Here is a 252,696-nt window from a genome sequence, read left to right on the forward strand (position 1 = left end):
AGAAACATGGGTGAGTTTTGACAGAGATCATAAACTGTAGTTCCTAGATTTTAATAAAACACGCGGCAAAACAGTGACTACGATTTGTAATGTAAATCGATGCTTTAACAATGAAGTCAAACCAAATTTATTCTCAATTCTGTAAGGTGATTAAACTTTTGTGAGTAGATTCTGTACGGCAATTAAGCTTTTGCCTCGTTTCTTAGCGTAATGTTAGCAGCCTTCAATATTAGGGAGGATTTAGGAGTATAATACTACTTTTGTGGTTGTTTTTGTTTTCTTTTAAGGCTGTTCAGCCAAACCTTACATAAAATTGTATTTGTGGAACACTCGATATCAAGTCATTTCCGTTTAGCAGGAAATATGTCTTTCCCTACCAAAAGTATGAAAAGATTTTTTTGTGATCCATTCATAATCACCTGCTTTTTTTCCTTCTGGCTTATGAGACCACAGAAAAGAATAGAGCTGCTGCTAAGACGCATTCCCACAGATGCTCCGATAGTTCTCCATGGTTTGTTTCTTTTACTTCGAGGATGTTATTTTGGCACTGGTTTGTGAAACTCTCAGGTGAAGTTTTGCTTTGTTAATTAAATGTTATATACTGAAGGAAGAGATGATTTGTTACAAGTTACTAACCTGTTATATATTTGAATATTGAAATTCTCAGGTCAAGTCTTGCTTTGTTAATTAAATGTTATATACTAACTAGAGGAGACCTATATCCCTGATTCTTGTTTTGCATCCGTGTCCGCGTAGCTATCTATTTTAATTGCCTAGCTGGATAAAAGCTATCAAATACAGAGCAAAACAAATACTGGAAGAGGCAACCTCGGTGCTTCTTCTCATAGTAACCTTTATTATGGTGTGTAATCATAGACATAATGCTTAAATTTTGAGTTTGCTGCTTTTTTTTTCAATTTAATCCATTTATGTGGTGTTTTTAAGCAGTCGGCTAATCCTCCCGTGTGTTGTGTGTTGTGAGATGAAGAAATCTAAACGGATTCAGTCATAATAGAAGGTTTGTCCATGAGGAGGCCTGGCTAGCTTCCCTCTTTCGTTGTTGTTTTCTTGCTGTAATGTGGTGCTAAAATCTCTGCTGTGGCTCCTCTCAGGCCAGGAAGATGCTCTGGGTGTGCCAAAAATACGTAGTGACTTTAGAAGAGCAGTTCCACGTAGAAGAGCCCCCATGCAGCAAAGCTTGAGGTGAAGGGTTCCAACATCGCTGCGCTTCTCTAGAAACATCTTTTCCCTCACTAATTTCTTTAGTTCTTATTCCTCTTGACTGAAAGTTTTACTGTGATTCTTTAAAGCTAAAGCTTCGGAGATCTGTGATTGACACGCAGAGTTACTTGGGAAGTCAGATGGGGCTTTCGAGGGTTCAAACGGTGGTCAGTCAAGTTGCAGCTTAGCTTGACGCAGTTCCGAAGTGTATTTTTTTCAAAGAAGCCAAGCTGAAATGACTTTGGAATTGTTCTGTGTGTGTAAAGGGTTTGATAGAATCAGACTTTGACATTTCTGCAGGTATGGAAGTGATTTGTTATACAGTGATGCTTAACTTACTCTGTTTATAACATCGCAAAGCTACTTTTGTAGTTAAAATATGAGTGAATTAAAGGCCAAACTAAATAATTTGCCTAACTTCTATAAGTTTTTTCCTAAAATATTCTAGTTTCCTTCTCCTCTGCTTTTTGGATTTATTTTCAGTGATGCTGTTGATTTTTTTCTCTTACTGCAGTCATAGCTTGACATTATCACCATCTTTGAGATTTCGCTTTTTCATTTTCTAACCTGTTGCAATATACTTAAAGATGGAAAGTTTGCTATCATTTGGAGTAAAACTGTCCAAAATGTTCGTCTTCACAGAATCACAAGGTTGGAAAGGACCCATTGGATCATCGAGTCCAACCATTCCTAACACTCCCTAAACCATGTCCCTCAGCACTTCATCCACCCGTTCCTTAAACACCTCCAGGGAAGGTGACTCGACCCCCTCCCTGGGCAGCTGTTCCAGTGCCCAATGACTCTTTCTGTGAAGAAGTTTTTTCTGATATCCAACCTGAACCTCCCCTGGCAGAGCTTCAGGCCCTTCCCTCTTGTCCTGTCCCCTGTCACTGGGAGAAGAGCCCAGCTCCCTCCTCTCCACAACCTCCTTTCAGGCAGTTGTAGAGAGCAATAAGGTCTCCCCTCAGCCTCCTCTTCTCCAGGCTGAACAACCCCAGCTCTCTCAGCCGCTCCTCGTAACCCTTGTTCTCCAGACCCTCACCAGCTTCGTTGCTCTTCTCTGGACACACTCCAGAGCCTCAACATCCTTCTTGTGGTGAGGGGTCCAGAACTGAAACAGTACTCAAGGTGCGGTCTCACCAGTGCTGAGTACAGAGGGAGAATCCCCTCCCTGGCCCTGCTGGTCACGCCGTTTCTGATCCAAGCCAAGATGCCGTTGGCCCTCTTGGCCCCCTGGGCACACTGCTGGCTCATGTTCAGCCGCTGTCAACCATTACCCCCAGGTCCTTCTCCTCCGTGCAGCTCTCCAGCCGCTCTTCCCCCAGTCTGTAGCACCGCACAGGGTTGTTGTGCCCCAAGTGCAGCACCCGGCATTTGGCCTTGTTGAACCTCATGCCATTGGTCTCGGCCCAGCGCTCCAGCCTGTTCCGATCCCTTTGCAGAGCCTCCCTACCCAAAGTCTTGGCGCTTACTGGGAATATATGGAGTTATGGGACACACAAATGTTGACTCTTCCGCTGTCTCTGTATCCCATAGGAGTTTGCTGCTTGCTTTTACCCTGTTTCAGCCTAAATCTTAACCTATTGGATCTGTCTGACACAGTTGAATGCTTTCATTTTTAGAGGACTGCAGCAATATGAAGTCTTCGGAACGCTAAGTGGGCGCATCTTCAACAGGTTTATAAGCTGAGTTTGTTTATGGATAGGTACAAGTGAACAAAGGAAGGATGAGAGCAATTACATTTTTGACTAGTCTGATGATGTGTCTTTTCCCGTTTCAGAGCTTTTCTTTGCTTCACAATTTGAATTAAAGATCTAGAAAGAACAAGGACAACTGCGAGCTGCTTCGCTCAAGCTGAGAGGCAGACTACGACGTAGAGTCTGAACCTTTTGGGCTCTTTTTTTTTTTTTGGACACATTCTTTGAGTCTGAGGCTTCATTTGCCAAGTCCGTGCCTGTTAGCGGTGAAAGTCAAGTCGCGTTGTGAGTGTCTGTTTGCCAGCACAGCGGGAGGTTCATCATCTGTCTTTGAACGGGGGCTGCTGTCGTTTCAGCTGACATGTACAAGAAGCAGCATGCCTTGCAGAAATAAGCGTGTGATAACTATACAGTGAACAAAATATTCTTAAGGCATTAGGAAAACGAACGTATCGCCCTGCGTTGTACTTCGTCTCCACAATTCGAAATGACACGGTTTTTATAAGTTCAGCAGTCATAACAGCATACACGTGTCTGGCCCTGTGAACGTGACCCCTTAAAAACCCTTAAGTTTTATGGACTGCTTTGCAGCATCTCTGTAGAGAATGGTTTTAAGGGGATAGGGGGGGAAAAAAAACCCTCTTATCTACTACGGTGTGATCAGCAAGAAGCTCTCCCTTCCCTCCCAGACCCCACCGTGGCTATAGTTAAAATATTTAATATTATAGAATGAATGTCAGCTGAGAGCATCATTTCCCATTTTTTTTAATCCATCCTTATAATTTTCTTTCCTTCTCTTTTTTCTTTCCCCCGGCCGTTCTAGCCTGTGCTACCTCAGCGTTATTATCTCCGAGTTGATGGCCTTAGCAGCAAGATGTCTAGCTGTAATCTCTTGTCTCATCGTTAGCAGCCTGCTGGGAATCTGCTCTTTGGTTGCTCACTAATGTACATTTCTTCGCTGATCCTTTCCCCTCAGAATGTTACTTTTTTTTCCTACTTCCCATTGCAGAATCATTAACCCTTCAGACCAGGAGAGTGAGATCACCTCAGTGGCCGCGCGTGAGCCTCGCGGGGAGGTGAGGAAACAGATGCTACCAACATTTTTATTGTTTAATTATGATTACAGATGTTTTTGTACTCGGGAGCCTTTTCTGTCCTGCCAGTGCGTTCCCCACCCATTCAGTCCACAGAATGTGAAATACGTTGCTTTTCTAATGCAATATGGAGTTACCTCCCAAAAGGAAGAACCTCACACCAATATCAACCGAAATTAAGCAGATCAGGTGTTTTTCCTACAGTCAGAGCAGTGTTAAATCGCCTCACTCTGTCTAAACTTGATTTAAAACCTGCATTTTTTGAAGTCCTAAGTTAGATGAGGTTGACTGTAGGAATAGAACTATAGTGCTTCCATGTTCTGGGCGCATGGAAATCACCGAGCAATGGTTTGGTCCGTCCTTTGCAAGGCATTTTCTTCTCTGGTTTTGTCCCTTTAAAGCACATTTAATGTTCTGTAGGTCAGTTTGTGCCTTTGGTTTCTTTTCTCAAGTTGAAGGAGTTATTTCACGTGTGATGTGGGAAGAAGCCTGTGTTGAGGGTGATCACAGTGACAGCACCTGAAATGGCTCAGGTGGAGAAGTGGAGGAATTTTTACCGTAGTTTGCTTTTCTAAAGCATGTCTGTGTTTCGGCTGTTTCTGATCTTATTTCTTCAAAGCACTAAGTGCCAGTTTGAAAGCTATCGAAGTTAGTGGAATTCCACTCTTTGCTAACTTGAGATGCTAAATGATGTCGTATCTCTGCTTGGCTCCTCAAGGTGGGATTTCATGCTATGAGAACTGTGCTGACGAGGACACAGCTCTGCAGCCAGATCCATCCCTCCCAGAAATCAGCTTCTATTCTTCGCTTGCGTTCCGTGACGTGGGATCCCGTGGTAATGTATGAACTTGGCTTTGTTGGTGGTGTGGGCTTCGGATTCCCTCTCTAATTAGAGGGTTACAGATAGAGCAGAATCAACGAAATTGAGACGTAAACTAATTTAACTCTCTGTTAAATGAGCAGAGTTGCATTGATGGAGCTGTACGGTGTCAGAAGCATTATTGTGCTGCACTATTGAATCCTCGTTCTTGTGGGACTTCCATACGTTGGATTTGTGTAACTCTGGGGATATTTTTACAGAAACTCTGAAAGTAATTATGGTGTAATTATTACAGAATCCTCTGTTTATTGTGAGGTTCTGAATGGGCAGACTGAATTCCTGAAAATCATAAAAATCTCATAAGGGAGACCTTATTGCTCTCTACAACTGCCTGAAAGGAGGTTGTGGAGAGGAGGGAGCTGGGCTCTTCTCCCAAGTGACAGGGGACAGGACAAGAGGGAATGGCCTGAAGCTCCGTCAGGGGAGGTTCAGGTTGGATATCAGAAAAAAATTCTTCACAGTAAGAGTCACTGTGTACTGGAACAGCTGCCCAGGGAGGGGGTGGAGTCACCTTCCCTGGAGGTGTTTAAGGAACGGGTGGATGAAGTGCTGAGGGACATGGTTTAGGGAGTGTTAGGAATGGTTGGACTCGATGATCCAATGGGTCCTTTCCAACCTTGTGATTCTGTGATTCTGTGATTCTTGGGCTGGGAAATATGAATTAAATTACATCTGATGTTGAGGTTTTTTCATTGTTGTTGTGTTTCTGGTTGGTTGCTCGCTTGGTTTTGCCCCTTAAACTCTCCTGAGTACAGCTGTCGAAGGGAAGTGCGTGGCTCTCTTGTTCTGCATTAGTATGTCAGTGCTGGCGAGGAATTTGGAGCCAGACAGCCAAACTTGCTTTGCCCGTTTCTCACAATGAGTGAAAATCAGATATGAAAGCTCAAGGACTGTGGCAGTAAATAAGTACTTAATCCCATGTAAGTACATAAAAAACACATCTTGATGTACAGAATACATCAAGCACACAAGAAATAATTGCGTTCAGACAGATTGCTTCCCAGACATGGATGATCTCCACGCCTTTTGTTCGTGTTGCGCGTGCGTGGTCATTTTGATCTGCTTTAGGAAGAATTGAAATCTGATTTATTTGCAATCCTTATATATTCCATGTTTTTGATTTGTGCTATCACCAGTAACGTTCCTGATAGAATTGCTTAGTGAACTAACCAGTTGTTAATGAGCTCACAAGCCACTTGGAAGAGAAAACCAACGCCATTCCGATGTTTATAATGGACAAGCCTTGTGGTGGGTGGCAGGTTAAGATTTAAGCTGATATTTTCAAAACTAGTTTTATGCGTAGGTTTTATGATATTCCTCCTTGCTGAGGCTGCTGACCTTGCACAAGCGGAATCCCTTTCTGGCTGGTAACCCGAGTTCGTATCCGGCATTTTAATGAGAAGGAAGGTGCCCGTGGTGACCGCTGGAGCTTGCTGACAGCAATCTTCTGTCAGGCTCCCGGTCTCTTGCCATCCTGAACTCTGTTTAAACACATTTGTTGCTTGTATGAAGCCTGTAGGAAGAGCAGCTTCCTAATTTATTTTCTTCATATCTTTCTTTAATTTTTTTTTTAAGGTTTGCAAAATCTATGGAGGGTTTTTTTTTTTGTAGCTAAAGTGAGAGATGCCATAAAAATGCAAACCCTGGTTTTACTCTAAACTGCATAGTTCGGTTATCGATTGCCAATCCCAATTATTGTATCAGAATTTTAAACAGGAAGGCCACAGTTCTGTTAAGCAGATTGAGCTGATTTTGGGGCGTGGAGGAAGACTTAAAGTGGCTTTTTGGCTGGACCAAATAACTGGTCTTTGTTAGAATCTTAGAATACTTTGGGTTGAAAAGGGACCTTAAAGATAGTTAGGAAGAGGATTAGGAATTTGTTAGGAATTAGACGCTAAAGACAGCTGTACTGCAGTATGACCCACGTGTTTCAAGGTTGCTGTAGTTCATTCATAATTAGAAAAACATCTTATGGTACTATAGGTTCCCGTTCATCTTTCTGTGTCTTTCCTCTGCTGAGGTTGTTCGAAGCTCACTGATCCTCCTGGAGGAGTAACTGCCTGCCTGTAAATACAATAGGTATTTTAGAAACCAGTACCTCAGAAACTGAGATTGGTTGTACCGTTGGTACACGGCTTCTTTATTTGTCAAGAAAATGATGCAGTAGTATAAGAGTGGTACTTAGGAAGTCAGAAAATACCCATTTTTAATGACTTGGTGTGTAGTGTGCGTTGGCATTTGAAAATCTAAATATATAATCCTTTTCACCAGCCCTTTAATAAAAGAAGTGGCGTCCGAAGCTCATGGTTATGATTCCCATTTCATCTGCAGGGTGTTAGGCTTTCTTCCTTCAGTATAAACTGTAACGCAGAGGTCGTGGGGATTAAATAAGATATTTAAAAAGGATAATGATGCAGATAAAAATGTGACACAACCCTACTATTTTACAATCTAAAATTTTTTACTAATGTGATGAATCGAGAACTGTGTTTGTTAGAAGATGGAGGTCTTTGACCTTTCTTTGACTTGATTAACTGCGAGCGAGATGGTAATTTTAAAATTGATGGGACTGGTATTGAATTGCTTCCAATGCTTTGTTTATAATTAAAGAGTAACACTTGTAATGGGTACTTTAATCAGCCCAACCTAAAAATCTCTTATGGTACCTTTTTAACCATCACTTCAAATATCGGTACTTGTGTGGCAGGAAACTACGTATTTTATTTTGCCACCTGTGGACATATTTGTTTGGTTGTTGAATTGGTGGAGACTTTGCCCAAGACCAAAGTGAAAGAAGCAAGTTGAGGACAGAAGATTCTAAACTAAGGGCTTAGTATTAGCAGGCAGAATGTTCAGCTGCCTCTCCAGAAGGGTTTGGCTGTCTTCTGTCGTGGATTATGTTTGCAAATCATGTATGGTTACCTGGGGAGGCTGAAAAGTTCAGGTGTAGTCTGTGTAATATCAGAAGTAAATTCCTTTTGAATGGTGACTATCTCATGTTTATGCTGTCGCCTGTTAAAGCTGATGCACCTTAATGATGTTTCGTGGGTGGTACTTCAACTCTCCTGAAATTGCCTGGATGGGTCTGTTACGTCTCCAAGTACGGATACGCTTTCCTGTTGTGTACGTGGGGTGATTGTGAAGGATCAGGTTCAGCTGTGCTTCTGATTGCAGATTGGTGATACCCTTTTAGAACCATGGAATGGTTTGGGTTGGAAGGGACCTTAAAGCCCATCCAATTCCACCCCCTACCATGGGCAGGGACACCTCCCCCTGGATCAGGGGCTCCAAGCCCCATCCAACCTGGCCTGGAACCCCTCCAGGGATGGGGCAGCCACCACTGCTCTGGGCAACCTGTGTTTCCCCACCCTTATAGGAAAACATTTCTTCCTAAGATCTCATCTCCATCTCCCCACTTTCAGCTGAAAACTGTTCTCCCTCATCCTCTCCGTGCCCTCCCTTTTCCAGAGCCCCTCCCCAGCTTTCCTGTCTTGCCTGGTGCTCTCAAGTAGTGAGAGCCTTGATGAGTGGGAGGTTGAGAGGTGCCATTGCAGCAGTTGCACGCTGTGATTCAACAAACGATCTTCGTAGGCAACCGGACAGGCTCCTTTCGCTGTAGGTCTTCATCTCCTCCCTCATAAGAATGCACTGACTGCAGCGTGTTTGCCTTTACGGCTCTCCTGGAGGAGCCATCTCGCCACCTCTGCTCCATCTTCAGTCACCCCTCCTCGGTTGTGAGGAAAGTTGTTAAAAAGAATGTTTCTCCCTCTGCTGTTACAATCCACTTAGTGACACGAGAAATGTCACTCAGGATGATTAACATTTTAAAGCAGTAAATCTTGAAGGTCAGCCTGAAACGGAGGACAGGGAATGCTCATGGCTCTCCTTCCCTGCCTGCCTCCCATGAGGAAATGTATTGCATGAAAGCAGTGTTGGCAAGGTAATAACGACTCCTTGCTTTTCCATTGCTTTTCCATCAATAAAAAAGGTAGAAATTATTTTGGATGCATTTTATGTCAATATAAAATAAAGAAGTATCTTTATCCTACAGAAAATGCTCTGCTTTGACTTATTGCTGTGTTCTCAGGGCAGAGCTGCTGCTTAAACCAATGCACCTTCCCCTGACGCAGCGTCAAATTGCTCTTCAGAACTTGTTAATTAAACTATTGAAATGATACGGTAAACACACAGAACACCCAATAACATAGGAACAGGGAATTTTCTTCGAGTAGATGATGTCCCTTCTATAAAACCACGCTATTACAGGAACTTTCCTCCCTCTTCACACCGTTTTCTTGCTAAGTGCGTTCTGATGCCACATTGAAACATGAAATAAGTAGAATCCGGCAGCCACCGAGGGCTATTTATATGCTAATCCCTCTCTCCCAAGCTGAAGGAGGCACCTAGAGCCCATTCCTGCTCCTAATGATGACTGTGCTTTAACATCTACGGAAAAAAGAAAAGTATTTTTCCTTAAGAAAACAACTCGGTTTCTATAAGATGAAATGTAATTATCTATTATCAGATGTCCTTTAAAAATGGAAGGCTATTTAAGCTGCTAAAAATATTGAAGCCCTAATTCCACCATAATAGCATTTTAATTTCTGTAAATCACAGCTCTATTGTTACAGGACGTTTTGCTGTAGGAATGTGCAGAACAGGTCCATTTTAGCTTTGTGGAGAAGCATTTCCCTTTCTTTTAGACATTCAATTAAATCTTTGCAATCCCCGAACCTTTGGTGACACAAAATTTTCCTTACTAAGGGAGAAAACAATGGCCATTAGCATCTAAAAGAATTTGTTTTAAAAAGTAGTTAAAGTTTAATTGCTTTACTGTTCTCATCGGAATATTTTTTGGCTGTTGGCTTACTCGTTTACTTTGGAAAGTTAGTTTAATTCGCTACTATTTTCCATTTAAAATACTTCATTAAATCGTGGGATAAAGTTGACGTAAATGCCTGCTGTAACTGCGGCTGTGAAATGATCATTTAAAGAGTGATGGCAGTGGCAGCTGTACGCAAGGGTCACTGTTTTCTGTTATTGTCAACTCAATTAACTTTCCTATTTAAAATTGCTTATTTATCAACATCTTTACCTTTATTTTACTGAGAGTTGTCCCTGCCCATAGCAGGATGGGGGTGGATGGGCTCTGAGGTCCCTTCCAACCCAAATGATTCTACGATAGTGTGATTATATGAGATTTTTTTCCCAGTATTTATTAGTGTAGGGATTTTTTGGTATTGTCCAACAGTTTATCAGCCCTAGAGCTGAGCCTTTATGGCAATTTAATGCCGAAATTTGGAAAACAATGATATACGAAGCGAATTCCCCTTCTGATTGTCCAATTTGAATTTTATATGGGATTAAGATCTCTAATTTTTGGTAGTCGGTACTGCTTTAGCGTATAATGCTGTGTTTAACATGTTATTTGCTCTGAGTTTTCTCTTTCTGGATTTTTCGCTTTTAATCAGAATAAGGTGGAAAATATTGCTGGGTTACTAGTAATGCGTAGTGGAATTCGAAACCTCCTGTGGTGGCCTGAAAATCGTATTATTGCGATTACGCAATGAAACAAAATTGAGCTGTGTGAGATTTGGTTTTGATATTGAGAAGTGTATCAATGAAAACTTTGTCAGGACTCTACGGGTCGTATATAATGAATAATAATAATAACATTAGGAAAGGAAGAACAGCAAAAAACACCCGGAACTTTTACATTTGGGACAAATTCTGCTACCTGTGGTGGAAAAAACAGTGTGGGGAATTACACTGATGTGAAATCTGTGGCTAGTGAAGAAGTTTCAGCTTCAAGATTTTTTTTGTTTTAGAGTTTTAGGAATGAAGTGAAGAACGTTCAACACTAACCCCGTGATTTCTTTGTCCAGTAAGTGAATTTATCTTGTACGTTTCTTTATTCTGACTCTCTGTTCACTTTTCACTGAGGTTTCAGAGTTTCCTTTGCTCAGTAGAGCGTCTTCTCCGAGTTAAATTCATGGTTTTTAAAGAGTCAACTACACTGATTGTCTTCAGGCCATTGTTGGGCTTTGATCTCTGTGGTAATAGTAGGAGCTGAACCAAAATGTCTTTATAGCTGCTCTTAATTTGTGTGTTTATGGCAGTAGGAAAGCCAAAGCTCCCAAGAGGAGTTGAGTCTGTTCTGGTCAGATTTCTGTCCAAACTTGTGTATTTTCTTTACAGTATCGTGCATAACTCAGATATGGAATTAAAGGTATCTTGAAATCCATCGTTGAAAACCACCAAACTGATTTCTGATACCGGGGAGGGCAGGGATAGGACAAAGGGAAAAAAGGCTTAAAGATGAAAGAGGAGAGATTTAGGTGACGTCTTAGGAAGAAATGATTTCCTGTGAGGGTGGAGAACCAGATGAGTGCGACTCGCAGATTGTCTTCTGTGAAGTTGCCTCCAGACAGTGACGATCTCTCTTTTTTGTTTTTAATTCAATCAACAACCTTTGTTAACTTCAAGCTAAAAGAAGAGTCAACTTTCTAAACAGAATGTATGTATTCTAGCTCTGCAGGGTGTGGAATTAGTACTGTCTGATTTACAGGATATAATAAACAGAATACAGCGTAATACATACACGGAACAGTTATAATTCAATTAAACTCCGGTTATGCCAGCACTGAGAAGAACAGCGTAGCAGGCCCGGACAGGCATGTAGCTGTATGAAACAACCTATTTAAGGTAAATCAACTCCTACTTAAATGACTGTAATAAGCATTCCTCAAGCGGCTCTACCCCTGGGGGTGTCATTTGTCACAGTGTAATAGAAAATTGTAATGAATAATAACACCTGACTGTTCTGCAGGAGCTTGCGTGTGTTAGGGGAAATGCAAATAGTGCACCTGAGTAAAAAGATGAGTGTTGTAGCGGTAGGGTTTGGGTTTTCTCTGCCTTTACCTCTCTCCACCCCTTTAAGAACTCCAGGTCTGTGATGTGTGCAGAGTGCACATGCAAGAGAACCGGGTGATCAGGCCCAGTCAACACGGGTTTACAAAAGGCAGATCTTGGCAAACTAACCTGATCACCTTCTATGACAAAATGACTCCTGGATGGGGGAAAGGCTGTGGATGGAGTCTTCTTGGACTTCAGTAAAGCCTTTGACACAGTTTCTCACAGCATTCTGCTTCAGAAACTGTCAGCCTCTGGCCTGGACAGGCGCACACTCTCCTGGGTTGAAAACTGGTTGGATGGCCGGGCCCAGAGAGTGGTGGTCAATGGAGTTCACTCCAGCTGGAGGTCGGTCACAAGTGGAGTTCCTCAGGGCTCGGTGCTGGGTGCAGCCCTGTTCAATGTCTCTATCAATGACCTGGATGAAGGCATTGAGTGCACCCTCAGCAAGTTTGCAGATGACACTAAGCTGGGAGGAAGTGTGGATCTGCTGGAGGGTAGGGAGGCTCTGCAAAGGGATCTGAACAGGCTGGACCGCTGGGCCGAGACCAATGGGATGAGGTTCAACAAGGCCAAATGCCAGGTCCTGCACTTGGGGCACAACAACCCTGTGCGGTGCTACAGACTGGGGGAAGAGTGGCTGGAGAGCTGCCCGGAGGAGAAGGACCTGGGGGTAATGGTTGACGGTGGCTGAACATGAGCCAGCAGTGTGCCCAGGTGGCCAAGAAGGCCAAAGGCGTCTTGGCTTGGATCAGAAATGGGGTCACCAGCAGGTCCAGGGAGGTTATTCTCCCTCTGTACTCGGCACTGGTGAGACCGCACCTCGAGTACTGTGTTCAGTTCTGGGCCCCTCACCACAAGAAGGATGTTGAGGCTCTGGAGCGTGTCCAGAGAAGAGCAATGAAGCGGGATTTGGAGTTGCTGTTCCCTTGAGTGCTGATGGCTCATTTTCAGCGTGTTTTAGCAGCAGGTGCTCTTGTCCCTGCACCTCTTGTGTCAGACACCTGAGACCACACCTTCTCTGTGCTTCTCTTGTGGAGATATCCACAGAGCTGATCTTGATAGAGTTGCTTATCTTTGACAGCAGGAAATGAAAGAGTTTAAAAGAGATGTTAGAGGGGTTTGGATGCCGCCTTCATTATCTTGTTGTCCAGGGATCTCTTTTATCCTTCATGGACAGCTTTAAGAGTCCGAGAAATGAAGTTCTTATCTCCAGGGCTGGGCTGTCCTTCTCTTCTGGGCTTCTTTACTTTGCTTACACGAGTGTGCATCTTAAGTGCACAGTGAGAACTGCATATGTGTCTTGGGAAAGTTAATATAATTTCATGCTATGAAGACTAATTGGTATAATAATTAAGGAATGAGATTTTGGAACTATTGGAAGGGACCACCACAACCACTTCCTGGAAACTGGCTCCGGTTTGTTGCGTTCTGAATTAAACAGAGTACCTGCAAGTAGGTTTTTATGGGGTTTTTGATTTGATATAAGAATTCACATTAACACTCTAGAACCGTAGCAGCTGAGTGAACTTTTGCATGACCACAGCTTCTGCTTTCTTGTAGGTGTAATGGCCATCCCATCCTCCAAGGTGGGCTAATGATGTTCACGTAGTTATTATTCCATTAGTAAGACCGTTACAACCATTGAAGAGCAGAAATTTATTTTAAGGAGCAAATATCACTTACAAGTGGGCTGTTCCAGCTGAATAAGCGTATTTCTTGACTTAAGTTCATAAACCACATCTACTGGTTAATACTTTAATTTTGATGATGAATGAAAAGTGTGAGCCATTAACAAGCCCTTTAAAAGCTACTGACTACAGTAATACCTTCTGTAAATGGAAATAGCACTTTTTAATCAAGTCTTTAAGGTTATATACTCACTACTAAGTGCTGCTTTGTCCATTAATAGGGAGTCTTAATTCTGTGCCGTAACGAAAGGTAAAAGTAAGATGATTTCAAATGGCTAATTAAGGTATTTTGTAGGCGGTTATTGAAGTTGAATGGATGTGAAGCTACCCTTTTTTTATTATTTTTTGTATTTTTTCATTTTGATCTTAAATGGGGGCCGCTCTGCTTAGATTGCATCGGGTGGAATTTAACGAGCAGGAGTGAAGTGGTAAGGAATACTTTTCATATCTTGCTTGGAAGGCCTTTACTTCGAGAAGTTTAGAAAGAAAGAGAGTTGTCATCGCAACGTGTCTTGGTCAAAATGATCCTGGTGCTGGAAAGTTTCTCATTATTTAGGGTTTAATTGCTTTAAAATGACGGTTGTAATAAAACAGACTTGAGATTATGTATCCATACTATCAGATTATGTATTTCTAAAGAATTTTGGGGGGGCACCCACTAGAAAAATTTAGATGTAAATGAGTTAAATATGTTTTACAGCAAGGGGTTGGAACAGACACGACTCAGCGTTACAAGTGATGGGTCATTATCACAGCGTGGCGATAATGACAATTTAAAGACATGTTATCTTTGTGATGAGGTTCTCAGAAGTTCAGAGAAGCAATGGCCCTGTTTAATGCTGGGGTTAATAATAAATAATTGATTATATTGAAACTCATTTGCCGATTTTTGGTTGACTTAAAGCTGCAGTTCACAGTAATCCTCACCTTTAGTGGAAGGTGGAAGTTCAGTACCGGTATGCTTTAAAAAAAGGGGAAAAAATGGTAACACAACCCCTTTTAGTAGTTCCTAAAAGACAGAATTTGCCTAAAAGTCTTTACTCCTTAGTTCCAATTTGTGATTTACACCCTCGTGACAGAAATCAGTGTGTGGCGTGGCAGAGGTGAGGCTACTGTGTTTGCAAAGAGTGGAAAATGGCAATCTGGGAGCTCTTCTCTTATTTTTAAAGAGCTGCATAAGGGGAGAGTGAATAAGAACGTGAACGTTTTGACTCATTATGCTACTAAGAGAAAAATTGCAGATGAATGATGTTCTACTTTTGCAAAACTAGCTTTATATACCACACCTGTGATACCCAGCGACTTAAAAGATTAGCTTGGTATTAAGTTACGATAGTCCTCGTGTGTGTATATATATATATGTGTGTGTGTGTGTATATATATACATATATTCTTCATAATACACCTTTTCTGTTATTACGGGTGTTTCATGTTACTTAATGATAGAATGTCCTGAATTGGAAGGGCACCCTCAACTATATATATATATAGTATATATAGTGTATACACTATATATACTATATATATATATATATATATATATACATACACTATATATATATAGTATATATATATAGTTTCACTTTGACGTCTAGTTCAAGCTTCATTCATCTTATGATTAAAGTAGATTCAGAGGAGATGGGACAGTACCAATGGTTAAATGTACCCAAACTGGATGAAATGTATATGTCGCTCTCTGAAATTACCCAGGTTTCTGCTCTTAGTAAGCAGTTTTTACATAATTATGTTTAAGCGTAAATATTTATAGTATATAATGCAAGGTAACAGAATTTAAGCCTTTTTTTCTTCTGTCCCTCTTAAAACAGCTGTGATGCCACTACTTTTAAATACAGAGTTGTTTTCCCTTTGTTATAAAAGGTGATAGATGAGCTTTTTCTTCAAATAGTTGAAGGGTTGGACTTGATGATCCAAGAGGTCTTTTCCAACCGAATGATTCTATGATTCTCCTTCGGTCGAGATCAGTGTGAAATGTGGCCGAACGCGTGAGGATACAGGAGACTGCAGCAAGCAACGCCGTCATCTTTAAGCTGTCACGTGAGTTAGCCGTTGTTTATTGAGCATAAACGGGCAAATGGAAGGTGGAACCTGTTGTGCCAACACAGGATGACATCCTGCCGTTGTGTTAGTGCACCTTTAAGATCTGTTATCGGAATTATAAGTAACAAACAGTGGTCTCATAACATTACTTCTAAACAATACAATATATTATTGTCTATATTCAAGCGTCCCTCCAAACTTAAAGCTTTTCCTTCCCCTCTCCCTACCAGACGCGCGAGCTCCTGGGCCCATATATTATTCATTACAATCAAATAAGACACAGTGGTGGCTCAGTAAACTTGCTTTTCATATACGAATTGGTTTTATTGAGTAACGCGCAGTGCAGACCCAAGCTTCCAGCAGCCGGGGCTGAAATGAGCAATTCTCTCATTGTAATAATGTGCCTCTGTCATCTCCTTATTATCAGCATGATAAAAGATGAAATATTCACAGATGCTGCCCTCCTAACCTGATCACAGCTTGATATTTGAGCTTTGGAAATGAGTTTTATAAGCTTTAATATACTCTTTGGCGGAGTGACCCCTGAAATTAAACATTATTACAGAGCGGATATTTAAAAAGCCGGGGCCGCAAATTACATCAAAATGAAAATATTAAGGAGTATTACGACCATACCAAGTGGGAACTCAGAGCTGTTGAAACTGCGGATGCGCATCGGTGTCAGAAACATCAGAAAAAATAATAACGGTGCAGGCACCTTGACTTCAGTTATTTTATACGTGAGGCTAAACTGAATTACTCAAATGGGATTTTTTCCTATAGGATGTTTTTTCCAGAAGGAAAAGGCACCTTATTCTCAACTTTATCCGTAGCGCTCTTCATGGTTCTTTTAATATGCACTTTGTTTCTTATCTGTGCAAACACCAATAAAAAAAATACTTAAGCGTAATGAAAGCAAAGATGACGCTTAAAAAAAGAATCCACCGTCGTCGCTAGATGAAATATTTTGCTTCCGTTTCCATCACTGTTCTGGTGGACAGGTTTCTACCAAAGCCTGGGACAGGAAGAGCTAAGGAAGTTTCCTAAATGTACATTCCTCTCTTTTCACAACATATATTATAGATCTTTCAACCCAAATATTGTGTTGTTAAAGTTCAATAGCAAATTTTAACCCCCTGTAAAGGAGGAAGCACATGCGATTCAATAATTTACACACGGTATGAGTTGAAAGAAATAGCAAATCTTTCTTTACGCTAGTAACTCCAGCTTACCAAAGAAACTGGTTCTTGTATTTGATCTTTAAAACAATAGAAAATGCCTGGAAAAGTAGTTTTACAAGAAATCAGACTTGATATTCCGTTGTTCTCCATTTATTTAGAGAGTTACGTAGAGTTAACGTGTCATCGTGAGGGAATTCTTCCTAATGTTCAGTCTAAATCTGCCCCTCTCCAGTTTAAACCTATTGTCCCTCATCCTATCCCCACAAGCCTTTGTGAACAGCCCCTCTCCAGCTTTCCTGGAGCCCCTTCAGGTACTAGGGGGTTGCTGTAAGCTCTCCTCAGAGCCTTCACTTCTCCAGGCTGAACAACCCCAACTCTCTCAGCCTGTCCTCATATGGGGGGTTCTCCAGCCCTCGGATCATCTTTGTAGCCTCCTCTGGACCCGTTCCAACAGCTCCATCTCCTTCTTATATTGAGAATTCCAGAACTGGCCCCAATCTTCCAGCTGAGGTCTCCCCAGAGAGGAACAGAGGGGCAGAATCCCCTCCCTCCCTGCTGCCCACGCTGCTTTGGATGCAGCCCAGGACACGGTTGGTTTCTGGGCTGTGAGCCCACGTTGCCGGCTCATGTTGAGCTTCTCATCAACCATCGCCCCAAGTCCTTCTCCTCAGGGCTGCTCTCAATCACATCCTCCCCCATCCTATACTGAAAATGGGAAATGCCCCATCCCAGGTGTAGGATCTTGCGTTTGTCCTTTGTCCCTAGGATGCTTCAGCAAAATAGATTGCATTGCTGAGCTCCTGAAATGAAATTAATATCCTGTTTTTACAGGTCGATTCTTCCATGAGGATGCAATCCCTTGATGTTCTGCCATTGCTGGAGGTGTTCAAGGCCAGGTTGGATGGGCCTTGGGCAGCTGATCCAGTAGGAGGTGTCCCTTCCCACGGCAAAGGGGTTGGAACTGGATGATCTTTAAGGTCCCTTCCAACCCAAACTATTCTATGATTCTATGTTTGCTACAGGTGTTATATATGAAGTTCTGAGGAGAGTACAAGGTAGCAAATGATTGCTTTCTTCTCTGTTAAACTTCACCAAATCACCTTCAAAACAACTACTTTTTTTGTCGCAAAACTGACGAATATCCGGTGAGGGTCAGGAATACGTTATTTTGGGGGGGCTTGGTTGCTTTGGGATTGGGTTCTGTGTGTTGTGCCCCACCCCAAGCTGAACTATTATTTAGTGCAGTAACATATCTGGAGTTGAACACCCAAACTGCTTCTTTGTGATGAAGCGTTTGGAGGTCATAGTTGTGGTCCTGGACCTTCTCTCTCTCCTGTGAATTCAGTGGTGGGTGTGCTCATTAGGGCTCTAAGGTAACACTAGTAGATTGGCAGGTGATTATTCCTCTCTTGAGAGAATCTAGAGCTAAAAGTTCGTCTCTCCAGGAAATTATTTTGATCGTAATATATTGGCTGACTCTTGACGTGTACTTGAGAGAGAGACTTAGAGGAAATTGCATTTGATTTGGTTTCAAGCACAGCAGAAATCAGAGTTCAGAGTGTGCTTTGGTTGCTTTTGGCAATGATGTTGTTTCTTGGCCGCCAATTAGACTCATCAAATCTTGGAATGGATTATGACATTTAACGTACAAGCCAATACTCAAATGTCAAACTTTGTGCTATATGCAATTCTCTTTCATTTGTATCATCAATAGAACGCGATTGACAAAACATTCTAACCTGAAAACTTTGCGATTTCTGTCGTGACGGAATCTTGAGGTTCTATACATGGAAATTATTGTGAATATTGAAATGTGGTATTTCCTGCTTGACATCCTTGTTTGATAGATATAGAATGCCAAAAAAGATGAATTACAAAAAAAAGAGAATAGATCATTTAGGTATGTTTTATTAAGTCTGTTTAGATACGCATAAATTAAAGAGGAACTCTTACAGAACTGACACGTTAGTGGTTGAGTTTCTCCTGATTTCTGTGATCGTTAGACAGCTCTCTGAGGGCAACAGAAGACTGGAACATGAATTCACTGCAAGTTGTGCAATGAGACGCCGCTCAGTGGATTTGTGAGATAGAGGCGGTGGCAGGGAAATGTTTTTTTTCTTCCTGTGATGGAAATGAGAACTGTGTTGTTATTTTTGTTGCTGTTTAGTTGGCTATTTTTGTTTGTTTCATGACCTCGTGAAGTTCCTGGTGACCTTAGTATGCCAGTCTTAGCGTGTGAGCTGCGTCCTTATATTCTCAACTCATAATTAATGATGCCTTTAAGGCCATTATTTAATTTGTATTTACATCTTGGCTTTCTAAATCTGTCTGCCTACTGAAATGCGCACAGCTTTCAGCCTGTAGATAGTTTTGAGTTACGTATCTCGGGAAGTTTGGCCATCACCAAGTCAATGTGATTGTAATATTCTCTGCACTGATTTAGCCAAAGCTTTTGCTAAATTGAACTCAGCAGGAACAAGTCCAGTGACCTCATAAATAGTGGAAATGATTGCAAATTGGAATTCATATATGTTCCTGTCGCAGTGGGTAACTGTATCCCCCACAAAGGAAGCAATCATCTCTTTCAGATTTCTGTTTGCCCTTTCATTCAGATATGTTTGAAGATAATGTAGAGAGGGAGATCTTGCAGTGTCTGACCAAAATGTTACCAGAAACCTAAAATAAACGTCCTGTATCCAACAGTACTTAAAAATGTGGGCTTCAAACGTTGCCCGTACTGCAGAGAACTCAGGGCATGGTGGGTTGGCTGAGTTTTGCACTTTCTGGCATTTGTACTTGTCTTTTTATCAGAAATATGATTTCCTTTGGTTTTCCTTACTACTCTGATCTGAATTCTTGTTAGTATTCATTGTTTGGTATTGAAACCATGGAGATTCATCTGCAGTTTTCCTTCGGTAACTTTCTATACAGTTCTCATCGTTCGAGTGAGTGCTTTCTTTGCCGGTCTGATGAAAGTTGAACGTGTAATTACTCTTTTTGTATTAAGAATTCTTGCCTCAACTTCTGTGTACGAAACAGGAATCCAGTTCTTATTCTTTTCTGCTTTGTCTCAGTGAGAATGAAGCTACGTAGAAGTTATGATTATAGACACACTGAGCTTCTTTATAAAAGTAAAAAGACACATAGCCTCGTATCCTGGCTGTGGAACCACACAGTGATACATCCTTGGGGAAAGCAGAGAAGTGATGTTTTGCCCAGTGTACTTTCTCTTCTTTTGACGTTGGTTTTTGGTCTTCTGAGAAAGCAGTTGCTCCTGGATTTTTGTGTATACTAACAGTGACCTTTGTGAGAGCAAGAAGAAACCTGGCACACAACGGATAATATTTGTCAAAGGCAATCATATGTTAGCTTTCCCCTCCTAATTTTTAGACCAAGAATTAAAAGGATAGAATTGTTCAGGATGGAGTAGACTTAGGACCTCTTATACTTGTTTCAGCTCCTGCACAGACTTTAGATGTACATATATTCACATTTTAGTTGTGTTTTTTGTGGCACCGGGAGTAGCCAGGCAACTCAGATTCTGTAGGTAAGATCAACTCAAGCCCTTGCTGCAAATAAAGAGGTGTATTTAAGGTGTTTGGTTTTCCACATCATGCTTACCTACACGTACTTAGAGGTGTAAGCGAGTCTTAGAGATGAACGTGATCTCCCTGCTGGCGTCTTGCCCAGTGTCTGTGTGGAAATGCAGCTAAATCTAAATGCCGTAAAGTCAATATTGCCTGTGCTGAGCAGCTCGTTCTTCAGCTGTACAGCTCCAGGTATGTCTGCTACTGTATACCTGTCTGGCCACAATTCCTGGGAATACTTTTATGTTCTTAGAACTGTTTTTTTTTGGTGGTTGGGGGGTGTATTTTGGACCATATTCTTTTCTTGCTCCAGGAGATAGTGACCTCCAGTGGCAGGAGTCCCTTGGAATAGAAACTCCTGACTTCAGAAACTATCCAAGAAGTTGTTTTAGATGTTTTTTTTTCTCTTTTCCTAAGCTGCAGGGAATCACATATATTGAATATGTGATATATCACATATGTTGAATATGTGATACATATCACATATGTTGAAAGAAGAGTGAATAAAAGAAATATTATTGCTGCAAACTGGAGATGACAAAGTGTGTGTTAGAATGGTGAACTCTCAGCATATGATCGAGGGCAGGGTCAGGTTTACAGATCATTCCTTTTGTAGGTGCAGACGTGCTCCTGGTAGAGTGGCCACTGAGATCCCTCCACTCGTATAACTCCTATCGGAGAAAGCCCAGAACAAGGCACTGGTAGGGAAGCAGCGCAAGCAATTAGATGTTAGACAGGTACAGCTCTCGGGGCTGCGAAGAGGCGATAATAACAGTGTGAGGTGCTTCTAGGACTCAGGGGATGAGTCGGAAGCAGGATGTACTGCATCTCTAGCTAGCAAGCTGCGGAAGGGAAGGAAAGAGACGGCAAAGCAGAGCTCAAATAGAGAGAAGTCACGACCGAGGGTGAGCTACTGAATAGTAGAAGTGTATAGCAAAGAGAAGGAAAGTGAAGTGTATGCGTAACCTAAAGAACAAACTGTTTCTCATCACATTGCATAAGAATTGCAGTTGACATTGTGCTCTTTTCTGTTCCTTTCTGCTGCGCTGCTCTCAAGTTCAGGAAAGCATTTGTATAAATCTGCTTATCAGTGTGCCGTTCACTGCAGGCACAGTCTCTCTCCTGTCTCTGCTTTGCTAGTCCGTCGTGCTTGGATGTGTGTGTTTGGACAATGGCATTTCTTTTTCGTGTTTTTTTGGCAATTTAGTTAAGTCATCTGTCTTTGTGAATTGTCTTGAGTAGCATCTTTAATTGGGATTTACTTGATATTGCCCTTACGTTTATTTAATTGCATCACTGGGAGAATTTTGCAGTTGTGTAATGGGAAGAGTAAGAAAAGTTTAATTAAACCCTGAATTTGTTTGCATATCTACTCATAAGGTAGTTGATTAATAGTTTATTTCTGAGGTGTCGTTATCTTAAATATATTATTTCTTCTTCTTCTTTTACTCATCTACCTCTCTTTTTCCTTTTTCTCCCCTTACCAAATGATTTGGCATATGGCTGAAAACATTTTGTACTTCAGTATTCGTGATCTGTGCGGGAGACCCCATTATATCCAACATAAAATGGTGTTACCGGCATATTTTATGGTTGTCTGCGAAAGTGCTGTGATACTTTAATTGCAATCTAGCTATTAATGAGAAAGAGCTATAATCTTGTAGGGATGAGCAATACATTTGGTACTTTGAACCCGAGCAGTACATTGCTTCAAATGTATGTACTCCTCTGTACTGTTAGTGAGAAGATGAATCTTACTACTTAAATCTTTGTTTCCTTACACCGTAGAACTCGGAAACACTGTGTGTTTAAAGTCATGGGGCCACAGTCAGATCTTGCCTTTCTGTGTTGGGTTATAATACTTAAAGGAAGTCTTGGAACATCTAATTTATTTGTTACTTTGAGGATTCAGGTATTTTTACCCCATGTATTTCTTTTTGCACATCGTCGTTACATGTAGAGATTAGCTGGAGGGGAAAAGATGTCAGAATACCTATGCCCAAATCAACTGACTTGGATTGATAGCTCAGACCTCAAGAATATTTCTGCCAGTCCAGCTGTCACTTTCTTCTTTAGCATCCCAGATGTATCTAGGGAAGAGCTCAAAGCAGTTTAAACATCTAAAACAACAGATATGCTTGTTCTTCACTTCTTGACTGTATTGCAGGATACCTTTTTCCGAGAGGTTCTCTTCTGTCGTACTTGGAAAGAAGCACCGGTTGTCAGGTTGTTCTGTGGGTGATTGGTGGTGGCAGGCAGATGTTTTGCAACTGTAAGATCCAGCACGCTTGCTAGGGAGCCCGGTTTTTACTGAAGAAGGGACAAAAAGCTGGTAGGAGCTTGCTAAATCACTAATGGTTTTTATCTCCTTGTTCGTGTTACTGATTTGTGTCATCCGTTGGTCTCTGTTTTGGTGCTCTTCACTGTGTCGTGCAGTATCTGAATTTTATCTCTTGGAAATGATAAAGTGATGCCTCTTATTCTCAGGTGACTTTGCTGACAGTGATGTTTGAAGAAACGCATTGAAGAGATTCGTCTGAGGCTTTTGAGAAAAAAAAACAGCCCAGAGTTCTACTTTATAACAACATCTGCCACTGGGTAGCTGCTTTGCCCGAAATCACCCATTTTCTTACTCATTTATGAGCGGGAACCCTGTGAATGCGTTGCAGTTCAGAACTCCCATAGCGCTGCTTACGTGGCATCTATGCTTGAATTCACAGCCTTTATTTTCTGTCTCTCGGAGTTTGCTCTGATTATCCCAGAGGCAGGTAGAGGGGGAAATAATGCCTTGCCTGGTGCTGAACTAGGCAAGTTGCTTGGAGAGGCTCCAAGGTCAGTAGGTAGAAAGAGTATTTTTGCTTTCAGAGCCTGATTATGTCTGAAAGGGATGGGGCTGCTCGGCGGAACCCTAGAACCAGGGTGTGAACTGTCTGCATCCCGGCTAATTATTCTTGTGGCTTTTGGGGTAGCCTTGCTGTGCGTTCAGAAGTTACCCTCTGGGTGTGTTCTTTCTGCTTTTGGTGGTTAATGAATAAGCTTGTAGAATGTTCAACGTAAAAAGAAAAAGACAAGAAATCATCAATTAAGCTCGGTAAGTTTAAGCTAGCACCGGTCTGGGTGTTTATGGACTGCCTTGGCAGAGTTCCTTATGTGGCACTGCTGTTGAAAGCCAAGGGAAAAGTAAAGTATAGTGTATGTAAATAAAGTCAGCAAATCGTAGAGTAGGTGGGGTTGGAAGGGACTTTAAAGCCCATCCAGTTCCACCCCTTGCCATGGGCAGGGACACCTCCCACTGGATCAGGGGCTCTGAGCCCCATCCAACGTGGCCTGGAACACCTCCAGGGATGGGGCAGCTACAGCTTCTCTGGGCAACCTGGGCCAGGGCCTCACCGCTCTCATGGTGAAGGAATTCCTCCTTATGTCCAGTCTAAATCTGCCCCTCTCCAGTTTATCCCCATTGCCCCTCGTCCCATCCCCACAAGCCTTTGTGAACAGCCCCTCTCCAGCTTTCCTGGAGCCCCTTCAGGTACTGGAAGGTCACATCTAGGAAAGCAATGCAGAGTATAATTTGAAGACATTCTTTAAGCTGAGGAACATCCTGATGTTTGCGTTGGCATTTGAGAGCCAAATTAAAGCTCCTGAAGGCTTTAATACAGTTGGGGTGTCTTGGCTGAATAATTGGTAGAGCTAAATAGACGCTGCTTGTGTGCTGTAGGTCTCCCCCAGGCCAGGACCCCAGCAACGCCGTGGTGAAAATCCCATCTGCATCTGGAGTAACCATCCAGAAATTAAGCAGCCAATCACTTTGCTACTGGATATTTTAATGAAAATGGTGATGCTGTGTTGGAGAGGCAAGGTCCTCTCATTCTCGCATTTGAAGTCGTAGCATGTTGGTTTACACTAGGAGGTGCTTGGTCCTTTATCATCCTGGTAAGAAAGGCACTCGGACTCTGTAGGTTGTCATTTAAAATGTTATTTATGTTCCTTTTACTGTGTTAGCTCTAATAGCATGGATAATCTTGCACCTTTTTAGATGCTGGGAGCAACGTAGCGTCAAACAGAACTCTGACCCACATGCAGCACGCCAGGCAGACCTCATCCATGAGCAGAAATTCTCACCTTTTGGTCGGTTGAGCTGTTCTATGATTTTCTCAAAAGGAAACAATTCCGTTTATCGCTTGGTTTCTTCCCACCTCAGACAGAGCAGGTATCGTGTTAGTCCACAGCTTCAGCTGTAACTGAGGATGATGAAACTCATTTGAGATATTTAAGATCTCTCCAGGTATTAATGGTGTTTTAGCGAGATTCCATGTCTCCGGCGTGAAGGAGTAGGGCACTGCTGGCAGCAGCAGGATTGGAATAACGCCTTTCCAGACTGATGGACTGTGAAAGAAACTGTTTGTCTACATTTCTGGAGACGCTGGTCCTGGCTTACTGCAGAATTCGGTGCTTTAGCTGGAACATTCCTTGTCTTGTCCGGAAGCACAGACTGTTTTGTTACCGTGTGTTAGGAATTTGGGTGACAAATATTGTAAAGCAAGAACTCTCTGAGCTCACTGCATGTGTTGTCAAATATAAACATAGAAGGATAGTGGAGGATTTTAAGGTTTTGCAAAAGCTGCCGCTGTCCGTGTGTTTCTTCTCGCCTCCAGCAGCAGGGATTGAACAGAGCGTTTCCCTTTCCCTGTCGTTGGGAAAAGCTCCTGGAGGTGGAGCTCTTTAACAAACACATGGTTCAAGGATGCTGATGTATCACTTCCCTCCAACTAAGGCAGGAACAACACTGCTGAGATTCAGAGCAAGTGATAGCAGTTTCCACTGTGTACTGGCCGTGGCAGAGGCAAAGGGATTGGGTTTTTTTTCCTTAAAATGCATTTGGAACTGGCTAATGACGTAGGAACTTGATCCTTGGTGACCAAGAGCTGCTTAGGGTAGCCTTCAGGCCAGTGTGTTAAGATTTCTCGTCATAGCTGCGTGAACTGCTGCTTGTGAAAAAATCATGCGAAAGGCAAAGATCTGTGTGCGTGGTGTGATGTTCAGACATCCAGTCACGAGTGATTCCTTACGTAGCTCTGTTGGAACAGGTCCAGAGGAGGCTACAAAGATGATCCGAGGGCTGGAGGACAGGCTGAGAGGGTTGGGGTTGTTCAGCCTGGAGAAGAGAAGGCTCCCAGGAGACCTTAGAGCAGTTTCCAGTGCCTGAAGGGGCTCCAGGAAAGCTGGAGAGGGGCTGTTCACAAAGGCTTGTGGGGATGGGACGAGGGGCAATGGGTATAAACTGGAGAGGGGCAGATTTAGACTGGACATAAGGAGGAGTTTTTTCCCCATGAGAGTGGTGAGACACTGGCCCAGGTTGCCCAGAGCAGTGGTGGCTGCCCCATCCCTGGAGGTGTTCCAGGCTAGGTTGGATGGGGCTTGGAGCCCCTGATCCAGTGGGAGGTGTCCCTGCCCATGGCAGAGGGGTTGGAACTGGATGATCTTTAAGGTCCCTTCCAACCCAAACTATTCTGTGATTCTATGATTCAAATCTGGCATTTAGTGCTCCATGTCAATGCAACCTGGAATTGAATATTCCACAAGTGCTTCCATTCTGTTTTTTTTAAGGCGCTGCTTTGGTTTTCTTAATCATTTTTGTTGGTCTGTAAAACCTGAAAGGAAGTGGCATCTGCTGTAGTTATTTACCCCAAGTCCTCTATCTGCCAGTAATGTCACTACCTCTCCGTTGTCATAGCTGGATTTATTTCTGGCCTGTTGGCATATGCTGATACAGCAAGAACTTCTGTACCAGTCCCTTCCACAGTTGGTGTTTTGACCACGAGTGCGGGCTGAGACAGTTACCAGTTACGAACAGACTTGTAATCCATACAAAAAACGAGCCAGGAACCCTAGTTAATTACACCTCCAGCCTGATCAGTCGTGCTGCATAGTCTGCTGGAGGTCTTTTGACTTTTAAGGGCATCAGGGGTCCAAATTTGGGTGTCTAAAATTACATAGTCTGCTACATCTCACTGTGTTTCTCGTCTCCGTAATAAAGGAGTCCCTATCCCGGCAGCACATGATCGAATTCTATCTTTGGGTGCAATTCTATAAGTCTGTGACTCTTAAAGTGACAGAACTGTTTGAATTATCTGTTACAAAACTCACTAAATCACTCCACTGGCTGAAATTTAGGAGTTCTCCATGCTTTCTCTCTGTACTGCCAGAGGGGCTTTTGCTAATATTAGCCACCAGGAAATATTTATTCACCATGAAAATTCTTATGTTAACAGCTACCAGGTTGACTCACGCTGCCAAACTGAAAAGTAGGTGGTTACTTTTGGAGTAACTCATAACTACTCAACAGTTAACATCTGGATAATGGACTGAGGTCTCAAAAGATAAAGCAAAATGATGGATCTTGGGGATTGCGCTTAACAGTAAGCGTCTTGCTAAGCTGCACAAATGTCTTATCGAACTTGCAAAGCTACTTGACTTAAGGTAAGACATGTTTTGTCTCCGAAAATATGTGCAGTTAGACCATCCCCGCTTCTAGTATTAAAGAGAATTTAAAGACAACACCCCTGTGGAAGTGCTTGCTTCCTTTCTGGCATGGAATTGTTTAATTGGACATAATCTGTATTTATTACATTAACCTCTGAAGCGCATCACAGATGTTTTATTCAGTGCAAAGTTATTAACTACCGAAATATCAGACAAGAGAATATCTAATTTAAGAAAACCAATTGAGAAATGATGTTTCAAACGATGGGATTAGATGATGGGCAGTTTGCACTAGAGGGAGCCAGTCTTTAGGACATGGGGCTTTAAGGAAACCCTGTTCCCAAGAGGGTATGTTTGAGTAGAACCTGAAGCATGTGGGTACAGAAACTGAAAAATTTAGGTGCACAATTCTTTCTGGTTCACTGTATTTCAGTTCAAAGGGGCAGACACACTGTTGTTTGAGCAGCACACGTTGCCGTAACTCCCGCTGTGACTGTAAGCATCTATCAATGCAGACAATAAGCTGTTGTTGATACACCCATCGGAAAGTGCTTCCCTTTCTCCGTTTGCATGGATGGCAAGGAACAGTCAGTGTCCTGCAAATGAGGGTCCTAAAACTCTGATCTGGTCCCCAGAGCTGAGAAGTTGGACTGTTGCCCATGTTTGTAGGTAAAAGTCCTGGGTGCTTCTACATTAGCACAGGTGCTGGATGGTAGCACGTAATCATAGAATAGTTTGAGTTGGAAGGGATCTTGAAGATCAACCAGTTCCAACCCCCCTGCCATGGGCAGGGACACCTCCCACTGGCTCAGGCTGTCCAAGGCCCATCCAACCTGGCCTGGAACACCTCCAGGGATGGGGCAGCCACAACTTCTCTGGGCAAACTGTTCCAGTGTCTCCCCACTCTCATGGGGAAGAAACTCCTCCTTATGTCCAGTTTAAATCCACCCCTCTCCAGTTTATCCCCACTGCCTCTTGTCCTACCACTCCAAGCCTTTGTGAGCAATCCCTCCCCAGCTTTCTTGTAGAGATACTGGTTTTGCATATATGCAATAATATTGCATTTGAGCACAGCTGCAGTAGTTTTAACTGCATTACCCTCTTCTGTGTCAGCGCAGTTTAATGAGGTTGTCCCTTACTGCACTGACAGGTGAGATACTTTCCATTCATCCCGTCTGCTTGGGGTACAACATGAAGAGCATGGTGTTACCCTTGAAATGAAAGCGATTACGGGTCCTGTTGAACCATGCTGAGCTACAACAGTGTTAGGAACAGTAACAACTATCAAAATAAATAGGGAGATTCTTGGCGCTGCTGCTTATTTCCTTAGAAAAACAAGTTACGATGCCGTCAGTTTAAAAATATCATATAATGTGGGGATTTATAGTGCTGAGCCAGTGTGGTGGTATGTTAGGATGCTGAGCTCTGGAAAAGCCCATGACCAAGAATATCCAGGAGAGGAGAAACACGAGGCAGCGTAGAAAGGAAAACTTCGAAATCGTATACTTCTATTTTTTTGCCAAAACCAGAAGAAGAAATGACGCTACCGGAGCGTTTCTCAACTATAACTTAAGTAACTGGAGCCGCTCAAAAGTCCGCTTCAAAGTTACTCATGAGTTCTCGGGTGAAAGGCTAATGTGTTTGCTTTTATAAAACATGCCCGTTTTCTCTTTCGTAGCTGCGAGCTGGTTCACCGCAGCTCAGGATTGTAATTGGCATATTTGGTCCTTTGGCTGGTGGAGACTTATTGCAGAAGTGACAGTAACAGCTTTCAGGGAGAATGGAGCCAGATGATGTCCACAGCTGTCAAGAGTCTGGTCGTGCAGAAGCTGTTTCTCCTCCGGAGGCGTTGCTTGGCCGTCTTTGCAGCCGGAGGGAAGTAACCAAAGGCAAGACTAAGACTCCGGTGATGAGAATACGGGATTACAAATGCAAACTTCTCAGTGATGCGGAATCAGTAGAAGATTGAAAGATGCTTGTGAAGCATCGACGTTTAAGAACGCTGGGAAGGGGCTCTTGATCAGGGAGCGCAGGGGTAGGATGAGGTGTGGAAAGGTTTTAAGCTGAAAGAGGGGAGATTTAGACATTAGGAAGGAAGTTTTTGGGGTGAGGGTAATGAGGCAGTGACACAGGGTACCTGGGAGACTCCTGATTGGTTCTCCGGAGTGCCTGCAGGCTGTAAGCAATTCAGACTTAAGGAACATTCCAGCTACTGTTGAAGCAGCAAAGAATGCCGGAATCGTGGGTTATGGCAGTGCCCGGGGAACAGCCCAAAATAGAAGAGACCTGGTTTCTCCTCTTTATCCCCTGGACTGTTTCTGTCTTTTCCATGAGGCGGTACCTGGTGTTAGAACGAGGACGTCAGCAGGAATAGTAAAAAGAAAGCTGGAAAAGTAATGGATTCATATGTACACGCTGGTGATGGTTTAAAAAATTCTGTTTGACTGAAGTTATAAGCACTTCAAATGTCCAATAAGAATATTTTGGTTAAAATAAAACTGTTAGATGTGAAAATGGTCAAGGAAAGTAATGATAGAAAGAAAAGATGGAGATGGAGCTGTTGAAGCGAGTCCAGAGGAGGCTATAAAGATGATCTGAGGGCTGGAGAACCTGCTGTATGAGGACAGGCTGAGAGAGTTGGGGTTGTTCAGCCTGGAGAAGAGAAGGCTCCCAGGAGATCTTATAGTGACCCTGAAGGGGCTCCAGGAAAGCTGGGGAGGGGCTGTTCACAAGGGTTGTGGTGATGGGATGAGGGGCAGTGGATATAAACTGGAGAGGGGCAGATTTAGACTGGACATAAGGAGGAATTTCTTCACCATGAGGGTGGTGAGACACTGGCCCAGGTTGCCCAGGGAAGGTGTGGCTGCCCCATCCCTGGAGGTGTTCAAGGCCAGGTTGGATGGGCCTTGGAGCCCCTGATCCAGTGGGAGGTGTCCCTGCCCATGGCAGACGGGGTGGAACTGGGTGGTCTTTAAGGTCCCTTCCAACCCAAACTATTCTATGATTCTATGTTATCCAAGCGCTCTGTTTTTCAATGAAAGCCAAAAAGTTAATCCATCTTTCTTTATTTTTTTTAATCTTTCAGTCTTGCCTTTTTCCCCTTTTCATGGGAAGTCGAGGAGGGAAAAGCAAAATCCTGTCATGTCTTCTGAATTAAAAAAAAAAACCTTACCAAGAAAATTTAAATGAAGAAAATAATGTTTTCTAAACATATTGAAACTTTGTCATAACTAAAATGAAGGCTGTGATGATTTGGTGTCCTCTAAATGTACTGCGGAGCTGGCGTAGGTTTTGGTTGAACGTGGCGTGGGAAAGGACAACCGTTCAGAAGGCTTTTGCTCTCACTTAGAGATGGAAACCTTCTCGGGCAGCGAGCAGAGGGTTAACAGCCAGTTGGGTGCTATTTCATTATAGCTACACTGTGTGTCCTTGTGGAGTTTGCCTGGAGCGGTTCGAGCCCTGCCAGCAATCATTCCTGCCCTGTGTCAGGCTCATGATTTATAGGCCTCTTTAAGCGAAGGCCGAGCTTAGCCCCAGCCCAGCCATTTGTTTCAACTCTCTTTCATTTTTAACCGCTTCAGAAAGATGTCGTTTTGGAGGGGGGGAAAAAAAATACGTAAAGCTGCCTGTTGCTGACAATTAGGGGTTTTATTTTTATCTTTATAAATGAGGATTCCTCACTGATCAGAGCTAGAGAACAGGCGAGTGTTACGAACAGCAGCGTAGATTCAAATGATGATCGTGTTTTTATCTCTAATGATCCTCCCTAACGTTTAGACAGCGTTTTTACACATCAGCTCTCACTGCGTTGCCGTTTTTCAGCTGGGGAGGTGGTTACTTTGAGGTCCTGCGGAAAGTGGCTTTGGACTAATGGGATCGGGAGGACTTTGTGTCCGTCTTTTTACTCATTGACAGCGGTACAGAGCCCTTTTACTGTCTTCTCTCTAAAATCATACTTGCCATTGCCTTAGCTTCATAATTGACCAAAAATAATGAAGCTTCCCCTCCCCCTCGACTAGGTAAATTAGTATGACACTGAATTTCATTGAAATTATGCATAAAGATCATATAACTTGAATAACATATCCCTCATTGTTTTTCTAGTGGATGATACCTTTTTTCTTTTTAACCTGTGTGGGACTGGACTTGTTTTGTATTTTTCCTGTTCATATTTCCATGATGTTCATTGGCGAAAAGCTTATTTCCCTTTCTGTACCAGCCCTTTACATATTTCAGTGCTTGCTAGCGTGTTGGGTTTTTTCCCCTCTATCTTCTCTGTGTTTCATATTGCAGTTATTTTGATTTTTTTCCATGTGTTCTACCTATATCTGCTTCTTATTGCTCCTTTTCTTTTGTCTCTATTCAGTTTATACGTGTGTTTCTTAAATAACGGGGCCCAAACCTTAGTTTTTGGTATTCTGGCTTATCCTGACTGTAGAAGATCTTCAAGGCTTTACAAATGGGCACATTATCTTTATGGAGACCTATATTAATCTCAGTATCATTCAATTTTTAACTCATGTGATATAAAAGCAAGTATATAGCCTCATGGTATGCCATGATAGTATATGTAATTATTCTTGCCAGGTATGATAATGTAACAGAGCATCTCCAACTGGACGTGCATGGCACATCTTGTTGCATCTCTAACAATAAGCTTAGAACTCTTGTTTTTTCTTGCAGGAGCAAACCGTGCTTCCGTTTTTTTTCCATCCCTGTGAGTATGGTTGAATGTACAGCTGTGACGCACGGCCTTTTTTGCTTGGTTAAAAATACGAAACGTCCTTCATTGTGACGAGAAGCTGGCAGTTAGCTCACCGGCTATGTTCTAAAGCAAAAAGGGAGAGTTAATAGTGGTAATATGGGTCACTGTGTACATGTGCTTGTAGTTGCTATGCTGGCATCTTGATCTGACTTTGCCTTTTAGCTATAGCGCAAGTTTCTGCGTGGGCTCTGTCAGATCTAATATTGCCTACAAGAATAGCTGAATGCATTATGCTACTTGTACCTCTCTTTTCATTCCTACCTGTGGTAACCTCTCCGTTCTCCAGGTCAGATGGCTGAATTCGTTAAAGTCGTTTGGTTTCATCCGTGGATGCGAAGGTATTTGAAAGTTTCTGTAGATCTTTGCTATTAAAAGCCAAAAATTCCTTGGCTGGCTCTGAAAAGTTTGCACATTGCTTACACTTAGGGAAGAGAGAAATCTAATGTAGAAGCTTCGGTTTTGCTAATCGGACGAGCCTGAAGGTGAGCTTGTTCATCAGCATTTCTGCTCTCTGGGAGATCTTGGCAGTAATTTGGGCCTTACATAAATAAATGATATGTGATCCATACTTTCAGAAGACTAAGTCAAGGGATGCAGTGGAGGACAAGGTGTTGAGTTAACGTGGGCTGCTGATTCACAGCTCTGAGCATCAGACACGAAGATGTTGAGTGCTGAGTCTTAGAATTTCTGCAATTGCTCTAATCTAACTGCAAAATGTAGGTTGTTTCTTGCAGACATTGGACGTAGTTGGGGGTGGGTTTGACTTTGAACAGTAGATGTTTGACAGTCTAGAGAGGCTGAGGCTGGAAGTAAAAAATGTGCAGAGACAGCAGGGCTTAGGGTTATAGAGAGAAGGCTTGATAAGACTGGCTTTATTTATATGCTGCTGTGCTGTGTGCGGTTCTCTCTGTTCCTTGTCTAGTTTCACACTATCAACAGTAGAAATGTTCGGAGCGCACACATGATGACACGCTGGGTGATTTCTACGTGGCCATCTGGTTTAAAGCTGCTTTTTGATTTAGTCTGACAAGGGGTCATGAAACACAGTCGTCATCTGAGGCTGCTGCCCGGTCCCTGTAACACTGGAAGCAACAGGCTTGACGTTCTCGGATCTTCTTAGGTGATGGAAATGGCATAATTTAATTCCTCTAGCTTATGTGTACAGGGATAAGACAAAGAACGTCCTAAGCGTTCTAGCCAAGAGGTTTGGGTCCCTGTAGTAGCACTTGAGAGTTTAACTCAAAGGGAATCCCCTTCCCCCCATGTAATGTCATAGCATTTCCCCTGCATTCTGTTGGAGTCTTCAGTGCTTCGTAATTATGGGACTTCCTGCAGTTCTTCGAACTAGAAGTCCTTGCTAGGTTTCTCTTCTGATAGCTTGTCCCCTTACACCTTGAGCTGATAACATCTTTCAGTATCCGTGGCATTCTCTGGCGAGTTCCAGGGCTTTACTAAACGCTGTCTAAAGAATCATAGAATAGTTTGAGTTGGAAGGGACTTTAAAGTCCATCCAGTTCCACCCCCTCCCATGGTTAGGGACACCTCCCACTGGCTCAGGCTGCCCAAGGCCCATCCAACCTGGCCTTGAACCCCTCCAGGGATGGGGCAGCCACCACTGCTCTGGGCAACCTGGGCCAGTGTCTCACCACTCTCATGGGGAAGAAATTCTTCCTAATGAAGAAATTCTTCCTGAAGGCCTATGTGCTGCTTTTTCCCCTCCTCTACTTTGAACTTCACACCTGCTAGTTCCACTTGATGCTCCCGTTTCTTGTAGTTGGAGTGGAGAACAGTCCCTCTTGATTGCTGATGGTGAAGGTGAGTGATGCCAGTTGGTTTTCAGAGAAAGGCAACGTAAGATTTGAGGCAAGGACCGTGGTTGTTTGCCGATTCCCACGTGTGAGGTGGTTAGGATAGGACTCTTGGATCCAGTCAGGTCTGGGAGTGGGACCAGGAGCTCCGGAAGGGCAGACAGATCGGTGTGTCCTCAGACACCATTTCCTCGCAGCTGACTAGTCTGTGGTGTCGTGCAGGAGTCCTGTTTAGTCTCCGCTTGCGCGTCTGATATCGGGTTTGTTGCTTGTGTGAAGTCCATTTTCTATAAACCAATTTCAGAGCAGTTTGCGTTTAGGGAGAAGGGTTCAGTAGCGAAGCCTTCCGTTTTGGTTATTAGAAGAGCGGTCTCAAGGACCTTCAAACTCTCCACAATATTTAGGAGTGATGAGACCCAAGGCAGTGGTTGTTTCTGCTGTTTCATTTTTAGTAGGCACGTGGATCTTAGTGTTGTTGACCAAAATACAATTATGTGCTACTGCGTGTGAGACATTGGAAGCAGAAGGAACTTTAGACAGAAAAAAATCTTTTCTTGTTCTCGCGGATGAGGCTGAGGACTGTCTATAGCAGTAGATAATCACTGCATTGATAATTTTGAGTAGATAAAATAATTATTCATAACAGACTTTATTAAAGATGAATGGAGAAGAGGGAAAGAACAGGAAAGGAGTTTTGAGGTAAAACGAGGAACTTGGTTTTCTTCTGCCTTTAGCTCTTTAGCTCTCCTGTAGAGTACAACATAATACTGTTAACAGGACAGTGCTGAGAAATAGGTGTAGAAGATTGGTGGACTCTGCGAGTAAATAGTATCGAACACCTATATTAGAAGGAAAATGGCTTTATTAATTTCAGAAAGATCCATCCCCACAAGTAGAAGAACGCACAATTCAGCTTGAATTAAGCTTAGGGCAAACGTCTGGCACTTCTGCAGTTCCCAAGAGTGCTTTTAAAAGGAAGAATGTCAAGCACTGAGAAATGTGAGGAAAGGGCTGTCTTAATGTCTCAGAGCATTATGAAAGAATAGCTAAGCAAATTAATTAAACATTTGACGGTTTTGCCTACAATTATCTAGCGCCACTGTTGTTTCGGTGCAGTATATTAAAGGTTTCGATAGAGTACACAAATCAAATTGTAAGGTTGAAAATACGAAGAAAATCTGCATTCTTTTACAACTTCAGGCTAGTACAGTAGTTACTGGACTGTCTTCTACCAACTTCACAGTCCTCTGTCATCTTCAAAATCCATTATTTCATGGTGTACACGTGCTTAAAAGCCTGCTTGATCTGTCAAAAATTCACCTTGGGTTTGTTTGCCGATTTTGCGGCAGAGCCGTTGTTGTATGAAGTGTATTAAATCCATAGAGCTTCTTTAAGGTTATACGTTGACATCTTCAATTTGAAGTTTCTGGTTGGGATCACACGGTGCTGAATACTGTGTAAACAAGTTTGATGGTTTTTTCGTGTTGTTTAGGGACGCGGTTCGTGTTCTGAAGAGTTACAGTCTAAGATGACTACTATAGACATCAATTTAGTAAAACAAACTGAGGGAAATAGAATGAAAGGCACTGCTTAAAATCAAACCAGTTCATTGTAACTGTGAACATAAGAGTACTTACTGACTTCTTCCTGATGCAATAGCATTTTCAGGTGAGTACAGCCCTCCTTGGGGTCAAAGATTGGCTTCCTCTTTGAACATCCCAATTAAATTGCTTCTAAAATGATGAAAAAGAATTTTCCAGTTGGTGAAGCTTAACAAAATCAGGAACACGTGTTGATGGGACTTGCCTAGAGATAGACAATTACCATATTGTCTTAAATTACAGCACGATTGTCCAGTTGTCCGTTCAGTGTCACGGGGCTCTTGGTGGTCTCATCGCGTTGTCTGGTTTTAGTGCAAAAATTCAATAATGGAAGAATATATTTAACAGCAAGCACATGGTCTAGTTTTGAGTTCCGAGCAGGGTCAGTGGGACTCTGACCATATCACCTGTATTACCAAGCCTTCCTTCCAGTTCGATATTTTATGGTCACAGCTCTAATTTCTGCAGAAGCCCCTTTGGTACCTTGCTAAGTACGAGGGGTCAAACACAGCCATTTGCAGAGCTGTCAGTGTTCTGTCGGTTCTTTACCTATCTCTTCTTCTTCCTGACCTTGTTTTGAATTCAGTACAGAATTTCCATGTTTATCTTCACTGTATTTACTGACCTTTTACCCTAGCTTTTCTCTACTGTGAAGTATTCTAAGCCATCTTGGAAGTCCAAATACATTATGTCTGTTAGTCTGTCCCATCAGTTCCCATTGCGACTTTTTCACGGAACTTAATCAGATTTGTTCAGCCTGACCTACAATCTCATGATTTCCCGTTGTACCTCTCCTTTTGCATGTGTCCCTTTATCATTTATGTCACTTACATCCCTGTTGTAATGACTGCATCCAACATACAAACCCATTTTCCTTCACTATTAGTCACCTTTACTTCCCTTCTGTTTTCTGTACTGCTCTAATGCTTTTTCCTCTGCTTCGCTGGTTTTAGTATTTACCACTGCTCCATCTACGTTACTTATTCCAGTCCGAGTCCAACATACATTAAGTGAATAGGATGTGAGTTGGCCCTGAATACGTTGATCCCCTTTCTTTAAAGTAGGAGGAATTAAATCTCTGTGTATAACATGTGTCTAAGACATTAAGATACTCTAAACATTCCGACAGTCCGTGGCCATAAGGAAACTCAAATCTTAGCTAGTTAATCTAAATATAGACATCCTCTAAGAAAGCTTTGATCTTCTTAGTAAGGCTAAAAAACCTTTTCTACAGATTTAATGTGTTTTTCTAGTACATATCATTCAGTTTAATATTGGTACTTATTAATTATCTGATAGAAGTAGCCATAATAGTGACCACGATGAAGGAAATCCTCATAATTACCTCCATTGCCTGAACCAGTGTCTGCTGGACTAAAGAAGAGAATGGAAAAGTTACTATTTTTGGCTACCGAGTGCTAAATGTAGATCCGATTTGACAGCAATTGCCTATTCCTTTGTACCATCAGTTGTGATGTGTTGTTGCTCATTTATATAAGATTGGTTTGTAAGAAGATGCATTTAACAGGAAATTAAGTCACCCTCTTCTCTCAGAGCTCGTTGGTAGTTTTATTTGTCAGGAACTTCCTAGAATCATAGAATAGTTTGGGTTGGAAGGGACCTTAAAGATCATCCAGTTCCAACCCCTCTGCCATGGGCAGGGACACCTCCCACTGGCTCAGGCTGCCCAAGGCCCATCCAACCTGGCCTGGAACCCCTCCAGGGATGGGGCAGACACAGCTTCCCTGGGCAACCTGGGCCAGTGTCTCACCACTCTCATGGTGAAGAAGTTCTTCCTTATATCAAGGCCAAATCATCCCCTCTCCAGTTTATACCCATTCCCCCTCATCCCATCCCCACAAGCCTTTGTGAACAGCCCCTCCCCAGCTTTCTTGGAGCCCCTTCAGGTACTGGAAGGTCGCTCTAAGGTCTCCTGGGAGCCTTCTCTTCTCCAGGCTGAACAACCCCATCTCTCTCAGCCTGTCCTCATACAGGAGGTCCTCCAGCCCTCAGATCATCTTTGTAGCCTTCTCTGGACCTGTTCCAACAGCTCCATCTCCTTCTTACGTTGAGGATTCCAGAACTGGACACAGTACTCCAGATGAGGTCTCACAAGAGAGGAGCAGAGGGGTAAAATCACCTCCATCGACCTGCTTCTCTTGAATGGATGGATTACAGTGGGATGCGAAACCTGGAGTGCTTCCCTCTCTGAGGCCTTGGCTGATCACATGAACCTTCCCTGGAATGGATGGAAGACAATATTAGTAGCACCAAGTCTTCAGAACCTCTCAAGTGGGAGCATTCACCAAGGAGTTCTGCTGGGTGCTCCGTAGAAACCAGAGTGGCTTGTGGATAAGTTGCTGTGCTATGAAGCTCCTTTCTTTTTGAAAAAGGGAAAAATGAAGCTGAAAAAAACAATAAAGAAAGTAAAAGGATAAAATTGATAACAATCTGGATGAGAACAGCAGCGTGTTGCCTTTGAGAAAGCAAGGTTTTGATTTTTCTCTCCACTTGCAGCGAGGCAGGATGATGTTCATCACGGTTGTTATACAAAAGTCCATTAGAACGTAGTGATTTAATAGGAATACAATATTTAAGACTCCCATTCTCATTAAAAATCAAGTTGAAACCTGACAATATTTCCTCAGTTAAAGGATCTGGCACAGATTTTAAAGCCTGTAGTGGTGCTGTGCCTCCCAGTCGAGAGCCATTTCTCTTTGGGGAATGGCAGATAAATAGCGAAGGTGGTGGAAATCACAGTATCTGAACTATGGGATTGAAAACATTTGGCTGGAAATCTATAATCTGTACATTTTGGCCCTTTCTCCTTGATGAGCCTTAATGTGCCGTTCGCTCCAGGTTGTTGGCAAGTCATCATAAACTGCAGACAAGTAAGGACGCTTTGCTCTGGGAGTTCAAGTTGCCTTTTGAGAACTTCTGGTTTTAATCTGATGAATTTGTATTTAGCTCTTTTCTTAAAAGTTCTTTCTAGTGAGACCTTTGCATAGTGGTGATATGGTCTCCTGGACTTGGATTTTCCTGACTGCTTTCTGTGTCAGACTAAGAAGATGCTTTTCCAGCTTTTTGGTTAATCTGATTCGGAATACATTTTCATTCTTAAGAGAAAAGAAGATTATCAGACCAGTCCATTCAGGAGAATTCAATTTATTTCATTTCTTTCATCTGCAAGGTGATTTAAAAATTAAAACACTTAATAATTAATAATAGCCCTGATGATTCTGCGTATTAAAACTGATCACGTTTGACCGATTGATCAGTAAATATGCTGATAGATGTTTCTGTATATGGATTTTTTCTGCCTCGTGTGAGTATTTTATTAGAAGGGATATTAGAAGAGTGAAAAAAGTGACTCTCCTGCTGTTTCTGTATCACAGGTACGAGTAGAGAAGAGACAAACGATGGAAACGGGTGAAGTATGGTAGTCTGGAATGAGCGGTAGTGAATATTGTGTATTGAACCAGTTTGGGCTTTTAAGCAAGTAGAAGAAATAGAGATTTTTAGACTGCAGTTCTAAATCTAGAGGGATGAGTTGAGTTGTTTGTTTGTTATCCTCTCAGTATAGGACAAGTAGTGCTACGAGAAAAGCTCGATTGAAGTTGACAGATCAGAGGAGGTGATGGGAAATGGTTTAGAGGAGGTTCCTTTGGCCACAGATTCTACAGGAATATGTGCTCAACTGGGGAGTTAACTGCAAAAGATTTTGCCTCAAAAACATGTCTAATTTCATTTTTAGAATCCTTCCAGTGGAGGTGAAACTGTCTTCTATCTGTGTATTATTTAACCCCAGGAGGGTTTCATAATGGACATCAAAATAGATGAGTTGTGACAGACACTTCCTGAAGTCTGCAGTAGCCGTTCACACTTGGGGACCCAGTGACCATCACAACGGCGGTGAGGTTCGTGTATTTCTTTTCAGGTGTCTGGAGAGGGCTCATTTGGTGCCGGTGATGAGGTTGGATAATTACACAAACTTCTTACTCTTAAAAAAACCTCAAATGCTCTCCTTTTAATTTCTCAGTTTGAATGGAGACTGCTTGAACATTGGATGCGATTGGAATATTGGAGGGGAAAAAAAAACCCTAAGAAATTGCAGCTTGCAGCCCAGAATCCACTGGGCAGATTGGATGAGCTGCGAGTCCGTATCGTATCTCCTGAGTTGCCATCTTCACGTTGATCTTACGATGGAAATTTTGCGAGTTATAAGGCATTTCAAGATTTCTTTCTTAATTCCCTGGCTGTGCTCGTTTCTTTCCTTGAGATGCTCGTTGCGTTTCTCCTCGCCTTTTCATATATACGTACATATTGAGATTCCTCGGGTGTTTGATGATTTGATATATGGGTTGGTCCTTTTCCACGTTGCCTTTTTCATCGCGTCTTACTAAAAATGTTGAATATTTTGCCAGAATTTTACCTGATTCTGGACTCGAGGATTTTAGATCAACTGGTATTAGTGAGCGTTTCCTTTCCATTTGCTGTTTTTTCATTCTTTTAAGTCTATTTCCTTTCTTTATTGTCCTTTGATGGTCCGTTCAATAAGCACAATAACGTCTTTTATGCATAGTCTTAATTTGTTTTCCTAAGGAATTTCGGCTCCCTGATCATGAGGTGATTAATGAGCAACTTGACAATTTCTTTACGGTTCTGCAAGAGTTTCTGGGGTGCTGTGGTGTGTGTTGATACTCTTTTAAGATCTCATTCTTTTAAAACTCATGAATTTTATTATTACAGCCACCGCCTGGCAGTCATGGTGACATTCCCATGCTAAGATCTATGACCCGTTGTGTTGCCAATAAGGAAATGGTTGTGATTCTTTCTCGCTGGTTGTTAAAATAGCTGTTTAATATTACGATGTCAAATCATCTTCCTACTTAAATATGAATTCGAGTGCACTTCAGGGGAGGGCGGTGCTATTATACACATGTTCAAGACAGTCTGTCTTTCCATTGCTGTGTTTTGAGCTCGACGTCGTGTTATAGGTGATACATATTCCTCCTTTTTTTTGTTGTTAATACGGCACTTGTGTGTTTTTCTCCACCAGATTTTCGGCTTTCCTTTTTCCCCCTGCCTTTCCGTGCCGTATTTCATTCGTTTCAGTGGTCAGGACCTTTCTGAGCACTTCATGAACTCTATACCGCAGAGAAACAATGCAACTTGTCTTTAAAGACTGAGAGCACAATGTATTGCTGACGTGAACTCAAATTCTGGAAGCCGTTACCTGCTGCTCTCTGCTGTGTTGTGATGCACTGTCTGGTTTCTCAACGATGGGTGCCCAAACTGGCAATAAATGGTACTTGAACTGCACAGTAATCCATGGAAATTTAGTCATTTATCCGTTTTTTTCCAGAATTTGAAGAGAATTTAGCATCTAAGCCTGGAATTATCCGATCAAAGATGACTCCGGTTCTGCAGCTGGCACCTTCCAGTTCAATGACAACTTTTCTTCTCTTTTTCTCCCTTCAGCGCTAACGTGGTATTAGTTTCATGTGACGGCGAATCACTTAATATGCAGTGGAGAAACAGTATTACAAAGAATGTAAGATAAGGTGAGAACGTTGAATATTTATTTTTCATGGTTGGAGGGTATTTCTCCTGTGATTCAGTTATTCATATTAGCTTTAAATTGTAGCTCTGATTTAGACAACAAAGACTTAAAGGAACACAACGAATTGTATGAGTCCTGTGAACTCTCCACAGGAAAAACAACTTTTTAAGCCTCTGTGAGGGGTAGTATTTGGCAGAGGTTCTTAGGAACTTCTGTTTGTAGATGGTTCTTTTCTTTTTCCTTTTATTTTCTTCTTTTTTTCCTCATAATAAAGAATGATATAGTGTAGGCTTCATTTCTTACACAGGGTAGGGTTTGATTCAGGTTAAATAACCGACTTCAGTACTTGCAGAGAATCAGATCGTAACTTAGTACTTTCTCTTTTCAGATTTTAGAATGAATGGCATTCTCGTGGCCGTGAGTTTCAGTTCTGCGTTGAAACCCACTTTCCTTCGGTGTTCCCTGGGCGTTCACTTAGTTTTAGACTCTTAGAGGACCAATCCTATTTTCTAGTTGCAGTGCCTTAGGAGATGGGTCTTATTTTGACATAAATAAAGCATTTCCCACTTCAAGGTCAATTAACACAGCAGTGGTCTTTAAAGAAAATCTTCCTGCATTAATTTTCTCGGCATCTTTGCATCAGAGTGCACCTATTTACCTTTCCTTGATAGTTTGTCAGTCCTTGCTGATCTGATCAACTTTTTCAACACTTATTTTTGTGCTTTGGTTGTACTACACAAGTTTGTCGTCCTTTTACATTTTGCTGTCCCCCACGGCCTCTCTTTACTCAGTGTTACCAGTGCAGCTTTGTCAGCAAACTTAGGATCTGAACAGGCTGGACCGCTGGGCCGAGGCCAATGGCATGAGGTTCAACAAGGCCAAATGCCGGGTCCTGCACTTGGGGCACAACGACCCTATGCGGTGCTACAGACTGGGGGAAGAGCGGCTGGAGAGCTGCACGGAGGAGAAGGACCTGGGGGTAATGGTTGAAAGCCGACTGAACATGAGCCAGCAGAGTGCCCAGGTGGCCAAGAAGGCCAAAGGCATCTTGGCTTGGATCAGAAATGGGGTCACCAGCAGGTCCAGGGAGGGGATTCTCCCTCTGTACTCGGCACTGGTGAGACCGCACCTTGAATACTGTGTTGAGTTCTGGGCCCTTTGCTCCAAGAAGGATGTTGAGGCTCTGGAGCGTGTCCAGAGAAGAGCAACAAAGCTGGTGAGGGGCTGGAGAACAAGCCCTGCGTGGAGTGGCTGAGAGAGCTGGGGTTGCTCAGCCTGGAGAAGAGGAGGCTGAGGGGAGACCTTATTGCTCTCTACAACTGCCTGAAAGGAGGTTGTGGAGAGGAGGGAGCTGGGCTCTTCTCCCCAGTGACAGGGGACAGGACAAGAGGGAATGGCCTCAAGCTGTGCCAGGGGAGGGTCAGGCTGGATATAAGAAAAAAATTCTTCATGGAAAGAGTCATTGGGTACTGGAACAGCTGCCCAGGGAGGGGGTCGAGTCGCCTTCCCTGGAGGTGTTTAAGGAACGGGGGATGAAGTGCTGAGGGACATGGTTTAGGGAGTGTTAGGAATGGTTGGACTCGATGATCCCGTGGGTCCTTTCCAACCTGGTGATTCTGTGTGATTTCCCTCTGTACAGTGATAAGCCTGGTTATTATTTTAGTGACTTTTTTCATTAACGACTCTCAACGTGAGCTGCTTCCCATCTTGTCTTCCCCAGGTAACTCAACATGCAGACGTAGACACATCTTAAACGACAGCATAGATGCTTTTATTTGTCACGGCACTTGTGTGTATATTAAAAAATCTAAAATAATGCAAGCAAACTTGCTAAAATTCTGGCATTAACATTTAGTTAGTGTGGTTAACAGCTGACCTGCGTATACTAGGTTAAGGTGTTAAAGTTTCTCTTGAGACCCTGGAAATAAAAGCATAGAAGATAAGTCTTTTGTTTGACTTGTCCCTGTTGTGTACAGTTATCTTGGCGTTAGCCATGCCTATTAGAATAGAGTAAGTGAGGTTTACTCTATTCTAATAGAGTAATATTATTCTAATAGAGTAATATTATTCTAATAGAGTAATATTATTCTAATATTATTCTAATAGAGTAATATTATTCTAATAGAGTAATATTATTCTAATAAGTGTTAGCCACGCTTATTAGAATAGAGTAAGTGAGGCTCAAATAGTTGTTGGTGTTGTCATACCTGGTCTGGGGATAAATTCCGTCCCCGGCCAACACGGGCCCTTGTCAGCCAAGCCTTGTAATTGTAATCACAATAAAATAAAATATTCTTAGATGTTTCAACTAACAGAAGGCTGGAGGAATGCGAAAAGATCAGAATACGTGTGTTTTTTCTCAAGAGATAGAGTATAGCACTTGGTTACCAAAAGGTTTGTTGTTCTCTTATTTGGAAAAGGTTTTTTTCCTGAGTATTTTCAAATCCGTTTATGCTTTTCCTTCATGGATTACTTGCCGTCCTCTCTGTTTGCAGTGAGCAGCATGCAGTGACAGAACCCTTTCCTCCAGTTCAGCACGAGATGGATTATTCTGGGTGTTCGGGGACTGCTTGTGTCTCCAGGCGTAAATTCTGCCCTGCATTTTCTCCTGCTTTTGGCAGTGCGCTGCAGCAGTAAGTAATAGCGTGGGGCAGGGCTTGGCATGTCAGGCATGCAGCCATGTGTCACAACAAATGGCTTTACAAAAGCCACTGATATGATCCACAAGGCAGGATTTTTGCTTTGTGAAATTTCTTTCTGGGAAGGAAATCTGGCCATCGTGCCTGGGCTGAAATACAAAACATAACGCTACCGGTTGCTGTCACATCTCTTAGGAAGTCAAAGGACAACATAGTGAACCTTTTTCCTCTTTTAAACAATGAACATCTTCTTGTTTTACCATTGTAATTATTATTTAAGGTGATAACATGGTAAGAAAATAAGATATTAGCAGCGAAAGAGTGGAGAGAAAAGCTTTAAAGATGTCCTTATTGATATTTGGTTTACAAGTTTCTGTTGCACCGGCTGTCCGGATGCTTTGACGCTTTGCTTTTGTTACCTAGGGCTCAGTAATATGTCCTTGTCCCTCAATCAAGCTCCACATTTGCTTCAAATATAAGGCAGCAAATGCTTCCCAAGAAAGCGAGAGCAGCGTGGAGATCTTGGTACAACCACGTGGAAAAGAATTACAAATCTAAGCTTCAGCAATCTTATTTTTTGGCTTTTCTATTGGAGAATCATAGTTTGGATGACATCCTTATATAGTTCTGGTGTTTGGTGCACTCTTTCTACTCCTGGTTTCAGATATCCTTCTTAGTTCTGTCCAGAGAAGAGCGTTTCGACTGGAAGATAAATGCTGAAATGTCAGACGCTCACGGAAAAACCTTTTTTTTGGTAGCCTTATGGCTTTAAAGCTTCTTCCCATTGAAGGAGTGCCGAGGTTTGTGCTGGTCAGACAGGTATATCTGGAATTTGTGATCCGGTTTCACTGTCTGTGCGTTCATTTCAATATATTCAAGCCCAAAAGGTAAGTGAGGAAGGGCACAGGTGAGATATGGGAGCTGAACTGGGACACGTGAAGGACAGTGAAGGTGAATCGTTGTTGTACAAAGTTCTTAGTTTTGTTGCCAATGGTGTTTTTTGGTAACTAATCTTTGGACATATTTTTACCTCACTTTTTATCTTTGTGGTAATAAACTGAGAAGTAGGAAATGTGCTTTCTCTCTTGGCCTCTATGGTAACCGACCAGCGACCGATGAGCACTGTGAACCTCTTCAACGCTGCTGTGGGTGAGGCTAACGCAGTGTTTAATATTAGACAGTTGGATTTATCTGGACACAGATTTTTTTTCTTGCAATGTTCACAACAATACCCTTGAAAATAAGTTTGTGTTTGGCTGTCACTGTGCATTAGAGAGAGGTAACAGACACATTTTCAGCTGTTTTTTTATAACTGCACAGTGATTTCATTGCCATCATGCAAGCCAAGCTGATGATGTTTGGTTTTGTTCGCTGAATAGTGACAGGGCTGCAGCTGCTGGTTATTTCAATCTAACTCTTTCCCTGCTTCTAGGACACAACTCATCATATTCTGTGATGGCAGAGAAAGCTCAATATCTTTTAGTCCAGTAAAGCACTCTTTGCGGAGGATCTTTGCAGTGAATTTTGAGTGCTAAGGTTAAATGAAGTGAGAGTTCCAGGTCTCATCATAGAGTGGGTCAGTCTAAATTCAGAAAAAAGGAAAGCAGCAAGAGGCAGGAAGTTCTCGTTCCTCTCTTGTGAGACCTCGTTCCTCTCTTGTGAGACCTCGTTCCTCTCTTGTGAGACCTCGTTCCTCTCTTGTGAGACCTCGTTCCTCTCTTGTGAGACCACATCTGGAGGATTGTGTCCAGTTCTGGAATCCTCAACATCAGAAGGAGATGGAGCTGTTGGAACGGGTTCAGAGGAGGCTGCAAAGATGATGCAAGGGCTGGAGCACCTCCCATACGAGGACAGGCTGAGAGAGTTGGGGTTGTTCAGCCTGGAGAAGGAAAGGCTTCAGGGAAACCTTAGAGCAGCTTCCAGTACCTGAAGGGGCTCCAGGAAAGCTGGGGAGGAACTGTTCACAAAGGCTTGTGGGGACAGGATGAGGGGCAATGGGTATAAACTGGAGAGGGGCAGATTTAGACTGGACGTGAGGAATTTCTTCTCCATGAGAGTGGGGAGGCCCTGGCCCAGGTTGCCCAGGGAAGCTGTGGCTGCCCCATCCCTGGAGGGGTTCCAGGCCAGGTTGGATGGGCCTTGGGCAGCCTGATCCCGTGGGAGGTGTCCCTGCCCATGGCAGGGGGGTTGGAACTGGATGGGCTTTAAGGCCCCTTCCAACCCAAACCATTCTATGACTAAAAAGGCGAAGTGATTGGGCCACGCGTGTCCCGTGTGTGTGTGTGACACTGAGCTGTTTGGCTCTTACAACACTTCGTGTAAGAATGCGTGTGGCAACACACTGAGTATGACTTTTTGCCTTCACAGTTATTTCCCAGGTTGCTGCGTTCCTTCTAATACTGATGGCAGTTGTGAAGGGAACAGGGGAGAAGGAGAGGAGTGTTTGCTTAGGCAAGTTCATCAGACGTGGTGAATTGGTGATGCTGCAGCCTGTGGAAGGCGATTGTTCAGCATCTGTTGTATTAAATGGCCAAGGAGAGTATTGCTTATTTGTCATTTCCCTGGGAAATGTCTGCAATTGAATCAAATGAAACAGAAAATACATCAAAATCCCTCTTTTGCTCCTTTTTACTCGCTTATGCATTCTGTTGGGCTTCCTTAACGGAGCAGGGTGCATCTAGGAATAGAAATATGGTTATTTTTAACTCTGGAAAACCCTCCCAATTGCATATATTTCTTGTCAAAGAGATTTTCTTTCATTACCTGATTAGGTTTGAAGTTTTCAGCGTTTCCGTGAAGATTGCTTAGGAAGAGAGAGAGAAAACTGTAAATTGTAGCTAAAAATACAGTTTTTCTTTAACTGTCATAACAACATTTGGGTTAATTGATTCTCAGTAGAATAATGACATCCAGTATGTAGTGAGAAATATTCATGAAGGAATCTGTGAAAACCTAGATCTGTCTTAACTCCCCCAATAAATCAGGGAAGTTCGTTAAAGTCCACTGATTAAGAAGAATTAAAACCAAGCCATCATTAGCGATTCTTTTCAGTCTGATTTGAGGGCAGTTGGAATTCCTTTAAGTGTCGGTGAGTTTAGATCTGGCAGAACTCCAGTTCCAACAGGAGTTTTTTGTGTACGCCCTGGGAGAAGTCCAGAGGAATTTAGGGAATAGAGATGAGAGGCAGGATTGCGAAAGAGGAGAGAGGAACAAAAAGAAAGCCACAGGCATACGAGGGAGAATGTAGTGGCTGCCCATGAAGTTATATTCATTCAGGAAATTGGATGATCGTGACAACTTATAACCGTAGAATAATTTGGGTTGGAAAGGACCTTGAAGATCATCCAGTTCCACCCCCTGCCATGGGCAGGGACACTCCCACTGGATCAGGGGCTCCAAGGCCCATCCAACCTGGCCTGGAACCCCTCCAGGGATGGGGCAGCCACCACTGCTCTGGGCAACCTGGGCCAGTGTCTCACCAATGTCATGGGGAAGAAATTTCTCCTTATGTCCAGTCTAAATCTGCCCCTCTCCAGTTTATACCCATTGTCCCTCATCCTGTCCCCACAAGACTTTGTGAACAGCCCCTCTCCAGCTTTCCTGGAGCCCCTTCAGGTGCTGGAAGCTGCTCTAAGGTCTCTCTGGAGCCTTCTCTTCTCCAGGCTGAACAACCCCAACTCTCAGCCTGTTGTTGGATGGGAGGTCCTGCAGCCGTTGGATCATCTTTGTAGCCTCCTCTGGACCTGTTCCAACAGCTCCATCTCCTTCTGATGTTGAGGATTCCAGAGCTGGACACAATATTCCGGATAAGTTCTGATAAGTTAACTTCTGGACAGTTGAGTGAATGAGCATCACTTATATTGTGTGATGTGTGAGGATTTTAGTGCGTTCCATAGACTTGGCAAACGTGGTTTGCCAGCTGCCATCCAGCTCCTGTTCTTTGTGATTTCCAGTGCTGAGTCTTTGCAGAGCTTTCTACTTGTTGGAATTGTGGTGAACATGGAGGCGTGTTAGTTGTCATCCACCACATGAAGCCAGAACATGAAAGACTTGATGGGAGATCCTGGTTTTTAGAACAGAAGAGCTCAAAAGCCTCAGGGTGTTCCAAACAAGGTCTCCGTGTCTTACGATGTGACCCTATGAAGCAGCAGAGTGGTTCGTAGAGGGGTGGTAAACAGGGTGACCCATTCAAATCTCCTCCTCAGCTGTCACATAGGGGCATTTTCTTTCCTGAATTTGCAGCTGTGCTTTCTGATAGACGAGGCGAGAAACGTAGCAGGAGAGATAAAGGGAAGAGCAGGGACTTTAAGGGGAAGTTGGAGATAATGAGGTTGGCATTTTTCTGAGGGACTGTTTTCTCTGAAAATCAGGTGAACCGCAAGAGATACTTTCTTTTCTCGGAAACAGAACCCCAAAAAAACCTCAAAAGACTCTTGTTGTTTACTTGACAGTGCAACCTGGTATAAACTCTGGATTTTTTTTTTCTGAAGAACCCAAGTATTTGGCGTTCTTGATGCGGTCACTGTTAGGAATCAGAGAATCATAGACTAGTTTGGGTCAGAAGAGACCTTAAAGCCCATCCAGTTCCACCCCCTGCCATGAGCCGGGACACCTCCTGTTGGATCAAGGGGTTTGAAGCCCCATCCAAGCTGGCCTTGAACGCCTCCAGGGATGGGGCATCCATAACTTCCCTGGGCAACCTGTCCCAGGATCTCCCCGCCCTCATTGGAAAATTACTCTTAGTTATTAGAACTTGAGCATTTCCACCCTTAGCAAAAACATCCAATGTCTTCATAGGATCCTGCTGGTTTTTGTTAGCGCACGTAACGTACCGGCCGGAGTTCCATTCTCTGCCTTCCGTGCTGACATCGTCGTTCTTGCTAATGATGCGATGCTGTCTCGTTCTGCTGACTGTGTGCCAGACATCTGCCGACTGCGGTTCGGATCCTTCACCCACTGAGCTGAAGAGGTTTGGGATCACTGGGGCGTGATGGGGAGCGCTTGACAACCACAAGGGCTCAGCGGGGGCACTGGGGAATGTAGGGCAAGGCAAGACATAAAGCCTGTCACGGTGTTATAGTTTCATTTGCTGCTCCCAGGCAGTTGCCTGAACTCCAGGCTTGCTTTATTTTTACTGTTCTTCCGAGAAACTTTATTCACCATTTAGAGAATGTGCGCTGCATGGTTTTGTCTTTCTCACCTCTGATACCAAATGAAATCTTTTGAAACTGTATCTTCGCACTGCAGATTCCAAATTCTGAAGAGCCAGTCACGGTTAGGCATCTATTTTTTAAGCTACATCTGTTTATATTAACATCATTTTTGGTGTTTTTGTACTTTGGACTCTAGCTCAGGACACGCATTGTGTAGACTTGTGTACTGCCCTGCCCCTGTCAGGGAATTGTGTCTCAATTAAGATGAGATCTAAACTGTTAAATAAGATGATTAGTTTGAAAGGTGGGCATGTACGGTGCTGAATAATGTGTTCCAGCTCTTTACCTTGCTTGGAGCAATGTGGAGATGTTAATCCCATTGAAAAGTTCCCACCCCACCCACCCACCAGAGTAAAACAATTAGATAAACTGTCAAAGAAAAATGCGAAATGATTGAGTTGTTTGTGCCAGTGCTTTTAATCATATATTGCGGTGGTTTTAAACTAAAATTACCCTCGGAGTTAGTTTCTCGGTTTACTCAACGTGGGCTGTCAAGATGTTTTCAGAATAGCTCATGTATTCAAGGGCCCAAATGGCTCAACAAACTCCAGGTTTAAGTTCACGATTGTATTGCTTTCAAGAGATCTATTTGATGCTCAGTGCCATCAATTCAGTTAAAGAAGGCAAATGAGTTGAGCCCTATCATTTCGAATGCCACTGTAGAAGCCGCGGGGCAGGTTTATCCCTTTGGGACAGTTGTTCCCAGTGCAGAAAACAAACTTAGTGCTGAGCCTCCCCTTGGAACAGCGCGCTCCCGTCTCCATCGTGCGATGAGCACTAGGTCAAAAGAGCAGGTTTGGGTGAGCTTTTTGTGTTGTTGATCCTAATTGATTTCATTAAAGACCCAGATCATAGAATCACCAGGTTGGAAAGGACCCACTGGATCATCGAGTCCAACCATTCCCAACACTCTCTTAAACCATCATAGAATCATAGAATCACCAGGTTGGAAAGGACCCACGGGATCATCGAGTCCAACCATTCCCAACACTCTCTTAAACCATCATAGAATCATAGAATCACCAGGTTGGAAAGGACCCACGGGATCATCGAGTCCAACCATTCCCAACACTCCCTTAAACCATGTCCCCAAGCACTTCATCCACCCGTTCCTTAAACACCTCCAGGGAGGTGTCGAAAGAAAGATTAGAAAACGTTATATTCTTGATAAAGACATCCTAATGAATTGTCTTTTATTAATTCTTAGGATCTGCAAACGCCCTCTATCTTCATTGCCAGTTAACGAAGGTTTGTGTTGTCGCCGATTTTGGTGTTGAATTTGTCTTGTCGAAATAAATGCCGCGTTCCACGTGTATTAAAGCAAATCTCTGTTTTGCATTGAAAGTGCTGTCTTTAGAGGATAATATTAAAAATATCATAGGATAATATTAAAAACGGCTCTGGGAGGACAAAGCTGCCTTTAGGATGCTTTTAGTACTACGAGTTCCTCTTTAGTGAGGAAAAACCCATCACTTTATATGCGATGCGCTGATTGAACAGGTATTGTGATTTATTCGACTACACTGAAATCTAAACGGCTGAACACATACAACTGAATAATGGTATTAGACAATATGGTGTATTAATCTATGAAGATATAACTGTTGAGTTCTGATTTTTTTACAGTGTACAGGGCGTGTGATGCCAGACAGGGAAGAGAAGTGGTTCTGTGAGGTCATTTATGAGGTTAAAAATAGGATAAAAATAGTTATGAGGTTATTTTGGCACTAAATAAATACTCTTATTATTATAGTATTATTATTTAGTGTATATATAATATTATAATATAATAATAATATTATAAATAATACTAAAGATCACATTTCAGCTTCTTCTCCACCCCCTAATGAGAGAGTGGGAGCGAGTTCTGTTCGTGCTCTGCTTCCTAGCTGAGGAGAGTTCCGTAAGTAGAATTCTATGAAACACTAATCAGCCATTTGGATTTGTAAGTCGATGGTGTTGCAGATAATTAACTCTGTTGTCCTATAGGAATAAAAAGCAAAAAGGGGGAATTGTATCTCGAGAGTTGCTTTTATTATCCCTCACGTGAACTGGCGTTGTTCATAGTGATGTGGTGACGTTCTTGGACGCCTTAGTAGACTTATTAAAGAGTAAAATAAACCTATCTTCAGAATGAAGCAACCACCTGGTATTTAACGTGAAATCTAGACCGGTTTGCAGTAGAATATTTTCCATTTTAAGCATGCAGCGATCTGAGCGCTGAGAACGTGCCGCTGTGATTCAAGGCTGAAATAGAATTTATGTCTTTTATTAAAATTCTTGATCTTGTAGAAGGGGACTTTACTGCAACTCCGCTGCGTAGTTCTGTAAGGATTTATGATTTTATTCGATTCACAAAGAGAAAAGGAGGAGGGAGAATTCATAATGGGATTCCTACAGATGAGGAGTCCTTGTAGTCCAGGCAAAAGGATGATGTGCTTCTTCATTTGACTTTCATCTGAGAATCTCAAATGAATAACTGTTGGGGATATGATAAAAGAAATAAGCTTGGTGCATGTTCTCAGTGGGCCGAGGAATTGTGAAAGACTTGCACTTCATGAGGCCGAAAGACTCATCAGAGCGCTCAACAAGCATTTCCTTGCTGCTTCAGTCCTTGAACAGGTAGAACCTGACATGAGCTGCTCCTCTCTCACATCCTGAATGTTTTGGCATCAAACCTTTTGTGGTACCTGCGTCGCTGTGCTCTTGGGGTACCTGAACTCATCTTTTAGTGCGGTGCCTTCTCACTGTGGGTGACTGTTGGTAGCAGGTGCCCATTGGAATGGAAGCTCAGAGCTGCTGCCACTGCTGGGTATGGTCTGGAAATAGTTTGGTCAATGAATTATTTCTGTGTTGACCATAATTCTGTACATCAGAAGGCTGCTCCACCCCTGGAGATGTTCAAGGCCAGGTTGGATGGGGCTTGGAGCAACCTGATCCAGTGGGAGGTGGAACTGGATGGGCTTTGAGGCCCCTTCCAACCCAAACCATTCTATGATTGTTGTTGTATGAGTAGAAACCCTGTGTGATTTCGGCGTTCCTGGCATGCAGGAAGGCAGCCGCGTGTGTGATTCAACTCAGCTGTTCTTTTACAAGGGTTCACCAACTTGGAAACGGTCCTTACTAATGCACGTCAGCTCCAGTGAGCTGGCAGTCATTTTAATTATGCTGCGTCGAGGTGCTTATTATGAGTAAACAGCAAACATCTCCAGTAACTATAATTAGCTTTTGCACTGTAATAAGTAAAGAAGGCATTTAATTTCCAAAGCATGCAGTAATTTTATTTTATTCATGCAAATTGTGCTTTCTGGAGCCAAATAATTTTGCTTGATTCATCTTGTGACTGCTTCTTTCATCCACCACGGACACATTTCCACGCCGGTTACTGAGCCGCCTCCCTGTGGAGGGCAGTGCTTTAGGCTTTAGTTAATGTTTCATCCCATTACATCTCAGAGTTCACTGCGAGTGTGTGCAGTCTCTCTGCTCGGCTGTGTTGATCCAGTGCCAAACTCCTTGAAGCTCTTGGCGCAGTGGTGCTGCTTTGTCAAACTCTTGGCTCAGGTTTGAGACAATGACCCATCTCGGAGCTGCCTTTATCAGCGGAGACAAGTTTTTTCCACTTATTGGTCTTTGTCCAATCATCCCAGTCATCCTTACTCAAATTAGAGCTTTATCTGTTCTGTTGCTGTGGGACTGTTCTTCACTGCTGCTGAAGACCACTCGTGGCATTTTCCTTTATCGTAGAAGCCAGTTCTGCCCCCTCGTGAGAAACAGTTACTGTCAGTGCTGTGTTCTGGGAGGTTTGTTCTTCTCGGAGACACCAGGGATGTGTTATCCGGATTGTAGGATACATGTGCTAATAACTGGTGTTTAACTGTCCTACACCTCACCGCTGAGGCCGTGCCTTTACAGAATCGCAGAATCACCAGGTTGGAAAGGACCCACTGGATCATCGAGTCCAACCATTCCTAACACTCCTTTTGTGTGTAACACTCACCTTTGTAGCCTCCTCTGGACCCGTTCCAACAGCTCCATCTCCTCCTGATGTTGAGGATTCCAGAACTGGACACAATCCTCCAGATGAGGTCTCACCAGAGAGGAATCATAGAGGGGCAAGAGAGGAATAGGAAGGAATCAGATGAGGCTTCTGTTGTGCCAAGCCCTCAGTGCTCCCTTGCTCATGGACGTGTCTGCACGTGCACAAAATATTGTTCGTGTTATTTATGTAAAGTGCATTAACTTCTTCTTGAGACAGTAATAAATGAGCATTTGCGTTATTTCTTGCCAGGCTGTTGCAGCTCAGTCAGCACAAAGGGATAGTGCTGAGGGAAGGGGGTTTGCTTTGGAGCTCTCAGAATTTCATGGGAAGAACGCGGCAGAGCCCTTGCCCAGGCGCTCACGGGAAGGTCGCTGAGGTAACACATAGACAAACTCTTCTGCCTTTTGTCTTGAAACAGAAGAGTGATGACATTCTGGATGCTCACAGGAGGTTAGTGTAAAACTCATCACTGGGTGTCACTGTTACACCGCAGGAACCTGGGGGAAGGTGGTGTTCTCCGGCCCGCAGTTACAAAGGTCTTAAGGGCAGATGTTGTGCAGTGCAAGTGGCAGAGGCACAAAGTGCTGGTGTGACTGGGGAACCAGTTAGGTGGAAGGAAGACACTAAAAGGCTGTTTACATAGCGCTTGTAACTCCTTGGTGTTTGTGATGTGCAGAAGTGATATTTTCCTCTGTGCTTTTCGCAGTGTGGAGGTGGTGGGGAGAAGAGGAGGCTGAGGGGAGACCTTATTGCTCTCTACAACTGCCTGAAAGGAGGTTGTGGAGAGGAGGGAGCTGGGCTCTTCTCCCAAGGGACAGGGGACAGGACAAGGGGGAATGGCCTCAATTCAGGTTGAGGTTCAGGTTGGATATCAGAAAAAAATTCTTCACGGAAAGAGTCATCGGCACTGGAACAGCTGCCCAGGGAGGGGGTCGAGTCGCCTTCCCTGGAGGGGTTTAAGGAACGGGTGGATGAAGTGCTGAGGGACATGGTTTAGGGAGTGTTAGGAATGGTTGGACTCCATGATCCAGTGGGTCCTTTCCAACCTGGTGATTCTGTGATTCCCCTTCTTCGGCTGCGTCGCTATTCGAAAGAATCTAAATTACGTTCATATTGTAGAAAGTGCAACTGAAAGGGGTTACTGGAGAGAATCGCACCCATTCCTCTGCCCCAAGAAGGTCAATTATATCTTAAATTATCCCTGACTAATATGTTCTTAAAAACAGCATTGGTGGTCAGTGTTCTTGGCAATCTCTTCCAGTGCTTAATTGCCCTCCTTACGGAGTTTTCTTAAAGACAAGCCTTGATACCCTTTCCCTGGAATTTAATTATGTCTTATTCCATCCAGCAGGAACTAAGAATTACCTTTCTGCTTCGCTTCAGACTTTTAATGTTGGGATTTGAGGTGTGTTTGTACTTCCATTTAAGCTAAAACTTGAATAAATAGGTAAACGAGAGTTGACAAGAGTAGTCATGGTACCTTTGCAAGCGAAATAACCCACAGTTGAAAAAATCCATGCCCTTTATTTAAATGGTGATTTTTTTTTGTCTGTTTTATTAAAAGGAGCAGAAATAAAAGTCATTAGAAATACTTATTTAATATTTAAAACCTGTGGCTGCTAATAAAAGCTTAACTTGGATTTTTTTGGTTTTTTTAAGATAAACCTATAGTTGTTGATACTTGGCTCTGTTTTTCCTCCTTTGCTTCACACTGGGGCATTTTTCCACGTCCTGGAATGCAGTATCTCACGCTTTTGGGGTAAGGAGGGTGGAAGATTTCTTCAACAGTTGTGTGTAATAATTTGAGTTTTAAGAGTGATAACCATCTCAGTAAAACCAGATGTTTGCTGGTGACTGATGGTGTTTGCAGTGCTGCTCTGCCCACAGCGCACTGTGTACTCTACATAACCCCCGTTATAAATAAATACCCAGAATTAAAGGAACGCTTACAACACCCCTAACTGAAAAGTTACAGTGGTTTCATAATTAAATGAGTTTATGGTATCTCTTAAAAATAAACACTTAAACTAGAATTATGGTGATATCTGAATATGAGTTTACGTTATAATAAAAGTTTCATTTTCACCTTTCTTTGCCTGTGATGTTAGAATTCCTTTTATTATTGTTACAGAGAAGCGGGGAGGGGGTGAAAAAAGGCAGGAGTGGTATTTAGAGGCGGCTGGTGAGCTTTTAACCACTAGAAAAGAAAAATGTAAACATTTAAACATACAACAGTTTCTTGGTATCGATTTTTGTGCGAAGAGGTCGAACCGCCTTAGTTTAATTGCTGATGTCATAATACATTTAGTTGCATTTTACCTTTTCCTTAAGGTCAGTGGAGAAAGATATTTGCAAGTCATCTCCTGGAACTGTGCATCTGGGACAGGATTGATGAGGGCAGTGCTGTGATGGTCAACTAATTGCCCGCAACACTTGTTGAAAACCTTCTAGTTAATTAAATGCCATGTTTATCGTTACTATAAATGGACACAAGCTTTTATTTCTTTCTCATTAATTGTCCTGCATTTATCAACCCCGGTTGACTCTGTGCTCTTGAGATTTCCTACTTTATTGAGGAAAATTGAAATGATTTCCTGAGAAAAGGGGATTAGCACCGGCATTCTTGTCACTCGTGTAGACAGCTGATGCTTTCTTCACAAGCGGCTCAACTTGACCTCATTAGATTTTTGCACCCGGCTCCCTTAAACACAGAAGATCGTATTTCGGTAGGAGCCAATCACGTTAATTACATCTGATCAGTTTGCATATTCATAAGCCGTTGCCTGTTTTATGGACGGCCAAAATAAACGCCGTATCTTTTTAATAATTTTAAGTGGGTCACTTTCAGGACTGTATCTGCTTTAAATAAATTATCATATTGTTAATGGCCGTGGGCGAAACCTTTCTATTAGCGATGTGTCGGTTGGAGGTCTGTTTTGTTTTTTTTAAGGAAAGCAATATTTGTTTCTGATATCATTATTGTAGATATCCGATATTTATAAAGCCAACTACTTTAGAGACGTAGAATCATAGAAGAGTTTGGGTTGGAAGGGACCTGAAAGGTCATCCAGTTCCACCCTAGACCAGGCTGCATGGCTCACTAGATCAAACTATCGTATATGATAGGAAATCATACCTGGTTTGGGGGAATTCTGCATCCCGTGGGTAGGGAAGAAGCTATTCTTGCGTGGAAACGCATAATTAGCAATCGGAGATTCCCGGTCTGCGCAGAAAGCAAATTACATTATAGGGATATAATCACAAGGGATATAATCCTATGGTATTTTAAACCCGTTGTAACAGCAATACTTAAGTCTGAGTGGTGTTGGTCTCTGCTTGTGTTTCCTAGTGTCTTTTAGTGAGTTTTTTTTTTGCGTGTCGTTTTTAGGAGAACCTGTGGCGTGTGCAGGGAAGTGGAAGGCGCACCTAAAGACAAGTTTCTGCCTTGAGGGGTTCGCCCTGGTTGGGTGTCTGAGGGGACAGCACAGGCTCTGCAGCGCGACGGAACGCTTGTACGCGTGTTGGGCAGCTTGATCTAGCGGGACGTGTCCCTGTCCGTCGCAGGAGGGTTGGAACTGGATGATCTTGAAGGTCCCTTCCAACCCAAACGATGATTCTGTATTAGAAAAAGGCAGTTTTAACACTTGTGATGGATTTGAAGTATTCTGCGCTCTTGATCATAACAGCCCTGTGGTTGTCCAGGTCTCATTTATTCACCTACACAAAGGTTTAAACCCAGCTCTTAGAATTTGTGGTTTCTCTGCATTCCGTCTTTTCCTGCATGGACCCTCGTATGCTGTTGGGAATTGTCTTTTGCATCCTCTGTGAGATCGTACAAAACCACTTTTTTTGTACCAGAATTACACTAGAATCCTTCTAGTATCTGAATTTGGTATCAGAATTACACTAGAATCCTTCTAGGATCCGAATTTGGTATCAGAATTACACTAGAATCCTTCTAGGATCCGAATTTGGTATCAGAATTGCACTAGAATCCTTCACAGACATTTCCAGAGGGTTTTCAGTTTAATACACAAAATGTTTTACGGTGGTTGGTTTAACTCGTGGGTCTGATCTGTGAGTTGGAAGTTGACCTTGAGCTATGAAGTAGGTTTTTGTTATTATCTACGTGAAAGGAGGTTTCTATACTGAAAACTTGATTTTATAATACGCTGTCACGTGTGCATTGTGCTTCAGAATTTTAGCTGATAGTGTCAGTAAATCATAACACACCTGCAAGTGCTCTTTTACCTCATAGCGATCTCTTCTTTGAGTACTTAGACTGTTTCGAGTGAAGCTACAGAGCAGGACCGATGGACAAATTCATGTTTTCAGCTTCTGCTTAATGTACGTGAAGTGTAAGTACCGAAGACATGTTAAAAATTATTATTAATTTTAACACTATTCCATTGCTAATATCTACTGGTAATGAAAACAAATCAAAATAGTAATGTAACTTTTCTCATCCAAGAATATAAGAATGGGCACCAGAGGGACTGTACAGCAAAATAATAGAATCATGGAATGGTTTGAGTTGGAAGGGACCTCAAAGCCCATCCAGTTCCACCCCTGCCATGGGCAGGGACACCTCCCACTGGATCAGGGGCTCCAAGGCCCATCCAACCTGGCCTGGAACCCCTCCAGGGATGGAGCAGCCACCGCTGCTCTGGGCAACCTGGGCCAGTGTCTCCCCACCCTCACAGCGAAACATTTCTTCCTAAGATATCATCTCAATCTCTTCTCTTTCAGCTTTAAATAATTGCTTTAATTAAGAATCAAGGAGGACCGAGAACATTATTGCATCTTTGATGGACTTAGTTCTACAGGGCAGTGACATAGAGGATATTGGCATCCGTTTCCTCTTAACGTCGCGCTTTATCGATACAATATCGGACGTCTAAATATTATTAATATGGAAATATTCACAAAGTATGAAAACTTCAGCTGGTTTTACTGGATATCTCATGAAAGGACACTTCTCAGTTGGTCTGAGCTGTGGTTGTGGAAGCCTCCAGTAAGAAATGTTGCAAATCGCTGTGGAGGGTGCTGTTATAATCAATTAGTAGCGTGACTAATAGCCTATTTATTGATCCGAATGTGGGGAATACCTCATCTACACACTGCCTTTGGACCTGGTTAAAAGCCTATTGCAATATCACTTTAAAGTAGGGACTTTGTAGACTTCCAGCCTTGGATAATCCTGGTTTTCCTGTGTTAAAATGTATAGGAGCAATAAGGTAACGCTGGTGTCGGTTTGCTAAGAAGTTTGTTCTGCTCAGTTCTCATTCTCTGAAAATATTAATTGTATTTGTGGTTTCTTTGTTAACAAAAAGGAAGCGGAATTAGCACCACATGTGAAAAAAAACCCCGATTTTGGGTAGCCCGGAGTGCAGGAAATGAGATGAGAAATCATTCCCACAGTGGCATTGTTTGAAAAAGTTTACTAAAATTACTTTAGTTACTCAGGTCACGAAAGAGTAATCTCAAATACTCATCTCCAGAAGTAGTTTGTGATCTTGGATTCACTTTACCTTGGGTTTGGGTTCAAGCTGACTGTCTTCTAGTTAGTTTTAAGGAAGTTGAAAATCAACCTGATGAAAATTATATATAAAAGAAACAGTTCAGGTGTAAAACTGGGACTTAAAAAGGAGCAAAATACCTTTATCTTTTTATTTTGGTAATGGTTCCGTCACAGTTGGGGAAAGTGATGTCTTATATTTACTCTTGAGAATTACTGTGTTCCTACATCTGAATAACTGTAGGGTTTTCTACAGTAAGATGGAAAAAAAGGCCAAAGAGATGGGTCAAAACCATCAGAAATAATTGTTTATCTGTGAATAATCTCTTAAGTTTAGTTTAACCTTCTTTAAAAAGGAATATTAACTTTATGTGTAGACAGCAGCCATACCTACCTCAGATATTCTATAACCGTAATGTGTATTTCAGGTTTTTTTGACTTTTAAAAATATTTAATAACATTTTTAATTTAAGCATAAGTTGTATAAATTATATCAATTGAAGTGTTATGTTTTTATGTTTATACTGGAAGAAAAAACCACAAACGGAGATATATACTTGATTTCCTGAGAACCTCAGGTCTGACGTTTCTCTTCCACTCTTAGCTTATCCATCTTAATTAACTTTCCTCAACGTTTTAATGTTATAATTTCGTAATGACTCTATGGAATCTCAAAATCAGACAGTATTGTTCCTATTAATTTATTGTGTTTCACATAAAGGCATCAACATTTTTGTTTATGTAAATCAATATTCAATTATGGTAGAGAATTGTATAGAAACAGCTGAATGTAGCTGTCATAAGGAATTAGGTGGTTTTACTCTGAACGTTATTTACCATATAATAGAAAAATTATTCAGTGATGACATATTGTTGTTATTTGTACAGAAAGGAATATTGCATGCAGAGGAAAAACATTTGCGGTTATTAAATATTAGCGATACTTTCTGCATGCTTTTCTCTGAAATGCCGTTGCAAGCTATTATTAATACGAGCAATTTCCTTTATTTTGGGTGTTATCGAGACCTGTGGCCACTGCCTCAAAAGGCTCACAGTTAAATGGATGTTAAAAGAAACAAACAGAGAAATTTTAAAGCCAAGACAAAGACTAAGGATTGCCAGAACAGGTCAACACCAAATCGTTTTCAGTGTCTTGACTTTCTCCACGTCTTGACTCCTTCCAAAAATGGTTTGGACAGGCTGGGACAGTTGGGGTTGTTCAGCCTGGAGAAGAGAAGGCTCTGAGGAGACCTTAGAGCGACTGAAAGGGGCTCCAGGAAAGCTGGAGAAGGGCTCTGGATCAGGGAGGGCAGAGAAAGGATGAGGGGAATGGTTTTCAGCTGAAAGATGGGAGATTGAGATGATCGTAGGAAGAAATGAGGGTGGTGAGACCCTGGCCCAGGTTGCCCAGAGCAGTTGTGGCTGCCCCATCCCTGGAGGGGTTCCAGGCCAGGTTGGATGGGGTTTGGAGCCCCTGATCCAGTGGGAGGTGTCCCTGCCCATGACAGGGGTGGAACTGGATGGGCTTTGAGATCCCTTCCAACCCAAACTACTCCATGATTCTGGGAATATAGTGTGGGGAGTGTGGTTGCGCCTACTCCTTCGGAAGCGCAAGCTGGTGTTGGAGGGAGGGCGTTGAGGTTGGTTTGTTTGTTTTTCAGTCCCAGTAGCTCCTCTTCCGTAGCAGCGTGTGTTTTGCCATCGCTTTCCCGAGGATCAGACCGAGGGTGGTTGGTGGGTACCTGCAGAAAAGGGCTGTGTGAATAATAATCAAAGAAAAGAGTCCGTCTTCACAGTTTGAGCGTGGAGGGTTTTAAATCGTATTGGGAATGTTTACATAACCGCTCAAAAGAGGCTTTTTTCCCCCCCTTCTACCTGTTTACACTCTCTACTTCTGAAATTCTTGAAGCAATCAGCCCTTGGAGAGCCCTTACCCAGCACTCGCGGGCTCTTGATTGCTGAGGAGAAAAGCCCGGCTTGTGAATCACTGGGAAAACATCCCCTAACGAACTGGGCTGTTAATGAGGGTCACCGCAGCCTTGGCCGGGGCGGGAAGGGAAGGGACGAGGGGCGAGAGATGCTGTTGTATTGTGAAACTCTTTGAGGGACACAATAGTGGAGGAACGACCCAGACACCGGGCCGTTGTGTGCAAATTTCCCACCAGGGCTAAGCAACTCTTCTTTCTTTTTTTTTTTATCCCCCTCCTCCTTCTCTCTCTCCAATTTAATTAAGTGGGTTTGGAGTCCAGCGCCGGCCTAACAAGCACTTCTTCATGAATGAAAGATTTGTCTCTGGCAGCGAGGCAAGGCTCCCAACAATGTCAGCAGCAATTACTGCCGGCTACGGCCGTTCTAACAGCTCGCATGAGCGAGAGGGTGCTGGGAAGGCAGCGTCGTGGATATAAAGCTGGTAGGAATGTTTTGGTGGTCGTCTTTTGCCTCTCTCACGGCAAACGTAGCATCCGTGCACCGAAGATTTTGACCAGAGTTATGCTTCTCATGGGAAGGATTTGTCTAAATGGTTGGACTCGATGATCCAGTGGGTCCTTTCCAACCTGGTGATCCTATGATTCTAAAGATGCTAATGCGGTTGAGGAGCTTTCTGCCAGTTGTGACATGAGTTGATGAGGGGAGGAATCTGTTAGAAGCAGTGCTGTTTATTTGGGTGGGGTATGGCATGCAATCAGTTATCGCAGAAGCACTGGTGGTAATTTCACTTCAAGTGGACGGGACGCATCGCTGAAGGCTGTAACGATCCCGTTTGTGGACCCACTGATCTTTCTTAATTTGTAGAGTGGAATTTAAGAGGGACCTCATTAATCTCTTCTCTGTAATTTGCTTTGCTTCGGTTAGGGACCCATTACTCGTCGTAGCCTTTCTCTTAGGAAAACTGAACTCTATAGCACCGAGGTCCAGGGAGGTGATTCTGCCCCTGGTGAGGCTGCACCTCGAATCCTGGGTTGAGTTCTGGGCCCTTCGCTCCAAGAAGGATGTTGAGGCTCTGGAGTGTCCAGAGAAGAGCAACGAAGCTGGTGAGGGGCTGGAGAACAAGTCTGATGAGGAGCAGCTGAGGGCCCTGGGGTTGTTTAGCCTGGAGAAGAGGAGGCTGAGGGGAGACCTTATTGCTCTCTACAACTGCCTGAAAGGAGGTTGTGGAGAGGAGGGTGCTGGGCTCTTCTCCCAAGTGACAGGGACAGGACACGGGGGAATGGCCTCAAGCTGCGCCAGGGGAGGGTCACACTGGATATCAGGAGAAAAATTGTTCATAGAAAGGGTCATTGAGCCCTGGCAGAGGCTGCCCAGGGACGGGGTGGAGTCCCATCCCTGGACATATCTAAAAGACGGGCAGACGAGGTGCTCGGGGCCATGGTTTAGTGGCAGATAGGAATGGTTGGACTCGCTGATCCAAGAGGTCTTTTCCAACCTGGTGACTCTATGATTGTTTTCCTTTGATAAATAGTTAAAACCGAACATCAAATCCACAGCTCTCTGTGTTAGGGGGGAGACGTGCAGCGGCAGTAACCCTACAGCTCCTTTATGCTCTGCTGCCAGTGCCGCAAGAGCACCTACTCTGTTGGTTTTGTTAAGCGTGTCTGGGGAACAAGTTGCTATGCAATTGATATTCTGTAAGAAAATAATGTATTCTATGGCATAACGAGCATGGACTGTGATGGGAATTGAAACTTGGGACAGCAGGGGCAGTGGATACGCTCTGCGGGCTAATGGCTTGTAGGGAATACATGGCCACTTAACAGCAAAAGATGAAACTTGTGACAAATGTGGAAAAGGCATTAAAAAGAAAGGGAGTAGAGTTTATTAGAAGTAACCGCTTCGAATCATAAACTAATGAATTATTGTTTCTGCTGACATTTCAACTCCAACATGTAACTATATCCCAACTCGTTTTCAGAGTCTTTAAAATGAGTTCTTTTACAGTCTTTGATTTTTTGTTGCTTAATCTTTTAACGTTTGCTCTCTTGGAGGGGAAAGAAGGACCTGTTACGCTGCACAACTGGTGGACGCAGCCGTTAAAATTAGACAAATCGGAGAGATTCTTGAAGCTCTGGGAAGTTTCATGTTGAGGTTTGTAGGTTTTGCAAGCTGTGTAACCCTGAAGTAGAGATTTGTCAAACAGCGAAGCAGCCTTTGGAGTTCAGCGGTTGGTTTTAGAGCGTCCGCTGAAAGAATCCGGAATTCGTGGATGCTGCAGCCTCACCTGCGGCTCAGTAATGGCAGCGCTCTTTAGGATAAGTCTTCTGAAAATATTGGTAGGTTTGTTCGTGGCTAAATTGTTGTGCAATAAAACGGAGTAAGACAGTCACTAAACAGCGAAGAGTTTTAGTTGCTTTCGGTTGAGCTGTGTTAACGATTATTAGGAGCATCAAGCACAAAACCAATTGCTTGAAGAGCTGTCGAGTTTTGCAGCCCTCGCAATCAGACAGTGTTAGAGAGCAGCTCCCACCACCTCCTCATCGTCCTGCAGTGAGTGCGAGGGCAGTGTGCTTTGCAGGGATCATCTTAGCAGTGCTGATGAACTATCTTGGCACCTGAAGAGTAGGTAATAACAGATGGATCTCCTCAGTCGGGAGCTAAACCCAGAATGTTTCTTTTTTTCTGTTTATTTTTCCCTAAAAAGTCTATGACAAACTGCTTGAGGGATCTTAGTAGCTCATCCACTCTTCATAGCCCATTCAAAGTGATGTTCAGGCGGAGAGCTTGGGTTTCTGGGCGTGTTGAGGTTCGCGCTTCAAAGTTACGGGAAGGCAGAATTGGAGGCAAGTTCATCTGGAGCTGCTGTAGTGGTGGTAGAACACTTCAGTGATGACAAGCTGGCAACGAGAATGCAACAGCCTTGATTCCTAGAGGACCTCACCAAGAGTAACCCTCCTGCCGACGGGATAACTGCACACAGTCAACTCTTACATAGATGGATCAACTGAACTGTGCATCGTGTAAATCCGTATGTGCCCGTGTGTAGGTATATACGTCGTATTTTAGTACAATCTTATGTTCCCAAACTTGACGTTTCACAATGTTTTTATTTGATTATTTATTTAGACCACAGTGAGGTTTCTCATGTACCAATGCCACCAGGTTTTACCTGTATTTAGTCTAATTCTACCTGACTCTTCAGTCTTTTCTACCTGTTTCACTCTAATTCCCTGAGACTTCTTGCCAGGATGAGGAAGAATTCACTGATGCAGTGCTGCGCTGTGTCCCTCCTTACTTAGAGAAACCAAACGCTGCCTGAAATTGCTTCTTTTTACTCAGGTTTATGAATACGGCTTCTGACTTGGGATGGTTGCTGTCAGTTTGAAGCCCTGACAGCCCCATTTAAACGTTGACAAGGCTCACAATGAACTGCTTGAGCATCAGCTCGAAGCAAACAATGAAAAGTTTCTTTGGGGCATTTTCACAAGCAGGTCAGGGTGAGAAATACAAGTCTGCACATTTATGTGATGCCTTATCTGTATAATGCTTTGAAATATATCTGATTAATTATTATAACAGCCTCCCAGTGTCAGGCAGCTTTTTTTTTTTTATGCAACATGACCATTTCATTTATTTTAGTTTGGTTTTTTTGTAAGAGATGTTCATACTAACAATTCTCTTGGTTAGATAATGTAAAAGCTCAATTTCTTGTTTAAAAAGGAGAAAAGTGGCAGTAAATTCCCAGTGAGAAGTACATCCGTTTTTTTCTAAGTATTAAAAAAATTCTTTTGGGTTTCTAGATATTTGGTTTTTTACCTCTCAGATCTGCACGTCTGCAGGAATTTCTTTTGAGGCACCTCGCTGCACTCGGAGGCTGTGCCTTCTCTTTCTTCCTTAAAAATCCTCCACAGGTCTGTCTTTACGAACACAGATGGACAGCAGGGAAAGGGAAAGGCTGGATGATGCGGTACCTGAGGCTGGGACTCCAACAAGAATCAGAGAATAGTTTGGGTTGGAAGGGACTTCAAATATCATCCAGTTCCAACCCCCTGCCATGGGCAGGGATACCTCCCCCTAGATCAGCTAGATGCCTCCTCAGCTTTCCTGTAGCCCCTTCAGGTACTGGAAGGGCACTATAAGCTCTCCTGGGAGCCTTCTCTTCTCCAGGCTGAACAACCCCAACTCTCTCAGCCTGTCCTCACATGGGAGGTGCTCCAGCCCTTGGATCATCTTTGTAGCGTCCTCTGGACCCATTCCAACAGCTCCATCTCCTTCTTCTGGTGAGGATTCCAGAACTGGACACAGTCCACCAGGTGAGGTCTCCCAAAAGAGGAACAGAGGGGCAGAATCCCCTCCCTCCCTGCTGCCCACACTTTGGATGCAGCCCAGGACACAGTTGGTTTCTGGGCTGTGAGTGCACATCGCCGGCTCATGTCGAGCTTCTCATCAACCATCTCCCCAAGTCCTCTGCAGGGCTGCTCTCAATCACATCATCCCCCATCCTGGATTGAAACCGAGGATTGCCCTGACCCGGGTGCAGGACCTTGTGCTTGGCCTTGTTGAACCTCATGAGGTTCTCCCAGCCCCACTTCTCCAGCCTGTCCATGTCCCTCTGGATGCCATCCCATCATGCAAACAAAATCTTGGTATAGAGTCACTGTCCGGAGCAGTGGCGATGGTCTGGAGGAAACTGCATGGCTTCACAAGTTCAGCAAAAAGGCTGTTTTTCTCAAAATCATGGTCTTCTAATGAAGGATTTGCAGAGAAGCTGAGAAGTCATCAGTCTAAGTTATTGGTTTCTCTGCCTGCCAATGGCCATAATTACAGCTGAGTGAATAATTCAAAGCAAATAATTTGTCTGACAAATTTCTTTTTCATCTCATGAAAAATCCATGAGTAGTTCACAAGCTCTTCGCATTTGTTTGTTGTTCATATTTATTCACTTGCTCTGGCGCAGCTTTTATTGGCTGCGTAAGGCACGTGGTGTGGTTTGTTCTTCTGTTTTTCTTTCTTGACTCGCGTCGCTTGAGCCTGGTTGGACATGGCTATTAAATACTGAGCAGCTGGAGGTCTGTGTTGATCAACTCTTTACAGTTTCGTCTCTTATGGAATACATTTCTTCGATGTCCTTCGTGTGTGTTTGTCTCCTCAGGTCTTCGTTGCCATGTCTGATCTCCTCTTGGTCTACAACGCATCCACTCAACGCAGTGGTGTTTCCATCCGGAGGAATGCAAATGTTGTCTTTGTATTTTAGTTAAGTTCTGAGAAGCTTTTTCTTTGTTTTCCCGTTATAGGATAACTTTTATGAATGTGACATAACAAAGGATTAGATATTTGTAACTTCTGTTTCGTTATTTGTTACTCTCTTCTCTTCTTTACTGACAACATCTTACACAGTTTGTACCTCGAAAGCTGTTTTATTACTGAACTTCAGAGCATTTAAGAATTCCACATTACTAATCAAGTCCATGCTTTAATTGTTGATTTAAAAAAGAAAACACATTCTTTTTGGATGTAGAAAAAATAGGTATTTATAGACCTCTTTCTTTATTAACTTGGACAGGGCTTCCGGAATTGCTTCAGGAACTTTATCTGAAGAAAAGATTTAAGAAGTTTGTGCCATCTCAGACAAACTTAGTAAAACTTCTTTTCTTTTTTTCTCTTCAATGCAGGCTTCAAGTTACTCTGCTGCTATTAACAGGGATTTAGTCTAACAAATATACACAGGAATGATTTAGTTTAAAGCCTTCTTCTTCAGGGTAAACACATCACGTGCTATTTTTTTAGGTACCTTCTCATCGTTGGTTGTCATTCGTAGTCGTCATGGGAGATGCGTATGTGATCACAAGTTGGACAAACTTTCTCTTTCATTGAATATGAAGAACTTAATCCATTTTCACTGCCACAAGCTTGTGTTCTTTATTTTGGAGCGCAGCCTGTGCGGAATCGGTACCGAACTCCTCGGGATGTTCTAGAGGTACTCCAAATTCTGTTTGACAGCTCCTTAAGGAAGACAAATCCAGCCTAGCGCGTAATTAATGCTGGTGATTCCACTCGGGTCTTTTTACTCCTATAATGTGCATCTCTGACTGAGAAGGAGATAATGGACAATCATGTAAGAAAATCCTTGATTATGGCTTGATTGAGCTTGTGTGAGCTCTAGACAGCTGGTGTTGTCATGGTTTCCAAGCCATTTAACATATGACATTTTTGCATAGACAAGATGTTAGATAGCCATCCAAAAAATCATAATTTGGGTTACATCTAACCCCGCTTTGAATGTCAGATCAGATTTATTTTCACAGAAAAAAATCAGTAACCAGTTTTCACATCGGAAGCTATAAAAACCATATTGTCTTCCGTAAAATCTGCAAAACAGAGGACTTGTCTGTGAAGGTGAAAGTTGTGCCATTCAACACGAGAAGCAGATCTGCAGGTTTTAGCAATCCATATTTCTAACCAATTCCTGATCTTCTCAGCTTTTGCTCACCAATAATGAATTGAGATTTAAAAAGGAAAGGATTCCACTACAATAGGATCAGTCAAAGTATGCTGAAACTTCATGATCTCAATATTTCAACTTAGGAGGAGCTTTCAACAAAACGTAAGTACAGAATAATATAGGTGAGCAGAGACCTGGGCTGGTCCGGCGTAGATATTCCTGTAATCTGATTTCTCTAAATGGACTTAAAAACTTTAATTGTATTTACCAGCAAGTAGCTTGTTTGAGCGTGGCAAGCTGGCTCATTTTGATTATCCGAATATACATTGTGATTATCCTAATATACATTGTTTTACACTCAAATGAGTCCGACGTTGCTTATTTTGTGGCAGGATGGTGCATGTCTAAGCCTGTTGCCGCTGGGTGGAGGCAAGTAGCTCTATCGCTACCTAAACAACCATCGTCCTTCTGGGTTTTGTTTTATTTTTACTGACCTACACCTGTTTCCGGACAACAGTTTGGGTTGGAGGGGACCTTTAAGATCTAGTTCCAACCTAGATATTTGTTCTCTCGATTGTTTGTGATGTTTCGTAGGCATTAAGTAGCACTTTGTTCTCCGACCGGTCTTCCTCGGTCTTTAGAAAAACCTTGAATGTCTCCTTCTTCATCTTAAGGAAACTTAAACCAAGATAATTGGATGTTTTCAGTGTCTGGCTCGTCTGTTGGGGAAACATAATAGTTCTGCAGATAGTTCTTTTCCAAGAGTATTTTAGAACCAGCAGAGGGAGCACAATAATGCAGGCGATGGAACTTACGGATCTTTTTACTTGTCCAAGAATCTAAAAGTGTTCTTCAGCTGTGTCGGTGTTGCAGGTCCGTTTTACTCATAAGTGTTTGGCGAGAAACATAAATACAAGGAGCAGAAAGGCAGGGGCACAGCTAAATTTGAGTAGAAGACACAGTGTTCCTTGTTTTCTGTAGTTTCTATTGAGAACACACAAATAAATGACATTATTTTGTGCTGGAATGCTTGATAACCTAATGCAGCTGCTCAGCTAATTCAGTAACCTGTAGGATCCTGGTGCAGTCATGACAGAAATGTCATTCTTGCTGATGTAAAAACACGCTTTACTCATTTAATACTTATATGTGCCTCCCAGTAGATTCAAGGAAAATTGGAGAGAGAGAATGTACATCCTTCGTTAGGAGGAGGGCTTTTAGTTATACACATAGAGCATAGAGTCCAACTGTTGCTTAAAGTTATTGTAATAACTTTAATTTACAGTAATTGTAGCCGTATTCTACTGGATCTGTTCCTGTGCTACCAAAATTCTTCTAAACCCATTTGTCATAGCGTAACTTCTTGTTTTTTCATTTGCACGACTCATTAATTGGGTGTTACTGCAATGTATATGGATCATCGTAACGAGCAAGTAATTCATAAAGCAATGGGATTAACCTTCATCTCTGTGTTTGGCTCTTCATCTGTTGTAGTCCCTTGTCCTCTAAGCTTTGTTAAGGTGTCCTTGTGCAGTCTCCAGCAACAGGCTTTGATAGGACTGGAAATACTTTATGCGATGCCGATGTGCCATCCAGCAATGGAGCATTAATCTTTTTCTTTTTTTGTGACTGAGAAGCACTCTCAATCCTGCAGAGATTCAGAATGCTTTGCAAGTGGTTATATCTTCTCCTGCTCTTCTGATGGTGTCAAATTTGATAGATCCAGCGGAGGCAGCGCCACAAAGCGGTGTCGCCAGCTGAGCAATGAGAGTCACAGAATCACCAGGTTGGAAAGGACCCATTGGATCATTGAGTCCAACCATTCCTAACACTCCCTAAACCATGTCCCTCAGCACTTCATCCACCCGTTCCTTAAACACCTCCAGGGAAGGCGACTCGACCCCCTCCCTGGGCAGCTGTTCCAGTGCCCCAGGACTCTTTCTGTGAAGAATCTTCTTCTGATATCCAGTCTGACCCTCCCCTGGTGGAGCTTCAGGCCATTCCCCCTTGTCCTGTCCTCTGTCCCTTGGGAGAAGAGCCCAGCTCCCTCCTCTCCACAACCTCCTTTCAGGCAGTTGTAGAGAGCAATAAGGTCTCCCCTCAGCCTCCTCTTCTCCAGGCTAAACACCCCCAGCTCTCTCAGCCGCTCCTCATCAGATGTTCTCCAGCCCCTCACCAGCTTCGTTGCTCTTCTCTGGACGCGCTCCAGAGCCTCAACATCCTTCTTGTGGTGAGGGGTACTGAGTCTCCAGTGTCCCCTGGGGGAACAGCTATACGTGATGAGGACTCTGGTTATGAGTGTGTCATTTAGACCAGGTTTGATTTCTTAAGTTTTTCCCAGCAAAGTCAGCATTGCATAACTTGAAAGGCAGTCCATTATGTAGGTTTTTCATCTAAATCCAGAATTTATTTGATTTAACTGAAGATCCGCAGCTATAACTGCTTGTGTTGACCCAATCGCGTTGGTGCGTTGGTTCAGGACTTTGAAACGCAGCTTCTGGAACAGCCCCACTGCCATTCCGTAAGTGCACTGTAAAGCCTTCAATTGTGATTAATGGTCAATGTGATGATTGCTTTAATCCCACGCGTCAGTGATGTGTGGCTGTAGCACGCTCTTTCTACTGTCAAGCTTGTTGGGATCTGTGTGCCTGCGATGGCGCCTGAGGCGTTTGGCTTTTTTAGCTTCGAAGACAGGATTTGCAAATTAAAAGGAAGAATGCTAATCACTTAATGTCCTTTGTTTGTTCCTTTTTAAACTTTGTGGACTGGACAGGTAATCGATTATTTGAAATGATGATTCCTGCAATGCTCGCATCCCAACGGCAGCACCCTAAGAAAAGTCAGTGGGCAATCTTGTAATAAGATTGTGAAGTGGGTAATAATTTCATTTCTTGCCTAGTCTTGGCAACGCTAATACACTGGCAGAGTGGGTACTGCTGCTTATTTTAATTTAATCAAGATTCACATGTAATATATTTGTGTTTTTGTCTGACTGTAGGTTATAGAGTTTTCTGGGGCGCACATTAATGAGTAGTTAAACTGAAGAACAAAATATCCGCAGAACCTCTTGGGGGGAGTAGCTGTGATTTATGTCCTTTGCTTTTTTCTGGTTTTCCGAGAGGAATTCCTTTGCCTTCTGTATTTATGTTCTTTTTTTTTCTATTTGGCTTTCTGTTTCAGAACCCACTTAGGTTTTCTTGCAGGTCGGGAGGGTGCGAGCTATGCGCGATCCCAATCCAACTTCTGATTTTTCTTTTTAAAACCTATATATGTATGAAAAACAAACTTTAGAGGCTGTGATTTGTTAAGGCTGAGTGCTTTACAACTGCTTTTATTTCTTTGTGGTGCAAACAGAGAAGTCCTATGCTGCCGGATGGTTCCGTTGTGGGTCTTCTGGTGTTGGTCTTTGGCGTTGGCCGTACGGCATTGGGTGCTGTGTGTGTTTGAATTTGCTGGGAATTACTCTAGTAGTTCTCTTTCTGATTTTTCTAAACTGCCTATTAGTCATGGGTGAATCCTGCAGGTTCTGAGAAAAGCAATCAGAATAATCCAGAGGAATTTGTCGTGTGTGTGAACCGAAAATTACTCAATTCATGTGGATTAAAGCAGTGCTGGCAGCGGGATTTTCCCGTCACTGCCTACACAAGCAGACAGTGAGCAACTGTTTTTAGTCCAGAGAGATTCAGCGGTTGGAAAAAATGACATCAGAAGAATACGTTGAAGCTATTCTTTCTCCAACTGCTCGGTGAGACAGTTGCATGATCTTTTTTTTGCCTCTATTCCCCCCAAATTGGGCACTTTGCAGCTGACGTCCTCGTGGAAGGTTATTGATACCATATCCTTCCATCTTCAGTGAGAACGTGGTTGTAGGCAGAAAATTGTTGTTATAGGAGGGCATTGCTTTAAAAGGAGTATAATGCTGGGTACTTCTTGTCCACCCAGTCCACAGTTGACTGTTTTTATACTGGGCTGTCTTGGACAAAGAGACCGCGTTGATATTACGGGTCCTTTGCTGAAAGAATTACCCGGAGAGAAGGTAACGCCGTGTGTTCCGTAGTTAAATGCATATCCCTTATCAAGTATCCTCTTAAGAAAACCAGCAGTGATTACACACAAGCTGGGTGCGACGGGGATTGCGGGGGCCGGAGTGGCAGATGTGGGCTGCTCTGAGCCCTGTCAGGAAGGAATGATTAATGAACAGCAGCTCCAGCTGAGGCTAACCTTTGGAGAGCCGAGCAGGACATCTGCAGAACTGTCACAGCTCTGACAAGGACAGAGCTGAACAACCAATTATTCCACCATCACTAAGGTGGGCTGTCAGTTTAATCCCAGCCATTCACTTAGGCAAGGACAGGGAAATTTCTCCTTTACATAGCACCGCTCTGGGGTGACCTTAACTCTTTCAGTACTGCCGAGGGGAACCGTAGGGCAACAGCGTGGGCACGGGAGCGCCTGCGGACTGAGGAAGGGTAGGGTAGGATCATAGAAAAGCTTGGATTCAAAGGGACCTTAAAGATTATCCAGTTCCAACCTCGTGCCATGGGCAGGGACACCTCCCACTGGATCAGGCTGCCCAAGGCCCATCCAACCTGGCCTGGAACACCTCCAGGGATGGGGCAGCCACAGCTTTCTGGGCAACCTGGGCCAGGGTCTCACCACTCTCATGGGGAAGAAATTCCTCCTTATGTCCAGAATAAATCTGCCCCTCTCCAGTTTATACCCATTGTCCCTCATCCTGTCCCCACAAGCCTTTGTAAACAGCCCCTCCTCAGCTTTCCTGAGGCCCCTTCAGGTACTGGAAGGTTGCTCTAAGGTCTTCTGGGAGCCTTCTCTTCTCCAGGCTGAACATCCCCAACTCTCTCAGCCTGTCCTCTCATGGAAGGTGCTCCAGCCCTTGGATCATCTTTGTAGCCTCCTCTCGACCTGTTCCAACAGCTCCATCTCCTTCTTCTGGTGAGGATTGCAGAACTGGACACAATCCTCCAGCTGAGGTCTCCCCAGAGAGGAACAGAGGGGCAGAATCCCCTCCCTCCCTGCTGCCCACGCTGCTTTGGATGCAGCCCAGGACACGGTTGGTTTTTGGGCTGTGAGCGCACGTTGCCGGCTCATGTCGAGCTTCTCATCAACCATCACCCCAGGTCCTTCTCTGCAGGGCTGCTCTCAATCACATCCTCCCTCATCCTGTACTGAAATGGTGAATTGCCCCGACGCAGTCATAGGACCTTCCCCTTGGCCTCGTTGAGCCTCATGAGGTTCTCCCAGCTCCTCTTCTCCGGCCTGTCCAGGTCCCTCTGGTAGCCAGCCCCTGTGCTAAGCGCTGTTGTGCAGAGTTTAGTAGCTCTCTGCTGAACTCTGATGACACCTGGAAGTTCCTGTGGTTTTAGAAAATGCTGAATACTATGCTGAATGTTCTGCAGACACCTCAGTACCAGTCACTGATGTTCAGAGTTTTGTAGTGAGCATAGGTCTGATAATTGCTAACGTGTTCTGGCTCAACTATGCTCAGCTGTCTTTCTTCTCCCGAGAAGGCTGAGTATTGTTCCAGGATGGTCAACAACAGCTAATCCAGAGGCCTACAGTGTTTGTAAAGACTACTTGGAGCATTCCAGTTGGCTGAGTGGGAGCTTGAATCATCTCAAACCGGGAGAAGACCTCTCGGTGCAGGTTTAGCTGCAGACACGCGCTTGGGACACAACAGACGTCAGTGTCCTCCAGTAGAGTTTGCACATCCTGCAGTTTGCAGTAGGATTTGCCAGAGAGAAAATTCAATTTATTTGGTCGGCTCCACTTCATCTTCTGCTAAAACAATGCAAAACATGGAAATTTTGAAGAGCTATTCAGAACAAAGCTGTCTTCAGTCTGCTGGAGAACATGGCCTTGTTTGGATGGATTCCTGGTGCTCACAGATCTTACACAGGAAATCCTTTAGGCTGTGTTCATGGAAATTTATTCCAAACGAGGGCTCCAAGCTCAAAAGTAAAGCATCGAGGAGATGTTTAAAAGTCATACGGATGTGGCACTTGGGGACATGGCTTAGTGGTGGACTCGGAAATGTTGAGTGTATGGTTGGACTCGATCTTAAAGGTCCTTTCCAACCTAAAGGATTCTATAATTCTAAGATGTAAAGGTGAAGCCATGTTTTTTTGTCAAAGATGAGTCAACCACCAAGATAAGAAAGGATGTACTGAAAGAATGGGGGGAGCTTTCTAGGGTTGAGCAGTGGAGGTTAAGTCACCTCCTTTGATATTTTATTGTATTTTGGTTGCGTGCGATACAGCACGCTGCTCGCTTTGGAGGTTTTTCATCTGCTATGGATTCTTCAAGGCTTTCAAATGCCCTTTCAGCTGAAGATGTACAAAGAGCCCATGTATAGAGATACCCACGAGAGCAGCTTTGTCTCTGCTCTGCTCATACCTTGACGCCCTAGGTTGGATTTTTTGTGTTCTATTTCCTTTGATATCTTTTTCCTTTGGTTATTTTAGGAGCTGATCACACAGATTGTGTCGTACTCTAAAAGATTCTCTTTAAATCCATGATGCTCTGTAGGAAACTGTCTCAGGTACCCTCAGTGCTTCCAGGAGAACCCCAAAGGGGTGGGGAAAAATGCAGCCTGGGTGCATCTCTGGAGAAAGTCCCAACATAGCTTTGTAGTGTTGATGTTTTTCTAAGCTATTTATGTGCTCAGTGAACACAGAAAATGTAATTGCGACTGTACCTCTCCGTAGGTTCTCCCTGTAAACCTTGAATTTTGTCTTCCTTAATTAACGTCCCTAATTGGACAGCCGCTTTGTAATCCCTTTTATCTAGGAAATGCACTAACGTCCCGAAACAAGGATATAAAAAGACCTGAAAATGTTGAAATAGGATTTTGCAGTAAAATGGAATAAATCTTACTCCCTTATGGTTTATTTTCTGTGTATGTTTGAGTAGTTTTTATTGGAAAAAACAGAGATGATAGATTCTGTCTGGTTTACACCTGTCTAAATATATTTTCGAGGATGCTCCTGTTATGCAGCAATTTTGCTAATGAACTCCCAGTTGAGGTTTGGGTGTTCCGCGGTATTCTAGATAGCAAAGAGCTTATCTGAATGAAGATAAAGTCATTTCTCATTGAATTATGCTTGCAGATTGTTTCCAGTGTGTGCCCGCTGTAAAAGGATAGACCAAAAAAAATCAGTTTTAAAACCTTTGGATTTCTGATAAGGGCAGCTCTGCTGCTCCAAAGGTTGAGCAAATCCTCACAATAAGTCCACTAATAAAATAATAGGCGATTAATTTAATTATCCAAGTATTTCTTTGTGTGGTAAACTTTATTGCTGTCTGAATTTTTGTGTGTGTGTGTAGTATTTACCGCATTGTGTTCCTATTCCTGATAGGAAACGTAGGACATGGATGTATCGATGGGAAGAATAGAAGTGGATGTGTAGGTGTGCGTATACCAACAACTCAGAAAAATCCCAAACGCATCATCTGTATCGCACAGAAATGTTCCTTCAGACGTGGAGATATGCAAAAGCCGTTCTTCAATTTCAAATGGTGTCAGCGCTCCTGCGGAAGGTGGGATTCGGTCCGGTGTGTCAGGGAGGCTGCAAGGGGAACAGGCGGGAATATTGATTATTTGATGCTGAATTGCAACCCAGAAATGTTGAAACAGCATCTATGCAAAACAGTGTTTTCAAAGCTGAGGTTAAGGCCAAAGTGATTGCTCTTCCTGCTCAGGAATGGATTAAATCTCAAATTCCAACATTAACTTCCTTTGCCCTGCGAGACTCGTCGTGGAGAATGGATCTGTTGGTTATTCTCTATGTTGGGTTTGTGGTTTTTTTTCTTATCATTTATTTTCCTCCTGCGCTTCCCCTCTGTGTTCGCAGAGCACTCAGGATTTGCCGTGGGCTGCGCTGCATCTTTACTGCAATTGAGCATCAGGAAAAAACAGTAAGAATTAACAAGTGAATTTTTTTTTTGGTTTTCCTTTAATTTTCTACAAATCAATAACAATTGTGGAATATTATTAATTTTAGCCAAAGTCGTCTAAGGACCTGAGAGAGTTGATGGGCACAGAGCACTTTGGTGTAGACCCCTCATCTTTTGAGCTCTCTCTTGGTGATTTTTGCATTAAAAAGCATCACGTAGAACTCAAAGGACAGAAAAGAAACACGCTGTACGATTAGAAATATCTTGTCCACAGTAGTGACTGAATTGGGAAAAACGGGTGTTGTGCCATATAGAGCGCAAAATCTATGGCCTTGATGGGTTAATCAGTTTGGAATGGATATACGATGCTGTCCACGTGAGGACAGGCTGAGAGGGTTGGGGTGGTTCACCCTGGAGAAGAGAAGGCTCCCAGGAGACCTTAGAGTGACCTTCCAGTACCTGAAGGGGCTCCAGGAAAGCTGGAGAGGGGCTGTTCACAAAGGCTTGTGGGGATAGGATGAGGGGGAACGGGTATAAACTGGAGAGGGGCAGATTTAGACTGGACATTAGGAGGAATTTCTTCACCATGAGGGTGGTGAGACACTGGCCCAGGTTGTCCAGAGCAGTGGTGGCTGCCCCATCCCTGGAGGTGTTCCAGGCCAGGTTGGATGGGGCTTGGAGCCCCTGATCCAGTGGGAGGTGTCCCTGCCCATGGCAGAAGGGTTGGAACTGGATGATCTTTAAGGTCCCTTCCAATCCAAACTATTCTATGATAATAGGTAGACTAATCTAGACCCAAGTAAAGTGGCACGTCCTTACTTTCACTGTCACTGAGTTTAGTCACCGTGTTGGGAAAAGCTGCCTGTTGTATTCCCTAAAATGCTGCAGAAGGATTCAGCGCAGTAGCAGCTTTGCACTTAACTAACCAGCGATGCTGCACGTTCATAAAGAAGTGAGTATTTAGAATTCAGCACATCCCATCATCTGACACGTTATTAATACCTTCAAGTAAAAGTCATGCCGGCGCAGCAGGCTTACGGTTTCATCCTTGTGGTGGGAAATAGCAACCTCCTCATTTTCCCTTGAAATTTAGCGGAGACTCGGGCTGTATTGCTGGCGTCTGACTAATTGGTGATCAAAACGGCAGGTTTAGAAGTTAGACTTGAAGCGTAACCCTTCATTAATTATTTCCTCTGCCCTCTCGTCTGTTGTAGGATGTCCTGGATGAGCAGTGCATGTTTGGGCAGGGCAGTCTGCTCACCATCCTGCCATCTGCCTTGATGGGAAGGATAGATGCTCTCCAGTTGTGCCATTCCCTGCATGTTGATTATCTTGGGAAAGCTTAAAAATGAAGCCTTTTAAGAATGAATTTTATAATGTTTCTTTTCGCCTAGAGTGGTAAAGTGCAGTTCTGCGTCTTGTAGAGCAAGTATTGTGTGTCCACCTCCTGGGTGGAGGTTTCTTTGTGTGCTCTCATCTGTCTGTGACCAAGTCCAGTGAGTTAGTGAGGTTTTAGTAGATCAGAACGGGTTTGCTTCATATTCCAAATATTTTATCCTGTCAGCTGTTGCAGTTTAGTTGTTTATTTTCTTGGCTCCTTACCTGAACTTGGCCAGGTTTGCTGAGCTCAAAACATCGGGGCCGTGAAGATGATCTGAGGGTTGGAGCAGCTCCCATGCATGGACAAGAGAAGGGTTTGGGGAGACCTTGGAGCAGCTTCTAGGACTGAAAGGGGCTCCAGGGAGGCTGGGGAGGGACTCCGTATCAGGGAGCGCAGGGACAGGGCAAGGGGAGTGGTTTTGAGCTGAAAGAGGGGGAAATTGAGATGAGATCTTAGGAAGAAATGTTTTGCTGTGAGGGTGGGGAGGCCCTGGCCCAGGTTGCCCAGAGCAGTGGTGGTGCCCCATCCCTGGAGGGGTTCCAGGCCAGGTTGGATGGGGCTTGGAGCCCCTGATCCAGTGGGAGGTGTCCCTGCTCATGGCAGGGGATGGAACTGGATGGGCTTTGAGGTCCCTTCCAACCCAAACCATTCCATGATTGTAATCTATAAGAGGATGTGCAGGCGGGCAGAGGTCTGTAGTCAGTTTGATAGTGATGGGTAAGAAGCAGCCCGAGGGTATCCGGTGAGAGCTGCCGTGATGTGCGCGCTGAGTTTGGTGGGAAAAGTATAGGACGTGCATGCTTAGACCTGTTTTGGAATCTGCCCTTTTTATTCAGTGCAAGTTAATGCATCTATTGACAGAAATCGCAAATATTAAGATATCTCTTTATTCGCAAAGTGGTGGGTGCAGAAGTGAAGTTTAGAGCATTGCTATGGAAATTAAAGGAGAATGTTCAAAAATAATTGAAATTTCCCTTTCCTTTGGCCTTCTCTATCTAAATTGCTAAGAGAGTCTTACTTTGAGGCTGGGGAATAGAAACAAGGTAGAAAGTGCTTCCTGACTCTCTTATAGTGAAAATTACTGAAATATCTTTTGAAATATCTTTATTTCTTAGAATAAAGGTTCATAAAACTTTGGAGAATAGATCCTGGAAGTCTATTGTTCTGTAGCATTTTTATTCATGTCACAAAAGCTCCACTAAAATAATACTGAAGGTTTAAGAAAAGTATTCAGAGAGAAGGATTAACCTGTTATTCTTTGGCTTTTGGGAAAAATGTTCCAAGTGAGTTGACAGGACACATTTGCAGGAAGTTATCGCTGGCACTTGCTTGTCCACACCAGGTTTTTCAAATCCACGAAGTTGGTATGAGCAGGGACGAGGAGGGCATCAGATAAGTCCATTTTATTTCTTCTGGAGAGGCTGAACCCACACAGAACTATTAAATCATAGAATGGGTTGGGTTGGAAGGGACCTCAAAGCCCATCCAGTTCCACCCCCTGCCACGGGCAGGGACACCTCCCACTGGATCAGGGGCTCCAAGCCCCATCCAACCTGGCCTGGAACCCCTCCAGGGATGGGGCAGCCACCACTGCTCTGGGCAACCTTGGACTCGGCACTCGCATCACCATAAGCCTTTGTGAACAGTCCCTCCCCACTTTATGCCTGGAATCCAGAGGAGTCTACAAAGATGATCCGAGGGCTGGAGCACCTTCCGTACGAGGACAGGCTGAGAGAGTTGGGATTGTTCAGTCTGGAGAAGAGAAGGCTCCAAGGAGATATTATAGTGACCTTCCAGTACCTGAAGGGGCTCCAGGAAAGCTGGAGAGGGGCTGTTCATAAAGGATTGTGGGGATGGGAAGAGGGGGAATGGGTATAAACTGGAGAGGGGCAGATTTAGACTGGACATAAGGAGGAATTTCTTCACCATGAGAGTGGGGAGGCCCTGGCCCAGGTTGCCCAGGGAAGCTGTGGCTGCCCCATCCCTGGAGGGGTTCCAGGCCAGGTTGGATGGGCCTTGGGCAGCCTGAGCCAGTGGGAGGTGTCCCTGCCCATGGCCCAGGGGTGGAAGTGGATGATCTTTAAGTTACCTTCTAACCCAAACTATTCTATGATTTATGGATGGGCAATCTCTTAAGAACAGGCGTGTTAACAGATGCGAGTCCAAACCTGTCTTTTCAACAAAGATATTTGGATTTGCTGTAAGAAGAGAACATGCAGGAAATTCCAAACGGTGTTGTGTCAGCGAGGTTGGAACATCTGGGCACCAGGAGGTGCCTTCTACTTCAATAAGAAGTTTACTTCTAATGATGTTAGCCCTTGAGTCGTTTCTCCTGCCTCCTGTTGGTCATTTAGGTCTATGTATTTCGTAGCTGCCATGTGGGTTTGTGCATTTGCTGTTCATTAAGTTACATTGTTCCTTAACAATATAGATGAAGTATCCACTAAATGAAACAAAATAATTAATTACTGAACACAATGACACCATTTAGCCCTAAATTTTCACAACCAGAAGGATTAACTGAGTATGTAATGCATCACTGAATGATTTAACAGAGCATCATAACTCTTTTCTTTTCACCATAAATTGTAACCTGGAATTGTTTTTGTAATGGTAATTGCCTTATCTTCATAAATTCTACAGTCTTACATAATTTAACCGGGGTTGTAGCAGGATTTCCCAAGAATAAAAAAGCAGGTGCTGTCAATGGTAATTTGAATAAGAAAAGACACGTTAAGTGGTTCTTCTTTCACTAGTAATAGAAATTAATTAGCTTTGAGCTGCTTTAGAGGTTTTACAATTCTTGCTGTGGCCCGTTATGTTTTGTGATTGTATGGAAAGTAGTTTTGATTTGATCCCATTATCTGGTGTGAGAGTTCCGCAGGAAGGCAGAGGCACGGAAGTCAGATGTCAGCCTGCTTTGGTAAGGAGAGCGCAGAGGATCAACGGCGTAAATTAAGACCTTCCAAACAAATCTTTGAAGTGTTGGCAAAGGTTCTGCTACGAGTCCGAAATACGCTGCTAACCATTTCTTTCTTTAAAACTGTGAGTTATTGAATGTTTTAAACTCAAGTACGGCTGCTTTCGTCTACCCTGATGAGAGCTGTTGGAAAATAGAACTGATACGTTTGGAATGATGGAATAGTTTGGGTTGGAAGGGACCTTGAAGATGTAATTCCTCTTGTCCTACAAGATGCTACAGCATGAAAAGATCTTGTAGCCTAACCTGCAAGAAGCACCAGAAATATGAAGGGAAATGGAAATGCATCCCTTTTTCAATCTACAGGACTGATAGTCTCACTCAAAGCATTACTGAATTTTTGGATGGTGTTAAGACTGTTGTAGTCTTCACTGCACCTCAATTTATGGTGAGAGGGGGAGCCTGGAGGGAGAATGGCATCTGCTGAGCTTTAGTCGCCCAAGTTAGGCATTGTGTTCACAGAATGATAGACTACAGAATCATAGGATAGTTTGGGTTGGAAGGGACTTTAAAGATCATCCAGTTCCAACTCCTGCCATGGGCAGGGACACCTCCCACTGGATCAGCTGCCCAAGGCCCATCCAACCTGGCCTGGAACCCCTCCAGGGATGGGGCAGCCACACCTTCCCTGGGCAACCTGGGCCAGGGCCTCCCCACTCTCATGGGGAAGAAATTCTTTCTAATGCCCAGTCTAAATCTGTCCCTCTCCAGTTTATACCCATTGCCCCTCGTCCTGTCCCCACAAGCCTTTATGAACAGTTCCTCCCCAGCTTCCTTGTAGTCCCTTCAGGTACTGGAAGGTCACTATGAGATCTCCTGGGAGCCTTCTCTTCTCCAGGCTGAACAACCCCAACTTGCTCAGCCTGTCCTCATATGGGAGGTGCTCCAGCCCTTGGATCATCTTTTTAGCCTCCTCTGGACCCGTTCCAGCAGCTCCATCTCCTTCTTACGTTAAGGATTCCAGAACTGGACACAATACTCCATATGAGGTCAAATCAGTGCAGAATTAGAGAGAAATCTGACTCCTGTGCTAAGTGTAAATTAACAGCACCACTCAAATATACAGATTTTGTCGAGGGGTTCTTATACGTGTCTGGATTAGAACCCAGTGGAGCTCAGTAAGTCCAAGTTTATCCAGTCTGGTCTTGGCCTGCTTGGCGCTGGAGTGCAGTTTGAACTTCGTGGTTTTTTAGAGAGCGTTTGGTTTTACTTACTCTGTTCCGATTCTAATGACTTGACGTTGCTTGGAGACCATCTTCTGGTTGAGTTTCATGCCATGAAACTCGCTGTGCTTCAAGACAACGGCGCAGACTGAGAAAGTGGTTGATCGAGTGGCTTTCTTCATAAGTCCGCTCCAGATATGAACTAAACGGTTGACTTGTATAATTCATGCGTGTGCGCTGACCTCATTAGTCTCAGTGAAATGCAAACCATTTGCTTTTTGGTGTGTTGCCTATTTACTTGTAGTTTAAAAACAGAGTGCTGCTTCTGGCATTTATGTTTTTATGTTCCAGAAGATTTATTCGCTTTTCAGAGTGCGTCAGATGAATGTTAAAGTGTTTTCTTGGCATTGCAGAGGTATCAACAGGGCATGAGTATTGGGGAGTGCAGCCCAGCCGGTGTTGTATCTCTTCTTGGCGTAATTCAACAAACAATAAGTGGGCAGCAATCTAGGAAAAATTAATTCATTTTTTGTTCAACTTCTTTTTGATGGTGTTTAATTACTGTTAAGAGAGCTTGGAAAATCTGAAGGCAAGTATGCTTTCATTCATAAGTGAATACTTCATGTTGAAACGGGTTGCCTTGCTTTATTCCGATTGTGTTGGCAGAAGGAAGGTGATAGAATCGAGGGGGCTGCCGTCTTCCATCACAACAAAGGGTTTATTTTCTCAAAGCCTTCGTTTCAGGCTTCTTAATTTTTCCGTCAGAAGAAATTTCATTTCCCTTGACCTAGGGCGTGACTACGGGAGGACTCGGAATGGAGTGATGCGAGAGAAAGGCGGTGTTCCAAGATGAGCCGCTTACTTGTCGATCTTGTGGTGGGTCCGACAATTCACGAAGGGCTTTTCAGCCTGGGTGAATGAAAAAAATCAAACCTGGCAGGAAATACCAAGATCCTTTGGTGCTGGTTTATTTTTGTAACCTATTAAGATACGATAGAATTTATTCGTGCAACTGAAATAACTGCAGTTGAGAACCAAAATGGCTTTTGGACTGTAGTTTGCCAAGCGTAGAACCTCGGTTTAATCATTGGGATATAGAGTTTCCTTTCTTTCTGTAGGTTAAACCTAAGTAGAGACAAAGGGAAATATTCGTTGAGTGACCTTTGGCCCCGGTACAAAATATAGAGAGGATGGCGATGAATCCCCAGCGCCCGCTGGCGTAGTGAAGTGCTCGGGATTCTATGAAAAACCCATCATGTATTCCCTAAATAGTTCATTTTGTTTTCTAAAGTTCTGAAAAACTCGCTTTATTGAAATGCGTGTTGTTGCATCGATTTTTCTAAAATACACCTTGTTATCTTTTCTTTGGTAATTGGTGACTGGTAATGACTTTGGCAATTTAACATGTTCTTGCAGGCACTTTTCCCATTCCCCCAGATAACTGAAGTCAAGAGAGAGGGCCTGTCTGTCAATCTCTGATGCCTGTCAACCCGCTTGATTGACGGCTTTTGGTCCCACAATAGAGACCATTCCTGCAGCCCCCATTCTCTTATTTTCTTCTTTCTTAATACTTGTGGGGGATGGTGTTTGCTTTATAATCTGTGTTTAAAATCCAACTTGGAATGAGGCCAGTGCCGAAGAAATTATCACAAAGTCTTGTTAGCTTTGCATCAGGAAAATTCTCCGGAGAGTTTCTTAAGCTGCCATTCCACCTCCCAAAATTACCTTTGCTCAAACCCTAAGCTTCGTTGTTCCTCCAGAATCCCTTTCCAAATCCAATAAAGAGGCTGTTGAGGGCTGCCTAATATGTTTTGATATAAGAAAAGTAATTTGTCGGTGCTTTACTTTTATTTGGGAAGTTCTTGCTCGTGGGATAACGGGCATGGAAATATTCGCGTGTGAAGAAGGGAGGCAAAATATGTGAGACCGGGAGTGATGTTTGTGTTATGGGGGAAAAAGCTCTTGAACAGAAGACAAAGAAATAGAGGAAAGAGTAAACATGTTTACTGGTTCAAAAGGAAAGTAGTGAATCTCTCATTGTTCGTCCCCCAAATTATGTGTTCTTACAAGCGTTCTAATCATCTTGGCATTAATTCCTTAATTGTGAATTAGGGCTGTGCATTGGGGTTGTTTCTGATGAGTTATACTTAAAATTTCAGACTTTATTTGGTGCAAGAAGAGGGCATGAGAATAACTTGTCTCTATTAAAAACTTAGATTTTGTCAGAGAATAGTATTTTACTCAATCTAATTGTTGTCTAGTCGGAGGTTGGAACTAGATCTTAAACATATAGGGATATTGATCATAAAGATCTTTAAGGGATCTTCCAACCCAAACTGTCCCTATGATTTTATGATTCTGATTTTAAAATTAAGAAGAAACAGTTCAATGCAAATGTAAAATTCTTGATTTATTGGTGTAAACCTGACTCCCGTGTCAGTGAACTGCCTGGAGAATCAACAGCGTCGATGTCTTTCCGCTCGGGGTAATTTGGGGTGTATAATTACCCCATAGAGGTGAAGAATTGCCCCGTTGGAGCCTGCAGTGCCTTAAAGGAAATACACTTACAAATACACCGATACAGAAATAGCCCCATCACACCAAGGTTATTCTGATCAGTGGTGGTATTAGCTGTACCTGTTGGTTCTCCGAGGTGTTCTCCTAATGGTGATGCAACTTGGGGGCTGAGCATTGTGCTGTGCCAATTGTTCACTTATTTCACTGTTCAGAGGCTGAGGAATCCTTTATGGACAGACACAGGAGATGGACACGAGACTGGAATGCTTTAATTGCATTAAAGATTGTTTTAGGTGCTTTTCCGATGTATTTATCATCTCCTCGTATTCCTGGATGCACTAAGTGGGAACTCTTGTTTGGAATTATCCCTTGTAATAGCTGAATTCCCTGGCACCATTTTTGTGACCTCTCTTCCAAGTTCTTCACTATGGAATGTCCATGGCAGAGGGGTTGGAACTGGATGACCTTTGAGGTCTCTTCCAACCCAAACTATTCTATGATTCTGGGATATTTAGCAGCGTGTAGGGTTATGACCAGTGCACGTTGATAGGCGTTATCATGCCTTAATGTGTGTATCTGGCTCTTAATCGATCCGATGAGTTTTAGGTAACCAGGAGCCTGCAGTGATATCTTCAGCCCTCAATTCTGGAATAACTTTGTGAACGGCAGCCGTTAAGGTTTATGTTTTATTAAATTTAACCTTGCCTAAACAACTGTTGATAGTTCACAGCGACCTGAATTTCATACGAACCTACTGAATATACAACTGAAGTACCTGATGGCTCTCGTAGCTTCTCGCACAGCATCTTTCTACGCTGGCTCGATGCTTTGCATCTTATATTTATTTCTTGCCGAAGGTGTATTTAACCTTCTGATTGTCACTGTGTGGAATATGACGCTGGAAGCCCTGATTTTGCACACAATGAATGTATTGATAGATTTATATCATTTACTGCACTTCTCTGTCACTTCTGAGGACGCTAATGAGTTGTTTTCAGGGACTAATGAGAACTGTAATGGCTAATGGATGTTTACAGCATCGCTGTGTTTTATCCTGTGATAATGTGAACAGCAGCGTCAGTTCCTTCGTGTCTTTAATTGGCACCATCAAAGTCTTTAATTACATTTTATCAGACAATAAAAATCTCAAAGAAATCAGTGAGGAGAAGTGGGTGATGCTGGAGTGACCATTTGCTTTGATGGACACTTCATTTGAATGCTGCGCTCTTAGATAATAAATTCCTGCAAAAATCCTTTGAGAACTAATTTTAAAAGCCAGCTCAAAGGTAGATTTTTCCTGTTTGCTCTTTGCTTCCCATTAATTCAACTGTGAAAAGAAAGTGAAACTGCCAAGCTCTTTTGTTTTTAGGTATTTTCAACTGCGTTCATTTATGACATAGGAAATATTAACTGGAAAAAATAATGTTCCAACCCCCTGCCATGGGCAGGGACACCTCCCACTGGCTCAGGCTGCCCAAGGCCCATCCAACCTGGCCTGGAACACCTCCAGGGATGGGGCAGCCACAGCTTCTCTGGGCAACCTGGGCCAGGGCCTCACCACTCTCATAGTGAAGAAATTCCTCCTTATGTCCAGTCTAAATCTGCCCCTCTCCAGTTTATCCCCATTCCCCCTCATCCCGTCCCCACAATCCTTTGTGAACAGCCCCTCTCCAGCTTTCTTGTAGGACGGGAGGTGCTACAAAGCACTCTATCCTGAGATGCTTTGGAGTAATTAAAGTTCTCGGAGATCCTTGGAGATACAGATTTGTATTTATAGCCAAATGTCTAGATTTATTCTTGAGAAAGTGTTGATGTCACCCATTGTTGGTATATTGTCTTTGTAGTACCTTTTAGACAATTCCTAGGACGTGGAAGGTGAAGAATTATGTAGATCCTGCTCAATTCAAGCAGCGTAACACTTCCTGTGGAACCAGCTGGGATTGTTTCATAACAGGTTATTATTTTAGGGATTTCACTCAATTTATTTCAATGGTTCTCTTAATAATAGTGCTCAGGATAATCTGTGCAGCAGGTGAAATCCATGTGGATTTTTGCAGTTGCCCACGCGTTCTCCTTTTGCTAACTATGAAGATTGGTTTATAGTGGAATTCAAAGGAATTTATTCCTGTTTTGGTGTGAGAAGAACCATTTCTGTAAGAAAAGAGTTGAATTTATTCTTAGTTATCTACACATGCATTATGTTTTTCTGCGGCCTGAAATTACATTGGGTGATGTGGTAGAATTTTGGAGGTATGTTGGAAGCAGACAGAAATATTAGAGTCAGATCAGGATTTAGGGTGTGGAAGATGGCAAACTGAGCTTTTGACAGAATTCTTCTCTATTGCGCCAAGGAAAGAAGGATGAGACCGATAGTGTGTTAGTCTTGGTCTGAGGGTAAGGATAAATGTGTGAGCTGCTTTAAATACAGGATGGGGGAGGATGTGATTGAGAGCAGCCCTGCGCGGAAGGACTTGGGGTGATGGTTGATGAGAAGCTCAACATGAGCCACAATGTGTGCTCACAGCCCAGAAACCAACCGTGTCCTGGGCTGCATCCAAAGCAGCGTGGGCAGCAGGGAGGGAGGGGATTCTGCCCCTCTGTTCCTCTCTGGGGAGACCTCAACTGGAGGATTGGGGCCAGTTCTGGAATCCTCACCAGAAGAAGGAGATGGAGCTGTTGGAACGGGTCCAGAGGAGGCTACAAAGATGCTTAGAGGGCTGGAGGACCTTCCATGTGAGGACAGGTGGAGAGAGTTGTGGTTGTTCAGCCTGGAGAAGAGAAGGCTCCCAGGAGACCTTAGAGTGACCTTCCAGTACCTGAAGGGGCTCCAGGAAAGCTGGAGAGGGGCTGTTCACAAAGGCTTGTGGGGATGGGATGGGGGGCAATGGGTATAAACTGGAGAGGGGCAGATTTAGACTGGACATAAGGAGGAATTTCTTCCCCATGAGAGCTGTGAGGCCCTGGCCCAGGTTGCCCAGAGCAGTGGTGGCTGCCCCATCCCTGGAGGGGTTCCAGGCCAGGTTGGATGGGCCTTGGGCAGCCTGAGCCAGTGGGAGGTGTCCCTGCCCATGGCAGGGGTTGGAACTGGGTGATCTTTAAGGTCCCTTCTAACCTGACTATTCTGTGATTCTTTGAGTCTCTGAAAGGGAACGATGCTGTCAGTGTAGGTGGCAAACACGCTATGGAACCCCCTGCTAAGATCTGTGGGAGCGCAGGCTGTGAGACTCCTGTATTAAATTGAATGTTTAATGTCTTTTTAAAGACAGAGTATGGGTTCCTGGCAGCGGGAGCACGCTGGCGCACACCACCTGTATTCTGTCCCGTGACAGATCCAGTCAGTGAGATATGGAAGATCTTCTCTCCTGTCTGTCGTTGTTGCCGGTTCTCTGATCATTATTTCTTCTGCAGAGCTGTATTTTTAGTGACTCGTTGTCCACGTTACTCTCTGTATTGCAATATTGACTTGATGATTGAAGAGGTCTTTTCCAACCTGGTGATTCTATGATTCTATGATTGTCTGGCGTGCCTGACCTATTAAACACTTACAGATGTGGCTCTGTGCTTCTGAGATTAATCACTACTTTCAAAAACAGAAGGAGTAGAAGCAACAAAGCTTGGGGTATTGAGTTAAAGTTGTGCCTTTTGATTACTTTCCCAATAGTTGTAGTATTTACTCGCTATTTTGGGGCTGCGTATTCCTTTACAAGTCGATCAGAAAGATGCTTTCCAACTCTGTTTCTTGTCTCAGAATCACTGCAAGATTTGTGTGTGCTTCTTACTGTAGGTTGGGATGTTCCGGTGAAAAGAGAGTACTGGAGATTGCGTTCTGTTTCCCCACTCTTAGAGTCCTCATTCCTTTGAATGCCGATATCGCTGGGCTGTTCAGTCATTTCACACTTTCTGCATTCTTTGCTGCCTCCGAGTTCGTTCTTTCTTCAGGAAAGTAGTCTTTTCTCTTGCTTCCATAACAGGGAACAGTTTTAGGCAGTTACCCATCCATCTTCTCTCTCCCAATGAGCAAAATAACAACTTCTTTTATTGTATTATCACTGATGAACCTTTGTATTGTATTACCACTGATGCTTAGTGGTAGCACTGCACGGACTCGGTTAGGGAGTAGGGGCGTAATCTGATATACGTGGCCCTACCAGCATCTACAGCAACAATCTGAACCCGGAGTTCTGCCTTCTGATTTGTGTAGGATAACAAAAGCAGTCAAGGAAGAGCCTTGAGGTTGAGTCCCCATCCCTGGAGGTATTGAAAAGACGGGTAGACGAGGTGCTCAGGGACGCGGTTTAGTGGCAGATAGGAATGGTTGGACTCAATGATTCAAGAGATCTTTTCCAACCTGGTGATTCTATTATTCTATGGGTAGAAAAAGTCTACAATTTCAGTACCTCACATAATGCTCCTTCCTTTACTCCTTTGTCCAATATTTTTTGAGCGTGCAGATGTTGCCTGGTTAGTTATTATTTAAGTGAGCAGCTTCTTGCTAACATGTTAATTAAAACTCGCTGTCCGGAATCTCTTGGTACAATTTGCAGTGTAATCTGTAGCCTCTAGTGCATCATTGTATCTCTATTAAAAGGAATTCTGTGTAATGATGCTGGGATTTAATTAGTTTCTTTGCCGGTGTTGTAAAACATAGTGATAAATGAGCTAACAGGTCCATGGATCATTATTCTACTAGAGATGAGCTTATTAGCTGATTATGAATCATTAACAAAGTCTACATGGGATTTGCTTATCTAATTCAACACAATTTTGAACATTCAATACTGTACATTCATTTCTTTTAACTAACAACATTGCATTTAGATTGTAATCTTCGCATCCTTTATTCCAGGAATTTTCATCTGTCGTGTTGAATTCTAATTATACTGCAAGTGCTGCGAGAGGACCTTGTGTCCGTTTGTGGGGAATGCAAAGCTGTGTTGGAACGTTTTACACAACTGTGTATTATTTTTTGTGTGATTTTGAGTATTTCTTGTTGATTGATCGCCCGGCATTGCAGGAAAGAAAGAAACTAAGACTTGACCCAACTTGCATTTCTTAAATAATACTCTAGAATCATAGAATAGTTTGGGTTAGAAGGGACCTTAAAGGTCATCCACTTCCACCCCCTGCCACGGGCAGGGACACCTCCCACTGGCTCAGGCTGCCCAAGGCCCATCCAACCTGGCCTGGAACCCCTCCAGGGATGGGGCAGCCACCACTGCTCTGGGCAACGTGTCCCAGCACTGCCCCACTCTCATCCCCACAAGCCTTTGTGAACAGCCCCTCCCCAGATTTCTTGTAGGTCTCTTTCAGGTACTGAAAGGTCTCTATAAGATGTTCTGGGAGCCTTCTCTTCTCCAGGCTGAACAATCTCAACTTCCTCAGCCTGTCCTTGTATGGAAGGTTCTCCAGCCCTCTGACCATCTTTGTAGCCTCCTCTGGACCCGTTCCAACTGCTCCATCTCCTTCTTATGTTGAGGATTCCAGAACTGGACACAATCCTCCAGCTGAGGTCTCTCCAGAGAGGAACAGAGGGGCAGAATCCCCTTCCTCCCTGCTGCCCACGCTGCTTTGGATGCAGCCCAGGACACGGTTGGTTTCTGGGCTGTGAGAGCACATTCCCGGCTCATGTGGAGCTTCTCATCAACCATCACCCCAAGTCCTTCTCCTTGGGGCTGCTCTCAATCACATCATCCCTCATCCTGTACTGAAACTGGGGATTGCCCCAACTCATGTGTAGGACCTTGTGCTTGGCCTTGTTGAACCTCATGAGGTTCTCCCAGCCCCATTTCTCCAGCCTGACCAGGTCCCTCTGGATGCCATCCTGTCCTTCTGATGGGGCAACTGCCCCACTAACTAGATAGCAGTGAAATACACTGCAGCTGCTAGAACCAGCGATGGAGAAGGAGGCATATATACACCGTAGTGAGTTTTCAATTTGGAAGGTGTGGTGGTGGTCTGTGTAGCGTCAGTGCAGGTCTCAGAAATCATGTGGTAGTTTACTCGATGGAGAATACTCACACGGGAACATAATATGCAGAAAGTGCTGTGAGTTTATCTTCCAAAATTCTCTCTTACTTGAAGATTCTTCCACTACTCATTGAGTATCTGCAGATGGTTGAAGTACTTTCTTGCCTTGATCTCCTTGATGCTCATCCCTTTAGCCAAGCCTGCTTGGTGTGATGGACTTCAGGCTATTTTTTTTGCTGTGCCATGAGGTTAATTTGGGGTTATTGTAATTCAAGAACAAACATTTTCTGTCCTGAGTTTTGTTCACTTATTGTTTTTAGACAAATTTGTGAAAGGACATATATTTATTGAGAATGCGCCTTCAGTTGTTGTCTCTTCCATTTAAGTTTAAAGTATGTGCCGGAGAGAAATGCAGATTGAGAAATGGTTATGGAGTCTACTCTGTCCAAGGCCCCCTTGGCTGGAGTGTGACCTAAGGATACTCGTGTGTTCCTGGAAGATGGGCTCCATCGCTGGATGTACTTTTATTCTGCTCTCAAAAATGTAGTTATCATTGACAGTGACCTCTGCGGAATCTGCCTTTGCTGCTTCTGCGCAGGAGACTGTTAATAATTCTTCAAGAGAAATCCTGGTAATAATGGGAAAAGGTGATGGTGATGGCAGAGTTGCTGCCATCGAATGCTGGTCCTGATTTTTTTAGCTCTGTATTTATGGATGTTCCTCAAAAACTGGCAGTTGAAAGTAGATACAATTTTCTTGTGATTCCAGCAGGATTCTTCTCTTACGAATATACTATTTACAGAGCCATTAGTTCTAATCCTTTCTGATCTTTTGTTTATCGTGTCAGAGGTAAATATTACTTGGTTTGTCCCAGGGGGAGCGAAGAGTGGACTGTTTTTGTTTCTGTGTTATTTTCTTTTGCCGAGACAACCTGTTATTTTTTCCTTGGAAAAAGATTTGTAAAATGACAGATGAATTTCTACCAACGGTCATATTTCTTAATAGTTAGGGAAGCAGGTTTGGATTGAAGGGAGGCAGCCATGGAGAAAGATAGAAGAATTACAGTTGCAGTGTATTTCACTGTTATCTAGTGAGTGGGGCAGTTCCCACAGCAGAAGGATGGGATGTCATCCAGAGGGACCTGGACAGGCTGGAGAAATGGGGCTGGGAGAACCTCATGAGGTTCAACCAGGCCAAGCGCAAGGTCCTACACGTGGGTTGGGGCAACCCTGGTTTTAGTACAGGATGAGGGATGACGTGATTGAGAGCAGCCCTCCAGAGAAGGAGTTGGGGTGATGGTTGATGAGAAGCTCAACATGAGCCGGGAATGCGCGCTCGCAGCTCAGAAACCAACCGTGTCCTGGGCTGCATCCAAAGCAGCGTGGGCAGCAGGGAGGGAGGGGATTCTGCCCCTCTGTTCCTCTCTTGGGAGACCTCATCTGAAGGATTGTGTCCAGTTCTGAAATCCTCAGCGTAAGAAGGAGATGGAACTGTTAGAATGGGTCCAGGGGAGGCTACAAAGATGGTTTGAGGGCAGGAGCACCTTCCATGAGAGGACAGGCTGAGAGAGTTGGGGTTGTTCAGCCTGGAGAAGAGAAGGCTCCCAGGAGACCTTATAGTGACTTTTGGGTACCTGAAAGAGACCTACAAGAAAGTTGGAGAGGGGCTGTTCACAAAGGCTGTGGGGATAGGGCGAGGGGTAACGGGTATAAACTGGAGAGGGGCAGATTTATTCTGGACATAAGGAGGAATTTCTTCCCCATGAGAGTGGTGAGACACTGGCCCAGGTTGCCCAGGGAAGGTGTAGCTGCCCCATCCCTGGAGGTGTTCCAGGCCAGGTTGGATGGGCCTTGGGCAGCCTGAGCCAGTGGGAGGTGTCCCTGCCCATGGCAGGGGGTTGGAACTGGATGATCTTTAAGATCATTTCTAACCCAAACCATTTTATGATTCTATGAATTAGGCGTGGTTTAAAATAGAAGAGGATGGAAATACTGAGCGAAATAGTAGAAATTTTCCATACTCTTCATGCTGCAACTGGAAAAGTTCATCGTGTAAATGCACACCGTGTCCCCGACGTTCTGTCCATGTAAGCATAGAACCTCTTCAGCCGCCTGTTAGCAGTGATCATTAATTAGCGTTATTAGCTGCACTCAAATCTTTACAACATCAAATCATACTTATATACAACAATTTGTTCATTTTACACCACTTACTCCATTTCTAAATAGGGATAATTTTCTAAAGTAACTTAATGTTTTTTTATTTGTGATTTTTATGAACAATAAATTGATTATGATGTCAGGATAATGAAACAGATTTTCTTTCATTTGCAGTTAGGATAAAATATTTTCTCCCAAGATTAATTTTTTTATCAAAGCAACGTTAATTTTTATTTTGAGCAAAATACTTGAACCCTAAGAATAAACACGAATAATGTTTTTCCTGTCAGTTCCTATCCAGCCGTGGAAGCATGGTCGGTGTTTTGTAGAACACATTCCAATTTCGTAAGCAGTAGGATATGGACATTTAAATGAATTGAAACAAAGCAGGTTAATTATTCAGGGACCTCAGACTAAAATAAGTTAAGACACAAATAATGCATCGTGTGCTCTCGCTATAACCTGAATGTCCCTGGATTACTGTGAGGATTGCCCCTCGCTCTTAGACCAATGTTTTCCCTCTGATTAGTGGTTTGCTTTCCTTTTTAGTATCTATTTTTCTATTTTCCAAAGCAGGGTCCCTTTTTAGATACGCGCTCGTACCTTGATAGGGGGAAATCTCCATTTCTGCTAAAAGCGTGCTGATTTCTGGGTTCTTTAAAGTTCACAGAAAATGTGGTTAGACAATGTCGTTCTTTCAAGATCATTATTTCTCGCTCTGTAAATATATATAATAGGCAGCAGCAGAGAATATTAACTTTAAGAGCAACGTTTACGAAGCTGTATCTTCTCAAGGTGATGCCCTTTAATAGAGGACAACGCGTGGTTCTTAGTTCAGCAGTTCTGTCAAGTCTGAGGCAGTCATTTGATTTCGCTTTTATACATATGCTTAGGTGTTCAGAAAATGATTGTGTGTAGAAGAGAAGTCTTGAATACCAGAAGGCGAGGTCACCAACAAGGAGGTAGATTTCCAGATTCTTATTGTCGGTGTTTTCTGCCATATGACTTTATTCTGACTTTGGAGTAAACAGCAGCCTGCACGTGTCTTAGTGCAAGTGCGTGGTTCTTATTTCCCCTTTAGAGGACCTCGAAGTTGCTCAGAGTTGTTCGTGTGCTGCAGATGGAACAGTAGTGCTAAACATTTGCATTTTTGATTCCTTCAAGACGAAAAACTGGTTTCTCTTCTCCTCCCTTCTCTTCCCTTCTCTTCCCCTCCCTTCTCTTCCCTTCCCTTCTCTTCCCTTCCCTTCCCTTCCCTTCCCTTCCCTTCCCCTCCCTTCCCTTCCCTTCCCTTCCCTTCCCTTCCCTTCCCTTCCCTTCCCTTCCCTTCCCTTCCCTTCCCTTCCCTTCCCTTCCCTTCCCTTCCCTTCCCTTCCCTTCCCTTCCCTTCCCTTCCCTTCCCTTCCCTTCCCTTCCCTTCCCTTCTCTTCCCTTCCCTTCACTTCCCTTCCCTTCCCTTCCCTTCCCTTCCCTTCCCTTCCCTTCCCTTCCCTTCCCTTCCCTTCCCTTCCCTTCCCTTCCCTTCCCTTCCCTTCCCTTCCCTTCCCTTCCTTCCCTTCCCTTCCCTTCCCTTCCCTTCCCTTCCCTTCCCTTCCCTTCCCTTCCCTTCCCTTCCCTTCCCTTCCCTTCCCTTCCCTTCCCTTCCCTTCCCTTCCCTTCCCTTCCCTTCCCTTCCCTTCCCTTCCCTTCCCTTCCCTTCCCTTCCCTTCCCTTCCCTTCCCTTCCCTTCCCTTCCCTTCCCTTCCCTTCCCTTCCCTTCCCTTCCCTTCCCTTCCCTTCCCTTCCCTTCCCTTCCCTTCCCTTCCCTTCCCTTCCCTTCCCTTCCCTTCCCTTCCCTTCCCTTCCCTTCCCTTCCCTTCCCTTCCCTTCCCTTCCCTTCCCTTCCCTTCCCTTCCCTTCCCTTCCCTTCCCTTCCCTTCCCTTCCCTTCCCTTCCCTTCCCTTCCCTTCCCTTCCCTTCCCTTCCCTTCCCTTCCCTTCCCTTCCCTTCCCTTCCCTTCCCTTCCCTTCCCTTCCCTTCCCTTCCCTTCCCTTCCCTTCCCTTCCCTTCCCTTCCCTTCCCTTCCCTTCCCTTCCCTTCCCTTCCCTTCCCTTCCCTTCCCTTCCCCGAGTGGGCTGAGTAGAAGCAAACCCCAATGTTTTCTATCCAGTGTTTGAAAAGTTCTCTATATGATTTCTGTCTTTGATCATTGGAAGTGACCTTCCAGTACCTGAAGGGGCTCCAGGAAAGCTGGAGAGGGGCTGTTTACAAAGGTTTGGAGTGATAGGATGAGGGGTGATGGGTATAAACTGGAGAGGGGCAGATTTAGACTGGACATGAGGAGGAATTTCTTCCCCATGAGAGTGGTGAGGTTCTGGCCCATGTTTCCCAGGGAAGCCGTGGCTGCCCCATCCCTGGAGGTGTTCAAGGCCAGGTTGGATGGGGCTTGGTGCAATCTGATCCAGTGGGAGGTGTCCCTGCCCATGGCAGGAGTTGGAACTGGATGGACTTTGAGGTCCCTTCCAAACCCAGTCATTCTATGATTCTACGTTTTGACATGATCATGGAGTATTAGAGCCTGAAACACAGTTCTAACCTTAATCTTGAGCAACTCAGTGCCATAGAAATCCACAGGCAACACGAGTTCAACTCTAATGTGGTTTCCCCTGGAATTGTGGAATCCTGCATATGCGTTTTAATTAACTCCAACAGGTATTTAATGGAGATTTAATAAGACAGTTATTGTATGTTAATTAAATGTCAACTGATTGCTAAGAGGTTTCTGCAATTATTGAAGTTTACTAATTATCTGATAGATAAATCAATTTTCCATGTGAATAACTCACATCTGCGTAAGCAATAAATATGCTGGTAGGTAATGTTTATTGTCATGTTGAAATGAGGGATGTGCTGGGTTGAATAAGCTTCTTGCATTTGACCAGTACAGTAAGAAAACAATTTACTCCTCAGACTCTTTACAGTTTTTCCTTGCTGAGAGCAGCTCACGTGGTGGAGCAGAAGGTCCAGGTGACAGGACTTGCAGGTGTAGCAGCAAGGGATGTGCCTGGAGCATCGGTAGGGAACCAGAAAGCAGCTTACGTCTCTCCACCCTCGCCCAGGGTTTAAAATGAAGATCATAGAATAGTTTGGGTTGGAAGGGACCTTAAAGATCATCCCGTTCCATCCCCTCTGCCATGGGCAGGGACACCTCCCACTGGCTCAGGTTGCTCCAAGGCCCATCCAACCTGGCCTTGAACACCTCCAGGGATGGGGCAGCCACAGCTTCTCTGGGTGACCTGTTCCAATTTCTCACCACTCTCATGGTGAAGAAATTCCTCCTTATGTCCAGTGTAAATCTGCCCCTCTCCAGTTTTTACCCATTTTCCCTCATCACTTTGTGAACAGTCCCTCTCCAGCTTTCTTGTAGGCCCCAAGATGTGCCCTGTAGGTACTACAGGAACTCTCAGTTCTGTCTCTTCTGTCTCACAAAGACTGCATTGTGATATAGATGGATTGTCCTTTTTTTATGCGGAGAATTTGTGCTCTGCAGCGGGAGTTTTGTGTTCAGAAACATTTTTGGCATGAAGCACACATTCAGACCTTTACAAATGCATCACTACATTCCATATATTACCGATTATTAATCAGTACTCAGTGTATTAATGAAGAAAGTAACTGTAATTAGCTTTGATTTCTACAAATCAAATACAACCCTCAGACTCTTGGTCAGCTGCCAGGACAGCCTGCAGGTGGTGGAAGCTTGGATGACACTATTATTTTCCCAAAAGAAAAGGAAAAACAAAAAGCTATTTCTCTAGGAAAAAGGTTCTTGCTGCTAATAAATAATGTGTGTTGGTCTTTAATGGGCTTCGCTTCTGACAGCCCTGCTTTAGTCCTAATAATTAATTCAAATACACCTGATGCGCGGCGTTTAGAGGTGGTGGAGGACTTAGGCCACCTGAGAGATGCAAAGAATCACCTTAGCAGGTCAAAGTTTAGATTCTGAAGGTTACGCTTAATCCTTCTGCAAAACTGAGCCTGTGTGAGCCTGAAGTGCCCACCAGAAAAGAGGGGGTTTCTTCCTTAATTATATTCAAGGCCAGGTTGGATGGGCCTTGGGCAGCCTGATCCAGTGGGAGGTGTCTCTGCCCATGGCAGGGGTGGAACTGGATGATCTTTAAGGTCCCTTCCAACCCAAATGACTCTATGAGTCATTAATTATATCAACTAAGAGTATGTGAAGATTTTGTTGGACTTGTAGCAACAGCTAAAACAGGTTCTTCTCTCGTCTTGACCGCGAAACAGCTCTTTAGGTAAAGGCAGTGCTTTATCCATCCTTAGGAAGGGATTGGTTTGCCATAATTCACTTCTAAAGATGCAGTGTATTAAACCCACTTCAAAATGCGACAAGAAGATCTTATTGCTCTCTACAACTGCCTGAAAGGAGGTTGTGGAGAGGAGGGAGCTGGGCTCTTCTCCCCAGTGACAGAGGACAGGACAAGGGGGAATGGCCTCAAGCTTCGCCAGGGGAGGTTCAGGCTGGATATCAGAAAAAAATTCTTTACGGAAAGAGTCCTCGGGCACTGGAACAGCTGCCCAGGGAGGGGGTCGAGTCACCTTCCCTGGAGGTGTTTAAGGAACGGGTGGATGAAGTGCTGAGGGACATGGTTTAGGGAGTGTTAGGAATGGTTGGACTCGATGATCCAGTGGGTCCTTTCCAACCTGGTGATTCTATGATTCTATGAAGAAGATGAAAGCACGCTCTGAGAGTGCCAAATTGCTCCATTTCCTCTAAATCCTGTATTCCTCAAAATTAGAGGGGAATGGAAAGCGTGTCGTTCTCCGTCAATGCAATGAAAAGAGCAGACTCATCCTGCAGTGGAAAGGATGATCCTGATAAGAACTACGACTCCCAGCCAATGCCAGACAAAATAACACCCGTGACCTCTGATGTCAAAGGGAAAGGTGCTGCTTTATTCCTACGGAAACCTTTCTGGAGCTCAGCTTGGGTGGCAGGCGTGCTCTGTCCTGCTGTGTTTAGGATTAGTGGATTATCTCTGCTTCTCTCAGTCCAGGAATTGAGCACAGCTGCCCTGAGCCCTTTGTTGTGGAGATGTTTTATGTCTTTGGTATTCTCCAGTCCTGCTTCTCCCCCAAAGCCATTGTGCTGTTCCCTCGTAGGAGACAATTGCTCGGAGATGCACATTGACCAAGCAAAGCTAATCAATAATATGGTGCACGTGGGTGACACAGCACTGTCGATGGCTGATCAATAAATGCTTCCTGCTGACTTCTGTGCATCTGGCATGTTCGGTAAATAAATCCAGTCCTTCAGAAAATAATTTGGCCCCAGACCTACATCGATTATCTTTGTTCTATGACTTGACCAGAGAGAGATGTAGAACTTAACTAAGTGTTTCGGGCAATTTCATCTTTCAGTTATGCATTTAGTAACTACAGAAATTGATAAAATATCCTTAAGAAGTTAAATTTCAGAGTTTTTTTGCTTGAAAAATGGAAAATTATTCAGCAACTTCCAGTAGAGAATTAAGTAGAGAATTCTTTCTTTCCCGGATATTTATGGATGAATGTTTGCAGTCTTCCTTGAGGAAGGTGGTGTCTGTCCTGCGTGAGAAAAAAGGATGACTTTATGGAGTGCTTCCACTTGGCAGTAGGCATTTACATGCTTTTTGCTCTCTTGCCTTTGTCGATTTCCATTTTTTCCATTCATAATTTTGAATTAAAGGCAATAGACAAAATGCAATAACTACTACGATACCCCGTTGCCAAGAATCTCTTGGCAATTGACTCCTTAAGGTGCATTTTAGTCGTACAACTATCTCTGTCTTAGTGAGCTTATTTTATTTGTTCACGTAGCTTTGTCAGTAGCTGTTGTTGTTTGAATGGAGGTATTTCTTTCAAGTTTAATTTTCTTTGTTCTATGTAAACTCAGTTGGTTTCATTGTGCACTTAAGAGTTGGAAATTCTCTGCTGTTACCACCCACTCATTCCTCTCGCCTTCAGTTCCATCGAAGAACTTGCTCTCCTCACTTGTCTTCTGAACTGATGCTTTACTCTTGTCGTTTCTGTTGATGACTGACATCAGTTGGACGACGTCATTGTTGCAGATCCCTTCCAACTGAGCTGTTCTGTCTACATCGCAGCCCAGAAACCAACCGTGTCCTGGGCTGCATCCAAAGCAGCGTGGGCAGCAGGGAGGGAGGGGATTCTGCCCCTCTGTTCCTCTCTGGGGAGACCTCAGCTGGAGGATTGTGTCCAGTTCTGGAATCCTCAACGTAAGAAGGAGATGGAGCTGTTGGAACGGGGCCAGAGGTGTCTACAAAGATGATCCGAGGGCTGCAGTCATGCTTTGAGTGAGAATATCAGTCCTGTAGATTGAAAAAGGGATGCGTTTCCATTTCCCTTCATATTTCTGGTGCTTCTTGTGGGTTAGGCTACAAGATCTTTTCATGCTGTAGCATCTTGTAGGACAAGAGGAATTACGTCTGTAAATCTCCCCAGCTGCCAACTCCCTTTCTGAGAGGAGAAGACAAAGCAGTTTGCAGATGACAACTAAAGAGGTGCACGTTAGTTTTTCCAGGAGCTGTGTCAGTTTGCTCACTCGTACCTTTCTCTCTGGGGAAGTCCCTCATTGCGATCGGCGTTCAAGTGTTGCAGAAAAGCTTTGGACAGATTTTTCCTGAGGAACACAACTTATCAGTGAATCTGTAGAGAGCAGATGTACAGAGTAGATGTACCTGATGGAACTTCAGGCTGTCTAGCTCAGCTATCAGTTGTGGTTTAATTGTCGTAGTATAAAGCCTGATCTGGACTGATTTTCCTTGAAGGGATTTCAGTGGAGGTTGAATGGCGTTATTCACGCTACGCAATAAATACCTTCATGTATGGGAGCCTTATTGTCGCATATTAATGGAAGAATATTGGGGGAGAGGTGGAAGAAATCTTTGTAATGTGAGCTGTGCCTGAATCTCACTTAAATCTGAGCTCCAGTGATACTGAGTGGTCTTTTACATCTTTCAGATTAAAACTATTCCTCCTTGTGTTATCCCTGTGCTCCCTGGATGGGCTTTAAGGTCCATTCTAATCCAAACCGTTCTACGATCCTGTGTTGTGAAGTGTAGAACCGTGGAAGCTTTGGAGATAGAATCCAACTCCCCGGCCCTTACGTTGTTCAGAGCTGTTAAAATAACATTTATTTGCCTTCGGAAAATTCCACATGAAAATATTGTTGCTTTTCCTAAGCTCATTTTTCAGTTAAAGAGGAACAGTGCAGTTTGGTTGTAAGCGGCTTTAATTTTAAAGCCAGTGTTTTCCTGAGATAGATTCTGGTTTTCAGTACAAAGAGGTTATTTTTCTTATCTAAATGAAAATAAATCATTAAATACTGAGTTTTATGAAGGGACATTCTATTAAAGCAATTTCAATCAAGCAAGTCGCGTAGGGCTGCGGCAACAGGAACAAATAGGGACCTGTTGGGTGTGTCTGTTGGGCTCAGCTTTTTTTCCTTTTCTCTGTTATTTGCCTAAGGAGACATTACTTATAAACTCATTTTTCTCTGGGACAGGAGACAACTTACAATTTCTAACGCAAAATAGGAGTTGTAGGGAAAAGACTACAGTAAATTAAATGGAAATGGAGTACCTGGGTATGCTAAGTAAAGAAAACCGACTATAATTCTTTATTTTCTTCGAAGGTTTATGACATGAGTGCCTTAACTCAGATGCACGTTTTACCTCTTGCTCTTCTAAAAGTGTTTTACAGTCTGCGCTTGTCCCTTTTTATCGGAGGATTTACATGCACGGAGGCGCATGCGTACACAGACGCGTTTATTTCGAAGCCCCCGTTTCTCTTCTCGCAGCCGCTGTGAGCAGAAGTTATATGCCATCGGTATGTTATTCGCAAATTGGAAGGAATGATGAAGGAAAAATAACTACATTAATCTAAGACGCCTGCAAATGTAACAGTAATTTAGACAGTAAATACACCGCCGAGCGCGTGATGCACAGCTTTTCCGTCGGTGCCGTCTTCTCGTCTTTTACCGTTGGCTTCAGTGTCGTCTTTTATTGTTCACCATTGAGGCTCTCTGTATGCTGAGCACAAAACAGCTAAATCAGGAACTTGAGGCTAAAGCGAGGGGATGAATTCTAACCTCTGGGTGCGAGCCAGCCTCCCGCCATCGGTGAACCCGACTCTTTGATTCTGCTATATCATAGCTTTCTTTTCTTTTGACTGGGCCATTGTCATGTTGCTGTTGACCTTTAACCCCGCATACACAAACCTGAACTCTGGATTAGGCTTCCCAGGGAATAAACTACGGGCAAAGTTGAACTACTAGTTAGAATGAGGGGAAATGGTTCATGCTGCCATAGTAACGTGACCTCGTACTGTCTGCCTTGAACAAAGACTGTTTTCTTGTCCTTTTTTCTGCCCCTGTGAGTGTTGAAGCCCCCCTGCTGCGTCTCCACTTGGGAGGGGGGAGGATGCCGTACACCACACGGTGGAAAAAAAAGAGGTTACTCTCCCCTGCTTAAAGTAGGGCAGTCATCGAGGAAAGTGGGGAATCGCGTAACCAGGAATAAAAGAAGGGCAAAAAAACCCCCACCAAACAAAATACAAACCCAGGGGTGGAGACCTTTCGGTCAATAATTTGAATTTGGAGTTTGAATTTCATTTAATCATCCCAAATCCTAGAGACTGCAGTTTCGAACTCTCTTATTTCTCTTCCAGGCCTTCACATGTTGACTTAGAAAAATACTGGCTAAAGGAATGTGACTCTGGGAAACTTTACTGCATCTCGTGGAAAGGGGTAAGGATTGGCACCATCAGAATTTAGCGTTTGCTTTTTTTCCCCCCATGATACAGTTTTAATTAGGAATGCATAATAAGTTGTTATAGTGATGATGCCCAATAAATAGGGAGTTTGTTTTTTCAGACCGTGCCAGACTTGAGTAAGAAAACTGAGATGAGGGTTTATTCTGGAACGAGAGAGGGGAATCAAGATCCTTCTCTGTATAAGAAAGAACAGGGTGAGCTAGGAAAGGGAATCAGAGGAAACATGATGGAGAGGCAGAGAGGTTAAAAAAGATGGACTGTGCGCTCTTTCTCTCTGGGAATGACCCTGGAGGGTGTGGGATGAAGCAATTAGTTACCATGTACAAAATGAACCGAAAGAGAAAGCTGGAGAACTTCTTGTGCCAGTACACGTCATAGAATGATAGAGTGGTTTGGGTTGGAAGAGACCATAAGGATTGTCCCATCCCTGGAGATGTTCAAGGCCAGGTTGGATGGGCCTTGGGCAGCCTGAGCCAGTGGGAGGTGTCCCTGCCCATGGCAGGGGTTGGAGTTAGATGATCTTTAAGGTCCGTTCCAACCCAAACTATTCTCTGGTTCTATGATAAAGATGATCCAGTTCCAGCCCAGTGCCATGGGCCACCTTCTGCTGGATCAGGTTGCTCCAAGCCCCATCCAACCTGGCCTGAGAAAGCCCCCAGGCTAATAAATATTAGAAGGTGGTAAAGAGTTTGGGAAAAGAATTACCAGTTACTATGCCTGTTGGTAGGTTCTTCTTGGCCTAAGCTGTTCACCACCACCAGGGACGGGCTGCTAGGCTGGCTGGGTCTTCATCTAAAAGCCCTTCTCTAAGGAGCCAAGGGTGTTGCAGGAGTAACAATCATAATTTAGTAAATAAATACAGGTTCACCCGAGCTCTGATGCCTGGCGTAACTGCTGCAATGTAATGTCAAGTCATCATTGTCTCTGGAAGCAGTTCCCTTGATTGAGATGCAGGAACAGTCGGATAGAACCCAGTAATGCCTGCTTCAGCAAATGGCAACAGCTCCAATTGATCGTTATTCACTTAATTTGCATATGTCTTCGCATGAGGGGAAGGGTCAAAGGAGGAGGGCTGAGTTACGCGTTTCATATTGATGATTATTAAATACTACTCTGTCACCAAATCGAGGCTTTTTCAGTAATGGAAGAAACATTTACAGATGGTCTCCAGCAGCTTTCCTTCTAGATCTTGGCATATAAACCTTCAAAAACCCAAATCAAACCCCGAACAAATCAAATACCGAAGTATGAAAAAAGATGCTGGACAGGAGCTGGTGATTTTATGTGAGTAAGGCTTTGACTTGAGCATCTGTTCATAGAATCATGGAATAGTTTGGCTTGGAAGGGACCTCAAAGTCCACCCAGTTCCACCTCCTGCCATGGGCAGGGACACCTCCCACTGGATCAGGGGCTCCAAGCCCCATCCAACCTGGCCTGGAACTCCTCCAGGGATGGGGCAGCCACCACTGCTCTGGGCAGTCTGTTCCAGGGCCTCCCCACCGTCATTGTGAGGAATTTCTTCCTTAATGTCTCATCTAAATCTTCCCCCTTCCAATTTAAAGCCGTTCCCCCTTGTCCTATCGCTGCATTTTCTAACCAAGAGCCCCTCCTCAGCTTTCCCAGAGGCCTTTTTTGTATTGGAAGCGGCTTTAAAGCCTCCCTGGAGCCTTCTCTTCTCCAGGCTGAGCAACCCCAACTCTCTCAGTCCGTTTGAATCCCTTCCCAGCCTGTCACTGGTTGGACTGGATGATCTTGGAGGTCTCTTCCAACTTCAGCGATTCCATGATTCCATGACCTAGCCCATTTTCTGTCTCCACCTCAGCTTTTTGTTCTGTCACATTGTCACTTCCCATTCCTCTTTAAAGCGTGCGATAAGATGGAGTAGTTCATCCTTCTCCATCCTGCAGCGATGGAAAGTCTCCTCTGGGGTTCTCAGAAGAGCAGCTTCAAATTATCCTCTCATTAGCGATGATACATCCCTTTTGAACACTGTGCCATTCCACCGCACTGTTTCGGCGTTGAACATTAGGAGATAACTGCCTTCACAACATATGTCATTACTCATTAAGGGACCCTTCCTGGATTATGGCTGAGGTTTAATGCCTTGTTAAAGATGTTTAACACTTAAAGTTTTGTTTTTAATTTAGGAAGCAGCATGATCAAAGTGTGCCCTGAGAATTTCTTTCCGATTTTGTGAAATTTTCAGGTTGGCGTGTTCAGAGGAGGTGATCCTTAAATTGAATTGCAGCCCTCCAAGGCGTGTTTGGATGTCAAGCACTGCCATGATCTGACATGTTAATGGCTTTGAGAAAACAATGTGTTTCAGAGGTAATTGCTGAAGCAGTGAGTTCCCAGCAATATTTTACTTAAAAGAAACGCGCTGCTTCTCCACTGCAAAGTCTGGAACAATGACACTGAACAACTGGGTGATAGAAAGCTCTGCTTGCCTTTTAATGGTCATTAAATTCTTCTAATAGACTGGAGCAGGACCTCTGTCCCATCCATTGTTTGGAGCTGAGAATCAGACGTGATGTTGTTATTGTAACTGGACTTGAGAAATGATTTTATTAAAACAAGTAATATTTTAAAACTCACAGCATAAACCTGAACAGAACTTTTTGAATCAGAAACTCTCCGTTTGGCTCTTCCACTGAGGGTCGTCTGCAGTTTTACCAGGTGAACTCAACCGGGGCAGTGATTCATAGCAATCCTGTTGATACGTATTCAACGCTTCTGTTTTAATTAAGATGCAAGAGAGGGATGGGCAGCATCAGTCGTGTTTCCGGGCAGCTGAGTACATTGGTGAGGATAGAAAAGAGAGTAGATGGAAGACAACAGGCTAGGTAACACGAACACGTGGTGGGAAAAAGATGAGTCCTCTTGGCTTGTCCATTTTCATCTGTATAAAAATAATTGTGAATCAGTCTTAGGAAAAGCAGCTGAGAGCCACGTCTTTGTAGGGATCTGCTTAAGCTGATAGATGTTGTCCTTGATTCCGTAGGTTTTATTCAGTACTCCATCTTATTGAACTGTCGCTCTGAGAAAAATAAAATACATTCTTCAGTTCCGAGAACTGACAACGAAGCCTTCAGCCTAGAGGAGACTCCCAGCCAGTGCCTCGTGGTTGTCTTCAGAAGGGTCAAATCCGAATGATGAGTTTAAGGCTGTGACCTCTGATATCCCCAAGGGCAGGTGGGTGCTATTTCTTGTCTCTCATGTAGTGGTCTTCAGTGCTCCTGCTGATCTTAGGGGAGCTGCTGGCTCACCGTTGCTTTGGCAGCCGTTCCAGGCAAATCTGGCGTTGTTAGATAGCTGGAAGTTACACTGAGCACAGGAAGCCTGACAAAACCCTTCTGGTTGGGTAGTCTCCTCAGCTAGGTTGACACCATGACAAGACAACTGTTACTAATCGTCATAATTAATCTCTTAAGATTACAGCTGATAAAAATTTTGCCTTTGTCATCTCAGCTTCTTCTAATGTCATAGGTTACACCCCTTCTCTGTAGCCTCCTAACTTGCCTATCGGTATGTTCTTTATCACCAGGGAATTTCAGTATCCTTAAGGACTTCTTGCTCTTTAAAAGGTCCCTGCATTTGTACGTCCCAAGATTAGGAGGTTTTTTTTCAGCCTTCGAAAGTATGTCTTTCTGCTGAACCCTTTATAAGATCTTCTGTGTTCTCCAAGCCCTTTTGATCGTGGAGACCAAAAGATAGGCTTTATCCTACTGCTAAAGGAACCAGCATTCTCTCATGCTGTCCGCTTCCAACATTTCTGGTCCTCTGGAACTGGATGATCTTTAAGGTCCCTTCCAACCCAAACTATTCAATGATTCTATGAGTCTCTGCTGAGATCTCTCCAAGTGTCTTCAGTGTTGGTCAAATTTACTCTTAATGGCTTTAGTCTTACAACTTAGTTCATTTGTTTATGTGAGAAGTGTGACCTATGACACCTTAAACACCAAAGGACGTGGAAAGGTATTTATGTCCTTCCCAGCTGAGACATCTCTTCAGCTGTGCTCATCCCCGTAGAGGTGGGCTGAGTTGAGCGTTGCCATGGGAGTAGTGGGCGGAGGTGGTGGGGGCTTCTCTTGGAGAAATGGCCCCATAACTGTGCTCTTTGCCGGACTTACAGTGATTCCGAATTCTATAAATGACATCGCCCCATGTAGAAGTTCGCAGTAAATGGTACGGACAGAGCACAGGAACAGATCCTGCGTCAGGACAAAAGTCCACATAGCTCAGAAGCCTGGCTGATGGGGAGGGAGGAGAGGAAGGTGGATGATGGTTAGGAAAGGAGGTACATACGCACGTGTCTGCCCATTGTCTCTGAAAGGGGAGCGAGCACAAGTTTTCAGAATTAATTGCATTGTAGATGAACAAAACAGCTAGATCATAGAATCATAGAATCATAGAATAGTTTGAGTTGGAAGGGACCTTAAAGATCATCCAGTTCCAACCCCCCTGCCATGGGCAGGGACACCTCCCACTGGATCAGCTGCCCAAGGCCCATCCAACCTGGCCTGGAACCCCTCCAGGGATGGAGCGGACACAGCTTCCCTGGGCAACCTGGGCCAGGGCCTCAACACTCTCATGAGGAAGAAATTCCTCCTTATGCCCAGTCTAAATCTGCCCCTCTCCAGTTTATACCCATTCCCTCTTGTCCTGTCCCCACAAGCCTTTGTGGACAGCCCCTCTCCAGCTTTCCTGGAGCCTCTTCAGGTACTGGAAGGTCACTCTAAGGTCTCCTGGGAGCCTTCTCTTCTCCAGGCTGAACAACCCCAACTCTCTCAGCTTGTCTTCATAGGAAAGGTGCTCCAGCCCTCTGAGCATCTTTGCAGCCTCCTCTGGACCTGTTCCAACAGCTCCATCTTCTTCTGATGTTGAGAATTCCTGAACTGGACACAATCCTCCAGATGAGGTCTCCCCAGAGAGGAACAGAGGGGCAGAATCCCCTCCCTCCCTGCTGCCCACACTGCTTTGGATGCAGCCCAGGACACGGTTGGTTTCTGGGCTGTGAGCACATGTTGACGGCTCATGTGGAGCTTCTCATCAACCATCACCCCAAGTCCTTCTCTGCACCTGTCTGTGAATCTGTGTATGAGTTTTATGGAGTTGTGTGTGTGATGGTACTTTTTTTTGGGGGCAGGAGGGTAGATAAGCTTTGTAACTTTTAATATCTGCACTAATTCTTAAGGGTACAGGAAATCCGAAGGTTATTGTTTTCCATGAGAATGCAAAGTATCTGAAGATTTGTGGTTTTTAGCCTGTTTGGGATGAATACTTGAAAAAGGGTTAAACAGCAGCCCAAACAATTCATTGCAAGATCCTCAAAGCAAATCAGATTTTTTAATTATATCAAATTAAGGTTATTAAAAGTTAAGTTCTGAACTAAGAGCATTTTCCAATGAAAGGTGCTGCAACATCATTATTTCTCCCCAAAACGCACTTACTGTACATTTCTCAAAGCCATCAGCCATGATTGAAAGCTAATGAAAAAGCTGTCCGGCGTCAGTTTATTCCTTGTATCCATTAAGAATAATTACGGCTGAACAATTTTTGATGCCTGTAACCTTCGCAAGTGTTGCTAATGGCATTATAAATTGCTCCTTATCCAATGACTGCAGTCTGAAGCTTAATTCAAAAGCGCTCTGTCAACAGGGCTGATTTGTGTGGTTAATGAGTGCGTTTAAAACAACAGCCTCGGCTCATGCATCCTAATGTCGATAAGAGGATGTGGTTCAATAAAGAGGCTTGTCCGTAATAATTAGCAGCGACAAATGCTCTGGATTAGACCGATCGCAGCATTAATGACTCTGCTTTCAGCCCGTTAAAGAAAAAAAAACCCCAACTTTCTAGGTCTAACTTTTCTGGACTTAGATTTAATTTTAAAGGAATGGTTTTCCAGCAGCCGATGGTGCAGGAAACGAAACGTGGACCTTTAATACAGGCGATGTCACTGAGCGGTCAAGGGCTGCTGTGAAGGCTCTTACGACCAAAGTCAGATCTTCCTGAAAACACTTTTTCTTCAACCACGTATTGGTGAAATGATGGGGAGCGTCTGCCTTCCACCCTGTGTAGAATGTGAGCGTTGTATTGTTGTCCTTAGACGTAAGAGCATTAGCGTGGCTTTCCCACGTGCTGCCTGTTCTGCAGTTTTTGCCTTCAAGAAGGATGAATTCAATACTGGATTGAAATATACACTTTGACTTTTAGCGTAGAAAAAAATGCATCAGGAGTAAATCTATGAGATAACGGCTTAAACACCGTGAGTAATACGCAAGAAAAACTCCTTTTTCATCAAGACTCGGTGCAGTTCGCCTAGTCTTGCGTTGGATAAAGGAGTTATATGGTATAATAGTACTACCACTTTGTGTGTATCACCTTCAGCTCTTGGGATGCAGATTTCATATTTGAAGAATCTGGCGGCAAAACCCAAAAGTGAAGGATGGAGAACGTTTCCTCCTTGAATCCCTCCAGGGATGGGGCAGCCACCACTTCTCTGGGCAAACTGGATCTCCCCACCCTCACAGGAAAACGTTTCTTCCTAAGATCTCATCTCAATCTCTCCTCTTTCAGCTGATAAACTTTCCCCCTCGCCCTGTCCCTGATGGTGGCTGCGTGGATGTAGTGGGAAAAACAGGTCGTGAAGCGTGAGCTTGTGAAAATACTCATTGCTTTCTGCGTCCTCTTAGTGCGGATCCTCCTCCTCACTGAGCTGCGCACCGAACTTTAAAGCAACTTTGAGATCCGGTCTCAACTCTGGTACTTTTACAAGTATTTAATAAACTCTGAAGGCTCGGAATATTATGGAATAGCAGTTTTGTGAAGGAAAAAATGCAGGCATCCTCAGAGTGCTCAGCTGTTCCAACCACTCCTTTCCCTCTGGGGCGTAGAGTTCACTGCAAAAGGCTCTCCCCCAGACTTTTCTCAGAAGTTGTGTATGCGAAAAAAGATTAATTTATTTCCTTTAAAACAAAGTTATTAGAATCATAGAATAGTTTAGGTTGGAGGGGACCTTAAATCTGGTTCCAACCCCCCAAAGAGTTAAACCCAGCATTTATACTTTCATTTGGTTTGAGTCAGTATTTGTTATGATTTTCACCATACTTAAAACTGGAAACCAAATATTTTGCTTGTTGCTGGTTTTATTTGACATCTTCCACGCTCAGACAAGCTCCCGGAGGCTTTCGAAGGGCTCTCCTGGAGAACTGTGTGGAGGAGTAGGGAGGAGAGATGTGACTGAATTTGGACAAACTCTGCTGTATGTTATTTGTTTGGGTACTTTTAGTATTGTAAGAAAAAGAGCCACATTCTTTAAAATCATAGAATCATAGAATAGTTTGGGTTGGAAGGGACCTTAAAGCCCATCCATTTCCACCCCCTGCCATGGGCAGGGACACCTCCCACTGGCTCAGGGGCTCCAAGCCCCATCCAACCTGGCCTGGAACACCTCCAGGGATGGAGTAGCCACCACTGCTCTGGGCAACCTCTTCCCCACCCTCATCATGAAGAAATTCTTCTTGGCATATCGTGATACAGACAAGGAGCGAGGAGGTCTGGATTTGGCACTGCCGAACTGCGAGCAGCGATACCAAGGGCTACTGGCCGAGGAGAGCAGGTTTCGGACCGAGTGGGAGGGTGGATGAAGGCAGGGATGCATCCAGCAGGACGGCATCCTCTGCTGGATCCTCCTCTGCTCATCGGTTGAGCCGACGCGCAGCTCTGCGTGGTAATATTTCAAATTACCTTTCTTGGAACTTGTTTGCCATCGGTTTTGTTGGTTTTTTTCCTTCCCTTAGCAAACTATCTAAAGAGAAGTTTGAAAAGAATAGTTTAATGCCTCTGAAGTCATTTCGACGCGATTAACTGAGCGTCCCAGATAGTAACCCATTCATTTAGTCCTCTCTTCTCAAAGTTAGCACTTTGGAGTGGCGTGCTGTGGCTAATACCGTACAAATTGCCGGAATGGGCAGTTAAACGTTGAGGTCAAAGGTTAAATGAACATGGTTGTTTATGAGGACACAGCCCGAATCCATTTGCATTTTAATATTCTTTCTGTGAGACGAAAACCCATTTTGAGGACAGCTTGTTTGGAAATCCCATTAACAGGTTATTTATGGGACTCATGACTGCGTGACCCTTAGCCTTGTTTTGTTAAACATGAACTAGACATGAATCAGATGGGCGGCTGGGCTGCTGCTATTGTTTTCCATAGCATTAAATGTCATTGAATTCAATTATTCTGAATCTGACACTTTCTAAGTTATTACCCTCATAATGCTCAATTTTCCTTTTTTCCCTTTGTCAACCTTATTATTTCTATCTGCTTTAAAAAGCAGAGACACTCTAAAAAGGCCATTTCCTCTCTTATCGCCGATCTAGGTGAGAATGAAGAGCTTCTCTCTTAAATAAATAATTGGGAAGACGCAGATTGAAGAAATTAGAAGATTCCAGCTACTATCATGGGGCGTTTTAAGGAATACAGAAGTCTGAAAACTCTGTCGGGGTGGTAAAATCAGCCACGTGAAGGTCAGGCACTAAATGCTTGGAAAAGGAAGGCTTTTAACCCTTTTTGGCAGGAGTATAAAATGATGAGTGATAAATCAGACTAAGATGAGGGTGTTGCCATCAATCAAAATAGGAAAAAAAAACAACAAACCCTCCATAATTCCAAATAACAAGTTTTATAAAACAAGTGAAGTTTTTACGCCTTTTAACACAAATCTTTAGGTGAAGGAGATCGCGTCCTGGGTGGCAGACTGCCGCAGGAATTGGTGAAAAAACAGTTCGCTTCTAATGTGAGAGTTGTGTAGTTGAGAGCAGCGTTATCTTTGCTAAAGGCCATGGTGAGTCCCAGTAATCAATATTTCCTATCTTACATATTCTCCTCTTGGTGTTTGATCTCTTGCTGATCCACTATTTATGACGCTAATCAAATATTCAGAGGGTTTCCAGCTTTTTGAAGGCAAAACCCCTGTACCTACAGAGTATCACCATCTCACTTCACTTCAGCCCAAAGTATCTTTTGACCAAAAAGAGCTTCTGTGCCACTGATAAGCGGAGAGCTGAAGTGGGACTGGGCAGAATCCCTAAGGTTACGAACAGGTGAATTGCTGTGACCGTTCAATCCAGTTCTAACAGCTGCCCTTGTTTAGCGTAGGCTTGAACAGATCTTCCGCTGGAGAGGGAAAATGACAGAAACAAATCTTCCAAGCCTGTGTAAGGTATTCCAGGTGGAGTTTTTATTGTATCAGCTAAGGAATTCAGTTTGCATAAATTCAGCTTTTAGCTATTTGCCTCCAGAATACCTGATTTAGTACCTAGAATCGTACAATAGTTTGGGTTGGAAGAGACTTCAAAGCCCATCCAGTTCCATCCTGTGCCGTGGGTAGGGACACCTCCCACTGGCTCAGGGGCTTCAAGCCCCATCCAACCTGGCCTTGAACACCTCCAGGTATTCCAGCTTCTCTGGGCAACCTGTTCCAGAGCCTCCCCACTCTCATAGTGAAGAAATTCATCCTTATGTCCAGTCTAAATCATAGAATCACCAGGTTGGAAAGGACCCACTGGATCATCGAGTCCAACCATTCCTAACACTCCCTTAAACCACGTCCCTAAGCACTTCATCAACCCAATCATCTGCCCCTCTCCAGTTTATACCTGTTCCCCCTCATCCTGTCACCACAATCCTTTGGGAACAGTCCCTCCCTGGCTTTCTTGTAGCCCCTTCACGTACTGGAAGGTCACTATCTATGTGGATATATGTGTTTAGACGCGTACATATATACATTTCAAGTGAGGATTGTGGTTTTTCTGCAGGACTGGCTGTTATGGGAATAGCTGCTGTCCTTAGAAGGGGACTTTGCTACTGCTCTGTACCCTCTGTGCCAGAAGAACAGCATTTCCGCACACGTTCTACATGTATTTGCATTCTCCTCTCTTTCCTTCCCTCTTTTCCCTTCCTTTCTTTTACAAGTTTAAAATAGATTTCCAGTATGAATTGGCCATCAATGGAATTCTTCTTTAGTGGTTAATTTATTCTTAATAGAAACTGGTGGGGTTTATCTGAAGGAAAAGGAACAATACATCTTTAGAACAAGTTTATAAGTGTCATGATTTTTCTACTAATCTATACTACATAGACCCCTTTTTAAACGTTAAATTACCTCATTGTATCTCTGAATATCATATATGCTTGGGCTTGAATTTAAGCTTGCTGTATAGTCGTCAAAATGACCACAATTTGCTCGATGAAATGTCCTGATTGCATGTGTAATTCAAAGCAATCCTAATCTCTGTATAAACCAGTACAACCTGCTTCGGGCCAGAGTTTATGTATGCTGATTGGGCCTTTAGTTTAGCTGATAGCGAATACACCTGCACGTAGGGGAAAAAAAAAAGATGCATTACGGATTTTCCAACTCCTACAAGCGAAAGAGAAAGGAGGGACAAAAAGCTCTTCCTTACAGAAAAGGTTTCAAGAAAACTCTCAGGTTTTCCTATCTATATGTTTGTTCCAAGCACTGCCTGAGTGTTACCTCTGACGTTGAATATATTCATGTATCAGAAATTGTGTTGCAAATACCGACGGCTAATTCCAGCGATCGCTTTGTCCCGGTTCTTCCTGAAGTGTGTGATTTCAACAACAAAGATGAACCTTATTAGGAAAAACCCTTGGTTGAAAGTAGCTCCATCCTGAAACTTCAAAATTGTTTATCTTTTTAAGACATACTTTCTCTTAAGGTGTTTTGGGTACTTGGTCAGGTTGGCTCTTGAGGAATGGGGCTGTGAGTCTTCTGAAATGCTGCATAAGGCTGTGGCGCTTTCAGGAGGACCCTTTGTGTTCCTAAATATGTGAACGGGGTTAATCCTTCCCTATATGTCATTTTTCATGGCAGCTTTGCTGCTGATTTTCCTCTTTATTTCATGTTCTGGTTTTACACCTTCCAGGCATTGCGTAAAAACCGGAGCCAAATATAACTACTGAGCAACACGTGGAGTATGTCCACACGTGGAGTATGTCCCGTTCTGGCATCCTCAACGTAAAGAGGAGATGGAGAGGTTGGAGTGTGTCCAGAGGAGGCTACAAAGATGATCCAAGGGCTGGAGCAGCTCCCCGAGGACAGGCTGAGAGAGTTGGGGTTGTTCAGCCTGGAGAAGAGAAGGCTCAGAGGAGACCTCAGAGTGACCTTCCAGTGCCTGAAGGGGCTCCAGGAAAGCTGGAGAGGGGCTGTTCATAAAGGCTTGTGGGGATGGGATGAGGGGCAATGGGTATAAACTGGAGAGGGGCAGATTTAGACTGGACATAAGGAAGATTTTCTTCACCGTGAGAGTGGTGAGACACTGGCCCAGGTTGTCCAGGGAAGCTGTGGCTGCCCCATCCCTGGAGGGGTTCCAGGCCAGGTTGGATGGGCCTTGGAGCCCCTGATCCAGTGGGAGGTGTCCCTGCCCATGGCAGAGGGGTTGGAACTGGATGAGCTTTAAGGTCCCTTCCAACCCAAACTATGATTCTATGATTCTAGTTCCAAATGACTCACTTAAGTCCATGAGTTCTATGCATTCTTTTAGATCATCTGGGCTTTTGCTGGAATATGGCTCTGAAGTATTGATATGAATGCTTTTCCTAGCGTTCGGAGATCAAAAATGACCATAAATTCATGCATCATCATAATCATCATCATAATTTGCTCAGCACTGGTAACAGTTTTGATATGTAGTTTATTTTACTTCATTAAGCCTACTTAAGAGAGTTTTATTAGCTTTCAGTTTGGTTCGTTTGACATAACAAATGAATGATTTGGTCAACCACCGGAACAGAAGCTGAGTGTAACCACGCAGTTTTTTTCCCCAGAGCTTTTTCATTACTTGTTGGAAATTTTGCCTTTCTTCCTCAAGCTTTTGAATGTTGGTGGAAAATTAGTCCCAGTTTCCTGAGCTTCAGTCGTTTGGTGGCAGCTCCTGGTTAAAGATGTGCTTAAATAACAGTAAATAAATACTGACATTTTATTTTTACTCCTGACTAAAAATGTTCACCGAATTGGTGAAAATAAGCAGTCGCCTCCTATTTAACGGCAAGAAAGAATTGTACCTATCACCCTGCAGGAGCTGAGGAATCTATTTTCATTATAAGAAACATTGATTTTGCATTAAAAAGTTTCATTATTTGAGATAATGACTGTTTGGTTTCGTAGTTATTCTTCTGGTTCCTAAATTGTTAGAACTATTTAAAGAGCAACTAGGAATGCGAAAGACCACAAACTGTACTAAAATCTGGTCTTGCTTTGTGTTTAATTAAAATTGCAGTCATCTTTAAGGCAGATACACAGAAAATTATCTTAATTATTTGGAATGGCATCTGGATTTTTTTTGCCCGTAGGAACATCATTGAACTAAATGTATTGATTTTGGGATTAACATTAATAGAATTAATATGTGGGCTCCTGGGGGCTTCGGTCATCAGTGCGTTATTCTGGTTTTGGGTGTAATTCCGGCAGCACCGACTCAGGGAGTCGACCCCGAGTTTCCTTCGGTTATTAAATATAAGAGGAATCTCTGTAACACGTGCGGTGCGTAAAGGTTTCGATTCCACGTGCTCTCTCCGTTGCATAATTCCCGTTACAGAAGGTTGCGAGAAGGGTGGCGTCTTCTTTATTTGGCTTTTTGTAGATATTGCGCTACTCGGAATCATTCCAAAGGGGTTTTTTTTTTTTTTAATGGACCTGGAAGGAAATCGGTCCCCTCTGGCTCTCCCCCCGCCTCTCCGCGGAGCTGGGGCAGTAATGTATTCCGTATAACGCGAGGGGCCAGCTGAACGTACCTTCCCACCACCAGCACGATGAATTATTGACGGGAGGGATGCTCCCTAGCGTATACTTTTCCAAGGTTATACTCTCTGATATTAGATATTTATTCGGCGTAAGGTAGGGGATAAGAACCTCATTGCCACATTATGTCTGACACAATCAAGTTTTGGGGAATTTCAACAACATTAGGAGATTTGTATAATGTATTCTTTTAGAGGCAGAGGCTCAGCTTTAAACAAAGCATAATCCCTACTGCATATCATTTCCAACCTAATGCAAGGAGAAAAAGCGGGACCGTAATGCTATCTGCATCGTTTTCCCTTTTGTGTTCAGTTGCGACGACCGTTCACCTAATATTCCAAATCCGTGTATTCATTAAATGGAACAGAATGATGGAAAACCTATAAAAAAAAAATAAAAAGAAAGAAAATAATGAACTAAATTTCCATGAAAGTGCCATAAAATTGAGTTATTACATCTAGATAGATGATAAAGAATTTGGAAATAATTAAATAGTGGTTATCCACAACCTTTCCCAGTGCTTGGATTTTAGGAGTTTTTGATGCTGATGTTATTCCTGATTTTTTTTTTTGAAAGATTGTTTGTTTTTATAGTTCTGCTATCGGTAACAAAAGGATCCGGGGAACACTTGGTTCATTGTGTCACCCAGTCTCTCCCTTTGTTAGCCTAAGCCTCTAGGGTTTGCATCCTGGGCAGTGGACCTTTTGTACTCCTTACGCTATACTCTTAGACAATGAGGGGAAAGAAGAAATATTCTGTGACAACTTTACTTAAAGAGACACTCTCCCTTTAAATAAGCGCCTAAATACACCCACAAATAATACTACTCTCTTAAAACGTTGAAAAAAAAATGATATTTTTCTTGATACTCAACCCCCTCATCTGCGATGCAGTAAAAATCACATCATTTTTCACCGTTTCCCTTCTCAAAAGCTGGGAAACCAAATCCCTCGTTTTACCGTTTAATTTTTAGGGCTGACTATTTTGTGTTGCCCCAATGGGAGATGCAAATGTTTTAAGGCAGCGTTTGGCTTTCAAACGGGCAGTTCTGTTTCTAGTGAATTGTTTATGGAAGGAAACCCCCCCCAAAAAAAGCCTATTTGTGAGTGATGGGTGTGGTTAAAGTACGTAAACCAAACTAAACATTTTAATGAGATTAAGTTAGTCTTTCTCAGACGAAACTCTATTTACATATGAGGTCCTCAGATCGGTCCGGTTCTTCCTTTCCTGTTTTATTTTATGCAACTTTATAAATTCACTTAATGTAATTACCTAGGGTGAATAATTTAGCGGATTTTAGTGGGATAATAGAACTAAAGTGGTTTTTTATAGTCATCCTCGTGTCTTATTAAATCGGGTTGTTTATAAGTCATTCCAATTATTTGTTTATGATATTCTTAGGGTGAGAGAGCCCGAGATCTCCTGAGATAGATTGAAGAAGACGACGCAGAGTTACGTACGTGCTGGTAGAGAAAATACTCCTTCATTTGTTAACTATTGAATAGTAAATGAGGTTTTGGTGAGGTTTGGGTTGTTGTCACGTGTCGGCATACGCGCGGGCATTAATTTCACGCACGCTTTTCAATTAGCACAGGAATGCCAGGGAAATCCTCTGGAATAGCGGGAGGAGCTCGGAGTGCGGATCCGGCAGATCTTTGGGACTGCCAAAACCATCTGTGTGATAGACGTCGGCGTCGCCACCGTGTAAAGTCAATCTCTTCTGGGCTGCCAAGCGGTGATTCTCGGCTTACAGCAGCTCTTGGGAATCTCAGCAGCTTTTCCGGGGATTTCTCTGTTGCTGTTACTGCGTTTTCAGCTCTTACTATGAATCTGTCTCTATATTAATTAATTACAGAGAGAGTTTTTGCTTAGGCTTTAGGGTTCTTTGTTGTTTGGTTTCGTCATACTGTTTTGTTTGGTTGAAAAGGAACCCTCAGCATTGAGGAAAGGGCTCCGGAGCTAATTGGATGTTAATGAATGGAGGAGGAGAAATACCTTCCCGGGGAAAGAAAAATGTTTGCTGTTCAAAGTCCACTTTCTCTAGCGATTCTGGAGTGTTTTTCTGTAGGTTTTGGGGGGGATTATTCTGGGATATCGTAAGGATGCACTTAATGTTTCAATTATACAGATTGAAAACTATTATTTTTCAATTATACAGATTGAAAATTATTATTATTTAATTATACAGATTGTCCACGTGGAATCTGGATCCCTTTTAACGTTTTAACATGGACTGTGTGTCTGATTCCCTTCGTCTGAGGAACAAACAGCTTAAAAGTATCCAATAAAACAGTTTGGAACACCGTAAAGATGGGGAAGCTGAGTCCTTCCTGGAGTTCTGCAGTAGATGTTCGGGGATTTTTTTTTGCTTCTGATTTTTACTGCTCTTTTGTTGAGGTGACATCAATGTTTTTAAGCTTCAGGGGGGAGACCTTGGAAGGGGTTGCCCGGAGCAGTTGTGGCTGTCCCATCCCTGGAGGGGTTCCAGGCCAGGTTGGATGGGGCTTGGAGCCCCTGATCCAGTGGGAGGTGTCCCTGCCCATGGCAGGGGGTGGGACTGGATGGGCTTTGAGGTCCTTTCCAACCCAAATCATTCCATGATTCAATGATTCTATAGAAGTTACTTCAGTGTAAGGTAGAGAAATAAGTCAGAACTCCAAACAGGCAGAAGTATTTGCCTTTTGAGGAATACGGGATTTAGAGGAAATGGAGCAATTTGGTGCTCTCAAAGCCTCCTTGCATCTTCTTCATAGAGTCATAGAATCACCAGGTTGGAAAGGACCCATTGGATCATCGAGTCCAACCGTTCCTAACACTCCCTTAAACCATGTCCCTCAGCACTTCCATCAACCCGGTCCTTAAACACCTCCAGGGAAGGCGACTCGACCCTCTCCCTGGGCAGCCTTGTCAAGGAGAAGAGGCAATTGTTTATTTCACTTCCAGGGAAATGCCAAAACATGTAAAAAATTGCCGCAGGAACTATTGAAACGCTGTGTGTTGCGGTAATATAAACCTGTGAGAAAAAGAAAGAGAGGCTGAAGGCACCAGGAAACACCTGGCAGACCTCGCCCAAGGAGTCGGGTGACTGCTGTTGAGTACAGTCATGTCCCAAAGCTGAAGCGAGGGGGAAGTTAATAAATCACTTCTCAAGCTCTCGGTAATCAGCAGCTGATGATATTTTTTTTCTGAGCCTGAGGAAAAGCAGCTCTTTAGTTGAAGGGAAAATGTGTTGAAGACCAGGTTGGATGGAGCTTGGAGCCCCTGCTCCGGTGGGAGGTGTCCCTGCCCATGGCAGGGGGTGCAACTGGATGGGCTTTGAGGTCTGGAGATTCAGAACGAGTGTGAGCAGTGATTTTAAATCTATATTTTCCGCATTTGTCATTTTCTGTCACAACACCAAGGTTATTTAAGCGTAATTTCGCTTGAGAATATTCAGCACAATGCTGTTCTCCATGGAAACCTTTTTCTTTTTGGAAGGGGGAGAGAACGATATATGAAATAATTTGGATTTATTGTGGTTTTTTTTTGTTGTTGTTGTTTGTTTTTCCAGTTTGTAACTGATCTCTTGTTTCTGGAGAGCGTTGTGTTTGTCCTACGTGTAGTTGGGAGGAATTAGGCTGAGCTCTAATTTACACTTGTTTAACTACAGATGCATCCCCACTGCTATTTGTTTATCTCACATTTATTACACTCTTCCAAATTCAAGTTAAGCACTCAGGGGCTTTTTCTAGTAACACTAATGGAGGAGAATAGATGCATTATATGTGAATAATGTATTATGATGATACAATTTGGGTCTCTTAGCTCTAACCGAGACCAGTCCTGCCTTACATTATTTATAGTTTACACACACCTTCCTGAACATTTTTATGTAAATATTTAATAGAGAAAGTGAATTAACTCTTTCGTTTGGTAGATTTCCAGTCCAAAAACCGGGAGAGAGAGTGGAAGAGGGCACACAAACGCCTCACCCAAAATAGGCAGATGGGCAGCCTTGTTTATTTACAGAAATTAAGAGAGAAACACGACAGATTAGAGAGGGAAAATGTATGCTGGCATAGCACCAAATCCTTTTTACCTTTCTCCTTCCCGGCTTCTCTCATTAAATGGAATGAATGTTGACTGCAGGCAGTGTGTTTGTGGGCGCTTGGCTGGTAGCCGTTGCAACACAGTGTTTTTGTTCTCTACTGTTTCCAGACACATTTTTTCTTTAAGTGTTTTGATCATTTTGTGCCAATGTCCATTGGAAAAAATACGGCGGAGTGGCCTCCAGAAAAATCAGCAGAATCCTCTTCCTCGAAGCATCTTTAATGTGAGTTTACCAACAAAGCCAATTAATTGTTTCTTAGTGATCTCGATTGCTTCGGTCCCCTTTTCTTTGGCCCCAAGTACCTACAGGGTGACAATAATAACCCACCACACGGTAATATTTATAATTGAAAGTCATTTAATGTGTCACCTGGTGGACCTTTGCTTTCCACATCTTCTAGAGCTGAGCTTACCCTGCGCGCTGGTTGAGGACCTAAAAAGACTTTGAGTCGCTCCAACAAACAACTGTTGGAAGTTACAGGAGATCTGTATCTGTAGTTGGGCAGAAGTTTGCGTGTGTTGTACGGACGCTGGATTATTTAACAGCGGGATGACTTGGCTACACGTTGGCATTGAGTGTGCGATCTCTTTTCACTCTCTTGGATTCAGGAGCTCCAGATGGAGTATAAGTGTTGGTGACGTCTGCTGCCCTTTCTGCTTCTGTGAAACGTTACCGCGTAGGTAATATGGAAATCGTTGCTACTTCTGAGCTTGGAGCTCAGCCTCTGTTTAGAAGTGGAATGGGACAATAGGAGCACGAGGCAACCTTCCAGGACTGAAGGACGCTGCAGGAAAGCTGAGGAGGGCAGGGATACAACGACGAGGAACGGTTTTCATCTGAAAGAGGAGAAATTGAGATGAGATCTTAGGGAGCAAATTTGCTGTGAGGACAGGGAGGCTGAAGCAGCGTTGCTAAAGCAGTGGTGGCTGCCCCATCCCTGAAGGGGTTCAAGGCCACGTTGGATGGGGCTTGGAGCAACCTATGGCAGAAAGCAGTTGGAGGAGGTGCCCATGGCAGAGGGGTTCAAAGTGGATGACCTTTGAGGTCCCTTCCAACCCAAACCGTTCCATGATTCTATGATAAATCTTCAGTTTTCTGAGATAAATTATATTGATTGTTATTTTAATGAATGCTCATGGTTGCAGCAAGCTGCGGCTGGAACAGCATTGCCTGGCTGCTGGGCAGAAGTTCTGCAGCCGCCTGTACGTGGGTCTGAGACACTGCACTTCCTTATTTCTCCTGGTTTAGTCCTCGCTTAAAGCCCAGAGGTTTTGATTTTGTCCAGGTGAGCTCCACTGGTGCGGTGTAATACGGGAATAAAAAGTGGTGTAGTGTTCCGATCTGTGATGAAAAAAAACCAATGGCAACTCAGGGAAGTGAGTGGTTGATGGAATCTCTGTCTGGACTTACTTTATGTCGTGTTGCCCACTGCTGGATGAGATGAAGCTGCTTCTTAAGGAAAGAATGATGAATAGATGGAAAAGAAAAGGAAAGAATAGATGAGAGACGCTGCAGGAAAAGGTTTTAAGAGGATTCTGTAAAGCACTGTGGTCTGCTGGGATGAGGTTGTAGATTGTCTTTACTAAGTGAAATAGTTCATTTGGTTTACTCTTCTGTACCTGTCTCTTCATGGGAGTGAAGTGCTCTACTGTGACAAATGAGGCCCTCAAGTTTGTTTCGTGGAGGGAAGATGAAGGGGTTGACACATCTGGAGGCTGAGCACCTCGCTTTGGGAAAATCATCTCAATGTAAGAAGGAGATGGAGCTGTTGGAATGGGTCCAGAGGAGGCTACAAAGATGCTCAGAGGACTGGAGCACCTCCGAGGACAGGCTGAGAGAGTTGGGGTTGTTCAGCCTGGAGAAGAGAAGGCTCTCAGGAGACCTTGTAGTGACCTTCCAGTACCTGAAGGGGCTCCAGGAAAGCTGGAGAGGGGCTGTTCACAAAGGCTTGTGGGGATAGTTTGAGGGGCAATGGGTATGAACTGGAGAGGGGCAGATTTAGACTGGACATAAGGATTTCTTCACTATGAGAGTGGTGAGACACTGGCCCAGGTTGCCCAGGGAAGTTGTGGCTGCCCCATCCCTGGAGGTGTTCCAGGCCAGGTTGGATGGGCCTTGGGCAGCCTGAGCCAGTGGGAGGTGTCCCTGCCCATGGCAGAGGGGTTGGATCTGGATGGACTTCGAGGTCCCTTCCAACCCAAACTATTCTATGAGTCAGTGACTCTGTGATCTCTGAATATGGTGCATCTCTCTTCGAGGAAGAACACCAGTGGGCCCTGGCGCTCCTCAGCATCCTCCTCTGGGGGAAAAAAAAATTAAAGGACAACTTCCTGTAGTAGATTTAAGACGAGTAATTTATTCATGCACATCTGATCACGTTTGTTTCAGGATAATAAGTACTTTTTTTCAGTCACACGGGTGGGGCAGAGGGTATTTTCAGACTGTGGCTCCGTCTCTCTCGTAGCGCATCCCGTGTTGCAGTGAGAGATGTTGAGTCTCTTACCCGAGCTGCTGCTTTTATTGTATTAAAAAAGAAAAAAATAAGAAAAAGAAATTAAAATCAGGAAGATTAGCTTCAGGTCTTTTGAAAAAGATCATCCTATAATTTGAGTCCATGTACCTACAAATTCCCAGCGGGCTCCGAGCCAAAGAAACACAGATGAAATAAACATCTAAAAAAGACGGCTGCATTTGGAAATCTAAGAATTGAGTTATATCCCTTTTTGACAGCTTCCTGAATCGCAGCCCACGTCTAAGATGAGTAAATAGGTATCTGGCCCTTTAACTGGGTTCCATTTCATATAATTAAAGACTCCCAGAATTAAATGGCCTATATGGAAAGTGGCTTTCAGTGGCCTAAATGCCTGAAGCAATCTCCTTGCCTGAGCGCAGAAGTGACACTGGCTTGTGGATCAATATCATCTCTGTTATTAATATCAAAAGCGCATTACTTTGTTTTTTTGCCTGGCTGCTCTCCAAGCCCTGGGCCCGGCTCGCATCCAGCCATTTGCTTGGCCCATAATTTACTTTCGTGAGTTTTTAAGGTATTGTTTTGTCAGGGCCAATCACCATGAAGTTATAAATGATTCTGAGGACTCGCACTCTCTCGTAGTGGCGTATGCGGCGAAATGAATTTTTAAAAGTTTCACGTCGATTATTGCCGTCCTTGAGTTATGCAAAGGGACAAAAGAGCAGCGGCTCCAAGACGTGAGTGATATCAAACAGATGAGGTAACGACAAACAGAAACAGCAGCTTGGGAACAAATCAGACATTACACTATCTTTAATTGATGCATTGAATTAAACAATGCTAAAGCTAAATAAATATTGACCACTTAGCAAAAGAACCATTGATTTTTATGATGGACAACGTTTACATCATATACCGCTCTGGTCTCTACAGGTTTTAGGCTGCTGAGCTGTCAGATCCGGCGCGGCTGTTGGGCAGGATGGCTTGTGCCGATGCCGCGGCCCTTTCTGGAGTTGGTGTGGTAAACGTTCACAATTTCCCCCACATTCCAAGGGTTGTTTATTTCTGAAGGGTTAAATTCTAGCAGATCTTTCTTAGAATCATGGAATGGGTTGGGTTGGAAGGGACCTCAAAGCCCATCCAGTTCCACCCCCTGCCATGGGCAGGGACACCTCCCACTGGATCAGGGGCTCCAAGCCCCATCCAACCTGGCCTGGAACACCTCCAGGGATGGGGCAGCCACCACTGCTCTGGGCAACCTGGGCCAGGGCCTCCCCACCCTCACGGGAAATCATTTCTCCCCAAGATGTCATCTCAAACTGCCCTCTTTCAGCTTAAACCTGTTCCCCCATGTCCTATCAGTATGTTCTGCAGTAGCAGCTGCGTTAGCGAGCGGGTACTGAATTTCGTGCAATCTTGCACCTCCCATCCGAGGACAGGCTGAGAGAGTTGGGGTTGTTCAGCCTGGAGAAGAGAAGGCTCCCAGGAGATCTTATAGTGACCTTCCAGTACCTGAAGGGGCTCCAGGAAAGCTGGAGAGGGGCTGTTCACAAAGGCTTGTGGGGATGGGATGAGGGGTAATGGGTATAAACTGGAGAGGGGCAGATTTAGACTGGACTTAAGAAGGAATTTCTTCACTGTGAGGGTGGGGAGGCCCTGGCCCAGGTTGCCCAGGGAAGCTGTGGCTGCCCCATCCCTGGAGGTGTTCCAGGCCAGGTTGGATGGGCCTTGGAGCCCCTGATCCAGTGGAAGGTGTCTCTGCCCATGACAGGGGGTGGAACTGGATGGGCTTTGAGGTCCCTTCCAACCCAAACCATTCTATGATTCTTTGATTCTGTGATTCTAGAGAAGAGTTTTGGGGTGAATTATTTGGCTGTGGAGTGCTGGCAGGGCGGAGAGCACTGGCTGTATCTGTTCATCAAACACCTGCCTCCCCCTTTGTTGGGTAGGCACGGTGGTTTTAGGCTGACTGTTGGACTTGATCTTGGAGGTCTTTTCCAATCTCAGTGTTTCTATGATTCTATAAGGGCAGACGCTCAGTTTCTGTCGAGCGACACCAACGCTCCCTGCATTGCAGTGGATGCTCCACCGTGGCAGCAGCTTCCCTCATCCAAAAAGTTGCCCTGTGCTCTTAGCAGGAAAAGGACTGATCCTGCTGGGCATCCTGGAAAGGGATGACCTTTCCAAACATGACTTAGAAACGCGCTCCTGATGTGGGACTAAACTAAATGCCGGTGATTAGCATTTTATATTACACACAGAAAGGGAAAGTGTGAGGTCTCTTCCTCGTAACACAGGGATTTCATTAGGAAGGACAGGTCTGTATGCTTAGTAACACCAGCTTCGGTTACGTATAGCTCCCCGTGTCGGCAAGGACCGCCAAGACACCAGTTAATAGGTTATTGTTTCAATTAGTCCATGATTACTGCTGCTAATCTCTAATTCCTCATTGTTGTTGCTCCTTTTGACTTCACTCCAGTTATTAAGAAGCATTTGGATTTTATTACAATTGACAGGAACTCCAGCCTTCTCCGTAGATAAAACACTGCCTGTTGTAAAAGAAATCCAGAAGTAATGAAAAGAGCCTTTCGAGGTTGTTTTTAGGAATTCTTAAAATTACATCATAATCACAATGTAGAATTCAATTAAGCTGGAAAATTATACTGCTGGAGGGGGAGACGCTGGATTTCTTACAGAGATAAATCAAAATGTCTTTAATTAGTTTTCTGTTATAAACACAAGTCGAGCTTGGTAACATGAAAAATGATAAAATGAGCTAACACAAAATAAGATAAAGGAATTATTGGTAATAGCAGGGTCGGCAGACAGGTGAGGCATCCCTGTACTCCGTGTCACGCCTCTAAGCTTGGCGATCTGTGCATCGCGTTCGTTTGACCTTGGAAATCTCAGAGGTTCAGTTTTGATGAGCACATGGCAGTGCTGATGCTTGACAGGAGCTCGATCGTTTAACAAGCTGCCAGCTGTATGGAGAGCAGCTGGAAGGACGTGGATGGTGATCAAGGCGTCTTACGGCCAACCTCGTGTCTCCAACTGGCTCAGTTTTCAAATGGGAGTAAATCTTCTAAAGCGATAGATAATAAGTTTTCCACATGAGTGTTTGTACGTTGTCCATGTCCAGCATTTCTACTGATGCAATTTCAGTTGTGGGTGTCCCTCTTTAACGCAGCTTTAATTGCTGTTTAATCAAAACTCTCCAGGTCTCTGTCAAAGTTTATTGAAGGGTCGGAGTGAATTTGCTTCACAGTGAGAAAGGATACAGAAGAATACAGAATTCAAGGCTGAAACAGGTAGCAATATCAAGAGCTTCTCAGCTTTGTTTACAGACATTGACATTCTTACACCCCAACATTCACCCGCTTTGTCTGAGGGTGTTGTCCAAGTGCTTCTTTAACAGGATATCAGGAAAAAATTGTTCATGGAAAGGGTTATCGAGCCCTGGCAAAGGCTGCCCAGGGAGGAAGTGGAGTCCCCATCCCTGGAGGGATTGAAAAGATGGGTAGAGGAGGTTCTCAGGGACGTGGTTTAGAGGCAGACAGGAATGGTTGGACTCGATGATCCAAGAGGTCTTTTCCAACGTGGTGATTCTGTGATTCTGTTGTCAGGCTTGGTACTGTGACTGCATCCCTGGAGAGCTGTTCCAGTGCTCCACCACCCTCTGGGTGAAGAACCTTTTCCTAATGTCCAACCTAACCTTCCCCTGGTGCATCTTCTGACCTTTCCCTTGGGTCCTGTCATTGGTCACCTGAGAGAAGAGCTCATCACCTGCTCCTCCTCCCCTTGTGAGGAAGCTGTAGACCACAGGGAGGTCTCTCTTCGGTCTCCATTGTCTTTGCCACGTGTAGGGTCTCCAGCGCTGGACTGGCAGCAGAGACTACATCTGTCTTTAATTTTATTGTACTTACAGAGCTTGGGGAAGGAGGATGGACGCGGAGAGGAGAGAGGGCAAGTCTTTAGGGCAAGTGCTGAAGCTCACTGCGTGATTCCCAATATCGTTAGGAGGAATGCGACCTGTTTCACGTTGTAGCAGGAGAGTAGGGAACAATAAAGGAGAGTCTGCTTCCCCTTCCCCCTCCTTGGAATGCGGATCCCCCGGTCACAAACATGGCAATTTAAAAACATGTAAAAATCATAAATGAGACAGCAGCTGGCTACAGCTTCAGCAAAATGCTAAATCGCTGCATCACTATGGACTCTAAATGACAATAAACCTTCCACCTCTCATAAATTAAGCAGACGTTCAAAAAAATGGTATCTACAACTGCAACTTTTTATGGATGTTTGGTAACTTTAATCATTTTGCAAAATGCGATTCTTGGTCATAAATTCTCACCCAAGTACAGATTTAGGGAGAGCTAAAGCACTGCAGTGAGTTGATAGGTAAGTTTTAATCTGACAGTGCCAAAAAGTCTATTAGATTTATCCCGAGGCAGTGGCTGCCCGGTAATTACAACAGGGCAGACTTCACAGCGGTTTTGAATACTAGGAAGGTGACTTAAAGGGTGTGTCACAGGTTCAGGAGATGAACTTGGAAATACTCCGTACTTGATTTTCCAAAGTGATTCTTGAACCCACCGAGTACTTCAGTTACGAGAGATTTGTTCCCAGAGCTTACGCTGGAAGGTCACCGCCTTCTGCATCAGGCTTGCCTTCCGTAGGGTTGGGTTGGAAGGGACCCCAAAGCCCATCCAGTTCCACCCCTGCCATGGGCAGGGACACCTCCCACTGGATTGGGCTCCAAGCCCCATCCAACCTGGCCTTGAACCCCTCCAGGGATGGGGCAGCCACCACTGCTCTGGGCAACCTGGGCCAGGGCCTCCCCACCCTCACGGGAAAGCATTTCTCCCTAAGATCTCATCTCAATCTCCCCTCCTTTAGCTTCAAACCCTTCCCCTTGTCCTCTCCCTGCCCTCTCTGATCCAGAGCCCCTCTCCAGCTTCCTTGGAGCGCCTTTCAGTCCTGGAAGCTGCTCTAAGATCTCCCTGGAGCCTTTTCTTCTCCAGGTTGAACAACCCCAACTCTCTCTTCCATCTTCTTGCACAAATAATGTATTATTTACAGATTGGAAGGGACTCACCACTACTCCACAAATACAAGAATACTAAGAAGATGGTCCTGTGCAGGAGCAGGACATGAACACGCAACCATCTAATGCCAAGGCTGGAGCAGCGGTGGTGACCTCCATTGGACCACTCATACCAGATCAATTGGAGGTGATATTTGTGATTAAATTCCTTGTTAGAAACCTGATCACAGTTCTTACTGCTTGTCCTGTGCAACTGTATTACGAAGAAATGATTATTTTTCAGTACATGAGATGATTTCTTTCAATATCTGAGTTTGATTTTCTCTTTAGTTGGGGTTTTTATGGAAAAGCCAAGTAGTCAGTGGAGTCCCAGGGTGGCCCGGCTAACCGTGCTCTCTCCAACTGCTCTGTCTGCCTTGTGTACTTTAGTAGATAAATGTAACATGAACCGAAAGGCAACAACCCGATCATTTAAGGAGAAAACCTTGAGCAGTGGATATTACAGATGAGAACTGCAAATGACCCAACGATGCTATTGGAAAAGGACTTTGCACGTTTATAGAACTTTACTTTCTGTATTCCATATTGTTTAAAGAATGAAAAGCTTTGTGCTTTTCATTTTGAAGCGCTTGGAAACGTTTTCAGATTGCGTTTTCATCCTAGGGGGTTAATAGTCCCGCTGAATCCGATTCACTGCCAGCGTTTCGTACTCACCCGGGGAGAGGAATCTCTTAGCGCGACTACACGCAGAGGGAGGCTCATCGAGCTTCCTCCAGCATCGCTTCTATATTTAGACTTAAAAGACCTTTTTTTTGTTCGGTTTTAGCACTGTGTGAACGCGGATCGTGTTAATATCAAGTTATGTGGGCAAATGGGTAGGAGATCACACCCTCAGTGCTGGTTTCTGCCGAGCTCCGGAGGCAAAAGCCGCAGAGCTGAACGCTTAAAGAAAAGGAAACCTCCTAAAGTCACCTGGGGGAGACGATGTTTGTGGTTATACGCAGTATTATTTGGCTCAGGAGCAATTCTACCTTCAAGTGACAATTTGAGGTGACATTTCCAATGCTGTGGAAGAAAAATCGCTTTCCTGGATAAAAAAATAGGGAGGTTTTTTGTTTGTTTTGGGGTTTTTTTTGCTTATTTTTTTGCTTTTTCTTTTTAAACTTGATCTAAGTGCACAATATCAGCCTTAATCAAATGGAACGAACGCTTCCAATACGTTTTAAAGCTCACTCATGAATCAATTTCTGATATTAGTTTATCAAGTAAGAATATTGTAGATCTATATTAGCAAACCCATGGCCATTCTACTCTCTTATTATTCCGTGCACTAGGGCAGCGTTTTTAGGATAAGGTTAACCTTGGTGAAATATATCCTGGTTCACTAATGTATCTTCAGCTGTCGGATAAGAGGCTTTGCCCCCAACAACATATGAATATTTAAATTACTCTTAATTATTTATAGTCTATTTTTATTAACACTGACTTACAGTGTGGTCAAGTAGATAAAGCTCATTATGGTCCAACGTTGAACACGCATCTCAAACGTTGCTGTTACTGGATGGAAAAAAGCTTCCGTGGTTTTATGCCATGTTGATTTCTGTGAGAGTGAATCATAGAATCATGGAATGGTTTGGTTGGAAGGGACCTCAAAGCCCATCCAGTTCCACCCCCTGCCATGGGCAGGGACACCTCCCACTGGATCAGGGGCTCCAAGCCCCATCCAACCTGGCCTGGAACACGTCCAGGGATGGGGCATCTTGAATCTGGGGGATTCTGGATCTGGACAAAGGTCAGCGAGGCAGTTCTTGACCTCTATATTTTAGAGAGAAATATTAATATCTGGGTGCAGGTTGAGCTAAAAGTTTCTGTTTCATGGAATCATAGAATGGGTTGGGTTGGAAGGGACCTCAAAGCCCATCCAGTTCCACCCCCTGCCATGGGCAGGGACACCTCCCACTGGATCAGGGGCTCCAAGCCCCATCCAAGCTGGCCTGGAACCCCTCCAGGGATGGGGAGCCACAACGTGTAGGCAACCTGTGCCAGGTAACATTTCTTGAAGTGCAGCATCTCAGCTGGTGGTTGGGAACAACGAAAAACCAAAGAGACTCTGTCTCTCTCCTCTCCAGCCTCTCACCTGAGAGACTCTGCCACAGCCCCAGATTTTTCATTACATTTAACCCAGTGTGTCCTGGTTTCATTTTTTCTCTTTGCGCGTGGTATGAAAATGCTTTTTTCCTTCCTTCACAATTTTTTTGTGAGCTCTTTAACCCTTTCCTGACCAAGCTAAGAGTGCCATTCCTCATTTTCCATCTTCTTTTTTTGTTTTTCCCAGCTATCCTTTCAGCTTCTTGTTGGTTTTACGTCGATCCTCTTTGAATTCCCTGTAGGTTGTGGTCGGATCTGTAGTGACTATTGGTGATGCAGTCTATATAAATGCCTGGTTAGGCAGGTGCATTGCTAAGGCAACATATTCCATCCAGCCCAATGAAATATTCCATAGGAGCCAATCAGAAGGCCCTATAAGGCTGGATTTAAATCTCCCTGGTCTGTAACGCAAGGTGATGCTTCTGCATCTGTTGACAAGATTTCATTAGCCTTTTCTGTTGCCGTATCTTGCAAAACCATATCTAATCTCCAGTTTGCTGTCTCTGCTAGATCTCTTTCGGCACTGCAGCGTCTTTGGATCTCCTCTCTTTTGCACTGAGTGTCTGCATTGTGGATTATTTTCCCTGGAGGTATTAGTGTATATTTTTCCGTACGTAAAGATAATAAATGGAAGAAGCGGAGATGAAAAGAAAAACAATTACTTGAGAGCAGCAATAGAAAGAGATACAAAGAAAAGACTGTCAGGGAGATAAGGGAAGGAAAATCAAGGAAGAAGAATGTGGAAAAACGAAAAAGGGAGTTAAATAATCAGAATAAATTAATTAATCAAAGTGCAGATCATGTGGACTAGAATAGCAAAGCAGCGATGCAGAGAGCTAAAAGGAGACAGAGATAAGGATAATGAAGGATAAGTTGAAATGTAGTGTATATTTGCAAAACAATGCATTCAAAAGTAGTGTTTGACTCGTTAGACCTGACTTTTAGCAAAGCAGTCACACTCTGGGCACTGTAAAGCTTTTGACAAAGGGTTATTTGAAAGATGACATTTTTCCCCCAACGAAAACAGTGATTCTTATTATGATCGTGGTTTTAGTTGCAATTCAGACCTCATTGAGTTCCGCAGCGGTGACTCGTGATTTTTATCCCTGTATCGCTGATAGGAAAGTGCGGTTCAGAAAGTCTCAGTGCATTGGCATCGGTTAAAGGAGTCATCCCTGCGAAGAAGTACACGTTCTGAGTCTCAGGGTCAAACTGCCATCCCTGAGATCACTGCGGTTAGAGAGAAGGAATCCTTCTCAGTCCTCACTCCATCTCTCCATATTATGGATGCTCTTTAACGCTTATGATTTGCTGATATTTTCTTTCACCATCAGATATTTGATCGCACAGTATCATCCAGTCAGAGGCATTGCTTAAATTAGAGTTGCTGGAAAAGTTCTTTGATTTCCTTTCCTTCTCCTGGTGGGACTTGGGGGGAGCTTTCTATGTGCAAAATACTTAGTTTTCCGCAGAGATAGGGAGCTTTTCCGATGGCTCTTTGGAAACCACTGGCCTCAGCGCTATTTAGGGAAAAGGGAGCCTGGAGCAAGCCCTAACTAGATCCTCGGAAAGATTATAACTCAGGGAGGGGGAATGACACTGTCAGCAAATGAAGGTGGCGGGGGGAGCGCAGAGGGGGGGACGTAGTTCAGTAACCGAGTCGCCTCCACTCAAAGAGCGAATGTAGCAGATATTACTGCTCAAGGCATTCTCACTATTGCCAGGGGCTTAATATGATTTGCATAGCGCGTATGGGTATTCCTAAGGGAGAACGACAGAGATCATTAAATGAAAACAAATAATAAATAAGCTCCTTACAGCCCCCCACAGGTACATAAATGTGACTGTTCGTGGGGCACGCAGGCGAAGATGAATGGCTCCGTGGATATAGGGTGAGGAATCCATAAAGCCGAGAGGCTCCTGTCCGCAGACAATGCGTTGCCTTCCTGCTAAGGAGGGTCAAGCGATTGGCACGGTCTTAGCACGGTCTTAGATGTCACCTATGTCACGACTTGAAAAGGGCAGCTCCCCACGCACCGGCCGTAATGTCACAAGTTGAGTGCGTGAGAGCCTCCGGAGCAGGTTTGGAACAGCAGCCAAGCAGGGTGGAACCCAAGGAACCACCTGGTTGTCACCACGCCGGCAGAAAAGGTGACAACAAGCAGGTTTGGGGCTGCAGTGGAGCTGCAGGGTTTTTTTTCTGCATTAGAAGGTTTTTAGCATCCCAGTCAGGAGAGTTGTGTTGGGCAGGAGGATGGAGGGTACTGCATTTCACGGCTCTAGGGGTTGTGATTGTTCCTTATTCCACATTAAGGGTTGCTGTGGTTCAAATCTGACTAAAGCTTAGGCTGTGGGGAGGCTTCATTGCGCTCTACAACTACCTGAAAGGAGGTTGGAGAGATGGAGGGTGCTGGGCTCTTCTGGGCACCCTTGCGACGAGAAGGATGTTGAGGCTCTGGAGTGTGTCCAGAGAAGAGCAACGAAGCTGCTGAGGGGCTGGAGAACAAGGGTTATGAGGAGCGGCTGAGAGAGCTGGGGTTGTTCAGCCTGGAGAAGAGGAGGCTGAGGGGAGACCTTATTGCTCTCTACAACTGCCTGAAAGGAGGGTGTAAAGAGGAGGGTGTTGGGCTCTTCTCCCCACTGACAGGGACAGGACAAGGGGGAATGGCCTCAAGCTCCGCCAGGGGAGGGTCACACTGGATATCAGGAAAAAATTTTTCACCGGAAAGGTCATCGAGCCCTGGCAGAGGCTGCCCAGGGAGGTGGTGGTGTCCCCATCCCTGGACGTGTGTAAAAAACAGGTAGATGAGGTGCTCAGGGCCATGGTTTAGTGGCAGACAGGAATGGTTGGATTGGATGATCCAAGAGATCTTTTCCAACCTGGTGATTCGATGAAATTCTTTAACTGTGACCTCTCCCGTGACTCAGATCACAAAGATTTTCTGTCAGTTTGGTCTGGGCTAGATTTGAAATTATGTCCTAGAAGTGAAAGACACAGTGAGTGAATTGAGCAGATTAAGTGAAATTATTGGCTTCAGACTTAAAGTACTCACTTTTGTACAGAACATCACAAATAAATGCAAAAGGCTGAGTTGTTATATCCTGAGAAACAGTTAAATACTCCTTTGATTACATACATTGTAAAGCAGCACCCAGGTTCCAGCTGTGACGTTACACCGGTCATCTTGCACCTTCCTGGGTTTCAAGCTAACACCAAATCAGCTCTTTATCAGAATAAAGTTAGTCCTCACTTATCTTTATTGTTTACTTACATAAATATCTAAAAAAAATAACATTCAAAGAGGAGAACATTTCCATTGTTTTCCAGGGAGAAAGGATAAAGTTTATTATTGTAGTGGTACGACAATGGGTATAAACTGGAGAGGAGCAGATTTAGACTGGACATAAGGAGGAATTTCTTCACCATGAGAGTGGTGAGGCACTGGAACAGGTTATCAGGGAAATTGTGACTGCCCCATCCCTGGAGGGGTTCCAGGCCAGGTTGGATGGGGCTTTGGGCAGCCTGATCCAGTGGGAGGTGTCCCTGCCCATGGCAGGGGGTTGGAACTGGATGATCTTCAAGGTCCCTTCCAACCCAACCCAAACTATTCTATGATTCTGTGATTCTTACTGTCTTTTTAAAACAGCTGATAAATTGGATGGGAAACAGAAATCTGCAGTGCCGGAGAAAGTGTAGAAGATAGTATGTTTACAAAATCTAATTGCGACGCCAAGTATGAATGGAGATTAGAACACATCTTTTCAGTGCACTGCATTATGGTGTGATACCTCTTTGGGATCTGTTCTATCATCTCAGGCTCTCTATATTGAGAAACGTGAGTGAGTCATTCATATAAGAGTTTAAAAAGAAGCTCCGCACTATCTTCTACAGCCTTTAGTTGGTATTAATGTCTATCTGTTTGTATCGGAACCTGCAACAAGGATTGCAATGCGGCGAGGAAAATAAACCAAGTAGTGGTGTAAACCACTTTACTTGTTACTTGGTGTAAACCAAGTAGTAGAGAGGCTGAGAGTAGTGCGGTGTTTGTGTGCGCTCGTGTTTGGCACCTGTGGAGCTTCAGCTGGAATTAAGGGGGTTCGTGGCTCTGGACTTTTTGTCATCACTGTTGCCCTGTGGGACTCCTCAGGTCATTTCTGAAGATACTCAAACAGGAACAACTACAACTGTCAGTAACTTCTCAAGCCGGGGATTTAAATTTTCTGCTTACACTTCTAATTTCAGCCTGAAAAATGCATTTTGGGGGACTCAAAAGTGTTTTATTACTATGGCCGTATTGCAGCATCCTGAAAGTTGTCCCCTGTTTTTGCCTCAGCTGAAAGTTTCATTTGGGAACGCAGTTAGGTACCCATCGCCTGATCAGCTGGGTGGTCCCTATGCATGGAGCATGAGTTGCCAAGCTAAAAGACGTCTGCAAACTCCTTTAGCAGTAGGTGAGAAGTTCTAAGACTTTCTTAGATGTTTGGAGAGGGAAGAAGTAATCCCTACAGATTTGATTTAATCTACAGAACCAATCTCTGAGCAAAACTTCCCCATTTCCAGTGCCTATGTTGTCATAGTTGGATACGTCCATCACTACCTCCACGTGGAAGTAGCTGCGGTCTTCTCTGCTCTCGCTGGAAGCCACAGCTCCTGAGAATCTGGGCAAAATGTGTCCAGGTAAATCATAGAATCATAGACTAGTTTGGGTTGGAAGGGACCTTAAAGATCATCCAGTTCCAACCCCGCTGCCATGGGCAGAGACATCCCACTAGATCAGATTAGATAAGTGGTGTTAATCTGGCTCAGTTTAGACCTTCATACTTCTGTAGGACCAAAGATGCCATATAGGCCGCTTGGGTTTGGTTTTTTGGGTTCTAGAGCACTGCAAACCTGAGATCCAAAAAATGATCCCTTAAGAAGGGACAAAAGAATCAGGACATTCAGACAAAAGGAAACGTTTTCAGCACATTAGGAATCTGGGACCATCTTCTGGAAACCACGGTGGGTAACCTGCTCACCTGAGAACCTCTTTAACAGTTTAAACCTAGCATCTGGTTTAATGTATAGATGTAATTGCATCAGTAGGAAAATCCAGAGTTCTTATGAACATCAGATACTTTGTAGAAGATCTGGAAACAAAGGTGGAACCTGATAAAAGACAGAAGAGAGAACCTCGACCAGGCTGGGGATTGCTCCCCGGATGACATTGAAGAGCTATCCGACGTGGTTTAATTTCTTTTATATTCCTCATTCTTTATGAAGGCTTTAAGATTTGAGACGGCTCCAAGAGTTGAGGAAAGCTGTGAATGGAAGTTCATTTGAGCAGAGGATGCCCGGCAAACGTGAACCGAGCATTAAATACAGTTTCCTGCAGTGCTTAATTGCCCCTGCAACTTTTTTTTGTCTGTCTTCTCATTTTTCCTAGGTTGGCATTTTTGTGGATGAATACCACTGGGAGTTAAGGACTTGCTATGACTCTCACTCTTACTTAGAGGAGTTTTGCCTGCAGCAGTCACATAGTTGAAAAATACAGATCCATGTGACTGCTAAGAGACCACTGAGAAGTAGGACTCATGGCCATTTTGCAATTCCACCTCATTAGACATGTTTTGGGGCTTATGATTGTGCTGTGAGGATAAATAAGTATAAATATTATATTTGCCTCCAGGTTATCTTTAAAAATGTATTTCTCTGTCTCCCTCCCCCTCTTTTTTTTTTCTTTCCTTTTTTTTTTCCACCCCTCTCTCCAATTTCCAGGCTAGTCTGTCAACTCCTGGTAGGTGAGTTATCAACTCTGTGGTCTCACAGTATGGTGGCCCAGAATAAGGTATTATATTGTGAAGGGTCGCCTTATGCTGCCAATTACCCGAGGTTCTAGAAAGCAAAATGTGCAGCAGGGTGATTAAGTCCATGTGCACGAAGAAATCCACATAACTCTAAAACTGCTATTAGAAAAAGTGTCACAAAAAAAAAATATTTGACTCGTGCTTAGTGCTAGGTTTTGAAAATACAAAAAAATGGGCAAAAGGTGCCTTTTTTATCATTAGAACAACTCTTGTGGCTTACCTTTGAGATACGGAGGAGCAAGACGCTATGGAAAAACCCACGTAGGCGTGTACCTAAATTGATATTCCTGGAATCATAGAGTAGTTTGGGTTGGAAGGGACCTCAAAGATCATCCAGTTCCACCCCCTCCATGGGCAGGGACACCTCCCACTGGATCAGGGGCTCCAAGGCCCATCCAACCTGGCCTGGAACCCCTCCAGGGATGGGGCAGCCACAGCTGCCCTGGGCAACCTGGGCCAGTGTCTCACCACTCTCATTGTGAAGGAATTCCTCCTTATGTCCAGTCTAAATCTGCCCCTCTCCAGTTTATACCCATTGTCCCTCGTCGTATCCCCACAAACCTTTATGAACAGCCCCTCTCCAGCTTTCCTGGAGCCCCTTCAGGTACTGGAAGGTCACTATAAGATCTCCTGAGAGCCTTCTCTTCTCCAGGCTGAACAACCCCAACTCTCTCAGCCTGTCCTCATAGGGAAGGTTCTCCAGCCCTCAGATCATCTTTGTAGCCTCCTCTGGACCCGTTCCAACAGCTCCATCTCTTTCTCTACATTGAGGATTCCAGAACTGGCCCCAATCCTCCAGATGAGGTCTCCCCAGAGAGGAACAGAGGGGCAGAATCCCCTCCCTCCCTGCTGCCCACGCTGCTTTGGATGCAGCCCAGGACACGGTTGGTTTCTGGGCTGTGAGCGCACATTGTCGGCTCATGTTGAGCTTCTCATCAACCATCACCCCAAGTCCTTCTCTGCACTCAAAGCGCAGTCTCTCTTTGGTCAGCACACTGATGCAGGCTGCTACCTGCTGCAGACATGGTTATTCCCAGTGGAGTTCATGGAATTATACCAGTTCACACCAAGTGATGACCTATCCCTCTGTTCCTTTTTCCCTCAATTCAAATCCATATGTTTCCAAAAATCAATGAACCAATTCCTGAGGGAAAGGAATTGCCCCGCGTTGCTGGAGGTTGGGAAGCGTCAACGGGAAGCAACGTTTCTGTGGTTCTTCTGGTCTTTGTTGTGTGTGTGCCGTTAGTCAGTGGTAGACACATAATCATGAGCCGGTTGCAGCTTCAGTTTGGTGCGATGTATTCACTCTTAGGTGTTTGCCGATGTTGCTGTTTGGGCTACGAGTGCTGGTGTCGGGATAGGTCTCTTTTAAAGAGCTCTTCCATCTACTTCATTAGTTTTAGTCTCTGTATTTCATATTTTCACAGGTTTTAAGAGCTCCTCTCCAAGATATCGCTGAGATGTCATCACCAACAGCTGTTATTTACGTTTGTACACAAGGACTGCATTAATCAGTCCAGGGGATACAGCGATGCAGAGTGTGGTCTGAGGAGCCGAACAGCGTGAAATCCGCATCCTGATTTATCTGACTTGCTGTGGGACCAAAACACAGCATCAGGCAGGTAAAACATCCTTATTTCCTCAGTCTGTGATTTATCGGGGCAAGAAAAATGCTGAAGATGCCTTTGTATTGCCTCTGTGTACAGTGCTGCTCCAGAGCTGCCACCAGACGAACCCAGCCCTCCGCCGCCGTGACGCTGCGTTCACTGATGAGCCTGCTGGCCAGCAGAAGGGTGGTAGCACAGCCTCGATGGACTCCAGCGTGTGATGGGAGGCATAGCAAAGCTTGGGTTTCCATTTCCTAAAGGTATTCCTGCTCTTTTTTGCCTTACAAACAAGCGTTTTGTCGTTGTTCCAGTGAGAAGATTTCAAATCCACTGCAGTTAATGAGATCTTATAGCGACCTTCCAGGAACTGAAGGGGCTACAAGAAAGCTGGAGAGGGGCTTGTGGTGATAGGACGAGCGGGAACGAGTGTAAACTGGAGAGGGGCAGATTTAGATGGAACATTAGGAAGAATTTTTTCACAATGAGAGTGGTGAGGCGCTGTAACAGGTTGCCCAGAGCAGTGGTGGCTGTCCCATTCCTGGAGGGCTTCAAGGCCAGGTTGGATGGGGCTTGGAGCCCCTGATCCAGTTGGAGGTGTCCCTGCCCATGGTAGGGGTGGCACTGGATGGGCTTTGAGGTCCCTTCCAACGCAAACTATTGTATGATTCTATGAGTCTAACGCAGGTTTGATCTAATGTGTTACCATAGTCAACTCCAGTGGTTCCTGTTTCCATTTCTATCCATCTGGGAGTTCAGAAAAGTAATTTCACTGCCTTGCTTCGATTCAGCTTGATCAAAAATGGCATTTGAAATGATGGTACCTTGCAGTATATAGGCCTCTTAATGACTCTGCCATGAATGGTGCTGTAGGAATTTATAGACCCTCAATGGAACAGATGCTCTTAGTGTATGGAACCCCCTGAAATTAGTGACTGGTCTTCAGAGACAACCGCTACGTGGTCGAAGAAGAGCAATGCCTTTAAAGTAGAAAGCAGCGCTGGGGTTTGTAAAACTTATATGCTTTTTTTGGCTCATTGATGTTTCCAGGAGATGATGCCAGGAAATATTCTTGCTTTTTCATGTTCCAGAGGTTGTTTAGTGTTTGGGGCTTAGGTAGTTCTAAAATGTGGGTCTAAATTACCACGAGGTGGCAGTGCGCAAGGCTCAAAGGAGGTGTAAATTAAACCACTTCCTTTTACTTCGTTTTATATCTCACCGGTAGCAGTTGGACTAAGTGATTGTTGTAGGTCCTTTTCAACCAGAACTATTCTATTCTATATTTTCCAGTAAATATAAATGTTAAAAGGTCATGCTTAGATCCTGAAGGATTTCTCTTTTTCCAAAGGATACTTTATATTGCGCTGATAGTCAGAGGATGCTGAAAGATGTTGATGCAGCAAGTTTGAATGCCACTCTTGAGAAGAACTGCGAGCCTTTACTTAAGGATCAGAAAAGAGATTTAGAAACAGCGCTCGTGCCGTTCTCCCTTTCTTCCTATGCTGAGCGTCCACCTCCTGAAGTACAAATAACAGAGTGCAGAGAGACTGCGCTGTCTTAAATGGGAATGTTTGAGAAACATCGGGCATTCCCCTGTCCCAGTGTGCGCACAAAGGTACTGAGCAAACAGATGCAAGGCAGAAAGGAACTGTGTTCCTGCTTGTTTCCAGAACGTTCTCACTGGGACCGATAAAAGAGTCTTTAATAGTTGGGAAAACTGTAGGCATCTCCATTGAGGAGCAATTAGTGGGTAACCAGGAACCATCAACACCAAATGAAGACCACTTCGCCAATAAGAGGTACTTTTTGTTTTCCTTTCTTAATAAGTGTTTATTCTCTTCAATAGTTTTCTAGTGACAGGAAGAATTGTATCAAAAGCAGCGGTTTAATCTCGGTGTAAAGCAGTCATAGGCAGTGTGAATTCACAGATACGCTCCAAGGTTGGTCAAAACACAGTAGACTTGTACAAAACACTTCTCTCTCCGAGTCTGTGTGCTCAATAAATAAGGAAAGCTCTAACAGTGAACAAAGCTGAAAAGCATCCTGTAGTCCTTCGTGAGCAGATGATCTCCGGAAGGCTTCACATGTCTCTTTTTGCAGTAGTTTATGTCATATCTACAGAAAGGACACTGGATGTAACCCCTCGCGGGGAATAAGTTCTTTTCAGCAGCAGAGCTCTTTGGCTAGAAGCCGTATACAGATGAGGTTCATGCTTGGTCCTGTGGGAGGAGTATAATCATATTCTATCTCTGGTCATACCATTGGTCTTCCAATCATAGAAAGCTTCCTCACAATTTTAGCAATGCTTTTGACTCAGTGAGGGACCCTCAAGGTAAATAAAATTGAGATGCAGCTTGTAGCCTTTCTGCAGCGTGCTTTCACCTGTGGGAGAGCCTTTTAACTGCAGGATCCTTTGGTTCTTTGGATAATGAAAGTGACAGTGTTTTGGGGAGGTTTTTGGCATTGCACTGTGATAAATTTGCATTTATCATCTCATATTATTTCAGATTATTGTCTTTAGGAAGTCCGAGAACTTGCTCTAGGAGGTTATTTGACTGAATGCTGGCGTGTTCATAGAATCATAGAGTAGTTTGGGTTGGAAGGGAGCTTAAAGATCATCCAGTTCCAACCACTGTGCCATGGGCAGGGACACCTCCCACTGGCTCAGGCTGCCCAAGGCCCATCCAACCTTGCCTGGAACCCCTCCAGGGATGGGGCAGCCACAACTTCCCTTGGCAACCTGAGCCAGGGCTTCACCACTCTCATGGTGAAGAAATTCTTCCTAATGTCCAGTCTAAATCTGCCCCGCTCCAGTTTATACCCATTGCCCCTCATCCTATCACCACAAGCCTTTGTGAAGAGTCCCTTCCCAGCTTTCTTGTAGCCCCTTCAGGTACTGTTGTTGCCTGTAAATCTTGCAGAAGAGGCCGTTTGACTATTTGTTTGTGGTGGCTCTTGATGATAATCTCATTTAAGCATCTGTTACCTTATTTGCAAAACGCCTTTTCATAGCAGCTCCCGCATTTAGCAAAACTGAGCAAAACTCTGCTCAGCTTCGTATATTTGTTTTCAGTGCGATGCTTAATTTCTGAAGTGGTTTCTTCCCCTACGTTCAAGGTTCCTCAACGCTTCGGTGCTGTACCCTTCTTCTCCTTGGCCTGCAACTCTATTTGGTTTATTTGTCATTCATCCCACTCTCTGCCAAAGGGATGAACCTACTTTAAGGTTCCAGAGCAGAGTTGTGAGCGGGCAGGGTGCCGGCGAGCCTAATGCTTTGACCACCAGCCTTGGAAGAAGCACTCCACTAGGAGCAAGCACACCGAAAGAGTCAACGAAGTGTATATAAAACTACCAGTAGCTCATTCTAAGCCCTTCCCATTCCCTAAGAAACAAATTACATCCCCTCAACCTTCCCATCTTCTCGCTGCCGCAGATAAAAGCATGAACTGGTTTCTTTTAATTTCCTGAACAAGCGCACAAGGAGAATTCTCCAAACAATTAAAATTGCAAATCACTTGTTTGCTCAAGATCAGATTTATTCAAAAGGGTGCCTGCTCTTTGGGGACTGGAAGATGTTGTTTTTCAATGCATTTTGAACAAAGTAAGCATTTTTTCCGATTATTCCCAGCATAATATGCCAAGGGGAATGCACCGCATTTGTTATTTCCTTTTAAAAAACAAAAAAAAATCAATGAGCTGAAACATTCCCTGTAGACCTATAATATTTATTTCAATGTTCTGTCAATAAATATAACAAGGTTAGTTTTCCATCAGATTAGTTGGAAGAATCATTTGAGGGAAGTTCTCTTTGGTAAGCTCGATTGCAGAAAGCAATCAATAAGAAAAAAATTCCCTTGTCGTTATCCAAAGAAGCGTAGAGCTCTGAGGAGTTGTCCCAGAATGAGGATTTGTGGCTGTATCCCAGAATTCTTCTGCTGGCACCTAAAGGCCTGTTTGCCAGTTGTTCTTCTCTGTCGCTTCCACATGCCTAAGGAGGAGGGGACATGTTTGTTTGGTGTGATGGAGCAACCTAAATTCAGTTGACATCTTTTTCATCATATAATCATAGAATGGTTTGGGTTGGAAGGGACCTTAAAGATCATCCAGTTCCAACCCCTCTGCCATGGGCAGGGACACCTCCCACTGGATCAGGGGCTCCAAGCCCCATCCAACCTGGCCTGGAACACCTCCAGGGATGGGGCAGCCACAGCTTCCCTGGGCAACCTGTTCCAGTGTCTCACCGCTCTCATGGTGAAGAAATTCCTCCTTATATCCAGTCTAAATCTGCTCCTCTCCAGTTTACACCCATTTATGCATTTGAGTAGCATGGATGAGCCTGATGGGCTTGAAGATTTGCGCAAGCCTGGTGTTTTCTAGATGGGTACATTCTAATTCCTGATGCACTGTGCGTGTACGAGAGGATGAGCTGGAAGTCCTCTATTCGTGTTTTCTAGTGATGCCACAGCAAATCATAGAATCATGGAATAGTTTGGGTCGGAAGGGACTTCAAAGCTAGTTCCATGTCCCCAATAAGAGCCTTTACGAGGTCATTTGAGACCCAGCTGTAGTCCATTTAATTATTTCAGACTTTGGTTTTTAATCCTCCGGTGGAAACTTTTCTAACTCGGTAAGGCAGGCAAAAAAAAAACCCCAAAGAAAATAGAAGTTGTGTTACCATTGTCAAAATAAAGCACTTGCAAGCAATTTCTTGGAAGGTGCTGTTGTGCATCGGGCGTGAGGGAAACACAAATAGAATCCCCTTCGTTCAGCTGGATCGACGCCGTGCCTTGACAAGGCTCCGCTCTTGTGGGAGCAGTTGGCCAAAATTACTTTTATAATATATTCTGGAGCAGCGAGTAGGGAGGTCCTGGAAGCACCCAAAGGGTTCAGGGAGCAATGTAAAGGCTTGTATGTCAAATAAATTTCTCTGGTTATATATATGGACGCTAAAGCGGAGCTGAAAAAACAAGCGGGTAAAGCTAGTAAAGAAAAAGCTAATAAAGATAAAATCAGTGTTCGATATTAACAGTTTTCCCTTCAGAATATAGGCAAAATTTTGGGGCGAATGCTCTTCATCTAGCTGTGTTAGCATTGATGGAGGGTCCCAAGTGTGTTTTGCTAGAGAGCTGTTGGATGTAAAACATTATTTTAATGCTTAAAACGCCCGATAACTTGAGAAATACTCAAATTATGAGTTGCTTTTGTGGTGGTTTATTTTTTTTTTACTGATTGCTACTGGTGTTTAGAAAGAAGAGTGAAGAGGAGGAGAAAAAACACCATCTCCTTCTTACGTTGAGGATTCCAGAACTGGACACAATCCTCCAGCTGAGATTTCACAAGAGAGGAATAGAGGGGTGGAATGGTCTGGTGAAAGCAACCCAACATTTCGCCTTTCTTTTCAGTTTAGAGCAGAAAAAGACAATATATAGGTGCAAGGTAGTAATAGGCAAATTGCTTTTTATGTTCTAAATATTTTTTTTCTGGAAATGGTGATAACTCTCTTTAAAAACTGTTCTCCATCAGTGGAAGAATATGATTCGCAGTGGCAGAAAAAAGAAAAGCCGTTTTCCTAAGGTTATGATCTTGTGGCTTGCAGAGAACTAAGAGGTTGGAGCCGACACAACCTCCCTCAGTTGGATGATTCGGGAGGACAGAACGGAGAAATCATGGAGGGGAAAGAAATCATTATTTAACTCTCCATTTTAGGTCAAGTTTAGCGTTTGATAGAGACCACCGATGAAATAGGTCGATAGCGAATGTTTCTCCATTATTCTTCTATAGCACAGTTCAAATTTTGATAATAACAATTAAATAATGAAGCCCTTTTATCAGCGTTGAGATGTATTTTCTCTATATGCGCTATCAATTACACATTCAGGAAGGGAGCGAGAATTGAGTTTAAAACCAGTAGAAAACAAAACTCTCTTAAAAACATGGGTTGGCCTTTCATATGTTTGCGTTTTTCAGTGCGTTGGAGGTTGCAGTTTGGTGTTTCTCGGTTGCTTGTGAGTCAAGTCAGAGGGTCTTCTTTTATTCCTCCAAGCGCGGTGTGAATGAGAAGGTGACATCAGCTTTGAATAGTTTAGTGTGCTAATTAAATTGTAACTTTAGTTTAACTGAATGCTTTAACTTTGTAATTCTTTTAGAAGCTGATAGTCCAACAACTGCAGATGTATTGAGTGGGAGTGTGTTAACCCTCTGTTTGCCAATACCATTAAAGATAATAAGAAACAAATCTATGCAGATGTCCTTTGCTAAAGTGGATAAGTGATTTTTCCACCGTAACAAAAGGTAAAAGCCTATTCATTGAAATGCAGCTAGAAATTACTTCTAATTGGTGTGAAAGAATCCTTAAATCCGTAGACTGCTTTTAACATTTTGGGCTTAAATTACAGTTAATAGTTCCCATAGAAGAGGCAATAGGAGAAATACTAAAATTCAGAATCCTTGAACACTAAACGCTGTCTAGATTTCCAGTCATAGCATCATCTCTAATGGTTTTACTGTCTAAAACAACCAGAAAGTTGTTTATACCAACACAAGGTGACAAAGTTCTTGCTAAATGTCCCTTGGGTTCCTCAGTGGAGCGCTCGCCAGGCTTTTGTTTTGATATAGAATAGAGAGTTAATATGGGTTGGGTTGGAAGGGACCTCAAAGCCCATCCGGTTCCACTCCTGGGGACACCTCCCACTGGATCAGGGGCTCCAAGCCCCATCCAACCTGGCCTTGAACCCCTCCAGGGATGGGGCAGCCACCACTGCTCTGGGCAACCTGGGTCAGTGCCTCCCAGTTTAATGGTGTGACATGTTGGGCTTAAGTTGGACGCATGCAGGTGTGAGCCTGCAGCAGAGTAGGGCATCTCCCTGTCCTCACTGCTGGCTCCAGAGGTGTTTCTGGGGATGCTCTGTGGTGCTGTTGGAGAGTGTGTACTCTGTACTGGTGAGACCACACCTCCAATCCTGGGATGAGTTCTGGGCCGTCTTGCGGCAGGAAGGATGTTGAGGCTCTGGAGCGTGTCCAGAGAAGAGCAATGAAGCTGGGGAAGGAGCTGGAGAACAAGGGTTATGAGGAGCGGCTGAGGGCCCTGGGGTTGTTCAGCCTGGAGAAGAGGAGGCTGAGGGGAGACCTTATTGCTCTCTACAACTGCCTGACAGGAGAGTGTAGAGAGGAGGGTGCTTGGCTCTTTTCTCCAGTGACAGGGACAGGACAAGGGGGAATGGCCTCAAGCTGCACCAGGGGAGGGTCAAACTGGATATCAGGAAAAAATTGTTCACAGAAAGGGTTATCGAGCCCTGGCAGAGGCTGCCCAGGGACGGGGTGGAGTCCCCATCCCTGGACATCTCTAAAAGACAGGCAGATGAGATGCTCAGGGCCATGGTTTAGTGGCAGATAGGAATGCTTGGACTTGATGATCCAAGGAGTCTTATCCAACCTGGTGGTCCTATGATTCTGTGAAGGGTCATTGCCAAGTGGGATACCGTAAGCTGGGAGCTGAACTGTTCCTACAAAGCTCACCCCTCTCAGCCACACAGTATAAACTAACCTTACACTGTAGAAGCTGCTCTCCACCCATTCCCAAGGTTTGGCCCCACTCATGGCAGTGGTGAAATGTGTGACTTAAAGTTCAAAGAGCATTGACAGTGATGGGTCTCAAAAAGGTTCACCATTTCTGGGGCGTCACGAGGGTCCCAGAGATATCTGTGGGGTGTGCTTCGTTGCTTTGTGTTCCTGAGCTAACAGAGCCGTTACGCGTGAAACATAAACTGCCAACAAACAAGCACATGCCTTGGGCAACAAGCAGTTCTTGGGTTTTCTTAATATCATTCATCTCTGGAGCATCTGTCAGTGATGCAAAAAAGACTCATCCTTAGATACCAACTTCTTAGCACAGAATAAATTATCAACAGCTGAAAATTCCCCTTCCTTAAACTTCCACCAAGTGTGGCTACTTTGGCTTCTCGGTGACAGTTTGCAGCGGAGTGCTTGGCTCAGGTCTGAGATGGTGCTGTCAATGGACCCAGTATTGTTATTCCACGTTTGCCTCTTCCGTTACTCCACTTGAATATTAATGAGCTGCAATACCTGGGCTTATCAGCACTTTAATTACAGGTGAGATACTCAGGGTTACTGTTGTTCCTCCCCTGTGGTTTTAGCTCTACTGTCAGGTTTCTCTTTAGACTGTTAAATTCTCATTTTCATTAATGCTTTATTTAAGCATAACCGACTCATTATAACTTGAAGATCTGTCCGGTTACCCTCATTCAAAGGATGAGTGGTTAGGACAGGGCAGTAAAATATAGCATCAGTTTTACTTTAACAAATCCATGGGTTAATTATCAAGTCATAGAGTCTTTGTGGCACTTGGCTCTACATCATCACTTCGCGTATGTGAGTAGGACTGTCAGGGCAGACTCTTGGTATACTTCATAAACTCCATTTTACTGAGGTGTCATAGAATCATAGAATAGTTTGGGTTGGAAGGGACCTTAAGGATCATCCAGTTCCAACCCCCTGCCATGGGCAGGGACACCTCCCACTGGCTCAGGCTGCCCAAGGCCCATCCAACCTGGCCTGGAACCCCTCCAGGGATGGGGCAGCCACAGCTTCCCTGGGCAACCTGGGCCAGGGCCTCCCCACTCTCATTGTGAGGAGATTTCTCCTTATATCCAGTCTAAATCTGCCCCTCTCCAGTTTATACCCATTGTCCCTCGTCGTATCCCCACAAGCCTTTGTGAACAGCCCCTCTCCAGCTTTCCTGGAGCCCCTTCAGGTACTGGAAGGTCTCTATAAGGTCTCCTGGGAGCCTTCTCTTCTCCAGGCTGAACAACCCCAACTCTCTCAGCCTGTCCTCCTCTGGGAGGTGCTCCAGCCCTCTGAGCATCTTTGTAGCCTCCTCTGGACCCATTCCAACAGCTCCATCTCCTCCTGATGTTGAGGATTCCAGAACTGGACACAATCCTCCAGCTGAGGTCTCTCCAGAGAGGAACAGAGGGGCAGAATCCCCTCCCTCCCTGCTGCCCACACTGCTTTGGATGCAGCCCAGGACACGGTTGGTTTCTGGGCTGTGAGCGCACGTTGCCGGCTCATGTCAAGCTTCTCATCAACCATCACCCCAAGTCCTTCTCTGCAGGGCTGCTCTCAATCCCATCATCCCCCATCCTATACTGAAACTGGGGATCAACTGAAAAAAACCTCACCCACAAGCTCTACAGATATCTGCATCCTTAAAACCTTGAGATGTGCCACAATCAAATTCTACTTTTCCGTGCAGCTTTCTGACGTTGTAGCGGTTTTGCACAAGCTCTGACTTTCTGTGGTTGCCTCTGCTTTCCATGCAGTATCATCGCAGCCTTGTGTAGCGAGAGGCCACTTACCAACCTGCCAGCCCTTGTCAAGTGAGTTTTTATCTATGCATCTTCTAAAAGGTTCTAAAAGCTGTTCCCTGTCTTCCTCTTGGGTCATGTAGCTCTCACAATGTTTCCTCGATGCATCTCACTTTCCAGAATGGAAAGGTATCCAGTTTTGCACAGCGTTTTCTTGCTGTATAACGGCAACCCATGGCATCGCACCGCCAGCCACCGGTAACCCATTCGCTGTGAGATATTCTTCTTTAGCCTAAAGACTCTTTCTATGAAGAAGTAATTCTACGTGCAATACTTTGTATTTAAGGGTTCTATGATCCTTCAGTTCTATTTCTCGTAGCGTGATCTGATGTGGACATTCTCCATTGTTTGTACTCATGGAGTTGCTTTTAAGCAAATGCATCGTCGATTCTCATGAGTTCAATAATAAAGAGAGACCAACGCCTGAAATCGCGGAACTCCAGTAAGAAGAAGAAGACTTCCCCTAATTCCCAAGCTGTATTTTTGTGGTTTTAAAAGAATGCTCTTGGATCTGCGCTTGGAACGGGGTAGCTGAATCGTATTTATAGCTCTGTTCCGTCTGGTTCATTTCCTCTTGCTTCCCTACAGCATGATATGAATGAAAATGACACCATTGACTGTGTGGGTAGCAATAAAAGAGCTTTATAGAAATAAGACTTTTATAGTTTCAAGACTAAGAGAATCCAAAGCTTAAGAGTTGCGATCTTAGAGAGTCAGAGAAGGATCAAGCTGTGCTCGTTGGAGAGGTCTCGCTCGTGGATCTTTTGGGTTTGGGGTTTTTTTTTTAGGTTTTAAGCACAACATCATAAACTACAAATTCACAGAAATGATGTGGACGTTATAACTATAATTCTCGGTTTCATTTGCAGCCAAATAGCACAAAAGAATTAATTTATACAATGTACATTTTTAAAAATTCTAAATATTCTTAAGTATTCGGTTTTTTTCTTTTTTTTGGGTGGGTTTTCAGTGCTTTTTCAAAGAAGCAAATAAACCACAGAGCGCTCAAGTCCACACAAAGGCAGCAAAAGTCCCTTGCCTTGTAGCATCTGGCGAGAGGATGCGTTGCGGACGGCGAATGGCCAATCCTAGAGGAGCGGAAGGATTAAAACTCAGGAGTATTTCCTGAAAGCGCTTTTGTGGATTATTGTGTTATGGAAAGTACTGTAATATGCAAACTGAATCGAGCAAATTTTATGTCTTTTATTTCTTCACGATGAGGGTGGTGAGGCACTGACCCAGGTTGCCCAGAGCAGTGGTGGCTGCCCCATCCCTGGAGGGGTTCAAGGCCAGGTTGGATGGGGCTTGGAGCAATTGGATTCAGTGGGAGGTGTTCAACCAGCTTGGAATCATGGATAAATGTGTTGATTCGGCTTGGAAGGGACCTCTAGTTGTATTTGGTTTAACCTGCGCTCAGCCAGCTTTGAAGGTTAAGTGGATGATCTTTAAGGTCCCTTCCAAACCAAACTATTCTATGATTATTTTAATACAGAATAGGAATTTTCAGTGTGATGTGTGTGTGGCAAATAAGAGAAGGGGACTTGAATTCTCAGAGAATGCAACTATATAGATGAAATAACATGAAAATTTCAGCTTGATTGCTTATAGTCAAGTCTTACAGAGCCCGAGGAGTTCTGTTGGACAGCCGGAATTTCTGACAGTGCGTGAGAGACGAGAAGTGAAAACTGTGAGGTTTGAGAGTCTGTGCAACGCTTTAAATCATTCATTCTGTATTTACTGAAATGTAATATAAATGGCTTAAAGTTAGCTCAACATTTCCCTACTTTACGCTGGTGGGAAGTTAATGAAACTATAAAAAGGAGACTAGAAATGTGAATCAGTAGCCCAGAGCGACGCGCGTTGCCTTGGCCAAGCGTGGGTCTAAAACCCATGTCACTAAACAAGGCCAATCCTGGGATCGCAGCGCTCCCACCGACTGAGTTTATGGATCTTGATTGCACCCAGCGGGGTATCCTGCTTGGTGATGAGAGGGAAAAAAAACCACTCTGGAATCTGTCTCTTCAATGCGCTGTTACTGCTGGGAAGGCATAAAAAAATGTAATTTTTTTTCCCCTCTGCAAAAAAACTTCGCCTGCTGCCGTCTTTCTGTTTGTGCGTTTGCGTTCGGCACTTTATCACAAAGATTTGCATTCTTTAAGATGCTTTATCGATTTTTTTTCTTTGCTGTTAACTAATAATTGGCTCTGCTTTAAAGTTCATAGCTGGCGTGTGGTTAGTCCCCACTGAGAAATAGCCACTTGGCTAAAGGCGAAGCAATTAATTGAGCAGTGAGTTATCAGGCGACGGGAGATGTTCCCATCTTCACACGTGCATGAGGAAAACCATACAGTGCAGCAGTATTAGATGTCCTGTTGCTAAAATAAATGATTGTGAGGGACTATCCAGTCGGATTAACTTGGCCTTGTGTTTATTGCGTTTGAAAACCTTTAATTTTTGGTTTTCACTTGACGCAAGAAAAATGTAATCGCTGTGTAAACCGCTTGAATTTTAGAGTATGTGTTTGTCAGAACAAGATTTTCGACGGTTGGGCTTTGCTCAAATGCGACTTGGAAGTTACGTTGTGTAAGTTAAGAGATGAAAATGATGTGTTGGGGAGTTCAGGTTATTCCCAGGGTACTGTTTCAGGATGATTTTGCTGCACGGAAGAGAAGGACCTGGGGGTGCTGGTTGACAGCCGACTGAAGATGAGCCAGCAGTGTGCCCAGGGGGCCAAGAAGGCCAATGGCATCTTGGCTTGGATCAGACATGGGGTCACCAGCAGGGCCAGGGAGGGGATTCTCCCTCTGTACTCGGCACTGGTGAGACCGCACCTCGAATACTGTGTTCAGTTCTGGGCCCCTCACCACAAGAAGGATGTTGAGGCTCTGGAGCGTGTCCAGAGAAGAGCAACGAAGCTGGTGAGGGGCTGGAGAACGTCTGACGAGGAGCAGCTGAGAGAGCTGGGGGTGTTTAGCCTGGAGAAGAGGAGGCTGAGGGGAGACCTTATTGCTCTCTACAACTGCCTGGAAGGAGGTTGTGGAGAGGAGGGAGCTGGGCTCTTCTCCCAAGGGACAGAGGACAGGACAAGGGGGAATGGCCTGAAGCTCCGTCAGGGGAGGTTCAGGTTGGATATCAGAAAAAACTTCTTCACAGTAAGAGTCCTCGGGCACTGGAACAGCTGCCCAGGGAGGGGGTCGAGTCGCCTTCCCTGGAGGTGTTTAAGGAACGGGTGGATGAAGTGCTGAGGGACATGGTTTAGGGAGTGTTAGGAATGGTTGGACTCGATGATCCAATGGGTCCTTTCCAACCTGGTGATTCTGTGTAAAGTATTGTTCTGCGTAGAGCTTTGTCCAGTTTTGTTTTCCTGTGTCTCTTGGGTTCGAGCTCCTGCCTTGTATCATCACATCATGATGGTGAAAAGTTGCCCAAGTGAATCTCATGTAATTCTTGCTCTTGCGCAGTAGATCGGAACACAAGTGGATGTGTACACGCGGTTGAATTTAGCAGCGATAAATGAGGCTGAGATCAGAGCATTCAGACTGAGTTACGTTGCAGGTTTATGGATCTTGATTACAACCAGCAGGGAATCCTTCGGTGATGAAAGAAAAAAAATATTCAACCGCCCGTCTCTCCAATGTGTCTGTTTGAAGACACTTTCTTGATTTCAAATTAGAGGTGTGCACGGTCTGGGAGTCAGGCTCCCTGGGAAGATTCCAGAGTCTTCGAGCCTGTCAGAGCTGTGAGAGCCTGAATTGGAAGGAACCTGGAAGCTTGAGAAAAGGCCAACTGACCCCAGGCAGGTGAGCAAAATACATATTTTCCTACCTCTGCTCCACATACCAAAGTATTCCTCAAATTCATCTTAACATTTTTACCGGCGAGCTGGGAGATGCGCTTCTCCATCAGGGAGATTGAGGTGCTTGAATATGCGTAGGGTGCCCTGGGGCTAAGAAGAGGCATTTTGTCAGAAGGTTTGCTAGGGATTGCGATGAGGGAGTGGGTTTCTCGTGCGCTGCTCCCAAACTCAGCTCTCAGTTACGGATTGGGATCTACTGAGGTGCAGCAGGAAAAGAGAAGCTGATCGGGAGCCCCACTGTACAGCACTGCAAACGCTGCGGAGTACGGGACGGCTTTGCCCACTGCAGGCAAATGTGACCAAGGACAGAATTAGTCATAGAATCATAGAATGCTTTGGGTTGGAAGGGACCTCAAAGCCCATCCAGTTCCAACCCACCTCCCACTGGATCAGGGGCTCCAAGCCCCATCCAACCTGGCCTGGAACCCCTCCAGGGATGGGGCAGCCACCACTGCTCTGGGCAACCTTTTCCAGGGCCTCCCCACCCTCACAGCAAAACATTTCTTCCTAAAATATCATGTCATTCTCCCCTCTTTCGGTTTAAAACCCTTTCCTCTTGTCCTGTCACTCTGCAAGAGCAAATGTCAGGTGTTCACCAAATGTTCTTCCCATCTTGCAGCTAATTACCTTGTTATTGTGCTTTCTACTCATGAAAGAAGCAATATGCCGTATTCCTAGGACCTCCTTCTCTTGTTTAGGATATGAAAGAAAAGAGTATTTTAAGAATTCTGTAGCGTATGCCTTTCTTAGTTTAACCCAACATCATCTTAGTTTGTAGCTGATGCGCCACCTCCAGCTGAGTGGGTATTTGGGCTGATGCAAACTTCATTTTTCAGGAACAGGACAGATGGAAAGTTCTCATATTTATAGATCTCAGAGTTCTCTGGAGGTAATCTGTCAAACAAAGAGGCACTAAAGGCTGGGAAAGCCTTTTTTTTTTTTTTTACAACTCAGCAATGTGTAATTCACTGCTTCACTGAGAATGAGATGGAGTTTAATTATTTTCCCTTGTAGTTCTCACCAGGCTGTGTGTGAGGGTGCCTGAGCCTGTGTGTGCACTTCTGAGCCTGTGTGTGCACTCACTGCCTTTCTTACTACATTATTTTCAGGACTGAGAGGGAACTCTAAAGCTTTGGGAGACCGATGGAGTGGTTTGACTTTAGCATCAGTTCCTCTTTAGCATCAGTTCCTCTGATGTTATTTGTGATATGCCACCCGTGTCCTGGGCTGCATCCAAAGCAGCGTGGACAAAGCCAGCAGGACAAGGGAGAGGATTCTGCCCCTCTGTTCCTCTCTTGGGAGACCTCATCTGGAGGATTGGGGCCAGTTCTGGAATCCTCAACGTAAGAAGGAGATGGAGCGGTTGGAACGGGTCCAGAGGAGGCTACAAAGATGATCCGAGGGCTGGAGCACCTTCCCTATGAGGACAGGCTGAGAGAGTTGGGGTTGTTCAGCCTGGAGAAGAGAAGGCTCCCAGGAGATCTTGGAGCAACCTTCCAGTACCTGAAGGGGCTCCAGGAAAGCTGGAGAGGGGCTGTTCATAAAGGCTTGTGGGGATAGGACGAGGGGCAATGGGTATAAACTGGAGAGGGGCAGATTTAGACAAGACATAAGGAAGAATATTTTCATCATGAGAGTGGTGAGGCTCTGGCCCAGGTTGCCCAGGGAAGCTGTGGCTGCCCCATCCCTGGAGGTGTTCAAGGCCAGGTTGGATGGGCCTTGGAGCCTCTGATCCAGTGGGAGGTGTCTGTGCCCATGGAAGGAGGGTTGGAACTGGATGATCTTTGAGGTTCCTTCCAACCCAAACTTGTTTCTCCCGGATTCCCTCGACACAGGACCTGTGCCCATCGCCCCCACCCCACTCCCATCTGGAATCTCTCCACTCCCCCTATTTTCCTGATAGACCTAAAAAGCTCAGCTGCCTTCTTTTGTTCTTCTGCCGGTGCTCAGCCGCTTTGTAGAATAGCGCCGTTTCTCTCAGCCCTCCTAAACCTGGCTGGAATGGCTGGAATGAATGTAGAAGTGACAAAAGGAAAAGCCGAGTGTAAAAGATGCTAATCAGCCTTTGTTCTTTTCGGACATGACACGCAGGACCTGGAGTATAGATTTTTGTATGGGGAGAGATAGATTTTAATTAAGCATCTTAATAGAGAAATCCTTCTTGTTTTTTTCCGAATAAATTAAGGAAGTAACTTTGATGCAATATCATTTTCATCTAATCAGTAACATTCTGAAATTACCATGTTGTTTTCCATTAGAAATACCATCATCCAACAAATCAGATAAAATTATTTAACAGAGCTATATTGCAACCTCAGCTAACGTGAGCCGGGGCGTGAGTACACACGGAACAGCCGATGGTGAGGGAAGGGACAAATGTTTATAGGGAGAAGAGGGCAGACAGTATCAACAATTTTATATACTCCTTTGAATAAGAGGCCCATTTCCGATCTAGATTCACTAATAATCAAATAAAGGCTTATCAGGGTTTTGCCATCTGCATACAGAGAATAGTGATTACTGACACCAATGAAAGGTAAATGCCATTAGCTTTTATTTGTACTCACAGATTATTATTATCTCCATTAGAACATTTGGCTTTATACCCGGCAGGAATTCAGAGGCTTTTGTTGGACACGAGCTGATACATTGTCAAAGGGATTTCATAAACTCATAGAACAGTTTGGGTTGGAAGGGGCCTTAAAGATCATCCTGTCCTCATATGGGAGGTGCTCCAGCCCTCGGATCGTCTTTGTAGCATCCTCTGGACCCATTCCTACAGCTCCATCTCCTTCTTATGTTGAGGATTCCTGAACGGACACAATCCTCCAGATGAGGTCTCACAAGAGAGGAAGAGTGAAGTTTCCATTGGCTTTTGTATCATAGTTTTTTGCCTATTTTTAAATGTACAAAAGAAAGTGCATGTAAAGAAATCACCTTACAGAGCTGGGACAAGAGTTAGAAGTCTGGAAGAGCAGTGGAAGTGCTGCCTGACTTCAGGACAGGAAGGACCTGGACCTCTTGAAGCGATTCCAAAGGCTGTAGAGATGAACTGAGGGCTGGAGCACATCCTGTATGATGACAGACATGGAGAGTTGTCTTTATTCCTTTAGTTTGGCTGGATTTTTACAGTTCAGGCAATAGGAAGGAGCTAAAACTAGTGGTATATTTTCATGTGATGTGAAGTCCTATGCAATAGGCTCCGTTAAAAGTAAAAAAATCCCACGTTTTTGCCCTCACATCTGTAACGGAATTTCATTTCACAGAATCACACAGAATCACAAGGTTGGAAAGGACCCACGGGATCATCGAGTCCAACCATTCCTAACACTCCCTAAACCATGTCCCTCAGCACTTCATCCACCCGTTCCTTAAACACCTCCAGGGAAGGCGACTCGACCCCCTCCCTGGGCAGCTGTTCCAGTGCCCCATGACTCTTTCTGTGAAGAAGTTTTTTCTGATATCCAACCTGAACCTCCCCTGACGGAGCTTCAGGCCATTCCCTCTTGTCCTGTCCCTGTCACTGGGGAGAAGAGCCCAGCTCCCTCCTCTCCACAACCTCCTTTCAGGCAGTTGTAGAGAGCAATAAGGTCTCCCCTCAGCCTCCTCTTCTCCAGGATTTGGTGTCCTTAAGATTGCTACACGTGCTAGAATTCCTCACATACAGCTGTCAGCAATAACCTTTTGTGGCAGCAGGGAAAAAAATATCCCCAAAATACATATTTGTCTAATCTCTACTTGTAAACCTTAAATCCTTTCTAACCACATACAGCCCGGTTTTTCTGATCCCCGGTGGAGTGGAGGGTTGTGCTTTTTGTTCGTAGGTGAAACAGAAGCGGTTGGAAGGGCTTCTGCAAGTGAGATCTCAGAGGAAATTCGTAGTCCAGCCTTAGTTCTGCTCACCTGGCGCGTGCGAGGACTTGGCACCCTCTGCAGTCCTACGTCTGCGCAAGAACGTGAAATACTTTGTGTGCCTATCATTCAGGTTTCCTTCTTTGATTCTGAACACAAATAACAGCGTAACCTAATGGGAAATCAAAGGAAAAATCCCGAAAAAAGATGGTACAAGTGAAGAACAGAGAAGGATGGTGGGGCTGGGGGATCCAAACACCCAGCGGTGTGTATTTCCCTTCCTGCTGCCTCTCCTACTGTCACAGACCAATTTATATTTTGCGTCTCAACAGGAGATTCCCCACTGCCAGCAGAAACTTTCAATGATCCTCAGCTTCACATGCTGCTCTGGAAAAAAGCTCTGAAGAATATGGAAGATATTGTAACGTATTATTCCTCTGAGTAAAAGAGTATTCCTCATCAGAAATTCCTATTCAGGTACCCTTCCACTTTTTAGCATGGGGGGATTTTTTTTCTCTCCTGGATACACATCAGCCCTCATTCATGTCCTTTTAAGTTTTTTCAGTTGCCGCGTGAGGTCTGTTAAGCAGCAGTGTTATCAGTGGAATTTTAGGTTATTAATTTGTGTGAAGGTTCTTCCTGGTTTTCTTGTACTTGTGGAGTGGTGGTGGGTCCCGTCCAACCTCTAAATAATACATTATTTGTGCAAGAAGATGGAGGAGAGAGCTGATGTTGTTCAGCCTGGAGAAGAAAAGGCTCTGGGGGGACTTTAGAGCAGCTTCCAGGACTGAAAGGGGCTCCAGGAAAGCTGGGGAGGGGCTCTGGATCAGGGAGAGGACAAGGAGGAATAGTTTTGAGATGGAAGAGAGGAGATTGAGATGAGATCTTGGGGAGAAAAGTTTTGCTGTGAGGATGGGGAGGCACTGGCCCAGGTTGCCCAGAGCAGTGGTGGCTGCCCCATCCCTGGAGATGGTCAGGGCCAGGTTGGGTGGGGCTTGGAGCAACCTGATCCGGTGGGAGGTGTTCCACCAGCTTGGAGTCATGGATAAATGGGTTGATTCAGCTTGGAAAGGACCTCTAGATATATTTGGTTTAACCTGCGCTCAGCCAGCTTTGAAGGTCAAGGTTGTGCTGCAGGATGCCAGGGGAGCACAGCTGGCCTGTGATTTTGGTCCAAAGGCCAGATTTAGAGTTGGGAGAAGATGAACTTCGATGAAGCTCTGTAGCCCGAGGTAGGTAGTGCTCATCGTGGATAATGATCTCCCAGTCTTTCTCATGGTATGTTAGTGGGATCAGCCATCTAGTTTGCCAAGTTTGATGTGAGAGGAAGACTTGTAGCTGAGATAAGATCAGCCACAGGGAGAATCACTTGACAAAACTGAATCTGAGGCCGTTCCATGCTTTGGCAGATATCACACAGGCTGCCTTGCACGGTGCTGTCCTGCTAAGAAACGCATACACCTAACTGAGTCTCTGTTTTCCTCATCTCCAAGTTTAGCCCATTTTTATTCCCTCCGTCATGGCTCTGACACTCCCTAAAGCTGTTTGGGGGTTTTTATGCTTCCCTTTTATGAATGTTGTGCTTAAGCGGTATATGACCAGCGAGCACACAGCTTTTACAGATCATAATGTTCTTTATTTTCTCCATGTGGTTCATTTAGAGGCACTTTAAGGAAACGTTCTCTTGCAGGCTGCTTGTGGAAGGAGATTGTTTTGGGTAGTTTCTTTATATTCAGTTTATTTTGACTTGGAAGTACAGATGTACATTGATAACACATGGAAACGGTCAAAGGGAAAAATTAAAACTGTGTGTATATGGGTTTGGAAATGCGTTTCTGCTCTGAAAACTAATTGTGTGAATTTGTCCTGGCCTCACTTAGCTCATCTTCTCCCTCTGAGTCAAGTCTGCTGACACGAGCGGAGCAGTTGCTGTTGTCAGATTGGGCTTCGTGGCCACTCTCTGAGAGACTAAATTAAGTCTGAGATTGTTTGCATCATCCGTAGATTGGTTTTTACCCTGTAAATTCTAATTGCAGGAATACTTCAAGCACTCCTGTGCCTTCAGGATACGGTTGACAGCGCTGCAGATGTGTGACTGTGATCCTGATGAGCCGGTGAGATGATCTGGATGCATACGTTTGCCAAAAACTGACTGGGAGAATTGGAATGAAATGGAGCAAAACTTTGCAGAATGTGGATTGAGAAGGCTTTGGCACCTTGGCATAGGTAAGAATCCGTGTAACTTCTCGTGTGGCTGGATGCGTGGTGCACGTACAAACACCTCTGAGGTTTTTCTGATTCCCAGGACGTGCGTTTGGCCCCATTTCTTCGTTAATTTTTAATTAATGTGAGCTTGAATATGAAAGTTAAGGCTTACAAAGATAAGATTTGTCTTTTCCAAACCACGCAGTTATTAGAGGAGTTTCCTTTCCCCCCTTGAAAACCTCAGCTCTTGGCTTGGACACATTGGACTTGAGCTACTAATGAAGTTTTTATGTGGAAAGCTGATATTGTCCACCTTGGAGGAGGAAGAGAGGCTGATGACCATTTTAGACCTGGAAGAAATGCAAAAATAGTCAAATGCCGACTTCAAAAGTTATGGTTGAAGAGTTGCTGATATATTTGGCTCTTTCGGAGCACACAGCAGCTTTAGGTGGAATACATGATGTGTGTATCAAAGATGCTGTTGGTGAATATATATCCTCATGCAAAGGAAGAATCGGGCATCCCTTGCACTTTTTTTTGCTGCACGGACGCAAAAGAGTGGTTTTGCTGGATGCTTTTTGGAATAGCGTGAGAGATGAATGGGCCATAGGACGACACCGTGGTCCCTCGTGGGGTTTAGTATAGGAAGACAGAGTTGTGGTGGAATGGTGAGATGAGGAAAACACCAACAGTAGAGCCAGAAGCTCTCGTTTCCTGACCTAAGAGGGCAATGCTAAACGCTGTAGTGAGAAGAGGTGCCAGATTGAAGAGCTTGGTAGAGGTGGAGAAAGCATGGTGAGTGCTGTTGCCAGCTGGACCACGACAGGGATGTGAGGACTAAGGTGGGTCAACCTTGACTCTGACCATTTTAGAACCAGTCCCTTTCCAATCTGCTCTCTTTTTCTACCACCGATGTTCCTACCTTGTGTGTGAAATGAGTCGGCTCTTGATTTCACAAGAGACGCAGACTCGCTTATCATCAGAATATTGTGAGTAATCCCTTTTGGCTTCTCCATTTCAAGCTCCTTCACTCGCCTAACGAAGCTAAAAGGTGTGAATTTAGAAGCATCGTGATCCCAGTATTCAGTCCCTGTATGTAACATTTGCTCCTCTCTTCATTAAATCAGAAATAAATCATCACAAACGAAGATATTTTTAAGAATAACATGCAGCTAAGGGGGTTTTATCACGTAACAAATAACAATTAATAAGAGCAGTGCTGAGATTGCGACACAGGTGCATTTTCAGAGGATGCAGACCCTGAAGTGAGTGATAAAACGAACTCAGTAAACGGAGAGCATTGGAGTGGAGTGTGTTAGGCAATCCACTGCAGATTTATTAATGCTAATATGCGTTAAGAAAACACATTTTTTTTGTTAGTCCACATTTAATTTCAAATCTTTCCATTTAAATCTTGCAGTAGCAATAAACCTGTTTGAAAGAATTTCTTTCCGTGTAACAGAATGCCTTAAAATTTAACCAAAAGTCAACGTGATAAAAAAAATTGATCAGTTCAGTGAACACATTTCTTTGCCTTAAACTGAAATGTGCATTCTGAGTGAGCACAGCCTGTGAATTGGAGATCCAGGAAAGGAACAGACCTGCTAAAAGAATAACATTTTGGTGCAACAAGCTTATTTGCTTAACAGCTTTCTGCTACAATTAACATATGCGGCAAATGCGTTTATTGAACGTGACAGTCTGCTCAAATAACCTTCTTTCAAGAATGGGATTATGTAATCTGGAAATAGCAGGGTTACACTGAGATTAAAATTATTGAATGTCTTGTTTATCCAGAATGCCTGCAGCAATGCCGCCTCCTTTTCTCTGTACTCTGTGCTGACCTGTAAATCATCCGCTCGGGCTCTGGTGTCCTTAAATTAATCATAGAATCAAAATCATAGAATAGTTTGGGTTGGAAGGGACCTTAAAGATTATCCAGTTCCACCCCCTGCCATGGGCAGGGACACCTCCCACTGGATCAGGGGCTCCAAGCCCCATCCAACCTGGCCTTGAACACCTCCAGGGATGGGGCAGCCACAGCTTCCCTGGGCAACCTGGGCCAGTGTCTCACCACTCTCATGGGGAAGAAATTCCTCCTTATGTCCAGTCTAAATCTGCCCCTCTCCAGTTTATACCCATTGCCCTTCGTCCTGTCCCCACAAGCCTTTATGAACAGCCCCTCTCCAGCTTTCCTGGAGCCCCTTCAGGTACTGGAAGCTGCTCTAAGGTTTCCTGGGAACCTTCTCCAGGCTGAACAACCCCAACTCTCTCAGCCTGTCCTCTCATGGAAGGTGCTCCAGCCCTCGGATTATCTTTGCAGCCTCCTCTGGACCCTTTCCAACAGCTCCATCTCCTTCTTACGTTGAGGATTCCAGAACTGGACACAATCCTCCAGATGAGGTCTCAATACTCCAGATGAGATCTCAATATTCTGGATGAGGTCTCAATACTCCAGATGAGGTTTCTCTTAATGAATTGAGAGCACCGTTCAGCGTAGGATTGCTGTTCAGAACGAAGAGAAGAGAAATGGAAAGAAACCGTGAGGAAGAGAGTTCATGCAGCAGCAGTACTGGAAGCGCTTTGTGGCTCGGCAGCTGCATTGGTGCTACAAGACTAAGAAGAAGATGCTAACAGCAAGGCTTAAAACCCCAAAGTAACAAGATTTATAGTCGGGGATTGGCCGGGCTCTTGGACTTGGCAGTCACTGGTTGGCGTTGGTTCAGTTGGCTCCATTGGGACCACTTTTTCCTGGGACAGTTGATTCAGTTGGCTCCATTGGGACCACTTTTTCATGGGACAGTTGGTTCAGTTGGCTCCATTGGGACCACTTTTTCCTGGGACAGTTGATTCAGTTGGCTCCATTGGGACCACTTTTTCATGGGACAGTTGGTTCAGTTGGCTCCATTGGGACCACTTTTTCCTGGGACAGTTGGTTCAGTTGGCTCCATTGGGACCACTTTTTCATGGGACAGTTGGTTCAGTTGGCTCCATTGGGACCACTTTTTCACGGGACAAATGGTGGAGACCTGAGCAGAGAACTCTTTGGGCTGAAGAAAGGGACACAGACGGTGTGGGCTTCTCCCTGCTGCAGAAAATGCCGCGGGGGGTATCCTGAGCAGGGAACGGCTCCTAACTCCTCGTTGCCCCCCGGCTGACTCGCCGATGGCGTGAGAAGTGGGAAAGCCCTTGTCTCTGTGTAAGCACTGCTCAGTGATAGCTAAAACAACCCTGTGCCCTGTCAGTTCGAACGGTGTGGTTTGGGCTGGAATAAGCATGCGGAAAGGTTGTAAAATTATTCCGATGGTTTGGGAATGGAAGTGATAACGTTCTGTGTGATAGAGTCTGAGTGCAGTGAATGTGAAGTGGCGTACGGCTTCTAACCAAAAGAATTTGTGTCGTGTCTTGTGTGCCTTGTGTGATGCAGAAAGGCACTTTCCTGCTTTTACTGCTTCCTCTCTCACATGAAGATAATCCTAATATTAAAGTATTGACAGAATAACGAGGCTTTAACTCTGAGGCATTGCGTTTTCCAAAGCAGAGGAGGCTTTTTCCAGGCTGTGTCATTTGGCAGCCACTGCATCTCACTGGGACGTCTGCCCAGGGCGGTGGTGGAGCCTCTTTCCCTGGAGATGTTCAAAAAGAATGTAGACGTGACACTTTGTGACATGGTTTAGTCGGCACAGTGGGGTTGGGCTCTTGGTTGCACTGGATGACCTTAGAAGGCTTTTCCAACCTTAATGAGTCTATAATTCCATGCCTATCACCCGTTTCAGTTGGAGGATGCCAAGCCGCCTTTCAGTGTGGTCTTTGTGGTACGGGACATGCAGCTGAGCATCTGGGCAACGTGGAAAAAGCTTTTACTTCTGGCTAGAGAACGAAGACAGCAACCAAAGAATTCATTTTTACTCCCATTCTTCCCACGTTTTAAAAATCATGGGATCACAAACTGGTTCCTTTCCATTTGCTCTGGGAGTCAGACAGGAGGAGGTAGACTTGAAGCTCTTCTTAATTTTCAGCATATGTAAAACTGGTTGGTTGTGATGTGTTGCCTGAGAACACCAGGTCACCTCTAAGGGAATGGTGGTGTCTCTTGTAGCTGCTAAACTTGCAGACTCTTCAGGCTACACCACCCCAATTTCCCTCCGGTGTACTGAACATTTCAGGTGATGATTGACCGCTCTCCCTGATATTTGTATGATTATTAATCTCCTCGCTGCGTGCTATTCAGCGGACAGCAGTGCTCATAAAAAGCAGATAGGAGTAAGTTGGGCTGCTGCCCCTGGTGAGTAGGAGAGAGGATGGGCTGATTGATGACCCTTGGCTGTTTTCTGATGTTGCAGTTGTTTTTTATGATGTCATTAGGAGGCTATAGTCACATTAAGGAATCCCTCATGACATCATAAAGGACTTGATATTTCGCTAATGTTATTTCAGCAGAGTGGAGCTCTGGCATTTTATAGTCGTTGCTTTCCCCGTAGAATTCGGACTTGTCTAACTACAACCTGGAAGAAATGCAAAAATAGTCAAATGCCGACTTCAAAAGTTATGGATGAAGAATGCTAATATATTTGGCTCTTTCGGAGCACACAGCACCTTTAGGTGGAATACATGATGTGTGTATCAAAGATGCCGTTGGTGAATATATATCCTCATGCAAAGGAAGAATCGGGCATCCCTTGCACTTTTTTTTGCTGCACGGATGCAAAAGAATGGTTTTGCTGGATGCTTTTTGGTGTAGCGTGAGAGATGAATGGGCCGTAGGACGGCACTGTGGTCCCTCGTGGGCTTTGGCATAGGAAGACAGAGTTGTGGTGGAATGGTGAGATGAGGAAAACACCAACAGTAGAGCCAGGAGCTCTCGTTTCCTGACCTAAGAGGGGAATGCTAAACGCTGTAGTGAGAAGAGGTGCCACATTGAAGAGCTTGGTAGAGGTGGAGAAAGCATGGTGAGGGCTGTTGCCAGCTGGACCACGACAGGGATGTGAGGACTAAGGTGGGTCAACCTTGACTCTGACCTTCCAGCGTGAGTTCAGCATTTTCACTGCAGTACCGCTGCACTGCAGAGGTCCCTTTCCGTTTGCTCTGGGAGTCAGACAGGAGGAGGGAGACTTGAAGCTCTTCTTAGTTTTCAGCATATGTAAAATTCACTTCTAAACACGCCTCTCATTGAAGGAAATAAAAGGGAAGGCAGAAAGGAGAGACCTGAACTCCAGAGAAGAAGGGGAAAAGCTGAAGGGGAAGTGAGAGTTGCTTCTTGTGCTCCACACGGAGAAAATCATAGGCAAACCCTTTGTCTTCCTCGTTGCCCTTCCTTCGTGTGGAAGCTTATAGGTCCCTTCAGGGCTTTCTCAAGGCAGCGAATGATGTTCCTTATACTGAAAATCAAGACAAGCCTTGATTTTCTAGAATGTCTCTTGAGGAATGCTCAGTGCCACTGCTCTGCAGGTGAAACAATTGCCTGCCTACACGAGCGAGTCATTTTACCCATGTTTCACCCTCTTCTCTGAAGTTTAAAGCTTTAATTATAGTTTTCGTAGCTGGCAGATTGTTTAATGTTTTTAAGGAATAAATAAAATTGGGATTTTCTCTGTAGCTTACTGAAGCAGAATATTCCTTGTTGCCCTTTCTTCCAGGACCCTTGTTTTCCCACTGTATGTCAGTACAGGAGGAGAATAACCAAGGTGTTGGGGAGGGAACTTTAACTGACATTAAATCAAAGATAATTATCATCTGTCAGTCAGCAAATGGCACAGAGCCAGTGCAGCGCTCAGTTGGGCTCTGGCTGTCCAGCCTGACTTCCTTTCCCTTCAGAGTTTGCGAAAGGTGTAATATTTGTCTTTAAATAATATAATTTATTGCCAAGTGAATCTGAAATTTGAATACAAAACTCTAGTTGGAGAGTGAAAACGCTTCCCAATAGCACAGTCTCTCCAATGAGGCATTGTTTATCCTTTCCATTTTATGCCCCGGCCTCGACATCCGGTATTGCAACAGGTTTTTTTTTTCTTCTCCTGTTTGGAAAGGAAAATATTCTTCTAATTTTGAAGAGCTTATTAATAGAACGATGTTATTAAATTACTTTATATACATCATGTATAATATTTGCTGCTTTGTAACTTGTTTGACATAAGAATCTCAGTGAGAGATACTGATGTAGCATCTGTCTTTCGAGAGGTTGTCCAGGGAGGTTGTGGCTGCCCCATCCCTGGAGGGGTTCCAGGCCAGGTTGGATGGGCTTTGGGCAGCTGATCCAGTGGGAGGTGTCCCTGCCCATGGCAGAGGGGTTGGAACTGGATGATCTTTAAGGTCCCTTCCAACCCAAACTGTTCTATGATTCTTCTCTTGTGGGCAATCACTAGCTTTGCCTGCAAGTGGGCTACAAGTGTCTTAGGCATTGCTCACCATCCCTTCTGTTCTCGATTGAAGCCATTGTCCCCAGCGTGATAGCGCAGTGCTTTTGACTCACTGGAGAGAAGCAGGGGGGCCACAACCCCCTGAGGAACGCACGAGTTTACTTTTGTGTATTAACGGCATCGTGTACGGTGGAGGTGAAGCAGAGTCCTCTGAGGACGTTCCGACACGCAGCGTTTCCCAGGGTCATTGGTGGCTTTGTGATTTCTTTTTTAAATGTATAAATCACTGATTAAACGTCTGTTTGCCAGCCTGCACCACCCTGGACATGTCTGGAGATGTCCCAAAGGAGGAGGTGGGAAAGGGGGAGGGGGAGAGTTGCCTGCAGCCTGGGATAGTTATCTGTTTGCTTTGAACAGCGCAACTGATCTACCTCTGGGGTTTTGCTTTCACACGAGTTCATCCAGTTCACCTACTTACACTGCTCGTTATTAATAGAATCATTAGCAGGTTCACTCCACAGCTCGTAGGGAAGGTGTGCACATGGGTGGCACCCGAAGACAGAAAGTATCTGATTATATCTAATACTTATTTGGCTCATCTTCCCAGGTGTGCAGTTCTACAGATAATAAACCGAGCAGCCTCGCGGAGGGAGGTACAGGCACACCCTAGCTGTGGGCTCCGGCTGTATTCCAACACCAGCTAACGAGTGGGGTACCGGCGAGGAGTTAGAGCTGTGCCTGTAAATACAAGGCAACACGGACGTGGATGCTGCGACCTGCAGAAATGCCACAAGCAAACAGGTCTGTCCCTGAGCAGGAGGTCTCCAAGAGCCCCTGTGTTATCCCCCTGACACTGAGCTGCTTTTGCTGTACTTAGAAGCGCTCTTCCCTTTGTGCGTCCTCTTTGTCCCTGACTTCTACCCACTGATACTCGGCGTGGCCCAACTTAGAATCATCGAATAGTTTGGGTCGGAAGGGACCTTACAGTTCCACTTTGCTTTGTTTCAGTGTAGTGCAGCGAGACGTGGCTGCAGCATGGGTTTATGGGCTGGAATTTCTTGAGGGTACCTGCTCAGGTGCCACCGGCTGCGTAGGCGTAACCTCTACGTTGGAGCACAATGTCACATCACCAAACTTAGATCTGAGGTGTGCACGTGGGGATGGATCACGCGCACTGTTGATGATGACAGGCTGCCCAGGTTTTAGCACGTACAAGGGAGAGGAGGAGGTCTGTCGTGGCCCCGAGTGCTGTTCTGCAACATCTATGGTCTTCCTTTTGCAGTGAGGCTGAGCACCAACGCCGAGAGATCAGGTCCAGGATTTCAGCTGGAGGCAGTTGAAGCAAAACAGAAAGGAAACAGAGCAAAGAAAGTCTCCTCAAACAATCAGACGTGCCCACCTCTCTCTGTGTAACGTACAGTGGTGCGTGGACTCTCCAGCTGGATTCCGCGCACAACCTGCTCCACTGCAGCTAGAAATGAGCATGCACGGGTGAGCAGTTCATTATTACTGAACGCTCCATTCTGCCCTCGCATGTAGATAGGGATCTTGATTTAGCTGTTCAGCCATGGATGCCTTTGAACTCAGACCTAGCAGAGAGGGCTGAATCTTTTCCATCTGATTCATATCCAGAGCTTCTGCTATTTACTCAAGCCTCTCGGGTGGAGACATCGGGCTGGAGAGCTTGTGGGAACAACTCCCTTCAAGTTCTAGCTGCAATCTGAAAGCTGTGGTGTAGGAAGAAGAACAGGGTAACCAGCCTGTCTTCAAAGTGAGCCTTTCTTCTCCCCAGAGCAAGTGGAGCTCTGACCCTATTTAACACCAGCTCTCTCACACAGAATGAAAGGTTAGCACATGCGGTGTTTCAGGCTCATAGAAGAACTTCTCCGCCTGCATGGAGCAGGTACACGGTGTTTAATAACCACTTTCTTCAGTACAATTACAGTAAAGGTGGCAATAGATTCTTTATTATTATTATTATTTGCATTCGGACTGCCAAGTTTTCATGGCGGTCTTGACATTTTTGCAACGCGAGCGTTAGGAGAAACGTGTGCTCCATGCACTGAGTGACCCGTCAGCGAGTTAATGCTTCCAGCTCTACCTCAAAGCGAGCTGGAGACCTCTGGTCAAAGCAGCACTGTTTTAGCTTGTCAAGATGGCTTCATTAGAATTTTCATTGCAAATTTAGTGTGTGAAATAAGTTTGGCTTCAAGCCTGGTGACTTGTCTCAGTCACCTCTGCTTTTAGCCTGTGTTCAGGATGAGCAAGAATGGCTTACTCCGTGGTAATCGTGTCATCTTGGATTTTTAAACCTCGCCTCTATTCCTGGCAAACCAACACCTAATTAGCTTGATACTATTAAACGCACTGGCTATTTGTGTGTTATCAGCTATTAATGTATGTTGCTGATATGTGATTGTATTGGACTTGAACAAAGCGCCTTTTACACTCTAGGTGGAACAAGCATGACTTTGCTTATCTCCTGGGCAGATGGTAGCCTGATAGTCAGTCGCCTGCCCCTAGAAAGCATAGCGCTAGCAAACCGGTTCCTTGGGCAGTGGCTTCTGGTGTCTGGTGGTCAACGGTGGAGAGTTGAGGTTGTTCAGCCTGGAGAAGAAAAGGCTCCAGGGAGACCTTAGAGCAGCTTCCAGGACTGAAAGGGGCTCCAGGAAAGCTGGGGAGAGGCTCTGGATCAGAGAGGGCAGGGAGAGGATGAGGGATAATGGTTTTGAGTTGAAAGAGGAGAGGTTGAGATGAGATCTTAGGGAGAAATGTTTTGGTGGGGAGACCCTGGCCCAGGTTGCCCAGTCAAGCTGTGGATACCCCATCCCTGGAGGTGTTTGAGGCCAGGTTGGATGGGGCTTGGAGCCCCTGATCCAGTGGGAGGTGTCCCTGCTCATGGCAGGGGGTGGGACTGGATGGGCTTTGAGGTCCCTTCCAACACAAAGCATTCCATGGTTCTGTGATTCTGTGACTGCCAACTGTTGGGATATCGTTTTCACCCATCTCTGACCATGAGTTTATAAGGTATCGTGGGAGCTCTTCAGGCTAATTGTATTGTGTAGGTTTGAGGACTGTGGTCGTAATATCCATAAATAGGAAAAAAAAAAAGTACAAAGAAGCACACACAGATGATTGTGTAGTCTAAAAAAACCTGCTTGGAACAGATGCGGCACAATGGCTGTTCTCTAAATGTTCATGGGCAATCAGCTCAGTTGAGCTCTGCTGCAGAAAATACTCCATAAACAGTGGTTTGGGAGTTCTTCTGAATGTAAAGTCCCTTTTCCAGTGGAATTCTTAACGAACCTACATGTATAATGGTAATAGGAACATTCTGTAAAAGGCAAAAGCTCAAACAGAGAAGTGTTACAATAAAACAAATATTAAAGCTTATTTATAATGCCATACTCCCTTTGCTGTTTACGAAACCTTGACATATTTATCTTTTATTTAGAAATTATTAGTCCCAAACTGGGCTCAGATGCTTCATTTCCTTTGAATTATGAGCAAGAAAAGAATGGGAGAACATTGATACCCCTGGAGTGATGGCTTTACGTCTTTAATCTAATTAATCTATGAGTATTTCCAGGGACTTCCTGCTACAGCACCTAAACGCCTGGAAATCCTGCTTTTTAAGAGTTTTCCATTTGATATTGTGTTTCCTCCTGCTGGCGTGGGCTTCATGTTTCCAACCCTGTAGGCAGAAAAGCAGTTTTAAGAAGTCTTAGTGCTTGTTATGTCAGATAAAATTGAATTAATTTCTCCTAACTTGTTTGGTGGTTGAGTTTATCGTGTTCTGACGAGGTGCTCGCAGCTAGCAGGGTAAGAGGTCCCTCTTTGTGGCTTCCCCTGTTGCGTGCGAGGCCTCACCTTGGCTTTGTTTTCTGTAGCAGCAATAACCAGCAGAGTCACGTGTTTTCCTTAAACCTGGAATTACCGGGGCTGAGCTTCTTTTGAGCCACCTTTAGTTTTCGGAGGCTTCCAAGACTCAGCGGTACTCGCGGCATCGCACGTTGTGTCAGAGGTATCCAAGTCCGGTTCATTTCAAATCTGAATCGTGCTCCTCTTTCCCTCTTTGGCAGGTGTGAAAGAGACAAAAAACTCCTGAATTAGCATTTGCTGTTTGTCGGTGCTGCGCTCCCTGACAAAATCAGACTCGTATTGGCTCTTTTTCTCCCTCCCTCTTAATTAATTTTGCCTGTGCTGAGCAAGCGGGCTCCGGCAGGCTCGCTGCCGTGGACTGATTTCCCTGTCTCCCTTTGATGTGTCTCCTGAGAGGGGCGGGGCACACTGGAGAAACTCATCAGAGAGACCTGCTATTGCTTATTTTCACGCTGCCTTGGGCAGAGCTCTTCTCTGTCGTCTACTCTACCATTATTTCTCTTTCAACAGCAACTAGGTTGGCATAATCCAGCAGACGGTTCGAAGTCTTGTGAGCTGTGAGGAGCCCGGGGCTGGTTTGGTCCATGGTTGCATGCAGAGCACTGGCCACCCAGGACGGTGTCGGAAACCGAAAGGCTGGACCTGGCTTTCAGAGCCGCTTAGCACACCTCATCCCTGGAGAGTTTACAGCCCTGAGTCCGTGGTGAAGGGCTGGACCGCTTGGTGCTCTGGATTAGGCCAACCTGCCTCTCCAGCTGCCCCAAATGGACTCGTTCCCCACTAAGAGAGCTTCTCTTCGCTCCCATGGTTGACCTCTTGCTCTGCACGGCAGCTTGGGGCAGGCAGAGAGGGACAGGGTCGTTCCCCGTGCCGTGCGGGAGAGATGGGAGGAGGGAGGATCCTGCCGCCGGCGCTAGGGTCCCACGAGCTCCGCAGCTCCCGAGCCAGCATTTTCCATGGTGCTATCGGGGAATCTGCTGAGAGCTGGCTGCTGACACGGAGAACTAACGAGCTTTGGGGAACGTTGATGCCTGCCTCTACGTGTACGAAAGTGCGTGCGCAGAGCAGACGCCAACCTGCCGCAGTGCGCGTGAGGCTCGAGGCAGAGCGGGGGGCCTTCGTCGCTGCACCACAAGTCATCACAGCTCTTCGCTTTGCGCCAGATCGCCTTGTCTCTGTCTTCGCTCTTCTTTTTATTTCTTGAAGTTTTGCCGAGGCAATGTTAGATTTCAAATGCCCTCATTATTTAGATTTATTCATGTGATTCCCACTCGATATTTTGCTATCATGAAGACAGTTTGAGGATACTTCACAGTAAAATTTTAGGTGAATTTCTGAAATATACTTTGTATTAATTAACTGTTAAACTTCCGTAGAGGCTGCCTGTTCCGTGGTGGACAGAGGAGTGCATGCCAGCAGCCCAGTGTAAAGCGCAAACACCGGTTCTTTGCCAAATCCTCAGCTCAGAACTTGGTGACAGTACACCAAGTAAGTTAAGAGTAAGTTAATTCTCTTCCTCGTGCATTCCCACTTAAAATATATGAAAATCTCTATTACAGCTCTTGGCTCTGACATCCACAGAAAGCACAGAATCACAAAGTTGGAAAAGACCTCTAAGGATCATCGAGTCCAACCATTCCTATTAAACTACAGGTTTGATCTTATTGAAGAATTGATCTTTAAATTCAAGTAAATGGTGGACAAATTCTTCCATTCTATCTGGAATCACTAGTTTTGAGTGGACAGTCCATCAGAATGGAAAATTAGGCAGTGTAGACAGGTGGGTTTTACTCCAGTATGGTTGGAGAGAGACTGAAAATGAACAAAAAAAACCACCCTTTCTTTCTCCTTGGCTGGAGAAAACCAAACAACAGTCTGAATTTCTGATTTAAAATCTGTTTGGCAAGGCACGCCCAGGGAGCACCATCCCATCACCTGAGTGGTCTCTTTCAAACCAAACTCAGGAGTTGCCTAGTGGCTATTTATGGCCTGAATTATAAAATCATAAGCCTTTTCTGCAGCGTCTTCGGCTTTCTCAGCTCTCAGAGCATCGTTGCCCATCCATCACAACCGCGCCGCTCGTTTGCCTCGGCTCAGCCTGTAGGGCCGGTGTTCCCGGGAGGGTCAGCTGCTCTCACAACCCCAGGGCACGTTGTTCCTTTCAGCTATAACATTTCATTTCAAGATTTGTGTGGTTTCCTAGAGTCCATCTACCAGCCTGTGACACCAGCAAGGATTTATCTCTGCCTTACGTTTCCTACATTGGAGTTGGCCGCTTCTTGTTTCAGTCACTCTTCCGCGCTCTGCAGTGGCGAGAGGCCAAGATGAGCTTGTAGCAGCCTGACTTCTGCGTTGGCCAAGGAAATGAGAGCAGCGCTTCTGAGCGGCAGGATTCTGCAGCCAAAAAAATGCTCTCTTGCATCTCGGTGGCGAGGTGATAGTGAGCTGCAATCTGACTTATCGTCCGTGGCAAGAGAGGCTGGAACTGGATGATCTTTGAGATCAGTGACCTTCTGATACCTGAAGGGGCTACAAGAAGGCTGGAGAGGGGCTGTTCATAAAGGCTTGGGGTGATAGGATGAGGGGGAAGGGGTATAAACTGGAGAGGGGCAGATTTAGACTGGACATAAGGAGGAATTTCTTCACCATGAGAGTGGTGAGGCTCTGGCCCAGGTTGCCCAGGGAAGTTGTGGCTGCCCCATCCCTGGAGGGGTTCCAGGCCAGGTTGGATGGGGCTTGGGCAGCCTGAGCCAGTGGGAGGTGTCCCTGCCCATGGCAGGGGGTTGGAACTGGATGGGCTTTAATGTCCCTTCCAACCCAAACTATTCTATGATTCCTTGGAGGTCTGGTTTCAAACTCTGTCAGCAACTCCAGTCAGAGAACTGCAGGCGAGTTTGTCCCCATCAGCAATTTTGTCTGAGGGGAAGCGGGGCAGAAGCAGGGAAGGGAGACAGGGACAAAGGGGAGCAGAGGATGGATGAAGCTCCTGGAGGCAGCTGCTGGCCTCTCCGTGTTCCGCAGGACTGGGGTTGGAAAGCTCTGCTGTTTCTTCTCGCGGTCCCATCACCAGAGAGAGCTGCCCAGTTCTGAGCAGAGCCCTAAAAAGGGCATCGAAGCATAAAAATCCTTTCTTTCGGGGAATATTTTCAAGGTTCTTGCAGGAAAGGAGAAGTTAGAAAGCTGCAACTCCTTTTTAAGTTCTTTCTAAATGTGAATTTGCAGAGGGGGGACCGGACAGGGCTGCAGTGTCGGCTGCTGCCGGGACACATGCGTCTGTGCCAGCCGGTGTCGGGAGGCACCGTGCCTTGGCTGCTGGGCTCTGTGGGCGTAGGATAGTTATCCCTCTGTTTTTCTTTATTGAATAGTAAGAGAAATATATGCCCTGACCTTGTTCGTTCATGGGCTGGAGTACCCTGAGGCTCTGCCGTAGCTTACACTTGCCTCGTCTTTTTAATTGAACTGCCAATTATATATTTTTAGTGAAAGGAGTAGAGGTAAACAAGAAATCCGGGAAAGGAAAATGGTCAGTGAAGCCACATTTGCTAAAGCACATCTTACCTCATCTTTTGTTATCTCTCTCTTGTATTTCTAAGCCTTTCTGTGGGGTTTTCTATACCTACTGCAGCTGTGGGAATTCCCATATTCTTATCTTGCTTTCAGTTTGTTCCTCTCATCTGGCCGGGCCTTCAAATACACCTCGTAGCTGGTCTCTAAGGACTAATTGGTGAGCGCTTCTGCTATGGGTGCACCTCAGCAGCGCTCACTATGTATCCAGAATCACAGAATCACCAGGTTGGAAAGGACCCACGGGATCATCGAGTCCAACCATTCCTAACACTCCCTAAACCATGTCCCTCAGCACTTCATCCACCCGTTCCTTAAACACCTCCAGGGAAGGCGACTCGACCCCCTCCCTGGGCAGCTGTTCCAGTGCCCGAGGACTCTTTACGTGAAGAATTTTTTTCTGATATCCAACCTGAACCTCCCCTGGTGGAGCTTAAGGCCATTCCCTCTTGTCCTGTCCTCTGTCCCATGGGAGAAGAGCCCAGCTCCCCCTCCTCTCCACAACCTCCTTTCAGGCAGTTGTAGAGAGTAATAAGGTCTCCCCTCAGCCTCCTCTTCTCCAGGCTGAACAACCCCAGCTCTCTCAGCTCTCTCAGATCCCCAGTGCCGGTTGGAATAGTTATTGTCACCTCGTAAAACACAAGGATAAAGCTGGAGGTGAGCACTGGGCCTCGTATAGTGTAGCCCGCAAAAGCAGTTCTTGGCTGGATGTCACTATATCCTTAGATCTTCTTCTGCTCCTCATACCTACTGTGGTCCTGGGCACAAAATCTTATGGACATAAGGAAGAATTTCTTCCCCATGAGTGTGATGAGGCACTGGAAGAGGTTGCCCGGAGAAGTTGTGGCTGCCCCATCCCTGGAGGTGTTCAAGGCCAGGTTGGATGGGCCTTGGGCAGCCTGATCCAGTGGGAGGTGTCCCTGCCCACGGCAGGGGGTTGGAACTGGATGAGCTTTAAGGTCCCTTCCTACCCAAACCATTCTATGTTTCTCCTAGGGAAAGATCTGACTTCCCAATCCGTGTTCCTGCTTTCTGCCATCTATGTAGTTCTTCATGTGAGTTGTTGGTACTTTGGCTGCAAGCGTACCGTGCTTCAGATCAATACAAGGACTTTCGAGCTTAAGCACAGATATTGTCCAGTTTTCACTTGAAAATGAAAGAGAATATTAGTTGCACATCAGATCGAGCTTTCTGCACAGCTCCTGCTTGGGGAGTGGGGAAGGGAAAGAAAGGGCAAGAAAGTCTGCCTGGTCCAGATTGCTTGAGTCATGAATATTCATCAGCAGAATGGGAAGACCTGGAATTTTGATAGCAGCTCCATCCTGCAAACTGAAATAATTGTTACGGCCGTTGCCAATAAAATGCCAAATGGAATGGATAGAAAATGAAGGAACATAGATTGTGCGAAGTGGCTGTTTTCCACTCTGAATTTAATGGTCAGAAACAAGCAGATTTAGACTAGACATAAGGAAGAGTTTCTTCACCATGAGGGTGGGGAGGCCCTTGTCCAGAGAAGGTGTCGCTGCTCCATCTCTGGAGGGGTTCCAGGCCAGGTTGGATGGGGCTTGGAGCCCCTGATCCAGCGGGACATGTCCCTGTCCCATGGCAGGGGGTTGGAACTGGATGGGCTTTGAGGTCCCTTCCAACCCAAACTATTCTATGATTCTAAGAGTTCTACAGCAGCGAAAAGCAGTTCTATGTTAAATGATCCGATACTTTCTGGCAAGCACTGAATGTGGAGAGTGTGGGTGATGTGCCATCGCCTGTCCCCGTGCTCCGCACTCATGAGCACCACACGGGCACTCTCGCAGACTTCTCCTGGGCTGACTTGTTCTGTATGACTGTAGCAATCCCCTCCTCTTGTTTTCCATGTCAATTGTCTTGTATCAAAACACCTAAAAATCCCTCACTGCTGTTTTTAATTACAAGCGTGTTAGCTGCTTCTCTCCATGTAATTACTAAAATGAATGGGGAAAGCAGAGATGAGAGAGTGTAAATGCTCTTCACACAGAAATGCAATTACGTCTTTGGGCATCTTTCCAACTGCTCCGTATGTTATGTAAAGTTTTGTGTGTGTATGTATGAGTTAATGAGGATATTTATGTTTTCCCTTCTTACCTTCACAATGGATTAATTTCAGACCCGTTTGCTAAGGTATTTGTGATTGCTAGGTAGACAGATCAGTATCTCCTTTAGATACAGTCATATCTACCTCAAAAAACCCAAAGAAAATAGATTATATGCTTATTCCGGCGTATCTGTACTAAAGGAAAACACCTGATCTCATGTGCTGCTGACCTTCTAGAATCAAAGTGCCAAAAGCCTCTTGAAAGGTGGGACCACCACCACCTGAGCATCGTTGCTTTGAGGACTTGCCTTCACTGGGAAATTAAGTCAAATTGTCTGCACTTGTTTCTTTTCTCCTCACTGGAATAAAAGCAGCTGCATTTAGTGACTTTGGCTCTTTGTGAGCTGTTCTGTGAGCTGTTGTGAACTATTCTGAGTCTTTTTTTTTGGGGATGCGTGATAGGATTAAGACGAAAAGCCTGGAACGCAATGGTAGGTGAGCGGAACGAGCTTGCACGCGTGGGGTAGAGTGATGATAGAAGTCTCTCACAAATGGTACAAAGTCAAGCTTTGGCCTGTGTCTCCCTCTAAGGCAAAAAAGCTAAACCTGTGCCCTGTTAGAGCTAAAGAGGTTCTGTGGATGGAGAGCAGTTGCATAAGGAATGGATTTATAGCGTGGCTGCATCTACACAGCTGTTGCTTTCGGATCTGCCTCTTGCGACGCTCTCTCTGGTCACCACGGGAGGTCAAGGAGTGGTGGTCCTTACCCCCACTGCGCTGCTGAGGATCTTGGCAGCAGAAATGAGCTGTCGAGTTCCTCGTGAAGGATGGAAATGTGGGGTTGTGAGCAGCCTTCTTGTCTGGTTGTTGCTTCTAGGGATGTCGAGTGCGAATCCTTTAATCCTCGCATGTATTTCTCAAGGGTGGTTATTATGGCAATGACCTGGTATGAACACAAGTGAATTGTAGAATTAGCTAAACCAAAAAGATATTATTTTTCTTAGGTTTATCAGAATAAAAAAGGCAAGTTGAGTAATTAGGGAGAAAAAATTCACAGAAGCGTATGAAAAGGAGTTTTTGTTTGGCTTCTATTTACATAATTTTTCTAATCCTTTTTTGAGTAGGTATTTTTACCTGAAAAATAAGTCTTTATTCCACGTTCAATACTTGGAAAAGAGAAACTAAAGTACCTTGAACCTGAAAGCCTTTGATGCGTAGTGTTAGAGAAGTGGGGAGCAGGGTTAACATCACGGGGCTCCTGTGAACCCAATGGTGACTTTACTTGTAGACCAGAGACTAAATCACTGAGGGGGTCGTATCGTCGTAAGAAATGCTGAACAGCTTGTATGTAGGTGCGTCTAAATCCTACAAACAGACGATGAACAGATCCGTTGTTGTTTGGAGTCGTCGTAATAGGCTTTAAAAGGAATGACAACTGTCCTTTTGCTGGGTTGATTCAGATGTCCTTACGCAGGCGATGATGAAGTAAATGCGGGATGGAGTTTGACGATGGGGCACCGTAAAATGGCAAATCATTTTTACCACTCACAATGGAAAGTGAAATCTAGCGGCAGTCAAGTCTGTAGAAGATTGTTTTTGCTGTGCCGCTCTTTGAGGAGGCTCTTAAATAGAAAAGATACTCAGTTTGGGCACACGGGGGACGTTCTCGTGGTTTCATGCTTAGTGAAATATTCCAGAACTTAATATACAGTAACATTGCTTTTGAAGAGTGGAATAGTTGAAGGATACTCCACTTGAGTGGAATATTCCAGAAGCATTTGGATAACACCCTCGTGTACATGGTGTGAATGTTGAGGTTGTCCTGTTCAGGGACAGGAGTTGGACTCAATGATCCTTCCAGTACTTGAAGGGGCTACAAGAAAGGTGGAGAGGGACTGTTCATCAAGGCTTGTGGGGATGGGATGAGGGGAAATGGGTATAAACTGGAGAGGGGCAGATTTAGACTGGACGTTAGGAAGAATTTCTTCCCCATGAGAGTGGTGAGACCCTGGCCCAGGTTGCCCAGGGAAGCTGTGGCTGCCCCATCCCTGGAGGGGTTCCAGGCCAGGTTGGATGGACCTTGGGCAGCCTGAGCCAGTGGGAGGTGTCCCTGCCCATGGCAGGGGTTGGAACTGGATGATCTTTAAGGTCCCTTCCAACCCAAACTATTCTATGATTCTGTCCTTGTGAGTCTCTTCCAACTCAGGACGTTCTGTGATAAATCAAATGAAAACAGATTTCCTTTAAAAAAAAATCCTAACACATGATAAGATGCACGATAATGTATCAAAAATGGGAAAAATATACTTAATAAAATCCAGGAAGTTGTTACCATATCGTAATTATGATTTTTCAGTCAAATGTGCTGTTTGTGCTGCCTTCGTTTTCCATGCTAGAAATCTTTGTTTCTCATTTTCAACCTCATTTTCGGTTTCTGTCATGACTCCTCAGGAGTATCAAGAGGAAGTTTTTATGCAAGACACTGGTTTCTGAGATTTGTGTGACAAGCCTGGGTAAAATTCAAATGACTCTGTGATTTAATCCATTTGGAGCTGTTGCACTAAATCACTGTAGCTGCTGCTGACATACCCAGCCCACAGAAACCTGGAAGGCGATGATATAAGTTTATCTGCGTATCTACAGGTGAAAACTCAGGCAGCCTTGAATTGCAGTGAGGAGCGTTTGCCTCTCTCCTGAATATATTTGTGGAATGAGCAGGGTCTGCTTCTCTGAGCAATCTGTAAGAAGCCTTACTGTGCTTTTCCCCTTGAAATAAATTGTCCTCAAGGTCGTGCTATCTTTCAGAATATACAGTAGGAACTTTCCCTTTTATTCCCAATGACACGAGCTACAACCTTATTTATTCAGGAAGCGCAGATAAAGGAGCCAAAAATATCCATAAATTACCTATTGCTGAAGTGAGTTTCCTCTTGACAGGTTTGTCGTTGGCCTCAGTTTCCTGCAGTGGAGGCTCTGTTGGGAACTTGAGTTTCCTACGGTCGTCCTGTTCGCTGATGTTCTGGGCTAGGACTTGGCTTATGGGGAAAAGGAAACGGATTCTGAGGGAGGTTTTAGTCATCCCTATAAACCATTTTGATATGGTTTTGGGGGGGGTGAGAGGGTAGCGTTAACCCTTCACTGCTGTGGTACCAATTTTACGTCTGCTGTTTTGTTATTTATAAACTCAGAGGTCTCAGCTCTACCCTTTGCCTTCCAGAACAGTTCCAAGAAGAGCAGAATTGCAAGTAGAGGGTGTGAATGGTGAGGAATAGTTCATAGAAGCTAAGACTGAGACTATTAGAACACAACCGGGCATTGGCTCAAACAAGATGTCTCCTTCTAAATGAAGAAAGAAGCGTTAGCTTTATGTTCTTGGTTTTCCTCACAGTTTTTAGCCTTCACGAACAGTCCCTCTCCAGCTTTCCTGGAGCCCCTTCAGGTACTGGAAGGTCGCTATAAGATCTCCTCAGAGCCTTCTCTTCTCCAGGCTGAACAACCCCAACTCTCTCAGCCTGGAGAAGGAGGTGCTCCAGCCCTGCGACCATCCTTGTAGCCTCCTCTGGAGACATTCCAGCAGTTCCATCTCCTTGTGATGTTGAGGATTCCAAAACTGGACCCAATCCTCCAGCTGAGGTCTCCCAAGAGAGGAACAGAGGGGCAGAATCCCCTCCCTCCCTGCTGCCCACGCTGCTTTGGATGCAGCGCAGGACACAGTTGGTTTCTAGACTGTGAGTGCTGGAAACAGAAGCTTCTGTGGGGTCTCTAAGACATCAGGTATGGGTTCAGGACCTTACAGTATATTCCTGCCACACAGGATTATGCGCAGGAAGCTCTTGGCTGGAAGAAATGCGGTGCAATGTCAAAGTTGTGTTCTGTTCTTGAGTCTGTTCTTTCTGGCAGCTGCACTGAAGGGCAGCTATTGAGCTTCCCACCTTGTGCCAGAACCTCAGGCGTTCCTTCCAGCGCAGAGAAGACTTTAGAGACAGTTCTACTCATTAGATCTATTTTTTGCTCTTTAAATCCATTTTCATAATTTTATTTCTGAATGAACCAATAAACAAAGGGCTCTGTTATGACAAACGGAGCACTCGCAGCAGCCGTAATGCGCAAATTATAGTTGGAGCAGGAAGGTTGAAATGTTTCCATATTTCATAATGAAGTTTTAGGCGGTTCTGTCATCGCTGTGCTGAGCCAGATAATGTCTGGGAAGAAACGCATGAGAGCTTCCCTGTCCTGTTTTGGGATGGAGAGGAGCGAGGTGCCAAGTTTGAGCAGGTGGAGGAAAGTTATTGCTGTTTAAAACATTCCTGAGACTGAGGGCATGTGAGGAGAGCGCGGCCGAGGCGTGGCGCTCCCGAGAGGTTCTGGCCGCTTGTGGTGCGTGTGCAATGGTCATTACATCATGTGGAGGGCAGCTGGGGAATGAAACCAGCGTTGGGACTGGGAGTGTTTCCAAAACAATGCCAAGTTCTTTCCCTTTGTCCTCTCGGTTCTACCACCTGTGTGCCTGGGAAAGGCAAAACCTTGTGGAAAGACTCCAGTAAATTGTAGGTGTGGAGTGAAATGCCTGGAGAGCACAGAGAGGATAGGCAGTGCCAACCTTAGCCACTACCTTATTAAATTGAAGATGAAAGGCCTCAACCCCCTTCCAGTCTCTTTCCAGACAGCCCCAGATTAAAATGTTCGGAATCCTGCAAAAGCCACTCTACTCAGGGAAGTTAATAACCTTTTCAAATACCTGCCTACGGTGCAGGGACCCCTGACAGAAGTGGTTGGAGCTGGATGCCGGCTTATTTCAGGATGGCATAACTTCTTCCAAGTGTGCTGTGGCTTTCGGCATCTCTCTTGGCACGTCCTGAAGATCGGGCAAGCAAAGGGAGAACGTACCCTTTGACTTTTCTTTGTGTCACTGGGTATCCTGCTGAAAGGTGCACACGTTTCTGTCTTCCCTGCGTTGGGTTCATCAGCTGCTCTTCAAAACCGTCTTTCTCAAGAGTCTCCACTGTGCAGCTTCCCTAGAAAGCCCTATTTTGCCGCCCTACTGTACGATTCTGCTGTAATTCCCATCTCGGATGAGCTCTGCTGAAACAGGGCTGTGATCGGAATGGAAAGATTTTTTTTCCTGAGATCGTTTCTTAGTATCTGGGAGAAAATAAGGAGGGGAATGTTGCTTTGTTGGCTCTCAGCCCCTTTGCGTTGGCCTCTCGCAGCGGCCTCCGTGAAGGAGAGCGTAGGGCAGAGCAGCCTCGAGTGCATCGCGTCCTTTAAAGGCTGTGTCGCATTGTCTCTCCCCGCTCTGAGCAGCATCAGAGCGAGGGTTTCTTTGCAGTTTCAGTGTAGTCAGGGCTGAGGTCTCCGCTCAGTAGGGAATCGCTGATGAGGGGCGAGCGAGTTCGCTAATGAGCGAGTGGATTTGTCTGCTTTTTAGAAACCCTTCTTAAGCTCATCGTAGAGCTCTGAGGTAGTGGTTGCTTTCTGCCAGATAAAATAACCTGCCGTGGATTTGAGGTGATCCACCTTAGTTGTGTCCTGCATGGAGGAAGGAGGGCCAAGAGGTGTTTTCCTACCCAGGATTTGGTGTAGGGAGCCTGGGCAACGCAAGCATCTTCAGCAGTAGGGAAACGAGCTCTTCATCAGACCTTCTTCTCTCCTGGAACAACACTCAGAGAGGGGAGAAAAAGCATCTGAGGATCCTTTTCTCAAGGAGTGTTGACTCTTCCGTGAGTCAGTTGTGTGAGTGGTTAAAAACGGTTAGGTTTCTGTGTAGAGGAACGAAATTAGCTGTGCTCTTAGCAGAGAAATGGGAGACGATGTCACGGCCGTGCTCCCGTTTCTGTGTTCGGTTCTCCTCTCGCTTTGCATGGACAAGGGAAGCTCTGTTAAGAAAATCCACTGCTCTTCTGCAAGGAGATTTGATTTTAAAACTGATTTTAATTAAGAATGGACTAAACTAGGTAGAAGAAATCTAGTGCCTCCCCTGCCTGCTGTGCCTCCCGAACCTGCGATCCTTCTCGTCTGAGTGGCTCGTTGGGTATTTTTGCTCCCCATGGTGCAAAATGCAGTTTTCTCTTTTGCTCTGTCTGACAATGTATTTGCATCTCCTGCTAAACAAGTGAAACAAAGCCCTCTTTGAAGTGCATGAAGCCATTTATTTCAAAGGGGAAGCACGGAGTGTGGCACGTTGGCAGTGCACTTGGCTTGAATTTATCTCGAAATGCTGAGATGTCTTTTGTGTGTTTTTTTTATAATCGCATCATTAGCACCTTTAAAGTCTTGGAAGTATTTTGGGTAGAAACGCAGAGATGGAGAGGTGTACCTGAGCGAATGGAAGAAAATCCGGTATGCTTCCTAAGCCAATTTTCTTGACCCACCAGACCAGTGGTAGCACCCAACCCTTTGGAAGATAGAGCTGCCTACTCGTCTGCTTCACCCACAAGCAACCATGTGCTTTTCCCGCAGGCTATTTCTTATACATACATAAGGGAAACTCCCTTAAAACAGTCACTTCCTTAACCTTCTCGAAGGCCCTCTGAAGACTCATCTTTGATGCCTGCAGATCCCTGCCAGCTGGCAGTGCCGGGCTGTTGCTGAGCAGAGAGTTCTGCTTAATGTGCATAATGCTGCTTGCTTTTCCACTTCCTCCTCCTCCCTCCCCTCGAGTTTGTCTCCTCCACCTGCTGCATCTTGTTCTAATCTGGTTTGTGAGCACTTTGGGGCAGGGACTGTCTGATTTATAGCGTGTCTGCGTAGCCCTTAGCGCAAGGTAAAAGCTATTAATTCAAATCGCCCCGGATTGAAAGAAAGTTTTACGGGATCAATACAGCTGTGCTGGAAATAAATAACACACCTACGGTGTGGTACGTTCACACTGTACATCACCTTAGAATATCATAGAATCATTAAGGTTGGAAAAGACCTCTAAGCTCATCCAGTCCAACCATCAGCCCAACATAATGGTGCTTAGTAAACCATGTCCTGAAGTGCTGCCGCTACACGTTCTTGGAACTCCATCAGGGATGGAGACTCCACCACTGTCCTGGGCAGCCTCTGCCAGGGCTTCACCGCTCTTTCAGTAAATAAATGTTTCCTAATGTCCAATCTAAACCTCCTGTGGCACAACTTGAGGCCATTCTATCACTTCTTACTTGGGAGAAGAGACCAACACCCATGTCACTACAACTCCTTTCAGGAATCTGTAGAGAGCGATGAGGTCTCCCCTCAGCTTTTTCCTCTCCAAGGTAAGCAATCCCAGTTCCCTCAGGTATTCCTCACAAGACTTGTGCTCCAGACCCTTCCTCAGCTCCGTTCCCCTATTCTGGATGCGCTCCAGACTTGGTGTGTCCTTCTTGGAGTGAGGGGTCCAAAAATGAAGATGGGATTCAAGGTGCAGCCTCACCAGCACCAAGTCCAGGGGGACAATCCCTTCCCTACTCCTGCTGGTGGCACCATTACTGCTACAAGCCTTCTTGGTCACCTGGGTGACTGCTGGCTCGTGTTCAGAGCACCATAACCTCTTAGAGAAAAAGAGGAGTTTCCTCAAATCTGTAGCTGTAACCAGGTCTGGGGTTTGGTTCTCCATGAAATACTTGGGTCTCAGAATCCTGGTCACAAAGATGGACCAGGCTGGACACAGCACTGGCAGGATTGATTTGCTCTTCAAGAGTCCTGAAATGCTCAAATAGCTTTCTTCTCAAATCACAAAAGGGCTGTATCACAATTCATTGAAAAGCTGCTTTGGAGCTGTGACTCACATTTAACGTTTCTTCGGTGTCTTTGAGATTAAAAGTGATGAGTGATGTTTGCTTAAATGTTTCATTTGGGTTATTTTTTGATAACTCCTATGTAGGTGTTGACTGGAGAAAAATGTTTAGAAATAAATAGTCTATAACTCTTTGCTTACTAACAGTCTTACTCTGGTGCTTTAGAACCTAAGGTTCCATGTGGCTGGCAATGCAATGTTCCTCCTTGGCGTTAACGTGGATTGTCCTTGGTGTTAATGTGGATCCTCCTTGGTGTTAACATGCATCCTCCTTGGCCATGGCTGTGCCCTAGGAATCCTGTGGGCTGCAGTGGGACTCTTGGTAAGTGCTCATACTGGTGGTTGAGGCAGAGGGGCAGCTCAGGAGCATGAGAAACAACAGCTGTGAGTTGGGGAAATCATAGAATCATTGAGGCTGGAAAAGACCTCTAAGCTCATCCAGTCCAAATGTGAGCCCAACACTACCATGACTACTAAACCGTGTCCCCAGGTGCCACATCTATGCCTTTTTTTAAGGTACTTAGCATTTGGCCACTATGGTTTTTGGGCTGCTTGTTACGTTGACTGGTACCATGCAGCTGAAACCTGGTATCATCTCATCTCAGGTTGTCTTTTGCTGATTGTTGAAGGCTGTCCTGGTATGACATTATATCTGAGTTATTAAACATATGTACCCTGAGACAGTGTTGTAAAACGACATCCTCCAAGCATTCTAAGACAGCTCAGACAAATATGTGAAAACACGATGCTGGAGAGCTTTAACAGTGATGCCGGACCCCAGACTTTGGGCAGTGTGCCCCCGGAGTGTCACGCTTAAAACCAGAAACGGTGGTACATGCAATTATACGGATGCAGTGCAATAAATGCAGTAGGTGCTCTCTGTTAGAAGTTTTAGAGCCCTCTAAAGAGAAGGCACTTGTCTTCTACTTTGACTCCCTGGAGAAGTGAGTTCCATAAAGCTTTGGTGGTGTTTGTCTGAGTTTCTAAGCTCTGCTGGAGGCCCTCAGGGAGTTTGATTGCCAGACGGGTACCTGTTCCCCCGCAGTGCCCTGTACCCTGAAGGTGGGGTCTGGGAAGTCAGTGGATCTTTGTGAACAGCTCTAACTTCTTGCCAGGTGATTTTCATGTCCAGAGGTCTCCTCCCGTTCCATCATAATGAGGAAGTAGAAGCACATGCTTGGTTTGATGTTCCTGCAAGCACAATCTGATTAACTGCCTTGGGGAAACCAGCCAAGACCGCTTTCCTGCTGTGACCTCCAGAGCTTCATAAGCTTCTGGCACAGCTTTGCCATCCAACCTGAAGAGGTGGGGGATGCTTCTGAGAGCAACAAAAACAACTACAAGGAGCTCGCCTTTGCTCCTGATGCTAAGCAGGCAAAGTGAGAGGGGAGTCCCTTTACATCCTGACTTCAGAGAGTGAGAAAGGTTTTGCTTCTACATTGTTTCTGGTAGAACTGGACGTATCTTGGCAATCAGCAGTTGATTTTCAAGGGGTAGCGTAAACAATTGCCCACGTAAAGATCAAAGGGACATCTATCCTCTGAACATTGCTGCAGCCCCTTCCACAAGCAGCATCCGAGAGAGGTGGTTCGTGTCAGTGGGCGTTACGTCTGCACGCTGCCTTGGGCTGCTACACATCAGCTGCAACCGATGAGCACATGCAGCTATGCATACCAGCTGCATCTATAATTCATCTTTAAGAGTATAGTTCAGATTCAAACTGGGTCTTTCTGACCTTTTTTTTTTCCCCCAAGCTATTTTTTAAACTGTTCCAATGGTGGGGCGTTCATTATTTCCGCTAGGTGATTGCATCGCATTGTTCCCTAGTAGGTGTTTGGAAAAGGAGTGTAGTGGTTCACTGTCCACTGCAAGTGGCTGCTTAGGAATTGTATTTCTCCTGGGCAGCATCAAAAGAAGAGTGGCCAGTGGGTCGTATTGACCATCCCGGTCACCTACGCTCTGCAGTGCCGGACCTGCCTTCATAGAATAGTTTGGGTTGGAAGGGACCTTAAAGATCATCCCGTTCCAACCCCTGCTGTGGGCAGGGACACCTCCCACTGGCTCAGGCTGCCCAAGGCCCATCCAACCTGGCCTGGAACCCCTCCAGGGATGGGGCAGCCACAACTTCCTTGGGCAACCTGGGCCAGGGCCTCCCCACCCTCATGGTGAAGAAATTCCTTCTCATGCCCAGTTTAAAACTGCCCCTCTCCAGTTTATACCCATTGCTCCTCGTCCTATCACTCCAAGCCTATGTGAACAGCCCCTCTCCAGCTTTCCTGGAGCCCCTTCAGGTGCTGGAAGGTCGCTATAAGGTCTTCTTGCAGCCTTCTCTTCTCCAGGCTGAACAACCCCAACTCTCTCAGCCTGTCCTCAGACAGGAGGTTCTCCAGCCCTTGGACCATCTTTGTAGCCTCCTCTGGACCTGTTCCAACAGCTCCATCTCCTTCTGATGTTGAGGATTCCAGAACTGGACCCAATCCTCCAGCTGAGGTTTCCCAAGAGAGGAACAGAGGGGCAGAATCCCCTCCCTCGCTGTGCTGTTTTGTAAAACACAAATTAAGACCTAGAATTTTGCCAAACTCTTTAAACTTTTATGCCAGGTTTCCATTTCATTCCCTACTTTCTTTGTTATCTCACAAACCCCTTTCTCTCTGATCTTTACTTTTCAAACACTGAGTGACAACCCTCTCGGGAGCAAATCGTCTCTGTTACACGAGGGGAGAGGGATATAGGGAACGTTCTTGGATGAGTTGGGATTCCTACCTCTGCCGTGCCCTTCATTTTAAGAAGAAACAAACCGTGTTTCTTCAAACAAAATGCTAACGCTTCGGCTTGCGATGCTGCTTACCCCCTGGTCTGGGCTTTGTAAATGTAAGTGCAGATTATGAATGCATGTGCAGTGTCTGATAGTTCTGGGAAGAATACTTTATAACTGAAATCTCTCTTCTCCTGGGGATGAAAGCAAAACAGATTTAAGGATTAAATCACACCGAGGTATAATCCCCAAGGGAAACTTACTTTAGTTATTATGATTATATTACGATGTACGCCTCAGTACAGCAGAAGCTGTGTGAATACCATTTCAGTGGGGAATAATTTTTAGTCTTAGAGCCCATAGTACATTATAATGCATTTCTGGGAGCTTGATGAATAATAACTGCAATCCGCAGACTTCTTTGCTTTCTTCGGTTATTTTGATACTCCTAACCTTCTCCTCTAAATGAGAGGAGAAAAGAACGTGAGATAGTTAAAATAAAAACTTACAATATAGTTAGAGAAGTTCTAATCACTTCTTAATTGCACACCTCTCTATATACTTAATGGTGCACAATGTTCATGGGAAGGTGGCAGAGTGAACCGTTCCAAGGAGTCTACTCCTGCTTTTATACTGGTGTAAGACCCGAGTGATCAAACTGGGAAGACTTTTGTGTTTGTCTTCTACAAGTCGCTTGCATGAGATGTTGGACATCGGGGCTTTCTGCACATCGTAGTGGCACATTTGGGAGATATTGTTCACGTGGCGCCTTGAGGCAGTGGATTATGGGTATAAACTGGAGAGGGGCAGATTTAGACTGGACGTAAGGAGGAATTTCTTCACTACGAGAGTGGTGAGACACTGGAATACGTTGTCCAGGGCAGTTGTGGCTGCCCCATCCCTGGAGGTGTTCCAGGCCAGGGTGGATGGGCCTTGGAGCCCCTGATCCAGTGGGAGGTGTCCCTGCCCATGGCAGAGCGTTGGAACTGGATGATCTTTAAGGTCCATTCCAACCCAGACTATTCTATGATTAGCCCCCGGAGTCCACTGTGGACCTTATTTTGGGATACAGCAACGCACCAATACTGTATTAAGACGTAGCATTTTGTGTCCCACTGCATCCTGTGAAGGAAATATGTGACTCAGTTGTTAGAAAACAGAAGTTCTGGGATTTCAAGTGACATTTTCAACTTCTTCCTTAGTGGCAGATGTCCCTGCCTGTGGCAGAGGGTTGGAACTGCATGATCTTTAAGGTCCCTTCCAACCCAAATCATTCTATGATTTTGGGGGGAGATGTGACTGAAGCCCATCCCGGTGTTTGGATATGCAATAAATGAGATTTAACTAAAACAAAACTACGTGGTTACAACATAGCAAGTGCTAAAAGTCTGGGGTGCAATAACTGGTAAGCCACAGGGCCAGCATACTGCTTTCTGGTGGTGTTTGATGGCACTGTACCAAGCAACAGATGGATGAACTTCAGTATCAGTAGTGAATGAACTACACGATAAAACCACTATTTGGTTAGTAGTGTTTGCTGTATACATAGCCGGATCCTTATCCAGCCCCACGTACCATCCTATTTCAATATTTGAGTGTACCAAACACCACAGTGTTTATGGATTCTTAACTGAAGAACAGCCTAAGTGACTTGACCAAGGTCACGCAGAGTCTCTTGGAGCAGGAACACGAACCCAGGTCTCCAAAACCCTAGGCTGGTGTCCTTACCATGAGATCATCCTTCCCACAAAGACTGAAAATCCATACTGGTTGCATCGTTGCACTGTGTATCCAACTTCAGAACAGCTGCCCCTCGAATACTGTGCACTTACAGAGCACTTCATTACCAGGAAGATATTGATTGACACATTGGAGGGAGTTCAGAGAAGAGCAACAAAAATAATTAGGGAGTGGAGAGATTGACTGGAGAGATTGATTTATGAGGGAAGATTAAGTGAGATAAATATGTATAGCTTGGCTCACCTGCAGCTGAGGATGGCGCATGATAAGTCTGCAAATATTTAAAGGGTGTAAACAAGCGGGAGGAAGAATTACCAATACTGGTCCAGTGGATTTGTAACTTGGTGGTACCACACGCTGTTGTTGCGTAGAGCTTTCTCAAGGCATAGCTGGGCCACAGAGCTTGTCTCTGATTATCCTTCAGGGAAAAAGGAGCCATTGGAGCGATGGGATTGGTGTCATGGTACAGCAAGGATGCTCTTTGGGAGTCGTGGCTGGGACTTGAGAGCCTGCAGTGGTGGTGGATTCTACCTTGCATGAGTTTGGAGGGTGATTTCTGAGCTGGGACAGCAGGATCTAAAGTCAGACTCGTACCAGTGATGCGCTGCAGAGGAAGCAGAAGAGTTGTAGTTAATATCATTTGCATCGGTTAATGTCAGTTGCCATGGTAACTGTGGGACCTGATTATTATGGAATGGCAGAACAAGAAGCCAGGTAGAGCTTGTGGAAATTTATAGTAAGTCTGGATTGGATTATCCCAGTGTTGATCAACCATGTGATGAGTTGGAAACAAGCTAGCTCAAAAAGTCCTGGAATAACATCTGAAATTCCATTTCTTTTAAGGAGATAGTGGGTTTCATAATAATATTTCTCTACCCTGTAGTTTTAATAGTTTCAGGTGACGTTCACTGACTGCCGTGGTCCAGAGCTTGCTGGATACCATTGCTTATCCAAGACAATTTCCACTATGTCATTCTAGGAATGTAACAGGCATTAAGTCCTTCTTGTAGTGGGGTGGAGCTGAGTGTTCCCATGTCCTGGGGCAACCCCTCTGTTTTCTGTGCTACAGTTTCATCACGAGCAGAAGTCTGGGGTCTCTTGGCTTAGCAAAAACGTCCCCTGAAGCAGCACAGCTGTTCCTTGTTTTTTATGGGCTGCACCCACTCCCTTTTGTAAGGGAGAAGGAAAATCTCAAAAGCTTGAGTTCCTCCTTTGTTTTCCAAGTAGGAGGCCGGCTGGGATCAGGGAGGCGCACCTCAGTCTCAGGTAGGTTGTTACCAGAGAGCTGTTGTCATGTTAATTGTGTGATAAAAGGCAGAAAGGAAGGGATAGGTAGGAGCAAATCGGGAAGGAAAGGCAAGCATCAACGAAATGAGAATGGGCAAAGACTCTCTCCTCACTGTTCATGGACTGTGAGCAGCAAAAGCCTTCTAAGAACTGAGAAGCTGTTGGCTACGCAAGGTGTTGTGAACCCTGGAGAGATGCATCCCCCCAGGGAATACAAAAAGTCCTGCTGCTCTTCCCCTTCTGGCTCAGCAGAGTAAATCCCGTGAGGTTCTGGTAGCTTTGTAGTCTTTGACACAGAAATAAGTTCTGCCTTCTGTCATTGAAGGACGTGATGGCAGAAGTTCTGTGGAGCAACGTAGGGCAAAGAGAAGAGGATTCGAGGCCGTTGGGACCGGGGGCCAAGGTCCAGGGTTACCTGACGGGGAACTGCAGCCCAAAGCTAAAAAAAAAAAGGATGGGACCAGGATGGGAAGGGAAAAAAGCCTTTGCTGTAAAAGCTGTTCAAGCACGAGCGGCAGCAGAAGGCCCCACAGACCGGGACATTGTCCACAGATGGGGCCTCTAATCAAAACCGCATCCGAACTGGATGGTTAAGAAACCTCTTTGTGTCACAGGGCTTTAACATTCTTTACTTGTGTCTTTGCACCATGAAGATGGATCCTTAGACTCCGTACCTTTCTCAGGCTTGGCATCTCCAGAGAGTTGTGGTCCTTTGCCTTCCCAGTGCAGATTGCTGTCAAATCCTCCGGGGAGTGCGCAGCAGTGTCTGCCCTTGAGGAGCAATCAGCAGAATAATGGGACGGTGGCTGTCCCTTCGCCTCGGGGAAGAGTTGGCGCAGTGGATGGAGCCTGAAGCTCTGAGCCCAGTGGGGAAAAGGCCCTGAGAGAAAGGAGGGGGGTGCTGTGTTTTGGTTTTTAAGAAAGAAACTGGTGTTCACATTTAAAAGCAATGGAACCTTTAGGGTGCTTGAAAATATGTGGTGTTACTTACGAGAAGAGTGCTACTCGCAGCGTAGTGCGGGACTAAGGTTTGAATGGTTAAATGCTGAGGAAATTAATAGCAAACAATCATGCTTCTACAAGGACCTTTTGTTATCTTTTCGCTCTTGTGACAGAATATATCGTCCTTGCTGTAACCTTCATCAGGACGGAGTCTCCTGCTCTGCAGTCGGGTCTGTAGCTCTGGGGAGTTGGAATCATAGAAGCGTTTGGTTGGAAAAGACCTTCGAGGTCATCGACTCCAACCGTACCTGTCCACTGCCAAACCATATCCGTGAGCACCTCATCTACCCGTCTTCTAAACACCCCCAGGGATGGTGACTCCACCACCTGCCTGGGCAGCCTCTGTGCCTGAGAACCCTTGCAGTGAAGAAATTTTTCCTGATGTTCAATCTAAACCTCCCCTGGTGCAGCCTGAGGCCGTTTCCTCTCATCCTAATTATCTTTACAAATGCTGCTGAGGTGTCGGTGCAGGACTATTGTCCATGAACCAGCTTTTCTGCAAGGGCTTTATCTCCCAAGCTTTTCAAACAGGTTTTGGGGAGTTAGGGTTTGGATTTGTTTTTAATTTTGCCACTCCCTAAGGTTTTGCTTATGGGCTAAAATGTGACCAAATTGAGAAGAACCTCTGTTCATGTAATACTAAAGTTTCCTCTTGGTTATCATCACTTAAGGCATCGATCTAGGACTTAGAATCATAGAAGGTCCTGAGTTGGAAGGAACACACGAGGATCTTCGAGTCCAACTCCTGTCCCCACTATTCAGCATACTTGGAAGAACTAAGAGATTTGCAGTTGTTAGGTCCAACTCTTTGTGAAAATGTATAATTTCACTCAAATACAAAGATTTTCTGCTGTGTGTTTCAACAGGAACTGTGGCTTTGGATCTGTGGAGGACACAGAATGGGCTTAGTCCATGTCAGAGAAAGTGTTGGGGTGTTTATTCCTGTTGTTTTTAAATAGTAGCTGTTAACCTAAAGGAAGAATAGGCAAAAAATTACATTCGAATGATGTCAGGGAGTGCATTGCTTGGTGTTGATAAATAGAAAGGGAGGTTGTTAAACAATATATCGATTAAAAAAGACCCAAGTCTGCTGATATGGGAATATGTGACCAGGAATTAAACCTCTCTACAGCAGCCTTGCATTGATGTGTGCACCCGTGAAAGACTCTAAGGCATCGCTGCGTGTACAGAACTTCTCGGGTGAGCTTTCTTGACGCTTCCTCCTGTGCCTGCGAAAGCGAAGCCCCCGGCTCGCCCTCCCATTCCAACTCCCGACTTGTGCCTTCCCATTTTCTTTTCTTTTCATTGCGAGCTCGGTTTGTAGCTCTACAGTCAGGTCTCCACAGAGTAATTTACTGGCAGAATCTCTCCCAGAATCCAGCTTGAAACCAAGCTGTAAAAACAGCTGAGAGTGTAAATAATTCATGCAGACAATATGACTTTTTTATGTAAATTCGGTGCATTAACCCTCTATTATAATGATGGACGACAGATATGGGCGACGTTGCCTTGGTAAGAGCTAATGGATGGCCGCCATAAATTCACTGCACATTTTATTGTGTTGCTGGAAATTGTGCCTTCAGGCAATGCTGTTTACTTTTATGTAAAACTCAGGGTTCCCTAAATATTACAAATATTTTACATCCGACTCCTCAGCATTTGGGCACAGCGCACAAATCAAGCTTTCTTCATCTGAGTTGTAATTAAAGGTTTGGGTTTTTTGCAAGGACAATTATCTAATACTATAAAGAGGAATATTTCTTCCCCTTTAGATGTTCGGTTGCTGATGTATTAGCAAAACCTTTGAAGAAAGATATTAAATAACTGCAACATATAACTTTGCATTAAGCTATATGTTGAGTGCATACATAACGCATTTGGAAATAGTTTCTTGTTACTGGTTTTTATTTTTTACCATTTCTTGTGCTTACTTACACATAAAATATTCTTTTTGCCCAGCACATACGCTTCACTCTATAATTCATCTCTGTTTTATCAGGGTAATTCTCTGAACCGTGTCCTTGAGGAATTCTGTCTCTCGGTAAACACAGAAAGTTCAGTTCATTCAAGGGAATATTAAATAAGGAATTTTTGGTCACTTTTTGTTTTCTTCTGTTACTGTTTTGCGCAGCCCTTCAGTAAATTGGGATGACACAGGTGATGTTCCTCTTCTCATTCTGCTTTTTTTCAGTATCTTTATCTCCTCCAGAATGCTCTATTCTAGAACCTTTTGTTTGAACATCTATGTATAAACTGGCTAGGCTTCTTCACAAAGAAAGGAAATCGGTTATGGGCCTATATAGAACCACAAATACATTAGAAAACCGCTTAGATAAGATAAATAACCTTTTTATTTATTTGCCAGCCAGGTTGGATGAGGCCTTGGACAGTCTGAGCCAGTGGGAGGTGTCCCTGCCCATGGCAGAGGGGTTGGAACTGGATGATCTTTGAGGTCCCTTCCAACCCAAACTATTCTATGATTCTGTATTTTATATTTTATTCTAACATACGTAGTAAAATTTAACAGAAAGGATAAATGGATCTTAAAATATTGTAAAGAACCAAACCCAAACAATCAGAAATTATTTAGTTGTTTTGTTTCTTATTTAAAGGGTTAATCTAAAATGCTTTCAGCAAAACAGGTGAACTGAAGTTGTGTTTTCTCTATGTTGTTTCTTTTAATATATAATAAGTTTACAATCATTTTGCCTTAATCAACCCTTCAATGTAACCTCATAGTGCATTGCAGCTTTGGAAAAAGTAAACAAGGAAAACGTGGTGGTGTGTAGGCAAGGATGCTACTGCTTCCGATGGGGAATTGAGTCCCATTTGTAACAAAGACAGTTAACATTGGGAACACGAGCGTGTTCGCCCCTTGGGGTGTTTGCCAAGCACCAATTGGCCACAGGACCAGCACGGTCTCTTGGGAAACTCTGATGCAGGAGTTCGTGGAAAGCTCTGTTGGAATTCCTGAGGGAATTCTTGTAGATCAACCATGAAAAAGGCAGGTTCTCTCAGTCGCCTTTCAGTGCAGCGTGCCATATCTTGGCAGTTTTGATATCTGTGTGCAGAAAATGCTGCCCAAAGTTGACTATGAATGCTTTCAACGGAGCCAGCTCAAGGAGAAACGCGTTGCGCTTTCCAAAAGACCCTCATTTCCTGAAGAGTAAATAGAAGGCGGACTGTGAGAGGTAAAAAACATTGAATAAAAGAGGAATGCAACAACTACGAGGGGAAAAAAAAGGCTAATGAAATCAGTCTTGTGAATCACATGTAGTATTAAGCAAAGACTAACAGTTTAATTGCACATAAGCCTATTTAATAATTGGATTTATTTTGTGTCCTGGCTGCGTGATCTTCTTTCAACTGTCTTAGGAATGTCACAAGATAAAAGTGCATAAGCTATAACCAAAGGCATTGACTTATTTTTTCGGTCTTTAATATTGACTGAGATTTGGACTTTCAGATTTTGCACCTTATTCTTCTGACGTGTTTTACTGCCCTGAAGCCACTTTGCAAAATTCATAGCGGCTTTCACATGCTCTGATGCTTCTTGGGATCAATTCAATCTTGAACAATAGATGCGTGTGCAGTAGAGCCCAGGAAATGTTACACGGGAGATCATGGACTTATTCCCAATAACATTTTGATTTGTAAAGTATTCCACTACACAAAACACACACAGGAGACAACATTAAAAAACATTAGAGACCAAAACCAGGAAGACAGAAAGGTGGCTTAAAACACAGATTGACAACGTGGTCTGGGATGTAGGCAGGACACACTGAGTAATCAGTGGAAGTGTTTTCAGTATTTTACATTAATCAGCCATTTAACAAATCTCTTGGGACAACATTTTGCCTTTAAACAACAACAAAAAAAATCACTAGTACCCAGACAAATTTTTCCTAGTGTGTAAAATAAATGCATTTTCTGTGTTTCACGTGTCCAAAGGCGGATGGGTTTCCAGTCTGGTTCCTTGTCCAGTGTGTTTCCAGACAGAGCAGATAGATGTGGAGCTCTGGGAGGAGGCATAGGGCAGATTTGCTTTTTCTCCCTGATCTGTTCAAAGGAGGTTGTGTCTGTAATCCAGGATGTGTAAATGTTCAACAGGATCCCATTCCTCTGTTCGTTATGTTGAGCAAAGTAGTGGTCGTGGGTCATTGTCAAGCTCTGGATGATGATAGTGTTTGTGTTGACTGGAGAAGTTGTGGCTGCCCCATCCCTGGAGGGGTTCCAGGCCAGGTTGGATGGGGCTTTGGAGACCCTGATCCAGTGGGAGGTGTCCCTGCCCATGGCAGAGGAGTTGGAACTGGATGGGCTTTGAGGTCCCTTCCAACCCAAACCATTCTATGAATCTATGATTGTATTCTCTGACTCTATATGTAAAGCATAAGGCATTGTTCTGTCCAGGTATGCGGTTTAAAGGTCAAATGTTCTGAACTCTTGAATATTAATATATGGCTGTCACCTTGTCTTGCGCAATTTGCTTTATGTATTATAATTCATAGAAAGCATTAGAAGCCTTTGGCTGCACTGGGGAAAGCAGCACTGTCCTCCCAGTGCTGCTGTACCAGCTGTGTGACACTGTCTCAGAGGTGACAGAGGGAAGGGAAGATGTATTTTGAGGTGGGAGGAGAGCTTGAAAGCAGATGGGCTGCCTTGTAGGATTGTGAAGGGAATGCTTCTCTTCCTAGTGTTGAACACATCCCTGGGTCAGTCCAAATACAAACAGCAATTATACATTACTGCAGAGCAGAGAAGTCCGGATAGGACTCCTCTGGGAAGTTAAAGAGCCTTTCTTAATCATTTTCTCCGGAATAGTAATGTTTTGATATTCTTCATTTACTGTTCATAAAATCATAGAGTGGTTTGGCTTGGAAGGGACCTTTGAAGGTACCTTTGAAGGTCATCTATTCAAACACTGCTGCCATGGGCAGGGACATCTCCCACTGGATCAGGTTGTTCCAAGCCCCATCCAGCCTGGCCTTGAACACCTCCAGGGATGGGGCAGCCACCACTGCTGTGGGCATCTCATTCTGACGTTTCTCCACCCTTATTGTAAAAGATTTTCTCCTTATGTCTAATCTAAACCTACCCTCTTTCATTTCACATATATTTAACCCTGAAAGCAAAGAGCAGAGCTTTAGAGTTACAACCGCCACTACAGCAGTCAGTGGAAGCACGAGTCTTTGTAGTGGGGAAGGTGAGACAAAAAGATGCAGCATCTGAGAGCTGTGAACAAGTCTGAGGTGTTTTCTGAGCTGGAGTAACACTGGGACAGGGAATGAGTTCTTGAGTGTTGCTTTCATAGTGTTGGTTGTCCTGCAAAAAGCAGCAGACAACTGATAAATTGGATCTTCAGGGTCAGGCCTTAACCTTCACTGTGGAATCAAAGGAACGTTGTGAATTGAGGTGCCGTCTTGCAGACAGCGAACACTGTTCCTGGTTTTGTAGAGGGCGTGGAACTTGTGTGCTTCCAGATTGTTGCCTTAGTCAAAGCAAGAGCAGAGCAAGAGTGTGTACGGTCCCCTTGGGCCTCTTAGGCGTTGCTGCCAGACAGAACAGTTGATAAGTCATCAGGGAGTGCAACCTACATCTTTAGTGCACTCATAGTCCCTCCCCTCCTGGCTTGTCTTGTGCAGCTCTCCAGATTTCACTGCTAGTTTGAGGTTCCTAAGAGATCTGACCTTGCCTTGTCAGAAAAAGATACGGATTTCATCCCACCCTTGGGCCAATAAAGTCATCTGTTGAACCTAAAAGGTCTGTCCAACCGCAAACTCCACCTAAGCCTGGTCTCTGCCTTCCTTACGTGAATGTGACAGGCGGGTAAATGAGGTACTTGGGAATATGATTTAGTAGCGGACAGGTATGGTTGGAGTTGATGACCTCAAAGTTCTTTTCCAACCTAATGATTCTGTAAGTGAGGACCTCTTGGAAAGGCGCTGGAGAACAGGGTGTCCCTACAGGCGTTATGGAAGAGGTTTCACTTTGGTTAATTTAGGGGGCATGAAAAGAATGACATCCAGGCTGGCCCACCCATTTCTCATCTCGAAAGGAAGCCTTGTCAATATAGCGTAGAGGTTTTTGCTCGCCCTCTTCTTCTCCGTTTAATACATTTAAGTACTGCACTCTGCATATGAAGAATAGTGATGTTATCAGAAAGCATTCAAAAACATATGTTTTAATGAAATGTGTTGACAACTGCTGAAGTAAAGTTTTTGTTAAGTCTCAAGAGTTTAGCCATGACAAGCAGTATTAATGAATTGAATTAATTAAAAAGCATTTCAAGATGAAACAGGGCCTGTTCTATGTAAAATGCTCTATACATTAGACAAGCATTATGGAAATCACTGCTTTGTACTACGCTGTAATGCAGCCATTTATAAAAGCTTCTCGAGATTCATGGATAGCAGTAATTTGGGTTTAGCGTGTCTTTGAAATGCATTGAATACAGCATGTGCTATTTAAAAGCATGAAATCTGGATAGTTCCACTGCCATCAAAGTTTGTATGGAGAGGGAAACGGGAGCTCAGCGCTACTAGAATGAGCGAGTGGGCATGGAAGCAGGGTGAGCCGAAGGAGCACCTGGCAAGCGTGGGCAGATGCTGGTGTTGATGTCTTTAGGGAGAGAGCTGGTTTATTAGCGCTAGCGCAGGGTCTCAAACTAGTCTGAGATGTGAGTCCAAGTAATTTCTCTTGTTTCTGCTGTTCCTCTGCTTGTCTGCCGTGAACTCCTTTATGCACAAGCCTTGTTCTTTAGCACATCATCTCCTTTTCAGGTTGTTCTTGTGCCCTCTCTAAGAGCGATTCCCTCAAGTGTGAACAGAAGCATTACAAAAAAAATCTGTATTTTAGGTCAGATAACCCTAGAACGGGCAGAACAATCGCGGGAGTGTGCAGGACTTTCTCTCAGTGTGTGATGCTCTTGGCTTGAGCATCTGGCCATGGGCCTAAGAAACCAAGCATGAGAAAGGAATGTGCCGACTATGGTAGGTCCAAAGAGACGTGTGTCCACTGGCAGCCTGGAGCAGAGGGCAATTCTGCCTCACCTGGCCAGAGTCAATCATGAAACAAGTCCTTTGCAGGAAGCTTTTCTCAGTGGGAAATGTCTGTCAGCACTGAGGGAGAAAACTTCCTTGGGTTGGCTTAGGATCGCGACTCACATTTCGCTGAGTGGAGTGACAGCATCAACACAACACATTAGAAAAGTGTATATTTTAAATATTATTAAACATCTAGCATCTTCATCATAAAAAATATTAAGATCTTCATAATAAAATGTTCTCCGTAATGAAAATAGGAAGGGTGAAATGAAAGCTGTGAAAGAAAATATGATTTCCTACGTGTGTAGTGAAGGTTTTTCATTGTATGGGTTTTAGGATTTGGCTTGTAGCAGAATATTTCAAATGGAGGCACCTTTGTTGATGCCTCGGTCTTAATAAAGGAAATTACACCCTTCAAGATTTCAAACGTTGTAACAGTTTAATACTGACCATTCAATCAGGAATATGACCGAAGAAAAAGAATATATAAACTGATAGCAGACAGTTCCTTAAGCAATGATGACATACTTAAAAGGTGGTAAAGTTTGCTAAATGCGTGGCTACTGCACATGCTTCTAAAAATTCATTTGAGTCATTGCTTGGAATATCAGTAAATCAGCTGGTTAGCACAAGAGAGAATTCATTTGGCCCTTTAGTGTGTTAGGAGAAGAGCTGCCAGCACCACATCCCAGAAGGCTCAGGGAGATTCATCCCATGAGCAAGAAAGATTCTGCTCTGTAGAAAAAAAAAAAACACCAAAAAACCAAGAGAGCTTGTTCTGCTGCTTCACTCAAACATGAGCAATATGTTTGCACTTGTCACAATTAACATTTGCATTTAGTATCTGCATGGAGAGAGCTTCTGAGCTTGCTTATACCTGCAGAACAGGCACAGGGAGTGTTTGTGTCTGACCAAAAGAAGTCTCTCCCCCCTGGCTAAGTGCTGCAGAGCAGTATCTGCTGAAACGAGGTCTGGCGTTTTCCACTTCCATTTGCCTTCAGACTTTTCTTGCTAACTAGACTCTAAGAAGGACCAAAGCCTTTTCTGTGCAATCATGCTATTAAAGGCTGAAGCAGCCTGGCCTTGATTAACTGACTAATTACTGCCAAGTCACGCTGGCAGGTGGTACCCGTGAGAGGAAAACAGCTGATGGCTCCTGTCTCCTCATCTATAAGGATTGGTGGTGGAAGAATGAAGTGGGGTTTGTGGGGCTGTAGCAGGAGGGTTGGGGTGACTTTGAGACTTCAGCCTTGATTCTTTACTAAGTTTTATTTAGTAGCGCTGGTTTTTTTTTCCTATGCGAGGCAAGGTACTGATGCAGATCTATGCGTTATGCTGGGCTACATTCCTGTTTTGGTGGAGTAAGCAAGAAATATAGCTGTTAGCAGCTGCCATGGTAGGAATAACTGAGTAAGGCAATCTCTGGGAACAGCCGCTAAGCATTGAAGCTGCTTAGCTTGTATCTTATTACTATGCCCTGCATCCCTGAGAGCGTCCCTGCTCTGTAGGGCCTGGGAAAACTCCTGCTCAAAAATAAGCTGTACGTTGTTGCAGAGGAGTTGCCAAAAAAAAATCTCAGTCGGTGCTGTGAAGGCCTGAAGAGCTGGTAAAATATGTGGTGGTGGTGTTGGGGGCTCGTTCCTCCAACTGAATGTTAAGGAGGGAAATGACTTTCAAATAACACAGCTAACTGCTGCTGCTTTTGGTTATCAGTATTTCTTGACGTCGGTTGTGTCGCAAGCACAGTGTGTTCTGAGATCAGGCAGGAGGGAGGCAGACAATGTGCAGCTCAGTAAGGGTGATGAAAGAAAAGGTTGAGGACGCTGGGTGAATGCTTGTTGCTATTGTCTGGGGTCAACGTTGGAGGGTCCTGTGGCAATGCTGGTTTCAAAGACGTGTATTTGGAAGAGGTGTATGTTGTAAAAACCCATCCGTGGGAGACGTATGGCTCAACCAAGCCTGGGCTCCCAGAAAATGCAGATGTTTTAACCAGCTACTTAACCAAATGGTTATCTTTAACATTGCTTAACCAGCTGACCCTAGAATTTATTTGAAGATACAATGCTCAAGACAAAAATAGCGACTGATTTTATTACCGGCAGTATTTGCTACAACAACATTGTGGCACAGAGGAGGCTACAAAGATGATCCAGAGCGCTGGAGAACCTTCCATACCAAGACAGGCTGAGAGAGTTGGGGTTGTTCAGCCTGGAGAAGGCTCTGAGGACATCTTATAGTGACCTTCCAGTACCTGAAGAGGCTACAGGAAAGCTGGAGAGGGACTGTTTGGAAGTGTTTGTAGTTATAGGACAAGGGGGAATGGGTATAAACTGGAGAGGGGCAGATTTAGGCTTGATATATGGAAGAATTTCTTCCCCATGAAAGTGGTGAGGAACAGGTTGCCCAGGGAAGCTGTGGCTGCCCCATCCCTGGAGGTGTTCCAGGCCAGGTTGGATGGGCCTTGGGCAGCTGATCCAGTGGGAGGTGTCCCTGCTCATGGCAAGGAATTTGGAACTGGATGATCTTTAAGGTCCCTTCCAACCCAAACTACTCTATGGTTCTAAATGATTGGTCCAACTGGATACAGGTGTTTGTTTCTTCATTGTTGCTTTTGCACTACCATTGTGTTTTGACTGGGGTTCAGCTCCATTCTTTGCTGTTGGACCCACATCTTTAACTCAAAATATCCAGTTGTTTCCTAATCAAATTGTTGCAGCATTTTAAAATCCACATTTTAACTTAATCTGTGCACAGAGGGGGAAGTAAATAAAACGGGGAGTAAGTAAATAAAATAAGCGGGTAGATACTCCTGGGAGAAGCAGCACCAAGAAGGGTGATAAACGGAATGAGAAATATCACTTGTACCATTTAATTGTGGAGAACAAAGATCTTTAACCCAGCCAAGATCAGCTGTAATCAGAAAGAAGGGAATCAAATTGACGTTCCAACTCTCTTCTTATTGCTAGAACCTCAAGAGTTTTCTAGAAATTGCAGCAGCCCCGAGACCATTGCTCAGATGCAACACCCTCTGTTGTCATTTACTTTTCAAGAGTAGTAGAGGGAGTCAGTGGAGAATTATTCTCTGACGCTGGGGAAGGACGGCTGGTTTGGAAACAGTTTCTAAAGCACAAATTGGGGAATGGCTTTGTGATGCACTTGTTTCTCACTCAGTCTCAGCTGAGAATAACATCTGTAGTAGTTCAAATGAACGTGAGCATTAATCACTTCAAATGATGTAACGTACCCAGACTAAGTAACAACTACTATTTGAATTCTATTTTGCGAGGACTGATATAGCTGCAGTTCATCCTGAAATCCTGGCTGGAATTTGTATCTAATCCCAAGTGAAGTAATTTTGCATTCTCAGTTCAGCGTAGTACAACGGTAATCAGAGCTGCGATAGCATCGCTAAACTGCTTACAAGACACTGGAATTTAATGAACCTTAAAAAAAAAAACCCAACCCTATCCTTGTTGTCTTTTCCAAGGGGAAAGTGCTGTCTACAGCAAGGCAGAAGGTAACACTTCAACATCTACGGCACCCGCCAACCTTGTAGGTGTCAGAGGGCAGTGGACTCTCCAGACGCAGTCTCTCATACATGTGCAATGTACCATAAGAAGAGGGAAGGCTGAGCCCTTGCTGAAATAATGGCAGGGAGGGTCATCTCAAGTGCTTTTCTAATCTTTAACCTCTAATATCTTTCTTCGAAAGAGCAAATATCGCTGTGCAGACTTGACGGTAAAGCACAGTAGAGTTACGAGTTCAAAATAGCTCCGAACCTCACGACGAAACCACGAAAGTCTAGTCTACAGCCCCCAAAACGGGGATAAAGATTTTAATCAAATCTGATGAGGCTGCTATTAATTAGGGTTGTTAAGTGGTAGTTACACTTTTGTTAGTATTACCATTTGGAGATTTAACTAACAAACCTAATGGGGCTACTCCTGCAAGATGTTAATTAGATATGGCAATTCCACTTACCCATGCAGCCTCGGCACACAACCATCACACATCAATATTTAATTTAATTACTGATGTTGTGGTGCAAGTCACATCTGATTTAAGAGATAAATATGCTTAATTAATAATGAGATAAAACACATACAGTATGTCACCTTTTGTCATTTGAGCTTTATTGGGTAGGGGAAGAAAAGACAAATGTGAACATTGGAGAGGTCGTGATGTGATGCTCTGCATCTCTGCGTGATCTTTGTCCTTCAAGTTACCTGAGCTTGCGCTGTATTCTAAATAAGACAGAGCTGTGAGGGCATCATTCTGTGTGAAGATGCAGTTGTGTCTTGAGTAATTCATCGTGTACTTAATTTTTTTGCATAATTTGAATCTTGGATTATATGTAGCATCTGTAAAGATTCGTTTTGTTGTGTTTGATCAATTTTCCTAATTGTGTTGATACGGCCTGGGAAAGGCATCAGGTGGGCAAGAAATCGTTCTGCAGCAGCATCCTTTGGAAATCAGCCTTCTTTCCACGGGCATTGGACATTCTCTCTTCAGAGCTGTTGAGAGCAGTGTGTATGAACATTGTGCCACGAGGTAGAGTTCTGGAAAGGTGCATGCAGGAAGATTGCTTGCCACTTTGTAAAGTAGAGGGGCAGAAAAAGGACAGACTGCTAGGCCTTGAGGCTAGTTATGATGATTAACCGTATCAAAGCAGCTTCCAGCCAGGACTGGTTCCCTATCTCATAGGGGCTTTATAACCCGGACTGCCGGTCTTGGCCCCAAAGTCTGACAGTTTAAATACAAACCAAATGAATAAACAGTTGCTGTGCACCAGATCTGGTGAAATTAAGACAACTTCTCTTAGTTTTTTTTTATGGAGGATCAAAGCCGTAGAAGATCTCTCTCCATACGCAGTGTCCTTTGTAAGCCTGTGCTTCCAGGGGTTCACAAGCTAGCACTAGAAGTTTGTGTGGGTTGAAACTTGCTATGCGAGATCTTTGCCTGGGGGCCATTTGGTTTGATGTGTTTGACAAAATTTGAAGAGCTCCTAAGTTAACTGCGCCAAACAAATAGTTTCCTAGAGGCTGAGAAGAGTTTTGGAACTTCCTCGAGGGAAAATTCCCAATTGGCAGAAAAATCTGTGAAAGCAAAAGCAACTCACGACATCGTAACCTACTGAAATGTGTCTTGCTCTCAGGTCCCTCTGTAATCATTTGTTTTATATGCTGTATAACTCTTCTAGTATTAACTCGTATCATGGGAACCCGTTGGGCCATCCAGAGTGGTTAGTGAAGGAGACCAGTACAGTCTGAGAGCTCTTCTTTGAAACAAAAAGAGCCAGCCAACAAATCAAGACTGGGAAAGCTGACAGCTGGCCAAGCTTGTTTCATCCGAAAGAAAACACATGGGAGAGTAATGCCTAAGTGGAGCAATAGGCAGGGAATAATGGAAGTGTCGGTGCTTGCAACAAGGGACTACTCTTCTTTGAGGATAATGGAACAGAACTGCTGTTTTATTCAGTTCTGTGATCCAGTACTGTAGGTGGTCACCAGGGCTGGCACTGGGATTTACTGGTATGATGGATGTACTGCAGAGTTTCCAAAGGGTGTGACTGAGGTGTGGAATTCAGTAGTGCTGAGCTCACACCTTCTGTCAGCTGCCAGAGGTGGGAGAGGCATCCTGGGACCTGTTCCCTCTAATTACACTCCCTGGTCTTGACAAGTAAATGCATCCAGAAGCAGAGAATGGGGGACAGAGGAATCTGTGGAACCCATGGCTCCACCAGCCAAGCCTAACATTGAGGAGTGGTGTATTAGGAACACTTTCCCAGTGAGACCAGTAGCCTGGATGACTAGCCAGGAAATGTATGAGAGTCAAGAACTAATCCTCTGTGAGAAGAACCTGTGATTTTCCCCCCCCAGGAGAGAAAGAGTGCTACAGCTGGAAGGACAGGGTGAGAGCAGCGCTGCCTCCGGCTCTGTCTGAGCAGACTGTAAAACCTTCAACTTCCATGGGAACACTTGAGGCTGAACATCACCATAATGTACGTGATGGTGTGTGCTCATCTGAAGAGAGAGTGAAGGAGGTAATAGCATAGCTTGGAGTGATACGGCTTGTGGAGAATATGCAACACAGGTTACACCAATACCATGGGTCTGCCCTGGGCAGACACAGGCTGTGGGAGTTCTACCAGGACCAGCAGCTAAAATAGAGGCGTAGCATCAAATTAAGATCTTGTAATGAAGTTGTAGGGGTTGATAGAGGCATTATGGTACTGTGTGGTTAGCAGTTGCGTTGATACGTGAGGCACGAGGGTCGCGTTCTGTCTTCCTTACCGCACTGCTTTGTTAAACACTTGGGTTTTCCCCTTTTAGTTCTGAGAGCTTCCAGTCTAGTCCTGAATGCTCCAGTTTTATACTGGCATGGAGAGATTTGATAAGTTCTCTGGTGGCAGAATGTGAGCTGTGTGCGCCACAAAGCCTACCCGTGAGCTGACAGAGGGTACTAGGAATCTGCCTGATCCTTTCTGGAGCTAAAGGCATGCAGGAAAGTGTTAATATTGTCTCTTCTTTTTCCTTCCAAATTCCTGCCTTTCCTCACTGGGGGAAAGCTGAGCGGAGTCTGGCTCAGACTCATGATTCCAGTGAGCACATGTAATGCCACTAGGGCCTACACGTGTGAAATCCCCCTCTCCGTCTCCGCAGAGCGCTCTTCCCGAACAAGGCCTGGGGCTGTCCCTTACGGCTCAGGCAGCGGCAGCCGCTGAGCGCAGGCAGTTGTAGCACTTCTCACCTGCCTGACTTCTCCGGGCTTGCTAATGCCTGTGGGAGATAAACTTGATCCTCCAGCTCTCCTTGCCGTTCAGATGCTTCCTAGAAACTTGCTTTTGTAATAAAGTGCTTGAATCTGGTCTTGGGATTTGGGAAGGCAGCATGCCACTGATTAGTATTGATAGCAATTAGTGCAAATTAGGATATACACCCAGATGACATCCAGCAATATAGGCTGAAACAGATTAAAGATTAGAACAGCCATTTGACAAGCGAATAAAATCACCCTGTCTTTTCAATAGAGAACTGTTTCTGGCCGCGGCAGTTCAGAGATAGATATTCTCATTGGGGAGGGACTTTTTACAATGCCATGTAGTTGATAGGATGAGGGGCAAAAGCTTTAAATTGGAAGGGGGAAGATTTAGATTACGAAGAAATTCTTCACGGTAAGGGTGGCGAGTCCCCGGCACAAGTGTCCAGGGAGCTTGTGGCTGCCCCATCCCTGGAGGGGTTCAAGGCCAGGTCGGATGGGGCTTTGAGCAACCTGATCCAGTGGGAGGTGTCCCTGCCCAGGGCTGGGGAGGGGTTGGAACTGGATGGGCTTTGAGATCCCTTCCAACCCAACCCATTCTATGATTTTACCATACATTTCTGAGAAGCTGCAGCTTAATTAGACCCCCTTTCCTGCGAACGAGTAGTTTGAAATCGTTTCTTCCCCTGTTCAGTGTTTTGCACTTGTCTATACTAGTACCTAATGGAGTTGTGTTGCAGAAGACTCACAGCTGGATATGACAGTCAGAACCAGATGTTCACACCCTAGGCCAGACACAGCTGTTTCTCTGTAGCTGGCGAGGGATGTAGAACAAGTAAATGCAGAGACAGCAAGCCTGAAAAAAAATCTAAGGTAATCAGGCTGAATATGCCTGGAGATTTAGGCCATCTGGAAGATTGCCAGAGGGCTATTTATTTTGATGTCTACACCTGCTGAATGGGAATGCTTTGTGTGAACTCAAAAGCTTTAAGTGATACTGTCTCTCTCCCTTCTTCAGCACTCCACTCCCTCTAGGCAGTGTTGCTTGCTTGATAAATTGTGCTCTACACCTTAGATTTGTTGGTTTGTGTCTTTTTCCTTTTTTTTTTAGAAAAAAAGAAAAAAAAGCAACTAAAACTTGCCTTGTTTCCTGGCTGTTGATAAAGGGTAGAAGGAAAGCACTGCAGCACTGGAGACCAGAAAGGGAGCAGAGCGTTACAGACTGCGCCTTGGAGGGTTAAAGTCTGTCGGCAGTCTAAGTGTAAGATGTGTTGAGAGCCACTGGAGCAATTTCCTTTGCCCCATTTATGGTGAGTTGGGAGAGAAGTTCCCATAAGCTTTTTACCTACTGTTCTGTGCACACTACACTTTCATGTTCTTGGTGTAACAGATTGATCCCACAATGCCACAGCTGGCTCAGCCTGGCTGGCATGCGGTCTCCTCTTTGCAGGCAGTGTGTGTCTGCTTTTCTGTTGTCTTGAAAGTTCTTGGGAGTTTTGTTTTATGGAAGGTTTTGGTGTTAATAGGGATGATGAGCATACTCCTACAGTGACAAACATTTGATTAGGATGCCGTTGGAACGGGACCAGAGGGGGGGCTACAGAGACGATCAGAGAGCTGGGGCACTTGGGGTTGTTCAGCCTGGAGAAGAGAAAGCTCCTTAGAGCGACCTTCCATTGCCTGAAGGGGCTACAAGAAAGCTAAGGAGGGACTGTTCGCAAAGGCTTGTGGTGATAGGATGAGGGGCAATGGGTATAAACTGGAGAGGGGCAGATTTAGACTGGACATGAGGAGGAATTTCTTCCCCATGAGAGTGGTGAGGCTCTGGCCCAGGTTGCCCAGGGAAGCTGTGTCTGCCCCATCCCTGGAGGTGTTCAAGGCCAGGTTGGATGGGCCTTGGGCAGCCTGAGCCAGTGGGAGGTGTCCCTGCCCATGGCAGCAGGGTTGGAACTGGATGATCTTTAAGGTCCTTTCCAACCCAGACTATTCTATGATTCTATGATTTCTTGGGGCCAAGGCAGGATTTTGGACAAAATAGACCCAAGTGGTTCTGAGATAGGAGGACCACTACCTAAAAGTTGCCTGAAGGGCAGGAGTGTCTCAGAAGATGCTGGTTTCCCCAATTCCCTGTGCTACTGTAAGGAATCAAGAATATCTCACAGATGAGAGAGCAGTTACCTTAAGGAGCAGTGTCTGCAGCTGCAATAGTAACCTCTTCTAAACACACAAAAATCTTGTATTTGATTTTTGCCACTATTTTCCTGGTCATTGTTCTGATGCATTCAGTGTAATTCTCTCAGCAATCTTCTGCTCACACTCTCTGCAGCCATTAGCAACATAGATTTTGCCATCTCCCCAGTGTGTACTGAGCAATAACCCTGTTGTAGTTGACGTGCAGCATATGCAGCAGCACTGATGATAATTGTGCCCACTGCTGTCAGTACCATTCTTGGTTCTCAGATGTGCAGCAAACAAGCATTTTTCTTTTCTGCTCATGCGCACGACAGTTCTTAAAATGCGGTTATTGTTCTGTACAGTTTTGGTGGGGATAGAGTTAATTTTCTTTGTAGTAGCTCCTACGGTGCTGCCTTTTGCAGTTGTGATGAAAATAGTGTTGATATCACACTCATGTTTTAGTACTTGCCAAACGGTGCTTACACAGCATTAAGACCTTCTGCCTCTCGCGCTGCTCCCCTGCGGCGAGTCGGATGGGAATGGGCAAGAGGTTGGGAGGGAACAGAGCTGGGACAGCTGACCCCAGCTTAGCAGAGTGATGTTCTATAAGATATGTCAAGCTCAGCAATAAAAGCTGTGAAAAGGAGGAGAAAGTTCAGAGTGGTGGTGTTTGTCTTTCCAAGTATTCCATTGTGTATGATTAAGCCCAGCATTCCTTGAAATGGCTAAACATCTGCGCTGATGATGGGAAGCAGTGTGTAAATTCCTTATTTTCCTTTACTTGCACAGCTTTTCCTTTACCTTTACAGCTGTCCTTATCTCAACCCGTGGTTTTCACACTTTCACTTCTCTAGTTCTCTTCTCTTCCCGCTGAGGGGGTAGTTAAGTGAGCAAGTTTGTGGTTCTGAGGCTCAACTATGATGTGTCCCAAAGGCAATTGTCAATTTAGTGGATTATCTAAAAATGTACTTTCTTTCTCACACCATCTTTCTCTCTCAATTTCCCCACATTTGCCGAAGGGTACAATGAATTTCTTAAGAAACCTTATTCTTACGGAATATCAGTTTCTTAACCTGACCCAAGAGAGTGGAAGTACTGATGTGTTATGCCATGAAGCTTTGCCAGAGGAAAAAGTTTTTCTTTGTATATTTGTTTGGTTCCCATTAGCAGATAGTTGAATTACAGAAAGTACTCAAGCTGACACCTCTGAAGGACACCAAATTTTAAAACAAATAAAAGAAGATCTACTGTGTGTTATAAGCAATAATCAATAATTAAATGCCTTGTTAAAGCATTGCTGAAGAGTACTTCAGTAGAAAAGTAGTTATACTGCATTTCATGGTTAATTCAATGTCAATTAGCTGATTGTTAACTTCCCTCCAGCTAAATCTTGTTCAGCACAGAGAAGAGAAATCAAAAGCATTCTAGCTTTAACAAGCCTAGTGTTTCAATCATTCATCTCTGCCCGCAGGCTCAAAATCAATGTCAACAGACGTTTCATTGCAATTTTATCAGCCATTTCTGCATGTCACTGTTTTCTTGGCTGCCCTGATTGTCCCTGAAAACCGTCTGTGGGCATCAGAATTCATCTCGAGCAGAAAGCTGAACAGATTCTAACTGATGGTTGGGTTCCCTTTCATCTAGGTAATAACAAGTGCTGGTGTCTGCCTGAACTTCCTAAACGGTTCAGTGAACTTCTCTGCAGTGGAAAGTCCTGCAGGAAGCTCTTCTGCCAGTCTGGGGTCTGTTGTAGCCCGCTGCCCCCCCGCACCCCCGGCCATTCAGCACCGCGGACAGCGGCCTGTCTGCCTGCTCTGGGTGTCCTTCAACACCGCGGACAGCTGCCGTTCAGCACCGCGGACAGCGCTCGGCTTAGGGCATGAAGGTCTTGAAGTCTGATAGGCACAAGTGTCTTTTCTACCGTCATTGAATTGTCCGTAGAAAATAGTACCAAAAAAAACCCCAACAGGTCACCATATAAAATTCATGACAAATCGCAAACGTTCCCATTTGCTTCACAATGACATCACCAATTGGGAAATGCACGTCTGAACAAGAGCTAGGCTGAAGCCTGAAGTCATACTAGTAGGGCTTGGGGCTTGTCTACATGTTACAGAACTTGAACTGATAGTAGGCTGCTTTCTGCCTGAAATCGGAGTATCTGACTGCTTCGCTCATACAAGGTACGTAGTATTGCGTGTTACACTCAGGGATGACACAGGTAGTTGTAGTTCATACTTCTTGCTTATTCCAGACCTGGTCTGTGGTGCTTCAGCTTCACTCCTGTCTTGCAGCAGTGTAGACAGTGGATCCACAATAATGTTTTTCATCTTCTATGACTGATATGGAGATTGCCTCATCAAAGAAAACATTGGTGTGGGCTTAGAAATCCATGCCATTTTCATGGCATGCACAGCGACAGTGTTATATATCTGGTTTATAGCAACCAACCTTCTGGAAGCTTAATACTGCCGCCTGGACTACTGTAAATACTAAAATGTTGTCTGCTATCTTTTATGGTGGCTTTCCATGCTGCCAAGTAGCGTTGTGCCACAGTCAAGCTATCGGTCCTACCACTGGGTTTAGGACCCCTTCAAACCAAAAGAAACCATCTATCACAAGACATGGTTCACAGTTTTGCATGTTGCTTTCCAGGAGGTACAAACAGAAAGCATTTAACTTGGGAGTTGTCTGCACCGTTGTATCTCCTACCTTTAGTCTGTGGGGTAGAATTGTTTTTGAAGCACTCTATAATGTTTTCACTCGTTAAATTCTGTCTGAAAAAACCTGCTGTTGTGACACCCACCATATGACATTTAGTAGTACTGCCTGTTCTCTTGGTTAAGAAATATAATTGACAAAATCAGTTTGCATCTGAGTCGCCTACATGTCTAGTTGCTAGAACTCTCTTATGCCTTCATTCATTCACTCTGTCATGACTAATGCTTAGACAGGGAGTTTGTGGATATGTGGATCATTGTGATACGCCTTGCAAACTGCATCAGTTCCTTCTAACAGGGTATATATATGCGTTACCTGAACTGTACCTGCATACGTCTCCTCTCTGCTTTGGGGGTTTGGCTGGGGTTGGGTTTTTGTTTAAGTTTGTGGGCAGGAGATGTTGTGGGTTTTTTTAAACTTGAAGTCAGCCGTTTTGTCTTTTCTTTTTTTCCCTCAAAAAATAAGTTCATGGACAATACCATGAATATCAGCTTTACTTCTGTGTGTTTGAAAAATAAGCTCTAGCAACCTTGTTATAGATGTTCAAATATGTGAATAATACAGGACTACCACCCTTGAAATGGTCTCTGAGTTATGATCAGATAGGGGTCTGATCAGGGGCAATGAGTACAAACTGGAGAGGGGCCGATTTAGACTGGACAGAAGAAGAATTTCTTCACTGTGAGAGTGGTGAGGCACTGGCCCAGGTTGCCCAGGGAAGCTGTGGCTGCCCCATCCCTGGAGGGGTTCCAGGCCAGGTTGGATGGGCCTTGGGCAGCCTGAGCCAGTGGGAGGTGTCCCTGCCCATGGCAGGGGGTGGAACTGGATGATCTTAAAGGTACCTTCCAACCCAAACTATTCTATACTATTCTATCATTCTGTAATACTTCAGGCTTTAGATTTGTTTCTAACTCAGTGACCTAAACCAGTGATTGTTTAGTTCCAGTTACTCTTTTCCCTTGTCATTAATTTTGTAGTGCTCTGAATAGTTTTCTTCACAGGAACCAGTAGTTGGCCATGAAGAAAACGCTATGTCATACCAGCATGCTGCTTATTAATTCAGTGCATTAGTGTGGATTTATAAGAAAGAGAAACCTTTATTTTCTTAGCTGAGCTGTCCGTCTTACCCAATATTTTGTGATTCATTTTGTTCCCCTACTCCCATGTTCATTTTGAATCTGTTGTCATCAAGCATCTACTAGGCAACCTAGCAAAAGCAGACCAAAGATAGGATTGACCTACTCATAGCTCAGTTCAGAAGTACCTTAGCTCTAAAAATCTGTACCAGAAGGTAAGGCAGACTTCACCAAATTGTTGGCCCTGTAGGGTAGATTGTGTATGCTTTCAGTGTGTATTATATTTACACCTTTGAAAGAGCTGATTCATTTCTGGGTTTCTATGGCTTTCTGCCTACTTGCTTCAAGAGCAGGTTGTACCAACCCAGCACCTGGTAAGAAAAGTGAAGTCACCATTGTTATCCTGAACACATGAATTGGCTCTTCAGCCCTTGTGCTTATTCATCTTGGACAAAATGACTCAGTGAAACAATGTGATTTGAAATCTGCTCACTGAGATTAAGAGAAACTTGGCGTCTCTCCAGGCAACGTTTGGTCACTTTTGCTATTAGGTAAATGGGAGCCAAGCCAACAAAATTGAGGTTATTGCCTCAGCTCTGAAACATTTGCTAACACCGACACAATGCCTGTGGATCAGATAGAATATTATAAGTTCATTAATTTTGCTAATGGGCAGGAGGCCCACTCTGCTGCTCCAGTTTGGATTGTGTTGTTGGGGAAGCATCTGCAGAGAGGCGAAATTAAGTACAGGTGAGAATAAGGCCACACTTGTGCCTTTTGTGTCTGAAGAGATGAATTCTCCAGCTGATCTTCTAAAAATTTCAAACATGCTTGCTTTCATGGCTAGCATTGAATTTCTGATTCCTTTTCCTCTATTTTGCGGCAGGTTTGATGATCGCTTTTGTGATGCTTTTGTTTTAATGGAGCTCCTGATAACAGTGATCATGATGATGAAAAGTCCAGTTCAAATAGCTGCTACTCAGGAGCTGCTTCATCATGGAATAGGTTTGCTGTACTGCTTCCTTCTCTCTTATTTTTTAAGAGAACGGATGCTTTCATCCTTGTCACAGTGAGGTAGAGTAGTGTTGCCATAACAAAGCTTTGCTTCCGTGCTGCTATTCCATGCTGCCTTGCCTTTGCTTTTGGACATTTTCCTCGAGCCACTCTTAGGTTTCCTTGTTTTTGATTCCGACGTTAGAGTCAGAGGTAAGCGTATACCTTGAGAACTCCCAAGCCAGGAGTCTTTATGGCTTCGTAATGCACAGTACGTATGTTCACATACCAGTGTCTGACCCTAGAGTCGAATAGGAGTTCAGAATGGGAAACAGGAGAGAAGAGCGGCTTCCGATTGCTCTGATTTAAGAAGAATCCCTTGTAGTAGAATTCTTATAGAGTACCAACAGCTAACGTTAAAGATCAAAGCTAAACCATTAGGGATGAGAGCTAAAGCAAAGTTTCTGGCTCTTCCCAAGGACCTGTGTTGTTGGATAGGAGCTTTCTCTCAAGCTACAGAAAGCCCAGTTCATGTGTTATACTGGATCTCCAGTCACACAATTCATATGAACTGGGTTACTGGTACTCCTCCTTGCAGTCTGCCTTTACAAGGTGGGGGAAGACGACACCGACTGGAGGTGAATCAGAGGTTGCTATTTCCTCCTTAGATTGAAACAAGATGTGTGACATGGCTTCTCTCTGAAGACATGAATGCACGTTATCAAGGTTGTATCAGCAATAATAACGGGACAGGATTGACGGGGAGGGATTAGACGTGACCCATGAGGCAAAGGCAGGGGCGAGAGAAGAATATGACTTGACCAAATGCAGATCTTGGTTTTTCTCTTCTTGAAATACTGCTCTTCATTAGGTTATTTACAAACTTTCCTTCACCGCAACAATTTTGCACCGTATCTTGATCCAGGGAGCATATGATACCGTATTCGATTTATGGCATATTTGTTTTCCAGTGCGGCATCTCAGTTCAAACTGACTGCGTAGCCTTTGTCGTGAAATGCTTCTGGTGTTTATGGGACTATGCAGAACCTCACAAGGTGAAAACCGGGTGGCTGAGACCTACAAGCACCCCCAGAATCCCAGCAATCCCAGTGAAGTTACCCAAGTTCCACTGTCAGAGTTTCGTTTGCCCTTGATTCTGTCTCAGAAACAGCTAAAATCAGGGCTGCTTTCAAGAGGTTATGCGAAGATAAAGCTGAAACTGGAACAATGCAAAAATAAAACCAACACCAAAAGACTCCAAAAAGGCTTTTCCTCGGGAAGATCCCAGTCTTGCTGCCATCAGTGGAACCAGCGCTTTGCCCTGAGCTTGATGCTGCATTGACCTCTCTGGGCACACATCTGTATCTTCATCCAAATGCATCAAAATGAGTATTTGTTTTTTCTAGTACAGACTTCGAAAAGGGAAAAACCAGTCCCTTGTGGAAAGCTGTTCCTGTGAGCTGACAGGAGCCATCCTCTCTTTTCAAGCTTTAAGAAGTGGTGTTTTCAGTGCAGGAAGGCGATTCTTGTCTCCCAGGATCTCTTTCTCTCAGGGCTGCAGAAACAACAGCCAACTTCTTTTTGGCCTAAATTAGCCGAGGATAAAGAAAATTAAACACTCTGGGGAATAAATTCTGAGGGAAACAAAAAGAGGGGGAAGAAAAAACCTTCATCTGGGAAAAAAAAAAAAAAAAGAAACTTTTTAGAATAAAATAATATTCTCCTATTTAGATTTTCTGATTTCTGGGAGGTTTTAGGCTTTAAAAAAGAAAAATGCCTTTTCCTATTAAGAAAATTGCTTTCACTTTCCTGCAATGAAGACAGTTGTGTTTCTAATGATGGAAGAAGTTGAGTGTAGCTGCTGAGTAGCTGAAGTGGGGATCCGACTATCAGTGCGTCACCAGCTAAATGTGATTTGAGATGCAGTTTGCTTTTCTCTATCTCAGATCTTAGGGCTAAACCACAAACTGTACATGACACAACTAAATTAATATTTAAAAATAATTACTTGCTGCCTGAAGGTAAACAGAAAAAGGGTAAATAATTGATAGCACTGGGACTGCCACACTCTAAGTCTGCTGAGCATTTATGATGTGCTGTGAAGGTTCAAAGGGATTGCTCGTCTGCTGCCTCTGAAGGAGGGTTTTTGCTAATCATTCCAGGGCTTGTTTTGTCAGCCAGCGATGTTTTCAGAGTTTGAAGCGCTAGAATAGAACGCCAGCTTAATTTAGGCGAATCTCTAACTTAATTTACTAACTTTCCTTCCAAGATTTGCATTGTAAATGATAAGGTGATTTTCATATATATAATATTTTTTTTTTTTTTTTATCCCATCAACATCTGAAGGGAAATTTCATGTGGTCTCCTGCCAAGAATGCAGAGTAACCTGCATTCAAGGAGCGCTTACATAACGTGCCGCCCTACGACAATACCTGTCTGCAGAGCTTGGTGATGCTTTGGGAGTTGGCAGCTATTTGCTTTCCAATGGTAAATATTATAGATATCATAAGCATCTCTCCTCCTGTAGCCCAACAGCAGAATAACCAGCGGTCAAAGTGGCGGATGACCATAAAGAAAGGTCAGGGATTTCAAATTGATTTATTCCCCCCCCCCAGTCAGAAAACCGCTTGCACTAATTATTACCTTGACAGTGTGAAAAAGAAATGCTGCCTTCACGTAGAACTTCACTGTTTTCTGGTATTAAAGGAAAGGATAAGAACATACGCTGGTAATGTATGCAGGAGCTGCAGCTCTCCAGTGTGTTTAAATAAGGTGCCATCCGCACCCCTGTGGGGCAGTGATCTAAAAGAGAAGAACAACCAAGCAGATGGTAGGAAATCCCAGCGATGCCACGAGATCAAATGATTCCCAAAGTGTTATTTGAAACATATTTCACTCAGTGAAAGAGAAAGGAGACAGGAACATGGTCTTGCTGGACCTTCAGTGGTGGCACCTACTTACATGCCTTGCATTGCACCTCACTTTGCTTTTTATAGAATCATGGAATGGTTTGAGTTGGAAGGGACCTCAAAGCCCACCCAGTTCCACCCCCTGCCATGGGACACCTCCCACTGGATCGGGGGCTCCAAGCCCTATCCAGCCCAGCCTTGAACCCCTCCAGGGATGGGCCTCAGCTTTCCCGGAGCCCCTTTCAGTCCTGGAAGCTGCTCTAGGGTCTTCCCACAACCTTCTCTTCTCCAGGCTGAACCACCCCAACTCTCTGAATCTCTCCTTGTGTGGGAGATTTTTCATTGCTTGAAAATGCAATCTAAGCTCTCCTTTGGATTTTGGAAGAAACACCAAATGCCGTACCAAGGTGTGCAAATGTGAGCGTCATCTGAAGACACGCAGCGATTCTTACACCCTGTTGAACAGTGGTAAGGCTTTAAGTGGAATCCATGGGACTTTTTCCAGCTGATTCGCATCTGGAAGTAAAAATGACTAAATAGAAACCATGATGTGCAAAGAGGGACTGACGAAAGTACGTTTCGTCCGGTCCACAAAAGACAAGTGGGAAACAGTAGAGCAGCCATCCCATATGTAAAATGCTGAGCAAAGAGGAGGGAGTACTCTGTTCTCCCATATGTTTCTTATAATGCTTTAAACTGGGCTTTAGAGGAGGAAAATAAAGGAAATGCCTCTGATGGTCGAGATAGGTCGCTGTTAGAGTAGACTGCTGAGTGGGGGGAGACTCTGGAATATCTCTCACTGGATATTAACAACATGTGAAACAAATATCATCTATAAGGGGTGGTTTTAAGAGTACCCAAGTCCTGTCTCTGTTCCAGCCCCGGCAGTCCGGGGACAAATAATTCAGACAGAAAGAAGCTGAGCAGTGAGACTCAAGCGGGACACGTGGGTCTGTGTTTGTGGGGTCTGAACTCAACGTTTTGTGTGAAACATTAGGGGGAACGATGTTGTCAGTTTTTATATTTTATACCTACCGTTGCAGCGTTTGGCTATTTCTGTATGTCCATGGGTCCTTACTTACGTAAGCATCCCCTTTCTCATTGATAAAAATAATCACGTTTCTAGTCCTTACAGTTTCAGAGGAAGACCTAAAAGTGTGGCTGTCTACAGCCAAGAGGCGCAGAAGGCAGAACGTCTCTGATGTGCTTTAATATCACTGGTAGGGCAGGGAACTCCTGCTTTTTTGTGCTTGGGGTTCCCAACGCAAGGCAAGGCAAAACAGAAACACCTAAAAAGTCTACTCTGAACTCCGTTCCAACATTCAGGTCAGCACCCTTCTCCTTTCTTCCCCACACCCAAGACCACACACTTGCACTTGCACCTCCAGGCATGCATGTCTGCCTGCCAGCACAGCGGAGGTTACCAATCTCATCACGGTTCTGGTTATCTTTCAAAGCAAAACGTCCTAAAAGAAACCCCAGGAGCTCAGGGGTGCGACCCCACCCCCTGCTGTGGAGCACGGCCCCACCGAGCTGCGCACAGGCTGTGGAGAGGCTTTTTACCTTGATGGGAAAGCGGCCAATGGGTTTTAGAGGAAGAAGCAGCTAGAGGCAAGGAATTGTTTGCTGTTTTCAGGGAATGTGAAGCTTTAAAAGAATCTGGGGCATCTCTGGCCAGTGCAAGAATTAGAGGAGGGATTTTGGTTTTCTTCTCTTTCTCTGAAAAGTTGTTTTATTATGGTATTTGCAGGAGTGCTTTCCGAGACTCAGGCCTTTGCTGTATTGCCAGCTCGAGGAGCAGGAAGATGGGGATTCCTTCTTGAACGCTGCTGTCAACAAGCACAGGACAGAGCCAGGACCAAACTGCTCTATCTGCTGACAGCCGGATCCCCACCCAGGTGCTTTAGCCCTTCTGTTCCCTTTCTGAGCGCTTGCTGCTCTGAGGGGGGATGTTGGTTTTTAGCTTATTCATCTTTTCTGTTTGATGTCTTTAGAAGAAAGTAGCTAATAAGGTGTTCAGAACTGCTGCTGAGTCACACCAGAGCTTCAGTCCACTTCAACAACTGGCTCAGCCGGGTCTGTGTTTCGAATGCCTCTTTAACACCGATGAGGGATGAAGTTTGGCAGGTACTGAACAAGCTAAAGCTTCTCCAACATACAGTTTAAATGTATCTACCAAGACATTTTACCTCCTCCATGAACAGTACCCTCCAAGTAAGAGCCACCCTGCTGTAGATCTCTCTTGTAGAATTGAAGCATAGGCAGATTCCCTTGGAATGAGACGAGGTTATGGTCTGGAAGGGGACTTAGTACTGGACAAGATTGTTCCTACAACATTGTCCCATCCCTGGAGGTGTTCAAGGCCAGGTTGGATGGGCCTTGGGCAGCCTGAGCCAGTGGGAGGTGTCCCTGCCCATGGCAGAGGGGTTGGAACTGGATGATCTTTAAGGTCCTTCACAACCCAAATTATTCTATGATTCTACTTCAGCAAGTTCCCATCACCAGGTGGTGAGGGAAGAGCTAGAAAGGAATGAGAAAGGAATTGACAATAGGAAAGGAACTTAAAATATAAGGAAAATATTGCAAATAGATCTTGTATAGGGGAACAGTTTTTAACATTTCTATCAACTACGGAAATATTTCTGCCAAGGATTTTGATCTAATGCTTCAAGGTGACGTTCTTCTCTAGCTCATAAATTTAAAATTCAGTCGTTTTTAGGAACTTGGTCTCAATGCTCTGTTTACGGAATGCTGGAATGGTTTGGTTGGAAGGGATCTCAAAGCCCATCCAGTTCCACCCCCTGCCATGGGCAGGGACACCTCCCACTGGATCAGGGGCTCCAAGCCCCATCCAACCTGGCCTGGAACCCCTCCAGGGATGGGGCAGCCACCACTGCTCTGGGCAACCTGGGCCAGGGCCTCCCCACCCTTATAGGAAAACATTTTGTCTCTTGAAGAAGGCCTTTTCTAAAGGCTGTTCTCACTGGTGGTGAATGTTACAGACACAGAGGAAATTGTGCTTTTTTAAGAAAATGGGAACTTTGAAGAAAGGCTTTAATAAGACTTTTCCATTTTGCAGGATTGGTAACGTTTCGGTCAAAACCCAAAATCTCTGGGAGTAGCTACCGGCTGAACACTACGTTGGTTTATCTTTAACTGGGAATAACCTGGCATTGCTGCAACGAGTGAATGGTGTTGCTAATGGGAATGTTGTTTGACCAGGAGGTTTCTGCCAGGGTAGTGAGTGTATGATGGAGTTGGTCCTCTAGAAAGGACAGTAGTGAAAATAGCGACTGAGCGTTGATTGAATCAAAACCGAAAAGCTGTCACCTTGAAGAGAACTTGCCTTGAAAGCATCGAGGCTTTTGCAGGTGTGTGCCAGCAGCTGTGAAGCCATCCCAGAGAATGCAGGAATCCATGCAATAAGAGGTTTTGCTGGTGAACTGTTCATGAGGAGAAGAAATGGGGAGCTGTGGTCTTGCCACCTGAATTCCCTTCCTCTCCCTCAGTAGGTTATCAGCGTGAAAACAGGAAATGAATGGGCCACCATTAATAAAACATGAAGCCGTTGTGTTCAGGCTGTGTGCTCTGTCGTTCAGGTGTAGAAGACACTGAGAAGGCAACAGAGGAGTCAAATCCACAAGTTCATTTACTCTTTCGAACTGCACGGCAAACTTCGACTCAGACTTGGAACTAAACCTTTCTTTTCTCCCCCTGAACATATTGAAGAGCTTTTAAACCCTCATACATAAATCCCGAAGGATTGATACTGAACTGTGAGGAGTCACATCGTTTCAGAACATAAAAGATTTCCCTAATAGATTTCACCAATAATTAGATATTGCCAGGACTGGCTTTTACTCAAAAGTGTCTTTTGCTGTGATGTAAATCTTTAGATCTTGTTTTCATTTGCTTTCAGAGCTGTTTACACAGTGCAGATTTCTCTCTCTCCACTAGACGCCCTTTTTGTGCCGGCTGCTTAGGTTTGTGATTTTAAGAGTGTCCCAAGATACCTACTTTGCTATCTTTTAGGGGCTCATTTTGCTGGAGGAGAACATATGGTGCACCTGTTCTCATAGAAATGTTGTTTTCCACCAAAGAACAAAGGATTAGCCTCAAAGAATAGAGGTCTAGATGAAGTAGACTGAAAGACCCACCAGCACCACCACCACCTTTTTTGTCTGTACTTTAAAAACCATCTCATGAAAGCTGATGGTCACGGCACTCTACAGCCCCAAGGATGAGAACTGGCAAACCTGTTATGGAAAAAGCCATGGGAACAAAAGTAGAAGACCCGGTTCAGCCAGACGGAGAGGCCTTCTGCAGCTGTAATGAAGGCTTGTTTTTCTCTATGGGGGAGTTTAATTGCAAAATACTTAGCATAGGTGAATCATAAGGAGCCTAACCATAGGAAGAGGTTAACCACAGTTACAGGAAAGATTCATCTGAGGCTACAAATAAACGAGTTCTTGGTGGGAAGGAACCAGGAGGCTCTCCTCAGCTGTAGACAGGCCCACTCTTGAAACTCAAAGGTCGAGTGGAGAGTCCGAAGTAGGAATCCTCCTCCTGACCTTAGATAGTTCTTCTAGGAAATAGCCAGGTACAAGCTGAGTGGAAAGATAAGATGTTTATTCCTAGTGGGAAGCTTTGTCAGGCTGCTGTGGGTGGAACCACCGGTTCATCCCCCGTGGGAGACAGTGGTTCATAGTAAAGTCTACCACAGTTCTAAGCGTAACCGGGGCATTAGTACGACTACCGTATTTTTGAACAAACTGATATATCCTTACCGTTAAATAACATGGAAGCACTGCTTCCTGGATCCCGTCAGAAGCAAGAGGCTTCATACTCTTAGAGATTTTAGGCCACGTCCAAATACCCTTAATTATTTCTGTTTAGTCTCGTTTGAAAGAACCTGTTTGCCAGATGTTCCTCTTGCTTAATTCCTGAAATGCTGAAGTCGAACCTCAAACTGGGTGAGAAACCCGGACAGTGAGACAATCCACATTCGTCAGAGTTACAAATTCACTATTATAGCTCAACTCAATTAACTGTAATTTTCTTGGCTGCCATCAACAAGTTTGATGATAGGAAATGGGATTTGGCTCACGACAATACAAAGGGGCAGTTTGGTAAACGTTCATTTTCAGCCAAAATCATTAGTCAACCAGCAGTAGAATTGTATTTTCATTGATGTTTACGTTAACATTTGGTTTACTTGGTTTTGCTGTCTGGCTCCATCCATAACAAGTGCAGCCAAGCTCTTAATTCTCAACTGTGTGAAGTTATTCAGTCTCATGAGAGAGATGCCAGACAATTCATTGGATGATATTCAAAGTGTTAGTGAGGTTAATTCTAATTGCACGGAAGGATCTCTATTAACGTTTTCATTTGAACGCATTTTTTGTGACTTGGGTTTTAGGTCGTACGTGTTGGTTTTCTACATGATTGCATAAAGTCTAAATATAAAATATTCATGTTGCTGTACAATCAGTTCGTATGCTGAAGAACTCCTTTTCCTGTGGTAGCGTCAGAATAGTTTTTGAAAACTCCTGAGCTCTCAGAATGACAATCTGACAAAATATTGAAGCTGTTTCCCTCAGAGAAGTTGGTCTGAAAATGCCCGTTTCCAGGGTTCCCATCCGGTGTCAGAATCAGCGTGACCAGCAGGTCCAGGGAGAGGATTCTCCCCCTGGACTCGGCACTGGTGAGGCCACACCTCAAATCCTGGGTTCAGTTCTGGGCCCTTCACTCCAAGAAGGATGTTGAGGCTCTGGAGTGTGTCCAGAGAAGAGCAGCGAAGCTGGGGAAGGGGCTGGAGAACAAGGGTTACGAGGAGCGGCTGAGGGACCTGGGGGTGTTTAGCCTGGAGAAGAGGAGGCTGAGGGGAGACCTTATTGCTCTCTACAACTACCTGAAAGGAGGTTGTGGAGAGGAGGATGCTGGGCTCTTCTCCCAGTGACAGAGGTCAGGACCCCTCAAGCTCTGCCAGGGGAGGGTCAGACTGGATATCAGGAAAGAATTGTTCATAGAAGGGGTCATTGGACCCTGGCAGAGGCTGCCCAGGGAGGGAGTTGAGTCCCCATCCCTGGAGGGGTTTAAAAGACAGGTAGATGAGATGCTCAGAGACATGGTTTAGTGGCAGACAGGAATGGTTGGACTCGATGATCCAAGAGATCTTTTCCAACCTGGTGGTTCTATGTTTCTGTGACCCAGCTCTAGCCAGTCCTTAGACCGTTGGCCATAGTGGCTCTTGAAGTCGGCTGAGGTGCTCCAGTGCTGGCGCATGTGTGTGCCGGGGGCTGTGCAGCCCAAAGGCGGAGGAGTTGGGTGGGGGATCCACAGCAAGGAGAGATCCCCTTGGAAAGGGTTTGAGTTAGAGCCACAGGGCCAGGGTTGAGTATCTGAGAAAGGTGATGAAGGGGCCCATTCTCCTTCTTGGTCTGCGTGTGGGCGCTGTCTTATCACTGACTCTTGCGTGACTTCTGCCTGAGTAGTCTTGCACCGTGGGGCAAAATAGCGCCCTGTAAATGAAAGAAACGGATGGAAAGGGAGATGTTGGGGGCTGAGAAGCACTGCTCTGGAAATCTTCTCTTGAGCAAATCCTTCCTATCCAAGAACCACCTTCTGTTTGCAGTTTGAGGTCATTTGGAATTGGAAAATTCTGTGAACGTGAAGAGTAACCCAGCTGAAGCCTTGCTGTTTGGGATCAGCGTCAGTGAATGTGATCAGTTGGGTGGACATCTAGCAGGATGTGTCCATGGAGAGGTGCCTTAATGTGATTGAGGGGACTGAGCGTGATGTATTGGGAGCAATCGAGTATTCAGTACTGGAGTAGGAGTCACTGAACTCAGAGTGAAATACAACAGCACCTGGTGCCTCCTGCAAATACATTTTTCCTGGAAAAGAAGAGTCAGAAATAGCTTTTATTGTTTTCTAAACAACACATCTCTCTTCTTTTTGAAATATTACTATGTTAAATATCCAAACGGTTCTCGCTGCAAACAATTCCTCTGCTAAATTACCAGCGCTCGCTCGTTTTCCAGGCGGAGGCACTAGGTACCTAGGGCCATTTGGAAACCACTAGCTGGTGACTAACAAACAGGGAAGGCTGGGAAAGACCACTCAGTCCTGCCAAAGGGTCTGAGCCAACCCCTTTCGCTGCAGTCATTCACTGCAACTTTTCTGCTTCCTTGTATTTCCCGTGACTAAGCTCGTAGCTTCTCCCTGTAGGAGCCTGCTTTGTGCCAGTCATTTTTATAGCATGGTTTTTTTGGTGTTTTTTGGTGTCTAGCCTAAACTTTTCCTTCCCTCGCTCCAGGTCAGTGCTTCTCAGGCAGGTGCCTCCTGCCTCTCCCTCCCTCCTCATCCTGCTCCTCATTGGCATTAACTGCAAGATAATTAGAGACCGGTCCTGTCCCCTGAGTCTTTGTTTCTCCAGACTACGGCTTAACTCCTACCCTCCTGCAGCAAACCCCACTCGGATCCTCAGCTTTGGTCCTTTTGGGGCTGCCCTCGCTGTTGGATCTTCTCAGCGCAAAGTTCTTTGATATTATAATGTTTTAATGACAGGAGACCCTTGTTAAGCAAAACCAGAACCGGCCCTCCCTCCTTTCCATCCTCCCTCTGGGGGTTGCAGGTTATTAACAGAGCTTTGCTCGGCTGAGCACCGTGGAACCGACAGGTCTCTGCCCGCATTCCTGTCTCGCAGCTTCCAAGATCCTCATATTGTTTTAAAAAAAAGCAGGAACCAGGCAGCTCGCGTGGTCCCGGCAGATCCTCATCTTGGCATGGCTGCTGATCTTTTGACGTTAAGAGGCCCCTAAAATCCTGCTTTTAATTTCTGGTCCCCAAGATGAACAAGATTGGGAAGTGGATGCTCTGTGGGATCGGCTTGTGCCCTGCCGCTGGCTTGGTAAAGCCGGCTCCGAGGGCCAGACACCCCGGTGACGCCCGTGCCCACCAGAGAATCCTTTCTGTGAGCGCAGACTCCCTCCTGCTCGCCTGCCAGCCCCTACCCCTGCTGTGCCTTCTCGAGGCTTCAGCGTTGCTTCCGTTCTCCAAGTTCATTATGCAGCATTATATCAACTGCTTTATTGGAACAAAAAATGAGTTCTATCATCTGCAAAATCAAAAGTCTTGAGCGAAGAAGGCTTTTGCACTTGCTTGGCACAACCTGCTTTTAATAAGCCCTTGTTACACAGTCGTTGTTAGACTTTATTGCCAGGTGTTTCACACTGCTCCACTGTATTTTATGGAGCTGATATCACAGAATCATCATAGAATAGTTTGGATTGGAAGGGATCTTAAAGATCATCCAGTTCCAACCCCCAAATATCTGGCTGAATGGTTTGCAGTTTCTTCCCCCTTTCCTGGTCATTCTAACAAGCAGCAAAGTTGCTTTGTGTTCTCACTGCAAACTCTCCAAAACTCATCCTGGACGGTTCGCAGTGATGGGAATCCTGGCGGAGGCTTATCCCTCTCCTCTGCTCTTCCTTTTGGTACGTGGTCTGCTCTGTAATCCGCATTGACGGCGGTGGGGACGAGCAGCAGTAGAGGAGCCAGGCAGAGTTTGGTGCTTTAGAACCAGGTCTTGTTGGATTGGGATCTTTCCATTTGAAGGCATCTGGCACATTAAGAGCCCTCCCCTGAGTTTTTCATCCTCTTTCAAGCTAATAAACTCCTTTTTCAGTTGGCTCAGCTAGTAGTCTGTGGTGGGTCTCTTGCGCTCTGCACATGTGTGCCCTGAGACCTGGACTGAGCATCCTCAAACTCATCTCATGCACGCGCTGTGGAAAAGCTGCCAACCCGCAGAGGAGTTGGGTGGATCTGGCAGCAGCGTCTGAATGACTGAAAGCTTCGTGTCACGTATGTGACCTGCCACGCGCCCTGCTCTGCTGGAATTACGGCTCTGCGAAGCACCTGGTGTTTGTTTCCAGTGAAGCAGGCGGCGCGGAAGGGCTTGGGACCGCGTTTCGTGTCACGCACAGTATAGACTCCCTGCAATCCAAGTCTTCTGCAGCTGTAGCAGAACCAAGGGAGGCAATCCAGGAGACTGCATCTCCCTGAACAACAGCACCACTTACAGCCTGGTCTCCGCTGCCAGCCTGGGGCCAGAGCAGCAGTCTCAGTGCCAGAGAGGAAGGTGGGAGCTGCTTTTCTGTGTGCCGTGGGATTTGTCTCCCCTGGCTGAGCGTGTCTAGATCCCACTCAGTGGTGTCCATGGCCTGGACCCATCTGTGCTGGCGATGATCTCTGTTGAGTGGCTCTTCCTTCCTAGGGCTGACTCGGGGGGTTTCGGCTTCACAGGGTGTCTGTGCCCTGGACCCGGTCTGTAGAGTAGAGCAACGATTTGAGCTGCTGCTTAAAAATATGTTCTTCTACCTGTTGTAGCGAAGAAGGCACCCAACCAACAGGAGAGAACACCACTGCTCGTGTCTTGGTTTTCTGTCGTCTAGGACAGTGGCCTGCCAATCACCTGGGTGTAATTGCTGGCGTAAACTTGGAGATAGCTGGAACCAAGGGTCAAACTTCAGCGTCTTCCAGACAACCCGGTAGCAGAAACTATCTGAAGAATCCCACAGACTCACACCCATTTTCCAAGGCCAGCATTTCTCCCAGCATACACAACCCTGCCCAGGAGGCTAGCAGGGTTACTTTATCTGGAGTTTGGATCTGGACATGAGGAGACAGGTGCTGGAGAAGACAGGCAGGCACATGAGCAGTCAAAGGCAAGAGCAAGCGTTTCAGCTCTGCACACTCAGCACATTGCATCCCATCCAAGCAGAGCTGGGGATGTTGAGGAAGTGAGACGGAGAACGAGCAGGATGTGTCACAGGGCTTCTGCCAGACTGAGCACCGGGAGTAAGGCAACATCCGTGCTCTGGGCAACAGGAGAAGGGTGCTGTTAGGGCTGAGATTCAAAGATCGAGAGGAAAATTAGAGTGGAAAAAAAACCCAAAATGCGTTGGGCAGGAATTCTTGAGGGCTATGATGAGAGACCCTCTGACTCCTCATTGTCTTTGCACTGTTGTTGGAGACGCTCAAGTCCCAGCTGACCAACATGATGGAGAACGATCATGCCCAGAGCAGGTGTCCACAGGAGACACTGCCAGGGAGGCTGGGCAGGGCTGCCTGGGCAGGGCAGTCCCTCACAAGGCTTGCTTTTATGTTTGTTGTTGTTCTAACTCTTTTTCTTTATAGGAACGTGTAAGGCAAAGCGTGAAGCTGGAGGCCCACGGTGCTGGGTCTGCTGATGCCAGAAGCTGTCGTGGTTCTCCTCCTCTGGTGCATTTTAGCATGACCCATGGTGGCCGTAGGGAGAGGTGCCCACTCTTCCTGTGGGTCAGTGGCTGCCGGAAAATGCTCCTCATGGTTCTCACATCCTCAGCGGGCTCCCAGCTGCAGGGTTGGTGCCAGCCTGGCGGCGCAGCGGTCCCACCGCTACCGCTTTTGGGAGAGAAAACCCCAAACCTGAGTGCTCAGCATCACTGGAGCGTGGAAAGGCAGCAGAGACTCTGGCCACGGTGGCCAAGGGGACAACACCTGCACCAGCCAGGCTGTCTGTGGGAGCCCGGTGGTGCCAGGGTTACCACCCCCAGTTGGGGCTTTGCTTGCGTACAAGTAGCCGTGGCACGTTGGGATGTGGTTTAGTGGCACAGTGGCGTTGGATTGATGGTTAAACTGGATGAGCTTAGAGATCTTTTCCAACCTTAAGGATTCTGTGAGTGTTAATTCTCCAGCTGGAGTTTCAGCAAAGAAAAAAGTTGATGCAATTAAAATAGAGAGTTTAAGGGCTGCCCTGTGCTGGGAAGGGGCTCAGGCTGGGTAATCATCGGGTGAGCGGCAGCGGGGACGGTGCCTGCGCTGGGAAGCACTGCAACACAAATCTCTTAATAGTCTTTCGGTCTCCACAAGGCCTTAAAATCAATCAGAGGATTAACTAAGCAAAGCTGGTTTTATGATACATGAGCCAGCTTTGTGGAATTGGATCTAATTCGGCTTCAGCTCTCCTTTGTGCCTGGGCTTGCTGACGTGCTGCCGGGGAGCCTCGTGGAGGAACGGGACAGCCCAGGGAGGAGCAGGACAGGCCAAGGACAAGTGAGACAGCAGGGTGGCCAAAGAAGCAGGGAACCCACCATGGGGTGACCTGCTCGGCAGTGGAAACCAAAAAACAGCAGCGTGGCACAGCTCAGGCAAACCGGTTCCCTCCCTCCTTCCCTCTGGCCTCTTCTCTTAATTCAGCATTTCTCCTTGCAGGAGCTCTCTGGAGCCACTGACCCCGTCCCACGAGCTACCAGCGTCGTGTGGCTTCTGTGGCACCTTCCAAGGAACAGGTACATGTTGTGCTTTCCCTTTTCTCTTCCGCTGGTGGCTCCTGGGGGTGGGTTTTCAGGGCTGAGGTGAAGCCTGGGTGCAGACAGACCCTTCTCCCACCACGTGCCCTGGTACGCCTCATCCTCAGAAGGCCACTTTAGAGATGTCACCAGTGAGGGACGTGATGAGCCTCCCTAAAACCCAGATGGTGGTCAAGCAATGCTTTAATACATTTGATGACAACAGGAGCCATCCACCCACCTGACACCAGGCAGCATTGTTGTTTCAGACCAGGTGTAGGAGTGTTTGTTTAGCTTTTGACGAAGCCTTTTGCCTTCTCTGGGGCTGAAAGTTACTCTTAGTGACAACGTGAGCATGAGAGCTCTGGCAGCTCTGTGACGGGAGTCTGAATCCACCAAAACGTGTGTTGGCAGATTGGGATGTTTCCACTCTACCCGCTAAGCAGTCGTAGTGCTAAAGTGATGTGAGGAACAATGAAATATTCCCTCCAGAACCAAACAGTCACCTTTTTCTGGCAAAATTCTCCTCTGCCCCCTTTTTCCAGGCGCGTCTCTGCTGTCTTTGGCCGGGCTGGTTTGGTCCAGCGACGCAGAGGTCGCGATGCAATATAACACAAAGTGATACCTGGCTGCTGAATTCTTTTGCTCTCGCATATCCACACTGACTTGCGAGCCTCACAGCTTCAGGCCTGTCAGCCACCGGGAGTTCATCTATGCAAATGGGCTGCAAGAAAATGAGGTCTATAAATAATAGACACCTTGGGCCCGCACGTCGGTACAAGGCAATCCATTGTCGTGCTTGAAATGTATCCGCTTATATTTCATGCTTCTGTGGGAAAGTTATAAGGAAAGCAAAGTGGCCAGGATGAAATCCAGCCTTTTCTTGCCTTCTGACCTAAAAGGAGAGCGGAGGGGAGATGTTTTTTGGCTGAAGCTGGTCTGCCAAGACACCAGTCATTGGATTTCACTCTATACCAAAAGGAACTCTTCTGCTTTTTCTGTCTCCTTTGCTTTCCTTCCCTCTGTTCCAGAAGAAATGCGAGAAAGCTTTTTTTTTGCCCAGCAAGGGGCTGCTTGAGATGTTCACAAAACCCAAACCATTCTTAAGTTGCGCTGTCCTTAGATATTTCTTAACTGAACGTACTCGCCTCGTGGCAGTCTCGGCTCTTGGGAGGCCCTTCTATCCCAACTGCTGCTGTGGGTGGCCCAGGGTTCTTGGGAACGTGGGTCACATCTGATAGAAATGGAGTGAAATTATTCAACTTCCTTTCTCTCAGAGCATTTATGTATCTGGAAGATATTCAGGAAGGTGCAACAAGGCTGATTGAGGGTATAGAACAGCATCCACAGGAGGCACAGCTCCGTAGACTGTGATTCCTCAGCGTGGGAAGAGGCAACTGCGGGACGGAGCGATAGCAGTCTCTGAAATCGTGAGTAGCATGAAGAAGTCACCCAGAGATGATTTGTCTTCAGACAAAAGAAGGTGGCTTTTTTGCACAGTGTGTCATTAATCTGCAGAATCCTTCGCTGCAGAGCCGTGCGGAGGTTTATATACATTTTCAAAACGAAGCTGGACAAAGTTGTGGAAGGGAAAAAGAAAAAACCCAACCTAACAGCTGTTGAATAACAAACCTCACTTCTGTCATGGGAGATCTTTGCAAACGGTCAAACTCTGGAGTGTTCTGGAGAGGCATTGCTGTGAGCTTTGTGCTGTTTTGACAGTCTTCTCTACACCCCTGTTGCTGGACGGGGTGGCTCAGCTCTGACCTCCTGTAGCATCTGATGTTATGTTCCTCTGCCTCTCCTCCCCCACGATTTCTGCTTTCATCGCCGCCGCCTTAAACTCACAGATTTAGTGTTACAATTAAGTTCTACACTGAATATATTTTTGCTTTGAGAAGCGTCCAAACAATTCTTTGTGAAAGCGCCTTCTGGCTGCCCGTACGGCGTTCTGAAAAGGACGAGCCTTTAGATAGGTTGGCAACTCATATAAATAGTAAATACATGGTTGTGAGAATTGAAGTTTCCCTGGGAAGCCTGAATCTCTAGTTCCGTAGCAGCTCGGTTATCAAACGGATGATTTACATCTTATTAGGTATTTCCATCTGTTGATAGAAAAATGCTCTATTGCATAATATTCCTTTTGCTCCCGATGCAATTCCGGCTATTGCCTGAAGCGCTTCTGGGCCCCCAGACCAGCCTGTTTCAATAAGCAGCTCGCAGCCTGCGGCACTTTGGGGTGCTCAGGCTGGTGGGCGAGCAGGGAAGGCCAACGACGAGGGCTTTGGCAGAGCCACCTGCCCGTGAGCAGCTGCCAGCAGGCACCCGGCTGCGTGCCCTGCGGAGAGCTACTGCCGACGGCTCTGCCCGCTGCCTGCCGGAGCAGCTCCGGAGCGCCCACCTCGGGGCTCGGTGCCCACTGGGCTTCATGCCACCCGCTGCTGAGAATGGATTTTACCCCTCTGTTCCTCTCTTGTGAGACCTCATCTGGAGTCCTGTGTCCAGTTCTGGAATCCTCAATGTAAGAAGGAGATGGAGCTGTTGGAACGGGTCCAGAGGAGGCTACAAAGATGATCCGAGGGTTGGAGCACCTTCCATGTGAGGACAGGCTGAGAGAGTTGGGGTTGTTCAGCCTGGAGAAGAGAAGGCTCCCAGGAGATCTTATAGTCTTATAGACTATAAGACCTTATAGACCTTCCAGTACCTGAAGGGGCTCCAGGAAAGCTGGAGAGGGGCTGTTCACAAAGGCTTGTGGGAACCTGATGAGGGGCAATGGGTATAAACTGGAGAGGGGCAGATTTAGACTGGACATAAGGAGGAATTTCTTCACCATAAGAGTGGTGAGGCCCTGGCCCAGGTTGCCCAGAGCAGTGGTGGCTGCCCCATCCCTGGAGGTGTTTCAGGCCAGGTTGGATGGGGCTTGGAGCCCCTCATCCAGTGGGAGGTGTCCCTGCCCGTGGCAGGGGGTGGAACTGGATGGGCTTTGAGGTCCCTTCCAACCCAAACTATTCTATGATTAATATATTACTCTGACATGTAAAACAAAGAAACTGTATTCAACAGGCACGAAAACCAGGGAATACTTTACCCAGCAAAACAAGGGGCGAGTGTTGAGATGAGCGAAGAGAGGAGGGAGATACTGGGCTCAGTGCCCGATTCCTAATCCCTAAACTGTTTGACTGTAGCATTGTGAGAGCCAGGAGGAATAAACCTAATACTACAGCTTCTTGCTATTAAGGAACTATGTATTAATACAGTACTGCTAAGGTAATTAACCAGATCAGACTTAGTCCAGTGCTGAAAAGGATTTCTTCCCCCAGGGATAAGCAGATGTCTCAATCTAATTACACGTTATTTAATCAGAACCAGAGGTGGGGTATCTAATGAAAATACCATTTAATGTGGGGGGACAGAGATTGTAGCTCGGAAGCCGTGCAAGCAGAGGGGGGGAACACGAGGTTCAACACCAGCACAGCTTCTAATGCTTTTCTGCCTTCTTTCCGTACAGGACTTTAAGTGAGATCTCAGGATGGGAACTGGAAAAGAAAATCACTTGTGAGAAGCAAGCATTTGAGGAAAAGTTTGTTTTACTGCCTGGTGTGGAAAGGGAATTCTCCCATAAATGTCATCGGTGCTGAGGTGGGCACAGGGAGCTGTATTTTGTCTGAGGCAGCGGTAGCTCTCGGTGTGACCGTCTGTATGCCTTGCTTCACCCAAGTAAAAGTGGGAACAGTCATTTAAACCCTGCCAGTGACTCCGCGTGGGTGCAGCTGACAGCGGGGGCGCAGACCTGAACAGAGGGGAAGCTCCCGCTCTGCAGGCTGGCAGGAAGGGTGCTCGCTGTGTTACCGGGGAGGGCAGAACCCCTGAACCCATCATCCCTGGGATATGTGGATGTCTGAAAAGCAAGTGGAGAATCTCTTCTCCGGGGAAGGCTGTGCTGCTATCACCAGGAACCAGTGCGTGGGCGTACAGAACAGTCCTGGGGTGGGACACCTCCATCCCTGGAGGGGTTCCAGGCCAGGTTGGATGGGGTTTTGAGCAACCTGATCCAGTGGGAGGTGTCCCTACCTATGGCGGGGGGGGTGAAACTGGATGATCTTCAAGATTCCTTCCTACCCAAACCATTCCATGATTCTGTGCTCCATCCCCGAGAAGGCAGAGGAGCTGAATCCCTTTGATTTTATTATAATTGAAAGCCAGGCACTCCTAACAGTTGTTGGTAACTCAGCTGCACACAAGGACCTTTTCTACATGCTTGGAGATAACTTCTCCCAAGTGGAGCCTACATCACCCTGCAGGCTCACCAGCTCAACCCAGAGAGCAGTGAGGATCTGGCCCAGGTTACCCAGAGCAGTGGTGGCTGCCCCATCCCTGGAGGTGTTCCGGGCCAGGTTGGATGGGGCTTGGAGCCCCTGATCCAGTGGGAGGTGTCCCTGGGCACTGGATGGGCTTTGAGGTCCTTTCTGACCTAAACTAGTCTGTAATTCTGTGAAAGAGAAAAGAAAACTAAATGGCTTAATTTATCTGTTTAACGTGTTTTTGTTCACTTTCATGCTTTGTCATCTATTCTGACTTCTTTAATCAGTCTCTTATTGACAACTCTTCTCTGTTTTTATAGCCACCTTGGATGACTGAAATGCCAAAGGCTTGCAGGGTCCCCCATCCTCATCCATCCACTGCCCTTTCCCTGGGAAGGACAGGCATGCACACTGGCAGACGGGGCTGCATCTGAGCATTTCTGTGCTGTGACCGTCTCTCTGGACCTCTGGAGCGTTATCACCTCTGCGGACTAAAGCAAGAGTAAAGTGAGTATCCTGAGCTGCTGATAAAAAACTTTATTGGTGAGGTTCTAGGAAACGTTGACCCAAATAAGTGGGACTGAGAAGAAAAGTGTTCAGAGCAGCAGTAAGAGTGAAGAGATGACGCATCATTGCACCAGGATTCCAGAGAAAGACCGGATCCTGAGGGCCTGTTGACTGCAGTGGGAGTTTGTTGGCCCACAGTGCAGCTAAACAAAATACAAGAAATACGAGCTGTGGCAGAGATCAGAGCTCAGGTGAGACAGTCCTGTAACCAGTCGGAGAAGTCCTGGGTCCTCGCCCATGAGCTACTTGCAACACATAAGGAACAAAGAGAAATTTGACTTTGAACTATGCTGTCCTATACCCAGAAAACCAGTTGAGTTTTTTACGCCTTGTACTTATTTCGCACCAAATACCTAAAATCTGTCTGAGAATAAAGAAGCAGCTGCTTATATTTTGTAGAGTACGTGGCGTTATGGCCTCAGATCCTGTGCAAAGACTCATCCGGAGTGTTGCACCGGATGATGGTGTTTAACTTGTTCTTGCAACAAAGCAGGATCCACTCCTGCCTCGTCAACTGTGCAACCTGCTTTCAGTCCTCTGACTTCTTTGAAACACAAATAGTTTATAAAAAAGGAGATCGAGGGACAGTTCTACTCAAAGATTTGCCCGGTTAAAACCAGCTCTGTGGAGCTGTGACTTAATCCCTGCTTGGGAGGGTTTCTCTTCTAGAAGTAAAACTCTAAGTGTTGGGAATGATTTGAAGACCATCGTTTCAAATGTGACGATCGCTCTGTGAAAACCCAGTTAACTGAAGGCTGTTTAGTTTGGAAGGTGAAAGGCTCGGGGGTTTAGGGAGCAGAAGGCGGCCTGGTGAGGATATGGGTTGGATGGTGACCGCAATGCTTGGCCGCTGGGAGGATGTCCACTCAGTCTGTTGTCACCGGGACCAGCAGAAATCATTCTCTGCGGACAATGCACCTCCCTAAGGCAGGTGCTGCCGGGGAAGAGGGACTGCCTTCAGAGGGACAGCCCTCCTGGCAGTGGCACCGAGGGTGGCCGTGCTCCAGGCTGAAAGCAGACATGGAATTAATGCCTCCTCCCATCCAAGTCTGTGGAGAGCTTTTTACTGGCGTCAGTGGCAACAGGATCAGAGTGGAGTCTTAAGGCTCTTCCCCTGGAGCTTAGAGGAGTTTAATGGAATAAAGTCTAAGTTGTAATTAATTGGCTTCTGCTTCTCCTGCAGGAAAGAGTTAATGAAGGCAAAGCTTGTCTGGCCAAGGGGCTGGTATGGCTCCAGTAGAGCTATGACTCACAGATTGAACATCCTGCCAAAGCACCGAGCAGGCTCCTCTTCCTCAGCTCCTCCTATCCCAACAGTAATAGAACGAATTGGTCCAGGCATCGTGGCTGGAAAGGTTTGTCCCTTACAGAACCTGCTCTTCCCACTCACTTCAGAGCTGTTTGTTTGCACAAGACACCGTTGTCCACCAGGTAAGACCTTACACATCTAGCTTGTCATTGTTTCCATGGTGTGGACCTCCTGGTATCTCAGAAGGGCTCTTACAGGACTGAAGGTTAACAGAATAATTTAAACGAGTAAGGAAATGGCCAAAAGGAGGAGAGGAACGGGTAGGCCACTCGGAAGCAACACACAAGGAGAAGTTACTGGGTGAATCAGTCAAAGATGAGTCTTGGAACTGACCAAGTTTGATGTTTTCATCATGGAGCTTGGCTCAAAAAGAGGAGTGGAGAAATGGAATGTGTTGGTAGCATCATCCTTACAAAACAGCCACACTTAGTGACGCGCTGTCCCAGGCGTGATCCTCTACCTTAATTGCTCACCACGTCCCTCTCTCTGGAGAGATGAGCCCAGCAATGAGCAACCAGGAGCGTGGCGAGTACTGCCAAGCCCCTATTCCCGATGCGAGAAGAGCACGGGGAGAAGCAGAGAGGGGTTGTCTGAAGGCTGGTGCCTGATTGCTCTTCTCCAGAAGCACGTGATCACCTCAGAAATTTAATTTCATTAAAAATGGACGTTTTCTTTCCTTCTGAACTCTTGTCCTCTACCTCAGGGCCAATGATAAGACACAAAAAGGGCAAAACCAGAGAGGCAGTGCAGGCGGAAGATAGGGAGGAGTCTTGGTCTTGACAATGAGCTGAATTGTATACCACTTTGAATCCAGACTAGCAAAGCATAAATATATGGATTAGCCCCAGTATAACAGATTAAAACCTGAGGTGGAGAGTTTAAACATGGCATGGATTGTAGTAGCAGCAAAATTACAGGCATTGCTCGCTTCATCTCCCGACCCTCGCACCTCAACCCTGCCACAGACAAAATTTCTGCCTCCCCATTCTTCTACATCTGTGCTTTTTTACAGCACATCCCATTTTAGGGCACCGACCTGGAAAAACGTGGCCTTTCGGTATTGAAAGACCAGCTGTGGAACTGTGCATCATTAGAGTAACCAGCATGGAATGGGGAGAAGAAAGGAACAGGCATGTCCTACACCAGATCTGTTGGGAAGATGGAAAAATGAAGCATTCTCTGTGCAATTCCCCTTTCTCGGCAGTTGGACTTTGCAGGTTGCTACGCTGACTGCAATCCCTGTCGGATGACTTTGAGGCACAAGCAAAGGAGAGTTGTGGAGTTCAAGCAGCTCCAGGTGTGGTGCTTCCTGAAATCCCATTACTCACTGCACTCCAGTGAAATAACGGCTGCTTCTCCTCCATGTTCGAGTTGATATTAGATTGACAAGATCAAGTGACGGCACGACTGTAGACACCTTTATCTGCTGTATGCATAATCTTTCTTGCTGAACCCCAGCCAAACTCATCCCCAGGTCTTATCTTTTCTAAACTGAGTAGTTATTCATGGGGTTGTTTTATGCAAACTGCAAAGAGTCTCATTAAATGGAAACCTTAACTCAAAAGCTTTGTTATTAAGGTGGAACAGAGCTCGGAATGCATGGAGTGAAATTACCAAGCTTTTGTATTATTTGGGGAAGAAATTTCAAGGCCGGGTTGGATGGGGCTTGGAGCAACCTGATCCGGTGGGAGGTGTCCCTGCCCATGGCAGGAGGTGAAACTGGATGGGTTTTGAGGTCCCTTCCAACCCAAACTTGGATTCGAAACAACAGGCAGTTGCTAAGCAGGCTAAAATTAAAGAAGGTAACAAATCAGTATCCAAAATTTGCATTTCTTCTGGAAAATCAGCTCTTCAGGGACAACTTCTTTTCCGGAGTGAATAACAGCTTTTTTTTTTTATTTAATTCAAACCCTTCAGCAACATTAACATGCTCCGTGCAGATCTATACCCTGTCATACTTCTTATCTCAAGGACAGCACCTCCGACAGCAAAACGCCACATCCATCACATGGCGATATTAGCAAGAGTCCGGTTGTCTTGAGTAGGAATAAAACGCTCAATCCAGTGGCTTCACGCCAAGCCGGCTGCTTTCTTAAGCTGCCGCGTACATCAGCACAGACTCCTTGTGGACATAATTAATTAATGTTATATTTGGGGAAAGAAAACCAGGAAGGCTGTGAGGGACTTGATGTCAGGAGACCGCGGCGTCACGGACCCGCTCAAAGCCACTGGTAGAGTTGTGCGTGTGTTGGTGTTTCTGCGCGTTCACCAACGCTGCTGGAGGTGAAGGGGTTGTAAGGAAAGCACGGATGTCTCCCTTCTTCCTTCTGTGTGCCTTAATCTTAACGATTGTGGTGCCTGTAAGATGTGTGTGTTTTAATTCCCTTCGCTTTGTTTGGTACTTTTAATCCCCTGGGGCAAATCTCTGAGCTGAAGAACTTTAGAGCTGATATAGCTTTTTAAAGTGGGGATTATGCAAATGCATATTACGGGGCTTTCATAAATAGGGATTATTTGTCGAATACATTTGAGTGCTTCCTTAGGAGCCATTAAGGTGTGTTGTGTAAATAGGAATTTAGCGACTGCCTAATCTAAATTTCATTCATTGAATAAAAGATCGCAACAGCATTTTTTTTGCACTCCTTTTGGCCTTGAGAGAACATATTTCTGGACAATTTTCAGATAATTACAGGAACATATAAGACTAAAGCTAATCATCGTGAGCATTCCTCACACGTTTGTGTTATCTTTTCTCTACCATTCGCTCTCTATTTCCCTTCCTCTCTAGTTTTATGGTTGTCCACCCACTGTTGTCCCAGACGCTATCTTGTTGGTCAGCACTCGCAAAATTAAGAACTCTGCAAGTTTAGATGAGCAAAGCAAAAAGAATATTTTGCCAAAAGATAGAGCCCTCCAAAAAGTCGTAGAACTTTATTATCGTGCTCTAGCCCTTGGTGAAGGACATCTAGACAGACTTACAGATAGAGTTTACTCGGAGGCGACTTGTCTTTTGGACCCGTCTCAGCTGACAGGTGATGCTGGTATCTTTTCTTCTGCAGAAATGGTGCAAACTCACCGATCCGCTGTTCGATCAAGCTGTGTCAGCTGATGTCTGCGACCACAAACAGCAGCTGCTTCAATCTGCGCTCAGCTGCAGGAGACAAGGATCGCAGGCATGGTTCATGACCATGGTGCGCCGTGGCTGCTCCCCAAACACGAGGACCCCGAACGTTTGTGTCACTTCGAGTGTGAGGAGACAGCAGTTTCCCTTCCCGAGTGTTCCCACAGCCTGCTTGGAGCTGGGTGACTCCCAAAGAGGTGAGCCTAATCCTGTCCAGAGGGAGACTGCAACCAAAAGGACTTTCTCTCTCGATTGAAGATTGGCCAGGCAACCATGACCGCGGCTTCCAGGCGGTGCAGCTGCAGGGGGAGAGCCTCTCCCAGAGCTCTGTTGTTTGGCACTCGCCACATCTCATGGACCCAAAGCTCGCAGAATCCAGCTCGTCTTCTTTTCTCAAATTGATTTTTGTCTTCTGTGTGGGAGGCTGCTTGACCTGGAGGTAGAAGCAGCGATGTCTTTGTTGTTTTGCCTTAGAAGAGAAAGTGATCCTAACCCCAGGCCAAGGTTAAATCCCCCGTGACACAGTTGAATTTAGTGGGTCAGACAGGATTTGCCCATTAAGCGAGGACCTGGCACTGCGTGCTCACTTCACCGTGTGTTAGTGGATAAGTGCCTCTGCAGTGTAACTCCAGAACAGCCTTCCAGTCTACACCAGTGCGGAAGAGAAAGCTGAGGCTGTTCATCCCGAATAAAACCAGAGGCTGGAGAGATTCCCCCCAGCTCTGAGCCCCTCCTGCTCCGTGGATTCTCCCACTGCACCTGAGGGCACTGCAGTGTCGAGCGTTGCAGATCCTTTGGGTGTTACACATAGGAGTTAAACCTAAACTGGGAGGGGAGTGGGGGGAAACTGGCATGCCTGGGGTTGTTCAGCCCGGAGGACAGAAGGCTCCGGGGAGACCTGAGAGCAGCTTCCAGTCCTGAAAGGGGCTCTGGGAAATCTGGGGAGGGGCTCTGGATCAGGGAGGGCAGGGAGAGGACAAGGGGGATGGGTTTTAGCTGCAAGAGGGGGGATTGAGATGAGATCTTAGGAAGAAATGTTTTGCTGTGAGGGTGGGGAGGCCCTGGAACAGGTTGCCCAGAGCAGTGGTGGCTGCTCCATCCCTGGAGGGGTTCCAGGCCAGGTTGGATGGGGCTTGGAGCCCCTGATCCAGTGGGAGGTGTCCCTGCCCGTGGCAGGGGTTGGAACTGGATGGGCTTTGAGATCCCTTCCAACCCTGGGATTCCTCCAGCTCCTGAGAGGAGCTTCCAGCCGTGCTGTCCTGACATTCCATGGCCTCTTGTTGCAGATCATCCCCAAACAACAGCCCGGCCGAGCACCCCTGGAGCCAACCAGGGCAGCACGGCGTGTGCCGCACAGCTCGCAGCCCCCTCGCCGTGCACGGCGGTTCTGGCTCCGCTTCCCTACGTGCCGAGCTTGCCTCGTTATTTCAGTCCTCCCACCAGCCTCCGATCCAGCTGCATTAGGCAGGTTTTGATGCTGTCACAGTCACACAGAGAATGAATCATATCGAATATTGCCCATGGGGTTGTTTATTCCTTGAGAAGGGAATGGACTGCATGCCAATATTCCTGGTAAGGCATAATGAAAGAACTAGCTTTTGCTAGGAAACTTGGATGCTCTCCTACAGGGATTTGCTGTAGGAGGCTCTGGAAAAGCTCTGTAAAAGTAATACCTGAAATAAAAATACATCTTGAAAAAGCAAAGATGCTTTTAACACACCGGAATATCGATAGGGTCTGTCGAGCAGCACTGCTCCTCAGGAGAACATCTCTGTGGAGACAAGGACAACAGGAGCACAAATATGCACCTCCAGGTCTGGAAGTCAGTGCTGGTTTGGACATAGAGGTTAGGAATGGTTGGACTCGATGATCCAAGAGGTCTTTTCCAACAGGGTGATTCTTCGATTCTATGTCTTGAACCCTTCCCATCAACTTTAATTAGGGTCTGCTCTCTCTTTTGCTTTCTTCTCCTTCTCATGGTTTTATAAGAACTTTGCCACTTGGCTCTCACTTCTGGAGATGGAGTTGTTGAGGAAGGTTTAAACAGGATTTTCTCATTGGTCCCTGTTTTTGTGTGCTTCCAGTCTTTAAATTCAACTTTTATTAAGCAAAAGAAGCCCAGAGCACAATCTCTATGCAATGTCTTGGTCTGAAAAGATCGTTTGATCAGGAATAAATCTTATTACTGTGTCAACAGTCTGTGGTGGGGACTGCAGTCACCACAGGCTCTGTGTCTTCTCCTTCGGTGACTTCTGAAATACATAAACGGATAGAAGCTTGAAGCGCGATCCAGACCTCAGCCTTTGGAAATGATTCATTTCTACTAATGATTTACTGATTTACGCACAGCTTATTTTGCATAAAGTTAGAGCCAGGCACATTTATTCCCCGTGATTCCCTTAAAAACAGATATAAATATCAAAAGCAATTGGCTACCAAAAATTTGAATATTACAGCACTGCATCATGGAGAGTTGACATGAATATGAGGCTGGGTCAGGAAAAAAATATACAGAAAATGCTTAACCAAGTATGATATTTTACAGCGTGTCACTGAATCATCTGAAAGGGTTACATTCATTACGGACGTATGCAGTGTTTGCAAAGGATTCCTCAGGAAAAAAACAGAGACCATTTTTCTCCTAAGGAAAGATGCTCTGTGATCTATGAAACCCATCTCTCCTGCGAAGTCCAGCCTGTTTCTAGAGCTGTATACCCGAAAAGAGATACGGTGCAGGGTTTTATCCTGCTTGATGCCCCCAAGCCAAGAAGCCAACGTTGGCTTTTCTGTCCGCTGGCTGCAAAGTCCCAGCAGGTAGGGTTTGAGTCACCCACGTGCTTGAGTCACCCAAGACCTTATCACTGTCTACAGCTCCCTGGGAGGAGGTTGTAGCAAGGTGAGTCTTGGTCTCTTCTCCCAAGCAACAGATGACAGGATGAGAAGGAATGGCCTCGAGTTGCACCGGGGCAGGTTTAGATTGGAAAAATTCTTCACTGAAAGGGTTCTCAGCCCTGGCAGAGGCTGCGCGGGGAGGTGGTGGAGTCCCCATCCCTGGAGGGGTTTAAGAAACGGGCAGACGAGGTGCTCTGGGATCTGGTTTAGTAGTGGGCAGATGCGGTTGGACTCGATCTCAAAGGTCTTTTGCGACCAAAAGCTTCTATGATTCAAATCAGGGCTTTGGTGCACTGAAACGGCAAAGTGTCTTCAGCGTGGAGGGACAGGATGTGGCTCAACTTCCCAGGAAAAGGCTTTCAAGAGGCAGCGGTTAATGTCCTTCACGGCAGAGAGCCACCCTGCCCAGGTGCCTCCTCGGGAGAGAGCAGGGCATCGGTGTGTGGCCATTGACATGTTACACTCGTACACGTATTGATCCGACGGTTCATTGTTCGCCCGAGCCCTTGGCAAAGGTCACTGTCTCTGCTCCCATTTTACAAATGGGAACACAGAGGCGAAGATTAATTTTCAGAAGTGATTAATGTTCCTGGTGCCCATCCTGATTCACTTCGGGCCTCGAGCCCCAAATGAAGTCTGGAGCTGGGTTAATTAAGGTGTCCCTTGCCCCTCTCCCAGCACTGCCAGACGCGGCCGTTGCTTCTTGTCATCGTCTTTCCCACAAGCTCCTCCACCCTTTATCCCGTGCCAACCCTCAAAGCGGCTCGGAGATTTGCCTCCAAGGCTGCTTCCAAGACCCACATTTCCCATGACGCCCAAACCATCTCAGATCCTCATTCCTTGGCCCTCGGTGCTTTATCCTGCAGGGTGTTTCGGAAAGCGCTCCCACCTTCCCAGAGCTTACCGAAAAGGTAAATCAAGGCTTTTAACAGCCAAGAGGGTCTTGATGACTACGAGGTTCATTGGCCAGTGGTCACCCCTGAAGGTTGCCACCATCCCTGTGCTTTGCAGCAGCCCGAACCCACAGGATGGAAGGGGCAGAGATGCTCCTGGGGACCTGTTGCCCAGGGAGGGGGTTGAGTTGCCTTCCTTGGAGGTGTTTAAGGAACGAGTGGATGAAGTGCTGAGGGACATGGTTTAAGGGAGTGTTAGGAATGGTTGGACTCGATGATCCGGTGGGTCCTTTCCAATCTGGCGATTCTATGATTCTATGACCTGCCTGGTGCCCTGCGGTGCTGCCGGTGCAGGGTATGATGTCCGATTCAGTCCAATCCTGTCCACTCCATTAGGGTTGGGAGGTGCCGTGCCGTTGTGCTGCAGTGCCATCGGCTCCATCAGGGCCAGGAGGTGCCGTGTCGAGCTGTGGGCACAACATGGGAGCAGGAGGTGCCGTGCCATCATGCCATTGGCTCCATCAAACCAAGAGGTCCCATGCCATTGTACCATTGGCTCTGTAAAGGCCAGGAGGTGCCATGCTATCAGGGCTCCATCAGGGCCAGGAGGTGCCGTGTTGAGCTGTGGGCACAGCATGGGAGCAGGAGGTGCCATGCCATGATGCCATTGGCTCCATCAAACCAAGAGGTGCCATGCCATCATACCATTGGCTTTGTCAAGGCCAGGAGGTGCTGTGCCATCATGCCATCAGCTCCATCAAGCCAAGAGGCGCCGTACCACTGTGCCATCGGCTCCATCAGAGCCAGGAGGTGCTGTGCCATCGGCTCCATCAAGCCAAGAGGTGCCGTGCCATCGTGCCATCAGCTCCGTCAATCCAAGAAGTGCCGTGCCATTGTGCCATTGGCTCCATCAAACCAACAGGTGCCATGCCATCATGCCATTGGCTCTATCAGGGCCAGGAGGTATCATGCCATCGTCTCCATCAGACCAAGAGGTTCCGTGCCATCATGCCATTGGCTCCATCAAGGCCAGGAGGTGCGGTGTCATTGTGGCATCAGCTCCATCAAACCAAGAGGTGCCGCGCCATCGTGCCACCATCTCCATGAGGATCAAGAGGTGCCGTGCCATCGTGCCACCATCTCCATGAGGATCAAGAGGTGCCGTGCCATCATGCCACCATCTCCATGACGATCAAGAGGTGCCGTGCCATCGTGCCATCATGCCGCCGGCTACATCAGAGCCAGGAGGTGCCTTTTCAAGCTGCGGGCACAGCACGGTGCTGCCATCGGGGCCAGGAGGTGCTGTGCCATCATCTCCATCAGTGCCGGCAGGTGCCGCCTCGAGCTGCGGGCACAGTGCGGGCACAGGGGGTGCTGTGCCATCGGCTCCATCAAACCACGAGATGCCATCGTGCCATCATTTCCATCAGTGCCCGGAGGTGCCCTGTGGAGCCGCGGGCGCAGTGCGGGCACAGGAGGTGCCATTGTACCATCCGGGCCCGGAGGTGCCGCTGCCGCCCGCCCCGTCGGGGCCGGGAGCTGCCGGTGCTTTGCCGCAGCGCGATGCCCCCTTCCCCCCCCCGCGGGGACCGGGAGGGTTTGAAGCCCCGCGCCGTGTCCCGGTGCCCCCGGGGCCGCCCCGGCCCGTTTCCCCCTCTCCCCCCATCCCCGCGCCTCCCACGTGGCCGCTCTCCGCTCGGCATGAATGAATCTCCCTCCTCCAATCAGCGGCCGCTCCGCCGGCGGGCGCGCGCGGGGCCCCCCCTCCTTTCCCCCCTCCCTCATTCCTCTTCCAGCCAATCGCCGCGCGGCTCTCTGCGCGCTCCAGCCAATCATAGCGGAGAGGGCGTGGCTTCGCTGCGCGGCGCATCCAATGGCAGATCGGCGCGGGCCGGCGCCGCCCAATGGCAGCGCGGAGGGGGCGTGGCCAGCGAGCGGGGAGCCCCCGGCGCGCGGCTGTAAAGCGGAGCGCGGGGGCTGCGCGGCGCACACGGCCATGGCCGCCACGGCGCAGTACCTGCCGCGCAGCGCCGCGCTGATGCACCCCGACGGGGACCGGCTGCACCAGGGCACCACGTACCGAGAGGTGCAGAAAATGATGCACCACGAGTACCTGCAGGGGTTGGCCCCCGCCGCCGGGCACGCCGTCGGGTTAGCGCATCACCAGTGGCTGCCCAGCGCCGGCACGGATTGGGGCAGCGGCGGGGGCGGCGGCGGAGCGCACCTCCCGCCGGCTGAACACGCCAAAGGAGCCCCGCCGGGACCCCGCGAGGAGCTGGCGGCCGCCTTCCATCACCGCCCGCACCTCGTGCACCAAGCGGCGGCGGGCGGCGGAGCGGCGGGCGGCTGGGCGCAAGGAGGCGGCCCCCACCTACCCCCTATGTCCCCCCCGTCGGGGCAACCGCTCCTCTACGCTCAGCCTTACGCGGGGCTCAACGGGATGCTGGGGCCGCCGGCTCCGGCGCTGCACCACGGGCTGCGAGACCCGCTGGGAGCCGAGGAAGCCGGAGCGCACGAGTTAGCGGCGTCCCCGCCGCCGCTCGGTCCCCCGGAGCCGTCGGATGAGGATGCTCCCAGCTCCGACGACCTGGAGCAGTTCGCCAAGCAGTTCAAGCAGCGGCGGATCAAGCTGGGCTTCACGCAGGCGGACGTGGGGCTGGCGCTGGGCACCCTCTACGGGAACGTCTTCTCGCAGACCACCATCTGCCGGTTCGAGGCGCTGCAGCTGAGCTTCAAGAACATGTGCAAGCTGAAGCCTCTGCTCAACAAGTGGCTGGAGGAGACGGACTCCAGCACGGGCAGCCCCACCAACCTGGACAAGATCGCGGCGCAGGGTCGGAAGCGTAAGAAGCGCACCTCCATCGAGGTGGGCGTCAAAGGCGCCCTGGAGAACCACTTTCTCAAGTGCCCCAAGCCCTCGGCCCACGAGATCACCTCCCTGGCGGACTCCCTGCAGCTGGAGAAGGAGGTGGTGCGGGTCTGGTTCTGCAACCGACGGCAGAAAGAGAAGCGCATGACGCCGGCCGGGGTCCCTCACCCGCCCATGGAGGACGTTTACGGACAGGCGGACACATCCCCGCTGCACCACGGGCTCCCCGCCGCCGTGCAGTGACTGCGCGGCCCCGACGGCGGCCCCGGTAACGGCGGGCGCGGAATCACCGCGCTTTAATTTATTCCTCAAGACTTTTGGGTTTCTTCCCCCCAACAAAACCCTCCCCAACGCTCCGCGCTCGCCGGAGCCGCCCGCGGCCGCAGCAGCACTAGTGCCAAAGGTTTGCCAAGCTCTAATTTATTCCCTTCCTCGCGTGGATGACGGGGCGGCGGCTTCCACGGCCCGGTCCGGTCCGGGCCCACCCGGAGGACGCTCCGGTGTCCCCCCCTCCACCCCCCCGGCCCGTCTCTATTTATTTTCTAACCGTGCGCGGAGCTCTGTCCCTCCCGTTGGTGGGTTCGGTCCGGTCCCATCCTTCCCCCCCCCCCCCCCTCCTCCCTCCTCTCCTCCCTTGGGTTTTCGGTTTTTGTTTGTATCTTAATCGCAAAACCAATGTAGACTGCGAGGGTTCGTTTCTATTTATGTTATAGTAAATATTTTATTACTTGCATAAACCATTTACCCAGGAACCGGTCTCGTGTCGTCTTTACGGGCGGCGGCGCCCAACCGGGAACGGGACCGGGGCTGGAGCCGTCGGGGAGCGCAGACGGAGCCGGTACCGGGGTTGTTAACGATGGGAGCGCAGCCGGGACCGGGGATGGCACCGTCGGGGAGCGCAGCCGGTACCGGGATTGTTAACGCTGGGAGCTCAGCCGGGACCGGGGATGGCACCGTCGGGGAGCGCAGCCGGTACCGGGGTTGTTAACGATGGGACCTCAGCAGGGACCGGAGATGGAGCCGTTGGGGAGCGCAGCCGGGACCGGGAGCTCAGCCGGTACCGGGGTTGTTAACGCTGGGAGCTCAGCCGGGACCGGGGATGGCACCGTCGGGAAGCGCAGCAGGGACTGTAACTGGTACCGGGGTTGTTAACGATGGGAACTCAGCCGGGGCCGGAGCCGTCGGGGAGCGGAGCCGGTACCGGGGTTGTTAACGCCGGGAGCTCGATCGGGACCGGGACCGGGGCTGGCACCGTCGGGGAGCGCGGCCGGGACCGGGATCTCAGCTGGGAGAGCAGGGAGCTCCGCCGGGACTGGGACTGGCACCGTCGGGGAGCTCAGCTGGGAGCGGAGCCGGTACCGGGGTTGTTAACGGCGGGAGCTCGACCGGGACCGGGAGCTCAGCCGGGAGCGGGACCGGGGCTGGCATCACCGGGGAGCGGAGCCGGGACCGGGAGCTCAGCTGGGGGAGCCGGGAGCTCCTCTGGGACTGGGACTGGGACTGAGACGGGGACTGGCACCGTCGGGGAGCTCAGCTGGGAGCGGAGCCGGGACCGGGATTGTTAACGCCGGGAGCGGAGCCGGGGCTGGAGCCGCCGGGAGCGGGGCTGCCATCGCCGGGAAGCGGAGCCGGTACCGGGATTGTTAACGCCGGGAGAGGAGCCGGGGCTGGAGCCGCCGGGAGCGGGGCTGCCATCGCCGGGGCTCCCGTTCGGGAACGAGCAGTGCCGGCGGAGGCTGCCGGGCTCAGCCCCGGGGCTCCATCCCCGCCGTGCCCGCACCGCGGGGAACCGCCGTTCCCGCTGGGCTCATCCGGAGCCGCTTTTACCGATCTTAAGCCGACCTTGTGCAGAAACCCTTCCCGACAGAACTTTCTTATCGCAGCGGAGAAGATCCCTTTTTTTTTTCCACTGTAACTACACTCGGGTTTTTTTTTTGGATGTTTTCTCTTTCGCGGTTTCACCCCCAAATATTTTGTGGTTGTGCCAAGAAAGGCTGAAAATTCTATTGTTGCGGTCTCTATTTCGTAAAGAACCGACTTATAGCTCTGTTTTAAACCTCTTCTCTTCCAGCAAGTGTCGAGAAGAGCCGTGTTGGAAGGGTTGTGTTTGCAGGTCCTTTAGTTTTTGTGGTTGGGAGAACTTCTGAAACACAGAGCTCTTGCACTGATGGGATACTGGGTCAAAATCTGGTAGTAAAGCACCAAATTCCTTCTTTTTACTTGGAAAGGAACTTGTTCCAATGGTCCTGAACACCTTGGCACTTGCTGCTTTCCCAACTTCACTCTTGGTATGAGTTATATGCTGTGAAAACAGAAGGCTGAAAAGAGATTTTATAGTTGTAGCACTGCGTCTGGCGTAGGAATTCATATAGAATTATTGATATCTATAAATATAAATGCTTAGTATATAAACTGTAACTTACGCTTTAATTTGTACGTGAAATTTTTTATCTTCACTGCCGTTTGATTTGGTTGCATTTTGTGCCGTTGGAGGGGGTGTAGAGTATTTGCCTAAGGAACAATAGATAATGTTATAAATTATCACATTCTCAATGTCTCTTAAAATGTAGCTCTTCTGAGTCGTTGAATACAGAACTATTCAGTTCTCACTCAAAATTCTATTGAGCTGGGGGTTAAGGCTTTAAAATAAAATCACTTCGAGCAGTTATTTTGTTAAATACTCTGTCTTATCCTCGTGAGTATGTAAAGAAATCGTTTGCTTCGTGGTACAAATGTGGTAGCAAATGCTGCAGTTCAGTGGATTAATAACTTTCCTTGGCGTGCGGAGTTAAAAATAAGGAATCTCACTTAAAGGCTTCAACACACATTGTGTGTTTTGTTCAGCTTTTGTTGCAGACTTAGCTTCCTTTTCTGTGACGTGACTGGTGTTGCTACAAAAGGATGGAATTGTAGGGCTGTTGTAGGGGTCGTGAATTCCAAAAGTTTTGCTCTGTTTACTGAATATTTACTCCTTTCTAAATCGCTGAGCGTATGCGGGAGCTGAGATGATGCACTCCGGTCAGGAAGTAAAGGAGCGTGGTGATCCGAGGCTTTGAGTCGATGTATCAGTAAAGCATATAAATTAATTTTCAACTCTGCTAATCTTCCCTTAGCCGTCCTTTTGTGCGTTTCACACGCCACATACCGTTGTGGTTAAGGTTTGGTAACGCCAGAACTCTGCAGCCTTTACTTAAGAATAATTTCGGCGCGACAGCCAGGCTTTAAGGGAAGAAGAAACAAAATCGGGAATGAACAAAAGAGGTTGTAGTTTATAAAGGAAACGGCCTCTCGTTTGCATCAAATGATTAATTGTACTGCTTTTCTCTACCAGGAGGGATTTCAATAGCCTCTTCGTTCTGGAGTAACCTGGCTGGCAAACAGCGTTTCTACTCATACTTGGAAGGGATGGGTCAGTTTTCACATTGCGTTCTCGTAATGGATGAGATGTGCTGTGAGTGCTGGGGAGGACGAGCACCCTTGGGTTGTTGGGTTTGTCAGATTGTATAAGGCGCTGGCAGCCCCGCTGCATTAGCTCTTTCGTGCCGTTGAGCAGCAAAACCAAAATACACTTTATATCTCTTATTTCTGCAGTGCCGCAGTGCTCAGCCGTTCCCAAAACCAAATGCCCCAAAGGTTTCCCTCTCTTAGGAGAACGTGTTAGTTATCTTGGTCGAGGATTAAATAGCAATTACTGGGGGGGAGGCTTGAGGGGGTTTGTAGTTTTATTGATTTGGTGGCGGTGGTTTCTCACTGAAGTGACAATACGAGCTCAAAGCGCACCAGGAGAAAGTAGGATTGTGGTGTTGGTACATAAAAGCAGGTGTGCAAAGAGTTATTCAGCGATGCACAAAGTCAATAGGACGGTATGCGAAGTAAGAAGTGGAAATGAGGAAAGGAGTTGTGCGCGTTGTCAATGTTAGAAGGGTTTAAGTCTGTGCCGGCGTAGGATCCGTCCTTGGGATGCAGCGTGGAGGGAGCTGTGAGAGCTGCTGCTGTTGGGCAGTGCCTGGACCCAGCAGATGCTCTTCAGGGCAATGTGGTTTTTGCGCTTGCATTGGGGCTGCACCGAGTCCCTCGGCGCACCTTGCCAACGCAGAGCCCCATCTGCGGCACCAGCACGCGGCCACGGGGCCAAACCTGCGGCGGCGGAGGTGATGGGGTGGCTCTCGGTGCAGGTGGCACCAGGGGGTCGCATCCCTGATGGGGGAAGGCAGCCCTTCCCTCGTCCCTGTGGAAGGGCGCGGGGTCGTGCTCTGCTTGCTGCGTTTCATCCCTGCGGGGAGCAGAGCAGCCTGCCGGCGCTCCCCGGGTACCCGAGGGGCAGCTGCGCCTTCCGCGGGCTTTATGAATTGATTATCAAGTGTTAGGAAATGGCTTTTTTTAGTTTTTTTCTGTTAAAACTCTGCAGAGCATCACTTACTTTTTCTTTCTATTTTTAACAAGGTGGACACTGGCTGCTCGGCTTCCCTGTGTTGCTCGGGAAAAGGCTCTGGTGTTCCAGTATCCGACTCTCTTTTCAGATTTCTCCGAATATTATCGCTGCCACTTGCAAGAGCGGGGAGCGCTTGCTCTGTCACAACTGCCCAAGTGACTCCAGCGCAGCGGTTTGCCTCACCCGTAATTATCGATGCCGTATTCATCTTCTGCTTCCAACAGAACCTGGTCTCATCTGCAAACTGCTGTCTGCTCGATCCCAGCAAAGTGCCGGCGTGCAGACGGTTCCCGACTGGCTGGAGAAACGCTATAATAACCTCTTTTCATGTAAATTTGGAGCGTCGGTGGTAACACCTTGGAATTTTGTTCCTGCCTCTGCCCACCCCTGCTTGCTCTCTCTCTCTCCCACAGGGAGCAATTTCAGCACCGTCTGGCTGAGCGTATATTCTAACGCTGCGCTAATGTTGTTTGCATATATTTTAATGTTATGCTAATGATACCGCTGGTTGGTTGGAGCTGGATCAGCCCGGGGAAAGCTCAGTGTTGTTATTTCACAGGTATTGGAAACAGGTTTGGGTCATGCCCTTGGGGCAGAAGTCCACAGCTGGGGAATTGCTTCTCCTTAGCTGCCTTCTATTGTTTCTTACAGTTGAGTTGTTTAAAATTAGCACATCCTGGCCAACAAACTCCAAGCTCAAAGCTTGTCGTGTGTGCTCCGGACAGGCGGGCAGCCTGCTGGGGCTCCTGCCGGCGTTCCCTGCCCGCAGAGCTGCTGCCATCCTAGGAGCCACTTTGCTCAGGCAGGGCAGGACCGAGCTGAGATGCGGTGGGGCTGATTTAGTTTTGGTTTGAGATGCTGGAGGTCCATAGATAAACAGGTCTGCTCTTACTAATCTTAAAACTCTGCTACGTAGAGAGATCTGTCCCAACAGACCCTCATGAAATGAGCAACTCCAAAGCATAGGGTTTCTCCAGGCTTCCACCAGTGCCTCCGACGTGGGCTCTGATCGGCGTCATCCCTCTGTTGTACACGTATGTAGGAAGCACGCAGAGAAGGAGCTCCTTAAGTCTCGTGTGAGCTCCCACTGCGCCTTTCAGAACTGATTTATGGGCGTTCAGCATCTCTCCCACTTGTTATTCGTTGGGGAGTGGAACTGTGAACGTCTGCACACAGCTCTCACCTGGGCACGGAGGCAGAAAGAGAGCCGTCTGCGCTTAATCAGGGATGGTTTTCTTTTGTCATCCATGTAAATTCAACCCATGGAAGTCCCTCCTGGTTTCAGTTTGAACCAATAAGACCGGGCTTCTCTGTGTAACCCACCACGCCGCGCACGGCGACGACGAGGTTTCAAAGGCAGCGTTAAAGCATAGGATGTTGTACACAAGATATAACGTGCGTGTTAGATCAGACCGCATGAATATTTCATGTTCCTTGATATCACATTATTTTCAGTGTTGCTTAAAACGAGCATTATTTCTTCTAAGCCTCGCAAAGGTATTTTAGTTACAGGAGTGCCCCGACTCATACGCTGCTGACGGCGCTTGCTGCAGAGGAGAATGCTGTCCATGCCAAACTTTAAAGACATTTTAAATTGATTTTCCTCTTTAATACCTCTTTTTCTGGAGCGTTCTGCCCGATGAAGGCATCTGTGCGACATCTCCAGCACCCAGGTCGTGTTGCCTTGTGGACACGTTGACTTTTGCAGCTCCACAGAGGGCAGTCGGCTTTTGATCGCTTTGCCAGATGATCGTTCTTCCGACTCTTCTTGCCGTTTATTCCCTGCAGCAGCTACTTTAGGGCCAAAACGGACAGCAGGCACCACAGCCAGGGTAGAGTTTCTTCCATAATGTTTCCAGGCTGGTTTTTCTTTCACCGTGTCTATGGAAGGCGGGTGGCCAACTGAGCCCGCTCGGCTCTCCACCTCCGGAGCTCTACGCGAGTGCCTTGGAAGTAAAGGAATGAACAAGAGCACAAAACCCATCCTGTGGATGTCCTGTGTATGCACAAGAGTTGTCAGATGCCTTGTGGGAGTGCCTGCTCCTCGCTAGGGGATCGATGGAAGGTAGGAGAAAGCCAGTTGGGCGTTTTGCCATTCTTCTGTGGACGATTGTCCTGTGGTTGTTCATTCCCTGGAGCTCGGTGTGTGTCGATGCCTCTCGTTCTGAGATGATGCTGGATCTATTTTTTTCTTGTAGCTAGCCAAAACTCTGAGAAATGTATTGGATTTGTATGTTTGCATCTTTTGCGGTCATTTGCAGGACTGGTTTGAAAGAGTCAGGCCATCCCTTCAGAACTCTTTATGTATTTTTTTTAATGTATAATAAGCTTAAATTGAAGAATTTTTTCGCAGTTGTGCCAAAGGCTCATCCGGAGACAGGTAAAAGCAGGGATGGCTTTTAAAATGAGTAACAGGGGTATGGGCAGTGAGCGAGCTCCAGTACAGAAGGGCAGTTATCAGATTTACTACAGTGGAGACTTCCCTCTAAAACATTATTGGAGTTCCTGGATTTTACTTCCAGATCTGTTCATTTTCTTGAGGACCATGAGAAATGCTTTGGTTTTTCTTTCCAGTAGTTTTTTCCTTCTCATGAAGTGATGTAATCAGTCTGTCCTTCCGTGGCAAGGCTTCATTTCTTTGGAATGCTGGGAGGACCTCAGCAAAGAGAGATACAACATTGGGAGATGCTCCCTGGCCTGAGATGCTTCCTGGCTAGTGGTGTGACTAGTTGGGCTTTGCAGAGGGCCGGTTGGGCTTTGCAGAGGGCCGGTTGGGCTTTGCAGAAGGCTTGCTTGGTATCTCCAGTGGAAAGAGTAATTCCATAGGCTGGACTCCAAGGTACAGAGCTGTACTGCAGGGATGCAAGAGCTGCTCTCCTGTTTCCTCCTCTCCCACCAGGCTGTATATGAGGATTTTCCTGGTCTGGGCACCGTGTTCCCGACCCTGCTGCCTCAGAGCTGTGGACGGCAGGACAGGCGTGCTGTGTGCTTTGAGGATAAGTGCTATGGAAGGGCATCAGCCACTGCTGAAACATCAGCCCAGGAGCCCCGTGGAGCTCCAGCTCGTGATGACAAGCGCAGCCGAGCGCTGGCTCTCCAGCTCCTGGCTGACTTGCATCAGCAGAGTGTTATTTTTACTTACGTTGCCTGTGGCGTGTATCTGGCGGAGCCGTCTGGAGGAGCGCGGACGTGCCGTGGTGGCTGGCCCTTGTCCTCTGCCCTCTCCCAGCCAGGTGGGCATCAAGGTGCAATTTTGCATGTTCCTTCTTCAGGGCCGTGTCCCTTACGCCTTTGTGTCCTCTGCAGAGCTCCCAAGTGCCAGGAGCTTGTGCATCCTTAGTGCTCAGAACGGTTTTAATCACATCTTTTCTCGTGCCTTAGTGCTGTCTCAGGTGTTGGAGCATTTTTCAGGAGTAAAGCCATGAAAATTGTTGCCAAGCCTGACCTTGTCATCCCTCCACAGCGCTCTCCTGAATGAGTCCAGAGCCTCACAGGGCCCTCTCGAGCGGTGAGGTCCAAGGGTCTGCTCCTCTGTCCCTCCAGCCAAGCTGAAGCTTGAGGAGCCTTTTAAGAGGTGCAGAATTGCGGCAGGAGAAGGAGCGATCTAACAAGCCCATCATCACAGAAGAGCCTTGAATCTTGCGGTTCTGGCTCCACATCACCGCAGGGCTTGGTTTTTTCTCTTTCTTTGAACATTATAAGTTCAGAGAATGGAGCTGGACTCATCTATGTCCGTCTTGTTGGAGGAATGAGGGGTTTGCCGAGCCTCGTGAGAAGCAGCCTGCGTGTCAGCCAAACTTCGCGATGAAGGACATTGATTCTTCAGCAGATATGAGCGAGCAAAAAGCAGCAGCTGGCGGTTGCGGCGTTGGATTTATCCTGCCCCATACTGCTCTCAGGTACGTGTGAGAATCCTGCTCTCGTTTACAAGAGGGTTGTGACACAAACAGGATTTGCTCCCACAGGAGGACTTTTAGCTCTTTGTTTTTCTAAAATGACTCCTTTTGCTCTCAGCAGTCAACGTATGATTTTATTTTTGAATGAGAATATGTATAACTTTGCTCATTGCTAGCAGAGCTTGCCTCTTCTCTTCTCTTCTCTTCTCTTCTCTTCTCTTCTCTTCTCTTCTCTTCTCTTCTCTTCTCTTCTCTTCTCTTCTCTTCTCTTCTCCTCTCTTCTCTCCTTCTCCTCCTCTCTTCTCTCCTTCTCCTCCTCTCTTCTCTCCTTCTCCTCCTCTCTTCTCTCCTTCTCTCCTCCTCTCTTCTCTCCTTCTCTCCTCCTCTCTTCTCTCCTTCTCTCCTCCTCTCTTCTCTTCTTCTCTTCTCTTCTCTTCTCTTCTCTTCTCTTCTCTTCTCTTCTCTTCTCTTCTCTTCTCTTCTCTTCTCTTCTCTTCTCTTCTCTTCTCTTCTCTTCTCTTCTCTCCTTCTCTTCTCTCCTTCTCTTCTCTTCTCTTCTCTTCTCTTCTCTTCTCTTCTCTTCTCTTCTCTTCTCTTCTCTTCTCTTCTCTTCTCTTCTCTTCTCTTCTCTTCTCTTCTCTTCTCTTCTCTTCTCTTCTCTTCTCTTCTCTTCTCTTCTCTCCTTCTCTTCTCTCCTTCTCCTCCTTCTCTTCTCTCCTTCTCCTCCTCTCTTCTCTCCTTCTCCTCCTCTCTTCTCTCCTTCTCTTCTCTCCTTCTCTTCTCTCCTTCTCTTCTCTCCTTCTCTTCTCTCCTTCTCTTCTCTCCTTCTCTTCTCTCCTTCTCTTCTCTCCTTCTCTTCTCCTCCTCTCTTCTCTCCTTCTCCTCCTCTCTTCTCTTCTTCTCTCTTCTCTTCTTTCTTCTTATTCTTCTCTCTTCTCTTCTCTCTTCTTATTCTTCTCTCTTCTCTTCTCTCTTCTTATTCTTCTCTCTTCTCTTCAACAAGCCTCTTACCAGTGTCTCAAAGCAGAGGGTTTTCTCACCTTTGGAAGCATCCTGCTCCCTCAGCCTTACTGTTTATTGGATTTCTCTGCTGCTTGCGTGGTGCCAGGTGCTTCCCAGCCCCTGGGTTATGAGGATCAGTGCAGGGCTGAGCCACGGCGTCGTCTCGCCCACATGTCCTTGCCTCTGCTGAAGTTGCCCAGTGGAATCCTCTGCCGCAACCCCAGGAATGGCTACACGCTCCAGAAATAAAACCCCTGAAACTGTCCACACAGTCACTGAGATACTTTTGCTTGGCTGGTGGCGTTTGCCCTAAATGTGCTTTTAAAGTCAGAGAGAAATAGGCAGATCTTTGCAGGGTTTGCAAGCCAGGGCTCTGCAGCGCCGAGATCTAATGGGTCGCACGATGGGTATCTGCACCCTGGCACTTGGCTTTCCCTTTGCTGTCCTATCGCTATTCATTTTTAGCTGTTTTTCGCTCGTGTAGATGGCAAACCCAAACCATTTGGCAATATTTTGAACGTGCTTTTTATCCAGCATGCTCCTTGTCCGTTGGTCATAGAATCATGGAATGGTTTGGGCTGGAAGGGACACCTTCTGGGAAGGAAAGGGGTTGGAACCAGTAGCCCCCAGAGACCTTGGTGGTTCTGCCACCCAGGCAGGGGCTGGCAGTGCCGGGGGAGCATCCTGGCACAGCTTTGCTGGTGCTGAGGACGAGCACAGGTCAACGTCGTTAAGAGGGAGAGCGTTGAATCGATACCTGGAGTGTTTGATATTCTGCTTAGTGGAACACTTGTTATGTCTTTAATTACTATTTCTAAAAGCACCACGGGATGGAAAGCAAAAGGCAGAAATAAATAGCAAGGGGTGATCAATTGGGCATGAAACCCTTGTTATTGATCACCTTTAACCTCTGCTTAAGCTCATGACAGAGCTACCATTTAACTGTCCCCAGGCGCAAAGAGCATCAATTGTACAAGTGCCACATAAATCACTGTGGGCTGTGGTGCATTGTGAGCGGTCCTGAGCCGTCCTGCCCGGCGGGGAGGGCGAGGGTCCCCTACAGCGGGGCACTGCCCTGCCGGTGCTGCTCGAGCACCCTCAGCTGGTTTTCTCTGATAAGCTGCTGCTCCTTGAACTGATATTTCACCCAGAGAAGCTCCCACGAGCGGAGCTGTGTCACAGCTCTGAATGCTGGGCTGCAGAAAGGACAATATTTCACCTGCCTGTCTCTTTCCCCGAGGAGCTACAATGAGATTTATGCTAGTAACGATCCCATCGATGCCTACTCGTGGCCTGAGATGCAGGAGAAAGGACAGACGGGAATTAAGTGAAACAATCATCCCATATCTGAGCATATCCCGTCCCATTTCCTGCCAAAGCAGCAGAGTTTGAGGAGGGAGTGACATAGGTTGGACACAGGAAGGATCCTCTTTTCCCAAATGACTTCCTTTGGTTTCCTGAATCATCAGCTGTGCTGGAATTGCCCTTTCCGTTTAGTACAGGGCTTAAAACGAATTGGCAGCAGAGCGAAGTCAGCTCAGCCTTTCCAGATAACAACAATAATATTCATTAACATTCAATCTACAAATTATCCCTTGAAACCCCAGCCTGGAGCTCTGCCAGTTCCCGACACAAAACAATGTTGTCTGTTAGGTTTCCAGCGTGGCAGCATTTCCAGGGCTATGTGTGTGCCATATGGCATCTTGGAGCGATCCGTCTGCCCTGCCAGGTAGAGCACGAGGGGGGCACCTTCCCTTATGGAGGGGATGTTGGTGTTGCATTAAAACAGGAGCGCTCTTCCGTAAATTCCCTTCCCTAAAGAATTAGAATCGTAGAATAGTTTGGGTTGGAAGGGACCTTAAAGATCATCCAGTTCCAACCCCTCTGTCACGGGCAGGGACACCTCCCACTGGATGAGGGGCTCCAAGCCCCATCTAACCTGGCCTGGAACACCTCCAAGGATGGAGGAAATCTTTTTCCTTGATGTTTCCCCGCTCTTAGCTTTGAAAACTGTTGGGCTTTTGCTGCAGCTTTTGGAAAGCTGTTTGTTTCCAGAAACTTTTGTAAGCCTGCGGAGGGAATCATGGAAAAACCTCTGCCATTTGTAGGGTCCCACTGAGCAGCGTGCCTGGGTGCTCATCCTTCTCAAAAAGCTCTCAGGATTCTTCCTGTCTCCATGGGGACAAGGAAAAGGTCCCTTCTTTTCTGCTATTAAACGGGCCATCACAGCATGATGCTGAGCACATCCTTTGCTTTCGGCTGGCATTGCGGTGCATCTCCCTGGAGGACTTCCTTCGGAGACCCTGGATTAATTCACGCTTTGCCTTTGCGTCGCCGTTCAGAGGGTTTCTAGTGAAACCTTAAAAATCACTTGGGTGTCCTCATCCATCAGCTATTGGAAACATTATTGATAATACAATCATTCCTCCTTTGGTCCCTCTGTTTCCCTTTTTCTCCGCTGCAGATGCTGTAATTTGTCACTGCTGTCCCCCCTGAAACGTTGGGAGATTGGAATGTGCCCAGGTGCAGCGCAGGAGCATTGCAAATGCAGCACAGCGAGTCTTCCTGCATCTCTCGCCACCCACACGTAGGGGCAGGGCTGCTGCGCGCTTGTCTACAGCTGAGGGAGAGTCTGAGGTGGCCCTGGGGAGGCTGAGCAGCCGTCCGGCACTCTGCGTGTGCCCAGGCTGGTGCTCTGCTTGGGCTGTGCAAGTGGGACACCACACCAGGGTGTCACGGGTTTGGGTCTCTGAAGTGCCTTATCCCCTTGGCTCTGGGTATTTTTGCAGCGATGTGGAAGGGACCTCAAAGCCCATCCAGTTCCACTCCCTGCCATGGGCACCTTGCACTGGATCCGGTTGCTCCAAATCTCATCCAAGCTGGCCTGGAACCCCTCCAGGGATGGGGCAGCCACCGCTGCTCTGGGCAACCTGTTCCAGTGCTTCCCCACTCTGCCTTTTTCCATGAGGGTTGGTGTTGTGTCTAGCACGGACGTAGCCCTCACAGAATTGCTGCAGGTGCTTCCCTTCACTGGGAAAACCCTCCAGCTGGGCTGACATTGTACCTTAGCAGTTGCTTGCGATCAACCTGAGACTGCAGAGAGGCCCCTTTGCTCAGGCAGTGTTTTGCTTTCTGCTTTCCAACAATCCGATGCTGACAGGGTTGGCTTGGAGGCATCACTACCCTCCTGCCTTGGCACCCAGGGCTGCCTTCAGGTGGGTGCTGGGAGGTCACCCTGAGGGCTTCTCCGGGTCCCCAGAGCATCCCTGTTCTCTGCTGCTCTAATCACTGCAGACAACTGTTGATACAGGCAGTGCCGCTGCTTCTCTTACGGTCGGTGAAGGAATAAACCATAGGTGCCCTTAGCTTTGAGCAAGTACTTCGTTTTCACTCTTGAAGTGCTCCCAAAGCCCGAGCATCTCAAAGCAGAGGAGCAGCCAGTGCCACCCCGCTGCCAGGAAGGATTTGCCTGTGGATGGCAGATGCCGGCCACGGGGGACACCGGTGGATGCGATCCCTGTGCAGCGAGCGGCTGCTGGTCTGGCAGAGGGAGCATCTCAGCGCACAATAAAATCTTCTTATATGTCAGTCCAGGGAGGGGGGAGCAGAGCTCCCTGCCTGGACAGCAGCTGCGCGGAGAGCTTGGCATGGATTTGCATAGATGAAATGATTTCTCCTGCCATTCATTCAGGCTTTCTGTCTGCTGGCTTCCCTGCTTCGCTGTGGAATCCGGGAGTCCACACAGGGAGCATTCAGCTGGCCGCGAGCTCTTTGCTGCGCGTTGCTTTGCACAGATGTCCCCGAGCAATTCCATGAATTGTTGCTCTATAGTCACTAAGCTGTTTGGGAAAACATTTCAGATAACTGTCCTACGCGTTGGGGTGACTGAATTAATGGCATTTGAATGGTCAAAAAAGATAGTGTGAAATGGAAACAATGCTGGCCCTGTAACGGGCGGCAGGAGAATTCCAGCTGGTATTTTCATTGTTAATGAGCAAAGCCAGGGCGCTGAGCGGCCCCTCTACCTTGGAAGGGGCTGGAGAAACGCACAAACCTGCTCGTCGCTTTGCCTTCTCAACTTCTGAAATGCCAGGGAAGGAATACTTTTCAGATTGGTGTTTTAGAGCGCCACAAAGGAAACCCTTTACCTCAGCTGCGAGAGGGAAGGGCTGTTGTCGAGGCTGCCCAGGTGCGCTGAGCCTGGGAGTTGCTCTGCCCTCGGATGCCAAGGGAGCACCTCTGGCTGAGGATGTCCCTAAAGGTGGAAGCAAACTCCACAGCATCATTGCCCCCTGCCCAGTCTCACCCTCCTCCCTTCACATCCCACACTGACTGTTCCTGGAGTGGAGAGACCAGGGCTGATGGAGGAGGAGAAGAGGGAGAGTGGTGTTTGCTGGCAGGACCGTGTGCGGAGCTGAGACCTTCACAGCTGCTGTGACAGAGCCTGTTTTCCCCCAGCCTGAGCAGCTGCCTCAAAAATAGCACCTGGACCACAATCATTATTTAGAGTCATAGAATCATGGAATGGTTTGGTTGGAATGAACACTAAAGCTCATCCAGTTCCAACCCCTGCCATAGGCAGGAACACCTCCCACTGGATCAGGGGCTCCAAGCCCCATCCAACCTGGCCTGGAACCCCTCCAGGGATGGGGCAGCCACCACTGCTCTGGGCAATGTGTTCCAGGACCTGCCCACCCTCACAGCAAAACATTTCTCCTTAAGATATCATCTCAATCTCCTCTCATTCAGGTGAAACCCATTCCCCCTCATCCTATCCCCATCCTCCCTGATCAAAAGCCCCTCCCCGGCTTTCCTGGAGCCCCTTTCAGTCCTGGAAGCTGCTCTAAGGTCTCCCTGGAGCCTTCTCTTCTCCAGGCTGAACAACGCTCTCAGCGTGTCCTTATACTGGAGGTGCTCCGGTGTATACACTGCACAGTCCCCAATCCAGTTTTCACTGCACGAGATGCTCATCAGCGACGAGAAGTCCCAGGAGCATCAACAGATGTCCTCTGTGGCAGGAGGAGGGGTGAGCCCACCTGCAGCCGGCCAGTGCATCCCGTGACAGGTACTGCTCCGAGGAGGGTGTTTGGCAGTCCGGAGAGCTTTGTTGCATCTGGGCTTGGCAGAGCGCAGTGATCCCAGTCATATATCATCGGGAAGAACGTGCGCTTGGCTAACACATTAGAATAATACATTATTAGAGCACTGTTGCTATGGTGATGTATTGGGGCAATATATCATGAGGTACCTTCCGTTGATGATGTATGACTCCAAACACGGCTCGTGCCAGCACCAGCACAAGGGCCACAGGGGAAGGCTGGACTTTTTTGCAGGAGCTCTACCCCTTCCCTAAGGAAAAATCCAAGCGTAATGGCTTCATTAAAGGAGATCTGCGCAGGGCTTGGCCTGGGGCTCCTCTTCCTCTCTCCTGAGGCTCTTTACAAGTGTGGCTCGCTCTGTGCTGAGCCCCTTTCCGTGTTGCCTGGGGATTTGTGTTTTAATGCGTTTGGACAAATGGACCTGCCTGTGCCTGCCAGGCAGAGCCACCGCATCTTCCCGGGTCTTGTGCTGAGCTACAGGAGCTGAGGCACCAGCCGGTGCCTCCCTTTGGAGCATGGAGTCCTGTCGGACACCACGCACGCTGCTCCGGGTCCTGCGCTAGCTGTATCGGTCACATCGCACTCACACAAGGACCAGATCTAGGCAGGGGCTGGACCATGCTCCAAGGAACCTTGTCTTCTGGGCATCTGGAAAAGGAGATGGACCCAAAGTGGAGCCCAGGGCACGGCTGGCTGCTGCTGCTCAGCTTCCCATCAGGGAAGCTGGGCTCAGTTCCCTTGGGATCCCTCTTCTCGCGCACGCACAGCGCTTTGCTGGGCTCTCCCTGGGCACATGGCATGGGTGGATGCTCTCCCGAGGCAAGAGGGATGCGAGCTGCAGCCAATGTGCCGTTTGCAGTCCTCTCTGGGCATGGGCTTGCTGCTCGCCGAAGGAAGGAGCTGCTGGCAAAGCTGTGAGTGCTGCACCAGCAACACCCACCACCATGCCTGGCAAGCGGTGCTTTGCGCTCCCGAGGCTGCGTCCCATTCAGAGCACGGAGCAGGGAAGGCTTAACGAAGTGCTTGGTGCCTGGAGGGTGGTACACGGAGGTTCTCGAGGCAGCAAACTGAGGCTCACGAGCAGCCCCTCTCCTCTCTGCGCTGTGCCCCCAGGTCCCACGGGGCAGGCTGGCATCGGCACTCCATGGGTGGAGATCTGCGTGAGCATTCGTGGCCCTTCACGGCCTCCTCTTAACACCGATCCTCACCTTCCCGTGCTGCTGGGCAGCCTCCCCTCCCTGCCAGCTTGGCACGAGGCTGTTCAGGCGCTGCACTGATGCTCTTCCCCTTGGGAGACGGCAGCCTCAGCCTGGCACAAACCCAAGAAGCTGTGCCCAGGAGAAGCTCCCGAGCAGCCGAGTCCTTGGGCACCACCGCGGTCTCTGCAGGGCTACGCTTTTTTTTCAGCTCAGCGGGCTAAATAAATTGCTTCAGCGACAAAGGCTCCAGAGAGCAGAATGGGAAAGCAGATTGCTTTGGCTGCAAAGAATGCAGCGTGCATCAGATATAATTTGATTTTAATTAGTGGAGAAGAAAGAGCGGAGTTAATAAAGTATGTACTGCCTTTTGCAGCGATGTCAGCGCTGAGTGCCTGAACGATGCAACCAAATCAGAAAGACAAGGTGAGTAAAGGCTGACCGTGCCTGGGCAGTGGAGTTGTAAACAGAGTGCCGGGAGAGATTCCGCAGCCTTTGAGAGCAAACTGAGTCTGTTTATGGAGCACATATGTTTCTCAGTGCGGAGATGCTGAGCTCTGTAGCCCCAGACAGCGCTTGGTCAGCTGCACCCAGCGATTTCTCAACCTGCTGCTCAGGAAACGCTGGTTCCCCTGCGCAGCTCTCAGCCAGGACTATGCCAAGCAAAGGCTGTGCAGGTGCCCGTCACATCCCTCCCCATCTTTTCCCCTCGAGGGACCTCAGCGCCTGTCCCCCATTCCCTCCGTAGGGGACAGTTATGGTAGAGCTGCTTCTGGTTCTCCAGCACTGCTTGAAGGACACAAGTTCCCAAGCAGCCCTGGATGCAGCTGCTCAAGACATAGAAGCTGGTGTTTGGGCAGTAGGTCTTCTGGGCTCCGTTCCCAGCAGTGTGGGCTCGTGGTTAGACCGCTTAAGAGCCAGGCTGCCCCCACGTCACCCCGCAGATGAACACTTCCTTCCCTTGAAATCTCCGTGGGAGCAAAGCCTGCCCACTGAGGGCAGAGAGGGCAAGAATAAGAGGCTGTTTGTGCCGGTTTGAAGTACGATAAATAATATTCCCCTGGAATTGCCCTACTGCTGCTGGTTCCCGGTCACAATAATGATGTGTGAGACACTTTAGGAGAGCAAGACTGTGTCTGCCCTCGATGCCAATGCTTTTAAGGGTTCAGCATGCTGCCCTACTCCCAGGCACCATCTGCAATGCTTTAAGCCAGAGCTGCTTTTAGCTCCTGAATCAATTGGATTCAATTAAGTGATAATGCGAGCCTGTGGGTAGAGAAGTGATTGCTTATCCCTTCATCAGCAAATTCTCCCCAGGTAGGGCAGAGTGGTTTGCCACCCAGTGTCTGTGTGGATTTAGCGCAGATGTTCTCCAGTTGGGAGTGAGAGCTCTTGACTCAGCCTTCCCAGAGCCCTGACCCTTAGCTGATTCCTCGTTGCCGGGCTGGTGGTGGCAATGGGGTTGAGGATGATCCTGCAGCCACGGATTTATCTGTCCCTGTGAGGACACCAGTTCTGGGCCCTGAGGATGAACCCTTTGCTGTTGGGGCTGCTGCTCCATGCTCCCCAGGAGAGAGGACCAGCAGCAGCGCAGATGCTCGGCACAGACAGAATCAGCCGCCTCGGGAAGCAGAGGTACTGCTTTTATTTATTTAAAGCATTCTCATTTTTTACCCTGCCCTCAATGCCACGCTTCCACTGGGAGATGCCTCCAGCATCCACCCTGACGCATCTGGGAGCAAGTGAGTTAAGGATGCTGGGAGCATCTCGGCTCTGCCCCTCTTCGCCGCTCCTGTGGGATGCGCAGGGCACCTCGGCTATCTGAGGCCAGACCTGGCTGTGAGGGATTTCAGCCATCAATAAACATCAGTGTCAAAAAGGACAGGAAAAGGTTATTTATCAGAAAACAGGCCAAGCAGCGGGATTGCAACGGGGTGACATGTGCTCTGGCCACGCTGCTAGGGCCGCATCCTGTGGTGGCTCAGAAGGGTCAGAGGCAACGCTCCGCAGCCGCTCGCATCCCCGCGCCAGCTGATAACCGCGGCTCGGTGTCGCAGCCCCCGCGCTCTGCCGGCGGCTGGGCTGGTGCCACCAGCCATGACAGCAGCCCCATATTTCTCTCGCTTCCTCTGCTGTAATTAGGACTCGGTAGGAGTGACAGTCTCCTCGGAGCAAGCCAGGCGTGAGCGCTGGTGCCCCGCAGGGTTCTCCTGGCTGCTGGGCTCCTCGGCGTCAGAGACTGGGGGCTCTTTGGCTGCCGGGGAGCTGCAGAAAACTGTTTGTGTGTGCCTGCTTGAGTGTGTGAGTAACGCGGGGGAGACTTAAGAGCCTTGAGAAGAGGATTTAGCCTTGAGGAGGATGAGGGGAGACTTTATCGCTCTATACATCTGCCTGAAAGGAGGTTGTGGAGAGGAGGATGTTGGGCTCTTCTCCCCAGTGACAGGGGACAGGACAAGGGGGAATGGCCTCAAGCTGCACCAGGGGAGGGTCACACTGGATATCAGGAAAAAATTGTTCACAGAAAGGATCATCGAGCCCTGGCAGAGGCTGCCCAGGGAGGTGGTGGAGTCCCCATCCCTGGAGGGGTTTAAAAGACGGGCAGAGGAGGTGCTCAGGGAGATGGTTTAGTGGCAGATGGGAATGGTTGGACTCGATGATCCAAGAGGTATTTTCCAACCTGGTGATTCTATGATTCTACGTTGCACAAAACAAGAATGGAAGAAGTTCTCCATTCTCAAGAGGACCCCAACAAGCGGAGAACACTGGGTTGCTGTTGTAGCATTGATGGTTTTCTGGTGACCAGCTAGTGAAGGCTCTTGTGTCTCATGTGTCCTCATGTTTCTCCTCCACCACCGTAGGGGACGTACGGGCTGTGCGTGGGGCTGAGGACAACCTCGCTGACTACAGGTGGGCTGAGCCCCGCTGGTGATGGTGAGGGAGCCCTTGGCAGACCAGCAGACCTTGGCTCACCAGCAGCACGGGGATGCACGCGAGACGCCTGGTGGTACCTGGGCTGTTCCCGCAGGAGCACGTAACACACCGCGGCCTCAGGGATGCTGTCAGCACATCCCTGGCAAGGCTGGGAGGTTCTGCATCCTTCAAGCCTGTCCTGACGCTGCAGTTCAAGGTGCAGCTGAG

At 45.8% G+C, this 252,696-nt stretch overlaps 1 protein-coding gene and 1 long non-coding RNA gene across 5 annotated transcripts; both read left to right on the plus strand.

The window, feature by feature from the left end:
* Positions 1-123,730: 123,730 nt before the first annotated feature.
* On the plus strand, positions 123,731-222,784 carry LOC128854309 (uncharacterized). Of its 4 annotated transcripts, XR_008453337.1 has the most exons (12): positions 123,731-123,849; positions 133,085-133,279; positions 133,364-133,524; positions 146,200-146,444; positions 150,685-150,829; positions 152,389-152,578; positions 197,886-198,084; positions 208,399-208,546; positions 217,905-217,981; positions 219,259-219,411; positions 221,490-221,620; positions 222,603-222,784. It is a non-coding gene; the product is annotated as an uncharacterized LOC128854309 (long non-coding RNA). The 4 variants fall into 4 exon arrangements; XR_008453338.1 differs by lacking the exon at positions 197,886-198,084; XR_008453339.1 differs by lacking the exon at positions 146,200-146,444.
* Positions 222,785-233,031: 10,247 nt separating this feature from the next.
* Positions 233,032-234,535, plus strand: POU3F1 (POU class 3 homeobox 1). The gene has a single exon (XM_009564433.2). The coding sequence runs from the start codon at positions 233,061-233,063 to the stop codon at positions 234,174-234,176; it is 1,116 nt and encodes a 371-aa protein (XP_009562728.2). The 5' UTR covers positions 233,032-233,060; the 3' UTR covers positions 234,177-234,535.
* The last annotated feature ends 18,161 nt before the right edge of the window (positions 234,536-252,696 follow it).

Source organism: Cuculus canorus, chromosome 22 (genome assembly GCF_017976375.1).
Source record: "Cuculus canorus isolate bCucCan1 chromosome 22, bCucCan1.pri, whole genome shotgun sequence".
Lineage (NCBI taxonomy): Eukaryota > Metazoa > Chordata > Aves > Cuculiformes > Cuculidae > Cuculus > Cuculus canorus.

What these genes read in the sequence shown, in the direction of transcription:
- POU3F1 (XM_009564433.2), top strand. Translation starts at nt 233,061, where the DNA reads ATGGCCGCCACGGCGCAGTACCTGCCGCGCAGCGCCGCGCTGATGCAC.